The sequence below is a fragment of the Antechinus flavipes genome, chromosome 2 (assembly GCF_016432865.1).
Source record: "Antechinus flavipes isolate AdamAnt ecotype Samford, QLD, Australia chromosome 2, AdamAnt_v2, whole genome shotgun sequence".
NCBI lineage: Eukaryota > Metazoa > Chordata > Mammalia > Dasyuromorphia > Dasyuridae > Antechinus > Antechinus flavipes.
Window position 1 is genome coordinate 612465949 of NC_067399.1, and position 288358 is coordinate 612754306.

Genomic DNA, 288358 nt, shown 5'->3' on the forward strand with positions numbered 1-288358 from the left:
ACTAAATAAGGATATATTAAAGGATCATTGTTTTCAATCCTCAACCTTCTTGAGAAGGAGAAGGGAACAAACATTCCAGCACCTACTATGTGCCAGGGCACTGTAAGAATGAGAGATTTACAAATTTATCTTATTTGATCCTTGCCACAACCCTGTGAGGTAGGTATGATCACCCCTATTTGCAATGCAGAAAAACAGAAATTAAATGACTTACTTGGAATACCTGAAATTGGATTTGAATTCAGGTTTTCCTGACTGAAAGCCCAGCTCTCTATTCACTGATGGCACAAGCCATGCAGCCTTTAACACTGTTGGTTACTTTCTTCTCTCTAAGTTTTCTCTAGGCAGTCAGCTCCTGGAATCTCAATTATCAAAGTTATTTTTACATAACAATAAAACTCATTTTAAAACTGCCTCAGTCTTTGAAAGGTTAAGAAAATCTCCAAATTCTTCTATCGATCTGATTTTTTTGCCCTCTTTCTCCCTTGCTGGAGCTTAATTGTAAAAGTCTCCAACAACTTTGTTCTGGGTACTCTTCTCTTTTCATTCTCTATATCATTTGGGAATCTCAACCACAACCATTCTTTGAATTGTCATCTTTATGTAGTCACTTCTCCAAGTCCAGTCCTAATCTCTCTCTTGAGTCTCAGTCCTGCGTTACCAAATCTCTTCTAGACATCTCCGATTGGATGCACTCACTATAAGCATCTCAAATTCAAAATGTCCAAAACAGAACCCATTATCTTTCCCCAAAATTCTCCCCTCTTTATAATTTTCCTATTTCTATTGAGGGTACAACTATATATTCAGTCGCCCAGGCTCACAATCTCAGCAACATCTTTGATTCCTCAGTCTAACTTAATCCACATATCCAATCTATTGTCAAATGTAGCCATTTTAATTTTCACAGCATCTTTTTATGAAGCCTCATAACCCATACTCTTATTTGGCCCCACCTCTGTCTTGGACTATTGCAATAGTCTCCTTAAAATTTTTTTTCTACAATAAATTTTTATTCTCTATAAATACAAATTTATCTCTTGATTTCATATGCCTAAGTTTTCCCCTGCATCTTTCTCCCTTTCGGAGAGCTATTTTGTATACCAAATTATGTTTATGTAAAAGGAAAAGAGGATGACTACTGATTTTGTTACTTAATTTTCCTTCCCTCTGTTTTAAAAGCATTTTTTGTTATGAGATGACTTTTAATCTTTTTGTGAAGTAGGAGGCGAGATGATTTTCTGAGAGTGAAGGAAGTAGGAAGAAGAGTTTACAATTAAAGATAATTTTGTTAGCTTTGTAACATAAAAAAATATATATATAATTATATATGATATATACATATATTACTTGGATGGCTCATAAAATTGCTGTTTGGTTTATTTAATTTAGAAGTATATTTTATTTAACAATTATGAACTTATTTCTATATATTTTGAATATTTGTTGTAAATGCACTTTCAAGTTGCTGAACCTTAAGAAACTCCAAACATCTCGTAGTTTTGGACCAACTGGTAAAAAGCAAACAACAATTTAGAGCCAAAAAGACCAACAATGAAATGAAATAAAATTTTTGGATTTTGTGTTAATTTTCTCCACTGTTCAGAAGGGTCTTAAGTCAACAAACATTTATTGAGTGGCTACTATGTACAAAAGTATTAGCGTAATAAAGCAGTCATAAGTCATAAAACATCCTAAAAATTGAGAAGAGAACTTAATGATCAATCACCCAATCTGAGGATCATAAGATTTGCAGAGGAAAATACCTCAGAATGCATCTAAGTATTCCCTTATTTTCAAGATAAGCAAATTCAGAACAGAGGCATGCAATGGATTTGTCCATCAACCCAATCAAATAGAGTTAACAGGAAAATCCAGCCAGCATTCCAGACTCTTGGTACAGTGGACTCTCCCCTATCTCATGGCCAAATAGTAGCTGAGGGAAAGTCCCTGTGTCCAGAAAAATTCAACGTCTCCACCCAAGAGCTTTATTTTTCAGACTATCTCAATCTATGGTTTCTACTTCTTCTGTTTAATTTTGATCATATTCACAGATTTCTGGAATTCAACAGTCTGCTCTTAAGCAAACTTCTCTATGCTGTTTAATGTATTAGTTCATTTTATGATTGGCATGTTCCCAAATGTGGATTAATTTCTTTCAAACCAATGAAATAAATTATTTTAGGAGTTTGGAAGAAACAATGCAGAGCTCTTAAAAAACCAGTAGGAATAGACACAATGAATAAACAGATAGAAAATAAAGCATTTCAGATAGAATTATAAAAATTAAGAAAACAAACTTTTCTCCTAAGTTACAATTTCTAAGAGCATAGAAGGCAAAAAATATATAGTAAGCAACATTTTCAAAGTCTTTGAGAAATAACAGATTTTTTTTTAATTGAATAGATTGAAAATGATAGAAGATATGATTTGGAAGGCAAATAATAATGGGTTTACTGGAATGAATCAATGGGCATTTATTGTCTACTATTTCTCGGTTCTGTACAAGGTTCCGTTGATACAAAGACCAAGAAGTATTTATTAGATATTATTACTAATAAAAAGTACTGATACAAATATAAATAGGAAATTCTTAGCCTATTTATGTGTGTGAGTCATAGACCCCCTCTGGCAGTTTGGATGGATCCTTTCTCAAGAAAAATGTCTTTAAATGAATTAAAAAAAAACATATATATATATATATGTTTACAATGGACACCACATATCTTGAAAAATAGTTATTAAATTTTTCTTAATTCATAAACCTCAAAAGACCTCCTGGCCTTAAAGTAATTGGATATAGATTAAACAGTTAGGAAGCAATTCTATGTAACTCTCAGAATGGCTAGGAAGCTAGAAGCAGTCCAAAAGATTTATTTTTAAGTCTTTGGACCAATGAACAGTCCTTGGAGCAGCAGGGAGAATGTGGAGGCACTGGGAGGAGCTGAAGATGTAAACTTCTATTCTGGGACTGGATAGTTTGCTAACAGGAAAGAAATATTCTGATTGGTTGACCATGTCCCTAAAAGGTCACCTTTTTCTTACAAAAAACAGATAAGAAATAACAGGGATAAAGGGAAGGGAAGATTAAGAGAGCGGCAAAGAAAAGGATTCACATAGAGTGGGTGGATGGCTAAAAGATTTTAAAAAATAGTAATACTGTTTTGTGACTTGGGGAGAGAGTCTGGAGTAAAGAGATGCTCGAGGATTCCTCTTAGCCAACCAGCAGAAGTCAAGCCCCTTGGAATGAGTTCAGGGACAAGCAAGTGTAAACACAGCATGCCTAGCAATAACAAACCCAGTTAACAAAAGGGTTTCCTCAGAATAACTATACAGAGGGGGTAGTAAAAAAAATGATGATTATCTCTATTTTACTTGTAATAAAAACCAAAATTCCCCTTTGCTAACTCTTATAGTACTTGAAATTAGCAAGGAAGCAAACATTTATTATATGCCTGCTATCCCTATAGGCAGCTAGTTGGCTCAGTGGATAAAGTGCTAGGACTGGACTCGGGAAGTTGGACTTCAGATCCAGTCTTGAGCATTCACTATTAGATGATTCTGAGCAAGTCACTTAACGCTGGTTTGCCTTAGTAGGTCTTCATAACTACTTGATATATAATGTAACTACATTTAAAAGTTGTTGAAAGTACTATTTGTTGAAATAATAGCAATTAATTAAAGGAGAAAGATATTTCTAAGTTTATATTAAATGCCAGTGTACGTGGAAATTGTCTAAATGGGACTTCTTGGAACTTTGCAAGGTTATAGAGGTTAATGTCAATGTTTACATTGAGACCACAGTAGTGCCTTTTCTATATATAAACAGCCTTTTCTTAGAAAGATTCAGGACCAGATATATCCAACAAACAGAAGATAGACACTGGGCTTTGGCAGTCATTCATGGACATGCATGTGTAGGTTTGTGGGCATTAAACAAATTTGAGTATGTAATGATAATATCTAAATAACTCCTACCTTCATGCAAGTCTGAATAATTTTTACAGGCAACAATATGTTCATTTTCCTTATTGAATCAATTAAACACTTGACTAACAAATTATTTTTGAATTAGAATCATCTCTAATTCAAGTTAAGGTACATTTCATTTTTAAAAAGTTTTCATGTGTAAGATTCTTAATTTTTCAGACATTAAGTTAAAGAGTGTTTTTTTTTCCGTATCATAAAAGAATTCTTTCAAATACAAAGTTCACCTGCAACATTTAAATAAATTATTAGCTACTTCACAAGAAGTCATAGTAGAAAAGAAAGTTATTACAAATCATAACAAAATATTCTTGAAATCATAATGTAACTCTGGCAAAATGTGATTCAGTATTATGAATCCAGTTGTTGAAATGCTAAAGGTTGCATTTTAGCTAAAAGACCAAAGTTTCTATGAATATTTTCAGAAGTAGGAATTATGTGTTTAATACCTTGTTATAATATGGGAGCCACCTGCCAGTGGCTGCTGGAGATCTAACTCAGACCTGTAGAATGAATCTCTCTTCATGTGACAGGATGATGATGACACAAGCAGACTGGGAGGCAGTTGCAAGTTCTCTGACCTCTCTCGCCTTCCCTCTTGCCTCCAATTTATTTCCTTCCCAATCCACAAGGAACATCTGCTTACATCTTTACTTATGTAAAAGTGGCTTTGCAACGCCTTCAAGTGTTATGAATCACAGCTGTGGAGGCTCTGGGAGAACTGGCCTGTCCCTTCACCCAAGCATGGCCCTTAACAATACCTAAACAAAGTTGTTATTCTAATGGAATCTTCAATTCTTTTTTCTTACCCTAACAAACACAAAAAGGGGAGAAAATCTTTTATTTATTTATATACACACACACACACACACACACACACACACACACACACACACACACACACACACACATATATATATTAAAAATTATGAGCTATAGCCAAAGGAACTTCTTTATTTTCCATAAATATGTTGGCCATATATTGAATTTTTCAGAGAAAATGAATGCCAGCCAATAAATTTAAAACTTATATGCTTAATGGACAAGAGACCATCTAGTGAATTAAATATTTTCCCCACAAAAGTTTTCTTAGAGACCTGTAATTTGCAACCTCACTAAAATATTTTCTCATAATTGTAGCTTTTTGTGTTCATAATAGACAGAGAAGACCCACTGATCAGCCTCTTCCAGGCTGTATTGTATTGCTTTCAAACTGTCTTTAAAAGGAGTATGTACAGTTTTATCTATTCATCTGAAGAATCTATGATAATGGCATTTGTATTTAAATTTCTAATGCAATTTTTTTGAATTAAAGTTTTATATCTCTATTAGATTTTTCTAATACCTCTTCCTTTCTCTTCCAACACTAAATTTTAATAGTCTTAAGACTAAATATATAAAAATTTTTCAGCTATCCAAAATAGAATAGAAAAATAAAATGAATTCATTTTACATCACATATTTTATTTTGAACATTGCCTATTCTGTCAGATACAATTAATGCCATATCTATTGGTCTGATATAACTCTTTCTTTGATATTAGGAAATTCATCATATTGCTGCAAATTTACCAATTTAATAATGCTTTGAATGGGCTAAAGTTACATATTACTGGCCTATGGCAATCTTTTTAAAATTGGTAATTTTCAACAGAATTCAGGAAGCTATAAATAAGGAACCCTGTCAACAGAGGCAGTAATCAGTCAGTGCAGCTGCAGGCGGGTAATTGGCTTACTTAAATGAATCTGCACTTAAGATAAGTAGCACCATCAGGAATATTTATTTATGAAGAATTATGAGAAGAGAAAGCAAGATTCCTTTTGTCTTACTCATGTAAACATTTTGCTAGCATTCTTTAGCTAAGACCTTTTCTGCTTATTTCCTTTTAATTCCCTTCCCCACCCCACCCCCTTTAATTTTGATTTATCTAACATGTTTGTAGTCTCCTTTCTTTTAAAACCATAGTCTTTTCCTTTTTCATTCTAGGCCTTCAATCACAAACTTAATCCAATCCAGAAATTTACATCACAAGACAATGCAATAAAAGCACTAGATGCTGAGCTTGGATTAATTATTGACTTAACATATACCACAAGATATTATGAAGTTAGGGTAAAATTTCACCTGTATTTTGTTTCCATTGGTAAAGTTTTAACAATCTGCAATTTGATGACAAAGTTCCATTAAATCTAGTATTAGATATAATAGTAAATATAAAGTACTCTTCCTATGTACTGAGATTAGCTCTTTTTCCCATCCAGAAATGTGGTAATTCTTTTTCAGATGATGATGACAGAAAATTTATTGGACAAAAAGAGAAATCTTACAGATGCAGAGTGTGCTCTAACTCAGCTCCCACCTTCTTATTTTACTGTCAAAGTCCAAAGCAAGAAAAATAGATCACAATGGCTTTTTAAAGTATCTCCTTCTCATCCTAATTTTGGATTATGGCAAAATCCATTTTTCTATCTACCTGAAGCACTAATTCCTAGAGCCTCAAAGCTGTTAAATCATCTGTGTCAGAAGCAAAAGCAGATGCATTATACCCCCTTATTACCATAAAGAAAAAGAACATTAAAATTGAATGTCTTGTGATTGCAATGAAATATCTTGTCCTTTTCCCCTATGAAGAAATAAAGAAAAGTAATTTCATTGCTTTCTTGGAAAAGTAGAAGTTCTGCATCCTAAAAACTCCATTGCTATCATCTATTGCTTTACCTCATTAGACATGGTCTCATCTGTGTCCATTAACATGATACTTTTTCTTTGATATTAGGTAAGGCTCATTAGGATGGAGAAATAATCCGAAAATGACATATCAAAAAACTTTGAAAAAAGAAGAAAAATATAAGATTTGGAAGTAAATTGGCAACTAGTACAGATATAAATAAAAGTAGAGGAAACAATTCTGTAAGCTTTTGCTTTCTGTTACATGATTGATAATTTCTTTTATCACTAATATAAATATGTATTAGTGATATAAAATGTGAGATATATTTACATCTCATATGTGTATGTTGGGAAGGTATGATCATTGATATATATATATTAGTGATGTAGAATATGAGATAATATTTTTGTGTGTATGTGTGTATAATGGGAAGGAGGATATAATTAGTGATATAAATCACTGAGATCCGGACAGCCCAAAGAATAATTGATCACATGTATCCTCATATAACTGACATTAGCTTTTATCCTCCAATTCTCCAAATTCTAGCTTTTCATTCTCTGATCAAAAAATGTTTGTATCTTATTAAAGGGCAGTGGTGTGGCCCAGTAGATAGCTGACCTGGAGGCAGGAAGACTCATCTTCTGGCTTCAGATATTATTAGTTTTGTGGTTCTGGACAAGTCACTTAACCCTATTTGCCTTAGTTTCCTTATCTGTCAAATGAGCCGAGAAAGGAAATGGAAAACTACTTCCAGTATTTTTGCTAAGAAAACCCCAAATGGGATTACAAAGGGTTGGTCAGGACCAAACAACAGTGATTTTATTAAATTGTCCTCAGAGTTACTTTCAGTTAGTCATATGATACTTTTCTTTTAGAAGGATGCTTCCTAACATAATCTCTCTGCTTGTGTTCTCCCTGACTCTCAAATAAGTTTGTTTTTTCCCCCCATATCTGTCCTTTCTCCCTCTGCTCTGGATCCCCTTTATTCAAATATGCCTAGGCATCTTTATCTTGGGGGAAAAAATAAACCTTTAATTTATCCTATTTTCCTGCCTTTTATAACTGCCATCTCATTTTTCCCCTCCTCTTTCCCCATCTCCTTCCTAACCTGCTAATTTTAACACTTTGTTAGATTTAACCATATCCACCCAAAGAAAGAACACTGGGAAATGAATGTGAACTATCGGCATTTTTGTTTTTCTTCCCGGATTATTTATACCTTCTGAATCCAATTCTCCCTATGCAACAAGAGAACTGTTCGGTTCTGCAAACATATATTGTATCTAGGATATACTGCACCATATCCAACATATAAAGGACTGCTTGCCATCTAGGGGAGGGGGTGGAGGGAGGGAGGGGAAAAAAATCGGAACAGAAACGAGTGCAAGGGATAATGTTGTAAAAAAAAAAAATTACCCTGGCATGGAGTCTGTCAATATAAAGTAATTACTAAATAAAAATTAAAAAAAAAAAATTTAACCATATCATGGTTTAGTCCAGAAGACTTATGTTCACTTTGACCTCTTTATCATAAATTTTTTTTCTTTTCGAATGTTCTGAAATAATTTATTTTAAATCATTTTTAGGAGTCAAGAAAGACAAAACAAAATATATTATTTTATGACAAACAGTTAAATGCACAATACTGAGTAAACCATAAAATAAAACAACTTCAAAAGTCTTTTCATTGGATCACAATTTAAACCTATCGATTTGCACCAATTCACAGGTGAAAGGAATATATAAAAGATATTTTGCAACAAGGTGAAGGAAAGAAAAGGTCTAAGCTTGGATTCTGTTTTGTTTCACACTTGGTTTTATATATATAAAACGTATTGACAGATGTATAATTTTTAAAAGTTTGTTCACCTGTATACCTTAGAAAACAACTGGTATACAATAAATAACATTATTCTGAGCAAAAACCACCAGGATCACAAAAAGGTGGACATGGCTGTCACAGACAGATTTCTGGTCAAACCCTCCTTAAAACTACTTCTTCAATTCTGATTTGATTACACTGTTGTTCTCATGCTTTTCAATCATTATTTCTCTTTTCATTTAATATCTCTATCTATGAGTATTCTCTCAAGGTTTAGTCTTTGATTACCTGCTCATCCATTTCCTCCTCTTTAATTAGAGTCACCATTTGCCTAACCACTCAGGCAAAAGTTCTTAAGTCCTTTGATTCATCCTTTGCCTTCCTTCTCCATATCTCATTTTTTAATATTCTTTCTGATGTTAATCTATATTAGTTATTTGTTGTCACTCTTTGCTTGTTGGATCCTCTAATTCTCCTCCACTTCAAGCTATTCTACATAATTGTAAACTCATCTCCCTTAATTATCACTTTGATCATGTGATTTATCATTTAAAAAACCTTCAATGGGTTTCCATTTCCTAAAGTACCAAGTCTAACACAGAATCCCTAGATTTCAAAGTGCTCCATGATCTCTCCTTTTCTGCCTTATATTCAGCCTTATTCAGTACAAACTTAAATCATTCTCTACTCTGAGCATGGCAGTCTCCTCACAGTCCAATGTGTGTATTATACTTATTCATACTTGATACAGTACCTTACACACTTGATAGGTATCTGTTGAATTAGAATAATAATTCACATTGTTCTTATAGCTTAAATTCCCTTCCCTCTCTTTTCATTTTTCATTATAGGGTATACTCCATAAAACTTTAAATCTTAAGAATATAATTTAACATTGAACGAAATATTTCTCTTTAATATTTAATTTCTACCTACATATGTATTCTCTCCCAAACAAGAGAAACATTTTGAGGGTGTTTTCTCTTTTTTTGTCCTCACAGAAGTTAGAACAGAAAAGAAAACAAAAACATATCTCAATTAACACTCGATTTTGTATAAGCTGCAAAATAATTATTGGACAACCCACGGATCTCAAATCTGAATTCAGATTAGTGGGTCTTTCCTCTATTTTAAAATTTTAGAATGGAGATGGCAGTGTATAGGAACCTGTTTCATGACTAAGAATCATTTCATGGTGTTTTCCTTTATTCTAGGAATTACCTAAAAGTATTCATTATAAAGCACTTTACATTATTAGATTTGAAATTCGTGATAATATAGTTCAAAAAATGGGTCAAAAAGTTCCTTTGGTGTTGCGATATAGGAGCCACCTGCCAGTGGCTGCTAGAGGTCTAACTCAGACTTGTAGAATGGATATTCTTCATGTGAGAGGATGATGATAATGATGATACAAGGAGACTGAAAAGCAGTTGTCTTCTTTGACCACTCTCCCCTTTCCTCTGCCTCCAATTTATTTCATTCCCAGTCCACAAGGAACATCTGCATTAGCAAAGGCTGCTTAGCAACTCCTTCAAGTATTATGCACAGCTGTGGAGGCTCTTGGGAGAATTGACCTGCCCTCTTACTTAGGCATGGTTCTTAACACTTTGGGAAACTCCAGAAAATGGTAATTAACACATTTATATAAGAAAAAAATGACTTTTAACTGATAAAAATTAACTATTCTAGTAAAATGATTAGACATTTTAATATAGTATGAAATATTTAAGAAAGAATATTCTGATAGGTTTCTTCTATATTGTGAAATGCTTATGTGGCCCAAGAAAACTTAATAAGTATCAAAAATACCATAAAATACTGAGCCACAGTGAGTACATTTTAAATTTGATTCTATTTGTTCATTGCCTTTTTTTTTTTTTAATGGAGCTTTTCAAGAATATTCTTTCTGTATTGTATAAATGCCTTTTATTTTTCATGGTGAGTAATACAGTTTTCCTTTCTGATCTCTGTTAAAGCCATTGCAATAATTGATATTTGCCAAATCATGTCACATGAAAGTCATCACAGAATTCTCATAGCTGGTATATTTATTAGTGTCTTAAACCTCAGGAGCCTTATTATTTCAAAGATGATTTCTGGGAAGGTCCTGAAGCTATCTTTTTTACCAACTATTAATGGACGCTGTGGTTATAATTCCAAAGCTCAATTTCACATTCAAATCAAAAATGAAATACATTTCAGTTTTGGAATTTAATTGAGGCTGCAAAGATACTGCTTAAATAAAATCCTTTCCTTATTTTTCTTATATACCCAACATTATGAAGAAATTTGGCTTTTTGCAACACTTGCAAATTGTCATGGCCAGCCCCCTCTTTCACCACATAGTTCTCCTTGACAGCCAGAAAGGGAAGCCATGCCCTGTGCCCCTCAAAGGTTAGGCTCTTGAGAATGGGCAGTCAGATCTCCGCCAAAGCCTTAGCAAATGTAAGCGCTTTGAATTCTTTCACACAAAAGTTTATGGGAAGTGAAAATAACTTGAGAAATATAGGAATGTGAATCTTTGCTGGCTTAAATAAGTCACTTAAAGGCATTTTAAAGCTGCCTTCATTATTCCACACCTACTTTACTCATCTTTATATGTGATAGTTGTGAACATTGCTATCACTACTCCAGCACTTTATTCAATAATTGATATTCTAAAGCAAATAGAGAGGATATCAAAGTGATGTCTTGTATTCCAAAAGGCAATACTGTCATATCTATTATTATTGTTATACTTTCCCTATAATCAAATGGGAACATTATGTGGGATCCTATTATTTCCTCTAGTGTCTAAGACTTGAGAAAATGCCTTGTCAAGGGGTCCTTATTCCTAAAAGCCCTAATTTCCCAATTTACCTCTCCCTTCTGATTTGCCTTTTGGATATGATAGCCAGAATTCTCTATGAACATTTGGATAGAAATTTCTTAAGGCCTGTTATCTCTGGGAAATCTATGCCCTTTAGATTGACAATGAGAGGCCCTCTTTCCATTCCTATCCTGATTAATGTCGTTTCTGAACACCTCCATCTGGAGATCATCTACACTCTACAATTCTTTACAATCCCTGGGGTTTTTTTCGTTTTATATTCACAATTCTGCCATCCTCAAGTTTAACAGCTTGGTCCTCTTCCAGTTAGTCCAATGTAAGAGTCTGTTTCTCCTCCTATAGCAGAAGCTGCTCACCCAGAAAAACTTAAAAAGTTTTAACCTTCTCCTTATGTGTGGCAGATTTTCAAAATGCATTGGGCAAGTGTAGAGGGCAGCAAATCATTGGGCCACATAAGCTTTTCACAGAGATACCCATAAAATAAAGCATTTCTACCACGATGACTATACATACAGCTGCCTTAATTTTCATCCCAAGGCACAAGTCCCACTCCAGCACATATTTTCTTTACCAGGATTAGGTTTTCAGGCTATTTTAATGTACTAATCACTTTTGCTGAGGATTTTTCTCTTTTTTTAAATTTTAAAAAATATTCCTTATTATAGAGGATGTGGCTTTTTGCAAATGGAAAGGAAGAAATTTAGACAATATAAAAATCAAAAGATAGCAATAAAATTTTTTATTTAAAAAAATAATTCTATGCCCCAGTGTAAGTCATTACATGTTCAATTTATTTCTAAAATGGTTTATTGATTCTCTTCACTCTAGACTCAGAAACCTTTAAGGGACTCTGTCATTTACCAAACTACATAGTAAATATCTTACTATTTTTACACTCAATAACAACATTTCTTCTATTATATAAATCTTAGAACATGTTGCCCAAGTAGATGAATCATCCCAACCATTTGGAAGACAAATACTAGATATTTAGAAGATAAAGCTAGATAACATATACAAATGTTATATAGTGCTTACTATAAATTAGGCAACAACCTTGGGAAGTACTATTATTATCCCCATTTTACAGATGAGGAAACTGTGGTAAAGAGGTTAAATGACTTGCCCAGGGTCACACAGCCAGTGTGTGAGGCCACATTTGAATTCAGATCTTCCTGATTTTGAATTCCATTCTCTATCCAATGTACCACCTCTTGTACCTGCTAGGGATTTAAACTCATATTGTTGTATTCCTTATAATATAGCGTAGAGCACATAGTGAAGTGGCCATCTGTGGGAGACTTGAATTAAAAGCACACCATTTGAAATACCTGCATACAGAAAAATGTGTCTAAATTATATTTTGAAAGGTAAGAAAGAAAACATAAAATTCAGTTTTCTGTTATGCTTAATTACCTAATAATAATTAACGTAACTACTGAATAATCATACATAGGCAGTAAATCTTAAATTCACAATTTTATTTTATTTTAATGCACTCCATCTGTTTCTTCCTTAAACTAATACCAAAGGTTTTATTTAATTCTGCAAAATTTAATATTTTATTTTATTTAAAATATTACAAAAGTTCAAAAGGAATTCCACATGCACTGTTTCATTTAATATATAGAACAAGTGTTAAAATGTAGATTATTTAATATCAAAATCATTCCAATCATTTCACATGCTCATAAAAAAAAAAAATCACGTTTCAAAAAATGTTCCTGAAGAGCTGCAATCTTGAGAAGGTATGTATACTCAGAAAAGGTTTTCCACCAAAAAAAAAAAATCTTTCAGGCAAATAAACGTTTGGCATTCAAATAACATGGCATCTTACAGGAGTTGCACTCTGCAGTAGAGTCTCAATGTTTAGTCTTCTTACTGTTCCCCAGACAAGACATCATTAGACTCCAGGAAGTTTCAATATCCCCTATAACTAGAATACTCTCTCCTCTCCCACACACCCTCCTTCTCCATTTCTCAGCTTCCTTCAAGTTTTAAGCCTTAAAGTGTTCTTAAAACACTTAAGAAAAGGCTTCTTAAAGTGTTTCTGGATTCTTATGGGATCTCCTAACTGAATAAGTTAGGAGGGGGTGGCAAAATTATGACTATCAGTAAATGTTTGATATATACGTTTATTTTATATGTCTATATACTGGGTCATGTAAAAATTTCTCAGGCAAAAAAGGGTTAGGGGTGGAAAAAGTTTAAGAAACCCTCTTTTAAAGGAAGCCTTTTCTTGATTAGTTCCATTATATCCTGTATGTATCACCGGTCCATAATTCTCATGCTGTCTTCCTCTGTCTGAGAGAGGGACTGTCATCGTTTAGCTTTCTTTGTACTCCCAATGCTTAGCACAGTGCCTGGCACATGTATGCAATTAACAAATGGTCATTTAATGTTTAGTGTAATGAATGTGAAATATTTTCCTTCCTGGAAAGTTTTCTGAAGTCGTTTTCATGAAACCAATTTCCAAAGAAGTGATATTTTTATTTATTTTTCATTTAGATGATGAACCAGGAAAAAAAATTAAGCTATTTCTTTTACTACACCATTCTCAAGGGGGGTGGGTGGGTAATTTGGATAAACAAATTCATCTTATAAATATAAAATAAAAGAAAGCAATCCTTTCACTGGAAATCAAAGTGCATGTCCTAAAAGCCACATGATTGTTGGAGCTTGCTGATACAGACCCACATCACAACACAACACACCTACAACACATTTTGGAAAAACAAAAACTGTTTCCGTTGGACCCGATCATCCAGGATGTGTGTATGTATATAGAACAAATTAAAAATATCTTCAGCTTCCAAATGCTGAGACCATTTCCTGAATAAGAGACGGCCAAAAATATCGAAGAACTTTGGTAAACCCGGAACCCAAACTTGGCAACTTGCTACCTTGAACTTGACAGCGGAGGGGCGTCCAGAGAGCTGCGAGCCGGCGTACTCACCTGGCAACCCGCGACCTCAGCGAGGAGCAGGAGGAGGCGGGCACGCTCACCACCGATACTTACTAACCGAGGATACCGTTCTTCTGGACCTCTGAGGGAGGTGCCGGGCTCTCAATAGCACGAGAGCGAGACTTCCCAGAGTGACCTCCGGCTCACTGGCTCAGGGATACCCGCCTTTTCTCAGAAAACGGTTTATTGACTCGCGCGCTCGCAAATGTTCCACCACGAGACCCGAGTCCCGAAGGCACCGGCTCTGCGCATGCTCCAGAGCGGGCTCTGTGACGCGTTTTCGAACACCGACACAAGACCCGTGCCAGTCGCTCACTCTGTGGGCGGTGGGGGAGGCACCTGCGGACGTTAGGGAGCGCGGTGGTCAGGAGGCCGGGGATAAAGGGTTTTCTTTTAAAGCGTGTCTTTCTCTCAGGAAGAGAGCTGAGCCCTTCCCCAACAAGCGTTTCATCTCTCACCTCACAGGTTCTCGGTGCCCGCGAGAGAAGTCGGGCCCATCTGGGCGAATGACCTGTGGTAGGTAGGGGCCGCGAAGGCTGTTGGGAAACGTAGTCTTCGACGTTGGTGGAGCTCGCAGCTGCTGCGGATCCTTAAGGAGGATCGCGTTGGCCCGCCTTTTTAGAAGGAAGATTTTAAGTACCATTCGTATCCCGAAAATTATTATGTGCGGGGCTACTTCTGCCCAGCTTCGAGCTCGGGGGAAGGACTGGATTTGGAGTCTGAGGAATCCAAACTGCTTATTTTACAGCTAGGGAAACTGAGGCCCCGAGAGTAACTGCTCAATCCCGCGTCCCACAGCGTCCCCCATGTCCAGCTCCCAAGGACGGTGCTGTCCCCATAGGCCATGCCATCTGGGCTCCAACTCTTATCTCCATTTTTCCGTTGTAACTCGATAACTACATGAAGTCCTAAGAAATTTGATCTTCCCTGGGTCACTTCTTTCTCTGGGTCACCTTACCCACCTGTAAATTAATGAGATGGAACGGATGACCAGCCGAAGTCTTAGTTGCACCAAATCACAGGACCGTGGAGAGAGCTGAAAGGAACTTTAAAGTCTAATTCAGCCCCATCATTTCATAGATGAAGCAACTTGATGAGTAATCATCAGGGACTTAATGGGACAAATTGTCAGTATCGGAAGGGAAGGGATTCCAGCCGAGGTCTTTTGACTACAAACCCTGTGATCCTTGATCCTACCTGTGTGTCCATGGCTCGCCTCTTGACCTTTACAAAAAGAAGGGGTTGGTCTAGATAGTTGAGGTCGCTTTTTTTTTTTTAAGCTTTTTATTTGCAAAATATATGCATAGTTTTCAACATTCACCCCTGCACAACCCTGTGTAACAAATTTTTTTCTTCCTCCTTTCCCGCCACCTCCTCCCCTAGATAGTAATCCAATATATATGTTAAACATGTACAATTCTATATTTCCACAATTATCATGCTGTATAAAAGTCAGATCAAAAAGGGAAAAAATTGAGAAAGAAAACAAAAAGCAAGCAAACAACAAAAAGTGAAAATACTATGTTGTGATCCATACTCAGTCCCCACAGTCCTCTCTCTGGGTGCAGATGGCTCTCTCCATCACAGGATCATTGGAATTGCCCTGAATCATGAGGTCCAAGTTCTAGAGAGCCCATAAGATGTACAAATACACATACCTGTTGCAGAGAGTTCTCTATCAATGAACTAACTCAACTATCAATTGAGAAATAAGCTGAGAATATATAACTGAGAAGAAAATGCTTTTCCTGAGTGAATCATTTAAAAGATCTCTTCTGAATCATTATAAACGTCCACAGAAAGCATTTGTCATGTTCATGTTTCAATCCAATTAGCACAATGTGTGCGGAGATTCTCTCTATAGAGAATCCATTTTCTGTGTGAATTCTTCATAGGATCATCTTATTCCATGTTATGTCAACATAAAAATAATTTTAAAACAGCCCATGCCCCAAAAGGGTTTATTTGGAGATATCTGCGGATTCATAACAGTTTCATCATCTGTGAATTAAGGGATAATACCTGTAAATAATAGCATTTTTAAAGTACTTTGAAGTCTGAAAAATACTTTACAAATAGTACCTTTTTTTATCTTCAAAAAAGCCTGAGAAGGAAGTGTTATTGTTATCACCCTCATTTTACAGATGAGGAACCTGAAGCAGATGTGGTTGGTCAGGGTCACACAGTAAGAGTCTGGAGGATGAATTTGAATTCAGGTCTCCCTTATCAGAGTCTGCCAGCCATCTATTTGTCTATCCCCTAGTGTTGTCAGAAAAGGAGTTTGCTCTGGAAATTGAGTGGATGCCCATCAGTTGGAGAATGGCTGAATAAATTATGGTATATGAATGTTAAGAAATATTATTCTATAAGAAATGATCAGCAAGATGATTTTATTTAGAGCGCTCTGGAGAGACTTACATGAACTGATGCTAAGTGAGTAAAACAGCCAGATCGATCATTCAATGATCAATTCTGATGGACTTGACCCTTTTCAACAGCAAGGTGATTCAGGCCAGTTCCAATAGAATTGTGATGGAGAGAGCCATTTGCACCAGAGAGATGATTGTGGGGATTGTGGGGATCACAACATAGTATTTTCACTTTTTGCTGTTTGCTTGCATTTTGTTATTTTTTTCTTTTTGATCTGATTTTTCTTGTGCAGCATGATAATTGTGGAAATATGTATAGAAGAATTACACAGGTTTAGCATATTGAATTACTTGCTTTCTAGGGAAGGGGGTGGGAGAAAGGAAGGAAAAAAATTTGGAACACAAGGTTTTACAAAGGTGAATGCTAAATATTATCTATGTGTATATTTTGAAAATAAGCTTTAATAAAAAAAGTAGTTAGCAGATGAGCTATTATTCCTCTGCTTTTTGTTTCCTCATTTCTAAAATTATAGAATTGAATTACTTAATTGCTGAGTTTCCCTTTCATTACTAAATTCCATGATTCTACTCATGTGCTCTTTGTACAAATCATTTGACCTTTTTGGGTCGAATTTTCTTAGCTGTAAAGTGAGGAGGTTGCTCTACATGGCTAAGATCTCTTCCAACTCTAACCATTGAAACCCAGCATGAGCTAGGATAGTCAGAGAAGGATTCTTGAAGGATAGAAGGGACTCGGGGCTTTGCCTTTGGCATTATTCTGTTTTATATTTTTTTATCAATTATTTGGATAAAGATATATGATTGCCCTGGAGTGAATATTTCCTATAGGAAAGTATTGGGTAATAATAAGTTTAAACAAATGAAGTTCTTAGTTGACAAAGTCAGGCTAAGCAGTTTGACCCATGTAATCTTTCAGGAAAATTAACATTCAGAAAAAAGTTCTAAGTATGTGCTTAATATATTACTAATATCACTATCACACATTTATTAAGCACTTACTATATGCACAGTATGGGAGAGGAAAGACAAAAAAAGGAAATAATCACTGCCCTATCTGAAAAATACAACATATACATTGATAAATAATAAAGTTAACTGAAGAAAGAAAAGGGATTTTGAATTGAAGGAGCTTGGGGAAGGAGAGAGGGCAGAGAACAGGAGACTTCTTGAAAGGTAGGGCTTAAACTGCCCTTTGAAGGAGAATAAGTATGTAGAGATTGGTTTGGGGAAGAAGTATGTTACAGACATAAACTGGAGCTTCTGTGAAGGCATGAAGACAGGATATGTCATGTCCACTTGGGGCAAGAATCCAACTTGTTGGAACTGAGAGTGCATAAATGAATAATATGAAATAAGGCTGAAGCTAAACTATGGAGGGGCTGAAAAGTCAGAAGAGTTTGTTTTATTCTAGAGACAAGAGAAAGCCATTGGAATCTTCTAAGCATTGAGCAGACTGGCGATTTTAGCAAGATTATTTTAGCCACTGTGTGGAGTGTAGATTGAATTGTTCTCTAAATTAAGATGGTGGTCATTTGAGTGGAGAAGGGAAGAATAAAAGAGATGGTATATTTCTAGAATATGAAAGTAATACTTTTAAGGAAAATTTCCAACAAAACTGAAAACCAAACTTAAACCAAAGGTAATTTTTAGCTAACTAGGAAAATGGCAGAACATTAAATTCCCTGAGCAATTAATTTTAAGCAAAATTCTAATGTAATTTTAATCTGCCAAAACTGTTAAAACAAAATAACCTTGGAGTTCTCAGTCAACTTAAAAACATATACACAGATTGCTATTTAATTATAAGCATTTCGGGAGCAATTCAGTTGTGGGTAAATAGAATTTGAGCATTTTATTTCAGATGAGTTGAAATTAAAGCTCTAGAAATTGGAGCTTTGGAATATTTTTATAACTCATTATTATATAGTGCAATTGTTGGTTTAGAAGCTAATAAGTCAAACCATAATAACTTAGTAATTTCCACTTTTCCTATTGTAAGTCAATAATTAACAATATATTCAAATATTGGAAGAGGGATCCTTAATTGTCCCCTCTCCTGCCCTTTCTGCCATCATTGATCAAAATTATACAGGTACAGTTTCATGTTTTAGTACTTAGACATATTAAATGATTAATATTAATTTGAAATTAGATAGTTTATACCTTGATGATAAACTCACATGATAATCAGCTGAGTCAAATTGTTATTGTACATAATAATCTGTGATCTTATATGTGTGTGATGTTACAGAATTAATGGATCATTGTGTGATGTTACAGAATTAATGGATCATTATCAGAAAACAGAGGACATATCAGATGACACAATTAAGGAAAGTAATGTTTTAAAATTAAGTTCAAAATCATTGTCATGTTTTGAGCAGAAGTGAATCAAAATCTGGACTTAATGCTCATGTGATTCAAAGTATATTTATTTAATTGTGACTTTGACGCAAATAGAAAATCATGAGTTCTGAAAATTTACACACTTTTCAAATAAGCAATTGGTATTTGTTGAATGTTTGCTGAAAGTTAGCCATTTGGGCAGTTTTTAAAAATAATTATTGACGGTCATCTAACCACCATGCTAGAAGTTACCTTCTCATTTTATCATCCAAGGAATAAAGCATGCTAAACAATATTTCTCTTATAATTGAATTGAATTAGAAAGTTTGAGAACAGATTGAGGTATACTCAGGAAAAATCTTTCTCCAGACTCCTTACTGAAATTTCACCTTAGGGGACCCTAGCAGATATTAATATTGATAATAATTTTAACTAACATTTATGAAGAACTCCAAAGTTTGTAAAAGGAATTTTGCCATATTATTTCATTTGATAGTCATACTAATCTATGACATATCTGCCATTACCTTCGGTTTATGGATAAGGAAACTGAGGTGAAAACAGGTTAGGTAACTTATTCAGAATCATACCACTTATCAGAGGGAAGAATTTTAAGCAAGGTTTTTCTCTTCCAAAACCAGTACTCTACTAATTCACCATATTACTACCTTTTACAATTATATAATGGTGTTGGTTAAGATATGACACTAGACTGGGATTTTTGTTTTTAAGGCTAGGGTTCTTAACCTTTTTTGTACTATTTATCTTTTAGAAGTCTGATTAAGCCTGTGTACCCCATGTCAAAATGTTTTTAAATGCATTTAATAAAATATATCACATAATAAAGCAAAATGATTATGTTGAAATATTCTGGGAAGGTGGTAAAATAGGGCAGGAAACTTTCTGCTCTCCAAATTTATTTCACAGAAAAAGACAAAAGTTGTTTTAGAGAGAATGTAGAGCAGTGGAAAGAAAAAAGTCAGGGCAAAGCAGTTAATCTCCTAAAACAAATTTAGAAAACCCCCAATAAAGACCTGACTCCTATTAGGGCAGAGGTTAGGTCTGAATGAAGTGTAAATACCTCCAGGCGATCTCTGTGGAGTTGACAAACTTGAAACTGAGGGCATCACAGGTTGGGAGGCAGTTTCAGTCTTATCATTTTATGAACTAGTGGGGGTCTGATGGCCAATAGAAGGCTGAAGGGCTGTGTATGATTTCACTTTCAGGAAAGAAAATTCAGCTAAAGTTTATGGCCACCAGAGGGAACACAAGGAGTAAAAAAATGAGGACCTGAGGTTTAGGACCTATTATCTCAGAACTAGAAGAACTTGATTACATTAATAGCTGCTAAAAATAAAACAATAAATAAATAAGTAAAAATAAACAAGTAAAGGATAAAAAACCCAACTATAGATAGATACTATAAATATAAAGAAGTTCTGGGTTCATATTTAGAGGAAGATAATGGAGCTAAAAAAAAAACACCCCTTTTCCGGTGAGAAATGTCAAACGGTCCCAAACATAAAAAATATTTTAAAAAGTAAGAGTTTGGGGAAAAATTAGAGAAAAAAAATAAGAGCAATCAAAATATATAAAGAGAATTATGGGGGAAAAAGGCAGTAAGTTTGAAATGGGAAATCAAAAACTTTAGTAGGAAGTAATTCCTTGAAAAATAGAACTGGGCAAAGGAAAGCTAATGAAGTTCTAAACCACAGAGATATAATGAAACAGAATCAAAAGAATGAAAAAACGAAAGAGAATGTGAACCATCTCATCAGAAGAAAAACTGAAATGGAGAACAGATTGGGAAGAAATAATATAAGAATAGTCATGATTTCTAAAAAAAATCTTGAAAGAATATTGGTTGGTTGGTTGTTTGGTTGGTGTCTTTTGTACTCAAAGAGGACCTAAATGGCAGTAGAAAGTTATGTTAAAGTTACAGTGTGTCTGACTATGGCTAATTAGACCAATACGAACTCGGAATGCTCTGCCACAGGTCGGACACAAAAGGTGAGGCGTACCGAAATCTTTAATTGGGAAGTGGCTAAAAGGGACAACATAAACATCTAGAAAAATAAAAAATTCAGAAAAAAGAGCAAGGGGATAGAGGGAGGAGGGGGAAAATTAGGGAAAGATTCTTGGAGAGATGAGTAGGTTGAGGAAAAGGAGAGCAAAGTAGAGTAAAAAAAAGATAAGAATAGTGTGAGAAAGATAGAAAAAATAGGAAGGAGGAAAATATACAATAAATATGTAGCTTAGAATCTGAATGGGATGAATTTACCCATAAAATGGAAACTGGTAGATTAAAACTAAATTCAACAATATGTTGCTTTTGAGAAATGCTATAAAAATGGTAACACACAAACATAAGGAATAAAGTTTATTACTTAAAAAATAAAGGGGTAATCAGGATTTCAGACAGCCAAAGCAAAAATAGATTTAATCAAAAAAGCTTGTTATAGGGTATATTTGCAAAACTACAGAATTTCTTGTTTGCCAAAGCAAAGATCTAGCAAATTTACTAATTTGGGAAAGTGATTTTGGCCAATTGCTAGTAAAATATCTGATAGTCAAATTAAGCATAATATGATGATCAGGAGTTAAAGGAAAAAAAAAAAAACAGAATAAAACTGCACTGGATTTTCAAGAATGAAAAGGCATTATTTCAATGCTGACACTATAGATGAAATAATCAGACCAGAATATCACTATGCTGATTAACTTCTACATTTAAAATAGATGCCAAGTACTTCCCAGTATCTCATTTGATTCTTACAACTTACTCTTATTATCATCCCTTTTATGTTGTTGAGAAAATAAACTAAGATTAGATGACTTGCTCAAGTCGTGCTATTAGTAGATATCTGAGGCCAAATTTAAATTCAAGTCTTTTTGACTCCAGATTTGTCACTTTATCCATAGCACTTCCAATTTGTCTTTCAAATCATCATTGAAAAAAAGACTCAAGTACAAATATGTCTCTATCAATCAGTAAACAGTATACATTTTCCAAAATTGATCTTAAATATTTGCTTTTCACAATAACTATAAGGAACTTCTGATTTATTCTCATAAATCTTTTTCAACAGTTATTTGCTATAAAATTTAGAAGCTTGCTAAGCAAAATTACTTCGATTCTATTTGTTAGATTTTTTTGTAAATATGGAGAAGGAAATAGTCTCTTTCTACCAGAAGAAGTGTAACTTAAAAGATGAAAAGATGTGTTGAAAAAATTAATGTCTGCCAAATCAGAATATGTATTTCTCTGGGAGAGCATATCTCTCTTGTATATTATAAAAACATTGAGATAGATTTATTATATCTACTAGAATATGTTAACTTGTGCTTGAAGACATGACCCATACCTATCTCCAAATCTACCAAGTCATATCAGTCCTTTGCAGGCATCCTTCTTTAAAAAAAAATTATACAGGCTTTAATCATATTCTTTGTCAGATGATCTGAATTCTAGTTTAGATGCCAATGCTTACTGGTTGTGTGGATAAATTGCATAGCTTCTTGTGCTTTTCTTTCCTTAGCAATAATTATGTCACAGGGTAGTTGTGATGAAGGTACTTTACATGTTATGTTGCTTTGTGAATGTGAATTATTACTTCTAGTAATAAATATCTTAGCCATTTTGTGTCATAATTCTTTTTTTTCTTAATAGAGTCTTATAATAACATTGAGACAATAGACATCCAGAAGGTGATCCCTCCCTTTTTTTAGATAGGTCAAGAGAAATTGCTTCTCTCCTGCCAACCCCACCTGTCCAGCCTATTCTTTATCAGAACACCATTTTTAAAAAACTATAGTTAAAACTGGATACTTATCATGAACTAATGTTGATTCAAAATGTTAGGTGACGTTATAGTAAGATTCAAAAAAATCTTTGTTGACTGTCAACACTTCTTATTACTAATGCTTAAAATGCAAATATTAAATTGCTTAATAATAAAAGGATAAAAATGAATAGATCATCATTTTTTCAAGTTGGGCTCCAGATAACAAATTCACATGAAGGGAGAAAAATGATTGCTTTTAATCTTGTTGAGAATTTAAAAATCATTTATATCAAGTATAAAGAAGAAATTGTGATATAGTTTTTTTTGTCTATGAGATAGCTTAAGACTGTCTCAGTTTGTTTAATGGGAGTGGTTCAATTGCTATGAGTATGCCAACTCCTATTCTGTTATTAAAATCTCCATGAATGTCAGGAAATGAAATTTATGTGTTAGGCAGAAGCATTTTTCTACAAATATTATTAATGCTTGCTGAGAAAATGGCTTAAAAATAATTTTTAGAATTAGGATATTGACTTTTAAGTCTATTGATACAAAAATAGTTAATCACCACTTCCTTGAACTTTGGGAAACTAGTAATATCCTTGATGAAAAGAACACTTTAATTTATAGGATCAGACTTCTTAAAAATATAGGATGCTGGTTTTTTTTAATAAGGAGGTAAAATTTGCGGTATAAATTTTATTTTCCCATCCTGAAGATTCTAAAGAATGAATGTGGGTAACAGTCCAAATTTTATAGTCTTACTTAGCATCCTGTCTATGTGCTTTGTATATATAGATACTTTAAAATTTTAAAAGTTTGAATTGAACTGATTTGTACATTATGGACTTTAAAATGTCACATAAGCATTGGGTTATCAAATATGATCCAAAGTTCCAAGTCTATTTCATAAGCCTCTAAAAAATAGCTGAGCTGACTATTTCTTTTGAGTTACAACACTGTGACTATCATATCTGATCACCTCTGTTCATATGCTCTCTTAAATTTATAGGTTTTCAGGATTTTAACAATAGTATATCAGTGAATGAAAATCTTTAAATGGAAAATAATAATTGATAATTACAGAAATCAATCTAGTAAGTGAGTTTCCTATATTGCACAATCTATATCAATATATTTTCTTAAATATGCAGAAAATGAAACCTCAAGAAAGATTTATTATGAAAAATATCTCTAAGAGAAGAGAAGATATTTTTAAAAAAAAGGTATGTAAAAAAAGAAAAGGTTTTATCTATCAAGGGCTTGCCAATTAGAACAGTGGTTGAGTCAGGCTACAAACAAAGTGGAATCATTAATCTCATGTTATCAGAAGTAAGTAATGAATGAATTTTGAAGTAAGTAATGTCATGGCATAAAGAAAATCAATACTCAACAAGGATTTATTAAGCACCAGCTTTATGCCAGTTATTGTGAAAAATAAATAAATAAATTTAGTTTATATACACAAACAAGATATAGACAGGATAAATTGGAGCTGATCTTAGTGGGAAAGTACTAGAGGAATCAGGAAAGATTTCTTGCAGAAGATGAAATTTTAGCTGGGACCTGAAGGGAATTCAGGAGGCAAAGATGAGAAGATAGGAAGAACATGTTGTTTGAAATTTATTGCTCACATCCATGCAACTGGGCAATTAGATGAGTTTTCAAACAGCAATTTAAACTCTTTAACAATCCATAAATCTAGGGTGTCTGTATCATGAATGTGGAACAGTGGAGCTTTCATGAAATGAGAATTGAAGAGGAGGGATGGATCTCAAATACACATTTATTACTCATATCAAGGTACACAATTGTATGAAAATAAGAGAGTTTGGGTACAATTTTGTATTATAGGTTCCCAACCGAGATAGCTACAGTTGTTGAGATTGAAAAAACTATGTTATTCATATATGGGGGATAGGGTCCCATGTTTTGAAAGGCAAGGGAATCCAAAGAAGAGGGAGTCAGTGATAATGTTTTTCTCAAGAAAACCATAATTACTTTTTTCAAGATAAAATAGGATAAATAGGCCCTTTATTGTTTCTAATGCAGAAAATATCTTAGTACATTGAGTTCAACTATGATCAGTTTATAGAACATAAAGCAGTGAAATAAATTGGAAAGCACATAAGGCAGATTTTCCCCCCATTACAGCAATGTTTTGTTGTCTGCCTAGATGAAGGTGGAATAAAAAAGCTGAAAAGGCCATTTACTGTGAGCTACTCATAGAACCACATAGTACCATTCCATCTAAATAGATACAGGTAAATGAAGGAAATGAAAAGAATCCTGGTATTGGGAAATTGGTAATAAGACAAGGTTGTGAGCTTTTTTGGAGGGAATGTTGAAGTTGTACTTATGCTTGGTCTCTTTATTATCTGGGGTCATGCTGCTGAGTTTGTAGGGTACCCTACTGGGCTGTCCAAGGATCTTGGGCAGTTCAGGCCAGGTTGCTGCAAGTGTTCAGCTGCCCCTGGGTCTGATCTGGTGCTTTATATAACTCTGGACCCAGTCTGCATCTAGGCAATCAGGTTACAATCTTATCCTCCAATACATAATGCTGGCTCCACCACCTATCAGAACTATAGGAAAGTTCTGCAGGTTCTAAGGGACAGATCCATAGGCCAACCTCTTGTTTATAGCCCCTCATCTAGTGCTTTGTTCTTGGGCAAAATCAGAGATTAGTGCAACAGAGTTCTCAGCCCAACGATGGTTAGAGCCAGAGAGTTGAATATGTGATCATGTTTCTTAGAATGATAGAACTGTCCCATCTCCCCACTCTGGACTGAGCTTATCAGTTGAATCTGTGATCCACAGAACTTCTGCTTCTCTTTCCCTTCTTTCTCCCCCAAAATCTTCCTGTCCTGGCCAGTTGCTTGAGAGCTGAATTCACGATCTTATATTGGAAGAACAACTTCAGTGCAGTTTCTCTCTCCTTGGATTTCCTGATCACTACTTAGTTTGGTGCTTTTCTCAAAGTTTTGCTGGAATACTTGTAGGAGGGAGCTGGGCCTATATTGCTTTCTTCTACTCTAATATTTTTACCAAGTTACCCTTCCTTGTTAAAGTGTTCATGATATCTGGTGTGAAGCTTCTGAATTTTTGCTTTTGCTTTTGTTTTCTTACCAGCCTCTTCTTATTTTCATTTCTTGTTTCCAAAACTTATTTTTCACCATATCTTTGATTTTTGAGGATCTTAACAAATTCTTTGTGAAATTTCACTACCTCTTACATAACAAAGCACCTTCTGCTCCTGCATATTAAGTATTTAATACCTTACTGCCTTTTTAGCTGCAGGGCCAACATGATGTACAAGAGTTACTATGATCCTAAGATTTGCTTCTTTTTCTGGAACAATAGCTCTCTGAACTCTCAAACTTGGGCTCACTCTTGAAGCAACCACTCATATGTATTGCCCAAGAATCTCCCTTCTCTGTCTAAAAGACTAGATTCTAAGATCATGGTGCTGAGGCATTCCAAATCCTCTATCTTCTGTATAAGGATCTGAGGTTTAAGAATACTATTCATGGCTTATGTTCTGTCTCTGACGCAAACTGACTGAAACTCTGGACCAATCACTTCTTCATTGTTTGGACAAAACTGAGGCTATAATCCCAGAAAAGTTGCTGATGTGAATTAGGAGATACGTTAGTTTGTCATCGTTGTTTATTTGTTTTGGTTTTCTAATCAAATCCAATAAATTAATTAAGCATCAAAAAAAGTAATTTTATCCATGGATTTGGGTCTAATGAGTTAGTATATATAAAGCACTTTTCAATCCTGAAAGCACTACTATACTCCTGTATTAGATGCTAGATATTTTTATCATTGTTGTTATTTTCTCAGTTTGACATATACACACATAGCTGTGTCATATACCTTTTAGGATAATCCAAAAATGTCTTGAACCACTGCTTGAGCTAGGAAAGTGTGGTCTCTATTGTCTGAACTATGCCAGAAAGAGGTACATAAATAAGCTTCTGTCCCAAAGAGCCATCAGTAACTCTTGTGGGAGAGACTGAGTTAGAATGAGTTTAAGGCCCTGGTGGAAAAGTAGAATCCAACAGAAAAATAGAATTGTTCATGGTCTACTGTGAATATAGGCTTCCATTAAATATTGAGCACTTTCTACATTTTCTGTGGGTGAAATAAAAATCATCCCCTATACAATATGCATTTTCCTTTTTTATAGTATATATTTCTTATTCTTCCTTGAATATTTGTGCAGAGCAGGTGTGACTTACATTTTTGGTCACCAAGATCTAAAATATATTTGGAGGTTTCCTAGAGTAAATTCTGAGTTATAAAAAGATAAGGAAAATTGATCTTTTATCAGTCATTCTTTAAGATCATATCCACACTATGTGAGATTAAAGCTTGGGGGTTTTGGTAGTAAAAATGTCAGCATTAATGTATAGTTCAGTTCTTCTAGTAATATATCAACTCATTTCTTATATAAGTTTCATATTTAGAGGAATAGCTTTTAAATTACTATTTATTCTGCCATTCTTCCATCATTACTATGGAATTGTAAGGGATAAATGACATCACGTAGTACTGAAGGCTTTTATGATTTGTTGGTTTGTCTTATAAATTGTTATGACTAAGACAATTTATTAAATAGTGAACAGCCTTCTGGCGATGAAGCTTTCTGTAGACAGCTGATCTGTAGACAGAAGACAATAGTTTTCCCAAGTATCTAACTCAGGGCTTTTTTAGCTTAGCCAAATATACCAAAGCTCATAGTCCACTGCACTGACATACCCTGAAAGCCCACCATAATTCTTTTGTACCCTGATGAGTTGTCACAAGATGTCTCTGGAAAGAAACTTCATGGGGAAGATTTTCCTGAGACCTGTTTTTCAGAACATCAATTATTCTGCTGTAATAAGAGTGAGCTGCTGCTGAGGTTGGCCAATTGACATTAAATGGTCCTGTGTTACTCTGTTTTGTTTTGTTTTTTTCCTTAATGGCTTATGTCTATTTCTTGTCTTTTTTCCCTCTTGCTTAGGCTACCAGCCAAGCCTATTACTTTTGTCCCCAGGGTTGCTTCTAACAGATTCCTTCCATAATATTTTTGATACTACTTTTAGGTTGATAAGCTACAGTGATCAAGTTTTGTGGAATTATATGAGGAGAGTAACTAGACATGGAATGAGGACTTTATGTAGAGTGCTTTTGTAATCAGAATGCCCAAAATAACACATGGCAGCTCTTGACTACTCAGTGTCTTTTGTTCTTCCCCTTCATACGGTATTGACCCCTTTTCCCCTTGACTTTTAATTGTATAGCTAAAAAATGGAAGTCCCTGAACAACTGACTTCAGGTAAGTGAGGTAATCATATATTTTGAAAGTTATAGAAGCCTTTATTGATGATAAAATTATTACTTGTAGTGATAAAAGGTTGAAAATAACTAAGTATATAGCATGAAGATGGCTAAAAGGTTTTTTAAAAAGCTATTTTCAGATGTGTAACAATGGATAGCGATAAACTTTTTTCACTTTAGATAGGTATAAAGTAGGAATAGAAAATGTGAATTAAAAAAAAATTTAATTTTTTTATAAAACAGTTATTCCTCCAGAAATTTTCACAGTGATCTTTTATTCCAAAAGAATATTCAATTTTAAAAATCAAATATATCTTTCACAGGTGTCTGAAGAGTCAGAATATCTTTTAGTGTATGAAAATGCTGAACAGAATCTGCTGAAAGGTAATTATGATGATGAGTGCAATTCTGATTTGCTTAGTGTTGGTCTTAAAACACATGATCAGACATCATATTCTGGGGCTTCAGTTAGGACTCAGTTCCCCTAGGAATTAGGCCCAACTGAGACAAAAATTTATGGTTACTATCAGGTAGAATTTATGGACAGGTGCACTCTGCATTATATTTTTTTTAACATCTATGATTACATAATCATAGTATTAATATATAGAAACTACCTGTAAGGAGCTCTCTGTATCATTATCAGTGAGCAACTTCTCTACAACTTATGTTCTTAGGAAACAGATGTTAACTGACCTGTTCAAAGGTGTCAGAGGTAGGGCTCAATGAACTCCCAACTTTTTGGCCTTGAGACCAGCTCCCCTTTATTCCATATTTTCTCTCCTGTATAATATTTCCCTAAACAATGTCATTTTGCAATAATGTTTTAAGACATCTTCAAACTCTGATAAAACATCCCACATGCCATAGTGATGGTTTTAAGTCAATGGCTTAAGCTCTATTTTGTCTTCTATGATCCTTTTAAAAACTTGTTTCATCATGAATTCTCCCTATCTTCAAATCCCAAAGAAAATTTTTCTTGTTCCTTAATTTGTTTATAATTTGACCTTTTATATATACTTTACATATCCATGTAAAATGTATATGTACACACACATATATAGTGAGATATTATTCTAAACTTAATTTCTGCCACATTTCTTATTAGTTTTCCCAGATTTGTTTTGAGCAGTGTGGCAAGTAAAATGCTTTTATTTTTAGTTTTCAACATTCATTTTTGTAAGATTGAGTTCCAATTTTTTTTCTTCCTCCTCTTCCTGCTGCCCTCCCCAAGACAGCAAGCAATCTCATATGAGTTATACATGTATGCTCATTTAAAATATTTTCATATTAATCATTTTGTGAAAGAAAAATAAGAACAAAAGGAAAAAATACAAGAAAGAAAAAGCAAATATTAAAACAAAAGGTGAAAATAGTGTGCTTTGATCTTCATTCAGTTTCTATAGTTCTCTTTCTGGATGCAGATGGCATTTCTATCCCAGGGCTATTGGAATTGTCTTAGATCAATGCATTGCTGAGACATCACATAATCTTGCTGTTAATTGTGTCCAGTGTTTTTCTGGTTCTGCCTATTTCTTTCTGTATCAGTTCATGTAAGTCTTTCTAGGCTTTGTTGAAATCATTCTGCTCGTTATTTCTTATAGAGCAATAATATTCCATAACATTCATATACCATAACTTATTCAGCCATTTCCCAATTGATGGGCATCCACTCTGGCAAGTGAAACTTAATAAAAAGGTAAACTGAGGCACAATACTTCAAGCAAGCTATAATTGTGTTAATAGGGACATACTACCTAACTATAAAAGTGTCAGTGATTACCTAAGTTTTCAGCCAAAGACTTCAAGGGGAAACTTGCCTTTTATAGGTTTTGAGGAGTATAGGACAAAGATCAGTGGATGACATCATGGGGTTGAGGGAAACATGATTGGTTACACAGCTAAAGCATGGGGAGATAACATGATAGGCTCAAAATTTATAGTGAGGGGCTAGCAACAACTCCCTTTCTCCCTCCTGAGATTGAAAAATGTTCATTTTTTAATCCATCTGCAAGGCCAAAGATAAAAGACCCATACTTTGGATGGCAAACAAGACATACTTTGATGGATAGCTTGGTAGTGTAAAGATATCAGACCTGCCTCCCTCATGGGAAATCACATTCCCCAAGGTTAGCAATTCTTTGAGACAAGAAGAGAATAGTGATTATTAGTAAGAGAATTGGATGTCTAAACTTAACCCAGGCCATCTGAATTCTGAACTAAATTTTAAGATAGTTCACTATAACTTAGGCAATTATAAGACAAAATCAATGAATTGTAAATAGGAAGAATAAAAAATTATACAGAATCAATTTAATCTCAACAATAAGGTTTTATCCCAATAACTGGGATCTTTGGAGTTACTAAATAGACTACTATGTTCATTTTTTAAAAAAATGTTGTATGCCTAATCTGTTCTATGTTACCCTGATTGTCTGTATTCCCAGGTTGTTGTTTTTGATAATAAATATCGCACTTATTTCTTCAGTCTCTTGACTTTGTTGTAATATTTCTTTATTATAATATTTTGTTCTTATGGAAACAGTAAATTCAGCATGCTCCATTCTATTTTTTCAGAAGTCCGCTAGAGTTAAGATTTTCTCCCTTTTATTCTATCTAAACTTTTTTCTTACAAGCTCTTATTTCAATTCCTTTTATAGTTTAAGTCTTGTTCTTATCTCTAGCTGCTCTTCTAGTTCTTGTAGCCAAGATAAGTTTTTTTCTGTGAGGATCTTCTTGTGGTTGTTTTAGGGTCATTCTTCTTCTGGATTTCCCTCTGGTGGGTAATTCTATCTCCTTTTGTTAGAATAAACCAGGATTGGGATCTGGCTTCAACCATCTAATTACTGGAGTATAACAAGTTTGTTATGACCATGTTTGGATTATCAGGTTTCAGGGCCACATGGAAGTTTGAGCCAATTTCCTTTCTTTCCTGGGCCAGAAGCTACAGGAGGCAGTTTTTGGAGCTTGAGCTGGTTTCCTCAATGTGACCCTTTCCCTGCATTCCTTCCTTTAAATTTTACTGGAGCTGGCTATACCCTTACTTAGATCAGTCCTTCTATAAATTTCTACCAGCTTCTGGTTATCCTTTGGTGTGGATTTAAATCAGATGGAGGAATTCATGCTTCTTTTTGATATTATGTATATTTCTGGGGCCATTTTAGTATTTTCTAGAGTTTACGTAGGAGAGCTGAATTTTTCTACATCCTTTCATAATGCTATCTTAGCCAGAACTTAAATTCTATCTTAACTTGGATAACTTCCAGCAACTTGCCAAGCAGCCAAAAGTAATTGCCATGTGAATTTCAATACTATTCATAAAAGGATCAACAATACAAACTACCTATATATTTGCCCAGTAAAAATATAAATGTAAGCACTTAGCTTACTTAAAAGGTTTAATTTGAAATTTTAAAATTAAAGTATCAGTGTAGACTGAAGGCTTCATGGAGGTCATGAAATTTGAACTAAACAAACATATTTGAATATTGATTTTTAAATGTCCATAAGACAAGGATCAAGCCTATGTAACTATCCTTGTGCTCAGCATTATATGCAGTTAGATATTTAATAATATATTTCTACTGCTGATTGATTTTATTAATTTTATGGTAGAATTGGGAACAGGAGAAAGCCAAAATATAATTGAAGGCCTGCGAGGGAAAGTAAAAGAAAAGCTGAAAAATGCAAAGGTAATAAATTCTTATATTTTAACTTCTAAAATGAGACACAAAACTATCACATTAGGAGGGGGATGTGGGAAGGGAAAATCCCAGGTCCTTTATTACTGGTGAAGTCTGAATCCTGTCCCTGCCTTATTCCTTTCACTATTATATTACAAATTTCTTGAGAAGGCCTAAATAGATGATTAACTGGATACAAATACAATATGAGGATGTAGAGAGCAACAACAGGGGAAATAAAAGAAATAAATAAAATTGAGGAGATAGCACTAGACATAAGCCTTGAAGGAAAGTAGGAATTTTGTTAGGGATGAAGAAAGAATTAATTCTAGAAATAGGAGGTGGTTTTATGAGCATAAAAATGCATATTATATTCAGGGAATTTCTAGAAATAATAGGAGGCCCCTCAACATTTTTCAGCAAGAGAGAGGCATAGTCAGATAATACCCTAAGAAGGTCATTTTAGCAACTATATGGAGGACGGATTAGAGAAGGAGGAGACTAGAAACCAAAAAGTTAGCAGGCAATTTCATAGTGAAGGCTAGAAGTGATAAAGACAGGAACTGGGATGGTGTCCATAGAGATACAGAGATGGATATAAAAATTGTGGAGATGGTCAATAACATTTGGAAATTGATTGGATGAGCAGAGGGTATAGAGAGGGGAGAGTCAAAATGATTCCAAGCTTAGAAATCTGAGTTACTGGACAGATAATGGTACCCTCAACAGAAAAAAAAAAAAAAAAAAAAGGTCATTTTAGGGAAGGGACAAATTCAGGGAGGAAAATAATGAATTTTATTCTGAACATGCAGAGTTTCAGCTGCTAAGAAGAACCAATAGATTCAGCAAAGGATTGAGATAAAAAAATTTATAAATACATGACTAAGTTAAAACTAAAATATACTATATTGAATATATGAAGATTTCTCATTTTTTGATTCTTAGTAAAGAATATTTTTGCTTGAAATTAAATAATTGATATTTTCCTAAAATATTGCTAAACAGCAAAATGCCCATTTTGATGTTTTTATGTGAAAAAAGTGACATAATTTTTAGATAGTAGGTTCTCAAAGTTAGACTTGAGATTCATGATTGCATTGATATTGGCACTATACCAAGGTTACAAATTGCAATCTATCCATGCTTTCCCATCTTGTATGATTCTTGTTCTCCCTTAAATCTTTCATAAAGAGATCATCCAGTGAACTAAGGATCGGCAGGATAAACAGGATGCCTGATGAGTTCTCCTCACTTTTGTTACATAATTGATCTACTTTGTTTTCTTATTATAAATCTTTGCTTTCTGCCACTTGTTCTGTAGGTTCTTTTCTAGTTTATAATAACATTTTCATATTCTTTAGATAATTCTCATCTTTTCCAAGGACCTACTTCAAATGCTCTTTAAGAAATCTCTTTTTAATATAGTCTCTAAGATTGGGTGTCTGTGTGTGGTGATCACAGGCTTCTTTGATGTCTTGACAATAATCTGAAGATCATGGAACAAAATTAATTGCTTTGTTAAAACTTTGAAAAAATCTCATAGTTAAGATATATTCAAATAATCTTCCTTGATAAAGGGAAACTTTTAAGGTTGTGTTTTGCTGTACTGATCAAATGTGTTTTTATAGTCAGCAAACAATTTACTTTTCTTTATGCCTTTCAGTTTTGTATAACTGTAAAGATGAGGTATGTGAAAATTTTCCTGCTCAGCAATCTTTGTCAAAGATGCTCTTAGTATATGTGTCAATTACTCATAAAAATTTTGCAGAAATGGGAAAGTAAACATAGGGTCTTACAGATATTCTCTCAATCTCTTTTTTGGGTTAATTATAAGATTTGGTGTGTATTTTTTTTTTTGAGATTTTAGTCCCCTTACCTTTCCTGTTACCTTGAAAACCAGTCCTACCATGTCTTCAGAATTTTGTCTTTTCCATCATTGACCACTGTGAATTTGTTTGATCTAGTTTAGCATTCTTTCCATCTTTGTCTTGTTTAGTGCCATATTTACCTTCTTATATTATGCATGTCTGATACTATGATGTTAAGATTTTAAATGTGATGGCTTTTCTGTCATTAAAAAGTTTGTTTAAAAAAATCTTAATACAGTTTCTCTATTTTTCATACTGTCTTCCAGATTTATTTTAAATGCCCTCAGAATTACTTAGTTGAGGTATATCTCTCATTAAACTTTATTTAAACATGTTTTTTTCCTTGATTACATAGTTCTTGCTCTTTTATGTGTAAGGGTGGGAGTAACCCAAGACAATTATCCCACCTGATTTAAAGTAACTAATAAGATGTTGCAATGTGATGTGTCAGAGAAGAACACATCTCATTATTTGCTCTGTGTGAACAAGGGCTGGATATATCTCTAGGAATGATCAGAAGTCTACCTGAAATATCTGATCATATCCTATATATATTCTGTTAAACAGAAGATCAGTTCAGACCATGGAGATTAGAATATCTGTTTGGAAAGAGATGAAAAAGCAAAATCTCTGAGAAGGAATCCTTGGGGAGTGGGGGCAAGTGAAATGGAAGGAGGAGTAGAATGCCTTAGCTTCAGTCCTATAAACTTTGAAGGGTTGAGAGGATTTGGATTTTCTAGCTTTGTAATAATGCACTAACAGCTTTTCTGGAAGAGTTGATTATGGTGTCAACAATAGCAGCCAAGGGCGAATTAAATACAGATTCAAAGTTCTACAAAAAGTCCAATAGAAAAGCAATACCAGACCCAAGGAGAAGATCTTGAGAATTCTAGTAAAGTTCTTCCAATACTTTTGAAGATCTTGAGAATTCTAGTAAAGTTCTTCCAATACTTTTGATTTACTAACTCCTTTGGCACATATGCTTGCTAAGCTTGATGTTAAAAAATGTTTATAATCACAATTTTAAATTCATAGAATTTTTATCCTCAGAGAGCTTCAAAAAGAGTAATGGCTGACTTAAGTCAACAATATCATTGATCATAACAGTAGAAGAACCTCTCTTAGTTTTCATTAAACAATCTACTCAAAGACTTCAAATTGTGAATAAATTGATTACAGTCTCACTTGGAAATATATTTAATTTGTAGTCTGACCACAAATATGCCACTTCTTGGAAGAGCCAAAGGAAACCACAAAGGCATAGCTTAGGAGAACTAGGCCTAAGTTAATAATGGCTAAATAGGGCTGGCATCTTGTCAAAGGGTTGGTCTTGTGTAGTGTTCTTGATGGTTTTCTGGAGGTATTGGGGTAGCCTTCTTTTTAGTAGAGTAATCACATGAGAATAATCAGGTATTAAAATCCAAATACTTTATTATCTCCTTTGCCTGGTACTCAGCTAGCTTTCTTGTGGCCTTCAGAGGGGACTTGGTTTCAGTAGAGAAAATGCAGGAGGACAGGCCAGAAACCACAAGGCTGATGAAGATGGAAATGAAACTCTTTCTCCTTGGCTCCAAGAGCTTGAGCTCCCACCTCCAAGTCCACTTTTCTTCTCTGGCTCTCTCTCCAAGCTCTCTGAGTCTCAGTTTATATGCTCTACATTGAGTATAAACCAATTGTTATATCACTAGGAAACCATTATTTGTTGTAAGATTAAATCAATCATACTGAACTTAGAGAACTATTAATCACCATGCTAAACTAGATAATCATTGTCTCATCAATTCCACTCAATTAGCACCTTGTAAGAATACTTGTTTCAGAGTTCTGGTCCATAAAATCTCCTGCTTTTTTTTGTTTTGTTTTGTTTTAGAACATAAGGTGGTCACACCCCACCTGGACTTCTAAAGGAGGTGAGAATCCCAAAAAGGAAGTGATCATGCCTTCCCTGACTCCCCAGAAAAAGGATGAAAACACCAAAAAAGGAGGTGATCATGCCCTCCCTGACAACTCAGGAAGGGAGATGAAAACAACAAAGGAAATGGGTAATCGAATCAGATTAGTAGGTTTCTGAAGGGTCTCACTTGAAACAGGTATACATAAATCCAACCTGAGAGGTATTACAAACAAACAACATGAACCAATGTAAGGAATTATACATGTCCTTAAGTCCTAGAAATAGTCCAAAACCAATTTATTGTCCATTACTTCACTGTGTAGGGAATCTAATGAATCCTGCAAGTTTTGAAGTCCTGCAATAGTCTCATCAAGTGTTAGGGAATCCAGTGATTCCTGAAGATTTTGAAGTCCTGTATCAGTCTTATCATGTCTCAGAGAATCCAGTGATTCCTACTGGTTTTGAAGTTCTATAACAGTCTCATTATCAGCCATGCTCTTTCAGCGCAGATGTTTCTTGGGTCTTCTCTTTATTTTGAGGTTTTTCCTCTGTTTCTGTCTCTCTCTGATGGACAAGATGAATATGGCTCATCAGCACCCATCTGATTCCTTCAACTGTAGAGATACAAGCAAACCCTCTCCCCTAAGCAGTTAACCTATCGGGTCCCTTCCATTCACTACTTTCTGGATCTCTCCACATCACCTGGTGATTATCTAAAGATAGTGGAGCTGCTCGCACTGGACACTGCCCTTCTGGTGGGTTATAAAACCAGAGCCAGTGCATCTTTATCGAAAATAATGATATAGAGAGCTAAATTTAGAAGTTCTCTAGGGTTACCTGGGGCAAAACCCAATAGGAACACTACATAAAGATAACTTGGCTATTAAATAATTGGCAATGGATTTTTGAAGAAAAAGTTTATAAGTTGATCCTTTAAGAGGAATCTATCTTTACAGATGCATCCAAACTAACATTTGTGCTGTATACTCTCATTATTTAACTATAAAGAGAGTAGTCAGAACTCCCTTTCAGTCCACTCAGCAGAATGAATTGTATGCAATCATTCTAGCTCTTATTATCCAGGAGATATAAATATAATGTCTGATTTGGCCTATTCAGTAGGTGTGGTACAAAGAATTGCCACACTCAAATTGCAGCTTCTAATATATATCAGTTCTTTAAGGAATTTCAAGAGCAAGTGAGAAAGCATCCTGGTAAGATTTATATTTTGCATGTTCACTCTCATAGTGGACTTCCAAGTCCTATTTTTGATGGAAATCCAAAGGCAGATAGCCTTCTGAGAATGTTGGCCAATACTCCTTTATTTCAAGAAGTCCAAGAATCTCATTTTAAATATCATCAGGCGGCTTGAGCTTTACATTTACAATTTTGGATAACAAAAGAGGAAGCTAGGAGCATAGTAAAAACCTGTACGGCTTGCCTTCCTTTCCATGCTCCTACACTCCCTCCAGGGAAGACCCTCATGGTTTGAAACCCAATGAAATCTGGCAAATATATGTAATCCATTATAAATCTTTTGGCCGCCTGTCTTTTATCCATGTTGTAGTAGACATCTTTTCAGGATTTACTTTTACAATACCAGCAGCCAAAGAGACAGCCTGAGTGGTCACTGAATTTCTTATACAAGCTTTTGCAATCATGGGTGTGCCACTAGCAATAAAAACAGACAATGGACCTGCATATACTTCTAAACATTTTGCACACTTTTGTGCCAAGTATCAGATTTTACACACCACTGGCATACCTTTAATTCTCAAGGTCAGGCAATAGTAGAGATGAGAAACAGATTCATTAAAACACTCCTCCAAAAACAAAAGAAAGGGCGAGTTACAGGTAATCCTAGAGAACTTCTAAATTTAGCTCTCTGTATCACTAATTTTTACATTTTTGATAAAGATGCACTGGCTCTGGAAGACAGGTTTTATAACCCACCAAAAGGGCAGTGCCCAGTGAGAGCAGCTTCACTATCTTTAGAAAATCACCAGGTGATGTGAAGAGATCCAGAAAGTGGTGAATAGAAAGGACCAGATAGGGTAACTGCTTGGGGGAGAGGGTTTGCTTGTATCTCCACAGGTGGAGAAGGAATCAGATGGGTGCCAATGAGCCATATACATCTTGTCCATCAGAGAGAGACAGAAACAGAGAAAAACCTTGAAACAAAGAGACCTAAGAAACATCTGACACTAAAAGAGCAAGGCTGATAATGAGACTGTTACAGAACTTCAAAACCAGCAGGAATCACTGGATTCCCTAAAACATGATAAGACTATTGCAGGACTTCAAAACTTACAGGAATCATTAGATTCCCTACACATGTGAAGTAATGGACAATAGATTGGTTTTGGACTATTTCTAGGACTTATGGACATGTATAATTCCTCACATTGATTCATGTTGTTTGTTTGTAATACCCCTCAGATTGATGGATTTATATATATCTATTTCAAGTGAGACCCTTCAGAAACCTACTAATCTGATTTGATTACCCATTTCCTTTGTTTTCATCTCCCTGAGAAGTCAGGGAGGGCATGATCACCTCCTTTTTTGGTGTTTTCACCCTTTTTCTGAGGAGTCAGGGAAGGCATGATCACTTCCTTTTTGGGATTCCCTGACTTGAGAAGTCAGGGAGGGTGTGAGCCCTTTATGTTCTAAAACAAAAGAAAGCAGGAGATTTTATGAACCAGAACTCTGAAATAAGTATTCTTACAAGGTGCTAATTGAGTGGAATTGATGAACCAATGGTTATCTAGTTTAGCAGGGTGATTAATAGTTCTCTAAGTTCAGTATGATTGATTTAATCTTACAACAAATAATGGTTTCCTAGTGGTATAATGATTGGTTTATATACTCAATGTAGAGCATATAAACTGAGACTCAGAGAGCTTGGAGACAGAGCCAGAGAAGACAAGTGGACTCGAAGGTGGGAGCTCAAGCTCTTGGAGCCAAGGAGAGATTCATTTCCATCATCATTACCCTTGTGGTGGCTGGCCTGTCCTCCTGCATTTTCTCCAGTCATTTGTATGAGAGTTGTTGGCAGACGTCCCACAAAATCAGCAAAAAGTTCATCGGGACCTTGCTCTATTTTCGTGAAGGCTTTCCTTCAATCTTGCTTTTCTGGGAGGGAGCTCCATGCTTTGATAGCAGCCGCAGCAATTTGCTCATATGCTGCTATGGGGTAATTAATCTGTGCTGAAGTGTCTGCATACTGACCTTTACCAGCTAGTTAGTCAAAGGTGATTTGTATATTAACTAAAATAGTAATAAAATATTATTACATAATATTATATTACATTATATATTAATACTAATATAATATTACTAATGCAATAATATGTAATTAATATACTAATTTGTACATTAACTCCAGGTTGCCTATTTCATTGGGCTTGTATTCTACATAGTTCACTGTACTCTGAAAGCCACAACAAGTTTTGTCCAGGTTCTAAACATGTCCTTGCTATAGATTTCCAATACATTTATCAAATCAGATATATCCTGTTCTTTTTTAGCTTTTTTTAGCCTTTTGTAATCTTGTCATAGGCTGCTTCATAGATGATGCTGATTGTGTCACTGCCCCTATCCCTCCTCCTCCTCCTGCCCCTATCCCTCCTCCTCCTCCTTCCACCCATGAAGGATTAATTGAGGGGGGTAGGTCAGGGGTTGGGGAAATGCCTAAAGGCTCCTTCTGTGAAGCACCACATTCCTTAATTTAATCAGAATTGTACTTACCTCCATTCTTACCTGATTCTTCATCCTTTTCACCTAGTTTGTCAGTATCCTCCCCCTCCTGTTCTTTCTTCCTTTTTCTTATTCTAATACTTAATAATTCCTTAATGCCAGTTATGTTAAGTTATAGGTATAAAATGTTTCTTTAGGAATTGATTCAGGGCCATTATCATTGTAGTATTCACATAGTTGCTCTCCTACTAATTTCCACTCATCTAGATCTAATTCTTTTTCCTTTTGAGAACCAAGGAGATGTGTATTGTAATGTTTCTAAAAGTTCAATGATCTGCTCCCAAGTTACAATCAAACCTTGGCTTTTAATGAGTTTAACTATGCTTTTTGACACATTTTCCTTGAAGTGGAAAACATTCCTTTCCAAACATTTGTCCCATTTCAGCTGAAATACTAGTTTAGCCCTTTACAAAGTTTCCTCCTTGTCTATTTTTGTACTTACCCTAATTTCTGGGTCACAGATGTAGGTTCTTAGTCCCACATTCAGGCACCAAAATGTAGCCTTCTGGGTGGTTTTCTGGAGGTCTTTGGGCTCCTTTTTTTTCAATAGAATAATCACCACAAGAATAGCCAGGTGTTAAAGTCCAAATCCTTTATTATTCCCTTTGCCTGGGGCTCAGCTAGCTTTCTTGTGGTCTTCAGAAGAGGACTTGGTTTCAATGGAGAAAATGCAGGAGGACAGGCCAGACACCACAAGGCTGATGAAGATGGAAATGAATCTCCCTCTCCTTGGCTCCAAGAGCTTGAGCTCCTGTCTCCAGTCTGTTTGTCTTCTCTGGCTCTGTCTCCAAACTCCCAGCTTATATGTTCTACAATGAATATAAATCAATCATTATATCCCTAGGAAACCATTATTTGTTATAGGATTAAATCAGTCATACTGAACTTAGAGAACTATTAATCATCATGCTAAACTAGATAACCATTGTCTTATCAATTCCACTGAATTAGCACCTTATAAAAATCCTTGTTTCAGAGTTCTGGCCCACAACAATCTTTTATTACTTGGACAGTTGCCTGATAAACATCTCATTAGGTCATTACATAATAAGGAATGGAAGAAATTGAGGGAATTAGAAGAATTGGATGAAAATGGATGAAATGGAAAAGAGTGGAAGAATTCTCCCTTGTCAAGGGCTCTACATTCATCCTTTGTAAAATTGTCAGCCAACATAAAAATTACACTTACACTAACTTGTTCTTGCCTATCAACATTCTGTCATCCTGGAATGGGGTGTTCTCTGTCCTGGTCCAGGTAAATTCTGATACAAGAGGCATAGCTTAAGATTGAAAGGAATAGTTCAGCAATGAAGCATCAAGTAGAGACAAGGAATGCAGGAAAAAGCTTATTGATGACTTGCACCCATTAAACAAAAATATGGGCATCCACCCCTACCACATCCTTCTCCATTGTCTTTTTTTTTTTTTTTTTAGGCTTTTTGAGGTCTATGCCTGGAAAGTAATAATTCAGTTAGTAAATAACTACTACAAAGCAGACACGGTGCTAAGCACTAGATATGAAAAAGAAGGGAAGGAAGAGCACAAACTCTGCTAAGTTCCACCACTCTGGAAAGGCTTTGAATATAGCAGGCTACATTTTTTCTAAGTACAGTGAAAATCATAACCAACAGGCTGCTCACTTAGTGATGAATTCTTTGTCTATAACAACCTGTTAGCAATATTGCCTCACAAAATGGTAAGAATCAGTGGGAGAAAAAAGCACTTTTAAAGAAAACTTACTGTGGCAATTAAGTAGTCATTCTTATAGCATTTCAGAAAGCAAGTGGGAAAAGGACAACTACAGAAAAGTATTTGTAAAGATTTTTATAACAAACTTTTCACTATCATTGATGGTAGAACTACCACATTTGTATCTTAGTGTTATAGTCTACAGAGAAGAAGGTGCCAATAAAGAAAGCCAAGATTTTGAAAGTAGATATGTGCTAGAGGTAACACCATTTGGAGGACATTGAGGGATTGATTTCAAAGATGTCAGAAAGAAGGTTGGGTACCCAAAACTCAGAAATCAAAAAAAAAAAAAAAAAGACTAAGAATGATTGACCCCTTATGCCTATTGTGTCATCTTTACAAAATTTTTATGAAAATAATTTGCATATACATTAAGGACAAGAGAAGAAAAAAAGACAGGCTTCTACAAATATAACAATTCACATATTTGTAGTCACATGATTTATTGAATAAAAATAATACCATGCACTGTTCTAGGAATGTAGTATACAAGAATAAAAAAAAACACTTCCTGCTGTCTCAGAGTTTAAACTATTGGGGAGATAAAAAATCCACATATAAACACATATTGAATAAATATATTTTTAAAATGCCAAATAGTTCAAAGACAGAGGGCATTAGTATTGGAGCTATCAGAAAAAAAAAAAAAAAGCTTCCTGTAAAGATAATGCTTGTAGTCTTGAAGAAAGCTAGGTATTTTACAAGTTATAGGTGAGATGGAGTTGCATTCTAGGCATCAGAGAAAAGCAGTGGAGAAGCATGAGCAGTGTGTGTGAGGAACAGTAACCTTGGCTAGACCATAAAGTATGGGAAGGGGAATAATACAGAACTGCATGTGTAGATTGTGGCCAGGTTGTTAAAGGCTTTAAAAACCCAACAGAGAAGAGAGGCAATAGGAGTTTCTGAAGTTAATATTGAGTAGGGGAATGATATGTGCTTAAGAAAAATCACTTTAAAAACTATGTGGAGAATGGATTAGAATAGAAAAGAGACTTGAGGTAGCAAACCAATATGCTATTTCTTGTAGCAAAGATTAAAAAAGAAAATAGAGATAATTAAACTCAATCAACTCAATCGGTAATAGATTAGAGAAGAGGGCCCTGGACAGAGCCTTAGAGGATGACCATAGTTGATGAGTGTTAACTAAATGATGATTCAGCAAAGCAGAGAAATCTTTCGAGGTCAGACAGATGGAAGAACTAGGAGAGAGGAGTGTCTTGAAAACCTAAAGGGAGAGTATCTAGTTGGCAAGGCTTATAGCTTTGGTGTCATCCACAGCTCCACTCTGATTCATCTCACATATTCAAGTAATTGCCAAATCTTACCATTTTTATTTACAGTTCTTAGATATGTCCTCTTGTTTACATTTACACAGCTATCAAGTAGGTAACAAGGTGGATAGATCACCAAGCCCAGATTTAGGAAGAACTGAGTTCATACCTGGTCTTAGACACTTACTAGCTATATGACTCAATTGTAAAATGGAAATAATTACCCACTTTCCAAGGTTGTTGTAAAGAACAAATTAAATAATGATTGTAAAACACTTGGCACAATACTGGCACAGAGTAAATAATATGTTAGCTATTGTCACTATTATTACCATTCTAGTTCATATCCACATCATCTCTCATCTAAAACTATTACAAGTAGTAGGTCTGTCAGCTTTGTTTATTCCCACTTCAAACCATCTTCTCAGCTCCCAAAATGATTTTTCTAAAAAGAAATTCTGACCATGGTGCTAGTGATCCCTGTTACCTCTAATATTAAATAAGAATATAAATATAAATATAAACATAAAATCATTTGTAAGATCTTCAAAACTAGCCCCATTTTCCCTTTCCATTTTTCTTACACATTAATCCCCTCCATACACACTATATTCAAGCCTTACCAATATTTTTGTTGTTTTAAACACACATTTCTTCTTTTTCCAATCTCCATGCTATTGGTCTGGCTGTGTCTAGTTCCTGGAATGTTCTAAAACTTCTTCTCTACTTTGAGGAAATAGCTGGTTTTCTTCAGGACTCAGCTCAAGTTCCTTTTCATGCATGAGGCCTACCTTTTCTGGGTTGTAGTAGCTGCTAACACCTCCCCTTTCAAAATTTATTTCATAACCACGTTATATGGAATTTGTTTGAAATATGTATATATTGTTTATGCCTCAGTCTGCCATAATAGAAGTCTCCTCCTTGAGGACAGAGATTATTATACTTTTATCTTTGTGTCAGAAGTGCCAGTACTGTTCACAAATGAGTTATCTTTTTTGATTTCCATATACCTTTTGGACCATCATGCCTTTGTCTCCAGTGTTCAGAAAGCTCTCTTCACTGTTCTCAGACCTGTTGAAAATTCTATTCCATTCTTTAAAGTTCAGCTTAAATGGTACTTTCTCCACAAAATCTTCCCATTTCTTCTCCCTCGGCTGCCCTGGATTTTTGTTCTTTTCTTTTGCACTTAAATATTGTTTTCTACTAAACCTATTTGTGTATATATCTGATAAGCTTCATTATAGTAGAAACCACATCTTAGCTTATCTTTATATCTTTCCAGCCCAGTCACAGAACAAGAACTTGAAGATTTACTGAGTAAATGTTGAATGAATTTGTTTTAATATTGTATTCAGATTATTTTATTTCAATCCACAGCAAGAAGTCTTACCAGATGAAGGTCTTACATTTTTTATTATGAGTGGTGAAGAATGCTCCGATTTCCAAGCTTTGAACCAAACTGCAGAACAGGTTAAGTATTTTATTTTTTAAAGAAATTTTACTATTATTTTAAATATGATGGGGGAGAATCAATTTTTATTATTCAAATTTTGTTCTTTGTATCTGGGAAGCTGTTTTTTAGGGAACCTTTTAGGTAGTGGAGCAAAGAAAAATATTTTTATCCTTTGTCAGTTATCAATTTTTGCTAGTTGGTTTATGTGTTGATGAATGGCAAGATAAGTTTAACTGCTGTTATCTTTATTGCATACCAACAGCTCCCTTAAAGACAAGCCACATACTTTTTCTAGAAAAAAAGCACTCTATTATCTTTTATTCTTTTATGTTAAGGAATTTGAAACAGATTGTTGAGAAAAAATAGCTGCTATAAGGTACCAAAATGTTCTGTAATGCCATATTTATTTGAAGTATATTACTAGTAGAAGTAGCCTTAGCAAAGAATCCTTAAAATGTATTGCAGACAGGAAACAAAATTAAATTTCTGATAATAGAGTCTATTGATGAGTTTGTGTGGCAAATATATTTTCTAAGAATTTGTTTATAAAATAAGTTCTTAGAAAATATATTTGCCACATAAACTCATCAATAGTTAGTGGAAAACTGGCTAGATTCAGAGTTAGTTTCATATGGCTTGGGTTCAAATCTCTTAAATTTACTAGTGTAATTTTTCCTTTTCTTGCTCAGTTTCCTTATCTATAAAATGAAAAAGTATGACTTCTATATTCTTTTTCAAATTCTAAATCTATAATCCTTTTGGTGATTCAAATACCATAAAATTTAGATTTGAATGGAACACTCTGTTCCTTAAAACCCACCTTCACAGAATCTTGGAGTTGGAAAAACCACAGAAGTCATGTAGTGTATTCTAATCTAATTTAAACTGAACAAGAATCTTCTCTACAGCATATTTAATATAGCAGAGTAAAACAGCTTTCTTCAGGCAAGATTTGCTCAAAAAAAAGAGGCAAAACCAAAACCTCCCAACCTTTAGAGGATAAAATTCTATACATGCAGAGATATGTATGTATGTGTTTATATTTCTCTCTGTGTGTATATACAAAATCATATATGTATATAATATGCATAAATTAATGTAGACTATGTACATATACTACATCGGTATATATGTGTATATAACAAAAAAATTATGTGGGGAAGAGTCAGGATGACTGTTAGATCCAGGCTTTCCCACAGTGTCTGAATTAAAACATCCTATCATAAACTATAAGAAATGAAACAATAATATGAATTTAAGGGTTACTTAAGGGTCACTTAGATTGGACTGACTTTACCATCTAGATAATTTTTGTCTATTTATGGGAATGTCTTAATTTTTAGGAAAAAAAGAGAGAATGAAAGTATAGAGTTAAATGCTACTTATTTCAAGCAAAATAGAAGTAATTAGAAGCTGCCTTATATACCACCAAAAAGTGATCATTTGGCCTTTACTGAAAGATCTCAAGTGGGAGGAGCCATATTACCTCCTAACTTCTCCATTTCTACTTTTGGAAAGGTCAAGTAATTAGAAAGATTTTCCTCATTTTAACCCTAAAATTTTCCATTTCCAAATGCCATTCATTGATCCAGTTATTTGCATTGAGCTTTGATAGGTTGAAATTCAGCAGATAAAAGATGAAAAGACATTTTGTACTTAGAGGAGATAATCAAAAATACAGATAGAGAAAAGCTCTAGACACATTTGAAAAATAGAGAATAGATCAGTGTAGCTAGAATAGAGAGTTTGCGATATAGCATTATATGAAATAAGTAGAATGGCATCACATTGTGGAGGATCTCAAATGCCAGGCAAAAGAGTTTGAGTTTGGTAACAGAGCACCTACTTTTCATGAATGTACAATGAATTTGACAAATATAGAATTGATTTTCTTCTTGACATTGAACAGAGATTAAAAAACGATAGTTATGAAAAACATGCTGCATTAAGCAATTTACAAAACTTTATGGAAATGGATGATGAAAAAATCATGGAGGAAGTAATTTTTCCAGATTTACTTGAAATAACATCTTCTGAATATAAAGATGATCAAATACGGATTGAAAAAGAACAGGAATATATTTTTATACCAAGCAGCTCTCCAGGTACTTTGTTTTCAAGTAAAAAATTAATATAATTAACAAAATCAAGATTGCTTTGTATGGTATATCAAAATCTCATGGTTAAAAAAACATAGTGAAAGTGAAATATATGATCTTTTAAAAATAATTTTTGTGAAATCCTCTTAACATAATTTTTGGGAAGAAATTAAATGTCCATTTTATGAGTATGATTATATATTTGTATATGACATTTTTAGATGTTTATTTTCTGAAGAGTTCTATCTTTCCATTATTATATCAGAATCAGTTTTGTTCTTTGTATTTGATGAGGAAATAGCTTTGTTTTAAAGGTATACCAGAATGTCCACTGCATCATTACCCAGAAGAAAAGGATAATTCAGTTAAGAATTTTTTTTAAGTGCTTACCATGTTCCAGACTCTATGCTAAGCCTTTGAGATACAAGGAAAGGAAAAAAAAAAACAAACAAAAAACAACAACAACAAAAACAACAACAAAAAGCAAATAAATTAAAAAAACCTAAATCAATAATTGGTCTTAAAAAGCTCACTCTCTTGGAGGAGATAACATGCAAATGGCTATGTATAGATAGGATATATATATATATGTATATATATATACATATATATATATATAAAATGGGTAAAGATAAAAATGCTAAAATTTAGGAGGACTGGGAAAGGAATCTTGAAGGACTGGGAAGGAAAGTTCAAATAGAGGAGAAGAATATTCAAAGGCATGAAGGATAGCTAGTGAAAATATTTAGAGTTGGGAGTCTGATGCAAAAAAGAGCAAGAAGAGTGGTGTCACTGTATTGAAAAGTACATAGAGGGGAGTAAGGTATAAGAAGATGGTAAATGTAGGAAGGAGATAGGTTATGAAGTACTTTAAAGGCCAACTAGAAAAATTTATATTTCATCTTGCTGGTAATAATTTATTTAATGGGGGTAGGGATGGGGTATATATGATATGGTTAAATTTACAGTATAGGAAGATCAGTTGATGGCTGAAAGAGATCAGAGAGACTTGAGGCAAGGAGACCAATCAGTAGTCTATAGCAGTGGTCCAAAAAGTGAGGTGAAGGAGGCTTGCACTGGGCTGGGTTGCACATTCAGAGAAAGAGACATATGAAAGAGATTTTACAATGGTAAAACTGATAGGATTTAGTCAACAGGTTGGATGGAGAGATCAGGGAGAGAAGAGCGTGAAGAGAGAAGATATTGACATCTAATTTGTTAGCCTGAATAACTGGAAAGATGGTGATCTCTTGAAGGAACCACAGGAGAGTTTGCCAGGGAAAGACACTGAGTTCAATTTTAGACACGTGGAGTTTAGGAAGTCTGTAAGACATCTAGCTCAAGATGTCAAAAAAAAAAATTGAAATACAAGCCTAGAGATTGGGAGAGAGATTAGAGTTGGACAAGTAGATCTGAGAATCATATGTATATTGTACATTGAAAATGTGGAAGTGAAATAGTAGAGGGAAAAGAGAAGATGACCCAAGACTGACCTGTGAAGGACCCCCACTGAAAGCGTGATATGGAGGAAGATCCAGTAAGGAAGACAGAGGAGTTATTAGGTAGGAAGAGAGCCAAGAGGGAGCAGCAATCAGTACTATAAGGTAGAGAAGAGAATATTAGGTTGAAGAGAATGATCAATAATGTCTAAGGCTAATGAGAATTAAGAAAGGTCATTAGATTTGTCAATTAAGAGTCATTGGTAATTTTTGAGAGAGCGGTTTTAGTTGAATGTTGAAGCTAGAAGCCAGAGAATTAAGAGCAGAATAAGAGGGGAAAAAAAGGCCGGGGGGTACTTGCTGTAGATAGCCTCAAAGACTTTAGGTACAAAAGGAAGGAAGGACACAATAAAAGGAGTCATTCCAAATTCCTTCTATTACCAAATATGGTATTGATAACTAAATCAAGAAGAGCCCAAACAGAGAAAAAAAAAATTACAGACCAATCTCCTTAATGAATAGTGATGCAAATATTTTAAATATTAACAAAGAGATTATAGCAGAATAATTCACTATAATCAAGTGAAATTTATACCAGAAATGCAGGGCTGGTTCAATGTCAGGAAAACAAAAAAGAAATCATAAAATTTCAATAGATGCAGAAAAAGTACCCATTCCTATTAAAAACAATGGAGAGCATATAGATAAAGGGAGTTTTCCCTAAAACAATAAGCAGCATGTTATTTAAAATCATCAGCAAGCATTATTTGTAATGGAAAGAAGCTGGACTCCCAATAAAATCAGGGACAAAACAAGGATGGTCATTAATCACCACTATTATTCAATACTATACTAGAAATGTTGACTTTGGTAATAAGAAAAAGAAATTAGAAGAGGTAATTGAGATAAAACTATTACTGTTTGCAGATGATAATGATGATAAACTTAGAGAATCCTAGAAAATCCTCGAAATCCACTCAAAATAATTCACAGCTTTAGCCAAGTTGTAGGATATAAAATAAACCCACACAAATATCAGCATTTCTGACAAAACCCAGCAGCAACAGATAGAAAGAGAAATTCCATTTCAAATAACTGTAGGCAAAATACTTAGGATTCTACCACCAAGACAAACCTAAGAACTATATGAACACAATTACAAAACACTTCTCACACAAATCAGATCTAAACAATTGTTTATTGCTAGGCTAAGCTAATATAATAAAAATGAAAATTCTGCCTAAATTGACCTACTTTTTCAGTGTCATACCAAACTGCCAAAATATTATTTTATAGAACTAGAGAAAACAATTCATCTGGATGAGCAAAAAATCAAAAATATCAAGGGAATTGATGGGAAAAAAAAATATAAAGGACAGTGGCCTATATTGATAGGCCTAAAACTGACCTAAAACTCTTTTATCATAAAGCAGTATTCATTTGGTACTGGCTAAGAAATAGAGTGATGGATAAGTGGAATAGATTAGATACATATGACACACTAATCAATGACTATAGTAATCTAGTGTTTGATAAACCTCCAAACTTCGGCTCCTGGGACAAAACTACTTATTTCACAAAAATTGCTGGAAAAACTGGAAAATACTGTATCATAATCTCAGCAAAGACTTACATTTCACACAGTTGATAAAGAAAATAAAGAGAGGAAGGGATAGTTTACATATAAGATCTTTGAAGAAAGGAGGAATTTATGACCAAAGAAGAACTCGAGAACATTATGAAATGCAAAATGGACAACTTCGATTACATTAAAAAGGGTTTGCACAAGCAAAACCATCATAAGATTGAAAGGGAAGTATAAAGCTGGGGAAAAAAAATTATAGTCACTGTTTCTGGTAAAGATCTCATTTTTAAAATATTTGAAGAACTTTGTCAAATTTATCCCCAATTGATAAATGGTCAAAGGATATGAACAGACAATTTTCAGATGAAGAAATTAAAGACATTTAAGTCATATGAAAAAATGCTCTAAATCACAATTGATTAGAGAAATGCAGATTAAAACAACTCTGGGATACTACCTCATACCTCTCAGATTGACTAAGATGATAGGAAAAGATGATAAATGATACGTGTTGGAGGGGATGTGGGAAAACTGGGACACTAATGCATTATTGGTAGTGTGTGAACTGATCCAACCATTCAGGAGAGTAATTTGGAACTATTCCCAAAAGGCCATAAAACTGTGCATACCATCTAACAGTGCTACTATTGGATCTATATCCCAAGGAAATCATATAGGAGGGGAAAGGACCCCACATGAATAAAAATGTTGTAGCAGCTCTTTTTATAATAGAAAAGAATTGGGAAATAAGTAGATGGTCATTAATTGGGGAATGGCTAAATAAGTTGTAGTATATGAAGGTAATGGAATATTATTCCATAAAAATGATAAGCTGATTTTAGAAAGATCTGGAAAGATTTACATGAACTGATGCTGAGCAAAACAAGCAGAACCAGGAATCCATTGTACACAGTAACAGCAAGACTAACAGCAAGACTGTGCCATGATCAACTAGGAAAGATTTGATTCTTCTTAATGGTTCATTGATCCAAGTCAATTCCAATAAATGCCATTCACATCCAGAGAGAGAACTATGGAGATTGAATCTAAATCAACACATGCTATGTTCACTTCTTTTTTCTGGGATTTTTTTCCTCTCACGTGATTTTTTTCTTTTTGTATTGATTTTTTCTTCCAATGTGATTCATGAAGAAATGGGTATTTAAACTTCCTAGCTGTATGACCCTAGGCAAGTCACTTAACTCCAATTGCCTCAGGGGAAAAAATTAATATACATGTATAACCAAAAAAAAGAATATATTTTTCATTATTGTTAGGAATGCCTTATTCATTTTCTTTTTTCTCAGACTTTATTCCAGGATTGCTATCTTGTTGGTTTCTGACTGAAGTCGATTTGTTGTTTATCTGGTTTGGGTTTTGTACTAAACCTGTGGCTTCCTTGGTAAAAAATTATCAGTTTTTAGAATATGGGTCTGAGGACCTCTAGGGTTCCCAAAACCATTTTAGGGAGTCTATGAATAATAAACATAATAAAGATATTTTAACTTCTAATAATTGTGAAGCTCAGTAGATATAACCCTTGTAAATATAAACCTCCTTAAAGGGACCCTCAGTAATTTTAAAGAATTTAGAAGGGTCCTGAGACCAAAAATTATGAGATCTTATATAGGGAATTCTCCATAAGGAATTTTATCAATGAAGGTTGGCACCTATTCATTCCAGTTTGTTGTCTTAAGGGTTGGCAATTTTCTAGGATCTCACTAATGCATTTGAATATCTTTGTGACTCGTAGTTATGCTCTTATTTCTCTATGCCACACTACTACTAATGACTTGTAACAATATGAGAATGAAAATTCAAGGCAAATCTCCCAGCTCCCACTACAATTACAGAATAATGGCTATAAAAATATAGTAAGGACTAATGCTTACAAAGCACAAAACACATTACAGCCTAGAGAAGGTAAGAATGCCAAATAAAGTATTTTCAATTACATGTAAAGATGCTCCATTAAATTTTTTTTTTTGCTTTTGCAAGCATTTTCTTTTTTTTTTTTTCCCTTAAGGTTTTTGACCAAAATGTTTAAGCTGGCAACTTTATGCAAACAAAACCCTTAATTCAGGAAGAGCTGGAAGCTGTCAACTTCTCTAATGCTATTTAGAATAATTTATTTCTTACAGAGAACCTGAACAGGTGTAAATTTATTTTATTATTAATACTTCCCTAGTTGTTTTGGTTTAAAAGGCTTCTTACTAGATTTCAATAATAGGGTAACTGATGGTTCATTTCCACCATCCTTATATTTTATTAGTACTAATTTTCTATTTTAGGCTGCCAGAAATATTTTACATAACCATGCATAGTAATATTTAATATATTGTTTTAAGTGATCAATCGAGATAAGCTGCCAAAAAACATGACAGCACGTATCTTAGAAGATGAAGGATTTTATATTAAAAAAAAACCAGAAACATATAAAAGGACTAGTAACAAAATGGAAAATCGCCTTCTTATATTGGAAGAGGTATGTGCACCAATTAATTAAAATAAAACAATTGATATAAGTATAGTTCTTAAGCATCAAGCAAAAACTTTTAAGTACAATTATATAAATGTTTTTAATAGAACTTTTTTCATTATTGATGAAATATTTTTAATAGGGAAAATGCTGGTTTGAAGAAAGTGGAGAAATAATTTCATTACCTTCTCCAATTAAGCAGTCATGGAATTTCAGAAAGCTCATTACTGTTGAAACCTTAAATCCAGGACTAAAAACTATTTATAAGAAGGTAATCAATTGAATCATTTTTGTATCTAAAGTTTTTCTACCATCAAATAATTATTGACATTTCTCTGAGGTAAATTGTGAACTCTTAAAATCATCATTGAAAACAATAGACCAATTTGGGGCAAGGGTAACATGGGCAAAAGTAGGTGGTAATATGCTTGTATATTCCAAAGGTCTTTAATTTTGTCAGTGGCAATAATCCTTTTACTGATGCTGGAGCTTCTTTTAATTTTAGCTAGCTTGATGTTTGGTTAACACGTATAATCTGTCACTGAGTCCATATTTGAAACTTTACTTACTTTGTTCTGCCAGAGCTTTTGCTCATGAGATGGCTATCAAAAAAACAATTGCTTGCACATCATGCATTGATGTATAACTTTAATAGAGAAGTGAAAAATACAGGTTTGAAGAATTATAAAAATTAGCACAATATACAGGAAGTTATTTGCCAGATTTATTTTACTCATCCTACCCTCAAAGCAAGAAAGGAGAAAAAAATGGGAAGCTCTGGTTAGTTAGTTAGTGGAGACACTCCTATTTCCAGAGGTGTATTCTTCCTTGCTGCTTTAGGAAGCCTTCATCCAGTTGGTATGGAATGCAACAGTTGACAAGAATACCTTTTAAAAACATTTTAGAAGGAACTTCTTCTACTTCTCTAATACAAATAAGAGTAATAATTCCAACTCCTTCCACAAAAAATCTCACCGTATCAAAATAAAGATGAAGTAGATAGTATTGGCATCTCTCTGTCTTAGAGAATCAAGTTGATTTCTTACAATGTTTCTCTGGGGAAAATGTGTTTCACATTCCAAATCTCATTCCCACACTTTGGCAACAGGATGGTGGGAGATTTAGTAGTGATTAAGATTACACCAGTTGTTGAAAAAAAAAGCTGGAAAAGTTTATTAGAACCTTATTCTACCCAATTGAGCTAATGGAACTTGTTAAATAATTCTACCTTATAAAATTAATGAAAATCAATTTCAGAAAATTCATTATGAATGATTATGAATGCATGGTAAATATTTTTCTTTCAAAAGGCAATAAAATCAGATGTAGAAAGCTGTTCAAGAAACAAAATAGAAGGCCAGAGCGAAATGTTTCAACTAGATCTCAACATCTCGATGTTACAATTCAGCCATCATCCTCTTTTCAATCAAGAACAAGTGCTATGCTTTAGGCTGCTCCAACTTTATGAATGTTTTCAAAACAGAAAACAACAAAATATTCCTCAATTGCTATATGAAAAAGTAAGAAATACTTTTTTGTTCATATGACAAAATGATCAATGTTGAAATATTAAGATAAACTATTAAGAATCACCTACTTTTAGGACATATTCATTTAACTTCAGTCATTTAAATCAGAACATAATTAAATCACCTGCCTGTGATGGATAAATGAAATCAAGGTAATAGTGTATGTGTGGAAAATTAAAGTAGGATAAACTTGGGAACTATTTGGAGAAAACAAATTAAGATTAATTAAGATTGTCATTACCTGACTGTTTATTAGTTTAGTATGGTCTATACTAGTATTCAATCTTGTTAATGCAAATATTTCTCATAGCATTGTGGAAGCATGTTAGACACTGAGGAAGGTTTCTGGTCAGAAGCTAGCATAACTATGGCAGCAGTGGTGTGGAGCATTGCAGCATTCAGAAACTGAGAGAAGAGTTAAGATAGGGCACCAAAAAGACACCCCAAGGGACATCTGAACAAGAGCTAGGTATAGGAACAATTGCCATTGGCAGTTCTGTCATTCCCTACCCAGTACTGGGTTACTGATTCAGGGCAGAGAACAGTTATAAGTATTAACCTTGGATCTGCACTGAACGCAGAACATTCTTTCGAAAGCACATGTTAACTGTGTGGGCTGTGCCTGATACCAGGAGCAGAATGCAGAATCCCAGATCAAAGAGTAGCTGGTAGTGCACTTGTTCTGAACTTGGAAAGCCTTCCAGCGGGCAAATAGTGGCTAAGTCTAGACTGCCAACTAGAAACAAATCAATAGAGCCAAACCTAGGTCAGGAGCTTGCAGAATAGGAAGAGGAGAATAATAGTTACCCCTCCTCTCTACTTCCATATCATAATTTAGGAAAAATGCAAGCTTTGAATATCCTTAGCCAATGTTGTTAAAGTAGCAAAAGGATGTAAGACAACAGAAACTCAGAACACACATCTCCTCCTTCCCTGTAGAATACTCTTATTACAAAGTCCAAAGTTAAAAATAACAATAAAAAAGATCCCAATTATAAAGAGCTATTGTGATAATAGACAGGCTCAGGACACAAACGTAGAAGGAGAGCAATTCAAAAACATTAGCAAAGCCTTAAAGAGAAATGGAGCTTGGACTTAAGTCCAACAAGAAGCATAGAAGAGTTAATGCAAGAGTTAAAGAAGGAACTAAAAATTAACTTAAAAAAAAAAAACAGTAGAAGAAAAAATGGGGAAAGAGACAAGAACTAGAAAAGGAAAATATGAAAAGACATTTAACATCTTAGAAAAAAAGACAAAAATCTTTTTTAAATAAACTCCTTTAAAATTAGATTGGCCAAATGGAACCTATTGACTCCACGAGATATCAGGAAATAATAATGCAAAATCAAAAGACTGAAAAAAATTGAATATGAAATATCTCCAAAAAAGCAACAGATCTAGAAAAGAGATCAAGGATAGATAGTATAAGAATCACTGGGCTATTTTAAAGCCATGAGCCAAAAAGAGCCTAGACATCTTTCAAGAGATCATAAAACTATTCAGATATCTTAGAGGAAGAAGACAAAATAGAAATTGAAAAAATCCATTAGTTATATTCTAAAAAAATTTTGAAATGAAAATTTCTGGGAATATCACCAAAATACAGAGCCTCAAGGTGAAGTGTAGGCAGCCAGAAAGAAAAAAATTCAAGAAGCTGTCATAGTCAGGATCACATAATTCTTAGCAGCTACAATTTCAAAGAGCAGAGAGTTTGGAATATGATATTACAGGAAGTAAAGGATTTTAGGCTTATGACAAAGAGTAATTTACCTACCAAAACTGAGTATAATAATACTACAGTAAGAAAAATGTTATCTTAAATAAAGTATTTTAAAGCATTCATGATTAAAAAGACTACAGTTGAATAGAAAATTTGACATATAAATGTAACACTCAAGAGAAACATAAAAAGATAAATATGAATGAGAAATTAGAAAGCACTATACAAAGTTAAACTGTTTTCCATTTTTATATAGGAAGATGATACATATAACTTCTCATGCAGGGATCATAGCAGTAATGTAATTAAGAGGGCCCAGATGTGATTCTGTTGTCCATTAGATGATTTCAAAAGAACAGTGGAATGGCTGGGGAAAATGAATACTTTGGTAGATTGAGGAAAGGAGAAAAGTGGAGAAAATTCTGTCATACAAATAGGGAGTTGTCAAAAAAAAAGTTTGTACAATGAGGGGAAAAATAAAGGATAAGAAATCAGAATATAAGAAACATACTTGAAATAGAAAGATACAGAGTTAAAAAATAAAGACCCTTTAAAGAACTGATTAATTGAACACTAACTTAATCCCAAGGAATCAATGTGTCAAAGAACAAGTCATAGAAGCAATCAATAATTTTGTTTCTAACAATGAGTACAGATAGATGGTGCAGTGGATAGAACATTAGCCCTGAAGTCAGAAGAACCTGAGTTCAAATATGGCCTCAGACTCTTAATACTTATCTAGATGTGTGAGCCTGGGCAAGTCACTTAACCCCAATTGCTTCCGCAAAAATAAAAAAATAACAGTAATTATGAGACAACATACCAAAATGTGTGAGATTTAGCCAAAGTGGTACTTAAGGAAAAATTTGTGTATCTAAACTATTTTATTAATAAGAGGATGAAATGAGTTGATCAACAAACTGGGCATGTAGCAAAAAAAACCAAAAAACCCAGAAAATGAAATGAAATATTAAAATAGAAATCCTGAAAATCAAAAGACAGAATAATAACAAAATTGAAATTAATAAGTACTAATAAAAATAATGAAAATTGAATTAATAATAAAACTAGGAACTGTTTTTATATTTTTAAAAATTGACAAAGTTTTAGTTATAATTTGTTTAGAACAGCTGGATAGAGCAGTGGCCAGAATTCGAGGTCTGGAATTAGGAAGACTTCTCAGACAAAAATTTGATTAAGAAGAAAAAAAGAAAACTAAAACATCAATATGAAAAATGAAAAAGATAAATTCACAACCAACAAAAAATAAAAGCAATTGTTAGAAGCTATTTTGTCCAATTAGATGCTAGTAAAACGATGCCTGAACAAAATGGATGAATATTTTCAAAAATATAAATTGCCCAGATTATTAGAACAAGAAATAGAAAAATTAATAGAATAAGTTTAGAAAAAGAAATTGAACAAACCATAAATGAAATCCTTTGAAGAAAAGTTAGCATTATAGAAACTGGACATACAGCAACCTCATACCATTTACCAGGTAAAGATAAGGTCAAGATGGATACATGACTTAACTATAAGAAAGTTATTACAGAAAATTAAAAGAACATGGAACATAATATTTATCAGACTTATAAACAGGTAAACATTTATGAATAAACAGAAGATAGGGAACAAAGTTAGGTGTAAAATGGATAATTTCAATTCAATTAAAAAGATTTTGTATAAATCAAATGTTGCCAAAATTAGAAGAAAAGTAAAAAGTTTTTTGGGGGAGAAATGTATAAAGATCTCATATCTCAAAAAATTTTATCTATAAGATGGGCCATTTCCCCATTGATAAGTGAACTAAAGCTATGAACAAGCAGTTTGCCAGTGAAAAATCAAAACAATTTATATTCATATGAAAAAATGCTCTAAATTACCACAACATTGTGGTATAACAAAATAGTAACCCTGGGGCAATGATCAGCTATGGTTGACTATATAGTATTTTAAGATAATTCCTAAAGACTCGAAGGAAAATGCTATTCACATTTTAAGAAAGAAATGGAGTCTGAATGCAGATATTATTTTAACATTTTTCCCCATGTTTTTCCCCTTTTATTCTATTTTTTCTTTCACAACATGACTAACATAGTAATTTTTTAAAGTTCTAAATCATAATTGGACAAATTAAAACAATCACCTTCCAGATTCACTAAGATTATTGAAGGGGAAAATGACAAAGGTTGTAGGGGATGTGGAAAAATTGTGATACCAATTCATTTTCCATGGAATTGTGAACTGATCCAGCCATTTTGGTGAGCAATATGGAATTATGCCTAAAGAGTTAGTAAACACGTATATTCTTTGGCCCAGCGATATCACTACTAGATCTATTTTCAAAGATGATTAGGAAAAAAAGAAAAAGAACAAATATGTTCTAAAATGTTTATAGCAGCTCTCTTTGTGGTGGCAAAGAATTGGAAATTGCAAGGTTACCTATCAATTGGGGAATGGCTGAATAAGTTATGGTATATGATCATGATGGAATACTACTATACAAAAAGAAATAATGAGCTTAATGATCTTAGAAATATGAAAAGACTTGAATGAAATAATGGGGTGAAATGAGAACCAATTAATCAACTAATCAATTTGCTAATGGTACCAGGACAAATAACCTACATAGCTGTAATTTTGGATTTTTAAAATTTGGTCCAAATGAAAAGTTTTTATATTGGAAAGGACCAGGAAAAGATACATGGGAAGGATGATGGGAAAGAAATGATTCTAAAGAGATCTGACATCAAGATGTCAGAGGTTACATTCTGAAAGTTAAGAGTGGAGGACTACAGGTCAAGCACATAAACTATAAGCTAACTCTCAAAGCCTATACCCTTGTCTACTTTTTCCCTCTAAGGTTGAGCAGAGCTATCGTCATTACTACTGGTGCTGCTGCTGCTGCTGCTGGAGGCTTACAGCATTTCTTGTTTTATTTCAGTTGAAAGTTCTAAAGAATGAAGTAGATTTTGTTTAAGCCTTTTAGATGTCCACAGATTCTGTAACTTTAAATTTCTGTGTTCTAAGCTTCAAAAGACTTCAACTGCCAAAACCCTTTCTATAATACTCAAGAAACTAAGAAAGTTGCTAATATATAATAAAAAATAGCTAATATTTATGTAGCACTTTATGGTTTTCAAAACATATCTCATTTGCATCAAATGATAAAATAAAATAAAGGTATTAGCATTTTTCTGATTATGAAATGGTATTTAAGATAGAAATTAATTTTGTAAAAGAAAGGAAATTGGGAAGAGGAAGATGTGGAGGGCAGCGCCCTATGCATAAACTATGAGCCAATAACGAACGATAGTTAATAGAGAAATGTAGGCAAATTGAAGGAAACTTCCCTTTATGCTTTCTAACACTATCAAGTCAGTTGGACACCATCATTCCTCTGCTGAGTGAGGCCACACACACCTAATTTTTAGCAAGTAAAATTCAAAGACTTATTAACAAATTTCTTTGCCTAGCATTCAAAGTACTCCAGTTTTCCTTTTTGACCCTATTCTCTTATTACTCCTTTTCATGTGCTACATGGTCCAAAAACATTTTCTGTATCTTCATTTCCATTAACAATTCTCAAGCTGTTTCCTATTCCTAGAGTATCTTCCCATTTCTCTTTATCTACTGATGTCCTATCTATGTTTTAAAGCCGTATTCTGATACCTTGTTGGTAACAAACTCCTCCTACTACACAAAGTATTTTTACCCCTAATATTTATCCTAGAAATACAGAAGTATATTTTATTTCTCTAACATACTTGTTAACTACATGTATGTGTGTATGTATATATACATATATATTATATATATATACTTAATATACATGTTATAATATTTTGTTTATATGTATTCATGTGTGATATTTAAATTACTTCCCCCACATACACATTAATGGAATTTGAATTTGAATTGTTAAGTACTAAGGAGGTCCTGAAGATTCTTGGGCAAAGAAATTGTATGTATACTTAAAAAGCTGCTTCTGAATGAATTTTATATATCTGGGTTTTTATATTCACTAAAAACAAGTTTTGAAAAATTAAATCAAACTCATTGTCTTAGGATCTCTAAGGAATCTCTAAGACCATTCTTTTAAATACTACTTGAGGCAGCAAAAAGACCATTCTTTTAAATACTACTTGAGGCAGTTCTGGAAAGCCCTAAAATCCTCTTTTCCTGAGTGCCAAAAAGCACTCAGCTTTCAAGAAGCTAGATGATGACTTACTGGAATTTTATAAAGGAGAATTCAGCTTAGGTACAGGTTGGACTGGATAGCCTCTGAGCTGCCTTACAACTCCAAATATATATAATCTCCTGCTTATTTTATTTACTTCTCTTAGTTTATTATCTCGTGACATTTGCAACATTCTTCCCAACCCAATTACCTAAAAAACTATAGAAGCTGTTTTGATCCTAACTATTAGGAAGGACCTTGATGAGGCATTTCTGATGAGATGAGGTATTTCTAACATTTTTGTACTGTATTGGAGAATATTAGGGTAGCAGAACAAGTGCTAGTTTGGGTTTCAGAAAAGTCAGGTTCAGATCCCTGTGCCAGGATTTAGAACCTTAGTTACTTTAGGCTAGTCATGTAATCCTTTTGTCCTGCAGTTTCCTCATCTGTGAAAATAAAGAGAATTAGATTAGTTGATCTCTTAAGAGTTGTTCTAGCTCTGAATTGTAAATACAATGAGAACTGGGGGAGTGAAGAAGGTAACAAATGTACAGTGATTATTTTTACTTCTTATTGTCGTTGACCATCTGAATTTGTTTAAAAAGATATTTTAGGCCTACTCCATTCTGATTAATATTGATGATTTTTCTTTCTCATAGGGATAACTTCTTCCATTTCTCTGACTTCTGAGTTTTCTGGTTATTGAGTACTTATAGCACTCATGAATAGAGATCAGACTATCTTTCCATTTAGCCACTAATATAATTTTTCTAATGTTCTGGTCTGATCATATCACTTATCCTTATTCAATATATGCCAGTGGCTTCATATCACCTCAAGATCAAATACAAAATGCTCTGACATTCAAAGCCCTTTCAAAGCTCTGTTGAGTCCCTACATTTCCAAGTTTCTTACACTATATTCTCTGACACAGACTTTTTGATTCAGTGACACTTGACTTTCTGGCAATTGCATCAACAAGATTCTCCAGCTCTCAGCTAGCTCCCATTCCTGGAATGATTTTCTCTCTTGCTCAGTTTACTAATCTTCTTGGCTTCCTTTAAGAGTCAACTAAAATCCCTTTTTTTATTGGAAACTTTTTCTAACACTTCTTATCTTTAGCATCTTCTCCTGTTAACTATTTCCTATTTATTCTGTATATAGATTAGATGGTAAAAGCAAGTTCTGTTTTTTGCCTCTTTTTGTATTCTCAGTGCCTAGCTCGATGCTTGACATAAAAGATGGTCTTTAATACATATTTATTGATTGAGTCATTTTTATGCTCAAAGCCCTGTGCCAGGTATTGAGAGAAATAAAATTTAAATCCTTGATCTCAAAGCATCTGTAATCTGATTGGTAAATAACTAATTAGAGATCATAGTAAACTTGGAAAAGAACTTGAACTGCTGAGCTTGGAGTCACCAGACTTGAGTTTATATCCCAAATTTACTATTTAACTCTTTTGTATAATCTTGAGCAGACCAAATAAAATCTCTAAGCCTCAGTTGTATATCTCTAAAAGGGAAGTTTAAACTAGAGAGGGATTGGGAATATCTGGCCCTCTTTGAAATCATTTGCTAAGGTAACCACACAGGCCATGATGAGCTGAAAATTAGGTACAACAACCTCTCAATGCTTGAGTTCTATAAGTTGATTAATTTGATTGGCCTGTGAATGATGTTATAAATATACAAATGGTCCTCAGCACAGAAAAAGTTTCTCCCTTAAACTAGATGATCTGCAAGGACTCTTTCAGTTCTAGATATATGATTCTATTATTGTGACCCTCATAAATACATGTAAAAATTGCCTTTTTTGTGTCTCTTCCTTCTGCCCATGTTGTCATATGGTTTAGAGTGAAGTTCCTAGATACATCTATATTCAAAATGTACTCAAAACAGCTTTTCTCTTTATTGTAGCTTAAAGCACTAACAAAAGTCGCGAGCGATAATCAGAAAATAAACCAGTTGACCAAAAAATCTCTACAAGATTATACCTGGCAAATACGGTATGTTTTCAGTAACTGACCCTTAATAATAATAATTGCACATTTATACGGTACTTTTAGTAGGTAAAGATTTGTAGAGAGTGTTAAAGATGCATGGAATAGATGAACCTCCAAGTAGAAGAGGTAGAAGAAGGTTGATAGCACAGGGAAGGTCTAGAAGTGGGAGTGGTAAGCAAGGAAATCTGCTGACTTCTTACTTCCTGGCCCAATTTACTTGAGGACATGAGAACAAGAACCACTAACTCTAGAAAGGATATTGAGGGATGCATTATCTTCTAGATAATCTTCTAGATAAAAACCTAGAGTCAGGTTTTTGTCAAATTCAGGTGATAGAAGGAATATAAAAGGAAATGATTTAGTATGAAAAAGTTCTCCTTAGAGCTCAGATTCTTGAACTGTGGATGGTGACCCCATATAGGGTTGATGAGATAAAATAAGCACCAGGAGTGGGAAGTAGGAAAAGAGCAATAAGTTGTTAAAAGAATAAAATATGTATAAAAGTAATAGAAATTTATTTTGCCAATCATAAGACATCCATCACAGATTACAAAGTTTTGCTATTATGTGTATTATCAAGGGGAAAGATAAGTTCCCTAGTAGATCTCACAATTAAGCAGGAGAAAGAAGCTATTAGAGGGAAGACACTATGAGGTATGAGAGTACCTTGTAGTAGACTCCTTAAAAGGAGTCTGCAATGAAAGGGGTGCTACTTACTTACATGAATAGCTTCATGGGCTCAATCACAACAGGAGTCAGAAATGAATGAGCAGTTTGCATTTCAGGATGCACAACTTTTAAAGTCTCAGGGGAATTGAGGAAGAATCTATGAAGGAGAGGAATGGAGGAGAAATTTGGTGGCACAGGAGGAGAGATTGAGGAGGAGTCAGAAGGAATCCCTCTGGCTGACTAGATCCCAGACCTCTCTAAGGTATCAGAGAAGTATCTGATAGAACTGAGACAGAGGAGGCTGATTGTTACATTTATTGAGACAATAGAGGCCCAATTAAGGGATTTCATCTCACACCTTTGAGGCAAAGTGAAGGGAAGGAAACTGTTCCCTTTATTGAGACTGTTTTTCTTTTTAAATTATCACTGAAAGTGTGTCTCCTTTTTGATCTGAGAGATCAGGATCTCCCATGCTCCAAGGAGTCTAGTGAGAGGGCACATCCTCCCAGGATGAGAGAAGCAACACTATTCAAGGGCAAATCAACTCCCATTGATTTTTGTAAAATTCTAAATTCTCATTCAATTGAGAAATCCTGGTCTGATCAGCTCAAGCTGTCCCAGCCCTCCACCAAGAGCTACCCATTTAACAGGTTTTCTTAAACTCATTTCTTTGCAGAAGGTTCAAAGCAGCTTGCTCTGCTTTTAGGAGCATTCTCTTCTCAGTGTCAGCCTCCATTTCCCTAATAGGACTTTGCAGAATGTCCAAAGCAGCTTGCTCTGCTTCTAAGACCTTGCCTACTGAAAAGGCAGGCATTCTCTTCTCATTGACACTAATAGGACTTTGCTACTAAAGAAGTCAGTCTCGTAGCAAAATTGGCTTCCTATCCAACAGTTGAATTCTTTCATGAAGAAGCTGTGCGCCAACCAAAAGGGGATTTTAACAGCTCTTACTGCCACTTACCTCATCACCATTAACATCATCAAAAGGAGGTTGATTAAGGCTTCATCTTATTCTAGTCTGGGAGAGAGCTAGCTTCCTTATATTATAGCATTTAATAAGCTGGTTTCAAAGTCCACATAATTATCTTATAATTGAATGTGGGGCTTGTAAAATTATGATCTATAATCAATAAATATTTGTTTTGTATACTTATTTTATATACCTCTATCCCCAGGTCTTGTAAAAATTTCTCATGTAAAAAAGGGTAAGAAGGTTTGCTGTAGAGTACACTGAGAAAAGGGGACGGCTGCAAGAGAGAATGTGGCAATGTGAGGTTGAGCTGGTAAGGGATTAAAATGGGGAGAGGTAGATATATAGCTTACATAGATAAAGAGAGCATTTATTAAACACTGTTAGGCACTGTGTTAATCAAGCAAGAAAATAAAAGATAGTTTCTACTTTTAAGAGCTTATGATCTTATGGTCTAATGGGGGAAGATGGCACACAAAAAAGAACTGGAAAACATGGTGGGCAATCTGTGTGTATGTCTGAAGAATGAGCCAAGAAGGAAAGGAGGACTGTGACTGAGACCTTTCCAGGCAAGGGCTCATCCAGCCCTAGAATGATCTCAACTTGTAGTCTCCCACTTAGGGACAAGCAAGTGGAGTAATAAAGGTGAGGCAGAGGGAGCCTGGAAGGAGATAGAAAGAATGGTGAAAATGTGGTGCTCAAGGATGAGGGGACTTTTTTGGCTGTAAGACAAGGAAGAACCCATTGGTTTGAGGCCTTCATGGGAGTGGCGTTACTTTCAGTAGCTTCTCTTTCTAGAAGTAATAGGTGGCTAAGGAAAACAGGCTCTGGTGATTCTTAGTTCTTAAAATCTAATCGCCTCTAATTGTTTTGAGTCACAGTAGTATTGGATCCCAGAGTCCTGTATGATTCTAGAGCTCCATGGATCTAGGACATCTGCTAGCGAATTATACCTGAATTTATATTTTATGTTCTTTTTCCAAAGAAGCTTCTTCTCCATCATCTAGCAGTTCTTTTAGCCTATAAACTCCATGAGGGTATTGAAGTTGGAAAAGTTTGGGGTCACAGACCAGTGCTGCAAGGGGAATCAAAAGACTATGCAGGCTTGAACCCATCTTTAATCAAGGAGAGCAAAGTTTATTGTAACAGCATTACAAAGTGGGCTTGAATTTCTAAAAAGAAATTAGAGAAACAGAAGCAAGGAGAGACATTTATACAACTTTTATCATTGATATATGCTAATTCTATAGCTCATAGGAAGAAAGGAATCTGGTTCTCATTGACCAGATTATACTGACCAGATTATCAGTCAACAATGAATTGAGGAGTGGTTTTATTCACTATTTTCTCAGAACTTTGATCTGTGGAACTATCCTGAGGCCAGAAGCTATCTGACTAAGGAGTAGTCAGAATCAGACAGATTCTGGGTGTTGGAGTTTCCTGAGGCAGACTCCAAAGCCAGAAAATCTAGAATCACTGACTTATTGCCAGATCCCTCTAAAATCAGGGGACCACAAAATCATATTACATCATATTTCTCCTCTCAAGTAGTTTGTATCCCAAATTCATTTGGGACAAAGGATAAAGGCTTCATCTTCTGGAGCTGCTTCATGTTGATAAATTTAAGGCCCAGTCCAGTGGGGTCCAGACTGAGGAGGGGAGGCAAGATGGTGGCAGCAGCATTCAGAGGGGTGCTGGTTTTCAGAGTCAGTTAGCGAACGGTATTCATATTGAATGAGTAGTTGAAAGTTCATAGCTTGGAGTCTGGAAGAAACAAATCTCACAAGTAGGTTAAAATGCAGGGCTCAAATATGAGAAAAAAGAATAATTAAAAAGTGGAGTTAGTAGAGACAATAGCCAGGAAACCCCACCCAGAGCAAGTCTGGTGAGGGGGATGATGAGGCTATCATGAATGCCTCTCATCCAAACAATTTTTCCTAGGATAAATACCAAGAATGTTTCCCCCAAATCCCTGCTTTTGTCTCCTTGAACGGGTGGGGACCGTGTCTGAAGTAATGTCACTTATTATGAAGTCACTTATACATAATGAAAGAAGCACTCAGATGACCTAGAGTATAAGCAACATGTTTTAAAGGTGTTAAGCATTGGGTAGGGAGAATGATATGCAGGATGGAAATAATAATTAATCTTAAATAGGTTTGTTTACCTTTAGCAAAAACCTAAGTCTTTAGTCTTAAAGGTGACAACAAAAACCAAAAAGCATTTTGAAACACCTAAGGGGGAGAAGGGGACATATGTGTAAATCTATCTGCTAGTCCTTCTATAAATATGAATGTACCCTCTCCTCCAGACAGGTTTCAGGATGGGGAGTGAGCAGCCCTTTCACAAACTGGGCATCTTTGACAGATCTGTTTGTTTCTCCTACCTTGTGACCAGTGAAAATAGGTTTCACAAGGAATTGGAGAGCAGTTTTTTTTTTTTTTTTCCATGTGAGTAGCTTGGTGTAGGCCACACAAGTTTCCACTGGCTGGCTTTGGGCTTTAGAATGTTAGTTCTCAGGAGGTGATGAAGAAGCTTCAAGGAAGGTGGTTTATAAACGAAGCATTATGAATGAGTTTGCCAGAATCATTTTGGAGTAGATATCCTACAATTACTATCTTTCTGGCAAGAAAACAAATATAGTCAGGTTAAAGTTATTCCCCTGGGGAGGAGAGGTAGCTAATACAAATGGAGTGACATCCAAGGTGGGGACTGTGACATTTGGCAGTGGGGCCTTTGCAAACATGTCTCAGGTCAGATATGTGGGCTGGCTTGAGGATGCTGAGAGCACACCCAACAATCCTGAATGCTCCCCACTGCTCCTGGAGTTCCCTAGTCTAACTAAAAATGAGGGAGTTATCTCCCCCATACCAAGAACTTAAGTGCCTCAGCTCTCTTTTGAGTTATTTGATAAGTGAAGGCTGGGGCCTTTGTCACTCTACAAAGAGTTAGGCAGGCCTAAAGAAGTTCCCACTGGCTTGTATCTGGAATTGGAAGCTGGCTTGAGAGTGTTTGAAACCACCCAGATGCAGAAAGCGTGTGTCCCCTTATCATCTTAGCTGGAGAAATAAAGGTACCATGATCAGGGGTGTCAGCACAGGTAACTGAATCTGCAAGCCTGTTTCCCTCGTATATTTAGTAGGAGAACTTTTTGCTGTCAAAAAGTCCCCTTTTCATATAAGGCCGTTAGTGTGCAAAATAGGAAAAGCATATTTGGAGTCCATGTAGGGCAGTTTTGCTCTTTGTAAGGGCAAAAATATTCTGAATTTGGTGGGGGTTAGAACATCTAATGGTTGACCTAGGGTGAGTTTAGAGGCTTCCTCAAGTAGAAGGGCTGTGGCAATACTCTTAAGGCAGGAGGGTCACCCCAAAGATGCCAAATTTCTTTGAGTAGCCTTACATTAGGTAGGGCTAAGACCAGAGCAAGAGATTAGTTTAGCTTTTAGGATCTCAACAGATTGATAAGATTGTGGGACTTTAAATAAAGAAATTTCATAGACCTTCATGGGAGGGAAGGGGGGTGGAAGTTAAGGGTTTGTATGGCTGCCATCTGAGAAGCACCTTGGGTGGGACTGCAGACCAAAATATCATCTAACCAATACTGGCCATGTGCATTGGGAGGGAGGTAGGGTATGTTTCTCTGGATTTGCCCCTTCAAGAGCAAAAAAAAAAAAAAAAAAATTGTGAGTCTTTATGCAATGATATATGAAAGAAAGCATCTTTAAGATCTAAAAAACTATTATGTCCCCTGGGATACTTGTATTGGGCTCTTGGCTTCTACTGACCATTTGTTCTAATTATAGGAATTTGCTATATGAGGAAAAAACAGGAACATAATTATCCTTAGCATCAAAACAGGGCCTTCAGATCTCAGCCTGAGAGCACATACATGACAGGATAAGGCATCCTTATTAGTTAGATCTGTTTGACAACTGATCATACAGTAAAACTCTACCTCATAGCCAGATTCAGGAATAATCAGGTGATAAAGAAATAGAACTGGGAAATTGAGTCAGTAGGATCCCACTTTAAGCAGAAGGCCAAGGTCATGTTCTCCCAGTTTTTTGTCCAGATAAGTGGTCCACCTAGACATTTCATGAAGACATTCTCTGAGTGTTTTATGGCATTTCTCTTCGAAATGTTGGGATACTGATTTAATGATCAGGCCATCAAATTCAGAACTAAAAATATCAGTTACAATCCAAAGCCATTTTATCTCTAGTAGCAAATTCTACTAATCGCAGCTTAGGGCTAGATACATTATTTTAAACGATTACCAGGATTTAAACTCATAAAAGATTTTGTTTTAACATGTTTTATATATTGAAACTGATCCTGGTGCCAAAGGATCAATCATTATATAGGCTTATAAATTCTTAGTAGATAATGCATGCCTTGTTTAGAAAGTATAAATCCTAAACTAGGATTATTTCTTAGGACTGATGATGCTTATCCTAATAGTTTTGTTTGGGACAAAAAGACCTACCCAAATTGACTACTATAGAGATCACTCATAAAAAGCAGAATTATTTATTAGAATCTTTTATTAGAAACAGAGCCCATCCTGGTCTGCGAGCCAAAGCCCACAGCAGTAGAGAGCCACTCCCTTGAAAATGTTCACAGTATTTATACATTTCAGACAAAGAGCCCCCAAAATCCCATCCTCTATATGGTGTGATTGGTCACATAAGCTCTATTCCCCTATTTGGTCAGCGGAATATAGTAAATGTATAGCTTCCTTCTTTGGACAATGGAATGTAGTCCAGGCCTTATCTAAAATCACATGCTTCCTGAGAAGCCAAAACTGAGATCTTTAAGACTTCAATTAATTTAGCTAATAGTCTCTGATCAATAAGTGCTTGATCTGTAAGTTCTTCAATTTTTTCCCACAGTTTCAAGAAAACTGGCAAACTTACATATTAAGGGGAGTTGACAGAGACCCCCAAGAAAGGGGCTGAAGAATTTGCTAAGTTGCCCACCCCAACTATTTTCAGTGCTTTTGTGAACTGTGCTGTTTGATATCTCCCACCACTCTGTGAAGGGGGAAAAGAGTTCACACCTCATACTTGTAGGTAAACTGATAAGGCATAACATGATGACAGTACTCCAAGCAAGTTAGTTAAAAGATTTAGAATTTTCCTAAATAACCAAATAGTTTTAGCTGTAATTTCTATTCCCTTAAATAAATTTCCCTTTTGTTTTAGGGAGAAAACAAAACAATTCTTAAAACTGAGATAGAACAGTTTTTTTAATTGTCTTAACTTTAATGAGCCTAGACAAAATTGAATTGCAATTTGGTTATTTTCCAATTCACATAAATCATTTCTCTTTTTGTGAGGCAGGAAAAGGGATAAAGTGCCAATTTTTACTGACAGGGCCCTGAGAAGTCTGACCCTAGATAACTAGAGTTTTTAAAGTAGTGACAAACTGCTTTTCTCTTTTCTTAAAGTTGCAAAACCTTTCTGTTAACTCTATCAGTGAAAATAGATCTCTTTGGTGGGCTTTCCTTTAAAATTGCTTTTTATTATTATATCTCAAAAAAATTTCCAAATTACTTTACATACACATAGAAATCATTTATCTTTTGGTTACATTAAAAAAAAACTCATAAGATATCAAATATAAAGCAATTAATAAAGCAGTTAACATTCATATAGCATATTTTATGCTAAGTACTTTTGCAATTATGTGGTCTTCACCACAACTATTATTTTTCTTGACAAATTAGGAAACTGGGCACAGATAAAATAATTTTGCCATAAATTACTTAGCTAATACATATCTACAATTGAGACAGAGAATGGTGGTCTTATCAAATGCAGAGGCTGACTGGCTTTCTGGGTGCTGCCAAGTGTTAGGACAAGATGCTAAGTCACTGGAATTGATAGAGACAATGATTAACTAATTTAACATGGTATTTAACAGTTCTCTAGTTCACTAATGTATTTAGTACTTATTAGAGTTCCACAAGATTCACACCTTTAAGAGATACATATAAGCTAAGAGCCTCAAACAGGATTCTGTCTGGGACATTCAGAAGTCATTCCTTCTTTCACCTTGGTGCTGGCTGGAGACATGTGGAGGGAGCTAGAAGATGAAGATGGCAGAGGCAAAGTACTAGTGGCAAGAGCTCTCGAAACCAAGAAGAGGGATAGGCTTCTAAGAAAGCTAACTGGGCCCAAGGAAGGAAAAGACTTGAAATATTTGAAAGAGAAAATAAAGGATTTGGACTTTTAATTCCTGGCTGCATTTGAGGTAATTATTTCTTTGAGCTGAAACTAAGATTGCTCCCAGAAGCCCCCCAAGAAACCTGCTCTCAGAGAACATTATATTTTAGAGAAGAACATTACATTTTGGTGACCGAATGTGAGACAGATAAGATCCAGATCCAGTGGAAAAATCTCCTTGACCCAGAAATTAGGGTGAGTACAACAAGGAAACTTTGTTAAAGAGCTAAAATAGTATTTTAGCTAAATGTAAAGAGCTAAAATGGGACAGATGTTTAAAAAACAGCCTTCTTTTCCAATTCAAGGAAAATGTGTAGAGAGTATTGTCAAAGTTATGAAAAGCCAAGGTTTGATTATAATTTGGGAGCAGATCACTGAATTTTTAGAAACTGTATAGCACATATCTCTTTGGTTCTCTATGGAAAAAGAATTGGATCTAGAGGAATGGAAATTAGTAGGAGAGCAATCATATCAATTCTACAATGAAAATGGACCTGATTCAATTTCCAAAGACACACTTAATACATATAATTTAATATAACTGGTTTTAGGAAATCATATAAGTTATACAATAAGTAAAAAGAAGAAAGAGCAGGATGGGGAGGTGCCAACTAAACTAGGTGAAAAGAATGAAGAATCAGATAAGAATGGAGTTAAGTACAATTCTGAGTGTGGCACTTCACAGCAGGAGCATTCCCCATCCCCTGACCTACCTCCCTCAATTAACCCTTCATGTGTGGAGGGAGAAGGAGGAGGGGAAGAGGCAGTGACACAAACAGAACCACCTATTAAGCAGCCTATGATAAGATTACAAAAAGCACTGGTTAAGGCAAAAAATGAAGGACAGGATGTATCTGATTTAATATATGCATACCCTGTGATTGAAGAGCTTGACTCTTCATGTCAAAAAAGGAGAAAATAAAGTCCTAATTTGGAAAAAATTAAGGATTTGAAAAAGGGTTGCACTCTTTATGGGTCTACATCATCTTATGTTAAAATGTTACTAGATAATTTGACTTAGGAAATCCTAACCCCTAGTGATTGGAAATCCATAGCAAGGACATGGATAAAACTTGTTGTGGCTTTCTGAGTATCATGAATTATGTAGGATTCAAGCCAGATGCAATAGGCAAACTGGAGTTAACTTACAAATCACTTTTGACCAACTAGCTGGTGAAAGTCAGTATGAAGAGAATTCAGAACAGATTAATAACCCCACAATATCTTATGAACAGATTGCTACTGCTGCTATAAAAGCTTGGGGTTCCCTCCCAGGAAAAGATGAAGGTAAAGTCTTCACAAAAATAGAGCAAGGTCCCAATGAACCATTTTGCAGATTTTGTGGGATGTTTGCAAACAGCTGTCACAAGAACTATTGAAGAAAATGCAGCTACAGAAATAATGACCAGACATCTGACTTAAGGAAAATGCTAATGAGGTTTGCAGAAGAATTATATGGGGACTACACAAAGATGCTCCTTTAGAAGAGATCATAAGGTGCTATGCCACATTGAGCACAAATGCTTAATATAGCCAGACTATGATGAACATGGGAAGACAGGAATCCTCTTGGCAAGGGACTTCTAGAGAAACTCGTTGATATTTTCAGTGTGGAAAAGTTGGACATCTGAGAACTCAGTGCAGATATAGAGATGGAGTGAGAGGATAGAGTGAGAGAATAAAACCCCTAACCCCATGTCCAAAATGCTACAAGGGCTTCCACTGAGCCTCAGAATATAGATTGACCCAGGGAAATGAGAGGCAGGGCCCAACTCCAAGATGATATACAAAAGACAGGTGGGGTTAGGGTTAGGGTTAGTTTATACAGGCTTTTTAATACAGGTCAGTGTCCAATGCAAACAGCTCCAATGTAATTGCCAGATGATGAGAGATTTAGAAAGTGGAGAAGGAAACAGATGGATAGCAATGAGCGCCTGGAGAGAGACAGAAAAGGAGAAAAACCTCAAAACAAACGAGAAGATCTAAGAAACATCTGACACAGAAAGAGCATGGCTGATAATGAGACTGTTGAAGGACTTGAAAACCAGCAGGAATCATTGGATTCCCTAACACAAGATGAGACTATTGCAGGACTTCAAAGCTTGCAGGAATTATTGTATTCCTGGCACATGAACTAATGGACAATAGATTGGCTGTGGACTATTTCTAGGACTTATGACATGTATAATTCCTCATGTTATTTGTTACATCACTACTAGCCTGTATTACTATGTGCTTATGTAATTTATGTGATTATGTGTAATACTTCCCATATTGATAAATTTATGTATACTTGTTTTAAGAGTGAGTCCCTTCAGAAACCCGCTAATCTGATTTGATTACTCATTTCCTTTGGTGTTTTCATCTCCCTTCCTGAGATGTCAGGGAGGGCATGATCACCTTCTTTTTATGGTGTTTTCAATCCTTTTTTGAGCAGTCAGGGAAGACGTGATCACCTTCTTTTTGGGGGGGTTCTCACCTCCTTAAGTCAGGGAAGTCATGACCACCTATGTTCTAAATTAAAAGAAAGCAGGAGATGTTAGGATTCTTACAAGGTGCTAAGTCACTGGAATTGATAGAGACAATAATTATCTAATTTAGCATGGTACTTAACAGTTCTCTAATTCACTAATGCACTTAGTACATAGAGTTCCACAAGATTCACACTTTTAAGAGAGCATACATAAGCTAGGAGCCTCAACCAGGATTCAGTCCAGGATATTCAGAAGTCATTCCTTCTTCCACCTTTGTGCTGGCTGGAGACATTTGGAGGGAGCTAGAGGCTGAAGCTGGCAGAAGCAAAGGACTAATGGCAAGAGCTCTTGGAACTAAGGAGAGAGACAGGCCTCTAAAAAAGCTAACCAGGCCCAAGGAAAGAGACAATACTTGAAAGAGAAAATAAAGGATTTGGACTTTAACTCCTGGCTGGATTTGAGGTGATTAGTACTTCGAGCTGAAACTAAGGCTGCTCCCAGAAGCCCCCTAAGAAACCAGAGAACATCATATTTTAGAGAAGAACATTATAGCCAGGGGCACCTGAATTCTTCCCAGGCAGTTCCTGGACAGAACCTGCTGAAATCTGGGGTATCAGAATATCCCTTTGATGGTAGTTTCAGCTCAGGGAATGCTGACCATGGAGCTTGGCACCCCCCCCCCACTCCATTCCCATTCTCCCCAAGCTGGACTTGGGGCTATTTGGGCAAGGTTGTGTGGGGTTTCCATGTTTTTGCTTTCCCTATTTCTGTAAGTGAGACAGAATTTGAATTTCTCTACAGTTCTGAGATAAAAAGTGTTGGCAAACAGAGATTTGGGCTATATTGATCTTGCCTAGCAATCCCCACAACTGAGATGTTTCACAAATTTTTCTTGCAATTTTAAAATGACTAATTGCCAAACTTCTTAATCATTGCTTTCAAAACTTTGAGAATTTGTTAAGATGTTTTGCTCTCAGAACTTCTGAGAATCTGTAAAGATGTTATTTTAATTTTAATTAGTTAACTTTTTTGTGTGGCCTCCAGCTTGGCCAGAGGTGAAGTCCACAGAAAAAAGTTAGGCTTTTTAAGAAATTTTTCCAGCATTCTAACTACAGCATAGAGGTTTTTTCCTTGCTGGTTGCATTTTATATCTTTCCAGGTAACAAAATCTAACTCGCAGAACAAACATGACGCAGACATTCTGCATAGAGAGGCAGACATAGACAAAATGACATGAAAGAGGACTGTCCCATTTTTGCCAAAAGCTGTAAAATTTTGCCAAAAGCCCTAGGAAGTCTCTGCCTAGAGAGTTTTTAATATTTTATTAATGGGAGAGTAAGATTGACTGGACAGGATTCTCGTCTCAAATTATCCAGTCAGACAGAGATAAAGATATACTGGGACCAAGGAATCCATGTTGGTCCCAGGTCTGGAGGAGATTCATGTCAAAGAATCCAGTGTCCAGCATACAGCCAGCTGCCAGCCGCCAGCCTCCAGCCTCCAGCAATGAATAGAGGAACCCCAACTTCTTAAATACCTTTGGAGACAAAGAAGAGGGAAAGAGCGGGAAAGTCCCTGTCAAGTTGGAAAAGGCCATAAAACAAACAAACAAAAAAAAAAACCCAGAGACAGGATGTCTGAATACCCAGAGATAAAGACATCAGTGAAATATCTTGGAATATTTTAGAGGGATATAATAAATACTTGAGGACAGAAGATAATCAGGTCGTCTACTCTTGTTTATCTTGCTTGGGCTAACAATTTATAATCTTAGACTAATTGGTCCTCAGCCTTCATGGACCAGAGGGAGATTTACAGCTTAGGGGAGTAATTAGGGAGACTGAGACAAGGGAAACTTGTACAAGGAAACTGAGTCAGGACAGTTAAAGAGAACTGTGGCATAACAATTCTCAGTGTACACCATAGTGTTTTGCCTTTAAATGAAAGGTCCTGTAAACTTTTAATGGAATTTAAGAGACTTGAAGAGACTAAAATCAATATTAGTCAGCAATGTGATATGATAGCCAAAAAAAATCTAATATGAAGTTAGGCTGTATTCAGATGTATAATTTATAGAGTCCAATTCTATTTTCTATACACATTTGGAATATAGGTCTGATGGTGAAGGGTTTCCAGTTCACACAACATGAGGATCAGGTGTAGAAACTGGGAAAGTTTATCCTGAAGGGAGAAAAAAGAAATGTGAAAGAAGGATTCAACTATTTCTATTTGTTTTCATGGGATAAAACTAGGACCAATTGGGTAGATGTTATAGACAGGCAGATTTAGACTTGATATAAGTGTCAAGTTATATAATAGTTATAACAAGTGGAGAGATGGGCAGGGAGGAAGTAGAGAGTACTAAGGTATGCAAAGGACTAATTACTTCTGATGGCAATGCTATTCTTCCCTTAGGCTTCTCCTTGAATATGACCATTTCCCTAGTGACTCTGAGTTTTGCCCCTTGGTGAAGGGTTTTCCTTTCAAGTTCACTGTACTAGAACAATGAGGAGCCACCCCAGCCCCTACTAAATTGCTAAGTTTATTTTGTCAAGTATTAAGATAGATCTACCTTCTATTTCTCTGTTTTTGGAAATCTAAAACATCATGAATCAATAAAAACTCTCTTCTGCATAGTTCAGAACTTCTATTGCTCCTGGAAAGTACCTAGCAGTTATGAAATTTTTTTCTCGTAGATATTTTACTTTTACTTTCCCATATTGAACAAGGACACATGCACAAAATCAATAATATAAGTAATTGCTCACTTTGTCTTAGAGAAACCTCAAAAGAGAAAACAAATTCTTAAGAAACTGTGATCAGGAAAGTAATTAATTGCTATCCACAGAATAAAGAGAATAAAGAAAAGTATGGATTTACCAGTTCTGTTTCTAGTAATATGAATGATTCCAGCCATTTTGTAACTGTTCTGTGTAAGCAGAGGGGAGGTACTATAATCAAGAAGAGTTGGAAAGGTGTCCTGTAGAAGATGGGGAAGCCAGGAAAACCAGTAGGGAGAGATAAACAAGGTATTCCAGGCATAGAAGACAGCCAGAGAGAATGCCCAGAGCTGAGAAATAGAATGTTTTGTTCCTAGAATGGTCAATTGACTAATATTACTGATTAAAAGAGTACATATCAGGGAGTAAGGTTTAAGAAGACCATAAAGATAGGAAGAGGCTAGACTCTGAAGGGCTTTGAATGCCAAACAGAACACTTTGTATTTGATCCTGGAAGCAATAAGGAACCTTGGACTCCCTATTTGAGTGGCAGTGTTCAGACTTGTGTCATAAGAAAATAATTTTGGTGACTGATTGGAATGTTCTCCTTCCTATTCTTAGTGTATTGACTTCCCTGCTTCGTTTAAGTCTCAGCTGAAATCCCTTCTTTTACTAAAAAGCCTTTTCCTATCCCTCTTAATTTCAGTGTCTTCCCTCTGTTAATTTATCCTATATATAGCTTGCTCTGTATATACATGTTTGCATGTTTTCTCCCCCCATTAGATTGTAAGCTCCTTGAAGGCAGGGATTGTCTTTTGACTCTTTTTGTATTCCTAAGGCTAAGCACAGTTCCTGGAACTTAGTAAGCATTTGAGAAATGTTTAATTAAAATAATTGATAAAAATATTAAATAGTCTTGGGTCAAGCATAGGTGCTTGATGGATGCCTTTGGAAAGGATATCTTCTATGTAAAGAATGAAATCATTAAATCTTTGAATCCAGATATGACCCAATTTTAAATCTAGATGATTATATTATCCTCTAATCCACATTACTACATCTTTTCCACAAGTAAATACTGAGATGCTTTATCAAAGGTTTTGCTAAAATCTATCATGCCCCCAGTTACTAGTTTAGTTCTGTTAAAAAGGGAAATGAAGTTAGTCTAGCCTGACCCATTCTTTTTTTTTAAGCTTTTTATTTTCAAAATATATGTATAAAGAGTTTTCAACATTCACTCTTGCAAAATCTTGTGTTTCAAATTTTGTCCCCTTCCCTTCTCCTCACCCCCTCCCCTAGACATCAAGTAATCCAATATATGTTAAACATGTGTAATTCTTCTATACATATTTCCACAATTATCTTGCTGCACAAGAAAAATCGGATCAAAAAGGAAGAAAAAATGAGAAAGAAAACAAAATGCAAGCAAACGACAAAAAAAGTGAAAATACTATGTTGTGATCCACATTCAGTTCCCACAGCCCTCTCTCTGGGTGCAGATGGCTCTCTCCATCACAAGATCATTGGAATTGGCCTGAATCACCTCGCTGTTGAAAAAAGCCACGTCCATCACAGTTGATCATCACATAATCTTATAGTTGCTGTGTACAATGTTCTCTTGGTTCTACTCACTTTGCATCAGTTCATGTAAGTCTTTCCAGGCCTTTCTAAAATTATCCTGCTGATGATTTCTTATAGCACCATAATTTTCCATAACATTCATATACCATAACTTACTCAGCCATTCCCCAACTGATAAGCATCTACTTACCATCCAGTTTCTTGCCACTACAAAAAAGGGTTGCTACAAACATTTTTGCATGTGTGGGTCCTTTTCCCTTTTTTATGATCTCTTTGGGATACATAGCCTGACTCATTCTTGATAAAGTGTGCTGATCCTTTGTAATCACTGCTTCCTTTTCTAGACATTCACCAATCACCTCTTAATGATTGGTTCTGGAATTTTCTTAGCAATTGAAATCAAGATTTTTGGCCCAGAGTTGATAATGTTTTACTTCCCTCACCCCCCCCCTTTTTTTTTTTTTTAAAGAAACTGTACTTTGCCCTTTATTCAAATGTAACTAAGAGTACTTCTCCATTAGCCAGCTCTTTGAGAACCTGAGGATATAGCTTTTCTGGGCCAGGTTACTTGAATTCTGCAAGGGCAGCCTGCTGCTCTTTTTACCATCTCCATACTTAGCTTGGATATTAATTCCCTCTTAAGTCATTTTTGTTCTATCATTTTTGAGTGCAACAGTCATTTTCTTTTTATGAAGAACAGAAATTAAGAATAAAATATCACTGTCCTGTTATCATCTTATTTACCCCATTCAAAGATTCTCTAGTATCTTTGAGATTCCTTTTTTTCTTCCACTATTATAGCTTTAAAAAGCCTTTTTTATTACCCTTAGTTTCTATCAGTTTCATGGTTCCCCATGAGCTAACATAGATAAACAATGGAGAATTTATAACCATCAGAGGACAGTAGTTGTCACTATCCTAGTACATTTGGAAAAACTAGAGTTAGCCCAAATTGGGTAGTGGTTTCCTCCTTACCAGAGGTCTTTTAGTAAAGACTAGACGAATACATAGCAGGAACATTATGAAAAAGAATCTTGTTCAGGGAGAAGGAAAGATTTAAGGAAAAAGTTTGGATAAAAGGTGTGGTAAGGATGGGAGATCAGATGATCTATGAGAAATCAAGGCTTGGTATAAGGACACTAGAAAGGTTCTATGTATTTATTTGCATCAAATAATAATCCAACTAAGAATTAGAGAAATTTAGAGAAATTTCACAAAGGCTAACTCTTTTCCCTGGATTTGAGAAGGTGATTGGGTAGCAAAGTTCAACAAAGTATATAGCAAGAAAAAAATTAGGGAAGGATTTTGGCATTTCTTGGTTCATACTTGATTACTTTTCTCTTAGTAAATGGATAAAGCACTAATTGGTCATTAGATATATGGCAGGGAGAAGATCTTCTGAGAAAAATGATAAAGGCTAAAGTGTGAGCTCTCCTATTTCCTCTATCAGTATTCCTTCTTCCCTCCTAGAAGTCTCCTATAGGGTTGGTAAATATGACTAATTTTTATTCTTATCATTTCAGTAATACAAAGCAGCTCTATGACTTGGAACACAGAAAGGATATCTCTTTACTGCATAATATGCTGAAGACATGGAAACAAATTAAGATTCTCCGCCAACAGCAAGGATTTACAAGTACACCTGTAAAGCTTCATTTTCAGAGGTGATTATCATATCTGCTTTCATAGTTCCCATAACTACACTGAAGTGAATGGGGATTCATTTAGGATAGGTAGCACTCATGGTGTCAGTGAAGGCAAGGGAGAGGAAAAACTCCTGGCCAACTAATACCTTTTTTGTTGTGATGGTAGTGGGAACTCTCATCACTTGTCCATCTTTCTTAAGGGAAATATTTTGGAGTCAGCAGAAGTAGCCACCAGACTTCTCTTTCAGGGGAATGGCATTGAACTACTGCTAGGTAGTTCAGTCAAGGCAATAGAGAGTCAGCAAGCATTTATTAAGCATTTGTTATGTGCCAGTCATTGTGCATAATAAATGGCAAGATAAAGGCAAATAAAGGCAAAAATCAGTTCTGCCCTCAAGGAGCTCAAAGCCTTATGGGAAAGACAACATGCAAACAACTTTGTACTAACAGGATATATATAGGATAAATCAGAAATGATCTGAGAGCAAAGATGTAACTGGAGAAGTGTTAAAAGTTTTAAATCCTAACATTTAGGATTATGTTAAGCAAATTGATGATTGTTGGCTTAAATAAAGAACCCTCCTTTCTGCTACCTATTGATCTGTTAAATCCTAACGTGGGATAGAATTAAGTGCTCTTTAAGCTTTTAATCACTCCAAGCAATCATCTAAGTACTAGGCCAGCTCCAGAACAAAGGTAACATGGGAGGAAAATTCTAGACACACTTTTTCCATAAATTCCAATTAGCTTTAAAGGATTTTGAAACTAATGGACCACCTATTTGAGGAATCTTTGGCTCTTTGGGACCAACTTAGTCCTGAAGTGAAACTCATGGGGACAATGTAGGCCAGAATTTTGTTCTTAGAAACCATTTAAGAAGCTCAGTTTAATCCACCTAATGAATTAACAGGCTGCTAAAGAAGCTTTTTACCATGCTATTAAATATTATGTTTCTTAAATAATCTTTTTTATTCAGGTCTTTATTATCCCTAATTTTCATGCAATTTTATAATTATGTACATCATTAATTACATACCAACATTAAAGACTTAAATATGATTTTTTTGATTTTTTTTCTCACGTTACAGTTAGCTGCTTGATCAAAACTTAAAAATTTTAAGGGGAAACTTATAGACCTATAAACGTCTTTTCTGAACCTTCATTAGTTAGGACTATTGTTAACAATAACAACAACTTATGATTTATATAGCAATTTAAAATTAGAAAAGTGACATGCATATTAAATATACATTCATATTTGACCTCCACAATAAACCTACAAAGTCAATATTATAGATGTTGTTATCCTCATTTTAAGGATAAAGAAACTGAACTTCAGGGAGATTAAGTGATTTACCCATAGTCACACAGTCATAAATGTTATTCAGGACCTGGTTTTCATCTGATTCTTAATCCAGTTCTCTTCTCATTGCTCTACACTACCTTCATTTAATTCTGCTGTAAAAATATCTTAATAGAAAAACACACCCAATAATTGGTGGACTCTGGACTCTGTTCAATAATTGTATCATAATTATTATAGTACAATGCAAAGAGGGGCTAGCCTGAGAAAACTGAATATGAATCCTGACTCTTGACATTTACTAGCCAAAAGACTATAGGGCAGTCATGTAGTTTCATTGAATCTAAACTTTTTTATCTACTAAATATTTGAAGTATCTTCTCACAGTTTTTGTGAAACTCCAGTATGATTGTATATAAGACTGATTGTTACAAATCTTAAAGTACTAGATGCTAGTTAGCTGTGATTATTTACATAAGATGTACAATTATTTTTTATAAAAGATTTGTTTTGTAAGTGTCTAAATACTTAAATACAGTTATAATATTTTTAATAATTTTCATGCTCAACTAGGTTAAAAATAAATATAATTGATGAACAAGAACAAGAAGTGCTAACAAGAGTATCTGATACAGAGGCAAATTCCAAAGAAGACCCTAAGAATGGGGAAAATCAGGAGGTATTCATATTTTACAAGAAGTTGAATTAAACTTTCAGTTTTACGAGCCCAAAATATTTCATTGTTGGCTAGTAGAGGAAAATAATGCTATCTAAAATAAATATGGTAGATTATGAGAAATGCAATTGTAAATACTCACTCTTGAATCCAGGAAATTAAAATAGAAAAGTCATCATAATAGAAAAACTATGATCATATATTACAAATTATGAAAATTTGTTTACTGATTTTTCAGAGTTTTTCACATTTAACATCAGAGTTTGAAGAAACAGAATTTGCAAGAATAAAGCAACCTACTTTAATACCACAACTTTCTTTGACTGCAGAAGTAACAAACTTGTACAAGTGTTCTATGTAAGCTAATTTGTATAGTTTATTTTATAATATTTATTCTATTTTTAGAAATACTTAGGTTGTTTTTCCATATCCTATTCCACACTTGTGGAATAATATGTTGTGTGTGTGTGTTTTTTTTTTCTTTTGCCATGTTCAGATTATTGAAAAATAAAGGGACAGGAAAAAATAATACTAAAATATCTTTAGTGGTTAAAAAAAAAAAAAAAAACTACTCTAGAAAGGACCTCAGATCTTTACTGGAAAAAAGTTTTGTCTATTACTCCTCCCTTATACCTTATAATACCCTTATAATGTTCCCTTCCTAATTCTGTAACAGTATATTCATATAAGTTTTATCTACTTAAAATATAATCCTTTTAGATTTACAGAGGACAAAAGAAATTGAAGTAGTTAACCCAGGACCAGTAATCGGAGTATGATTATAAAGATGTAATCATGCTTTTTTAAATTGCCCTCCATTCTTTTCTGGTTTTCTTCCCTTCCTCTACTTGCTTCTCCCTCACAGTTAAATTAATGATAGACAGCAAAGAAAGGGTTACATACAAACATGATGGGACTCTAGAACTGAACCCTCTTTCTTAATTACACCATGATTCCAGAGTACAAGAAAAAGGCTGAGAAGAATGAAGTCAGTTACTTAAAGGTTGTTCAGAACTTGAGGCAAATCACATTCTATAGTTTAATTCTTCTACACGACTTGAACTTTCCATTCCCCCTAAACAAGGGACAGAATGTGATGGTCTAAAGAGCAAGCACAAATTTATCTAATTATAAAATTACATTAACCTTGAGGCCTCAGTTCCCAAGAGATAGTTCTGTTTATAGGTAAGTCAAGACTTTGAATTCCCACATAGTGCTATCCCAAGAAGTTGTTGTCTAGGTAACGGAAACTTCAGACTGGGAGAAGAAGGGCACTATTTGGAGAAGTGATCATGGTTGGTACCTAGTCTGGAAAAAATATAATAGCAGCTCAGGGAACTTGCTGGCTACTAAGAATAGATGAGAAGAACGGAGAGAAAAGTAAAATCTCTACCTGAGACTGATAGAGTGGAAAACAGCAGATTCTGAGAACAGAGATTCAGATGCTACATAAGTGAATCTTCTACTCTCTGATCTCACTTTTTTCCCAGTGCCATGGACACCACAGCTCCAGGTTACAGAAGTCTGTTTGGGTCATGACATCCAGTACCACAGTAAACAACCACACAGTACCAGGACATCAAAGCTCTGAATTGATGGTATAGGGCTGGTTCAGCACTGGTAGAGCAGCTCTTTGAACTGCCAGAAAACTAAGAAACAAAGGAAAAAGAACAGATTACTGGAAAAGGACATTGTGTGTGGGATGAGGGGGAAATGAGGGAATGTATCTCTGCAGCCTAAGGGACAGAACTCAGCATCCAGTTAGGGCCAGTTCTATCTACCAAAATATCATTTGGTGGAAATATCTTAAGCTGGTGAACTTTGAATTTCCCAGTATGAGAGAAGACTGAGATACTGAGATCTAACCCTCAAGGAAACGATCATTAGAGGGAAGAGAGTTAGAAAGTGAACAATAGGGGGAAAAGCAACATAGGGGAGGGATAGATTAAAATTACCAAGATTTCAGGAATAAGAAACTCAAAGACTTTGAACTTAAATAAATAAATCAACAGAGAAAACATTAATACAAGGAAATTTGACCTCTAGATCTAGTAAATGAGTTCAGGCCTCTGAATAAATACTACAATCTAAAGGAAAATGATCCAACATTGAGTGAGACAGAGGATCCTATGAAATGTAAGAGTACTGAACCATAACACTGTTCCAGAGTACTTCAAAAGAGAAACAAGAATTACAAGGACATAATTTATAATCCATAGCAAAAGTAGAATAAGAAAAACTAGAATCTGCCATGGTAAATTTCACCAAAGAAATGAAACTGAGAACAATAAATTGGAAATACAAATATGCAGATGTGAGAGTCTAAAAGAGAAATAGCATTAAAAAAAATGTGCTTACTATGCAAGAAAAACACACTGATCTTGAAGATAGGATGCACAGAGACAGCTTAAGGATCATCAATCTCTCAGAAGAACATTATAGGGCAAAAACACCTCCAGATATAAAGGAGGGGAAATTTGAAAACGGACCTCAATAGAAAATGTAAGAATAATGTATTCTGAAGAGCAATGGAACTTAAGATGCAGCTCAAGATGACCTACCTTGCAAATCTGAACTTAACTATACATGAAAATAAAATGTATATCCAATAATAAAGAGGTATTTGAAACATTTTTAGAAAGAAAACCAGAAATGAAGAATTGCTTGAACTTTAAACAAAAATGGAGGATTGAGTAAATATAGCAGTTAAGTATGACAGCAACAACAGAGCAACTGCAGAAAGATCAGTAAGAGATTTCTTTCTAAATGTACACAAGAAGGTGGGTGAAGTAGAAATTCGTTGGTATAACAGTGAAGATAGGGGTCTGGGACAATAAAGACAGAACCTGACAGCACCCTGCTTACAGGTGAATCAGTATTTTGTTTGCTGAGACTACCTTGCAACACAGAAGGGTGTATGAAAGAGGGGAAAGAAAAAAAGGGGAATAGAGATGTTCTCATGTAAAATCGAATGGTACCAATTACTGAAAGGTGAACTCTGTGGTCTCAGCAAAAGAAGAGCCTGAAGAAAAGGGTGAAAGAAGGACTGAAAAAGGGAGAAAGGAAGAAGGAAGTGGGAGAGGGTTCCATTGATGAATGCATCTGTGGATAAAGATGATCAGTAAAGGGAGAAAGAGAGACCTTGTGCTGGGTATGGCTTGGGGCATTTGGTCCTTGAAAAGTCCAGTCATCCTATCTCAGGAAGGACAGATTTGGAATTACAGGGACAAATGGCATCTGGGGAAATTGGAGAGCATGGATCTGCTGGGGGAGATATTGTGGCATTCTCAGAAAGGGAACAGAATAGTGGTCTGAATAATGAAAATCGTGGTAGAGGAGGAGCTTACAGTGTCTGACACCTGCAATAAATGGCATTGTTTTGATAGTGAGGCATAATAAAAAAGAGGATTCCCTGAGGCAAGCAAATTGGGTCACAAAGAGTTGGACATGACTGAACAGTAACAACAAAATCTAACCGTGAAATCTGACTGGCTTTTATGAGAGAGCATCCTTGGCTTTTAGGCACTCATCAAATAATTCCTTTTGCTATCCAAAGCCTTTCCTCTAACAAACTTCCAAGCCAGGTTCTTTTTATCCTTAGTCCTAATTTAGTCTTAAGGCCATTTTGTAGAGTCAAATAGGTTATGCCGATAAATGAGAAGAGCTCTGCTCATTTCCCTAGCTTCTCATTCTCAAGAAGACACTACTAATTTTTTGATCCCTGATATTTACTAGTTATGTGACCCTGAGCAGGTCATTTAATGCTATTTACCTCAGATCTTTATCTGTAAAAATTATCAGGAGAAGGAAATGAAAACCATTCCGTTATCTGTGCCAAGAAAACCTTAAAGGAGTTGCAAAGAGATAGGACTAAAAAATGACTAAACAACTAGTGTGTATGGTGAAAGATACTTCCCATCTTATTAGAGTATCATTGTTTATTCTTGCTAAAGAAATTCATAGAATGTGTGTGGTGTATGTGTGTTTAAATGGATAGTTTTTTTAAATTCCAGTTTGATGGCCCACTCTACTTCTTTCTCTATACATTGATCTTTTAGGCATTTATTAAGCAAATACTTTACTAATGTCTAGAAGTTATGACATTAATGAATGAATTTTGAATATATGTTCTTGGAAGCAGAAAAATCCAATTTACTTTTTTACATTAATTTAGATTGGCATCATCTCAATTTGATTGAAATAAAGTATTTTTATGTACCAGGGTAGAAAGGCTTTATGTATTCAGTGGTATATTATGTGTATTCTAGGGAATCAGCCTACCTAAATCTACAAAGGCTCCTGATTAGATTTTTGTCGAGGAAATGATGTCTTTTTTTTTTTTTTTTTTTAAACCTCCAGAAGTTCATGGTGGCAATGGTTGTCAGGCCTTGGGTATACCTTATCTGAAGGTATCAAAAGAAAGTTCTGAAGTAGACAGCAGAGATTCTAAACTATATTCAAGTAAATGTTTGGTTTATAAAATACATAATGTATGCTATGATAGGATGGATAGTCATATGTTGTTTTATCAGGGCAAATACTGAAAGGAACTTTTTTTGCATTCATTTTACTTTCATAGGATGATTTAAATGTTCGTTTACTTTTAAATTTTTAGGCATGAACAAAGGAGAAGAGCCAGAGTTCAAAAGCTTAAATATTTTATTAAAATATTTTACAATGATAAACAGGTTTCTTGCACTTCAGCATCTCCTCTGCAGCTGGATTTTAAAGTCATATTTCAGCAGATTTTCAATATTCAACTAATAAACTGGCCTGAAACTATTCGCTTAGAGGTATGTCATCAAAATTTCTATTGACACTTTACTTTTTACAAATATATTTAAAAAATCATTTCCTATTACTGTTCTTAATATCTTTATATATAATCTTTGTCTTTTATAATGCCATTTGATTTTGATCTGCGAGTATAATTATGGTATAAAAAATTTATTGTTTTATGACATGAAATAATATATGTAAAACAATATATAAATGTTAACTGATTTAACCATTGTATATGGAAAAAGTGATTTAATATGCAATTTGAGCTGTTCTTCATATTATTTAAACTATGATTCAATTATTATGTAACCATAGCAGAGAAGGAAGGCCATTGTTTAATGTGTGTAAATGCAAATATTATAACAATTAAAAGTGTAGTAAATGTCTGCCCCATCTATGACTGCAATCTTTAGTTTTTTTACCAAGGGAAGAAAATGAGAGGAATAGGAAAGAGTGGAGGCTGAGTGGGAAGGACTGATGATTGGAGAGGGATTAGACCTTAAATTAGAAGCAGAACAAGAAAGAATAAAAGATACCAGGAACTTATTATAAACAGAAAAAAAATTTTTTTGAATCCCTCTACTTTTGCTTTTAAAGTTTCTATTACTTTGCTGGAATCAGATGCTGGATTTATTTTTCTTATTCCAACCACCTTCCTCTTATCATCATAGAAAACTCATTGTTAATCCGAGACTGTTGATAAAGTATTTTAATACTGAAAAGTTCCATTTAGGTATAAGGCCAGTATATCCCTATAGCATCTGTCATCATTGAATAGACATACCTTTCATAATTCAGTTTTTTGTTCATATGGAGCCTTTTGTATTTGCTTATTTTATCCTCCCCACAACACTATGTGGTTCCTATTCCCAATATTATCACCAACTTAAAGGAACCTTCATAGAAAGGTGAAGTCATTGGCCCCAAAACAACTCCTACACAGCAAAGTCAAAAACCAAGCCTGAGCCTTTGGATTCTCAAGGCATCTGGTTGATTTGGATTTTTTTCCAGTGTGACAGGCATGTCACAGTAGACTTCTGCAATGAACATATATCTGCAGTATTCTGAAGAATACTTCTATTATACTTTTAGGAGCACTTGCCTGGGAATCAGGACACTAGAGGTCTGGTTTCAGCTCTGTCAGTAACTAGTTGGGAGACCTTGGCTACAATCTTTTGTTTGTATCTCAGTTTATTTACTTAAAAAGGGTTTGGTCTTGATCAATGAAGTTCTCTGAATGGGGCATGGAACCCTTGGGTGAAGATCCATGAGATCAAAATTATTTTATCACAATAGTACTAAGATGCTTGAATTTAAAATACAGTAAGTAGAAATAGCTATTATATACATCAGAAGCTCTTTGGGGTTCTCAATAATTTTAATTCTAAGAGTATAAAGATTCTGACAAAGCCTAGCAACAAGAGATAAATTTCATTTAAAATAACTGTAGACAAAATAAAATATTTGGTTGTCTTATCTGCTAAGCAAACCCAGGAACTATATGAATATAATTACAAAACTCTTCTTACACAAAGTCTGATCTAAATAATTGAAAAAATAATCAATTGCTCATGGGTAGTCCAAGCTAATATAATAAAAATGACAATTCTATCTAAGTTGATTTATTCAGTGCCATACCAATCAAACTGCCAAAAAATTTTATATAACTAGAAAAAAATAACAAAATTCACCTGGAAGAACAAAAGGTCAGGAATATCAAGGGAATTAATGGAAAAAATATAAAGGATGGTGGCTTAGGAGTACCATACCTAAAACTGTATTATAAAGCATCAATCATCAAAACCATTAGGTATACTGGCTAAGAGTGGTAGATCAGTGGAATAGGTTAGAAACACATGACACAATAATCAATGACTATAGTAATCTAGTATTTGATAACCTCCAAAACTCCAGCTTCTGGGCTAAAAACTCAGTATTTGACAAAAATTGCTGGGAAAACTGTCTTTATCCCAAGGAAATCATAAAAGAGGGAAAAGAACCTACACATGCAAAAAAATGTTTGTAGCAGTTCTTTTTGTGGTGGCAAAGAATTGGAAAATGAGTAGATGCCCATCAATTGGGGAATAGCTGAATAAGTAAGTTATGGTATAGGAAAATGATGAAATATTTATTCTATAAAAAATGATGAAGCTGATTTTAGAAAGGCCTAGAAATAGTTACACAAACTGATGCTGAGTGAAACAAGTAGAACCAGGAATACAATGTGCATAGAAACAGCAAGATTGTGTGATGATCAATGATGAAAGACTTGATTCTTCTCAGTGGTTCAGTCATCCAAGGCAATACCAATAAACTTTGGATAGAAAGTGCCATTTGCATCCAGAGAGAGAACTTCAACAGAAGTCATGTGTGTTTTTTCCCCCTCTAATGGTTTTTCCTTTTTGTTCTTATTTTTCTCCCCCAACATGATTTATAAATATTTATTAAAAGTTAATGTACATGTATAACCAGGGAAAAAAGAAAACAGTAAAAAGGTAGGGGTAGAATGTAAAGGTTCCTAAGATCAAAAAGTCAGAGAATCTCTGGTCTAGATGATCTAAAGTTTTGTCTAGCTCTCTTTTAAGATTCCAGCTATAAATACTTGTTTCCAGTGTGATTTCATTTGTCTTACATTTAGATTTATGAAATAAGTAAAAGGACAAGCATATTGGCCAAAATATATCTACCTATACCCAGCAACACTGCACTGAAAAACAAAGCTGTTTTGGAACAGACAGAGTTTAGCTGTGATAAACTAGTCGTACCTGCATATGGAGAAGTAGGAAGCAGTGAGTTAATTGCAAATTGCATTTTCTCTTTGTATTTTCAAACTGCTGTGGCCACAACTTTTCAAGACCCTCTGCTAAATTCTTGAGGCCCTAGGATATATGCTGGTTGAAGAGAGTACTGGTGCCAGTGAAATTGCAGAGCAACTCTTCTAGCCTGTTTAGTCAAGTATTTCCATGTCCTTCCGGCTCCCAGTTTGAGATTTCCTATCTCAGTATTTCACAATAGCAACTAAGGGAACTTGTAGCTCTTGACTCAAAAGAATCATATCCTTTGTAAAGATCCTTAATTTTAGATGTGTGAAGTTTTCATTCCCAAATGTAGCACTACGCTGCTTTTTATTTATTTTTTACTTTAAAATGTAGAAACTTTTTTTAAATTGAGAAATAACTTCTTTTCCTACTTTGCTCTCCTTTTTTTTTTTTTTTTTTTTTTGACATACAGATGTGCCTTTTCTTCTTGACGTGACTGAAAAAGAAGAACTTTGCCTACTGACATCAGGAAAACTAAGCTATTCTTTATCATGGGCATTAGATGAAAATGGCATCCCTTTAACACCTATGTCCCAGTCACTAAGTTCTGTCTGCCACAGGTTATAAAAATTTATGTTAGAGAAGTAACATCACTCTTCAACAGTGTATTACTTAAAGCTCATGTCTGTCTTAGGGCAGCATTCCATTTCAGGCAGGTACAGACTGGTTGGTTTCCTAATCTTCAATAAGGAATCTCTTCCAGTATCTCTAGAACAATTCAAAGCATGAATTCATTCTCTAATGATAGTCATGAAATTTACTGAGGCTTCATCTCTTTCCTAGCCTTGCCTTTTCTGACCATTGCCTCAGGCCTGGATCCTTCTTTCTGTCTTCCCCAGTGTGAACTTCAAACCCTACTTAATGAATTCTGTATTTAGGAGAAAGAAGAAATGGGGATTTCTAAGTGAAGATGATGGATCCTTTCATATGATTAGATGTAGATATTAGGGCAATGATTTCTACAAATTGTCACATAAAAGAAGTGTTCTGAGTGTGCACAAAGTTGCATTCCTTGTGTTAGCAGTTATCATTTGGGAAAGGCCAAATTGTCAAAGGAATTCCCATGGCAATTTGGGCAATGGATAAGACTGCAGGATTTGGGGTGAGAACTGGATTTGACTGCATCGGCAAGTCATAAATCGCACTGAAAACAGTTTTCTCATCAGGGATAGTAAACAATACCTATTTCTGTTATTGTCAAGGGCACTGCTTGCTATCCATCCTTTTTCCCAGGCTCACATAGTTTTATATAGTTCCTATCATCAGAGCTTATGAATATGATAGAAGAAATTGGACATATCCTTATCAAATGATGAACTATACATTATGCTTTTGTTGCAAGAACAGAACTAGATTTACTGTGCTTTGGCAATAGTATCCACAAGATGGGGATGCTCCCTCATTAAATCAGACTACTCTTACTGCCTTTTCATTTGATGCCAAGGAGTTATGGGGGAGAGAGACCTCTAGCTAGTATAGCTACTGAGCTCTGTCTTCAGTCGTACTCCTCTTAATATTTTTATTAATGAAAAACACAGATGGCATATTAAATCTTATTTTACTACACCTCAATAATGCTAAATATATTGGAAGCCTCAGTATTAATAAGTAGCATTCTATTGTGGAAGATATGTGAATTTGGCGGCTTTGGTTTCTAGCCTAACTCTAATAATCAGTAGCTCAGTGATCCTGTACAAATATCTGAACTTCTTTGAAACTGTAAAATGAGTATCATTCCTATAGTACCTCTATAATTAGTTTGTTGGGAGCAAAGTACTCAGTATGCTCTAGAAATGTGACCTAAGTAAGTTTTCCCCTGTGCCTAGCCCAAGATCTCACCTAGAGTATTCAATCAATGTTTTGAGTTTATGTGTTAGAGTGGAAAGAATATTCCATCTCTGATGATGATTAACTTTTTGATCATGGGTAAACACTTATTCTTTCTGAAACTCAGTTTCTTCATCTGTAAAACAAGTATAATCCCTGTAGAAACTACTTCAAAAAGTGGTTGTGAAAATCAAATGTGATTATATATGTCTATGTATAATTTTGTAAACTTTAAGGTACTACATAAATATAAGCTATTGTCATAAAAATATCATAATTATATTGTTAAGATATAAATGTAACAAAATCACAGGAAAGAAAAATGATGCATATTATATTTTTCCCATATGGTAGTGTGTTAAAGAATGTGGATGCAAGAGGTGTTCCTGGAATTTCATGGCTTATTAATACTCAGAAGCTCTTTGAATGGGCAAATGAAGTCAGAATTGATCCAAATGACCCAGACTACTCAGATTTGATGGAATTCATAATGGTAAGTCTTACTGGAACAGTACAAAATATATAATTATTGAAAAGGGTATTCACTTATTTATTTTTTTTTTAGACTGAGCTCATCTATTCACCAATATCAAATAACATATAATAGAAAGTGCACTGAACTGGAAACCAGAAACTTGGATTCTAGTTCCTATTCTATTATTTAATAACCATCTGACTTTAATCAAGGCATATCACCTGCATTAGTCTTAGTTTCCTTATTGAAAAAAATGAGATGATTTAATTAGAATGACCTCAACTCTAAAAGTGAAGGAACTTTATGAATCTCATGGTAGAATGAATGGATTATGCATTTATTAAGCTCCTACCCTGTATTAGGCTAGGAGTTATAAAGACAAAGCAGTTCCTTCAAATGAGAAGACATGCAGAGGAGTGGTAATTAGGGAAAGTTTTTGTCTGGGAAATCCCAAGAATGACAAATGGAGTCAAAGGAAGGATAGTCAATTATCATCCCCATACTCTTTCTAGAAACAATAGTAAATACTGATTTGATTGTTTCCTGATAAGGAGGGAAAGAGGGTGGAGTAGGGTAAATACTTGTTGATGAATAGGACAATGGATAAGATATTCAGAGATATCACTTATGAATGGATCTGAAGAACCAATTCTAAAAATGTGATCCTATGGCTATATGTACCTTGCTTATCTGAATGTCTTCATTCTTGGGGACTAGGACTGGGAGAGAGCTTTTAGCAAACTTGAAGAGGTATGATCAGCCAAGAGTATTTCAATAACAGGGAGGATAGTTACCAGCTGCCAGTATACCAGCTGACTGGATTATTTCTAGAATGTCAGACAAATAACCTGTATAATTGATTCTGGAAAGTGTATCTGATATAGTTGTATATTTATGAATATGTTGAGAAGTCAAGTTGTCAAAAAGCATTAAGTCCTTACCATATATCACATGCTAGTGATATAAAGAAGGACAAAAACAGTCAAGGCCCTCAAGCAGCTCACATTGAGGAAAAAACATTCAAACAATTATGTACAAAGATATATAAAAGATCAATTGAAGTTAATCTCAGAAGGCATGAACATTAAAGAGGACTGGGAAAGACCTCTCACTAAAGACAGTCTTTCAGCTGGGACCTTAAGGAAATGAGGAGATAGAGGTGACAAAGAGGATTCTAGGCCTGAAGGGCAGCTAGTAAAAATGCACAAAATTTTATGGGAGGACTAGCAAGTAGACTAGTCAATAGACCAGAGAGCACATGAAGAGGAGTAAAGTATAAGAGAATTGGAAGGATGGGAAGGGGCCAGGTTATAAAGAGCTTTAAAAGAAAAACAGGATTTTAAATTTTAAATTTAAATTAAATTGCCTGGAGGCAATAGGAAGCCACTAAAGTTTATTGAATAGAAGTGTGTACTCATTTTAGGAAGATCACTTTGGTACCTGAATGGAAGATGGACTGGATGAGGTATAGTGGACATACATGGTGAGATTTTAGAGAAAGGGCTTTCTTCACCCAAAATATCTTTCTCATCCAACTTCCTGATATTTGGGACCAAAATAACAAATGATGGCAGAAACCCATATAGCTTTCATTCACATAAGATAAGGAAAGTGACCTTTCACTGTCTTTGGATTATGAGGTTCTGATGCAGAGGAATGTATTGTTCTTTGGCTCGGTTTTCCTCTGGTCTCTGGGCAGCCTTCTTTTCAGTTTAGTAATCACCACAAGAGTAGCCAGGGATTAAAGTCCAAATTCTTTATTATCTCTTTCAAAGGCTTGTCTCCTTTCCTGGAGCCCAGTAAGCTTTCTTTTTTTTTTTTTTTTTTTTTTTTTTTTTTTTTTTTTTTTTTTGTTATTTTATTTTATTTTATTTTATTTTTTATTTTTTTTTTTTATTTAATAATTACATTATATTTACACTCATTTCTGTTCCGATTTTTTTTCCCCTCCCTCCCTCCACCCCCTCCCCTAGATGGCAAGCAGTCCTTTATATGTTGGATATGTTGCAGTATATCCTAGATACAATATATGTTTGCAGAACCGAACAGTTCTCTTGTTGCATAGGGAGAATTGGATTCAGAAGGTATAAATAATCCGGGAAGAGAAACAAAAATGCAGATAGTTCACATTCGTTTCCCAGTGTTCTTTCTTTGGGTGTAGCTGCTTTTGTCCGTCATTTATCAATTGAAACTCAGGTCTCTTTGTCAAAGAAATCCACTTCCATCAAAATATGTCCTCATACAATATCGTTGTCGAAGTGTATAATGATCTCCTGGTTCTACTCATTTCACTTAGCATCAGTTCATGTAGGTCTCTCCAAGCCTCTCTGTATTCATCCTGCTGGTCATTTCTTACAGAACAATAATATTCCATAACATTCATATACCACAATTTACCCAGCCATTCTCCAATTGATGGGCATCCATTCATTTTCCAGTTTCTAGCCACTACAAACAGGGCTGCTACAAACATTTTGGCACATACAGGTCCCTTTCCCTTCTTTAGTATTTCTTTGGGATATAAGCCCAATAGAAACACTGCTGGATCAAAGGATATGCACATTTTGATAATTTTTTGGGCATAATTCCAGATTGCTCTCCAGAATGGTTGGATTCGTTCACAACTCCACCAACAATGCATTAGTGTCCCAGTTTTCCCGCATCCCCTCCAACATTCATCATTATTTTTTCCTGTCATCTTAGCCAATCTGACAGGTGTGTAGTGGTATCTCAGAGTTGTCTTAATTTGCATTTCTCTGATCAATAATGATTTGGAACACTCTTTCATATGAGTGGTAATAGTTTCAATCTCATCCTCTGAAAATTGTCTGTTCATATCCTTTGACCATTTATCAATTGGAGAATGGCTTGATTTCTTATAAATTTGAGTCAGTTCTCTATATATTTTGGAAATGAGGCCTTTATCAGAACCTTTAACTGTGAAAATGTTTTCCCAGTTTGTCGCTTCCCTTCTAATCTTGTTTGCATTAGTTTTATTTGTACAAAGGCTTTTTAATTTGATGTAATCGAAATTTTCTATTCTGTGATCAGTAATGGTCTCTAGTTCATCTTTGGTCACAAATTTCTTTCTCCTCCACAAGTCTGAGAGATAAACTATTCTATGTTCCTCTAATTTATTTATAGTCTCGTTCTTTATGCCTAGGTCATAGACCCATTTTGATCTTATCTTGGTATATGGTGTTAAGTGTGGGTCCATGCCTAATTTCTGCCATACTAATTTCCAATTATCCCAGCAGTTTTTATCAAATAATGAATTCTTTTCCCAGAAGTTAGGGGCTTTGGGTTTGTCAAACACTAGATTGCTATAGTTGACTATTCTGTCTTGTGAGCCTAGCCTTTTCCACTGATCCACTAATCTATTTCTTAGCCAATACCAAATGGTTTTGGTGACTGCTGCTTTATAATATAATTTTAGATCAGGTACAGCTAGGCCACCTTCATTTGATTTTTTTTTCATTAATTCCCTTGAGATTCTCGACTTTTTATTGTTCCATATGAATTTTGTTGTTATTTTTTCTAGATCAATAAAATATTTTCTTGGAAGTCTGATTGGTATAGCACTAAATAAATAGATTAGTTTAGGGAGTATTGTCATCTTTATTATGTTCGCTCGGCCGATCCAAGAGCACTTAATATTTTTCCAATTATTTAAGTCTGACTTTATTTGTGTGGAGACTTTTTTATAATTTTGCTCATATAATTCCTGACTTTCCTTTGGTAGATAGATTCCCAAATATTTTATGGTATCAACAGTTATTCTGAATGGAATTTCTCTTTGTATCTCTTGCTGTTGGGTTTTGTTGGTGATGTATAAAAATGCTGAGGATTTATGGGGATTTATTTTGTAGCCAGCTACTTTGCTAAAATTATGAATTATTTCCAATAGCTTTTTGGTAGAATCTCTGGGGTTCTCTAGGTATACCATCATATCATCTGCAAAGAGTGATAGTTTGGTTTCCTCATTGCCTACTCTAATTCCTTTTATATCTTTCTCGACTCTTATTGCCGAGGCTAGTGTTTCTAATACGATATTAAATAATAATGGTGATAGTGGGCAACCTTGCTTCACTCCAGATCTTACTGGGAAAGGTTCCAGTTTTTCCCCATTGCATATGATGCTTACTGATGGTTTTAAATATATGCTCCTGACTATTTTAAGGAAAAGTCCATTTATTCCTATGCTCTCAAGTGTTTTTATTAGGAATGGATGTTGGATTTTATCAAATGCTTTTTCTGCATCTATTGAGATGATCATGTGGTTTTTGTTTGTTTGGTTATTGATATAGTCAATTATGTTAATAGTTTTCCTAATATTGAACCAGCCCTGCATTCCTGGTATAAATCCTACTTGGTCATAGTGTATTATCCTGGTGACAATTTTCTGTAATCTTTTTGCTAATATTTTATTTAAGATTTTAGCATCAATATTCATTAGGGAGATTGGTCTATAATTTTCTTTCTCTGTTTTCAGCCTACCTGGTTTAGGTATCAGTACCATATCTGTGTCATAAAAGGAGTTTGGTAGGACTCCTTCAATCCCTATTTTTTCAAATAGTTTATATAACATTGGAGTTAATTGTTCTTTAAATGTTTGGTAGAATTCACATGTAAATCCATCTGGTCCTGGGGATTTTTTCTTAGGGAGTTGATTGATAGTTTGTTCTATTTCTTTTTCTGAGATGGGACTGTTTAGGATATTTACTTCTTCCTCTGTTAGTTTGGGCAAGCTGTATTTTTGGAGGTATTTTTCTATTTCATTTAAGTTGTCGAATTTATTGGCATAAAGTTGGGCAAAGTAACTCCTAATTATTGCTCTAATTTCCTCTTCGTTAGTGGTGAGTTCTCCCTTTTCATTTTTAAGACTAACAATTTGATTTTCCTCTTTCCTTTTTTTAATCAGATTTACTAAGGGTTTGTCTATTTTGTTGGTTTTTTCATAGAACCAACTCTTAGTTTTATTAATCAATTCAATAGTTTTTTTACTTTCAATTTTATTGATCTCACCTTTTACTTTTAGAATTTCAAGTTTAGTGTTTGACTGGGGGTTTTTAATTTGTTCCTTTTCTAGCATTTTTAATTGCAAACCCAATTCATTGACCTTCTCTTTCTCTATTTTATACAAATAGGCCTCTAGAGATATGAAATTTCCCCTTATTACCGCTTTGGCTGCATCCCATACATTTTGGTATGATGTCTCATTATTATCGTTTTCTTGGGTGAAGTTATTAATTATGTCTATGATTTGCTGTTTTACCCAATCATTCTTTAGTATGAGATTATTTAGTTTCCAATTATTTTTTGGTCTACTTCCCCCTGCTTTTTTGTTGAATGTAATTTTCATTGCATCGTGGTCTGAAAAGGATGCATTTACTATTTCTGCCTTACTACATTTGAGTTTGAGGTTTTTATGTCCTAATATATGGTCAATTTTTGTATAGGTTCCATGAACTGCTGAAAAGAAAGTGTATTCCTTTCTGTCTCCATTACATTTTCTCCAGAGATCTATCATATCTAGCTTTTCTAGTATTCTGTTTACCTCTTTGACTTCTTTCTTATTTATTTTCTGGTTTGATTTATCTAATTCTGAGAGTGCAAGGTTAAGATCTCCCACTATTATAGTTTTACTGTCTATTTCTTCTTGCAGCTCTCTTAGTTTCTCTTTTAAGAATTTAGATGCTACCCCACTTGGTGCATATATGTTTAATATAGATAGTGCTTCATTATCCATGCTACCCTTTAGCAAGATATAGTGTCCTTCCTTATCTCTTTTAATTAGGTCAATTTTTGCTTTAGCTTGATCTGAGATCAGGATGGCTACCCCTGCTTTTTTGACTTCACCTGAAGCATAGTAGATTTTGCTCCAACCTTTTACCTTTAACCTGCATGTATCTCCCCGCTTCAGGTGTGTTTCCTGTAAACAACATATTGTAGGATTCTGGCTTTTAATCCATTCTGCTAACCGCTTTCTCTTTATGGGGGAGTTTACCCCGTTCACGTTTATGGTTAGAATGACCAATTCTGTATTACTTGCCATCTTGTTAACCCCGGTTTATGCTTTCCTCCCTTCTTTCCCCTTTCCCCCCTTCCAAGTATTAAGCTTGTGAGCACCCCTTGCTTCTCACAGCCCTCCCTTTTTAGTATCCCTCCCCCTCCTTAGAGTTCCTCCCCCTATCTTACCCCTTTCCCTCCCAGTTCCCGTATTCCCTTCCCTTAGCTTATTCCTTCCCTTTCCACTTTTCCCTTCTCACTTTTCAATGAGATGGGAGAAGTTTCACCATAGATTGAATATGTCTTAAGATTTTTCACTTAAAGCCAATTCTGAAGGCAGTAAGATACCCACTATATTCATCCCCCTCCATTCTTTCTCTCAGATATAATAGGTTTCCTATGCCTCTTCATGAGATGTACTACCCCCACTTTACCCTTTTTCTGGTACAATGTCCTTTCCACATCAATTTCTAGAACAAGGTATACATGTATTCTTTATACATCTATATAGTCAAAATATAGTTCCCAAGATTAATCTTTACCTTTTTAGATTTCTCTTGAGTTCTATATTTGTAGATCAAACTTTTTGTTAAGTTCTGGTTTTTTCATCAGAAATAGATGAAATTCGCTTACTTCGTTGAATGTCCATCTTCTTCCCTGGAAAAAGATGCTCATTCTCGCTGGGTAAGTTATTTTTGGTTGCATACCAAGTTCCTTAGCTTTTCGGAATATCATATTCCAGGCCCTTCGATCTTTTAATGTGGATGCTGCCAGATCCTGGGTGATCCTTATTGTGGCTCCTTGATACTTGAATTGGGTTTTTCTAGCCGCTTGCAATATTTTTTCTTTCACCTGAGGGTTCTGGCATTTGGCCACTATATTCCTTGGTGTTTTGATTTTAGGATCCCTTTCAGTGGGTGTTCGATGAATCCTTTCAATGTTTATTTTTTCCTCTGTTCCTATGACTTCTGGGCAATTCTCTTTGATAATTTCCTGGAAGACAGTGTCCAGGCTTTTTTTTTCATCATGTTTTTCTGGGAGTCCAATGATTCTCAGATTGTCTCTCCTGGATCTGTTTTCCAGGTCTGTTGTCTTCCCCAGAAGGTATTTCACATTTTTCTCCATTGTTTGATTTTTTTGGATTTGCTTGACTGATTCTTCTTGTCTCCTCGAGTCATTCAATTCCACTTGTTCAATTCTGATTTTCAGTGAAGTATTCTCTTCACTCACTTTTTTAAAATCTTTCTCTAATTGTCCAATTGAGTTCTTTTGTTCTGTGGAATTTTTTTCCATTTCGCCAATTTTGTTTTTTAGAGAGCTGTTTTCTGTTTCCAGTTCACTAATCCTATTTTTCAAGGATTTTACTTCTTTATCCACTCTCTCTTTAACTTTCTCCAGACTCTTTTCCCATTTTTCTTCTAGCTCCCTTGTGAGAGCCTTTTTAATCACTTCTATGAGGTTCATCTGTGCTGAGGAACAGCCGATCTCCTCCTTTGGGGAATCACCTGGGGACTGCCTGTTTTTAGTCTCCTCAGGATTTAGAGTCTGCTCTCTATCTGTATAGAAGCTGTCAAGGGTTAAAGTCCTCTTCAGCTTCTTGCTCATTCTGTCTATTAATCAGAGATAAACTACCAAAGAAAAACAGAAAAAAACTGGAGTCTTTCTTTGGGGGAGGGGCTGGGTGTGTTATCGAGCTTCCTCTACAGACTGCAGGTGGCAGCTGTGAGGCACTAGCAGGACTGTGCTGCGCCTGCGCTCTGAGATCCCAGAGCGTGCTGAGTCACTGAGGGGGGGGAAGGGGGGGGGGGCGCCAGGTCCTGAGAGACTTCAGCTGTTTGCGGTTGTATTCTTCAGCCCCGGTGTTTTTAGCTTTTCTGCTGGGCTGTTGACTTGCTGCCGGAGGAAATTATCCAAACCTGTAGCGAAGCTCTCCCGCAGAAACGGCTACGATCACTCTCCACCCCCTCTCCAGTCTGCTCCCGTGCTCTCACTGCCGCTGCCCTCAGCCTGTGCCCGATCTAAAACCGCCCCAGCCCTCCAGTAAAGACAGACCTTTCTTGGCGGATCTCAAGGATGGCTTCTCTTGGTAACTATTTGTGGGTTTTTTTCAGTCAAGCATTGATTCAGAGGCTTGTAATGAAGTGGATAGTGAGAGAAAGCGCGGAGCTTATGCAACTGTGAGCCTCCTCTCCGCCATCTTAACCGGAAGTCCCAGTAAGCTTTCTTAGAGGCTTATCTCTCTCCTTGGTTCCAAGAGCTTGAGCTCCCACCTATCTTCTCTAGCCCTTCTAAATGATTCTGGCTGAGTTTGTCTGAGTTTATATGCTCTTTTATCATAGGTGTGAATCCTGTGAAACTATACTAAGTACTAAGTACAAGTACTGAATGAGAGAGCTGTTAAGCACCATGCTAAATAACCATTGTGTCTATCAATTCCACTGACTTAGCACCTTGTTTCAAGTTCAGAGTTCTGGCCCATAATTGTAACATGCTCTCATAGCAGTTACTATTACTAGTCTCTCCTGATTTTCTAGGCCCTCAGAGTACCTCTGGCCACTGACCTTTGCAGTGTCAACTAATTCTACCAAATCGCCTTCTCTGAGGCCTTCAGAGGCCTCTGGCCACGATTTCTTGAATTATAGTTTAATAACCGATAGCGTGCTCAAGAACAGCCAGCCACGTGCAAACTTTATTATATTATATATTATATCAACCGTTATTATACCTACTCAAATAATGCCCTGACTTGTTAACTCCCTAGTGAACACCTGGTCCAAAGACCCACATATTGTCTCACTCTCAACCTCCTTACCTCTCTTGGCTATCCATTCACTCCGCTGGCTACCCCAGGATAAAGAGAGCAACTTGCTGCCTGCAGTCGGCTTACAGAGGGTCTGTGAGGTCACACACACAGCAATCAAAGAGAGAGCTTTCTCCTATTAAGAAGCTATCTCAATATGGATAGGATCCCATCCAAGGGGCAGTCCTATATCCACAGAGATTACTTCTGGGCCACTCAAATCTCCTGTTGCACTGTGGCCGCTCATTTAAAGGATCCTTACACATAACATCTCCCGCTTTCTTTTGTTTTAGAACATAAGGTGGTCATGCCCTCCCTGACTTCTCAAAGAGGTGATCATGCCTTTGCTGACGCCTCAGGAAAGGAGATGAAAACACCAAAGGGAAATGGGAAATCAAACCAGATTAGCGGGTTTCTGAAGGGTCTCACTTGATATACGTAATATCAACATGGGAGGGATTACACATAATTACATAAATTACATAAGCACATAGTAACAAAACTAGTAGTAATATGACAAATAATATGAATCAGGAATTATACATGTCCATAAGTCCTAGAAATAGTCCAAAACTGATCTATTGTTCATTACTTCATGTGTGTAGGGAATCCAATGATTCCTGCAAGTTTTGAAGTCCGATATCAGTCTTTTATCATGTCTCAGAGAATCCAACGATTCTTCTGGTTCTGAAGTTCTGCAATAGTCTTATGAACATATTTTCATCCCAGGGAATCCAATGATTCCTGCTAATGTTGAAGTTCCATAACAGTCTTATCATGTCTCAGAGAAGCTAATGATTCCTGCTGGTTTTCAAGTTCTGCAACAATCTTATCATGTCTCAGAGAATCCAATGATTCCTGTGGGTTTTGAAGTTCTGTAACAGTCTTATGTCAGCCATGCTCTTTCAGTATCAGATGTTTCTTAAGTCTTCTCCTTTGTTTTGAGGTTTTTCTCTTTTTTTCTGTCCCCAGGTGCTCATTGACACCCATCTGATTCTTTCTCCATCTGTAGAGATACAAGTAAACCCTTTCTCCCAAGGAGTTAACCTATCTAGTCCCTCCTATTCACCACTTTCTCTCCATATCACCTGGCAATTACCTTGGAGCTGCTTGCACTAGACACTGCCCTTCTATTGGGTGAAAAAACTTGTATTCTAGCCAATTGTAATCCCCTTCTCCCATCTGATTGCTTTTTGGCTGATTGATTTGGCTGACATCAGAGTCCTGAACGTCTAAAGACTCTCTGGGTGTAAACTTGGCTGCTATCTTGCCCCACCTGTTTTTTGTTTGATGTCTTGGAGCTGGGACCTGCCTCTCATTTCTCTGGGTCAATCTACGTTCTGAGGCCCAGTGAAGGCCTCGGTTACATTTTGAACACAGGATTTTGGGTCTTATTCTCTCATCCTGTCTTCTCTATCTGTTTGCCTACATTGAGCTCTCAGATGTCCTATTTTTCCACAGTGAAAGCATTGATGAGTTTTCCTGGAAGTCCTTTGCCAAGAGGGACCCTGTCTTTCCATGTTCATCATAGTCTAGGTGTAAAAAGCATTTGTGCCTACTGTGGCACAGCATCTTATGGTCTCCTCTAAAGGAGCCTTCTTGTGTAATCTCAGAATAATTCTACAAATCTTATTAGCATTTCCCTTAGCCAGTTGTCTTATCATAATTGTTGTAGCTGCATTTTCTCCAATGGTTCTTATGACAGCTGTCTGCAGACGTCTCACAGAGCCAGCAAAAGGTTCATTGGAACCTTGCTCTATTTTCATGAAGGCTTCACCTCATCTTTTCTTGGGAGGCAGCCTCATGTTTTTATAGCAGCAGCAGCAATTTGCTCATATGCTGCTATGGGGTAATTAATCTGTGCTAAATTGTCTGCATACTGACCTTTACCTGTTAGTTGGTCAAAGGTGATTTGTACATTAACTCCAATTTGCCTATTTTGTTGGGCTTATATCCAGCATAATTCACTATATTCAGAAAGCCACAACAAGTTTTGTCCAGGTTCTAAACATGTCTTGCTATAGATTTCCAATCACTAGGGGCTAAGATTTCCATAAGCCAGATTCTCTAGTAACATCTTAACATAAAACAATGTAGCCCCATAAAGAGTGCAACCCCTTTTCAAATCCTTAATTTTTTCCAGATCAAAAGAAGTATATCTTCTTCTTGGGTTACCTGAAGAGTCAAATTCTTCAATCACAAGGTTTGCATTTATCAAATCAGATATATCTGTCCTTCTTTTTTAGCTTTAACTAATGCCTTTTGTAATCTTGTCATAGGCTTCTTCATAGCTGGTGCTGATTGTGTCACTGACCATTCCCCTCCTCCTCCTTCCTCCACCCATGAAGGGGTAATTGAATGAAGTAGGCCAGGGGATGGCTCCTCCTGTGAAGCACCACACTTCTTAATTTCATCACAATTGTATTTAACTCCTTTCTTGTCTAATTCTTCATCCTTTTCATCTAGTTTATTAGTATCCTCCCTCTCCTGCTCTTTCTTCTTTTTTCTTATTCTAATACTTATATAATCTCTTATAGTCAATTTTTTTAAGTAAAATATTTCTTTAGAAATTGAGTCAGGTCCATTATCATTGTAGTATTGACATAGTTGCTCTCCTATTAGTTTCTACTCATCTGGATCTAAATTTTTTTCCTTAAAGAACCAAGGAGATGTGTACTGTTCTGTTTCTGAAATTTCATTCAATAATCTGCTCCCAAGTTACACTCAAACCTTGTTTTTTCATAAGTCTGACAATGCTCTCTACACATTTTTCTTGAATTGGAAAAGGCTCCTTTCTAAACATCTGTCCCATTTCAGCTGCAATACTAGTTTAGCCCTTTCCAAAGTTTTCTTGTCTATTTTTGTACTCACCCTAATTCTGGGTCATAGATGAAGGTTCTTGGTCCCACATTCGGACACCTAAATAGTAATGTTCTTTGTGTTGGTTTTCTTGGGGTCTCTGGGAACAGCCTTCTTTTCAGTCCAAGTAATCACCACATGAACAGCCAGGAGTTAAAGTCCAGTTCCTTTATTATCTCTTTGCCTGCAGCTGGGCAGTTTTCTTAGAGGCCTTCCAGAGTCTTGGTTTCAGTGAGAAGCTAAGGAGGAGAGCCTGCCACCAAGGTGGTGTGAGATGGGATGAATCTGTCTGAGTCCAAAGGCTTGTGTTTCAGCCTCCAGTTTATTTATCTTCTCTAGCTCTGAATGAATCTGAGTTTGTCTGAGCTTATATGCTCTCTTATCATAGGTGTGAATCTTGTGGAACTATATTAAGTACTAAGTACATGTACTGAACTAGAGAGCTGTTAAGCACCAAGCTTAACTAGATAACCATTGTATTTATCAATTCCACTGACTTAGCACCTTGTAAGAATACTTTGTTTCAAGTTCAGAGTTCTGGCCCATAACAGAGGAATGATTGTTGGAGCTCAGATGATGGGGCAGAACTTCAATTGAAAATACTGTGGAGAGAGAGAAAGAGAGATGAACTTCCCCATAGTACTTTGTCAAGGCATATTGTAACAGTTTATTTTGATGAGACAAATACAATTTTTCTAATAGATGATCCCTTAACATTTGATCTATTAGAGAAACTTGGCAAGAAATGAGCAAGGTGAAGAAAAATGCAAGAAATTGCACTACTATAAAAACAGTATATGTGGTGGCATTTTTTCATATCTTTTGATTATTAATATCAAGTGAGACATAAGATAAAGGGATGAATGCTTTCCAGAGGTGTTTGTCTCTGTTTTGGTGTTTGTTATTGTTATAACATTCTTTCATGTGACTATAAATAGTAATTTTCTTTTGAGAATCATTTGTTTATAACCTTTGCTTCAATCATTTATTTATTGGGAAATGACTTTGTCACATAACAATACACACATATTCAAAATATGATACATGTAAGCATATGTGTTAATTGTTTATATATTCTGAATACCAAACAATATTAGATTTTTTTTCCAATTTGTTTCCCTTCTTACCAAAGATGCATTAATTTTGTTTGCACAGAAGCTTTTTAGTTTCATGTAATAAAATATCACACTTTTCTCTCAACATCATTCAATCAATAAACATTGGTACTGTGCCAATAAGCAGTAGGAATACAAAAAAATGGAAAAAGAAAGTCAAGGGGGACAATTTAATTGGGGGAGAGGGGAAGAGAAGAACAACATGCAAACAAATTGTATTTGTTGTGTGTATGCACATAAACAGAGCTATAAACAGAATAAATAGGAAATAATTAATTGAGGAAAGGCACTGAAATTAAGAGGGATCGAGGAAAGCTTCCAGTAAAAGAAGGAATTTTAGTTGGGATTTTAAGAAAGCTAGGGAGTTCATTAGTTGTAGTGGAATAGAAAGAAGATTCTAGGGATGAGGAACAGCTAGAAAGAATGCAATGCCCAGAGCTGAGAGATGGTATATCTTGTTTGTGGAATATCAGAAAGCCAGAAAGTCACTATACCAAAGGATATGTGCAATGGAGTAAGAAATAAGAAGAGGGGACTTTGAATGTCAAAACAATGCATTTTCTATTGGATACTGAAGGTAATAGGAAGTTTATTGAGTAGAAGGTCAACATGATTAGATCTGTATCTCAGGAAAGTCACTTGAGCAATTGAATATAGGATGTACTGGAGTAGGGTGAACCTCAAGGCAGGCAATAAGCCAATGCTAAATCATCTTATGTAATGAGTTAAAATAATTGAAATGGGGATTTGAAATCTTTCTTATCTTTTACAGTATACAAGACATAAAGGGCAAGCTATTCCAAAATATTTTCGTCTTGAACAGCTGCAAGAGGAATTTAATTTTATTTCTGAAGAGGAAATTAAAAAAAGCAAACGTTTCCAACTACTACAACTTAGAAATGCAGGCCAATTAGATGTCTTTGTTCTTCAGCAAATGCCTCTCTATGACAGAGAGATACCAGATTTAGTCTTCCAGGTATTTAATTTTCTATGTATTTATGGTTCATTGATAGCAAATCAAATTATTTTTTTAATCTACAATAAAATACACCTTTTCATAACTTTTATAAACACTCTACCCTGAGCTACATTAATTGAGCAGATTCTCCAATGGAAGATCTATTCTTATGGCTTACATGTAATGGTAGGTTTTGTAAATCTTGGCCATTGAGATGAAAAACTAGAAAAGTTTTGAGTTTCAACTTTAGGATTATCATCAAGTTAGTTACATGCTAATAATTTTTGTCATAGTATCTCCTAAAGATAATGAATAAATCAATCATAAGGGATTGTGGCAAAATAAGTGGAAAGTAAATACATATCTGGGATATCCTAGATTCTTGAAGTACTGGGGTGGCACTTCACATTAGAGCTTCAAAAATTGTTTGTCCCTATTTGGGTTATTTCATTAATAAATATGAAAAATGAACAAATTGCTGCTATGCATATTGTATTAAGCCCAGCTTTGGGTTTTGATTTATTTAAAATCATTTATATTACTATCTGTTCCTCAATTAAAACACAAGTATGTTTGTTTTCCTAAAACTATGGAAAGAACTAAATTAAATTCTGTAAGGAGAGGGAACTCTAGTGTAGGTAGGTAGAACTAAATTAAATGACTTCTAAGGTCCCTTCCAAATGAGATTCTGAATTGAGTCTACTAATCTCAGTCCTGATTGGCTAAAAGCTAGTTCAGGAATAAAAAGGATACTTTCTCTAAGCCTATTTATCTTAAGAATTCCCTGACAATACACAATAGACATTAATTTTGTTTTTCTTATAAGCATTACTTGATAAAGGCAGGCTTATCTCTGCAAGACCATGAAACATTAAATTAATAATGAATAATAAGTTCTGATCAAGGATTTTAGGAATTTTTATAAATTTTCAGTCAGTAAAACTAAAGAAATTCTTTCAAGTTATTTTTATATTGGAATCGCAAAAATTCTAAGAATTTTTACTATTTTGCTGTTCCCAAAGTTCCTATCATGTCTTATTTTTCATGAAATAAATACCAAAGAAACTAGAAATAAGGTGTTAGAGAAGGAAAATTCCAGAAGGGAATGCTTCTTTTCATGCTAGTGCTTCTTCCCAAATATTAAGGGAGAAAATGAGTTGAATAATTAATATTTCATTAATGCATATCCTATTTAAAATTGATATCATGTTCAAGAAGTAAAACTAACAATTCTGTATTTAGGAATATGAAAGCCAGATAGAGGAGGACATAAAAATTTCAGATGAAAATTCTATTACTTCACAAAGGATCCATTCTATCAACTTTATGAAAAAGGTATTAGCAATCTATTCTTTATTTACATTTTCATATTTTATTTTTCCCAGTTTTTATTATTTATATTTTATTTTTTCCAGTTAACATTTCCAGTTTAACATTTATTTTAAAAAAATTTTAAGTTCTAAATTCTCTTTCTCTTCCTTAAAAAAGCAAGCAATTTGCTGTTATACGTGTCATATCTTTTGCAGTTATGCAAAACATATTTCCAAATTGGCCATGTTGTAAAAGAAAAAGACAGACCAGAAAAACCCATTAAACATAAAGTAAAAAAGTATGCTTCCATATGCATTTATATACTCCATCAGTTCTTTCTCTAGAGATAGAATTTTTATCACAAGTCTTTCAGAATTATTTTGAATAAAGATTGTATTGCTGAGAATATTTAAGTCATTCACAGTTGATCATAATACTATAAGCAATGTATTCTTAAAAACATATTTATACTTTTATATGTAACCAAAAGAAATTGAACTTTTTATAAAATTATATATATACATATAAACTCTTCTAACTACACACACAGAAAATTCCCAAGTGTAACCTAGGATTATTCTGGGTCCAATTTATGTAACTTCTCTACATGGGTGAAGATGAGGAAGAAATAAGATTGTTTTGGACCCTGCAGAAATCTTAAATTAGACATTACAAAAAGATAATCATGGGTTCCTTCTTGCCACATCCTATTAGAACACTCAGGAATTATTTGTGCAATCACATTTAGCTAAGGGAAATATAGAACTTCATCCTGTCTCCTTGCTCCTGAGGAGACAACCAGAAGAAGCTGAGTATAATCTGTCATATTAAATAAGTTTATTTCTGTTTTAGTTCTTAAATGTATAAGAACAGTTAATTGAAGAAATCATTCTCTAAAGAACCCAGCTACTTGTTTAAGCCTTTGCTCTCATCATCTCCTGCTTGAGCTTTTTAAAATAGACGTCTATTAGTCACCCTAGCTTTTTATTTCTCCTTTTTTATCCTTTATCTACACAATTGTCAGTGAATTTTCTTGAAGAATAGATCTAACAGCCACTTATCTCCCGCTTCCCTGTAAAAGCTCTTGGTTGTGCACCTCCTTTGTATAAGATAATTTTTCCCATTCTATTTCTCCCTTCCCCTTTCTCCAAGAGCATCCCTCTTTCTCATCCATTCAGTTTTTTTTTTTTGAGGTCATCCTAACAATCAATTTACATAAACAACACCTTTGACATTCTAGGATTTTCATAATCTAGGTCCAATCTAACTTAGTATTTATTATGTACTATTCTCCATCAGATACTATTATTTTGATGTTCCTTACACATTACATTCTGTTTCCCATATGGATACTTATACATAGGTTGCTTTCCACCTCCTTCCCACTTCTCACCTTGGCCTCTTAGAATCCACAATTCACATTAAGAATTTTCTCCTACTTTTCCTGGCTCTGCTAGTGCTTTTTCCCTCTGTCAATTCCATTGTATTTATTTTCTCTCTTTTTTTTTTTTTTTCCATATAAGAAACAGTTTGGCAGAGTGGACAGAGAACAAATCATTTAACTTTCCAATCCTCTTCCCACCTCTACAATCAACTCTCAAGATTGGCACAATCTGCATTAGTAGAATTAGGAATTCCCATATCAATGAAATTGTAGGTTAAATCCCTATTTCCATATTTTCCATATATTATCCATTTTATTATATATAATGTCTCCTCCCAACAGTTCCTTGAAGGCAAGGATTACTTAATTGTTGTCTTTGTATTATTTGAATCATTGCACTGATCGGAGTACTAAATTTTTCTTAGTTGGATCACCATTACTACAGTTGCTGTGTATAATAGTCTTTTGCTTTTGCTCACTTTACTCTGCATCAGTTCATATAGATCTTCCCATGTTTTTCTGAAACTATCCCATTCATTATTCTGAAACTATCCCATTATTTCATCACAATCTTCTGCCACAATTTGTTTAGCCATTCCACAATTTATGGACATCCCTTTAATTTCCAATTCTTTGCTACCACAAAAAGAGCTACTACAATATTCCTATCCATATAGGTTCTTATCCTTTTTCCTTAACCTAGTAATAATATTGCTGGGTCAAAGGTGGTGACTGAGTCACAGTTCTATAGCCCTATAGGCATACTTCCAAATTTTTCTCCAGAATGGTAGGACCAGTTCACAATTGTACCAATAGTTCATTAGTGTCCCTATTTTCCCACATTCCCTCCAACATTTGTCATTTCTTATGGGGATGAGATGATACTTCAAAGTTGTTTTCATTTTGTGATTTAGATAATTTTTTTTCATAAGACCATAAGTAACTTTGATTTCTTTTGAAAACTGCTTGTTCATATCCTTTGACCTTTTATCAACTAGGAAATTACTCTTATTTTTATAAATTTGATTAGTTTCCTATATATTTGAAAAATGAGATGTTTATTAGAGAAACCATTTATCAAAATGTATCTTTTAATTGGTCCCTTTTTTGCTTTTGCATCATCTGATATCATGATTGCTAGCCATGCCTTTTTAACTTTAGCTGCAACATAATAGAACCTATTTGATCACCTTATTATAAGTCTCTGTATGTCTTTCTGTTTCAAGTGTGTCTGTCTCATAAACAAAATACTTTTAGATCCTTATTTCTAATCCACTGCTACCTGCTTCTATTTTATGGGTAAGCTTATCCCATGAAAATTCAGTTATGGTTACTATTTTCTAATGTTTTTATCCTTCTCTGTTTCTTCCTCAAAAATATGTTTTGCTTCTGATCATTGTCTTTCTTACTCTCCCCTTCCTTTTACTTTCCCCTTCCCCTTCTCTTATACTCTTTTCCTCTTGTTTCCCTATGGGTAAGAAAGATTTCTAAACAAAAATGAGCATATATAAAATATATATATATATGTGTAATACATATATTATGTATATATATATGTGTGTAAATATATATGTAAATATATTCTTTGAACCAATTCCATGAGAGGGAGGTTTGTTCAAGCATTGCCTGCCTCATATCTCCCCCTTCCCTGTAAAAGATCTTTGTTGTGCACCTCTTTTATGTAAGATAATTTCCCCCATTCTACTTCTCCCTTACCCTTTCTCCAAGAGCATGCCTTTTTCTCATCCATTCATTTTTTTGAGATCATCCCAACAATCAACTTACATCCATACCTTTTCCTTTGTCTATGTAGATTGCTTCTAACTGCCCTAATAATAATAAAGTTCTTAGGAGCTACTTGATATTATCTTCTCATATAGGAATATAAATTTTTACTTTGAGTCATTTATGATTTTTCTTTCATGTTTACTTTTTTATGCTTCTCTCAAGTCTTGTATTTGAATGTCAACTTTTCTATTCAGCTTTTCATCAGAAATACCTGAAAATATCTTTTCATTTTCCCCCTGAAGGATTATATTCAGTTTTGTTGGGTAGATTATTCCTATCTCCTTTGCCCAGTGGAATATCATATTCTAAGTCCTCTAATCTTTTACATTCAAGCTGCTAAGCCTTATGTGATCTGATTGTGGCTCCACAATATTTGAATTGCTTCTTTCTGGCTGCTTGCAATAGTTTCTACTTGACCTGGGAGCTCTGGAATTTATTATACTCCTAGCAATCTTTGTTTGGGGTTCTCTTTCAGGAAGTGAACAATGGAGTCTTTCAGTTTCAATTTCTATTTTACCTTATGGATCTAAGATTTAGAGGCAATTTCCTTTATAATTTTTTGACATAGGATGTCTAGGTCTTTTTTTGATCATGACTTTCATGTAATACAATATTTCTTAAATTACCTCTCCTCAATCTATTCTCCAAATCAGTTGTTTTTCCAATGAACTATTTAAAATTCTCTTCTATTTTTATTGTTTTGATTTTGTGTTATTGTTTGTTAATTTCTTACTTGCTGAATTCTAATTTTTATTTTTCTCAGTGTTCTTTTATACCTTTTTTTTTTTTCCATTTGACCAATTAGGCTTTTTATGAACTTCCTTTTCCTCAGTGAATTTTTATACTTTTTCCTATATGGACTATTTTGCTTTTTAAAGACATTTCTAAAGCCTCTTCTTGGTGCAATTACTCTCCCATGTGTGCTCTCCCAGCCCCCAAACCCCAAAAGGGTATCAGACCTTTTCTGCTGACCTCCTAAGTTGTGTTAGACTGGAAACATGTATCAATATGACTTTTTGTTAGCTTTGACACTTTAAATTTTGCTTTAAAGTGTTATTTTGAAATTGTTTGCAGGAGAATGTTAGGAGAATTTACCTGGGTTGTTGCCTTTCCTCTGCCATCTAGGCTCCTCCCAAATCTTCTTTACACAGGTTATCTCCCATGCCAAGAATACTCTTCCCTATACCGTCTCTTTGCTTTCCATGCTTCCTTCAATATAGCTAAAATCCTATTTTCTGCAGGATACCTTACATGGTCTTATCCTCCCCAACTTTTGTTGCTTTTCCTTTAAGATACCTTCCATCTACACTGTTTTTCTGTCTGTATGTATGCATTTTTATAAATAATGTATTATTGAATATATATGAATATGAATATAGAATATACATGAGACAAAGATAGATCTTGATAGATGCAGATAATTCTACCTAGAGCTGTATCTATAAATAAACTAAGTACATATTATATACATGCATATATATTATACATGGGGGATAATACATTTATAAGAAAGTGTGTGTATATGTATTGCACATTAGTTCTCCCCTAAGAGTGTGACCTCCTTGAGGTCACAGATCACATCTTTCTCTTTCTTTGTATTCCCCAGAATTTAGCATGGTGCTTTCCATGTTAATAAATTCTTGTTAATTGGCCATTTTTTCGCATGACTTTAAAATTGATAATTCTAGGCCATATAAAGCTATAGACAAATCCAGATAGAGATACATAAATCTCTCTGGCTCTATATCTGTAAATAAACTAGATACATACAAGGTATACACAATTTTTATTTGCATACTTTCACCATTGACTTGCTCACATTGTTTCTTCTCATGTCTTTGGAAGTGTTCTATGTCATAAAGATTCTTTAGGGGATGTCCATCAATTGGGGAATAGCTAAACAAGCTGGTATATATAATTGTGATGAAGTACTATTGGGCTATAAGAAGTGATGAACAGGAGGTTTCAGAAAAAACTACAAAGACTTACATGAACTGATACAAAATGAAATGAGCAGAACCAGAATATTGTACACAGTAAAAACAATATTGAATTATGATCAATTGTGAATGACTTAGCTTTTCTCAGAAATAAAATGATCCTAGACAATTCAAAGTAGTCATGATGAAAAATCCACCTCCAGAGGAAAAAAAGTCTAAATGCATATCAAAGCAGATTATTTTTTATTTTTTGGATGTGTGTTTTGTGTGTGTGTGTGTGTGTGTGTGTGTATTTCCTAGGAGAAGTTTCAAACAAAATGAAGAGGTAAATAGGCACCAGGAATGGTAAATATGAAATATATTCAGGAAAGCAATAAAGTTATCAAGAAAAAAGATTTAGAAGAAGCCATTAAAGAAATATGCCATGATAGCTAGGTGGTCCAGTGCATAGAGAGCACCCTGAAGTCAGGAGGACCTGAGTTAAAAATCTGGTTTTAGACACTTAACACTTCCCAGCTGTGGGATCCTAAGCAAGTCATTTAATCCCAATTGCCTCAGCAAAAAAAAAGAAAAAAAAGAAAGAAAGAAAAAGAAAAATGCCTTGAGATGTGAGTATACCATTGACTGACAGGTTAAATCAGTGGTTTTCAAACTCTTTTTTCTCAGTATCTTTACGGTATTAACGACTATTGAGAATATGTCCAAAGAGTTTTTGTTTATATGGGTTACATAATAGATATTTATCATATTAGGAAAAAAACTAATTTTGAATTTGTAGATCCTCTGAAAGGATTTCAGAGACCCTCCAGGATTCACTGCACCACAATTTGAGAACCACTGGGTTAAATCCATAGTAGAGTTTAGCAGACTAACCAGTTATAGTGAGGAGGAAGATTCTTTTAAAGGGAAGAAACTATGAAGAGGAAGAATTCCTCTAATGGGCTTAGTCCTGAAAAGGACTTAGCCTAGTCTGTATTGTCTTTAGCAACACTTCTGATATGGAAATATCTTTTGCCTGGTTATACATAAATAACCTCTATCAAATTGTTTACACTCTCAGGGAGGGAGGAAGGAAGGGAGAGAATTTGGAACTCAAAAACTTTTTAAATGAAAGTTTAAAAAAAATTATATGAAATTGGGAAAGACAATAATTTTTAAAAAGATCCTTCAGAAGATTGGTATAAATAGGGATTTAAGAGTTTAACCTTATTGATACTTCCTGTGGCTTAGTGCCTAGAGACTAGTTCACTGCCTAAATAATATTCTTTCCCTAACGATATCTATACACTCATAAGAGATGGAGAGGACATCCAGCTTTCTCCCTCTCAAAGTTCAAGGAACTTTGATTAGCTCTAGAAGTAGAAAACAAGAGGTCACAAAATAGTGATGGTTAAGGTTCCTCATAATTCCCAGCTAGTGTCTTTCTACTCTTAACATAAATAAATTCCTCTAATTGTTTTGTTATTACTTTAGAGATTTGATAAGTTCATTAAAGTTATATGCCATGGTTAATTTGCACATCAGAATCTTTTTCCAGCTATGGCTAAAGATTTCTGTATTAAAAAACTATCTTTTCTCATAAAGAAATAAGCCTAATTTTACAAGTTAGGCAAGTGTAGGCTGAAATCTAATTTCCTTTTTTTTTTTTAAACATATCATAATCCAGAATCTTCTTTAATTTTTTTGTGTTTCTTGAAAACTCCAGTGTGATTTAAATTGCTACTTTTTATATTTAAAAAAATTAGAGAAGTCTAATCTGAGGAAAGATACTTTGAAATTTATTCCCAAATAAATTAGTGAATGAGTAGATGGTAGGGAGGGAAGAAGGGGCATATTATTCTCTCTATTTTGGGAGAATCTCATAAAAGAGATAGGTAGGATCAGGACTTGTGACTTCATTAGCTCATAAACTTCAGTTAAAAGAACTGTTACAAATGCAGATCAATAGTAAAGATAATTTTCAAGATTCATTTTTGTAAGATTTTGAGTTCTAAATTTTTTTCTTCCTTCCCTTACCTCCTTCCTTCCCAAGACAATAAGGAATCCAAAATAGATTGTACATTATTACAGTATGCTCTTTGAAAGTTGCCAATAATAGCAATAACAATAATAGCTAATTATTTGATTTTCAAGGACATCTTCTCCTTCCTCACCCATTAGCTATAAAAAAAAAAAGTTAGCAGTAGTGTCAGTGAAATCATATATGTATAGGTCTTAATTTAAAATGTCAAAAATCTGTTTTAATAAAGTCTAAAACAGAAACATCTTTTTTCAGATGAGGAAATTGGTGATGAAAAAAATTGTCAAAGTTAACAAATTTACCTTATCAGATGTTGTAACTGATTATGAAGAAATTGTATCTGCAAGGTATGTAATAAAATAATTCAAACTGTGAACCACTTTTTAGAAACCCTTTTTAGAAAACTTCAACTTTATAAATTTATTTTGAATCAAAATTTAAAATGTATAGTTAATATAGGTAAATGTCAGTATTGGTGATTAAAGAATATGTTTTACAAGTTACTATATTGCCACTTTTATTTTATGGACATGTCTACATAATACCTGCTTTCACCTAAACTGTACTTTTCAGGCTAAAACATGTCTTTTATTATTTCCAATTTATCTGAAAGATTTTTTAACATAGGGAAAATAATTTGGGGCTTAAAAATAATCTTGACTTTGTAGTGCTATTTTAATACCATTACATAAGCCTATATGTACGTTGTGAATTCTATGTCAAATTTATGTATCACTACGGTGAATAAGAGTGCTCAGACCCATAGTATGTCCCTTTGGCTATTATTAACCATGTTTTCCACTTGTCTTGACAATGGACTTAGAAGTATGACTAAAGGCTAAAAACAGGAATGTGGTTGTCAGGGGTCCTGGGAACCCCCTCTTTGGTCTGTCAAGTCATCAATACTATTTATCAAAGTTGTCTGCATACCTTTTGGGCTAGTATTTTTAATCTGTTTTGTATGTTACTATTTCTAATTTTCTGCAGCTGCATAAATGGTAACAATTTCTACATTAATAGCTTCATAAATAACTTCATAGCACACTGAATCATAATTTAGAGATGAAAGGGAATTTATTTTATGCCCTCCATTTTTCTGAATCCAGGAAGGTTTGTCACTTGCCCACAATCATACATATAAGTAACAAAGGAGGGATTTAGATTTAGATTAAAATCCAGCACTCTAACTAGGCTAATTTTATCACATTAAAAAAGTAATGTGGTGTTATACTTAGATCACATTGCCCTTTCTACTTTGTATCAAAGAAAACATATCCAAAGAAACATCGAATAGTTTCATGTAAACCTGTTCCTTCAACATATTGGGGAGAAAGAGTCACATTATAAAGACTTATTCACCAAGGGATATCATCATTGGGTTGAGAATAATCTATAATTTTTTTTTTATAGTAGGGAGAATTGGGCTCAAAATAGGATTTCCATTTATAACAAATAACAAAGTAAAACTGAGTTTAGTTTTTATTATATGGCTTATGTTGCACACATAGCTGATTGTTGTGAATTCCTCAGCCAGCTGAAACACGCCATTTGCAAGCTTGTAGAACGGCGACGAAATTTAAAGCCTCGAAGAAGAGAAAGGAAGAAAATTGCAGCACAAACAATTGGTGATGGGGACATTCACCTTCTGGTCAGAATCATGAGAGCTTATAACATCCCCTCCAGGAAGCCCACTGTGAGCAGGTGAGCCTGTGCAGGTCTGCTGGGAATGGTGAGAGTATGGAGGCTCCACATTGATTTGGCGCTGTGGGTAACCAGCATTCAATGACTCTAAACCTATTATGGGAAAAATGAGAAAAAATTATGGGAAAAAACCCTTTTGATTCAGTCACGAAATGTAGATGGTCCATAGTTCTTATTCTTGTGCTACCCACAGTCTCTTGTGGAGAACACAAAGCAGATTACTGGGACACCAAATGTATGGTCAACACCCTAGAGGGGCATAAAGCAGCATGCTCTGTCTAAGGTCAAAAAGGGGGGAAAAACTGTTATCAGCTTGGGGAATCCACGAGGCCTCACAAAAGAGCAGGAATTTAATTTCAGCACTTAAGGATCTTAGAATTAAACAGGCGAAGAGAGTAAGGGATCTCCCTGAAGACATAAAAGCAAAGTATTGGTGTGAGGGTGGGAGTGCAGAAGGAAGGGGAGTGGGCAAAGATTAATCTAGATTGACAGGAGTGTTGATTACATGACAATGAGTTGTATGAGAGAAACCTGGAAAAGTAGCATGAACTGAAAGAAGTTCAGATTTTACTTTGTAGGCAATAAAGAGCTGGTGACAATTGCTGAGTATAGAAGTGATGTGACCAAATCTATGTATAAGCACACTTAGGCTTATACCTAAGAAACCAGAGAGAGAGAGAGAGAGAGAGAGAGAGAGAGAGAGAATGTGTGTGTGTGTGTGTGTGTGTGTGTGTGTGTGTGTATCACATATAAAAGGTTCAAGTACAAATTAGGAATATATTAGATAATCTCATAAATACAGTAAAAAGAAACTCTCCTATTTAAATTAGCTATAGGCAGCCTCTGTGAGTGGAAATGCTGGCGATTAGAATATACAAATAACCCCATCTGTTTCCTTGCACTGAATGGTTTGGCAGTCTTCCTCCTTGAAGTGTTATTATTTAGGAGGTATACTAATGTAACAAGCAAACTATTTTTATTGTAAGTACAAGGTCATCTATACAAGCTTCTTTACTAATCTTTGCCCTGAATAATAAATTGTACATATAGGAGATATAGTCCTATATTTGATTTTCTAAGTATCTTTAATTATTAGAAGTAAAATTCAAATTGCTGGGGAAAATGTACAATAGAATCAATAACCTATTTTCCTAAATGTAACTTGGACTTCTCGTATCTCTTCCCATGTTCCACTTTGCTACAGCCCACTTCATCCTTAAGTGATTTTTGCTAATTCATAATTTTTGGCTATCTAGCTAAATATTATATGAGAAGGCATGGAATGCCAATGTAGTAGAGGGCCACATTGTAAGAATAGAGTACTAATGGCAAAATAGGCATGGAATCTGGAATATCTATAAAAATTGAGGGCAGGTAAGAAAATTGAACTTGGAATATAAGATCTTTGAACCAGGGTAAGCCAGATATGATTAAAAAGAGATGGAAAGATTAAACACCAACATCTTGGTTGTCAGGGAACTTAAGAGGGTGAAAATGGATGAATTTAATTCATACACTACTGTGGGCAAAAATCCCTTAGAAGAAATGGAATATCTTCACAGTAACACAAATCAATGCTCCAATAATTGATGCCAAAGAGGGCAAAATCAATCATTTCTATGAAGACCTATAATATCTTCTAGAAATAACCAAAAATATGTCACATTCATCATAAGGGATTGGAAATAAAAAATAATAATAACTGGAATAGTGGGCCATTTTGGCCTTGGGGTACAAAATGAAGCAGACAGAGATTAATAAGTTTTGTAAAGAAAACTTTGTGATTTTAACAATTTTTTTCCAATTCAAAAGGCTATTCTATACATGGACATCACCAAATAGTTGATATGAAAATCAGGCTGAATATATAGCTTTCAACCAAAGATGGAGAAACTTCATATGCAGTTAATACAAAATCTGTGGCTCCAGTCATCAGCTTCTTATTGCAAAAGTCAGGCTTAAAATGAAGAAAGTAGGGAAAAATCACCAGAACACAAAAATATTGCCTAAATAACATTCCTTATGAAAAAGAAGTAGAAGTGATCGATTTAAGGGATCAATTCTAGAAGATAACAGTGGCTGAAGAGCTGTGGATAGAGGTTTACAATAATGTACAGGAGGCAGCAACAAAAAACTTTCCAAAGAAAAAGAAAAACCAGAAATTAAACTGACTACCTGATGTGGTTTTATAAATAGCTGGGCAAAGAAAGCAAAGGAGAAAGGGAAAGATAGACCCAATGCATAATTCTAAAGGATAACAAGAAGATTTTCTTAAATGAGCAATGCAAAAAAAAAAAAGAAGAAGAAGGAAACAATAGAATGGGAAAGATGAGATCTCTGAGGAAATTAGAGATATTAAGGAAACATTTCACGTAAAAATGGGCATGATAAAAAGATAAAAATGGTAGAGATTTCACAGAAGTAGAAGAAATTGAGAAGAGGTGGCAAGAATACACCAAAGAACTATATAAGAAAGCTCTTAACATCACTGATAACTGTGATGATACTATAGATCTAAAGCCAGACATCTTCGAGAATGAAGTTAAGTGGACCTTAGAAAGCATTGCTAATAATACTAGTGTAGGTAATGTAATTTGGAAAATTACAAATTTGGAAAACTTGACAGTGGCCACTGGATGGCAAAAAGTCAGTTTATGTCTCAAACAAGCAATGTCAAAGAATGTTTACATATCAAATAATTATACTCATTTCACATACCAACAAGGCTGAGCTTAAGATTCTGCAAAATACTTGTGCAAATGTGAATTAAGAATTAATAGAAGAACATACTAGTTTTCAAAAAGGGATCTAGAGACTAAATTGTCAACATTTGTTGGATTATGGAGAACCAAACAAGGGAGTTCCAGAAAACACCTACTTCTGCTTCATTAACTACACTAATGCTTTTGACTGTGTATATCACAACAAAATATTGGCAAGTCCTCAAAGAGGTGAGATTACCAGAGTAATCTGTATGCAGGTCAAGATTCAACAGTTAGAATTGAACATGGAACAACTGATTAGTTTAATATTGGAAAAGGTGTATGACAATCCTGTGTATTGTTACCTTAGGTTGTAGGAGTGTTGAGGCAAGACTTAAGTGGGTGAAAATGGATGAATTTAATTCATATACTACTATAGGCAAAAATCCCTTAGAAGAAATGGAGTAACGCTGATAATTTAGAGTTGCTTTCTATCTTTGGTTTGCACCTCATTCACCCAGCTATGACTCCAAGAAGCTGTAGCATATGTAGCATCCACAACCTGGTATACATTGGCAGACAGGCTAAATCAGGTTGAAGGTAACTGAAGGGTCTCAAAACTGTCAGCAAATTAGAGGGTTGTCTACTCCATGCATATGAAGACTTAACCTGGCAGAATAAGAGGATGAGAACAGTTTGTTCCAATAGCCATTAAGAAGCCATGAAGCTAAAGCAGGTGCTATGGAACATTTAGAACTTGCTTAGACATTAAAGGCACCAAGACACCCACTGCATCCTGAGCCATTGCCAATCATTATGACTTTTTTCTTGCCACTGGATTTTGATGACTCTGGAAGAGAGAGGCTGAAAACTTCACTCAACTGCCTTACCAAAATCCATTTTATGCATATCAAAAAGACATCACTTATATACTATTTTATTATTTTTACCTAACTCAAAGTCCTTTAGCAACAAGCAAGTGATGAAGCAGCAGGTGTGCATTCACTGGGAATTGTAGTCACAATCTGTGCACCTGTAGCTCAGGCCACAGGATTGTTTTCTCCCTGAACTGAAGCAGCAGTGGAATTCAACACTCCTCTGGATGTCTGATTAGCATTTTTAAAGGAATGCAGTGCTCATTTCCTGACATGAAGAAAGACTAGAAAAGGTACTTTAAAAATTGTCTGCTTTACGCAGTCCTGGCATGCTTTCCTTGATAGACAGGGGAATCCTACTCTGTGGTCAAAACTCAAAAAACGTACAAAAACTTTTGCAAAGATGATTCTACTCAACATCAGCATAAGGACCTTGCATGTGCTTACAGATAACATGAAGCCACGTGGACTTGAAGAGGAAATAGCTTCTTTTGAGGTATTTCATCCAAACAGCAACCCTGAGTAAAGAGTGGCAAATGAAGCCAAACTTACCAGAATCAGAGCTGGATATACATTTTTATGAAGTGGCTAAAATGATAAGGGGTGCCATGAAACTGGCAGAAGATTTACAATCCCAACTAATCAACAGGCTTGTATGCCACCATCATCAGTGCGTGTGACCTCATCATGTCAGACCCTGATAAGGTCAAAGAAAATTTTGTGAAGATCCAGAGAACTCCATCATCAGTGTGCCAAAAAAGGACAAGCTTGTCATTCTGGGTGAGGCTAATGCAAGAGTAGTCACAAATTATCAGACAGAGTCCTTGGAAGGAATGTAGTCAGAAACAGTCCCACCAGTGGTCACTAACTACTAAAAACTTGTGCATCTCTTGACCACTTCATCACTGATTCACCAACACTGTCTTCTGTTTACCTAAATAAAATAAAACTTTTTGAGTGCCCCCTCACAGCAAACATTGGCATTTAGTAGATATGTCATTGTAAGGAGAAGAGACAGGATATGAAAGTGGAAAAGGTGATGTGTGGTGCAGAGTATTAGACTGAAAACCAAACTGAAGATCTCAGAATTGTAGTGATAACCTCATTGTTGTATACATGTGGAACCTGGACAGTATAACAGCACCATACTAGGAAATGAAATGTTTCCATTTAAATTGGCTTAGAAAGATTCCAAAGATCATCCGGCAAGATAAGGTACTGGACATTAGGATCCTTTTTTGAATTGAATTGTCAAGCATTCAAATTCTGCTGAAGGTAACACAACTCCAATGGCTGGCCACGTTGTTTGAATGTCAAATGTACATTATATTTTACAGAGAACTCTCTCACAAGGCAAGTGCTCACATGGAACACTTCTGAAGAACTTTGAAATCAATTGTGAGTCACAAGAAACACTGGCACAGGACCACCCAGTATGACATGCCCAAATCAAAAAAAGGCTTTGTGCTCTATAAGGGAAGCAGAATTTCAATAGCTCAAAAGAACCACGAGAGGCACAGATTTAGAGATCTAAATGTTCATATGGATCATATGTACCCAACCTGTGGCAAAGCCTTCTAAGCTCCTGTTGGTCTGATCAGCCACAGTTGGACGCATAGTATTTTGACCCCCAACATGTTGATGTTATTTGGCCCTCTTTGAGAATGAAGGAAAACAACTGACCAATCAATATTATCACCTATTTATTTAACTTACATAAACACACACACACACACACACACACACACACCCAATAAAGCCAGCAGAAAAATGTTGAAATTTGTGGGTTGAAAAAAGATAGCACAAGAACTGGCTTGAAGTTTAATACTAAAAACATCTTTAAAATCTTGGCAACAAGTTCCATTACTTCTTGGTAAATAGAGGGAGAAGAAATAGAAATAATGGCCGGTTTTATATTCTTGGGCTCAAAGATCACTACTGACAGTAACTATTATACTATTATGAAACTAAAAACAAAAACAAAAAAAGTTCCTTGGAAGGAAAACATACTAAGAAGCAGAAATATTACCTTGGTCCATGAAATGAAAGCTGTGCTTTTTCCACTAACAATGATTGCTCTGAGAGTTGGATCGTAATGAAAGCTGAGTACCAAATAATTAATATTTTGAAATTGTGGTGCTGGAGAAGACTTTGGAGAGTCCCTTGAATAGCTAGGAGATCAAATCAGTCAATACTTTAAAGAAATTAATTCAATTATTGTTCTGTAAGAAATGACCAGCAGGATGAATACAGAGAGGCTTGGAGAGACTTACATGAACTGATGCTAAGTGAAATGAGCAGAACCAGGAGATCACTTTACACTTCGACAACGATATTGTATGAGGATGTATTCTGATGGAAGTGGATTTCTTTGACAAAGACTCAGTTTCAATTGATAAATGATGGTCAGAAGCAGCTACACCCAAAGAAAGAACACTGGGAAACGAATGTGAACTATTTGCATTTTTGTTTTTCTTTCCAAGTTGTTTTTACCTTCTGAATCCAATTCTCCCTGTGCAACAAGAGAACTGCTCAGTTCTGCAAACATATATTGTATCTAGGATATACTGCAACTTGTCTAACATATATAGGACTGCTTGCCATCTAGGGGAGGGGGTGGAGGGAGGGAGGGGAAAAATCGGAACAGAAGCGAGTGCAAGGGATAATGTTGTAAAAAAATTACCCTGGCATGGATTCTGTCAATATAAAGTTATTATAAAATAAAATTAAATATTAAAAAAAAAAGAAATTAATTCAGACTATTCACTAAAAGGTCAAATACTGAATCTGAAGCTTGAATTTTTTGACCACCTAATGAGAAGACAGGACTCACTGGAAAAGACTGATGTTGGGAAAGTTGAAAGGGGAATAGCAGAAGATGAGATGGATAGTGTCATGGAAGCAAAAAACATAAGCTTGGACAGATTTGGGAGATAATGGGAGGATGGAAGGGCCTAGTATTCCCATAGTTCATGGGATTTTGAAGAGTCAAAACAAAGAAAACTGAAGTTTGAGTAATTTGAGGTAGTTAAAAGCAAAACAGGCTTTTGGAATTAAGGTACTAGAAAATAATCTATTTAAAGTCTAAACCAGCACCATAGATTCTAAAACCTCTTCCTTATTCCTAGAAGGCTAAAGATAAGAACCACTTTATTTGGCTTTGAAACAACAATGGTGTCTTAAGTTATTCAAGTACTGTTCTGAGTCAGTGAAAGTCTTAGATTTTTTTTTTATTGGGTTCCACAGAAACAAACTCGAATTATCTACTTCTGTTCATTTAAAATAAAAAAGAAGCATGAATTCAGAGAAATATATAAAATCATCATCATCATTACTAGCATTTATCCAGCACTTGCTAGTTTACAAAATATTTTACATATATTAGCTCATTTGATCCTCACAACACCTTGAGAAGTAGGTGCTGTAATTATACTTTTTTTTGAGGTAAGAAATCTGAGATTCAGAGGGGTTAAGTGACTTGGTGACCCAGCTAGTGAGTGTTTGAGCAGCATTTAAAAATAGGTTTTCTTGATTATATGTTCTGCCCTCTATCCACTATACCCACTGGCTGCTTGACCATGTAGTAACTACAACTAACTTTCTACTATTATCTTTGAAAGCACAGATAGGAACCCAACAATTGCTAAAAATTATTCGAAATATATGTATCTTTACTGTTTTTTTTTTTTTTTTCCCTAAAGGACCTTGGATATACCCACATATGTACTTTCTTCTATATCTCGGGTCAGACATAAAGAATCAAGCAAGTCAGTTGCCACAGTGGAGCTCATAAATGAGATAAGTACTGAATATTTCAGGAACAAGTAATATAGAAAACATTAATATAGAAAATACTGCTTAGAACAGGGAGAAGTGAGGGAGAAGTTTTGCAGAGGAAATTAATGAGTTGATCCTTGAAGGAAAAGCAAGATTTATGAGATGAGATGGAAATACATTCTATGTGGAAGATGTACAAATATTGAAGACTAAATATTGATTTTGGGAAATAGCTAGTGATACAATTTAGCCTAAACATATTATATAAAGAGCAATAATATTGAGGTAAAATTGCAAAGTTAGGGTGGTGACTTATTTATTTAAATGCCAGATGGAAGGTTTTATATTTCATCCTATAGGCAGTAAGGAACCACTCTAAGCTTTTCAGTAGGAAGATATTAGTACCCTAAAAAGATCTATTACGTTAGATCATTATCTTTCAAGATTAATCTTTCAGAGGATAGAAGATGAATTAAGGAGGTCAGAGATTGAAGGCAGGAAGAGTAATTAAGGCAGTAAGAGGCCATTAGAATAGTCCTGGAAAGAAGTGATGAGGATCTGAAATATTGTTGTGCTCGAATGAGTAGATAGTACAAGAGTGCAGGTGCAAGAGGTATTATGGAGAGCCAATTAAAAAATGGCCACAAGGAAAAAAAGAATCAAGTGTGACTCCAGAAAAGAAAGTGAGAAAGCCTACATAACTTAGTAGTTTGGAGAAGAGTTGGATTTAAGGGAGACCACCACAGCTTTCATTGCGGACACTGAATTTGATTTAATTACAGTACATCAACATAGTTAATTCAGCAGATATTTAGTGAGGCTGAACTGGAATTAAAAGACAGAGCAGGGCTGGATAAAATAACTTTGAGTCATCTGTGTATAACTGTTTTCAAGGGTATAGAAAAGATCAATGAATGAAAGTGTGTGTTGAAAGATGTAGACCTAGGAAAGCTTATCCTAAGAGATTTTATATTATAATTTATCAAAGAAGAGAGGATGATTTAGAGAGAGTAATTTTTTTAAAGGGACCTTTAAAGTCTGGGGAAGGAGATGTGATGGATAGTATCAAAAACTACAAGAAGATCAAATGAATAAGGACTGGGAAAATAATAGATTTATAAATTAAGAAATCTAGGGAAATCTTTGAGAGAGCAACTTGAATAAAGTCGGGTTAAAAGCCGACTTTCAAGGGGTTGGAAAATAAGTGGGTAGTGAAGTACTGACAATTAAGGACAGTCCTTGCAAAATGCCTTATCAAGTTGCCAGCAGTAACCAAGTAACTACTTTTCTTGCCTTGTTGCCTTTGCAATTATGTACCCAAAATAGTTTCCTTAAAAATCTTACAAAATCTAGTCAGTATTTATTATATATTTTAGGATGCCGTACGCCCTTTTGTAGAAGTTTCTTTTCAGCACACTGTTTATCAAACTGATACTGCCAATGGATCTCATCCATGTTGGAATGAAGAAATTACAATAGATTTTAAGTAAGTTAGAAATTATCTTTTCTAATATTTGGCCCACTGCCCTCACCTTCATTCCTCAATCAAAACAAAATCAAAACTATATACCATTTATTGAAAATGAAAAATATTTTGGTTATGTTTAATTTTTTTTTAATTGACATACTTCAGTTATTAGACTGTTTGAACTTTCTCAGGTAACTTTGGGTATGATTTTTACTCTTAATATAAAGCCAACATAGAAAAAAGTACTTTTAATAAAAAATGCAGTTAATATGTTGAGCTTGAACAAAGAAGCATATCCCCCTAACTGCTTATCCTTGTCCTAGATATTATTTGTGAAGTGCTTAACACAGTGACTGCTATATGGTAGTCCCTTACTCAAAGCATATTACTACCCCTTTACTTCCAACCTAAGGGACATATAATAGAATGCAATAAATGTAACCTAATGTGACAAACATTTATTAAATGCCTTAAATGCTGATCATGTGGATCACTGAAACAGACCCAGCCTTCAAGAAGCTTGCTTTCTACTCCAGACACTGGCAAGGGGAGAAGAGGTTTTTGTTTGTTTGTTTGTTTTAATTGGAATAGGGGCTGTAGAGGAAAAATTCCTTTTGCCTCTGCCTGTCAGCAGCTATTCACCCAGTTTGTCTTGAGTAAGCTTTGGAGATGGAATTCAAGTCTAAGACTTCCTGATTTCTAACACTCTACTCACTCTCAAGTATACACACACACACACACACACACACACACACACAGACATACATAAGATAATTTGTGGAGGAAATGAGCTTGAATATGTGGAGAAATGAGAGATGTACCATTTAAACCTGGAAGAAAACTCATAATTCTGAGAAATGACATTGAAGAGGGAGGTCACAGGAAGTGAGAGGTGTAGGAATGCATGGAAAGGAGAGATGTTATAATGTTAGGAAACATAATAGCATGAGTGCTTGAAAAGAAGTAAAATAAAATAGGGCAGGAAAGAAAGGTACAAGCCAGATTGGAAAACTCTAAATGTCTGACGCTATTTTATCCTAGAAGCAGTAAGAAATCACTAAAGGTGTGTGTAGGAAATGGATGAATAAGACTTCCCTAGGGTCATAGTTTTGTCAGATACACTGAAAATGGATTTGATAGGGGAGAGTCTAGAACTAGGGAGACCAGTTAAAATAATAAGGGCAAGTGACTGTGAGTAGAGAAGAAGAGATATTTGGAAGAGACATGAAGTCAAATTAGCAAGACAATGGACAAAAACAGTATTGGAATGGACATGGAGCTAAGGCATTTCATTTTTAAATGATCACTGGTCTAATAAGATCTTGGCAGTATATATGTAGGGCCAAAGCTCTTCTGCTTAGCATTTTTAAATCCAGGTGGACACCAAAGGTGGATAAGCAGCCCTGAAAGTAGAGATGCTAATCCTCCTGAATACCTATATACCTCCTTCCTAAGTTGATAGCAGTGTGAATGAAAATTAGGAAACAGATGTAAGAGACATAATAGAATGAATGAGACTGACATTTCCAGTTCTGATGGTCTCAGTTTTGGTGCCCAAATTCCCAAGTAAGATTCCTGGTTACTGACACACAATGATTGATTTGTCTTGGGGGGAGAATTAGAAGACTCTTTACCCGACATTATCACTTCTAAGCTTTTTCTCTATCACTATCACTTAGTAACCTCTTCTTAGGGTTCATTCAATCCATATTTATCACTGATCTGCAAAACCTTGTGATCCAAATTTTTTTACCTCCTTTCCCCCTTCTCTGTTTCACAACACAGCAAGCCATCTGATAAAGGTTAAATATGTGCAATTCTTCTAAACATATTTCTATATTCATCATGCTGCATATGAATAATCAGATCAAAAAGAAAAAAAAAACTACAAGAAAAAAAAAACAACAGCAAAAAGGCAAAAATACTATGCTCTAATTCACATTCAGTCTGTGAATGCAAATGACATTTAACATCAAGTCTATTGAAAGTGCCTTGAATTACTTCATTGTTGAAAAGAGCCAAGTCCATCACAGTAGATCCTCACACAATCTTGTTGTTACTTTGTACAATGTTCTCTTAGTTCTGCTCACTTAGCATCAGTTCATGTTTTTCCAAACTTTTCTGAATTCAGCCTGTTCATTTCTTACAGAATAATAAGTATTCTGTAATAAATAAATAAATATTCCATTACATTAATATGCCATAACTTTTTTTAGCCATTCCTTAACTTGTGGTGTTCTCTTCTTTAAAATATAATGGTTTTCTCTGGGAGCAGGTTTCTTAGGGAGATTTTCTGGAGGCAGCCTTAGTTTCAGTTAAAAGTAATAATTACTCCAAATACAGCCAGGTGTTAAAATACAGTCTTTTATTGTCTCTTCCAAAATCTTATCTCCTTCACTTGGGGCTCGGCTAGTTTTCTGGAGGCCTTCTCTCTCCTTGGTTCCAAGAGCTCTTGCCGCTCGTCCTTTGCCTCTGCTCCCTTCAGCCTCCAGTCAGCACAAAGGTGGAAAATGGAATGAATCTGAATCTGTCTTGCCTCCGAGAGAGAGCTTGTTTCGAACTGATCCCAACTGGCTCACTGAAGCTCTATTTATGCTGGGTGTAAAAGGTTGACTCCTCCTCTGAGGGAGGGATTAAGGGAGGTGTGAATTCACAAAGTTACAAAGTTAACTTTATGAATCTCCCATACTTGTGAACTCCAATGAGTACTTAAATACTTCTTGCTTATATGAGCTCTCTAAAGGTGTGAACACAAGCATTGTATCAATACCATTGAGTTAACACTAGGATTCTAACATCTCCCTTGAGTTATCATCTTGTTTCAAGTTGAGTTAACACTAGGATTCTAACATTAACAGATAGGCATCCACTCAGTTTCCAGTTTCTTGCCACTACAAAAATGGCTGCGACAAACATTCTTGCACATGTGGATACTTTTCCTCTTATGATCTCTTTGGGATATAAACCCAGTTACAGAGACTGACAGATCAAAGATGGTATGCACAGTTTTATAACCCTTTGGGCATAGTTCTAAATTGTTTTTCAAAATGATTGGATCTTTTCACAGTTCTACCAACAATGCATTAGTGTCCCACATCCATCATTAATCTTTTCCTGTCATCTTAGCCAATCTGAGAGGTTTGCCATAGTACCTCAGAGTTGTCTTAATTTGCCTTTCTCTAATCAATAGTGATTTAGAGCATTTTTTCATATGACTTTAATTTATCATCTGAAAATTGTTTGTTTATATACCAACTGGGAAATGGCTTATATTATAAATTTGAGTCAATTCTACACATATTTTAGAAATGAAGCCTTTATTAAATAATATACTTGACTCCACTCTCACCATCTCCCCAAATCTGTTGCCAGATCTCTTAAGAAACATCTCGTGGGACACAGTTGTGAGGGATGTAGAAGACCCTTACCCAAAATGATTACTCAGAGATCATTCAAAATAGAAAGCAGAAAAGGTTATTATTAAACCTCCAGAGGATAAGCTGTTCTAACACAAGATAAGGGAAAGAGAAAGCTTGTGGTAGGAGAGCTAAAGAAGTAGTAAAGATACACAGCTTTTATACAAGAGATTCATCACAAGTAAGAGAGCATTGAGAAGGGGAGAGGGAGGCATCTAATTGTTTGTTGCTATCCAGAGAGATTGGAATGGAAGGTTTCTGCTTCCCCAAAATCACCTGATTTCTAGGAAATAGAAAATCAGGCCTTCAGGCTTCATATGTAACTGGCCAAGGCTCAAGTAAATATGGGCCTGCACATATTACACAGGTCACAGGGGAAACACAGAAACAGAAATAATGAAAATAAAATACAGAAAAAGAATTCACATATTCCTGTAAGTTCTTCATCTTATCTCTCTATTCCACACACAGTCACTAAACTAACTCCCTTTGGCCATAAGATTTGCCTTATTCATGGGTCATTGAAAAAATGATCAAAGGAAGAAGCCTCATATCTGAGATTTCAAGAATAAGATTGTAAAAAAAAGATAAAACAAAAGGAAAAATATTGTGTCTAGACTCTATAGACAAGGACAATAAAAACTAGGAGTGGTATGAGGAACATGATCCCTTCCTCATTGATGGGTATTTCAAAAGAAGCCACATCTCAAACATTAATCCCATCTCATTTTTCTGCGTGTTGATTCTCAGTCATTTTGGCTCTCCATACACTGATCCCTTATCACTGCAGAAAATGGTCTTGGCTGTTTCTCTAAAACTAACAGCACAGTATCTGACTCCCAGAGTAACTCACTTATGTGACTGAGAGGGAGATAGAGTTCAGCTGTTTCATGTTCTTTTCTCCATTCCAAAATGAGAAACAAGAAGTTTTTTTCCTGAAGACAAATAAAAAGGAAACAAGAACTTAAGGCCAATACATCTAATTGAAGATCTTGTCCATCCCTGTTCTTTCCTGGGGCTTCTCTTTCACTATTAGTGTATCTCTCAAATTTTCCTTGAGTGAAAAAAAAAAAAGAGCAATCATAAGTCAAATTGCTGGAGGGAAAGGATAGAGAAGCTATCATCACAGACTTTAAATTTCTTTTTTTCCAAATCAATATCACATCCTTATCTCCCCAGGGAAAATATTAACAATTCAACTAATTATAAGGACAATGTATGAGGCAGCAGGATTTTTATCAGATGAGTAAAATATGCTGTTGATGTTGTTTGAGTGGTCTAGATTCCTGGTGGTCTAGAGGTTAGTGGCTATAAGAGTTGTTAAGAATACCCTTTAAATCGGCCACAGGTTTTAGGAGTAAAAGAATTCACTCATTCCCAAATTATGAGTTGCAAAATGAAAGTTCATTGTTAGGTAGAAATCAGTTTACCAAGAGACTGACTTCTATAGTGACAGATCTATTGCAAAATAGAGTTTTGCACTGAGAATGCAGTTCTTAGTAGATAGAAGGTCCTGGCAGCTGAGTGAGCTACCAAGGTCCATCTGCAAAAGACCTTTGTTGATGGAAGCTATTGGGTGTCCTGGTTGGGGCTGGGACAGCCCAAACAAGTCAGACCAGTGGGGGCTGGGATAGCCCAAGCAGGTCAGACCCAGTGGGGGCTGGGACAGCCCAGATCTCCTATTGGAATTAACACTTCAAAGGGTTGCTTTTTGACCAGGATTTCTAATTAAATCAAAGGCTCTGGCATCCTGGAAAGATAACTTATCTAGGAGGATATGCCTTCCCCAGGTGGGGCTGAGAATCAGAAAGGGATCACAGATCAATAGGAAATAAAGTTTTTTAAAGGGACCACTATAGATCATTTCTAGCAACAGGATCTGAAGCTAGTGGAAGAAATAACATTTGTACCTGAAGGATGGATAGAATGTCATCAAGTAAAGATTGAGTGGAGAGTATGGAAAAAAGGATGACATTTAGTACTAGGACACAAAGCATGGTGAGGGGTAACAGGTCAATTTGGCTGCAGCTCTTCTGCTTAGCATTTTTTAAATTGTTACTTTTTTCATAAAAAGAATGTTATATGGCATAAAGATGCCACAGACTACAAATGATACAGCTTCTGTTTCCTGTTGAGTTTAAAGCATTGAGTTCTTTACTCAACTAACATATTCCCTGCAATAAAGATAAATGGATACTTAATATCATCCATTATGAATGATTTTCTTTAAAAAAAAAAAAAAAGGCATTTTTAAGAGGAAAAAAGTTAAAATATGCTATTCTTTTTTTTTTTTTTTTTAGTTCACCAGGACATGATTACAGCTTCTCAAATTTATCTAAAATAAAAGACAATATATATGTCAACATCTTTGATGAAACTGTGATTGAAAAACATGAGGTAAGGTATAACACTAATAATACTAGTGAATTTTAAGATAATTTCTAAGGAAAGCAGTCTGAATAAAAACTATTGGCCCTATGTCTTCTCTAACACATCCTTTTCCCTTTTATTTCTTCTCTGTGTCTCCCTTCCTGGTGCCTCACACAATCTGATAATTTTTCTTCTTGTCATCTTTGGTATTTAACTTCTTCCTCTTTAATAAACTGCTAACTGGCAAAAAGCCTAGTGCTAGTGTGCCTGAAAGCAGGCTGCTAGGCAGGATAAAGCTCCATGTATCTGGAGATAACAAAGTAAACCCACCGCCAGCTTGGGGCTGAACATTCACATAGCAGACACACCATTAAGAAAGCAAGGAGCTGTAGGCTTGTATACCTTGATCATTTCTAGACTGAATACTAAAAAACAATACTTTTATACACTTCTCTTCCAACTGTATAAGGTCTTTGTGGGAGTTATCCCTATACAAATTGAATACATCTTCACTAAGGATAGCAGGAAAAACAAGCTTTCATGCATTCAGCAGTGGGCCACATATTAAATAATCCACAATCCAAGATAAATTTAATAACCAAGTGTAATGTATTTTTTAATGTAGAATGGTCAAATCATTGTCAAGTATTGGCAGAACTGGTGAATTACATAGCCAAAAATATTATATAAATGAATGTATAATCGTAATTATTTTTCTTATTAGGATCATTGTTTCAAGAGCTGCAGTGGTCATTCATATATAAGAAAAAATTGGCTTGGATCAGTTATTTTCCCTTTCTCAGCTCTTCTGCAACAACCAAAGGTATTAACAAAAAATTATTAGACTAAAAGTACTAAATTTTACTTGAGAAAAATACATCTTTCTTTTTAAAAAAAAATTTCACTTCAGCTTTCTGATCAATAGATTTGAAGGAGGCTAAGATGACAGGAACATGCTTAGGAAGGACATCTCTATATGGACACAGTTTGAAGTATTTAGTTCTTTTACAGATAAGAGGCAACAATAAAGAATTTTCTCCTTTATGGGTTTTTGAAGGATCTATTTCAGGGTTAGGTTAAGAAATTTAACACTAATGGAGAAACAGAAATAATTCTGATTATAAATAATTCCTCTCTACAAGTATTATTCACTAGGAAAGCAGTCAGTATCAGACCAATCATCAATTATTTTAATTGATTAGTATATTCTCTCTGGTCTGATTCTTATTAACAGCTTTTTTAGTATCGTGGAATACAGAGTCACTATCCCATTTAACTTCACACCTCTGCTAAGTGAAAAATCACAGGAGAAGGTGCAACATTGTAGCAGAGGACTCCAAAAAACATTGGCACAATATCTATTTCCCAATCCCCAGGCTACTATTTAATATTTCCCTTACTCTGTCTTAAGGAACTGTCCAGTCATCCCTGGAAGCCTCATTCCCTAAAAGTATCCATCTGATTTATCCCATTCCAGAATTCCATCCAGTTGCCAGCATCACAAGAATTTGCTTTCTTAACATTCTCCCTGAAACCAAACCCTCTTCAGTCCCATTGCTGCACTTCTAGCTTCCAAACCATCAAAGCACCTCTATATGCCTGCTTTTGTGGGTTCTCACAACAACCCTTTGAGACAGGTGGTTATAAATCTTATTTTACAGATAAGAAAATGAAGTTTGCAGCGTTTAGGTGACTTAATATATTCAAGTCTCAAAGTGACATAATCAGGGCATATACCCAGATATAGTCCTCTTTCTCTTTCTATTATACAGGCTTCCCATCTCTTCCTTTTTTTTTTTTTTTTTTAAAACTTTTGCTTTACTCTAGGTCATTAAGAGGCCAGCAGGCAAGAGAAGAGTAGCTCTAAGAAGTTCTTCTTCTGTGAGGAGGGAGAAAGCCATTTTCTAAGTATGGAGGGGGCACAGCCTTTTAGGGCTGCTATGCAAATATGTAAGCCTGCTCCTCCTCAAGCAGAGGACAGATTGAGCTTCTATAGTAGTTGATCACAACATCTGTTAGAGGATATGTTTGGTATTCTTTCAGATCAGTGGAACTTTTCAAGTAAATATTCCACCACTTTTGCTTGGATACACTTGGAGTAAGACATATGTCTCACCTAAAGAAGATTACAAAGGGCAGAATTTAAAAGAATGTACCTTTTTAAACATTTTTGCTACTATTGAGCCTCAAATATCATCTGTCATCAGTAATACAGAATCTGATAAGGTTGGTTATTCAAACAGTTATTTTATCTTCAAAAAGGGTGGAAGAGATATGCATATTAATTATTTGTAAATTTGTTCTAAAAATATAATTATACATCTAGCAATTAACCTTATATCATACAAATAAATAATAACCCTAGCTTAACCTTTTGCTTTTTGACATTTTCTTTTGAGAATGATTTTGGAAGTGATTAATATCTAAGATACGGTATGAAATTATACTTATAAAATAAATTATACTTATATTATAAATATGATTATAGTTTACAGATGAACCAGATATAACGCTTTTGCAGAGAGCACAGATTTTCAGAAAAAATTGTGAGGCGATGTTTCCAAACAGAAGAATTATTACAACCGTTTTCAATGACGAAGGGACAAATATCTTAGTTACAAGATATATCAGGGCACTAAATCCACCTAAGCAACTACTGGATTTGTTTCTCAGTGATTCTAATGCAACACTTGTAAGTGTTATATTTTTAAAATACAAAATTTCCATAGTTTTGCTGCTATAATAGCTATGTCCTCAAGCAGACAATCAAATAAGCAATAAAAATTATTAAATGCTTACTATGTACCAGGCCCTGGGCTTTGTACTGTGACAAATGACAAAAAAGGTACCTTTCTTCAAGGAATATACATTTGATCAGAGATGATATGGACATACGTAATTATATGCAAATTATATACAAAATAAACACAAGGCACTGGCAGCAAGGAGAATAAAGGAGGATTGATGTAAAAAGTAGTGCTTGAATTGAACTATGAAGGAAACTAGGAAGTCTTAAGGGACATTAGTGAGGAGGAAGTGCTTTTGAGGAATAAGGGACAATATTGAAAATCTAGGAATGGAAAATGGAATGTCTTGTGTTAGAGGCAACAAGAAAGCCAATTTTGGCTAAATTCTAGTTCTTGAAAAGGCAGATAGGAACCAGATTATGAAGGACTTTAAATGCAAGCAGAGGAATTTGCATCTGATCATAGAAGCACAAAGAATCACTCAAGTTTACTGTGTAGGAAAGTGGCATGGTCAGTATACATTTTCAGGAATATTGGCAACAGTGTGAGAGATGGATTAGAGAGAAGAGAGATCTGAACAGAGGCATCAATGGTTATTGCAATAGTTTAGTTGAGGGAGATGAGTGTGATGGCCAAATGAAAGAGATGGATGATTAAGATAAATGTCATAGAAGATAATAAGAATTGGCAACTAATTGGATACATAGGGTGAAGGAGAATGATGATTCCAAGGTTGTGAATCTGGCTGACCAGCTTAGCAGGGCTCTTGACAGGAAATAAAGAAGTTCAGAAGTAGAGTTCATTTTGGTGGAAAGATGAATTTTACTTGAGATGCCTATGCAACATCCACATGTCTAAATAGATGATAATTGGGACTACAGTTCGAGAGAGCGATAAACATATATGGAGATAGAGAATTCATGTGGTTTGATAGTTACCATGAAAGTGCTGAGAGGAAGAAAACAGTCCAGGAAAGCTTTGGGATATGCTTATAGCTAGAGGAAAGGCTATGATGGTGAATCAGCAAAAGAGGCTGAGGAGTTCCCATATGAAAGAGGAGAACAAGAGCAGTCAGTCTCACAGTAGCCTAGAGAAGAGAACATCAAGGAGAAGAGAGTGCTTAACAGTGTCAAAGGCTTCAGAAAAGTCACAAAGGTTTAATTTAATTTAATTTATTAGATCTGACATGTAAGAAATCCTTGGCAACTTTAGAGGGAACAGCTTCAGCTTAAGGAGCATGAAGGAAGCTATACTAAATAATGTTGGGATGGATCCATATCCAAAAAGAGGATGGGGAAGGAAAGAGTAGAGATGGTATCTTCTAGAAGTTTTCTAGAATTTCTCCTCTCAGAATCTACAATGAATATGATACATATGTGTCCTTGAGGAAAATGGGGAGGAGGAAATTTTTCATTAGATTTTTATTTATTCCTAATTAGAATTAAAAATGGCTTTTTTTTTTTTTACAGTAGCAGTCTGAAAGGCCACAGGCTCTTATATCTCCACGTCACTTTAGATGGCATAGAAAGTTTTCCTTTTATTACCAAACTAAACTGAGGTCTAGTCCCTGAAAGCCAATATATTGACAGATAAATCTTGAAATGGTATTTGTGCCGGCAGAAAATAATGGGTATGAAGCAGTTTCATATCTCATTACTCTTTATTTGCATAATGGAGGAATTATACACTACCCTCTGATATTCCTCATTAAATACTCATTTCTTTTGGGGTACAAACTAACAGAATGTCACATTTTCTAACACAGGATGTAGAAAAATGGATTTAATATCTTCATGATATATTAAATGAAAGCTTAAAATCTTTGCACTTGTTTTAATAGATAAATTTTATATTATATGAGATTTAATAACTGGTCTATTTAATATATATAATTTTCAATTACATATAATATTTGTAATATTATACTTATAGGACATCATTGCTCGATTTGTGTCTTTAATTCCTTGCTTATCGGATACACTGAATGAAAATGACGGTTTTGATATTTGGATGTCACCAGAGGTAATAAGCAGTACATTTCAACTTAATTAAAATTTGTATAAACATTTGCTAAATATTCACACATTTCATATGAATGTATGTGAAGAATTTGTGATTTTTGTGAACATAGTGGGCTCTCTCCACCAAAGCAGATCACAATTCCTTTATGACATAATAAATTCTAAGCTGTTACCTAAGTACAGTGAGAGGTTAAGTGATTTGTATAAGGTTACACAACCATTAAGTGTCAGAGGTGGATTTCAACCCAGAGTTTCCTAATTCCTGATTCTGTGCTCAATACTCTATCCAATATATTCTGTCTCTTTGTCTCTGTCTCTCCCTACCTTCTTTCTTCTTTCTCTCTCCCTCTCTCTTTTTCTCTCTCTCTTCTCTCTGCTCTCTTCCTCATTCTCTCTCTCTCTCTCTCTCTCTCTCACACACACACACACACACACACTCACACACACACACACACACACACACACACACACTCCTTTTTCTCTAAGGTATGTAGTATTTACTATTTGTCTTTTTTTTAAGAGCTATTTTATTGTGCTTATCTCATGTTCAGTGAAAATAAATATTCTATGGATAGAAATTTTTAGGTTTCTAATATCCTCTAGAAATCACTGGTTAAGAAGAATTAAAAGCTACTTGACAAATTGGCAATAGTAGCCAAAATCTTTTCAGTGCTCCAGATATTAGCATAACAACATAGAACCAAGCTCTGTGCTAATCTCTAAAGCCTGATACAAATGTTAATGATGATATGTGTTAATGATGATCTAAACCAGAATTTGGGATCCTAGAGTTCCTACATATTTTATTGGGAGAATAATTTTTTTATTAGAGCTTTTTATTTACAAAACATATGCATGGGCAATTTTTCAACACTGATCCTTTGCAAAATCTTCTGTTCCAAATTTGCTTCTCCTTCCCCCTGGATGGCAGGTACTCTAATACATGTTAAAATATATGTTAAATCCAATATATGTATAAATAGCCATACAGTTATCTTGCTGCACAAGAAAAATCGGATCTAGAAAAAAAAATGAAAAAGAAAACAAAAAATGCAAGCAAACAACAGAGTAAAAACGTTATGTTGTGGTCCACACTTAGTTCCCACAGTCCTCTCCCTGGGTGTAAATGGCTCTCTTCATTACTGAACAATTGGAACTGGTCTGAATCAATCTATTGTTGAAGAGAGCCATGTCCATCAGAATTGATCATCATATAATCTTCTTGTTACCATGTATAATGATCTCCTGGTTTTGCTCATTTCACTTAGCATCAGTTCATATAAGTCTCTCCAGGCCTCTCTGAAATCATTTTGTTGGTCATTTCTTACAGAACAATAACATTCCACAACATTGATATACCATAATTTATTCAGCCAGGGAGAATCATTTTTTATTAAGATAAATATAAGGTCACAGACTAAATACCTTTGAATCTGAGCCATTTTCTAATGGTGGTAAACTATAAACATGTGGTATGATTCCAAGCTCCAGGAGTCAAGATCCAATATGAACCAAATACCACATTCATTGTAATCTCTCCTAAGTCCTTACAAGTTAGCTAGATGAGGATCAACTAAGCTAGAAACAAAACACATTTTTTAAAAAAATTAAACACCAAAATAAATATTATGAAAATCAGATATCAACAAAATTGAAAGTAAAATAACCATTCAAGTAATGAATAAAACTAGAAATTGTTTTTCAAAAAAGCAACCAAATAGATAGACCATGACTTAATTTAAAAAAAAAAAAAACCCAGAGGAAAACCAAATAACCAGTATTAAAAAAATGAAAAAGGAGAATTTAAACAAATGAAGAAAAATGGAAATTACTAGAAACTATCAATATGATTCCATAGCTAGCATTTTAAATGAAATGAATGAATATCTACAAAATAAAATAAAATACTCAGATTAACTGAACAAAAAATGGAAAATTTAAACAACCCAAATTCAGAAAAAGAAATTGAACAAATGATTAATTAGCCCCTAGAGGAAAAAAATAGAATTTACAAGAGCATAAGATCAAGCATTCAAAGAAAAATTATAATACTTTATAAACTGAAAAATGGGAAAAGAAGAGATCATACCATATTTCCTCTATGACACAAATATGATGATGTTATCTGAATAAGGGAGAACCAAAACAGAGAAAGAAAACTATCTTCCATTTTTTTCCTATTGAACATTGATGCAAAAATTTTAAATAAAATATTAGCAAAGAAAATACAGCAACATATCAAAAATATTATACAATATGACTAGGTTAAATTTGTAAAAAGAACAAACAAAACAAAATAGGCTACACTATTAACAAGAACAATAAAAAGCATACCAGTAAATGCAGAAAAAGCTTTTTATAGGATACCCATTGTTATAAAAACAAAAACAAACTAGGAAACAGTAATAAATCGGGTTTTCCTTAATAAGGTATTTTTCCAAAATCAAAAGGCAGAATAATGTATAATAGAGATAAACTAAAGACCTTCAAAATTAGATCAAGGTTAAAGAAAGATGTCCATTATAACTATTAATATTTGATTTAACATTTGAAAAAAAAATTGAAAAATGAGAAAATAAACATAAACAAAGTAGAAACAAAATTACTGATTGAGTTCTCTAAATAAACCATAAAATCATCTGCAACAAAGTCAAAAGTTCATTGAAGAAATAACTGCAGCAAAATTGTGAGATATAAAATCCACAAATAATGTTAGCACTTTTGTTTTGCCCAAAAATCTTAGCCAGGAGATCCAGGATGAGAAATTCCATTTAAAATAACTATAGTGTTCTAAAGATTTAGAACTTGCTAGGACACACAGAAGAAATATATGAATTACTAAATTCTTTTGACAGAAATAAAAGACAGAAGTAAATAATGTTATATAATATAAATTATAAACCTACCTAAATAAATGTACTTGAATAAGTATCGTACTGATGCTGTTTGAATGGCCTAGATTAGTGGTTATAAGAGAATTGTTAAGAATCCCCTTTAAATCGGCCACTGGCTTTAGGAGTGAAAGAATTCACTCATTCCCAAATTATTAGTTGCAAAATGAAAGTTTTGTTAGATAGAAATCAGTTTACCAAGCGACTGACTTCTATAGTGGCAGATCTATTGGAAAATGGAGTTTTGCTCTGAGAATACAGTTCTCAGAGGACAGAAAGTCTTGGCAGCTGAGTGAGCTACCGAGGTCTATCTGCAAAAGACCTTCCTTGAAGGAAGCTATTATATTAGGTCTTAGTGGGGGCTGGGACAGCCCAAGCAAATCTGATCCAGTGGGGGCTAGGTCAACGCAAGCTGGCTCAATCTTACAAGCTGGGTTTCAGCTTGAGCTGGAATTTGAATAGAATTAAATGAGTTTCTTTAATTCAATAGGATTGGAATTCTTTTGCTCAGGATTGAACCAATCCCACCTAGATAACAGAATGAAACTGTCTTGTTTCCTCCCTGAGTGGGGTACCTCACTCATAATAAATAAATATATTAGCAAAGATTTAGAAATTGTCCAATTGGAGAATGGCTGAGAAAATTGTGGTATGGGAATGAAAGGAAATATTATCCTGTAACATATGATGAAACTGACAGTTTTAGAAAAAGCTGGGAAAATTTAATTGAACTGGATTCCGAGTGATGTAAATAGAACCAGGAGAACAATTTATACAGTAATAATATTGTAAAGACAAACCAACTTTGAAAGACTTAAGAATTAGGTCAATAATAACAAAATGAACAACCATAATTTCATAGTTTCGTTGATGAATCGTGCTACCCATCTCCTGGGGTAGAATGTTGACTTGGGGTATAAATGGAGATGTTTTGCGGATATAGCCAGTGCAAAAATTAATTTTGTTTTGAGTGTGCACATTTGTAACAATAGCTTTGGGTTTTTGTTGTTGTTGTTGTTTGTTTTTTAGTTTTCTCAGGGAAACAGTACTGAGAAGAAGAGAAAATAAAATTTTTAATTGAAAAATAAAAAAATTAAAATTAAAGACTAGTGTAGAACTATCTAATCAAATATCAGTACCAAATGATCACTACATATTACAGACATGAATACTTGGGCTTAAGGCATTGAAACTTGTTCAGTTGTTTTTCAATCATGTGACCCCATTTGGAATTTTCTTGGCAGATGAAGAAACTGAGGCAAACAGGATTTGTCCAAAGTCACACAACTAGTAAGTGTCTAATGCTGGATTTGAACTCAGGAAGATGAATCTTCCTGACTCCTGGCCCAACACTCCAATTCACTTATCTGCTCAGTCATTTACTGGAAGGTCAAATGGTGAAACTTTAAATAGTTTGAGCACATAATGAGAAGACAGGACTCACTGGAAAAGCCCTTGATGTTAGCAAAGATTGAAGGCAAAAGGAAGTTGAGAGGGAGAGATAATGTCATGGAATAAATGAATGGGAGGTTGGACAGACTGAGTGAGAGATAGTGGAGGATAGAAGGGCCTGGCATACTATGATCCGGGTGATCACAAAAAGTCATAAAAAAACTGAACAGTGAACAAGGTACTGTGCTAGAAGTTGTGGTTGCAAAGATAAAACAAAAATATTCCCTGCCCTCAGGGAGCTTGTGTTCTACTGAGGGAGTTACTTGTTATAACAAGTAAACATAAAAAGTCTATATATAATAATTTGAGGCAGAAGAAAGCATTAACAACTTGGAGGAGCAGAAAATTTCCAAATTGTAAGGGATATGAAACCCTCTGGAGGGACATATCCATAGCCAAAATTGTTTTATATTTTCAAGAATATTGCCTACATAAGTACACACCTTTTTAAATGAAAGTATGTAATTCATTCATACCAAATTTAACAAAAGTTAAGTTAAAATCATGAATTTGCTCTAAATGACAAGGATGAAGGATGAGGACAGTGAAAAAAATCATAGTTTGGCAATTTAACATTGATAACTTTGGAAAGAGTAGTTTTACTTTACTGATGAAAAAATGATTGAAAAGGGAATCAAGGATATATTGTTGCAAAACAGGGCTTTCTTGTCCCCAAATACTTGAGAGCTCAAGGGAAAAAATACTCTTTTTCTATGATAATGTTAAAATGTTTATCTATGATAAAGATGAAATATTCATTTTACAACAAAAATTGCTCTTGAAATCTGCTTATTTGGTGGCTATTTTGGAGAAAACTACATAAAATAATGTAAGGTCCTCAAATTCATATCTGACCCAGAAAGATAAAATGATTTTATTCATGAAAATACTGAACAATAAGCTATTTACTTGTTCAAATATTCTTATTAAAATACCTACATAACCCTGTGAAGCCAGATTTTTGTTATGTACTTCAACCTGTTAAACATGTTAAAACCAAATGAATGTAGAAGCATATCTGAAAATCCAGCTGTTTTTTATTGGGTCAGACATTAAAAGTGATTTGTAAAAAATATGTAAAACCAGTCTTCGATTTTTTATTTTAGCTATTTTTCATTAAAAAAAAAAATGTGGTTTTTCTTTTACATGTGATAAGACTATTATTGTCATTTTGGAATGAATTAATATTTTAAAATTTTATCAGTTTTAATTTCTAGCAATAAATATGAATAGATAAAACTAACATGAGTCCTCTAAGAATTTAAAGAGATCCTGAGACCAAATAGTTTGAGAACCACTGAAAGAAAAGAAAGTAAACATCTACTTAAAGCACCTACTAGAGATATCTAAAGAAGCAATTCACACTTTATTTTAAAGACCTATGTATTTCTAAATGTAAATTGATATCAGTTGATAAGGAAATAATTTGCCAAGGACAAGTCTGATACATTTGGTCTTGCTCCATTTGAACAAGAGGAGCTAATAGATTTATCTTGTAAATAATATGTTGAAAATGTAGAATTGAACCTAAAAATTTTGTGTTTAGCTATGAATAAGATTTATCAAACAAAGTGATAGAAATTTTGCTATTTTTGTTCAAAACATTTATGTAAAATAGGATTTTCTTTTGGAATTGTTATTTAAAAATCATTCTTGATTAATGATTAAAATAGAAATATAAGTAGCAATCTTATAATTGATACTACTTTGAGCCCCCAAAGTCTACCTATTATATTATAATTTTATTGTTTTGGTTATTTGTAGAAATTATAACAAATATTCAAAATTGTTAGCAATTTTATCAGTAAATATTTGTAGTGCTGAATGTTTTAGATTTCTATGCTTTAAAATTATGAATTCTTAATTGTATTTGAATACAATACAAACCCAGATAGTTGTTTGTATAGTAGGCTTAGTGAAAAGTATATGGGAGTGAATTATTTTTGGTTAAAAAGAAGTTTTGGGGGTAGAGTGTTATTCATTATTAAAGTTTAGAAACCACTGCCATAAGAACTGGCACATGAACTGAAAGTTTTTAATGAGGGAAGGAGTCTTAAGAGATAGCAATAAAGAGGGAGTATGGTAAAAATAATAAGTGGAAGTTGAAAATAATTTTCATATTTAACACTTGTAAAAATAATAATCTTAATAATGTGATGAGTGGGATTTGGGGAGAGTTTTGGCACATTCCTAATTACATGCTTGTACTCTTCTTCATTTTAATGTGCCTTAGCGTTGCATCAATTTAACTATTGGAAACAAAGAGGAACACGCAATACTTTTGTGTAACTACTTCCTGTATTTTGGAAAGAAAGCCTGGGTGTTATTGGGAACATCAACATTAGAAGTAAGTGTTAACTATTTTTAAATAGCATAGATGATTCAAAAACCTTATCAAATCCATTTCCAGCTCTTGGTGTAACAAATATCTCTTCTTTTCCCCCAGCTTTCTATTTCATTTTTCTTTAAGTAATTGTATGAGCTAAGAATTCTTGGTTATTTTTTGTTGTTGTTGTTCAAACCTGTTATTTCATTGTACAGTTAACTCCTGATAGAGAAAATCCCTCTCTCAATGAAAATTGGCAACTGTTTATGATTTGAAGGATTAGAGAATTCCCTTGGACTCTAGGGAGTTAGGACAGTGGGAATTTGCACAGGGTAACATGATTAATAGGTGTCAGAGGCAGCACTTAAATTAATTTCCAAGGCCAGCTCTGTATCAGTTATACTACACAGTCTCCATAGTTGATTGGCACTCTATTTTTGACTCAATATCTCTGCTTTAATTTAATCTGTTACTATTTATTTACATGTCTTATTTCTTTCAACCTTTGCCAAGAATAGCTTTATCCTGGTAATATAAAACTTGAGGATGATATCTCTGTCTAGCTGTGTAATCATAACTTCAATCATATCCAGCCTTCATCTTTCCAAGACAAAAGTTTAGCTATCCTGCTCTGAGGTAACATGGGATAGTGGGAAAAGTACCAAAGTCATAGTCTATGTTCAAATCCTGGCTTTAATACTTACTACACTTAATTTCCCAAAGCCTCATTTTCTTCCTCAGTGAAATTATTGTATTAGATTCCAAAGTTCCTTTCAATTCTAAATCTTATAAAACTTTTATAGCTTGATCATATCTGTGTTCAGGTATGGCAATCTTGTTATCAATCACTTTCTAATCCTTTTTTTTAAAAATTCTACTATAATTATAACTTTATTGCCTTCCTCTTCCATACTTCTATGTATCTGTGAAATTTTATGGACATGAGCAATTCCTCCACTGGGCTAGATCATAATACATGTACATGTTTTCATTTTGTATAATTGTCTGTGACTCCTTGTAAATCTTTGATCTCCTATATAACCTTGATAAGCTGGGAATCTCTTCTCATTGGATCAATAACAACTGTGCTCTCTATCCATTGTCCCTTACTTTTATCACACAATTGGCTCATTGCCTTTTCTGGCTATTTCTCTCTGAAGGTGTCGAAGCTTCTCTCAATGAAGCTTTTTGTGGATAATGTTACACAGCTTGTTCTTGTTCCTTATGCAGCCATGGGTAACTCACAGCTTCATGTGGGTCCATGTATGGTAGGATTCCATGACTAGTAGCCATGCAGCATCACCAAAAGAATACTGATCTTGAGGCTGATTGGGTTCATTAGAAGTACTACCCTACCAAGTGTAGTCCAGGCCGTTTCCCTTCTATTTAGTTCTGGGTCTAATTTGTTGTCCATCCATAGTGTCTGTTTTAGATGCATCTACTAATGGACAAGCTCTACAGCTTGGCCATATAATTGAACGTCATGCTTCAGATAATAGGGATTCTTCATCCACAGTTACATTGACAACTTTGATACTTAATAAAATCAACACAATGTCATTGGCATACAAGATCATTTGAAAAATATTGTCTTATTTCTCAACCACGAAGTATTTCAGGGTGTCACAGTTTGTCCACTGATAGACTCAATAATAACATTTAGTTAGCAGTTGTGAGCTGAAAAAGATAGGATTTTCTTTTCCTTTCTATATTTTTAGCTGCCACCAGATGGCAGCAGGCAGATGTTTTGAGAGAAATAGCATAGTGTTCCCAACCAACCTTTTTCTTAAGTTCTACGGAACTTGATTATTAAATAAGATATTAATTAAATAGTCGCTATAATAAAATGTCTACAAAGTTAAAAATAAAATAAAATTACATTCTACAGTAAATTTGTCCATGACTACTTTGTGTCCTTAGCATTTGCTAAGCATATAGTAAGTATATAGTAAGCTGTTGAGCATATAGTAAGAACTCAACATATTTGCTGATTGATTAATCATAGAATTATAGTATTTTAACATTAGAACACTCATTAAAGATCACATAATATAAACTATTCCTGGAAAAGAATCCTTGCTGTAGTCTTTCTGATAAATGAACATCCATCCTTTTCTTGAAGACCTCTATTTGAAAAGTAAACTCCCAAGGAAGCCCATCCTACTTTTTGATAGCTCTAATTACAAAGAAGTGTTTTTTTCATAAAGCTAAAATTGCCTCTTCACAATTTCTGGTCTTGGTTCTTCAATTTAATCCTTCCAATATTTGAAGAACACTACCATATTCACCCCCTTAGTCTGTTCTCAAAGCTAAATGTCCTAGTTATTTTTAACTTTTTAAAAAACTCTATTATCCTAATCACCCTCCTCTGAATACTTAGTTCTTAATCAAGACTAGAATACAATGCTCCAGATATAATTTGATCAAGGCAGAATACAGATTTTAGCCAAAGGTTCTCTAATTTGATTGCTCATCTATCAATATGTTGGCTTTTTTTTCCTCTCCCTCTATGAGAAGGAAATTCATTCTTTAGTCTTTAACATAAAAAGGTATCTGATACTGTCTATAAATCTGACATCCAGAATGAATTCAAGCAATCAATATTAATGTATGTTGTTGGGGGGGGGATTTCCCTTTTTTTAATCACACAGGGGCAAGTGGCTTACGTACTAACTCAAGAAGTTGATGAATATTTACTTTGGAATCCACTGACTGGGCAATCTCATAAGCAGTTTGATCCATTTTGTCCCCTGCAAAGTGCTGACTGTTTGTTTGATAATGAAAATGTAAGTCAGTTTAAAATGTTCAAATTTAAGTAGCATCCTCAGAACCCACCTGATGCTTTGACCTAACAATCTCCAAATCTTAGATGGTTTTGTAGAGCTTTAACATATTCCTGAGGATTTCTGTATATTGCCTTGTTTATTGTTCACTGCCAGCACCCGACTCTTCCCATGGGACTCATTCTGACTTATGTTAATATTTTAATAGGTCTGGTTTAACATTCAACATAACAGTACACCAATGTCTGTACATTTTGACAATTCAAGAGAAAGCTCCTGGAAACAACTGCTTCCCAAAAATATTCAAATTCAGTGGATGAAATCAGAAACTGAACAGGTAAAGCACATTTTTCAAAATGTACTTATGTGAGAATTTTCCCAACTGCTTCCCCAATATTTGTCATTGTTAATAACTTGAAATTATCAGCATATATGCATGATAAATTATATTGAGAAGCTCTACCCTTAACTATACTGTTGGGCTATCTTCTATCATTTCTTTCTTCCTTAAAAGGGGAAAGATGATAGGAAGGATCATTTCAACACAGCTAAATGGTATTCAGCCCAATATTAGCTTAAATAAAACATAATTGGCACAGCAAATATATTTACATTCTACCCACAGAATTATTGTGACAAAAATGCTTTGTAAAGCTTAAAACAATATATGATTATAAGTTATCCTTATTTTTATAAATTTTTATAAGAAATCACTTAATGAATTCTACCATAACATAAAATTTAATTATTCCCTCTAGTAACAAAGTTGAGAACTAATTAGAAACTTTTTCACTTGTCTCAAAAAATTGATTAGGAATTTAATTTGTATTTCTGTAGAAGAAAATTTCATATGGCTAGTTACAGATTATAATCAAAGTCTGTCACTTTGATTTGGACTTACATAAATAGTATATAAATAGAATAAAATATGTATAAATGCATAATATTTTAATAAGAAATAAATGAAAGATAAGATATTCTATGTCTAAACATGGAAAGCTTCCATGAAAGTTCCTATGTCAGAACAAAAGGTTTTGCAATTATCAATGCTGAAAAATGCATATATCTTGTAAATAAAAAGCTATAATAAAAAAAATTAAAAAGAAAGTTCCAATGTCAGATTAAGTGAGGAAAACAATTAGCTTTCAGAAAATTGATGTGAGAAGACTCCATGGGAGAAGAGAAACTTTTAGGAGTTTCCTGATTGAGAAAAATATTTTGTGAAGATAAAATATTTGGGGTTAAGGCTGCTTTTAGGCAGGGTTAGAAGTTGAAAATAAAATGAAATGAAAAATATTTTTGAATAGGCATGCTTATGATATGAATAGGAATGAAAGTGTTGGGGTGAAATGAAGTGGAGTGCTGAGCTTAGCTTAAACCTATAAATGAAATTATTTTAATAAATAAATTTAATTACAGATTCCATTTTGTAGTTGTAGATGTTCCCCTAAGGAAATTTGACTCCTCTAAAATTAATAACTTCATAAAATGAAAATGTAGATGCTTTATTGATCTAAAAGCCATTACAGATCTTTCAGAAGAAAATTTATAGTGACAGATAAAATCATTAAATTGAATTTGAATGAATTATTGTCTTCCCAATTACCCCCCAAAAAAAGGTCTATTCTTCTGATCTACCCAGTTTCCATCCCATCATTCTTCTTTAGCAATAAAGACTGCTAAACTTCTTTAAAAAGTTGTCTATTTCTAACTATTCCATTTCCTGCTAACCATTTTCTCATCATCCCTTTGTAATATAATTAGTTCCCATCAAAGTTTTGAAGTTACTAGTAGTAAGATTTAAAGCTTCCAAATTACAGAAAAGTCGTCTTCAATAATTCTTGACTTGTATACAGCATTTAACACTTTTGACCAATCCCTGCTAATAAGGTATACTCTCCTTTTTTAGATTCAAAGATTTTACACATAGCTGGTTTTTCCTACTTGTCTAATAGTTCCCTTTATTCCATATATTTTGGGGCATCATTCTTTTCCTAATCCTTTTATGTCAGTATTCCCATCTTTTTAAAGTACCATTTCTGTGCAAATGATTTCTAGATCTGTAATCCTGTAACTGAACTTAATATTCTAGATTTGGTTTTCCCAGACAAGGTGTAGGAAAAATATCTACCCTCTCATTGACTCGGTATTACAATTCAAAGTAATTTTAGATATTTTAAAGGGTCATGCCAATCTGAGGACTCATATTGTGCTTATAATGAACTAAAACTATCAGATATTTTCCTTAAGAATTGCTTTTTAGCAACATTTCCCCTATATTGCACTTGTAATGCTAATTTTTAGACCAAATTTATTATTTGACATTTATGCCTATTCAATTTCATCTTTTTAAAAATTCTGTGCAACAATCCAACATGTTAGGGTCTTTTTTCAATCCCAATTCTGTCATCCAGGATGATTTTATTGAGTCTATCTTTGTGTTCTCCAAAATTTTTGTAGTCATGTTATCTATACTTCTTTCCAAGTCATTGACAAAATGTTCACTTGCATAAGACTGACAGCTCCCCACAGCACTGCAATTGAAACTTTCATGTTGTCACCAAGATATTAATGAATACGGATTGGGTTCATCAATCCATTAAGTTCTGCCTCCATCTAATAAAAATAGCTTGGGGAAACTTGGGTGCTACACTGGATAGAGCACTGAACTTGAAATCAGGAAGACTTATCCATATGGGTTCAAATCTAGCCTTAGACATTTATTAGGGATGAACCTGGGCAAGTCACATTAAGTGCCTATTTGCCTTAGTTTCCTCATCTATAAAATTAGCTGGAGAGGAAAATGACAAACCGTGTTATTATCTTTGCCATGCAACCATTTCCTCCTTGTTCAGAAGAAGCAAGTCTCCAATCTTGCTTCCTCCTTCTTATGGAAGGATAAAATTACTTTTTTTTTTTATTTGAGAATATATCTTGTCTTCTCTCTTTTTTTTTTATTTAATTTTATTTAATAATAACTTTGTATTGACAGAATCCATGCCAGGGTAATTTTTTACAACATTATCCCTTGCATTCGCTTATGTTTCGTTTTTTCCCCTCCCTCCCTCCACCCCCCCCCAAGATGGCAAGCAGTCCTATATATGTTAAATATGTTGCAGTATATCCTAGATATAATACATATTTGCAGAACCAAACAGTTCTCCTGTTGCACAGGGAGAATTGGATTCAGAAGGTAAAAATAACTCGGGAAGAAAATCAAAAATGCAAATAGTTCACATTCGTTTCCCAGTGTTCCTTCTTTGGGTGTAGCTGTTTCTGTCCAACATTTATCCATTGGAACTCAGTTAGGTCTCTTTGTCATAGAAATCCACTTCCATCAGAATACATCCTCATACAATATCGTTGTCGAAGTGTATAATGATCTCCTGGTTCTGCTCATCTCACTTAGCATCAGTCCATGTAGGTCTCTCCAAGCCTCTCTGTATTCATCCTGTTGGTCATTTCTTACAGAACAATAATATTCCATAACATTCATATACCACAATTTACCCAGCCATTCTCCAATTGATGAGCATCCATTCATTTTCCAGTTTCTAGCCACTACAAACAGGGCTGCTACCAACATTTTGGCACATACAGGTCCCTTTCCTTTTTTTTAGTATCTCTTTGGGGTATAAGCCCAATAGAAACACTGCTGGATCAAAGGGTATGCACAGTTTGATAACTTTTTGGGCATAATTCCAGATTGCTCTCCAGAATGGTTGGATTTGTTCACAACTCCACCAACAATGCATCAGTGTCCCCGTTTTCCCGCATCCCCTCCAACATTCATCATTATTTTTTCCTGTCATCTTAGCCAATCTGACAGGTGTGTAGTGATATCTCAGAGTTGTCTTAATTTGCATTTCTCTGATCAATAGTGATTTGGAACACTCTTTCATGTGAGTGGTAATAGTTTCAATTTCATCATCTGAAAATTGTCTGTTCATATCCTTTGACCATTTATCAATTGGAGAATGGCTTGATTTTTTATAAATTTGAGTCAGTTCTCTATAAATTTTGGAAATGAGGCCTTTATCAGAACCTTTAATTGTAAAGATGTTTTCCCAGTTTGTTGCTTCCCTACTAATCTTGTTTGCATTCGTTCTGTTTGTACAAAGGCTTTTTAATTTGATATAATCAAAATTTTCTATTTTGTGATCAGTAATGGTCTCTAGTTCATCTTTGGTCACAAATTTCTTTTTCCTCCACAAGTCTGAGAGATAAACTATCCTATATTCCTCTAATTTATTTATAATCTTGTTCTTTATGCCTAGATCATGGACCCATTTTGATCTTATCTTGGTATATGGTGTTAAGTGTGGGTCCTTGCCTAATTTCTTTCATACTAATTTCCAGTTATCCCAGCAGTTTTTATCAAATAATGAAATCTTATCCCAAAAGTTAGATTCTTTGGGTTTGTCAAACACTAGATTGCTATAGTTGACTATTCTGTCTTGTGAACCTAACTTTTTCCACTGATCAACTAATCTATTTCTTAGCCAATACCAAATGGTTTTGGTGACTGCTGCTTTATAATATAATTTTAGATCAGGTACAGCTAGGCCACCTTCATTTGATTTTTTTTCATTAATTCCCTTGAGATTCTCGACTTTTTATTGTTCCATATGAATTTTGTTGTTATTTTTTCTAAATCATTAAAATATTTTCTTGGAAGTCTGACTGGTATAGCACTAAATAGATAGATTAGTTTAGGGAGTATTGTCATCTTTATTATATTTGCTTGGCCTATCCAAGAACACTTAATATTTTTCCAATTATTTAAGTCTGACTTTATTTGTGTGGAAACTTTTTTGTAATTTTGCTCAAATAATTCCTGACTTTCCTTTGGTAGATAGATTCCCAAATATTTTATGCTATCAACAGTTATTTTGAATGGAATTTCTCTTTGTATCTCTTGTTCTTGGATTTTGTTGGTGGTGTATAAAAATGCTGAGGATTTATGGGGATTTATTTTGTATCCTGCTACTTTGCTAAAATTATGAATTATTTCTAATAGCTTTTTAGTAGAATCTCTGGGGTTCTCTAGGTATACCATCATATCATCTGCAAAGAGTGATAGTTTGGTTTCCTCATTGCCTACTCTAATTCCTTTAATCTCTGTCTCAACTCTTATTGCAGAGGCTAGTGTTTCTAATACAATATTGAATAATAATGGTGATAGTGGGCAACCTTGCTTCACTCCAGATCTTACTGGGAAAGGTTCCAGTGTTTCCCCATTGCATATGATGCTTACTGAAAGTTTTAAATATATGCTCCTGACTATTTTAAGGAAAAGTCCTTTTATTCCTATGCTCTCAAGTGTTTTTATTAGGAATGGCTGTTGGATTTTATCAAATGCTTTTTCTGCATCTATTGAGATGATCATATGGTTTTTGTTTGGTTGGTAAAATTATTTTCAACAGAACAAGAACTCTTAATTGAAAACCAGATGATCAAAGCCTCCAATTAATATTATATCATGTTTCCCTGCCAGGCTTGTGATAGGTGTATTTAATTCCTGGTTCTTCTCCTATCTAGATGAACTTTAGTCCAGAACAGCATGATTTCATAAGTATAAAATACAAATGCACATATAACACAACCTAAAACTCTAAATCAGTTTTGAGTCCTAAGATTTTAATTATTTTTTCTCAAAGTCCAAGATAGAATCCATGAACTATGTCAAATGCAAACATCACTAAACCAAGTTCTCTTACTCTATTCCTTTTAGCCAAATAGACACAGAATTAATACAGACGCTTAAAGATAATTTCTTTATGTAAATTCTTTGTGTGATTGGCTATTTTGACCTTGTGCATATATTGCCATATGTAGAATCACCTTGTTTCACTTAAAATGCTTCTGATATAAAAGTTGTCCTGTAGTCTGTTTCCTAATCATTTCAGTTTTCTCTGTTGCAGCCTAAAGAGATACTGTATTTTGATACTAACAAAAGTATGGTGGAAGATTTAAAAAACAGGTATGACCTTTTTGGAATACTACAAATTACTATCCATAATTTTCAGAAAGTTGTATACTAGACTTCTTTATCACATAAATATAAATAAGAGCATTTTCACTAGCCTGTGGTGATTTATGTTCTGTACAACCTTGTATTTCTTAAAGTATACAGCAGTCAATTAAATTTAAATCATCAAACATTTATTATGTGCAAGACACTATAATTCCAGGCAAGAGGAATGACTTATATAGGCTATGAATATATGTGAATCAGAAAAGGACAGCAATCATCATTGTAGAGAGTAGTTTGACTGGAATATATATAGAGTATGAATGAAAGAAGTATGAAATAAAGCTCTTACAACCAGGCCTTGATTTATTTTGTATGTATATAAATATGTACTTATGTAAAAATAAGCATATATCAATACATATTAACACATAATATGCAAATAAAACCAATTTGAACAAAAATATCCCTTAGGAAACATCTGTCATTTCTCACAAAGATTATGGGAAGTCATTTAAAGTCTATTTTGAAGCTTTATATTCAGCCCATTTTTTAAAAAATAGGTATGCACTATATATCTTACAAGGTTGTAAAATAACTAGGTCTTTAAGATGCTAAAAACTAAGAATTTTAAAGATAATTTATTTTTAAATATTAATGTAGACAGTAGAATATGAGTAAGAACATAAAGTTTTATAGACCAACAAGTAGGCTAGTTTGATCAGAATAAAGAATTCATGACTTGGAGTGATGGGTAATTATTCTGGAAAGAATGGCTAGAATTTTACAGTGAAGAGCTTAATATGCCAAACAAAAGAGTAAACATTTTTAACCCAGAGGCAATAGAAATTTACTGAAATTTTGGGAGCTGGATTCATTTGTCAGCTATGCAGAAGACAGATCAGAGAGAAGAGAATCAAGACAAGGCTGCTTAGGAGACTATTGCAATAGTATAGTCAAGAAATAATGACTGAACTAAAGTGGCAGTCATGGTATGAGTGGAGAGAAGAGAAATGCAAGTTGTTTAGCAATAGAATTGACATGAACAAGATTTAAAGAAGATAATTCATAGACTGCAAAAGTGGGGGGCTAACAGAATTAAGGATTCTTTCAGGAGAAATAGAAAATTAGGACAATGGGGTGGATTTAGGGAGAAAGAAAGGGAGTTCAGTTTTTACATTTATAAAACATTCAGGTGCAGATGTACAACGGATGATAGGAACTTGGGGAAAAAGGTGAAGGATGATTGTTACATATGGAGTATGATGATCCTGCAAAAGAAGTTGTAAAGGGTCATTAATCAGAAAGATAGAAGAACATTACAGGAGCAGTGTCAAGAAAAAAGAAGGAATAATTGATCCTCAATGATCATTGCTTAAGAAGCATGAGAGCTGAGAAAATCTCATTGGATTTAGCAATGAAAAGACTATTGGTGTAATTATGGCCAACATAATTTCATTTTAGTGATAGGGGGACAGAAGCTTTGTTACAAACAGTTGAAAAGAGAGTAGCGAATGAGAAAGCAGATGCAATGAGTATGGATAGCTTCTTTTAGGAGTTTGTCTTTGAAAGGAAAAAAAAGATATAGAATGTCAGCTTGAGAGAATGAGAGGGTCAGTGAAGGATTGTTTTTACTTTTGTTTTTTAAAAGATTGGAAAGATTTAAATGCATTTCCAAGAAGTAGAGAAAGAATCAGGGGATAAGGACAAAATGAAAATTAGGGAGGGAAGGATATGGTTAAAGAAAGTGGAAATAAAGAAGATGGGATAAAATGGATAAATTGAGGAGATGGTTTTGGCAAGGAGGGCCATAGTATATTCTGATACTGGAGCAAGAGATGAGAAAATAGGTGATGATATTAAGGTGATTTGAAATGTGAATTTCACAATGGTTTTCATTTTTTTAGGAAAAAGAGAAGAGATCATAGTATAGGCAGCTTGAGAATAAAGAAGTTTTAAAACTGATTTTGTGGAGAGAGAAACAGAGAATCAGTCAAAACCAAAAAGTTTTGATATGAGAGTTGTAGTGACCAGTTGAGATTGGGTAATTAAAAATTTTAGTGAACCATTAAGCATTATTGTATGTTTTTTTAAAGACAAAAAAGAGGGCTAAAATAGTTTGAAAATATGTGCAATATTTGTAGACCTCTTTTCTCTGCAAAAGGATGGAGTGAGAATCTTTTTTTCATAGCTCTCCTTTCAAGCCATACTTACTTTTTTTAAGTTTTACAACATGATGCAAGATGTTTTATGTTAGTGGTTCTTTCTGCTTACATTGTTGTAGTTATAACTGGACAAACGCTTATCAAGTATGTTGTAAGAAGTTATTTGAGTATGAATTGAATTAGATGATCTTTGAAGACCCTTCTCCTCTTTCCAACTTATGCTTCACACAGGCACCATCTTATCTTGTATTGCAAAAGTTTGACTTAGTCATTCCCCTGCTCAGAAACCTTTAATATGGGTTTCCTTTTCCAGTAACAAACAACAACAACAACAAAACCCACAAACCTTCAACAATCATTTCAGCTTCTACTACAGTTTCAATTTCCTGTACCTTTCAGTCTTATTTCACTCTATTCCTCTTCATGTATGCAATATACCAGCCAAACTGCCCAATAAATTCCTGGTCCTGCCTTCTCTCATTGCTCTGAATTCACACAGATGAATTTCCTTTGCTTTTGATGCCCATCTTCCCTATCTCCACTCTTCCTTCAATTTCCAACTTGTGTCAACCTCTTTATAAAGCTTTCTTTGACAAGTTAAAAGTTAGGTCTTCCTCCCCACAATTTGTAACAGAATTTTGTCTGCTTGTCTGTTTTGCCCTTATTGTAATCTAACTTGCTTGTTTACCTGTTTTATTCCACATTACTATAAACATTGAAGGGAAAGATCAGTTGCCTTCTATTTTTAAATATGTAATACTGTGATACTATAATTGACATATTTCATGTTTTTAATTCACTACTAACATACACATAGTAGGTACTCAGTAATATGCATGGAAATAAATTCAGTAGAATAAAGGAAGAAAATCTGTTTTATCTTTATGTAAATGTGAGATCTAAGCAGTACTGTGGGTAAAGCACTAATCATACTACTATTAAAAAAAGCTGAAGCTGCTTTTTTAAACTTATATTTGATCTTCAAATTTTTAAAAATCTTATGGATTTAAATAAAAAGCTAAATAAAAAGTTTCCCTAACTCCATTCAGATCATCCTTAGATACACAGAACATAGAACAAACATAACAGCTGTTGTGCTGGACTCATGTGACCTTTAGTGATCCCAGTGAGATTAAGTGCATCTGGCAAAAGGAGAGAGAATGCTTCAGCAGCTGTTCCAGGATATATGGCTGTGGTAGATGGTCACAAAAGACAGGCCTGAATTCAGAATGTTTTAAAATAAGTTTTGTTGATACAGTTTGGGTTTTTTGCCTAATTCAGAACATCACATGCAGACATGAGCCTGATTCTCCGAACCATATATGGCAAATAGGAAAGGTAGGGGAACGTCTCAGGAAGATACTTATCTTATGAGGTCTAATGCTAGAACTCATGTTCATTATTTCATGATAACATAATTATAGTGTAGTAAGAATTTGTCATAAACTTTACAAGACAGATTATCTAGATCAATTGCCTGATTTGTCTGGTGAGAAAAATAAAAGCCCAGAAAATGGCTTGCCTAAGATAACATCATTATTAAGGTGACACAGAATTCAAATCCAAATATGGTATCCCTTCCCGGAGAAATTTCTCACATTAATTGTTTTGCTTTTACTCAGGATTGAAAGAACCTTAAAATATAAATTGATAGAATGGAGACCCAAGCAGTCTACTAGTTGGAATCGACAATGCACTGCTATTTTGAGGCAAATTCTTCCTAAACTAGAACTTGGAACCGGGAATCTTGTTTCAACTGAAGAAGAAAGTGAATTTGAAAGACTACTACAATTTTATTGGGTAAGTATAGGTTTTAAGTATATATGTATATATATAATTAATTTTACTTATTTTGTTAGTTACTAAAAGGAATTCTAAATAATCCTGAAATGACTGTTAAATATGACTTAAGAAGCCAGGTTCCTAGTGTATCAAAAATAATGCAAATGCTGAGATTCTCTTATTTTTCAGTAATTTTTCTGTGATATACAACTCTTCATGAACCCATTTGGAGTTTTCTTGGAAGAGATAATGGAGGGATTTACCATTTCTCCAGCTTATTTTACAGATGAGGAAACTGAAGCAAACAGGGTTAAGTGACTTGCCCAGGGTCACACAGTTAGGAAATGTCTGAGGTAGGATTTGAACTCAGGAAAACTCATCTTCCTGACTCCAGATCCAGCATACTATGCATAATTATAGCACCCTTTAGCTGCCCCAAATATTGAAAGAATGCATTCCAAATGTGACATGACACTTCAAAGACCACTTCAAAGACCACTCTCTTTGAAAATTAAATATTTATTAATACTTATTAATACTTACTAAATTAAATAAATATTAATACTTAAATATTTGAAATCTATACGAACTATAAATTCAGAAAGAAGCAAGGAGCTTCTCCCAATGACAGGGCCCAGAATTTAAATGTTCAGTAAGACCAGAGGCTAAGAAAGCTCAAGAATAGAGTGAGCTTCTTATCACTTTGATAAGGATCTAGCAAAACTGATCACTTTGAGTGTGTGGGACCTTGTTGGATTAGACAAGTTGTAACCCCGTGTCAGTCCATTTGGGGTGGGGTGGGGAGATGGAGGGTGGGAGAGGGAGAGGAAAAGCTTATAATATAGAATAATATTCACAGGAACTACTAAAATGTGTGCCTAGTGAATGGAGAGAATTTTCTATACAAAGAATGAAATATCAGAAAAAAAGGCATATTTAACTTCTGTAAAATGCAAAAAAACAGATATCTGACCCCCCCACCTTCCTCACTCCCCCCCCACCTCCCTGCCCCTACACAATTACAATTTAAAGATTCCTTGAGTAGCATTTACAGTGATGGGAAAAGCAAAAGGCAGCAACTGGAAAGTAGCATCTTCTGACTCTGTCCTATTTCTAATAGGTATTTTCCCCCTTCAAAACTTTTCCCACATTTCATGAGTAATTTAATCCTCTTTTTGAGAGGCATTTGGAATTAAGTAATTTGCCCAGGGTGGGTCATGAAACTAGGAGTGTTAAGTGTTTGAGGCTGGATTTGAACTCATATCCTCCTGACGCAGGCCAATGCCACACCTTTGAGCTGGCCCAATAATTTTCTGTGTTATATTTTTATTGTCATTATTTATTTGCTTGTTTCTTTTTAAGCAGACTTGCCATTTTATCAATGCAGGAAAACCCTTCTACCCCCAAGGAACTTTCCCATTGGATGCTTAGTTATTTCAGTCATGTCTGACTCTTATGACCCCATTTGAGGTTTTCTTGTATCTTTTATTTTGCTACTTCCTTCTCCAGCTCATTTCACAGATGAGGAACTGAGGAAAATAAGGTTAAGTGACTTGTCCAGGCTTGAATTCGAGAATATGAGACTTCCTGACTACAGATCCAGTCTATCCACTGTACCACCTATTTTCCCTATGGGGCACCTTATGAGTATCTCCCCTGCAATTTATAATCTGAGAGAATTACCTAGATACTAAGTGGTTAAGTGACTGGAATTGACTTTCTAAGCCAGTGTATGTCAACCATGGGATTTGACCTAAGTCCTCCTGACTCTCCAGCTAACTTGATATTGTAGTGGAAATAGTGCTGGATTTGTAGTCAGTAGAACTCTTATGTTCATATCCTGAGTTTTATATTTCCTTAGCTATATGAACATAATCAAGTCAGGTAACTTCTCTGGACCATAGTTTCCTCATCTGTAAAATGTAATAATACCTATATCACCTAATCCATAGTGAATTTACATTTATAAAATTCTTTGGACAGCATAAAGCACTATGTAAATCTTGTTTATTATACTGTTCCCCTGCTTACTTCCCAGATGTCTATTTAACATGACTTTCTTCTCTCATCAGTTTTATTCTACCAGAAATTTAGACTCAACTCCCTCTATATCTTGACTCTGATAGAACTTTCACCTTATCTTTCCTAGGCCTCCTCAATACTTTTTTGCATTCTCTTTACAATGTTCCACAAAGGTACCCTCTCTCCAGCCCTTATATTTCTGTCCATTTTCCAGCACCTATTAGAATATCTTCGTCTTCTATTAGAATTTAAGATCTTCGAGGATAAGAATTGTATTGTATTTGTAACTGAGAACTTAACAGAGTGCCTGGTACAGAGTAAGCATTTAATAAATGCTCTATATATCTGTCTGTCTGTTCATCTGTCTATGTATTATCTCATCTGATTACTTTAGTTTTACTTAGTACCTGGGAATCTAGACTTTATTTAGATGGATTGCTCAGACAAGATCTATGGCTCAAGTTCATTAGCAATATAACTATATTTACTGTCTATTAGAAGAAATTCCAATAGGTATTCCAATTGCAATTGTTATACCTGAAGTAAGCAGTATATAGTATTACATATAGTGTTAGCAAATCAATCACTTCTTCGTGTTGCCTTATCCTAAACTCTTCCCAAAGTACCAAGTATTTCAGATATGCATACTTTTATTTCTTGGAGCCAAGAATGAAAATGATTACTGGTTAGTGAAGATCTAGAAACTGAAATGGTGATCACAAAGAACAAGTTAAGCCAGGATAACTTAATTTCCTTTTTTTCACAGAATTACTGGATTGGTAGATCAAAGAATGCCGTAGAAAGAGTTTTAATTTTATTTTAACAAACATTTGGCAAAGTTTCTCATGCTTTTTTATAGGAAAGATGGAGAGATTTGGGCTAAACAATAATACAATGACATGCATTTGGAATTGGTTAAATGCCTGGACCTAATGAGTAGTTATTACTGATTCCATCTCACCTTGGTAGAAATTCTCCAGTGGAGTTCTCAAAGGACCTGGGCTTGGCCTTATGTTGTTTAACATTTTATTTATCAGTGACTTGACTAAAATCATAGGAAGCAATCTTAACAAATTTTCAGATGGCATAAAGCTGAAAAGGATATCTAATACACTGGGTAACAGCCAGGGTCTGAAATGAGATGGTTGAGTTAGATAGCCTATGAGGTCCCTTCCAGCTCTAGGTCTGTGATCCTATGATCTTGACAGATCAAATCTAGTATTCTTAATTTTTTTTATGTAATAGATCCCTTTGTAGACCTCCTTCTTAGAGTAATGTTTAAATGCACAAAATAAAATATATAAGATTATAAAGGAAACCAATTATGCTGAAATAGAGTTATCAAAAAATTATTTTTAAATTCCCAGACTTCAAGGCAAGAGCACTGAGCTGAATCTAATAAAATATCATTTAACAAAATTGATTGTAAAATTTTCCATTTGGATTCACCTTCATAAGGATAAATGGAGAAAAATATGACTAGACATAAATTTATCTGGAAAAGACTTGGCAGTTTTAGTGGCCTGGTCAAAACACATCTGGAATGTTATATACAATTCTGGGGACTGCATTTTAAAAAGGAGATGGATGGATGAGTTAGGAGTATACTGAGAAGGGCCACTAGAATGGTGAAGGGTCTTGGGTCAGGTAAGGATCAGTTGAAGATACTTAACCTAAAACAAGAGAGAGGATAGGATGTAAGGTAGAAATAGATGTATTCAAGTATTTCAAAATGTCATCATGCAGAAGAGAGATTTGTTCTGTTTGGTGCCTATGGAAAGAAATAGAAGCCATTGGTAGTAGTCATGAAGAGGAAACTCAAAAAGAACTTTCTAAGAAATAGAGCTATCTAAAAGTGGAATGGGCTGTTTGGGAACATAACAAGTCTTCCCTTACTCCAAGAAAAGGTTGGGAAAAAACTGATGAAGATGCATTGTTGAGATAAGGGTTGGACTGAATGATCATTAAGATACCTTTCAACTCAATTCTGAGATTCTATAATTCTGAGGTTCTATAATTCTGTGAAATGTAGCACCTGATCTTTTATATACTATTTCCAAATTGTCTTCATGGTTATTATTTTTTCCAGGTTTCAGGATTTCCTATCCAGCTGCCATATACTGATTTACAGTCAATAACCAATGCTGTGTATCAAACTGGTATTCATTCTTCTGAATTTCCCCAGACAGAATTTGCCCTAGCTGTTTACATTCATGCATATCCAAATAACATATTATCTATTTGGATTTATTTGGCTTCCCTGATTCGTCATCACTGAAAAGCAGCAAATGAAAACACTGTCTAAAATGTTAAATTCTTGCATATTCTCTAAAAGGGAACTTCCTAGGTTCCCCATAGGAAGAAAAAAAAAAGGTTCTCTGTTCTGAGCTTTGATGCTCTAGGAGTGGTGCTGCTCTTTAATTTGGGGTATGTATTTAGAGCCCAGTCAGTGATTCCCTCAAGTAATCTTTCACATTGTATTCTTTGAGGAAGAATATAGGGGACAGCTTGAAGTACCCTTTGGAGTTTCTGAAAAGTCCTTTGGGGGGCAGGGCAGTCCCTAGGGTAATAAAAACTATTTAAAGGTCAGGAGTTATAATTTTAGTAAAGAGATAACTTTGAACTACTCTGGTGTAAGAAAGCCTTCACATTATTGATGAGAGGTTGATATTGGGGCCATTGGCTTACTGTACTGCTCTGATGGTAGAAGGGGCCAATGGGACAAGGATAATCTTCCTAAAAATATAGAAACACAGCAGGATTAAATACAATTTATCTATCCAGTACAAATATTCAGTACCTGTTTAGTCTGTGGCAGGAGTCTTTCTTCGGGGTTTTTTAAAGAGCAGAAGTGCAATACCCAGGAAGAAATCACATGAATTCTGATTTGTTCTCAAGACATTGATTCAGTGGGGATGAAGGAAATGTAACATTTGATTTAAAAAAAATAATTTTAATAGTATTTTATTTTTTTCAAATACATGCAAAGATGGTTTTCAACATTCACCTTTGTATTCCAAAATTTTCTCATTCCCTTATTCCCTTCTCCCCTCAAAGGGGAGACAGCAAGCAATTGATATAGGTTAAATATGTGTAATTCTTCTAAACATATTTCTATATCCATCATGCTGTGCAAGAATAATCAGATCAAAAGGAAAAAAAACACAAGAAAGAAAAAAAAGCAACAACAAAAAAGTAAAAATACTATGTTTTGATCCACATTCAGTCTCCATCATTCTCTCTCTGGATGAGGGTGGCACTTTCCATCACAAGTCTATTAGATTGCCTTGAATCACCTCATTGTTGAAAAGAGCCAACTCCATCACAGTTGATCATTACATAATCTTGTTGTTACTCTATATAATGTTCTCTATCACTTCATTTAGCATTAGTTCATGTAAGTTTTTCCAAACTTGTCTGAATTCAGCCTGCTCATCATTTCTTAAAGAACAATAAAAATTCCATTACCTTCATATACCATAACTTATTCAGCTATTCCCCAATTGATGGGCATCCATTCAGTTTTTAGCTCCTTGCCTCTACTAAAAGGACTGCTAAACATTTTTGCACACGTGGGTCCTTTCCCTCCTTTTAGGATACAGACACTGCTGGATCAGAGGGTATGCTTTCTGAGCATAGTTCCAAATCCAGAATATTTGGATCATTTTACAACTTCACCAATAATGCATGAATGTGTCCCAGTTTTCCCAATCCCCTCCAACATTTAACATCTTTTCCTGTCATCTTAGCCAATCTAAGAAGTATGAAGTGATACCTCAAAGTTGTGTCTTAATTTGCAGGAAATATAATATTTAAATCTCAAAGTCTACTACTTCAGTGGGAAGATTCCTCTATTCTTATCCCATCAAAATTCCACTCTTTTCACCTCCGGTGACTGCACTGGGGTGACCTTTCTTGTATGAAAGGAGTGTCCAAAAGTTTATGAAGTAAACTGTCATAAGTATGTCTTTGAATTTCACATGTTACAGAAGAAAATGACATCCTGAAATGTTATTTAGGGACTTATTTAAGTAAGTGATGTTTTTAGTTATTATTGTTAAGAGCTCTTAGACATAAATCCAGAGCAGGAAACACTAATCAATTTTATATAACAGCGGCCTGGAGAAATGTTCTCTCTCAATAGGCCACAAACACAAGCAGAGAGAGGCACACTTCAGATGTCCCCTGGGATTTTCAGGAAGGATTTTACTAAATTGCAAATAGATGCCTCTTAAAAGTGCTAAAGACAGCCCAGTGCCCCATCTGAATTTTGAGCCAACCTTGAGCCTATTCTAGGTGTGCAGAGGTGGGGAATAGTGTTTTATTCCCACTTTGAAATTGGAAATTTTGTTTTCTGGAACACAGAACTGGTTTCATTTTTTTATTTGTCTAGAACAACTGTTACCATTACCAACCTATATCATTTCTTAATGAAGTAATTTTCCTACTTTGATAGTAATAACACAGAATGATGCTTATAACAAGATTAGATTGATGGAGAATTGGAGATCCCAGTAATGCAACTTATTGCTGCTGATGTATAAGCATATTTGCCACTAAACTGATTTATTATAAGCTCTAAAGAATTAAAAGACAATTTAAAGTGTATTGGTAACATTATACTAGAATTAAAAAAAAAAGATTCTTGATTTAGTGCTTATATTTTCTATTTAAAATTATAATTTTCAGTGGCAACATTTTTTTGAATGTTAAATTATTTGACTTCATAAAAACACAATATATACATAATTTAAGATGTGAACCATAAAACCTATTTGAGAAATATAAAAATGAATATATCAAAACCATCAGGTTTTCATTAAAACCTTTAAATGTGTGTCTAATTCATACTTTACTAGTAGCATGTGGTCTCTTTTCCTTCAAATGTTTTGGTAAGAACAAGGAATTGCAGAACATTAAAGCATGTAAGGTCATCTAATCTAATTCCTTTATCTTACATAGAAGAAACAATACCAAACAGAGTACCAAATAGCAAGGAATCTGTCCTGAAATTCTGGCCACGTGGACTTGGGAAGTGCTACTCTGTTGGTTTAAGAGTGTGGTAAAACTGCTGTTTTCATCTCAAAAATATGGGATGGCATACAATTGTCGTCTTAACTTACTGTAATCCAAGATGGTAATTCTAGAGGGCAGCAGGGAGCAGAAGTAACAAAATAGATTAAAACAAATTAACACCAATCCCACCCCTGCTAGAATTGTATGCAGTACAGACCACTATAGCAGGCAAACAAACAATCATCCTCCACTTTAGTTTGGTTGGTAGCCTTTTCAAGTTGAATTTACCATCAGAAGCTACACTGGCAATTGGGAAAGCTCAAGAGCATTGTCCAGAACCCAAGCAAAGAATGCCATTATGAAACTCTCATACTATACTGATGAACTACTCTGGGCAAATAATTTTTTATAAGCCCTCATGACTGACAGTATCAAAGGTCTTGGTCATTTTTACAAATGTTGTATACAGATCTCTGTTCTGCTTCTGGCATTTTTTCCTGGAGTTGGGCAGTAAACACCATCTCTACTGTTCCTCAACCCCTTCTGAAGCTCCACAGCTCTCAGGTAAATGACCAGCAATGATTGAGATATTTCCCTCCCGTGACTGTCACAGGACAATCTATTCCCTTTAGCTTTATAAACGTGGTTTTTTTTTTTTTTTTTCACTATAGATGATTGTGCACTCAATTGTGCAGCCTTAAAGCTGAGATGCAACAAAATATGGATCAATTCTCTGCTGATCAAATTTTGGCTTAACCAAACTAACAAAAAATAGGTCCTCCAACAGACGGCACACTGCCATATGTGAAACCATCAGTTACAGAAAGTTTTGAGTGCTGTAGATCTCACGTTGGCAGTATGCTTTCCAGGGACATCCATGTTGATAATGAGGTTGACATTGCTAGAACTTGTTCTAAAGGAGCATGTAGAGGTTCCAAAATAATGAGAGAAGAGGTAACTCAAGATGGAATTCTACAGAGCTGTTGTGCTGACCTCGCTGTAGTATGCCTATGAAACCTAGTCTACCAGCACTAAGCTAAGAAACTGAATCATTTCCATTTGAATTGTCTTAGGAAGAATCTGAAGATCACCTGGCAGGATAAGATATCAGACACTCAAACCAAATTGTTAAGCATTCCAACTCTCCTGTAGAGTAATTACATTGGGCTGGTCACATTGTTCAAATGCCAAATGTGTACACAAAATAGACACTCTCAAGATGTCTACAACTTTAGAACTGATTTATGACATGGGAGACACAGGCATAGGACTACCTGGCATGGTATGTCCTTATCAGAAAAGGTGCTGTGCTATGAGCAAAGCAAAATTAGAAGAGATGCTCAAAGTTGAAGTCACCCCAAATGTTCAGATTGTGTCCAATCTGTGGCATAATATTCTGAGCTCATATTGTCTGACTGGCCACAGTTGGACACACTAAATCTTTGAGAACAAAGGACAGCAACCAACTAAAGCAAAATGTTTATGACATAGTTTCATCATACTGCAGCATATCTTAACAAAATGGAAAACAAATCTCATAGGCAATATTTTTGAATGGATGCCCATTATCCAGTATTGTACTAGAAATCTTGGTTTTAGCAATAAGAAAGGAATTAGAATAGGCAATGAGATAAAATTATTGCTAATAATTTATAATTATAAAATTATTAAAGAGAATCATCCAAAAACTAGAAAGTTTTAGTAAAGTTGCAGGATATAAACCCCACACAAATCGGCATTTCTATCACTGACAAAACCCATCAAGAGGAATTCCATTTAAAATAGACATAAAATATTTGGATGTCAAGACAAACCCAGGAACTATATGAACACACAAAATGCATCACATAAAAGTCTGATCTAAACTTTTTATTAGCCAAGCTAATAAAAAATGCAATTCTAAATTGGTCTACTTAGCCAAAAAATTATAGATCTAGGGGAAAAAATCGAAGTCAAGAAAATGAAGGGAATTAATGGAAAAAAAATAGAATGGTGGCTTAGCAGTACCAGACCTATAAACTCAAAACTAAAATTCATAAAGCAGCAGTTAAAGCCATTTGGTACTGGCTAAGAAAATGGTGGATCAGTGGAATAGGTTACATGATACAATAATGATAAACGCCAAAACTCTAGCTTCTAGGATAACACAAAAATTGCTGGGAAAACTGGGAAATGTTAGAAACTTAGCCTAGATCTGTATCTCTAGCCTCATACCAAAATAAGTTCAAAATGAGTAAGGGATTACCTATCACAACTTTGGAGAACGGAGGAATTTTTGCCCAAGAGAACAAAATTCAAAAATGGACAATTTTTGATTAAAACATTTTTGTACAAAACCCAACATGATTAAAAAGGAAGCACAAAGCTGGGGAAAAAAATAGAAATTTACAAGCCATTCCCCAACTGATAAATGGTCAGAAGATATAAACAATTTTCAGATGAAATTAAATTAAATTTAAAGTCATATAAAAATGTTCTAAATTACTATTAGAGAAATGCAAATTAAAACTCATTGGCTAAGATGATAGGAAAAGAGATGTTGGAAGGGATTGGGAAAACTAGGATGTTGGAGTTGTGAAATGATCCAATTAGTCTGGAGAGCAATTTAGAACTATGGCCAAAGGGCTGTAAAAAACTGAATACCCTCTGATTCAGCAGTGTCTCCACTGGGTCTGTATCCTAAATGAGGGGAAAGGACCCACATGTGCAAAAATGTTTATAGCCATTTTTGTGTGGCAAGGAGCTGAAAATTGAATGGATGCCCATCAATTGGAGAATAGCTGAATAAGATAGTTGAAAGTAATGGAATATTCTATTAAAAAATGAAAAAGCTGATTTTAGAAAGACTTGGTTAGATCTACACAAACTGATGATAAATGAAACAAGTAAACTAGGAATACAGTGAGCTTAGAAACAGCAAGACTGTATGATGATCAACTATGTAAGATTTGGTTCTTCTCAGTAGTTTAGTGATCCAAAGCACTTTCAATAAACTTTGGATAGAAAATGACATTTGTATTCAGAACCATGGAGAATGAATGCAAATCAACACAAGCCATGTTTTTTCCTTTTTTTTTTCTCTCATGGTTTTTCTCTGATTTTTCTCTTCCAAAATGATAAATGTGTATTTTTAAAAATTATATGCATAACCACAAAAAAAGGAAAAGGAAACAAAAAGGGGTATTGTGAGCCTAAATGCAAAATCCCCCCCAAAAAAGAGGTAACATGGTTAAGGAGATAAGGAGTCAAGGATGATTCAGGGGTTATAAACCAGGGTGACTTGGAAAATACTGCTAACTTCTATGGATATAGGAAGCTTTCACAACTCTGAATGGGGGGAAATTCTTAACCAAAGATGGGATCAAATAGACCAAAACACAACTTCACACCCAGTAATTAAAAGCAACAAAGAATAGTCGAATTTATAGGGCTTGTGAGAAAACATACTTATTGGTGATCTGAATTGGTCTAGCCATTTTGGAAGGATATTTGGAATTGTGAGGGGAAAAAACTAAAATATTCATATCCGCTGACCAGAGAGGATATGACTAGGCACATTCACCAAGGCAATGATGAAAAAAGTCATAAATCAGAACTGCACTTAAAATTGTAAAAAACTGGAACCCAAATAAATTCCCATACACTGGGGAATGGCAAAAATGAATTATGTGGGGAGAGTTACATGAAATTAATGCAAAGTGAAGTAAGCTAAACTAGGGAAACAATGTACACAAAGATTATATGAATGGATGGAATAAAAAATAGAGGAATAAACATAAGTACTACTTGGCATGCAATGTGCTACTCCAGGGATATTAAAAAGACATTTACTCTGAAGGAGCTTATATGTTAAGGGCAAAATCTATAGAGGAAAGTAGTGGTGGGGGAGGGATTTTTTGTACAGTTATGTTGGGTGGAACAATAGAAGAGACTGATAAACTTATTTTTATTATAGTTCCAAACTAGAATTGGAAAGATGGGTGAAAGAAGGGCAAGACAATTAAGCAGCTCTCCAGAAAATATCTGCCTAGAGTCCATCTAAAATAGTAGGATCTGAGAGACACACATCAGACTACCAGTGTAAGAATTCTAACGATGAAAGGATTAAGTCCTCAGGACAGGGTTTCAGGTCCCGTTATAAGGCTGATGGTGAGAAGATGGTCAATGAATTTGCAAAATTATAATGGACAAGCTTGGCCTTAGAGATGTAGGTATGTTCCTCCCTTGTAGAAATAAAGGGTGACAGGCAATAGAAAGCTGCATTTAATGGTGTATTTGATGTGTTTAGTTTTTGTGTTTTTTTATTCATAGCGGATGGCTCTCTTGAGAGGAGGGTGGGGGGGATATAGAGGAAAATTTAGGTGTTTTAAAATTTTTTTTTAAAAAGTTGTAGAAGTTTGGAGGAGGGGTGGAAGGAGAAAGGGATAAATAGAAAGCAAGAGAATTGTTGTCCTTTGTTCTCAAAGACAAAATAACATGTTAGAGTGACTCTGGTAAGTTAACAGTGTATCTGACTGTGGTTGAGCAGACTAATATGAGCTTGGAATGTTTTGCTACAAGTTGGACACAAATACTCCCTATGAACATTTGAGGTAGAAAATTTTGTATATCTTATGTTTCTTCTGGGCTAATTCAATTCTGCTTTGCTCTTGGAGCAGGCACACCATGATGGGCAGTCCTGTGCCAGTGTTTCCCATGTTATACAATTAATCATAATTCTTGAGAGACCTTAAGAGTGTCATTGCATTGCTTTTTTTCTGACTACCTTACAAGTGCTTGCCCTGTGTGAGTTCTCCATAAAATAGTCTTTTTGGAAAGTGTTCTTTTAGCATTTCGAACAATGTGGCCAGTCCAATGGTATTGTGCCCTCTGCAGTAGAATTGGAATGCTTGGCAGTTTAGTTTGAGAAAGGATTTAAATTTCTGGTATCTTGCCAGATATCTTCAGACTCTTAAGACAATTCAAATGGAAGTGATTCATTTTCCTGGCATGGCACTAGTATAATGCCCAGGTTTCACAGTATAATGCCTCTTCTCTCCCATACTTTCCTTCAGAACCTAATGAGATAGTTCATTATCAACGTGGACATCCCTGGAAACTAGACTACCCCAAGACAAGTGAACTTATTCAACAAAGTTTCTCCATTTGTTTTAACCAGTGATTCCACATTTGGCTTTATGTGCCTGTGTTTATAAATTTATAACACTTTATAAATATTTCATTATCAACCATTATTTCTCACATCAACCATGAAATGTAGGTGCTGGATATTATGATTCCCACTTTGTAGTCAAGGAAACTGAGGCAAACAGAGATAAAACAAATTTGCTCAAGTTACACAGCTAGTAAGTGATGCTAGATTTGAACTCAGGTCTTGATTCCAGGCCCAGCACTTGATTCACTATTTTTAATAGGTTGAATTTGATATGGGGTAATAGATTATTATCTAACATTGTCCCCAACGATAGTTGATAATGTAGGGCTAGAGTTCAAAAGGACAATTCAAACTGGAAATGCAAATTTGGTATCCACACTTGTAGAGATAACACTTGGACCCAGTGGAATATATGAGATCACTAATGAAAAGAATATAGAGGAGAGGATCTAAGAAAAAGTATAAGGAGATGAGAAATGGAATCTGATAAAGGACACAAAAGGAACCAAGCAAACCAATTTAAAAAAAACTGGTGAAAAACTTAGAATGCAAAGCATGTCCAAGAGAAGGAGGTGGCCAACAGTGTCAAAAAATTATAAAGGTAACTGGAGGAGAAGTGGGGAGAGGGACTGAATTCGGCAGTTGAGACCATCTTGAAAAGTTTCAGAGAGGTGAGTCAGGAATTAAAGGTGCTGAAACCAGCTCACACTAGCTCCTTCAGGGAAACCAATTGTTAAATTTTCAGTATAAGCATTTATATCTTGAAAACTGACAAATGCAGGGGCAGCTAGTTGGTGTAGTAGAAGTCAGGAAGACCCAAGTTCAAATCTGACCTCAAAACACAACACAGTAGTATAAGCATTTATATCTTGAAAACTGACAAATGCAGGGGCAGCTAGTTGGTGTAGTAGATAGAGCATCAGCCCTGAAGTCAGGAAGACCCAAGTTCAAATTTGACCTCAAAACACAATTCTGGGCTGTGGAGATCTTGAGCAAGTCAGTCCCAATTGCCTCCCTCAGCAAAAAGAACAAAAGAAAAAACTGACAAATGCTAAAAATTATGGCTTGTCTTGATTTCTAGACTTAACAAATTGGTAAACCATGTCAATGATGCAGATTAAACTTAAGTGCATTTTTTTTTTCAGAGAGACATTTAGCAGCAAATGTTGGATGGGAAGTATAAAATTGGTAGCACTGAGTACAATGACTTTTTTTAAATAGGATTTTGACCTCCACAAAAGAAGATATAAAGGATGCTCCTTGGTGAGATGGCAAGGTCAAATCAAGGAGTTTTTTTTTTTTTTTAATTTTTGTAACAGGTGTAAAGAACAATTTGGATCCTGTTTCACTATGAAAGACATTCTTTTATGCATAAATGCATTCAATGAACATTGCATCTACTATGTAAAAGGTTCTATATTAGGTGCTAGGGGATATCAATTCACAGGCAAAACACCTCCTTCAAGGAATTTAGATTCTACCTGGAAAGAGTGTGTGTGGGGGGGAGAAGTATGGCAGATATAAATATTACAAACTAACTGGAGTGTGTGTGGGGGGAATTAGCAACCAAGGAATCAGAATTGCTAATTATAGCTTTGAACCACTCCCTCTCTCTTTTGATTTTACATCTTTGTCTTTTTAAAAAATAAATCATATTCTGCCTAAAGCATTAGAGGCCATCCTCTGATTCTTTTCTATTTTAAAGATTCCAGTATTAACAAAGCTGTCCATCTGCTATTTTAAAAAATACAATTTCAACATCTTTTTTTATCATGTCTGAAAGAATTACTGGGATGAAGATAGATAGGAAAATAGTGGGAAATGAAATATAAGGTAAGACTTCATGTGCTCTCCCTCTTATAATTACCTTATATATGTTTTGTGCATTATACAAAATTTTCACACTTCTAATATAGCCAGGAAAAAAACCTATGAGTACAGATACCTCATCATTTACCATTAATGTCAAAACTTTCTGGTTGTGTTTATATTTTGTCAGGAGTTAAAGGAAAATGCATAGATTTATTTCCCAGTGATCAAGCTATAATCTTTTCATTGAGGAGTTAGTAGGGAAGACAACTACACAGAATATATATATTACAAATAAATTTACCCACAAATGTGTGTAAAAGTATTTGTATCATATAAAGTTAATTAGTAATTAATGAGTAATTTTTCTCAGCCTTTTTCTCCCTTACATACAATTTATATGTTCAGACCAGTGTAATCCTTCAAAGTAGTTAACCTTGGCAGACTAACCACTTATTTCAATGATATTACCAGTAGTAAAAAATAAAATAAAAAAATTCCACAATTCATTTTTGGGAAATTTATAGAGTTTACAAGTTGCATGGTACAGCTTGCCAATTCAGAGTCACACTTATCTGTGCCCCAAATATTACTAAATCTATCACTCAGTTTACTTATCACAGTTGGCCCCAAATAACTCTTGGTTATTTTCAGAACTTGGAACTGTCATCAAAGGAAGATATTTTACCACCAAGGAGATCCAGAAGAGTATAGTGAGATGAAAAGTGCACTGGGTTTACAGTTACAGAATTGGATTCAATCCCCAGCTTTTCTGTTTACCACTTTCTATGTCGTTGAGAAAATTATTTCACCTGTCCAAGTCTATCCATCTGTAAAAGAAAGTTGTATCCATGACCTCTAAGGACTTGTCCTAACTCCTTGATTCTAAGAATGTCATAATCTCTGAAGGCAATCCCCAGAGGTATTCTAAAAAACACTTTGAGAATGGAAGAATCATTGGAGTAACAGAGTTTTTATCCTCCTCAATCTGCTTCATTAGTGTTGATGGCACTATCATCTTCCCAATCATGCACAAAACTGAGTTATCTTTCATTCTCTTCCCTATGCCATAACACCCACCACCCCCAATCACATCAGATATCAAGTCCTGTCAGTTTTATCTTCCCATCTCACTTGCATCCCCTCCCCATTTCTGTATCCTGAGCAGGCTCTTATCACCCGTGGCTTGGGCAATTACAACAGCAATTGATGTTCCTCCCTCCCCAATCTACCAAAATTATTTTCCTAAGGTTGATCATGTCTCTAGCCTACTCAAAATATATCCAAGACTAAGTACAAGCTCTCAGATTGGCATTTAAAGCCCGTGGTTGGTTTCAACCTACCTTTCCAGTTTTATTTCTCCTTACTCTCCATTGAACTTCTCTAATGTGTGTCTACTGCTTCCTTCATTGAGACTGCTCTTTTGGCTAGGATGCACCTCTTTATCTCTAAGGTCAGTGGCCTCAGATTTAGGAGACATCAGTTTGAATCCTATTTATGACCACGAGTAGTAGTGTGAGCAGTAACTTAATTCGGGTTCTTCATTTGTAAAGTGATAATAGCTGTGGTCCTTAACCTGGATGAGTTGCCTTGAGAATCAAATATATATTTTTAAAAAGTCATACTTAAATGACTTCACATGACTAATTTTATAGAATCGTTTGCCTCCTTAATGCTGGGGAAGGGACTATAGGAAGGCAGACAATTTGGAATTCAAAATGTAAAAACACAGAACCAAACTCTGAGCTTTAAAGCACAAAACATCGCATCCCTCTCCTCTGTATCGGGCTGCTGCTCCTGCCCCAAGCTCGGCACGGGGCCGCCAAGCTGTCCGGGCTCCTCCACAGGTTCCGCTGAACTCGCACCTGCTCCAGCTCCCGAGCACGCTTACTTGCCCATCTCAGGCGGCTCTCCCCGGCACCCGGTGCCTTGTCCACTACCGCGTGCTTTGTTTTTTACTTTATACAAAATCATTTTCCTTTATAACATTAGATACTGAAGAAGTTTGTTGAATTGAACCAAGTGTACATACAGTCTCTTAGGGTGACCACTTAGAAAGGAGGGGAACATTTATTTGGACTTTTCCAATGTGTTTAACATCACTCGCTTTATATTTTTATTCATATATATACCCATATATGTGTAGACTATATACACACATATATAATCGCATACACCCATCTCAAAGGCGTGGAAAGGTAAGGAAGCAGAAAATCCCTTCAGCCGGGGCAGTGGAACTCGCACAGGTTGCCAGCAGCCAACAGGCGTTAGCCTTACCCACCTTCGCCCCGCCGCGCCCTGCCCTGCCCTGCCCTACTGCACCCAGTCAAAAAGTCAGCTGCGGCGGCGGCGGCGGAGGAGGAGGAGGAGGAGGAGGACTACGAAGAGGAAGAACTCCTGCAGCCCGACTGAGCATGCCTAGTACTTAAAGCGCTCTCAGAGTTACCAAGTAGACTCTGAAAGCGGAGTACCTGGATCTCCAGGCTGTGGCTCTTGATTGGACGGACCAGGGCGACCCCGCTGTAAGGCGACACGGGATTGGCGGAGGCGGGTCCGGCATGTGCCCCAGCTCTGGCTTTGTACACACGGCGGCTTCCCCGGCCCTTTAACAATGAGCGGTGAGAGAGGCTTGACCCGTGGCTGAAGCCGAGCCTGGGGCCCGGGAGCGCCCGCGCAGGATGAGCCGGGCCCTGCCCCGAGCATTCAGCGCAGGGATTCTGGGTGAGTGATATGTGGAAGAGTGCGGGGAGGGTGCGGGAAGAGTCGGCGTGAGGGCGGAGGCCCCGGCGGTCGGGCGGGCCCTTTGTCCGGCTCCGGCTCCCGGCCCGGAGCCGCGCCCAGCGACTGCTCAGCCGCCGGCCCACCTGTCCGCCCGTCCGATTGTCCTAAAGAGTAGTCTGAGGGTCTGAGGGAGCGCACGCGAGGGCACGTCCTTTTCTGGGCCGGCTTGGGCTTTCCGGTAGAACGGAAGCCCAGTGAGGACAGGGGCGGCTTCATTTTGGGCTTTTGCTCCCCAGCGCCCAGCTCGTACCTGGCACGGAGCGGAGGACTTTGATCCGTGTGCGGGTAGAATGGAAGCCTCATGAAGGCAGGGAAAGCTTCCTTCTGAACTTTGACTTCCCGGTGCCTCGCAGGTGCGTGTCTGGGCTGTGAGGGGCTGTTTGGTGTTTACTTTGATGAGTTGGTACTTTCTTCCCTCAGAAGTAAGCCCAGGGAAGGGAGGGGCAGCGCTGACCCCACCCCACCCCCGCCCCTCAGCACCTGCTGTCTCCCTGTCACCTAGGGAGATCCGCGCTTCTTGATTGGGTGGGTGCGAGGCGAGCCCCCGGCGGGAGGGGCGGCGAGTGGCCGCTGCCCTTGGTGCCGACGGGTCCGACTTGGTCTCCAGCCTGGGCTCCTGGTTCTGGTTCTGTCCGCGCTTGCCAGTCCCAACTCGGCTTCCCTTAGGTGCCTGTGCACGGGGTCCCCTCTACGCACTTCCCCCAAAGGCATTTTCTTAAGTCCTTGGCTTCATAGAGCTTACTTGTACTTCGCTCCTTTAGGAAGCTTTTCTGGATCCCTTTTGGCAATCTCTCCTTCCTCTATTTATCCCCCACTCCTTCTCTTCCCTTCGCCTCACGGCGTGTAAGTTTCTCAAGTGCAGGAACTGCTTTGTCCATGAATTCTCAGAATCCAAACCCAGTGCCTTGCATGTACTTCCTAAGGGTGGGTTGGGCTGGATTGGTCAGGTTTCTGAGGTAAAGCTTTGGGGGAACAAGGCGGTCTTCATTTTTGAGCAAATTTGCTGGGTGGGAAATTAACTCTGTCCCAGTGTTCCTCTCAGTAAATTGCATGTATATATAAATATATATGCATATATAGACTGAAGCTGTTGGATCTGGCTAAGCTTCCCATCCCATCCCATGGAGCTGGAGGGGCAGTGGTGGAAAGGACAGCTGGCTGCTGATATTCATCAGGCACTAAGATACAAGGTAATCCTGAATTCTTCTCCATCTCTCAGGTGACTTAAATCAGATAATCTACCAATCAATCATAAGAAATCTTCTCCCGTCTGAGAACCAAGATTCCCAGATCTCAGCTCATTGTAGAACAGGAAAGGGGAAATGGCTGAGTTTGCCTAATTCTCTGGTCAGCTCCTTTATTCCATTTCCTGGGCTCTATCTCAAAAAACAAAAACATGTCCTTAAGAAAAAACTTTCACCAAAAAAAGGCAAGACTCTTCTTGTCTTTTTTGTTTCTAGAAGGTTTAAGCAATTAGGAAGAATAATTAATTTTTGGGAGTGAGAACAGGGAAGAGATCTTAATTTCTCTTTGAGTGTTAGCCAATTAGTTTCCTTTCACTTTTTTTTTTTTTAGATTTTGTAAAATTTAGGAGGCATTAGTATATAGAATTCCTTAACAATTTACATTGTTCTTGCTTTGCTCCTTGGAGACTGAATACTATTATAAAGGCAGCCTTAAAGGGTGGAAGGGGCAGACACTTCATTCAGACCCTGAGAATTCTGCTAACAATTGAATTCTGAATCCACAGATGTATTGCAGGATGTGTAAAAGTAGACCTGGTATGGTAATTGTTATATCATCCTTTCAACAGTGTGTATTTACTGATATACTCAGAGGTGGGGGGGAGGTTGGTGGATTTTAAAATATAAAGTCCTTGTACCTACTGCTCTTAACTCTATTTTCCTGTAACTATTAAAGTTTTTTAATCTTAATGACTTAAAAATCTCACTCACTTTTAAGTCTGGCTCATTATTTAAGTGAAGGAACAAGGGAAAACATTAGTTGAATCCTTTGTAGAAAGATTCTTGAATTTAGGAAGAAAGTAATTTTTCAAAAGAATGAGCTAAGTGAAACTTAATTTTGATTTAGAATATAAGATCTGCTTTTCTTAGTTTGAAAGTATCAAGCTGGTATCTTCATTTATTTAAACTAAGTAGTTAAGATTTCTGAAGGACTGCTTGTTAAATTAAACAATTTTTATTAGTCAGGGAATATAATTCTGCTCAATGAAAAGTTTAGCTCTATCCTATAAGAACTATTTTCAATAATATCTATTCTGTGCCTCAGGAAAGTTGTGACTAGAGCTGCTAACTTTCCACTTTTAAAACTGACAATATTTTTTATGGAATAGTTCTTTTTATGCAAACTTCATTTCCAGTCTGGATTTCTTCTTACCTTCAATATGATATTACTCCCACTGTGTACAAAATGAAAAGTGCCAATGAATGAAAGTTTCATATTTCCTATAAACTTTGATAGATTTTTCTTGGAGTACAAATCAATAAAGATGCCTTTGCAGTTTCCCAGTTTTATTTGTATAGTTAGCAAATTATTGATTTTTATTTTTATCTTTGTATCCTGAGCATCTTGCACATAGTATATCCTTAAATGCTTTTTACACTGAATTAACATTAAACTTGTCTGAAAGAATTTCAAGAAATTGGTTAATTTTATCCAATTTACTTTCCTTGTAAGTGGGGTGTGTGAATATAAATGTCTTAAATTCAAAACTGTGCAACAGTTGGGTGCATTTCTGCCCTTCCTTTTTCTTTTGTTAGCCCTAAAACTGTATGGGGAGCTTTTTAGGGACTAATAAGTAAAAATAAATTTTTAGAGAAACTGAAAAGGGACCATTTCAGCTTTTTGGTATTAAGTTTAAGAAAATTCTTAGTTTGCAAGATTCATCAGCTGTTCCCTTGCTTAAGGATGTCACCTGCTTGCATTTTAATCTTTTTCAAATAATTAAATCACTTGAGGCATATAGAGTTTGAATTAACCAATGTAGAATTAATAAATGTGATGGAGGGTCCTGACCTGTTTTGCCTGGAACTTGGATTTTGCAGGGAATTAAGAAAGAAATTTAGTACTGAGTGTAGAGGAGGAAAAAGCTTGCAAACTTGAAGAAATATACTTTGTTGCATTCTCTTATTTTGGATTGGTCTGAAGATTATCTGACAAAAGCTGGGAATTGCTTTTTTATTTTTTTAAGTAAGCTGCAAACTTAAATGTGTTTCTCATAAAGTGTAAAAATTTACACTTTGTATTATTATTTTTCCAGCCATAATACTTGAGTGTTGAGTGATTAATACAAGTCTTCCTTGTCTTAAATAAATGTAACCTTTGGATTTTAAAAAATTTGTCAGATGAGAAACACTCACTTTGCAGAGCCTGAAGATACATAATTAGCATATTTTCAAGCAAAAATAAGCCTAGTAGATGACAATAGATACTTGTATTTTGTTACAGTATAGTTGTACTATACCTTATACACTGTTTGAGAACAGTAGGAGCAAGGACTAGGAGCTACAAGTATGTAGTCAAGTATCCTGTGTTCATATTTCTCCCTTCAGTTTCCAAGGACCAAGATATTGTCAATATGAGTTAAGTAAATTTTTGTCTATGTATATTTATCTAATAACAAATAAGAAATAAAAAGAGGGGAAAGACTGCTAATGTTTTGCACAATGGCTTTAATATAACCTCAATGTAACATCTTTTCACTGGTTGCATGTTTTTAATAGAATTCCATAGGAACCATAGTTCCATAGGAACTAACTGCCCCTTAAATATTGTCTTACCCAAACTTGTGTTTTTACAGAATAATGTCTTCAGGTGGGTATGCCTGTAATTCCTTCCTATCTGAAAGTATTTAGGCTCTTCTGAGAAATGTTTTTTTATGGAAATGTCACTGATTTTATGATAGAAATCACGAAGAAAATAAGAATTATCTTCCTTTAAAAAAAAAAATTCCCTTACTGGAATGTAGCCTTTTCATAAAGCATGAGAGATTTTTGTTTGGATAAGATTCCATGAAAACAGATTTCTAGAACATCCTTCTCATCACTTTGAATTCAAATTGCCTTTGCTACCAAAGCACTTATTAAGTCACAGCAGAGGTAGCAAGGAGACATTAGAATTAGAATTAGGCAGAGTACTGTCTAATTAGAATTAGAAAGATTTAGAAAGGATAATTTAAAAAATTAAATCTTATTCTTAGGCTATTTACTAAATATATTCTCAATTTCCTTTGAATAGAAGGAAAGTTTAAGTCATTAGAAATAATACGTGATATATCATTTAATCTTTTAAAAGCAAATGTATATAAAATATTTGTATTTGTTGAAATGGTTCATTAGGTGGATTTTGTTTAATGCTAGATGTTCTTACTTTTATTTTAGGAGCTGAAATTACCCACCTATAAAGGCCAGTCTCCCCAACTAAATCTCAGACGGTATTTTGCAGACCTAATTGCTATTGTAAGCAATCGATTCACTCTTTGCCCTGCAGCACGACATCTTGCTGTCTATTTGCTCGACCTCTTTATGGATCGATATGACATTTCCATCCAGCAGCTGCATTTAGTTGCACTTTCCTGTTTGCTTCTAGCAAGTAAGTTTGTACTCTGACAAAATTGGAAACAGTTTACTATTACTGTAAAGACCAGCTTTGATGTATTGTTGTTTTAAAAAGACAGGATCTAGGAAACATCCCTCCAGATTCCTTTTATGACATTAATTTGGATGAGTATTCTGGAATCTTGTTATGGACCACTGCAATCAAGAACCTTGTTTGGTCCCCTTTTAGAGAAGGACCCATGTGCCTACAGTTTTATCTCTATGGAAAATTAAACTCAGATGCTCAAATCTACTATTGCCCTTCAGCATTGCATAGTTACATGGGGGGTGACAGATGACATCAGTTTATGTTATCGATAGATAATACATATACTATTGGATGTGTGACTGCATTGTCTTGATGCCTGTCCTTGAACTATTTCAGTACTTGTCAGCCGTCACACCAAAAGACATGTCAAGACAAGGAAAGTTTTAGTTAATTCTGCTACTTATCTGTCTTAGAAGGTTGGGTAGGAAGCATAAATTGAGGGTTTTATATAGTCTTGATTCCTGCTGTCCATAGTCTTGTTGTCATCATGGCAGAGTATATAGTTGGATTGCCTTTTATTAGCCACCAGCACCTGAGATAGGCTTCCATCCTTTTGGAGTCTTAAATTTTGGAGCCACCACGTTCTGCCTGTCTTGTTCTCTTAGTAAGTGTGATGACAACAACATAATCTCCAGCCCAGCATTTTTAGTGCTACCAAAACTACTTAAATATGGGTGGTAAGAGTAAGTAGGGGTGTGAGCTTCAGACTAACACTATAATTACTTTTCTGCCTAAAGTCCAGTGTTGTCAAGGTTAAGAGTTGGGCTTTACCTTCTAGTCACTGTGATTGAACTTTCTCATCTAATGGTGTCTCTGCTATTTTTTAGTTACCTCTTTAGTTATGAGACAAAATCTGCCCTGAATCCAGCCAAGGCACTTCTGTCTAGATACCAGGTCCTCTGCTTACCCCATCTTACCCTGGTTTTTTATTCCATGTATCGATTCCTGGTTCTTTTATTGAATTCCAGTACCTTAGCTACCTAAGAGCTCTGTGTTGGCCTCTTCTGGAACCCAATCTCCTTTGATATTTCAGGCTGGGAGACCCATGAAATCAATAGGTTTCTTCTGGGGTCTAGCTTCTTTTGAATTAAACTCTTTCCCCATTTTCCCATCCCATATAGAAAATTGCCTTCTATCTCTCACATAGACACCTTTAATCTGTTGTTCCCAAAGCCTTTATCTTTCCCTCTCCCTAAGAAAAAGCTCTTATTTATCTACTAACAACTCATCTTCAAATAAGTTATAATTTCTTAACTTAGACATCTATATATAAAAGAGATCATCTGAGGGTATATGCATTTGTGGAAGAGGAAAGCAATTTTTCATAAGCCCCAAGACTGGCCCTAGGTTTTCTGGCAACCAAGACAGAATTAAGTGTTTTACAAAGATAGGTCATCCTTTAAGGTAAACCCTTTTTTTGATGTCTAGAGCTACTGATTGCTTTTCTAGGGACTTCAGTTAGCCTCATAACTTTGAGGGTTGATAACCTTTTGTGCATTAATATTTTACAGATTATTGAAGTTGTACTTATCAAGTCACACACATTAAAAATTTGCAAAATAGGATGGTTTTTGTTGTTGTTACTCTGGTAGAACATCAGCATTTCACTTAGTCAAAAGATCCTTTTTTGTATTACCTTAAGGTAATACAGAAATATGAATTGTAATTACCAGATTGAAACAGGATTGGTGTTGTCCATGTGCCAAGGTCCCTCTTTCATATAATTTTGGCATACCTCTCTTGGCTGAGGACAGGAAAAAAGATGCATTGCAGACCTTAAAATGATGACGTTGGGATGCAGCTGTTTCTTCATACCTGGCATCTCAGTTCCTTGTGGCTATCTTAGGATAATAAATGTCAGAGACAGCAACTATTCTGCATTTAAAATCCTAAATTTTAATTTTTTAGTAGATAAAGAACTATACTCTTCTCCCCCCAACCCCATTCCTTTCTCTTGCTTGTAGCTTCCAGTCTTAGGGCAGAAATTCACTTTTTGTGTCATGGATTCCCATGGCAGGCTGAAGCCCATAGACCCATAATCATTTTTTTAAACAAATAAAATCCATAGAATTATGAAATAAATTCTGTTGAAAAAGCAATAGAATTATCAAAATATTTTTCCCATCCAAGTTTAAAGATCATTTGTAGTCTCTCCATGGATCTTGAGCATCCATAGGCCTTAGAAGATGATGTTGGTATTCTACCTTTGGCTCTTCCCTGATTCTGCAAAAAGCAATCCAAGACATAACACTATGCATTGCTGAAGTACAGAATCAACTGGAGGCATAGTCTAGTTAGGTATAGTTGGTAGAAAGACTCTGGAACCTTTAGACAGATTGTGCTAGCTGGAAAATGGGTACCTTTATTTTTGCTTCTCTCCCATAAATCTTTTTTGATTCTCTTATTGTTAATGTTTGCACCCTTCACAAATCAGTACATATTTACTTACCTATTTACATAATCTGTTAGGTCTTTGAGGAAATTTTTTTTTCATCTTTGTGTCTTCTGTACGTGGTATGTAGACAATAAATTCTATTATATTTGATTTCTGTCATTCTAGTTGGACAGGCATATAACATTTGCCTTGCATTTAATCCTCATGGATTCTGATCCATTCTAGGATAGTTCTAGGTAATTCTAGATTCAGTCACATCCTTCTTGACTTATAATAGCCAAATTCTTGTTTAGTCTTAGCATGGACCTGGTCTCCTGGGTTGACAAGTAGGTCTGTGTTCACAGTGTAGATAAAATGTTTTTAAAATATGTCAGCAATTGTTAAACTTTTTCCAATCACAACACTTTTTTGGCCGAGTAATTTTTATGTGACCCCAAGTATATAGTTATATAAGGTAGGGAGAGAAATCAAACATTTACTGATAATAAAGCATAATTTCATGGCTGTCCACATTCAGTTATAAGACTGCCATATGGGTTTATGAACCACGGTTTAAGAAGTTGGGTCATACATAACTTTATCATGGTTTGAATTGTGTAAAAAAGTGAAATTGTTGGGGTTTTTTTTTTTTGGCCAAAACATTTAAAGATTAACTCTTGCCTTTCTTTTCTCTCATTTGCCCCCAAAGTTATTTCAGTTCATATAATGCTTACATACACACACACACACACACACACACATATATTTATGTATATATTATACATATATATAAAATGTACACATACGCACACATAAACTCACATCATTTTAGTGTTTCTTCAGTCTAGATGAAACCAAAAGTCAAGAAGGGTTTTCTAAAGGGTATTTTTATGTAGGTGCTCCTTATTTGCATGACTCCATTCTTTTAGGGTTTATAATAAGGGAAATACATCCCTTTCAAAATCCATTAGCTTACAGAGTATTGCTTTCCTTTTTATACTTAACAATGTTATTCAGTGACATTGTATCTAATGTGGAACCTTCAGGAAACACAATGCTAATCAGCCCAGAGTTTTTGATTTTCTGGATTGTGAATTTTTTTTTTAACTAGCTGGTATCCTAAAGTCCTTAGGTAACTATGAAACATCACCAGCTCTAAATGGGGAAAAAAAATCCCAAAATTTTTATCTGAAGCAAAGCAAAAATCCCAGTTTTTTTTTTTTTCACTTTAAAAACATACTGTCTTTCTAAAGTCAAGAAGTGAAATATTCACTTATTTAATAACTACCTGGTAAATACAAAGTTCCTATAAATGCTTATTAATGCAGGTTTCATAACAAGCCCCTGCCTACTCAGGTAATAGTCTTGCATGCGAAGTCGGGTTGTTATGCTTTGATCTACAAGTCCAGATGTAGGGTTGGAAAGATCAGTTGTCCAGCTTCTGTTCTCAGAGACACCCAGCTTTTGTGACCTTAGGCAAAGCACACCTACCTTCTCTGCTTCATCTATAAAATTAGTAACCTTGTCATTTGTTTAGGTGGTCGAAATTTCAATGGTAATATAAAGCATTCTTGCTCTTTGAATTAAGCAGTGGAGTACCAAAATTTCAGTTACACTGTCTGGTACTAATGAATATCTTTCTTCTAAGCAACTTCAAACACAAACCTCTCATTAATTAATGTGTACTACTGTCCTTTGAAGTACATGGCAAGTATTATTGCCACTTTGTAATTGGTGAGGCAAAGTTTTGGTTTGCATTTCTAATTCATTACTCATTCTGAAGAATTTGATTTTGTTGGTGTCAGACCACTAAATTAATCTCCTATATTTTTATATTATAACTATGTCAGCAAATTCTGGCTTATAGATGTTTTGTCTTAAGTTTACTACCAACAATAATACATATGAATTTTATCTAAAACAAGTCCATGACTTGTTGATGCAGTCAGATTTCAGCAACTAGCTTATGAACATGGAAGTGAGCTGACAGAGGAAGAAATTTTAGTAAGTGTACATTGTAAATGCTACTGTGATAGCCACAGAATTGCTCTTATTAGACTTATTATTTACATGGACATAAAGTTATATTTTGAGGAAGTGACAGCACTTACTTGGAGGTGAAAGACCTGGTTCACTGAAACAGGAGGACTAGTTCCTTTTCTACTGTTACCACTTAATAAATGATTTTGAGCAAGTAAGGCTCATTTATCTCATCCCTAAAATGGGGGTGATGATCTTACTTAATATGTAGTTAGCAGATTGGGATGTAGTTAGCACATATTGGACCAGATTAGCTCTTGAGGTTATCCCCCAGATTTTATGGTTATATAAAGATAATGTCTTGAATGATTAAAAACTGAAGAAGGTATAACTATCTCCTAAAGAAGAGTAATTGCTGAATAATGGGAAATTAGCAGAAATAATCAGGTCAATATTAATCTTTGCATGTGGATCTAAACTCTTTTTTTCTCAAGAGGAATTAGGAACCCAGAGACTTTGTAATTTATGTGATAGTGTAGTTTTTGTCTTTTAAATCTTATTTTAATTTACCTTCTAAAGAAGCAAGAGATTGATAGTTAGTATAGTAGAGTATGGAATCTAGAGATCAGGAAATCTGGGTCTGAATCCTGGTTATGTTTTTTTTTTTTTTAATAGCTTTTTATTTACAAGTTATATGTATGGGTAATTTTACAGCATTGACAATTGCCAAACCTTTTGTTCCAATTTTTCCCTTCTTTCCCCCCAACCCTTCCCCAGATGTCGGGATGACCAGTAGATGTTAAGTATATTAAAGTATAAATTAGACACACAATAAGTATACATGCTGGTTATATTTTTAACAAGATATAGATAACTTTGGTCATAAAGCTTAGCCAGATGTTCTTAATTAGGGAGTTTCTAGATCAGTTTTCAGAGGATCTCTTAACTTTTTTTTTATTTGTTACCTGTGATGGGTTTCCTTCCTCATCTTATATGTTGTATGGATGCATTTAAACATAATTCTGATAAGAGATCCATAGGCTTCACTGAGTTGCCAGGAAGTTCCATGATTTCCCCAAAAGAATCTTTTTTTTTAGGCAAATCATTTACCATCTCTGAGTCTTTTTCTTAATCTCTGGAAGGAGTTGGATAGAATAGTACCTGAATTCCCTTCCACTTAAAGCACTCTTTATTTCTATATTTCAGAGGGGAGAAACAGAGCAGAATATGCTTTTTCAGATCTTTTCAAATAATTGTGATATACAAGATTTTCAATCTGTTTCCAGTGATGAAATGTTTATTTTTTTTTTAAGTGGAAGTACTTTTAAAGTTTAGATAAAAGCACAGAATTGAGGGAAATAAGTAGAAAAGAGCATTTTTTTTATTTAAAAAAAATTCTAAAAGGCTCATTAACATATTATCTAGGACCTTAAATCAAACCGAAATTTAATTAGTAACATTATTTGTATATCTTTCATATGGTTAGCTCTATTTTCTTATGCATTAGAATATACATTCAAATATTTACCACATTCCTTAGTTCTGAATTCTGAGAGAAAGGTGATCAACTATATAAATTAAGCTAAGAATAAATGAGGGAGAGGGGAAGAAGGATAATTACTGGTTTTGTAAGCTTTAAGAGAAAGAGACATTTTCTTTGGATCAAGTGTGTTACATTTTGATGGTAGATGAATAATATTTTACTTATTAGCTAAAACTTCCAACTGCATAATCATTTCCTTTTGTGTTTTTGTTCTCCAAGGTAAATTTGAAGAAAAGGAAGATAGTGTGCCTAAACTAGAGCAACTGAACAGCCTTGGCTGTATGACTAACATGAATCTAGTATTAACAAAACAAAATTTACTACATATGGAGCTATTGTTGTTAGAAACGTTTCAGTGGAACCTCTGCCTTCCAACAGCTGCCCACTTTATTGAGTATTATCTATCTGAAGCAGTCCATGAAGCGGATCTGCATGATGGCTGGCCAATGGTTTGTCTGGAAAAAACCAAGTTATATATGGCAAAGTATGCTGATTATTTTTTGGAAGTGTCATTGCAAGGTATGCTTTTGTTCTTAGTAAAGAAAGATTTGTTAGTTGGTGATTGTGTGTATCCTGTTACTTAAATATATTCTTGGTGTCTTCACAGATTATGCCTTTCTAAATTATGCACCTTCTCTAGTAGCTGCTGCTTGTGTAGCTTCATCAAGAATTATTCTTCGTCTTTCCCCAACGTGGCCTGCTAGATTATATCGCCTGACGGCCTACTCTTGGGATTTCCTGGTGCAGTGCATTGAACGATTATTGATGTAAGCCTCTCATTATTTATTTATAGTTTTAGTTATAATTCCTTGTACTAGATAGTGTTTTAAATTGCAGTATTTGGTAATATTTTTCTTAAAATACAAGTTGCTTTAGAAACAACTGGTTCAAGTTTATGTTATAAGTGGATTTTCAGGAAGGACTTCAGAAAAACTTTGCCCCTGCCAGCCATCTAGGTTTCATGAGCATAATTTTATGGCCATAAAATTGCAAGGTGGGAATCTAGGCCTAACATCAATCAGACTCAGATAAAAGTCTTGTAGCATATTTGAATAATAGGAAAGTGACAGAGACAAAGAGTGAACTTTGCATCCTTGTTTTCCTCCATATCGCTGACCTGCTTTGAGAGGATTTTCTCCTGTTCCTTTAGGTCCTTTTCTGGAGCTGCCATACCACAACCATGGTGGCAGTAACACCTTAGGATTTCTAGGTACTTTCTGGAATAGCTTCTAATACTTTTATTCCTGTATGTGATGACAGTCTGACTGTCCTGAAGGTTAAGAGTAGGAGAGGCATCTCATAAAAAGCAACAAGGAGAGGAATTCTCTTTTTTTGGATCAAAGCTGGGGGATGAGGTCACTTATGAAACTGCTCTAAACCTTATCACTTCTGTAATGGTACAATGACTTTGATCTGAGCAGTAATCAGAAGCATAATAAAATACTGAGGTTAGAAATGACATTAGCAATAATCTAGCCCAACATTTTGTTCAGTTGGATGAATCTCATTTATAACATCTTCTGTAAATGGACAACTGTTTCAACATGTATGGCAAAATGAAATGTAGTCTATTCCATTTTGAACTAATGTAACTGTAAGGAAATTTTTGCTTTAATATGCTATTTTCCTTCCTGTGATTTTTTTTTTTTAACTTGTGTTATAGTTCTATACTCAGAAGGCAAACAGACTATGTTCTAATCCTTATATCACTACAAATTTTATAAGGCTTCATTTTGGTTTTTTGCAACTTAAATGTACCAAATTTTTAAACTGGTCCTCATTTATCATGGCATTTGAGCCTTTATACTATTCTGTTGCCTTTATGGACACTTTCTGATTTGTCATATTTTATTTTAAAAGATGGAACCCAGGATTAAACATTGTATTCCAGATGTGAAGAATATAGTGGGAATACTAACTATCTTATTAGGGATGTTATACTTTTGTCTAGATTTTTTTCACTGTCAATTCACTGAGTGCAGTTAACTATATCCATTGTACTTATAAAGTTGATTTTCTTTTTAACATAAATAGATTGGCTTCCACATAGACAAATCACTGCCTTATTAAAACAAAAATAAAAAAAATAAGAAATTAGGTGAAAAAAATGAAAATGATAAGGATATGTTGTACAATTAAAACAATTCAGCTGTAAACTATTTTAAACAATTCTTGATGGGAAAATGGGATGTAGATGGAGAAAGACAAACACAGATTACAAGCACTCATACAGAGTCTTAACCAATATTTATCCAATATTTCACTAATTTGCCAAGTTGAAAGAAATTATATCTGAGCATAACACTAGCAAACTTGTAAATAAAGTCTTAAGAGAAGAATGCTGGAACTTAAATTTTTAATATCATAAGTTTATAGTATACTCTTAGAGGAAGTAGAAATGGTAACAAAAAAAAGAAAAACAGAGATCATATAGTCAATATTTGCTGGAGAAGATAAAATTGTGAAGCCATTTGAAAGATTGATTTTCGAGACATTCAAAGGAAAGAAAGATAAAGAAAGTTTACCTTAAAACCAAGAAAAGTTAGTCAAGAACATCAACTGCTACTGAACTACTTTTGCCATTCATATAAAATGTATCTATTTTGATTTATAATATGGGATCTTAATCTAAATTTAATTTTTAAGCTGCTTTCCAGTTTTCTCCACAGTTTTCATTGAGCAGTAAGTTCTTATTTTAATATTTGGGATTCTTTGGTTTATCAGACAATATTGTCTTCTGGTCTGGGATGTTCCTGATTTGTTCTGCTGATCACCTTTTCCATTTTTGAACCACTACAAATTAGTTTTGGTGATTATTACTTTATAGTACAGTTTTCAAAGAGGGTAATGCTAGATTCCCTTTCTTCTCATTCTCCTCCTCACCTCCTTATTATTAAACTTGTTCCTAGATGATGAATTTTGTTGTTTTTTTTCTAGATTATTAGAATAACCTTTTGGTAGTTTTGTTATTATAGAACTGAATCCTAGATTAAAAATATAAATTAATGTAGATAGAATTATCATTTTTATTACATTGCAAGCCACCAATGACTTAGTGAATATTTCTCCAATTATTCAGGTGTCTATTTCTAAAAAGAATATTTTTCTTTTATTATTATAGCTTTTTATGTACAAAACATATGCATGAGTAATTTTTCAACATTGACCCTTGCAAAACCTTTTGTTCCAAATTTTCCCCTCTCTCCGTCCACACCCTTCCCTAGATGGCAGATAATCCAGTACATGTTAAATATGTTAAAGTATATGTTAAATCCAATATATGTATACATATTTATACAGTTATCTTGCTGCACAAGAAAAATCAGATCTAGAAAGAAAGAAAAAAAACCTGAGAAGGATATCAAAAATGCAAGCAAACAATAACAGAAAGAGTGAAAATGCTATGTTGTGGTTCATACTCATAAAAAGAATATTTTCTAGTTGTATATAGTCTTGATATACTTTTAAATATTTTGTACATTCTAGAGTTATTTTGAATAGAATTTATTTCTTGTTGGGCTTTGTTGGCAACACGCAGAAAAGATGATGATTTTTGTGATTTGTATTATATCCTACTACTTTACTGAAGTTATTGGTTCAATTAATTTTTAGTTTAATTTCTGGGATTCTTTATATAATCCTTCATATCATCTGTAAAAAAAAATGGTATTGTGTTTCATCTTTGCTTATTCCTTTTACCTCAGTTTTTTTCATATCTTATTGCCATATCTAGCATTTTTAGGACTATGCCAAATAATTGCAGTGACAGTCATCCTTGATTGACACTTGATCTTAATTGAAAGACTTCTAGAATTTTTCCATGTTACATATGTTAGGTCTTGCTTTTAGAGAGATGTAATGACCGCGTATTTAAAATCAGCCGGAGTCAGGAACTCAGGTTAAGGGAAAAATCTTCAGTCTTTATTGAAGTGAAGAGGTGAAAAAAGATTGCGATAGCAATATGGGCAAGAAGGATTGCGATAGCAATATGGGCAGCTGCAACAGGAAGCCAGCTAACAGGGAGATCTGAGCTGAGAAAGCCGAAGCAATGGCAATGCAAGCAGTCTCTCCTTCCCCTTCCTTTTCTACTCCCCTGTCTCCACCCACCAGGACTTGCACAAAGAGTGGGCGGGGGGGCATTCTTTCTCCAAGCTTATATATTAATAGAGTATGGTCCAATTACTATTTAGCCTCATGTGCTTGGGACCTCAGTGCATCAACTCAAGCCTCAGTCCATTACAGAGAGATGCTGATTACAATACCAAGAAAATATTTATTTCTATGCTTTCAAGTTTTGTTTTGTATTGTTTTCTACATAAAAGAACATTTTCTCTCAAAGATTTTTTAAAAACATTTATTGATTATAAATTGATTTTTAAAAATTTCTTTTTTCATTAATATGGTCTATTATATTTATAGTTTCTTAAATATTGAAGAAATTCTGAATTCCTAGCATAAATCCAACCGAATTATATTATAGAAATTTTTTTAACATATTGTTGTAGACACTTGAGTAATATTTTATTTAATACTTTCGTGTCAATATTCATTAGGGATGCTGGTTTCTAGTTTTCTTTCTCCTCTTTGTTTAGGTATCAAGACCATATTTGTATCAGAAGGAATTTGGTAGGATCCCTTCTTTTCCTGTTTTTTCCCAATAACTCATATTAAATTGTAGTTAATTGTTCTTATAGCATTTGATAGAATTCACTTTTAAATTCATCTAGTCCTGTGTTTCTTGACCCCCACTCTTCTCTCCCAAAACTAAATTTATAGATTGTTCCATTTGTGCTATTTGGGGGAAATTGTTTTGTTCAAATTCTCTACTTTTCCTCTTAATCTGAGTATTTTAAATTTTCATCAACATTCATTCATTTAAGTTATCAAATTTGTTGGCATATTGGGCAAAATAGTTTCTAATTTCTTTTGTTCTCTCCTTTGTTAAGAATTATTTACATTTTTGAAACTAGTTTTTTTTTAAAGCTCCTGTTTGTATTTATGGAGCCAGTGTTTTACTTTTTCTTTTCATGTTCTATTTAATTGAAGTTTTTGGATTGTTGGTAAGGTTTTTTTTTTTTTTTAGTTATAACAATTCATCTAATCTTTTATCTCTTTTGTTGATGAAAGTGTTTAAATATGTTTCTCTCCATTTTGCATCTCAAAGTTTTGATGTGTTTCTTGTGATAATTTTCTTTGGTGAAATTGTTTCTATTCTTTTTTTTTTTTATTATAGCTTTTTATTTACAAGTTATATGCATGGATAATTTTTCAGCATTGACAACTGCAGGACCTTTTGTTCCAACTTTTCCCCTCCTTCCCCACACCTCTTCCCCCATATAGCAGGTTGACCAAAACATGTTAAATATGTTAAAGTATAGGTTAAATATAATATATGTATACATGTCCAAACACTTATTTTGCTGTACAAAAAGAATTGAATTTTGAAATAATGTACAATTAGCCTGTGAAGGAAATCAAAAGTGCAGGCGAATGAAAATAGAGGGATTGGAAATTCTGTGTAGTGGTTCATAGTCATCTCCCAGAGTTCTTTCACTGTGACCCACCAATTCTTAAAGATGAAACAGTTTACTCTCCCATTTAAGAGCAAATCCTTTCTTCAAAGGTTTTTTATTAAAATTTTTCCTATATTTTGGTCAATAAAGGGTATGTTTATTATTTTTGTTTTTTTTTTAATTTGTTAATTAAATTTTTATGCCCTAGAATAGTTACTTTTTCTAAAGGTCCCATGCACAACTGAAGGAGGGGTGCATGTGCCCATGTGCGTGTGTGTGCACGTTCATGTGCACATAGATATAGATGTGTGTATGTGTATTTCTTGATGATGTTTCCCATTCAGTAATCATCAGATATCTGTTACAGCAGACTTTTCTAAAATTTTATTCAAGTTCTTAACTTCTTTCTTGTTTATCTTTTTGTTAATTTAAAGGGATAATATTGAGTTTCCCAGCTATTATAACTTTACTGTTTCTTCTTGAAACTAAATTAATTTTTATTTTAATTATTTTGATGCTGTCCCATTTAATGACTATGTGTTAACTATTGATGTAATTTCATTGTCTATGATGCCATTAAGGATAACAAAGTTTTCCTTTTTGTCTCATTTAACCATGTCTGTTTTTACTGTTCACTCATCTAAGATCATTTTTGATTCTCTTGATTTGTTGAGTTTATCTCAAGCATAATTCTTTTCAACCCTTCATTCTATGTGAATCTGTCAGATTTCTTTCTTATAAATTACATATTGTTGGGGTTTTCTTTCTGGTCTAATTCTATCTTCTTATGAGTCAGTTCATCTCATTCATGTTCACAGAATTTTTAATTGTACATCTTCCTTTTTAAATCTTTTTATGCTTTTCTTCCTTTGTCCCATCTTAGTCTCTTTACAAAGAAGATGATAAAAAAAAGAAAATGATTAATACTAGTGTTATATAAAAGAATCAGTCTGCTTCCATTCTGTTCCCTCTCTTTGCCTAAATCAAACTTTGACTACTGATTTTTACTCCCTCTTACAATATTCCCTTATTAAGTTGAAATTTGGGTTGTTTGTGACTATTTCTTATGTGATTGTACTCTTCCTGATAGCTTGTTGAGTTTATTGTGTTACTCCTTTTCCCATACTGTGTGTGTGTGTGTGTGTGTGTGTGTATGTGTTCAGGGTTCCTCTATTTGATTCAGATAAGAATGTGATTCATATGTTTTCTATTAGTTCTGTTTCTTAGCTCATGATTATATTTTCTTCTTATATATTCCAAATTATGGACTATGTTATGAGAAACCCTAAATTCCATTCTATTTCTCCTCTTTTCTTTCTCATGTGTTCTTTTTCCTTCTCCTGCCCCTCCTTTTTTAAAGCTATTAAATCAGAACACACTTTTAGTTCCTTACCTCTGCAAAAAAGTGGGAGCAGATGTTTTCTCATATTTCTTTCTTGGGGCCAAGAATTGTCAGAAAGTGAATATAATATTCTGTTACATTTTCTTTGTTGTTGCTTTTTTCCATTTAACATTGCTATAGTCATTGTCATTTTCTTAGTTCTCCTTCACTTTATATCAGTTTGTAGATGTTTTATCTTTCCATGCTACTCTGAGTTCACCTTAGTCTTAGCATAGTAGTATTCCTTCCCCTTCCCCCATGCCCTACAATTTATTTGTCCATTTTCCAATTGATGGGTATATACTTGGTTCCTTGTTTTTTTTATTCTATAAAAAGTGGTCTTTTTTTTTTTTTTTTTTTTTTTTAAATCAGGGAGCCTTTCTTTTTTGTCACTAACTTATCTAGGTTATAAAATATGCCTCACAGTGGAATCTCTGGGTCATAGGATATGGATATTTAGTCACCTTTTTTTTTTGTATGCTGTGATTCCAAATTTTTATTTAAAACTGATGGACCAGTTACAGCTCTACCAATGTAACAGCATAGCTGTCTTTCCACTACTCCAGGTTGAAGATTTTAGTAGATTTGAAGCCCAACAAATCCAAGAGTTATGGTATGCCAAATTCAAAAACAAAAACAAAAAACTAGTTGTAGTCAGTGTTCTTTCCCTTGTACTTCTCTATTTAACTATACTGTGACCCAATCTCTATTTCTTAATCATACTCATTAGGATATTAGGAGAAACTTTGTTTAATATCTTGCTAAAATCCACATGTATACTTTGTATACAGCATCCTTCTGATCTACAAATCTAGTGACTTTAGGCCAGGTCTTACTGATCACTGTTTCCTTTTCCATATATTCAGAAGACATTTTGTTTTAGAAATTTATTAGAGAGGGTATCAAAGTTTGTATTCCTCAGAATCAGCCTTCATAGCTTTTTAAAAAATTGGGACACTTTGTTCTTCACTCCAGCACCTTCATAGTTATTTCATTATCTCAGCCTTTTAGCGGTCACATCTACAGGTTCTTTCAGGACTGGAGATTATTCTCTATAATCAGATCAGGTCATTTGAAGAGACTAGCTGGTACTGTCTTACTATCAGCTCATCTATCTTCACTATTGTTGTTCTATCTTTTTCAATCTGAAGATTGTTCCCTTTGATAAAATAGAAGAATTAAGTAGTTTTGTAATTCTGCTTCTTTTCTGTCGCTCATCAGTTCACCAGCTACAATAAGTGACAATTAACCCAATATGATTTTCTTTCTTTTTTTTAAGCCCTTTAGAAGAGAGACAAATGCTTGTGTTAAACATAGTCTTTGATTATTCTGGTGTTTGGCCTTTGGCCTTTCTGACCTAAAAATCATGCTAAACTTTTACCTGTAGGTACTGTTTCATAAGCAGCTTTCCTTACAACAGATCTGTGAGGTGGATAATTTTAGCATTATCTTCATTTTGCTGAAGAGAAAGTCAGCAGAGCAGAGCAGATAGACTGACCTCAGAATCAGGAAACCTTGAGTTGAAGTTCCACCTCTGAGACATACTGTTTCTGTGATGTTGGACAAGTCCTTCTAAATGTCCCAGCAACTCTAATGCGATGCTGTAAGTTAGGGGAAAATAGTCCTGGAGTCAGGAAGGATCTGAGTTTAAATCTAGCCTAGAACTAGCACTAGTAGTGTTGCTCTGGCAAGTCACTTCACCTTTGTCTGCCTTAATCGTAAAATGGAGTTAATAATAGCACCTGTCTCCCAGGGTTGTTGTGCAAATCAAATGAAGTATTTCACATAGCGTCTGCCATATATATATGTATGTGTGTGTGTGTGTGTGTGTGTGTGTGTGTGTGTGTGTGTGTTATTTTTATAAGTTGCAAAAAAAAAAGAGGCTAACTTGCATTCTTAAAAACAGTTTTCTTATTTAGGAGTCACTGTGTCAGTGAACTCACAGGGTCCAGTTGTTATTTACCCTCTCTCCCTTTATAGACAAGGAAACCAAATTATAGTATAAATTATTTGAATGTGACCATAAAGTATGTATGATTTGGATCCAAATTTCCTGTTTCATTGTACCACACTTGCTTCCTGTTATTCTTTCTTTAAAAAAAAAAAATCCTAGATTTTTATTTCTTTTCTGTTTTAATTTTTCAGCATTTAATTTTTTATCATTTTGTGGTTGGTTTTTTTTTTTCCATTTGCATTATTGTAGTCATTATGTGTATTGTTTTCCTGAATCTTACCTCCACTTCATATCAGTTCATAGAAATTTTTTCATGTTTCTATTTTCATGCACTGTTAGTGAAGCTACAAAGTAATATTCCTATTCTGGAAAGCATTTGGAATTTTGCCAATAAGGTGACTAAAATATCTGTGCCCTTTAGTAACAGAAAAGTTCCATGTATGCCAAAATGTTTACATCATCACTTTTTTTGTGGTTGCAAAGACCTTAAAATAGAATAGATGCTCATTGATTGGAGATTAGTTCAATAAAGGTTACACGAATGTAAAGGAATACTACAGTGTTTGCCTCTTTTGTTTATAGTCCTTTGGCATGTTTCTTGTATTCCTGATTGGTTCTGTGTCTGGGTTTTTGTTTTGTTTTTTGTTTTTTACATTTATGAGAATCTGAATTCATCCAATTAAAAATTCTTATAATATTGTCTGTGGTGTTCTCTGTAGGTTTCTCTTCCTTTTCTTTCTCATGAAATCTTAGAATCTTTAGTCCGTCTTGAGCTAACTTCATTTAGTATCAAGGTATAAGATCAGATCTTCTTCCTCTGAATTTTAAAGAATTTGCTTTCCTAATGTAGGAAAAATCCAAACCTAATGTTAAACCTAAATCTGTTATTAGACTACATGCTATGTTCATCTCTCTTGACTATAACAAACTCTTAAGACAAAATAGTCATATTCAGGAGAGAACATTGGCAGTATCACTTATTTCAGGTCAGCTATTATTGCTGTAATAAGTCTTTTGCCAAATTTTTCCTTTTTTTAAGTTTTTGAAGATTATACTAAAAAATGAATGTTTAATTATATAAAATAACTAATTTACTGTCTTTTTGTATTTTAGTGCCCATGATAATGATGTAAAAGAAGCAAACAAACAGAAAGGACAGTCTGGCCCTCAGCAAGGTCAGCTGAGTGTGTTTCATCCTACATCCCAAACTACAAGACCAGTCCACATTCAACAACCTCAGTATCTCCATCAAGCACATCAGAACACACTGCAATATCGTCATACAGTGTCAGAGCAACAGAACTGTCCACAGATAGTATCTACCAGCACTCACACCTCAACCTACACATTACAGACTTGTCCTACTGGCTTACAAACCAGTGTTCAGGGCCTTGGGCACATGCAGACTGGTGTTGGTATGTCCTTGGCAATACCAGTAGAGGTTAAGCCATGTCTTAGTGTTTCTTATAACAGAAGTTATCAAATAAATGAACATTATCCTTGCGTCACTCCATGCTTTGAGAGGTGATGATTTGTCAAAGTAAGCATTGATCCATACTTGTTCTCATATAACTTCCAAGAATTTAGAATAAAAAGAAAGAGCTCTATTCAGAAAGAAATCAGAGCTGAATGCTAATAAGACTTCAAACACTGAACCCACTAAAATTGAAACTATCCCTTTCATTGCATCATGTACACATGGGAAAAGTGAATTTATAATTATGTATGTGTCAAATCTGTTGCATATTATTTCCACAAGAATCTCTTACAGCAAAAAATTTCCAAACCCCAAGTGAAGGTCCAATTATTTCAAGCATTTTTCATTACCAAAAAAGAAAGAAAAATAATTTGGACATTTACTAGTTCATTATAATGGGGTGTTTTATGATAAATGTTATGCTGATATTTATCTCAAGGAAAACCTCTTTTTTCTGGATTTGCCAAACATTTTTTGTATGAAGGAAATTTGCAGTATTACTTTTTGAAGAGGTCATTTTTGTATATTCTGATGTTTTTGAATAATATACTTGATTTATAGATTAACTTTGACTACATTCAAATTCATTGAGTACTGTGCTGCAGAATCAGTTTGTGCTATACAATAATACTAAATTTATTAGTAGAAATTATCCTATATAACTTCCTCTTACAAATAGTATGTGTATTTGGATATATCGCTTGAGATTAAGGGCAAAATTTGTTTCAGCTTACAAGATCATTGTTTTTAATATAAATATATATTTGCCTAAGGTTGAGATGAAAACACATACAAGCTCAGGGAATTTGCACTACTTGGAAATGCTTAAATGGAATGCAGCATGCTTTTGAGACATTGAGTATTGACAACCAGAGGAATTTATAAATGCTTATAAACTGTAATTAGGCCAAAATACTTCCATGTGTTTTCACATGAGATTATAGGATCTTAGCACAGGATGGGTAAAGTGGTTGTACCTGTGGTTCATTTTTATATATCTATGTATAGGTTTTGTATTATTGCAATCCGTGGTTTATCCCCAGTTTGATAGTTCAATTTCCTTTTGTTTTTTTTTTTTTAAAGGGTAGGAGAACAGTTATAAAATGCAGAGCCTAAAAATGTATTTTTAAGGAAAGGTTCTCAGGTTGTGCCAGAATGGCATTTTCCGTTTCACAAGAGACGGAGATTTATAACTAACTTTTGGATCCAATTAATAAATGTTACTTAAGGGTGCTTATACAAAATTGCTTTAATTGCAGCTGGTTTGTAAAGTACCAAGACTAGCTTATTCTCTGAAATTCCACTGCCTTGTTAGTCAATGGATGAATCATTAATCATGACCATGAGCAATTTGGAGAATAAGGAGTATTGGGGAGGGGGGAGTAGTAAGTTAAAGGGGGGAAAATAAACATATTACAATAACTATGCGGTTAGCTATATATTATGTTCTTTGTGGGAGGAGAGGGAGGTATGGTGAAGGGAGTCTTCCTGGTTTAAAAATAAGTAAGTTCTTTAAAGATTTTTTTTTAAGTAGCACTTCATTAGAAAGGAATTCACATGGCTGATATTTGACTGCCATCTTATATGCTAAAGTCGAATGTCAATATTATTGCTAAGATATGGGTATGCAGCAGGAATCAAAGTAGTTGTGGTATTACTCTTAATAAAGAAGGGACTCGACATAGGAAGGGAAACTCTCCCAGGAAAACCTTCAATACTTGATGCTGGTGGTAGTTCTATATGTGTGAATTATAGTGTTTATGAGGCCATTTCCTTTTTTTCCTAAAAGAATAAATTGTGCTTACCATGCTTTAGTCATCTCATAGTACTTCAGTTTGATAGAAACCGACACTCGGGTGAGACTTTTAAAAACTCAGTGTGGAAGTCTTGCTTTCGTAAAGTGCCATTTTAAAAATTATTTTTCCCTCCAAGACATTGCGTATTTGTATTTGCTTATTTGTAAGTTTTTCTTGCCTTGAGAAAACTTTAATTACTTGGGGGAAATTGACAAAAGGGAAACTTTCTGTCATATTCACTTTTCACAGTACTGCAACCTTGAGTCAAGTTTTCAGTATTTTAACTACCTCGATATGTAATGAATGTAAAATATTGGGAATGAGATCCCAACTTGAAACAACAGCTGGTGCCTATGATAACTTAATGTCTCCTCAAATGCTTTTATTGGTTTAAATGTCATTCTTGTTGCAGAAGAGTACTTTTAAAAAAAAATTAATAATTTCTAGTCTTTGTTCAAACAGCCAATTAATAATGGTTTGATTTTAGGAAGGTATTAAAAAATTGGTTATTATTGCTGCATACCCCTTTTTATTTGGTTATTTTAAAACTTCAGGTTTCAGTTTAAAAGCAACTCATTATTGCTGTTTATGGTTTTGTTATTTTGTTTTGTTTAACTTATTGCTTAGTCTGAATTTCTACAAGTACAAGACCATCAAAAACACGTACTGTGAACAGATTAATTTTATATATGAGGGCTTTACCAAAGTCCAGTGAATACACTACTAAAGGTCAGACTACAAACCAAAATGTATGTGTTATAGCATTAATTCCAAATAGTGCTTATAATGCAAAAGTCCACAACAATGGAATCTAGATGAGTGCTATGCACTTGAAATTTTAAAATAAAACTAGTTTTGAGTACTATGGCTTTGGTATTTGTTTAAATATGAGCTCTTGTGTATTTGTGATTTCATTTAACCATATTCAACTATAAGTCGGACTTGTTTACTTAGTTATATTCACAAATAAAAAAAAAATCATCCCAGAACTGTTATTTTGTTGCAGTGTGTTTCAGTTCCATTCCTTGTCTACTTTTAAATTCATGCTTAGATACAAAGGACAGTGAATGCTTCTTTAATGACAGTGTGTTAGGAAGTCTTTGCTTTCCAAAAGTGAAGAGAAAGCAAGTAGAAAATTAAAAAACAAAAGACAAGAGAGAGAAGCAGAAGCAAGGGGGTAGGGAAGGCAAGAGTGAGACAGAAAGTCAGGAAGCCAAAGGAAAAACCAAAGCAGGCAAGTGAAAATGAAGCTGTCACTGACATTTCACATTTCTCAGTTTTCTTTGGTGTCCCAATTTCACTTCGTTCCCTCAAATTTATATACATCAAGGATTTGACCTACTCCATCTTGGTATTCCTTTCACCTGTGGCGATCCTAACCTCCTTATGTCTTAGATGGTTTTCAGGAGTTGCTGGGGCTGAGAACAAATCACTTTGTGATTAATCTGGTGTTAGAATTCTGAATTTAGTTAAGGTGGTCCTTAAACAATATTCCTAGTCTTATCATGGGCCCCATACTTGACCTTCCAACTTAGTGGAACCTGCCCCACCAATGTGTATTCCATGAATGTGGCTTTTAAGAATCCAAGATTGGGGCAGCTAGGTGGTGTGGTGGATAGAGCACCAGCCCTAAAGTCAGGAGGACCTGGGTTCAAATCTAGTCCCAAGCACTTAACACTTCCTAGTTGTGTGATCCTGGGCAAATCACTTAACCCCAATTGCCTCAGGGAAAAAAAAAGAATCCAGGGTCACCTCTACCATCATAATGTGAAACTTTGTTTTCCTACCCCCCCACCCTCCCAATGAAAAATAGCTTTGCATTGTGTAAGTTATATTCCCGCAAGAGCAATTTCATTTTTTTAATGATAGCTTTTTATTTTTCAAAATCCACACATAGTTTCCAACATTCATCCTTGCAAAACCTTGTATTCCAAATTTTTCTCCCTCCCTGCCCTCCTCCCTGCTTTCCTAGACAGCAAGTTATCCAATATATGTTAATGGTGTAAATCTTGTAAACATATTTCCACACTTATCTTGCTGCACAAGAAAAAACAGATCAAGAAGGAAAAAAAATGAGACAAGCATGTACACAACAACAAAAGTGAAAATACTATGTCATGATCCACATTCAGTCTCTTTTTGGATGAAGATGGCTCTTTCCATCACAAGTCTATTGGAATTGGCCTGAATCACCCCATTGTTGAAAAAAGCTGTCACTTATGTTCATAGCCTTGCTTGGCCATTTCAAGTGTAGTATGTTTACAGAGTCAGTAAATATGCATTTATTAAATGCTTTGTATGGTATAGGACAGTTATCAAAGGGGATATATACTTTGGCAGCCATGAGGTTCAGCTCAGTGTACTCCATATGCAAGTCTACATATACAATTTTCCTGTACTATGCTGAAATTCTTCATGGCCAAGCAAAAAGTATGAGGGGGGTGGTGGTGATAGTTTTATGCCCCTAAAATTTCAGCCTTTAAGAAATAGCTATAAGGAAGGGGAGAGAGTTAAGGGGAATTACAAAAAGCATCTTCACTCTCATATTGGATAATCCATTGTGGTCTAAGATACTGAATGTAACAATGCAAAAAATGAAACATTCAGCAGGTATTTTTCAAACACAAGCTAAAATTTTAGCCTGAGGGTGAATATGCAAAAAAAAAAATGACCTTGCTCATAGAAAGCTGCCATCTGGCTGAACCGTCTGTCACAGTGTGTTGGGTCACATGAATGAAGTGACTAGCACAGCACTGAAATACCCATCCAGTTAGGGAGGATTGACTCCTCGTGGATTGACCTGTTTTTATCTTTGGTGACTGAATTCACATTGGTAGCTTGATCCAACCAAGATTCAGGGATAAATTATTTTCTGTGGCTGTTGCAACAACATTCCTTCTCCAATTTTTTACCATCATCTCTGACCTCCCCACCAGTTACATAGATTTCAACTCGGAATCCCTTGGCTTTTATTAATGAAATATTGTCTCATCTTTTGAAGGGCCCAAGCCTCTATACCAAGACACTGCGCACACATACACGTGCACATACACACACACACACACACACACACACACACCCTCTACCGTTTCATGTTTGTCTTTTTTGTATCGTCTTCCCCGAATTAGAATGAAAGTTCCTGGGGTACTTTCTGCCTACTGGCTGTCTGAATGGGAGTACCTAGCTCCCACATACTTCAACAGAACCAAGAAATTCTCATCAGACTGAATAATGCTCAAGAAATCCAGTGAGAAACTACAGAGACTTCTTCCACACCAGCACTGCACAGGTCAGTCAAGTAGCTCATTGGCAATAGACAAGAGGACTTTTCTGGCAAAAGAAATATCAGTCCAATTAGAGAGGACACGAATAACCTACAGCATTCTATACCTGGATACTGGATTCTCAGAAAGGGAACTTGGAAATCCTGGTCTGTGGCAGTAGACAACAATCATAGTGTAACAAATAAATTATGGTGTAACAACATCATTCTAAGTCAAAGTAGGGATTTCAGATTCTCTTGAGATTCCACTGAGAACCATAAAAATCTATTGCTTTGTATCTCCAAAAATCAGGGGAATCTAATCTTAAAAGGTAGAGGTTAACTTAAGGATTCAGGAGACCTAGAGCTAATCAGGGCTGAATATCCCACCCAAAGTGCAGCAAGATCTAGCAGGAAGTTCTAATTTAGGGGTTATATACCTAGAGAAAGGAATAATCAAATCATTAATCAATCAGTATAAGAAATTATAAATTTAACTTCATAACAACTCTAAGCAGACTTGAAGAAAACTGGATTTTCCATAAGAACTTCTTGATATCTAAAAGAAATGATGAGGAAAAAAATGAAATAAAAACACTGGAGAGAAGAATAAGAGAATAAATATCTTGGAAGACAAATGGTGAACCTTCCTCAAGAAATGGTCTCCCTAAAAACTAGAATATATGAAACAAAAATCAGTGACTACAAGAAGACAGGAAAAGTGAGAATGAAATCAACAATTGGAGAACAAGGAAATTTAAAGAAATCTTATATCAGAAACAAACATGGCCTGGAAAATTAGGAGAAAACATTTTAAAATCATCTTGAAAACTATACTTAAAAAAAATTTTACACGCTATTTTCAAAAAATCAAAAAGAAAATTGTCCAGGCATTGATCCACACCATATGCCAAGATAAGAGCGAAATGGTCCATGATTTAGACATAGAGTGACATCATAAACAAATTAGAAGAACATAGGATAGTTTACCTCTCAGATGTGTGGAGAAGGAAGGAATTTGTGACCAGAGTAGAACTGGAACAGCAAAATAGATAATTTTTATTATATATAATTAAAAAGTTTTTATACAAACAAAACTAATGCAGACAAGATTAGAAGGGAAAGAATAAACTGGGAAACCATTTTTTGTATTTAAGGATTCTGACAAAAGCTGCATTTCTAAAATATGTAGAGAATTGACTTAAATTTATAAAAATTTAAGCCATTCTCCAATTAATAAATAATCAAAGGATATGAACAAACAATTTTTAGATGAAGAAATTGAAACCATTTCTAGTCATATGAAAAGGTGCTCTAAATCATTATTGATCAGAGAAATTCAAATTAAGACAACTCTGAGATACTGCTACACACCTTTCAGATGGCATAGATGATAGGAAAAGATAATGATATATGCTGGAAGGGGTGTGGGAAAACTGGGATACTAATACATTGTTGGTGGAATTGTGAACAAAGCTAGCCATTCTAGGGAGCAATTTGGAATTATGCTCAAAACTGATCAAACTGTGCATACCCTTTGATCCAGCAATGTTTCTACTGGGCTTATATCCCAGAGATATCTTAAAGAAGGGAAAAGTTCTCACATGTGCAAAAATGTTTGTAGCAAACCTTTTTGTAGTGGCTAGAAACTGGAAATGGAATAGAGTTGGAGAATGGCTGAATAAGTTATGGGATATGAATGTTATAGAATATTATTGTTCTGTAAGAAACGATCAGCAGGATGATTTTAGAGAGGTCTGGAGAGACTTACATGAACTGATACTAAATGAAATGAGCAGAACCAGGAGATCATTGTATATGGCAGCAAGATTATACATTGATCAATACTGATGGACGTGGTTCTTTCCAATAAGGAGATGATTCATATAAGTTCCAATAATCTTGTGATGAAGAGAGCCATTTACACCCAGAGAGAGGACTATGGGAACTGAGTATGGACCACAACATAGCATTTTCACTCTTTCTGTTGATGTTTGCTTTCATTTTGCTTTCTCAATTTTTTTCCCTTCTTGATCCAATTTTTCTTGTACAGCAAGATAACTGTATAAATATATATGTGTGTATATATATACATATATATATTATATATATCCATATATTGGATTTAACATATATTTTAATATATTTAAGATGTATTGGATTGCCTGCCATCTAGGGGAGGGAATGGGGGAAGAAGGGGAAAATTTGGAATACAAGGTTTTGCAAGGGTCAATGCTGAAAAATTACCCATACATATGTTTTGTTAATAAAAAAACTTTAATAATAAAAAAGAAAGAAAATTGCCCAGGGAAAGGGACCCACATGTAGAAAAATGTTTGTGGCTGACATTTTTGTAGTGGTAAGAAATTGGAAACTGAGTACATGCTCATCATTTGGAGAATGGCTGAATAAGTTATGGGATATGAACGTTATGGAATATTATTGTTCTATAAGAAACAATCAGCAGGATGATTTTAGAGAAACCTGTGGAGACTTACATGAACTGATGTGAAGTGAAATGAGCAGAACCAGGAGATCATTATACATGGCAATAACAAGATTATACAATGATCAATTCTGATGGACTTGACTCTTTCCAACAATGAGATGATTAAGGCCAGTTCCAATGATCTTGTGATGAAGAGAGCCATCTGCACCCAGAGAGAGGACTCTTTTTGTTGTTTTTTGCTTTATTTTGTTTTCTTTCTCTTTTTTTTTCCTTTTTGGTCTGATTTTTCTTGTGCAGCAAGATTATTGTATAAATATATATACATATATTGGATTTAACATATATTTCAACATGTTTAACTTATATTGGATTACTTGTCATCTAGGAGAGGGGATGGGAAGAGGGAGAGGAAAATTTGGAACTCAAGGTTTTGTAAGGGTCAATGTTAAAAAATTATCCATGCACATGTTTTGAATATAAAAAGCTTGAAAAGGAAAAAGGAAAAAGAGAAAATCACCCAGGTCTATATGAAACAACAGAAGATCTACTGACAATCTTCTAAAAATGAAAGTATTAATTAAATGTACAAGGAGCCTTTGTGCCAGTACTAGCTCAGGCTTACTTTCAGATTACAATTCCAGAGCACAGAGGAACACTTTTGGTCATAAGGGAGTAGAGGTCCTGAGGAGCAATAATGTTTGTGACTGCAAAGTATCAAGGGCCCTTTCTGAATAAGGACAAAAGCACAGATTATGACTACAGTGACTAAATCTCTTCTTACATCATACTACTTTGGAAGCACAAAAAACTTCAAAGTCCCCAGAAGTAATACAGAAAACAGCAATATAAAAAAAAAATTTTTTTTGAAGCTTGAAATAGTGCCTACCTCACACCTGAGATGAACAGAGGCCTTTAATATAAAGTTCCAAATCAAGAAACAGATTGAAAAATGAGCAAATGATTTTTAAAAATCTGACCATAAAAAGCTGCCATGGTGATAGGGAAAATCAAGGCACAAACTCAGAAGGCAACAATGTCAAAACTGCTATATGCAAAGCCTCAGAGAAAAGATGCAAATAGTGTACAAGCCCAACAAGATTTGCTGGAAGAGGTAAATAATTATTTTAATAATCATATAAGAGTGGTAGAGGAAAATTGGGAAAAGAAATGAAAGCAATGCAAAAAAAAAAAAAAAACTATGAAAAAACAACAGCTTGTTAAAAGAGGCACCAAAAAATGAAGAGAAGAAATCCTTAAAAACAGAATTAGGCAAATAGTACAAAACTTAATTGATAAAAAGAACTTCTTTAAAAGCAGAATGAGCCAAATGAAAAAGAGGTACAAAAGCCCAATGAAGAGAATAATTCCTTAAAGATTCAAATTGGGCAAATGGAAACTAACGACTCCAAGAGACATCAAGAAATATTTTTTTAAATCAAAAGAATGGAAAAAATGGGGGAAAATGTGGAATTCTTATTGGAAAAACAACTGACCTGGAAAATAAATTGAGAAGAGATAATTTAATAATTATTGGACTTCTTGAAAGTGATGATAAAAAAAAAAAGTCTACACATCATAGTTCAAGAAATTACAAAGGAAAACATCCAATATCTTGGAACCAGGTAATAAATAGAAAATAAAAAAAAAATGAAAACTCCCAGGAATATTATAGTCAAATTCCAGAACTCCCAGGTCAAAAAGAAAATATTTCAAGCAGCCAGAAAAAAAAAAAAAAAAAAAACTCCAAACATTTAAATATCATGGAACCAATGGTCAGAATCACACAACATTTAACACCATGTTACAGAAGCAGAGAGCTCAGAACAGGTGAGTAAAGTAGGATTACAACTAAGAATAAACCATCCAACAAAATTTAGTATAGTCCATAATAGGATGGTGGGCAATGCAGTAAAATGATGGTAGCCAAATCTTGAAACTTGAGCCAAAACTTGAAACAAGGTGTTTAACTCAATAGAATTGATAGAAACAATGTTTATGTTTACACCTTTGAGAGTTCACACATTAGCTCACACATTAGTTCACAAGTTTGGGAGATTCACAAGTCAGTATTCAGTATGAGATTCACAAAGTTTACACCTCCCACAATCCCAATCTCTCAGAGGAGGAATCAACTTTTGGTTTCACACCTTTAAGAGAGCATATATAAGAAACTTTCAGTCTCAGCAAAGGTCAGTTAGAGATATTGAGAGCCAAAAGTCAGTGAAGAGACTTTGGGAGATTCACAAATAAGAAGTCAGTTGAAGAAATTGAGAGCCAGAATTCAGTCAGGAGATTCAGAACCAAGTTTCAGAGAGAGCTGGAGGCTGAAGCTAGCAACACGAGCTCTCAGAATCAAGGAAAGCTAACTAGGCTATTTTGGAAGAGACAATAAAAGATTGGATTTTAACTCCTGGCTGCATTTGAGGTGATTATTGATTTGAACTAAAACTAAGGCTGCCTCCAGAGAAGCTCCCTCAAGAAATCTACTCGACAGAGAACGATTATATTTTAGAAAAGAAGAACACCACAGATAGCATTCTTAATGAAAAGACCAGAGATGAACAGAAAATTAAATACAAAACTCAAGAGAAGCATAAAAAAAAGGTAAAATTAAAAAGAAATCATAAGGGATTCATTAATGTTAAACTGTTTACTTCCTATAGAGAAAGATAATACATCTATCTTTGAAAAATTTTACTATTTAGGCTGTTAGAGATCTACATAGACAGAGGAAATAGGTATGAATAGATTATACTGGGATGATCTCCCCCCCCCCCCAAAAAAAAAAAAGAGTGGGAAAGAGGAATATACTGGAGATGAAATAAAGGAAAAGAAAAATGGGGGGAATTATATCACATAAAAGAGGAGCATAAGGAAGAGCTTTTATAGTAGAGAGGAAAATGGAGGGGGTAGGGTAGACAATACTTAATCTTTCTCATCTGAATTGGATTAAGGAGAAGAGAATGCATGCCCATATGCCCAAGAGAAGTAAAAGGGAAAGAGGATTAAGGGGAGGGACTGGGGAAGAACAAAATAAGAGAGAGAATTAAAGGAGACTCAAAAGAGACTTTTGAGGAGGGACATAGTAAAAAGAGAGAATAAACAGAAGAAAATAAATTGGAGGGAAATACACAATTAATCATCATAACTGAATGCAAATGGTGCGCACTCGCCCATAAAATGAAGATGGACAGCAGAATTGCCTAGAAACTAGATAGAGTTAAAATAAGGGCTGAAGCAAAATCTATTTTGCTTTAGCTGATGTAATCATAATCTCTGACAAAGCAAAAGCAAAATAGCCTAATTAAGAGATGATTAGGGAAACTACATTTTGCTAAAAGGTACCATAAGAGAGTGGAGCACAATCAATACTAGTCAAATATGAACCAAATGGCATAGAATCCAAATTCTTAAAGGAAAAGTTAAATGAATTATAGAAGGAAGTACCATAAAATTAAACAAGTGAGAGATCACAATTTATTCCTTTTGATAAGGTCTAGATTTAGGGAACCAAAATGAGATTAGTGTTTCTAGTGGACAGGGAGTTAACTGATATGATCTAGTGGCAGGTTCAGGGAACTAAATGGAGAGGTTTGGCTACCCTACACCCTCTTTGGATTCAGCACAAGGGTAGGGAGTTTTGGGGATTCCCTTCTGGTGGCTCAGAGATTCTCTGTAAAGTAATTTACAGACCCAAAAACCTAGATTGATAAAAGAAGTTTAATTATAGGGATTGGGGAGTAAGGTTAGAAATCCTGACATGACAGGCATAAAGTCTGGTTAGGGAAATAGGTGAGAGTAAAGAGAGAGTGATACTGGAAAAGAATATTCCAGTGGACAGAGGCTCCTTGGCATTGTAAGCATGGCATAGCTGGCATGTTTGAAACCTCTGCAAAGAGAAGATTTTAGTTTGCCTCTTTTATATTCAGTGTCTTAGTGGGGGCTGGGACAGTCTGAGTTGGCTCATCAGCTTGCCCTGGGATTTGAATAGAATTCAATGAGTTTCAGTACTGAATCTACCCCACCTAGATAATAAGAAAGAAACTGTCCTTTGGACGGGGTCCCTAATTGAGGTAGAGTTGAAGGAGATTTTCTCCTTCAAGGATTTTTAGAGTTTCGGGATTGCCTCTTCACTTTTAGAACCAATTTTAGAAAAACTAGATATTATTTTTCCTTTGGGCAATACTCAATAGAAAAGAGTACACTTATTTTTCAGTTTGCATTGTTGCTTATCTTCTCAATGAATATGGGAGTGATTAGAGGAAGAGAGAGTATTTAGAACTCAAAATGTTTTTTAAAAAGGAATGATAAAAATAAATGATTTTTTTTTAAAAAAAGACTTGATAGTTTCCACTAAAAACCAGAGGAGGTCTTAGATTGTTTTATACCACAAAGCAAAAGAGAAGGATTTGCATCCAAGAATAACTTCTGCAAAGATGAGTATAATTCTATAGATTAGGAAAATGGACCTTTTGTGGAATAGCATTGAGTATTTCTGATTTAAAAAAAAAAAAAGAGAAACCAAAGCTGTGTAGAAATTTTGAAATAAAAATAAAGAGTGCAGAGAAACCCAGAATGGCAAATTTATTTAATCAATTGGAAAGCGCCATGTAATTATGTAGTGCTGATATTTTAATTGAAAGAGAAGTGTGTCACTTCAGAACCTTTTTATCTTCAAAGGGCATTAAAGGAGTTAAATTTTAAAAATAGTTCTGAGGGGGGTTGGATTGATTCTGTTTTTTTCATTTAATTTTTTTCAATTTACAGATTTGCTCCCTTCTCCATTCATTTTTTAAAGGAAAAAACCTTGTAATAAATAGTGTAGCAGAACTAATTTCTGTCTATTCCTCTAATTTTCTTTTTAAAACTATCCAAATTCCTTGTAAAAACTTTTCTTCATACATATGTATTTTAGCAGTCTATATTAAAACAAAGTTCTTTTTCCTACAATGGCAATATTCCATGTCCTTTGACAACTAATACAACTTTATTTCTTTACTCTCCCACCCAAAAAACCCTCTCTATATCCCTTTTTATCATTAAATATTTTTTAAAAGAGCTTTAATAGACAGTCCAACCTTAAAAAAAAAAAGTACCATGTCATATTCTGCATTTGTCCTTAGTTATTAGTCCTCATTCTTACTTCTCATATATTCATGTACTTTTAAAATCTGAGATCTGTTAAGGACACCCCATACAACCACACACAAATAATTTTTAAGTCATTTTGCCTTATAAACATTTCTATTTTACCATTAACTCCTGTTAACATTCAGAACAATAGCTACCATCATTGTTTCCTCTTTTTCATGAAGGATAAAATTAACAGCAAAGCAAAAATTTGTTAGATGCTCTAGTTTTGCGTCACATCCTTGAAATCCTCCAATATTATTATCCTTACATGCCAGTTTCATGATCTATCAGGAACTATCTGTTTCCCCCTTCTGGAAATCTCTGTCTCTAATTCGATCTCAGTTTCTATCTCTCTTTCTCTTCCTGTCTCTGTCTCTCTTTTCTGTCTCTGTGTGTGTGTGTCTCTCTCTGTGTCTCCCATTGTCTCTCTGTCCTGTCTGTCTCTCTCTACCTCTCTATCTCTCCTCCCTCCTCCCATCATTATTATGCAAGTTGGTCATTGATCAGGAGAGCTTTCTATTTGATAGATAATAAACATTCATTAAATGATTAGTATGTGCCAGGCTCATATGAATACTATCTCATTTGATCCTCATAACAACCCTGAGAAGTAGGTGCTCTTTTTAGGTAGGTTCCCATTTTATAGATGAGGAAATTGAGGCAAAGTGACTTATCCAATGTCACATTACTAAATGCCTAACTCTAGATTCAAACACAAATCTTCTTGACTTCAAATCCAGGCCTCTATCCACTGTACCATCTGGCTTCCTCTAAGCAGCTTTTCTAGTCTGTAAAGAGGTCCTTTATGACTGAAAATTTGTAATATCCAAACACTTGCTGCTTTTTTTTTATTGTTGTAAAGACATCTACTACTGAATTAACAATTAGGGTGATACTGACATAATACTTATTAAAAAAAAAAAAAAAAGATGGTGAGAGTCATTGCCATATTCCTTCCATTAATATATGTGGAAAGACACTATATTATATAAGGTATAAGAAATGCTACTCTGGAAACTAGTTCATCACTTAAAGGATTAGAAGCACCCAGTTATAATAAATTTACTTTATTGAAAAGAAGCCCAGATCTCATTTGGACCTTGTTCTTGGTGACAATTTTTCTCCAGGTGGTCTGTCTCTGCATTGAGACACAATTTAATCAACGTGCTGTGTCAAAGTTGGAAATCTGAGGAAGAGTAATTTTAGACGTAGTCTTTATTTTCCCCATATTACCAAGATGTGGTCCAGAAAACCCTGCAGGTCCCTTAATAACCTTTCAGGGAGTCCTTGAAATCAAAAGTATTTCATGATAAAACCAAGATGTTTTAACTTGTAATAAGGTTGTCAGAGATATGGTCCTAATACCATCATTCTCTTTAATTCAGAGTCAATTTTGAGACAAAATGAGACACTTATAAGACACTGAACAATTAACAAAAGGGATTTGCTTTGCCTGAACACATCAAGGACATGCAACAAGGATAAAGTGACACAGAACTCCTTTGCCTTCTCACTGAAACATGTCTGATCAGTAAGTCATCAGAGCCTTGACTCTGTATGTCTGAGAGTTTTATGCTTCTAGATTACCAGGGAGCTGTCCCAGGCAAGTCACAGAGATAACATTGTTCTGGGTGTCAGGAAAATGCTGGTTTTATCACAAAAATAAGTATTGTTAGGTATAACCCGCATCAACAACTGGATCCTCTCCAGTCGTTAAGAATATAAAGTGATCTTGAGCCAAAAGTTTGAAGACCATTTCCCCAGAGCACAAATAACAATAATACATAAACATGGTAACCTCAACTGGCTCTTCCCAGGAGTGAGTTATAATGCTACAAAACTGTCAGAAAGACGTCCTAGATCAAGCTCTATCCAGATATCCAGACAAAGGAAGGACCAGGAATTTAAATCCTCAATATTATTGACAACTGAGCAAAGGCTTTCCATCATTATTAAGTGACAAATGCTAGCACATTAAGAAGCAGCAAGAGGATCCACAGGATACTGGTAACCTCAACAAAACCTATCATAGAGTGAAGTTTAATATTAGAATATATCTGCCACCTTTGCAAGGTGCCCATGCCTATGGCAGTGGGTCACTTCTAGAGAATGTGCCTTTTGATCTCACCTTCTCATCTGCTCTATGGATAGTGGCACTTAGCTGAAATTATCCATCTATATGGGTTTCGAATATATACATATATATATTCTTTGATGAGGTCCAGACTTTCTTGGCTAAGCTTTGGAAAGCATTTCAGAAAGGATTAGAAGTTCACTTATTGCTTACTATCATCTAATGCCCAATAGCCGTTGGGAAAATAAAAGAGGCATTAGGTTTTTTTGTTTTGTTTTGTTTTATCATTTCAGAACTGCAGACCTATAAAAAAGAGAGAGATTCTTCCAATGACAGACTTTGTTGTTTAAAAAAAAAAGTGCTAGGGGCAACTAATTGGCTCAGTGGACAGAGTATCTGCCTTGAAGTCAGGAGGTCCTGAGTTCAAATCTCACCTCAGACACTTAACACTTCCTAGCTGTGTAACCCTGGGCAAGTCACTTAACCCCAATTGCCTCAGCAAAAAAAAAAAATAATAATAAATAAATAAATAAAATGATAATAATAATAACATTCACTCTTTCTTTGGAAGCTCACCTTCTCAAGCCTTCTATTTTCTCTCAAATATTTTTGGGATAGTATAACAGACAGTCCATATTACTATGGATGAATAGGTATCAGAAAGGAACCTGGATCAAACAGCAAGCATTGAAGTAGTCATGGAAACAAGATTTCACCTATTAGAATGGGAAGGCAAGGTCAGATTAGATCATACATATCCCTAATCCACAGATTCTCCTGAATTTCATGTAACAGGTATGTGGACACATTTGCTTCTAGCTGACTACTGATCCCTATGATGTATGAGTTAGAATAAGCCCAGCAGATTCATCTAGTTTTCCACATCTCATCTCTCAAACCATTATATTCTCTTGAATCTCCATAGCAAAAACGAGAATGTGCTCCTGCTGTGGAAGGAATGGCTAGAAAAACATGAGAGTTTTTTGGTTGATGGTAGACACAAAGGCAATGGTATTATCTGCTTGGAAAGACTATGGCTCAAACCATAGCACCTAGAAATTAGTTGAAAATATCCCTCCATGATTAGAAAGTTTTTATCAAAGGAATATCTTCTCTGGGGTGGGAAGAGAAGAGAAGAGGAGAAACCATAGAGAAGATAGCAACAGAGATGGGAACAGGTGAATTATATAGCAATAGGTGATATTATTATCAGTGTGAAAGGGCAACTAAAGTTATTTCAGAAGGATAAGCAGTGATTGCTGTTTATAGGTTATTAGCTTAAACTAAAGTCTGTTATCTTTAAACAATTTGGCCATGTACAGAATGAGTGCCACATCCACATAAGCTTCTGGGCTTCAGGAAGAACATAGTTACATAGTCTACTATCCTGGAAGAGTTTCCTTTAAATATCTTTTCAGTGTGTTTCTCTGGTGTAAAAACTAACAGTAAAATAGCCTGGAGAGCAACTAGATTGTATCTACATTTTCCTCTCCTAAACAACTAGTGTGATTTTGTTTGATATTTTCTCTGGTGTTAGAAGAATCAATCTAATTTGTTCATGATAAGGTTATTTAAATACAACCCTAATTGTGTTTCTGATATAATCATTGTTCTGAGACACTGCCCCAACTGCTGAAGAGTATGTTTGAACATCCCAAACATGACACTGCTTAGCATTTTGCCTTAATGTCTCAGTTGCACTTTGGTTATTATTTATATTCTTTACATTGTCTTATAAATATCTGAAGTGAAGAATAATGTTTCTGCTCCTTTCACTGATTTTGCCTATGAATTATGTGTCAATACTTCTAATTTTCTCTGTAACACTAGCTATTCTTTAATGGAGTGCAGCTTACTAGTTGAATGGGAGGTGTTTCCCTCCACCCCCTCCTATCCCCTAATGTTCATTTTAAATTTAATAGCCTCTTGATAAGATCTTTAAGGTCTTAGTGATTCTTCATAGACTTCATTAGGAGCTCTTCAATGCTGGCCAAGAATCTATCATCACTCTTCTTAACTTAAGTTATGCTCCATAAATCAAAATTGCATTCTCTGATACTATCTTCTCACTCAGTAATTAATTTTTCATTAAATCTTGTGCCCTCCAGCCATTCAGCTTCCTACCCAGGACTTTGCAATTTCTAGAGATTTTTTCCTGATTCCTTATGGTAGCATTATTCATTTCACTTTCACCACAACTATGTAGTGATCATCAAACTTGATAAATCTCAGTAAGCCTTCTTCATGAATATAGCATACTTCCCACTTGGGAAGTATGTCAGGAAGATATATAACTACTTCTCTATCCTTCCTCAGGAAATTACTAATCACTACAAAGTGCCCACTATGAGAAGTAAAAGGAATTCTACTTAGCTGACACTGATTATATACTGCTAGATCACAGCCAGAATTACAGAGTAAGTTTACATAACCTGACTTCTTTCTATACTGTTTTGTTTCTGTATGTAGTTAGGTTTGATAATTATCAATTCATAGCTTATTTTGCCATACTATCAAAAAATGATTATCATTCTAGTCAGTCAAATGGAGATCTATCCCTTTCAAAAGAAAAGAGTCATTTTAGATTGTATGATAGAGAAGGGAATAAATATTTGTATATCACCTGCTGTGTGTCAGGTACTGTGATAAATGCTTTATAAGTATCTCATCAGATCCTCACAACAGCTCTGTGAGGTAGGTGCTGTTACACATTATACAGTTGAAGAAACTGAGGCAAATATGTTGTGGTTACATGTTGACAAAAATCTCCTCAAGACAGTACAAGTTAGTCCTGGAAAAGAGAATTTATGATTTAAAAGTAAAAAAATACAGCTATGGAAGAAAATTTGGTTTAAAAAAAGCATCAAAAGACAGAAGCATTGAAATACTGTTCTGTGTCAGTCAAAGCTTGAGGACTGGATGGGAAAAGGTAATTTGAGGATCATAAATCTCTCGAAAAAATAAGATCAGTTAAAAACCCTAATACAATATTACAAGAATAGTAGAGAAACATTTCTTAAAAGTATTGAAAAAAGGGAACATGGTATCAATTAGTAGAACTCATAGATTACCAATAGAGAAAAACTCCAAATTTAAGTTACCAATATAATGGTAACACTTGGAAATTTCAATGTCAAATAATAGGCATGCAAGATAACCAAGAGAAGGCCTTTACTTACTAAGAAAAATTAATTTTAAAAGCTCAGGATTGTGCTTTTTCTATAACAAATAAAAGAAGAAAATATATGATTTTTTTAAATGAAAAGGTATCAGAATGCATTTTCAGAATTACACATCTAGTCAAATTCTGTGTCAAATAATCAGTCAACATTTATTAAGCACCTACTATGTGTTAGGCACTGTGCTAAATGCTGGGGACACAAAAAAAGACAAAAGACAGTTCAAAGAGCTTACAATCTAATGAGGGAAACAATATGCAAGCAAATATATTTAATTCAAGCTATATATATATAGAATACATAGGAAATAATTAATAGAGGGAAGGCACTGGAATTAAAAGGAGATGGCGAAAGTTTCCTATAGATGGTAGAATTTTGGTTGAAGCTAAAAGGAAACAATAAAGGTTAGTAACTGGAATGAAAAAGGGAGACCATTCCAGCCACGGTCAGTCAGAGGGAATACCTGAGACCAAAAGATGAAGTGTTTTATTTGTAGAACAGTCCGAGAAGTCCATGTCACTGGATCAGAGTACATGTTAGGGAGTAAGGTATTAAAAGATCAGAAACATAAGAAGGAACTAGGTTATGAAGGGTTTGGATGCCAACAGAACACTTTGAATTTGTTTCTGGAGGTAATAAGGAGCCAATGAAGTTTATTGAGAGAATGGGTTGGGAGTGGATGTGACATGATTGGACCTGCATTTTAGAAAAATCCCTTTGATGGATGAACCAGAGGATGCACTGAAGAGGGGAAAGACTTGAGACTGGCTGATCCACCAGCAGACTGTTGCAGTAGTCTATGTGTGAGGGCCTGAGAGCCTGCACTAGTTTAGAGGCAGTGTTAGAGGAGAGAAGGGGTTTATATTTGAGAGATCTTGAAAAGGTGAAATTTATAGGCTTTGGGAACAGGTTAGATGGGAGAGGGGATAAGAGTGGAAGGAGTGAGAAGTCAAGGATGACTTCTAGATTGTTCACCTGAAGATTAAAGAAGATGGTATTGTCCTGGGGAACCTAAGAAGGGGGAGAACTCAAGGGGAAAGATAGTGCGTTCTGTTTTGGACATATTGGTTTAAAATGTCTACTGGACATGCAGTTTAATATATCTGAAAAGCAATTAGAGATGCAAGATTAGAAATCAATAGAGAGATTGGACAGGAAAATTAAATTTGAGAATCATCATCATATAGTAATTAAATCCATGGGAGCTAATGAGATCACCAAGTGAAGTCATATTGAGAGAGAAGAGAAGAAAGCCCGGCACAGAACCATACAGTTAGGGGGCATGATCTGGAGGAGGAATCAAACAAAAGAAGCAATCAGATGGGCAGAAGGAAAAGCAGGCAACAGTGTTGTCCTGAAAACCTAAAGAGAAGGGAGTATCAAGGACAAGAGGGTGACTAATAGATTTAAAGACTTACAGAGCAGAAAAGAGAATGAGAATTGAGATAGGGTTATTGGATTTGTCAATGAAGAGTGTGTGTGTGTATGTGTGTGTAAGATGAATATTAAATAAAATGAAGGCAAATTCAAAATTCAAGTCATTTCCCCAAAATAAATAAAAATTAGGCAAGCAAACACTTCAAATGGGAAGATTAAGATACATAGTTAACAAGAAAAGACTAAACAGAAAAATCAAAGTTTATTCTAGAGCAATACAAGATTTTTGTTTAAAAGACATTTTACATTAGTTGAGGGCCAAAAAAACCCCCAAAACAGATACTGAAGGGGCCAAAGATAATAAAAAGTACCAAAAGTTCTGGATGAAAGAAAGGAGAAAGAATGAAATTAACATTTTGTGAACTAAAACCTACTTACTCCGATAAACAAACACACAATCACATATGTGTATGTGTATATATATCCTATATATATAGGGAATGTTAAGGTAATACAGAACATTGTACATACTTACAGTAGGATTCTGTGATGATCAATTATGATAGACTTGGCTCTTCTCAACAATACATTGATCCAACATAATTCCAATACACTTGGGATGGAAAATACCATCTGCACCCAGAGAGAGAGAACTATGGAGACTGAAGGCAGACAAAGCATATTATTTTCACCTTTTTTGTTATTTGCTTTTTCTTTTTTATGGTCTTTCCTTTTTGTTATGATGTTCTTTTCACAACATGACTAGCATGGAAATATGTTTAGAATGATTGTGCATGTATAATCTACTGCTTGCTGTCCTGGAGAGGGGAGAAGTAAGGGAGGAAGGAAAAAAAAATTGGAACTCAAAATTTTACATAAATGAATGTTGAAAACTATCTTTACATGTAACCGTGAAAACAAAATGCCATTTAATCCCAAAAAGAGGAAAGAAGAAAAAAGAACAAGAACAAGAATAGGAACAAGAATAGGAAGAATAAGAACAGGAAGAATGAAGATAAGAAAATAACAAGGAGAAGAGGAAGAAGAAGAAGAAAAAGAAAGAGAGGAGGAAGAAGAAGAGGAAGATAAAAAGAGAAGGAAGAAGAAAAAGAAGAGAAGGAGGAAGAAGAAGAGGAAGAAAAAGAAAAAGAAAAGGAGGAGCAAGAAGAAGAAGAGAAAGAGGAAGAAGAGGAGGAGGAAGAAGAGGAAGAGGAAGAGGAAGAGGAAGAAGAAGAAGAGGAGGAAGATGAAATAGAGAAGAAAGAAGAAAAAGAAGAAGAAGAGGAAGAAGAGGAAAAAGAGGAGGAGGACGAGGAGGAACTCATCAGGAAAAAGCCAAAAATGCATTCCTGCTTACCCTCAATGTTAGAGGAGAGAGAAAAATGATGCCTCTAGACATCATTAGGAGGAAGGGAAAACTGAAGGAAAGCAGTGCAAAGAAAAGAAAAAAAAACTAGAAAAGCAGAAAAAAAAAATCTCATTGCAGGTAGAGATATGATAGGGGTATGTAAAAATCCATTCATCCAAAGTCGTGGCATAGTGATGTGGGTTTCATTTTGGGAGAATGCTTCCCAGGACATATATCTCCACAGGAAAAGAGGTATATTATCCTGCAAGGGGTAGCTGGTAGCATCCACACTGGACAGAGGGACATTAGCCTTGATGCAGGAAATTCTGGCTTCAAGATAAATTTTGGTAAATATGAAGCAATTTAATAAACGTCCTTCTTTCTTTTCAGAAATATTGGCAACCACCACAACACTTTGCTTCATATAGAAACTATGATCTCAAAGTAAAGTCCATAAGAAAAATTTCATTTAAAAACTATGTTTGTGTATCATCTCCAAAAATATTTCTATCTGAAAAAAGGAGAGGTGACCATTATCTGGTCACAGGATTATCACATTATCTGTGATCACAGGAATAATGGAGGCAGCTGGGCATAGTAGGTAAAGAATTGGATTTGGAGTCAGGAAAACTGTGTTCAAATCTTTACTGTGACATATAATATCTATATGACCTTGGGAAATCATTTAACCCTTCTCCATCTCATTTTCCTCTACAGTCCCTTCGGATTCTAGATCTACAGACCTATAAACAGATAAACAGGGTAGAGGAGAAAATAAAACTTATGTCTCCTAGATAACCCACCTTGTTTGAGATACACAGGGTGAAGAATATCCTATGCATAGGATAAAACAAAAAGAGTGAGAAAAAATGAGGGAGAAGAACCAGTAAGGAAAATTCATGATGGTGGGCAAGTAGTGACTTAAATGAGGAACTGGGGAAAGCAATACTAAATAATTAAATGGGGAAAATATAAAGCTGTTAGAATCATAGATGGATTATTTCTCCTAATGAAATAAATGAGAATGGCAGTATGGGTAAGGTAATAAGACTCAACTATTTGTATATGCAATAAATACTAGACAGACATATGAAATTAAAATAAGTGGCTGGGAAATTTTTTGTTGTGTGATTCAAAAAAACACCTAAGAGTTGTATTCAATACTTCAGAAAAATAAGCAATAAAAACATGCAATGTCAAGAGAGATAAACAGAAAGATTACAATGCTGTGTTTAAAGGCACCAGTGAAATGGATTCTTACATATATGTGTGTATATGCCAAATAGTAAATGTCCAAATTATTCAAAGCTAACCAAATTGTAAAAAGGCATAAAAATTAGGGGAAAAAATATTGATGTTAGTGTTCTCCTTTCAGAGCTTTTACTAAAAAAAAGTAACAAAAAAGATTACTGGAAAAATAAAATTTAAAAGACCTATGATACGTGCTAAATTATAATATTAAAGAACATACATGTTTTATAATATCAGTGGTCCATGTGAAAAAATGAATCATAATAGGACACAAAGAAATCTTAAGTTAAAAAAGGTAAAAGTATTAAATACAATCTTTATAAATCATCATCATCATCATCATATAATAATCAATATGGGGAGCAAAAGATACAGATCATAATGGAGACAAACATAACTGAATAATGCATGGGTTAAATATCAAATTATAGTAAAAACAATAATAATAATAGCTAGAATTTGTATAACACTTTAAAATTTACAAAGCACTTTATACATATTATCTAATCGGGTAATATGTCAAATGTAAGTATGTGGGGGAAAACTCATTTTTTACTTTTCCCATTTCAGATTTTGAATAACTCATGCTTCTAGTACCTTATTCAACAGTGTGCTGATAAATATTTAAAACTAGGTCTTCCAAAAAAATATGCATGACACATTTTAAAGTTTAATATGCATTATTCATTCTTTCTCCAACATTCTCAAATCTAAACTAAGGTTAGCAAACTATGGCTCACAGGTCAAATCTAGTTTGCTGCCCATTTTGGGGTAGCTTATGAACTAAGAATTCTGTTTACAGTAGAAAGTAAGTTTTGTTTGTTGGTTGTTTTTCAGATCAGAATGTAGTTTGCTGAATCCTGAACTAGACAATCAGCAAAACAATAACTCAAGGCCTAATCTAAAGCATTTGCTTATTTCTGAATGCTCACAATGAAAATTTAATAATCAGCTCTTAGTTGAAATTCGCTCTAGCCTGTCCTCCTTCATTTCTCCACTGAGACCAAGGCCCGTCTGAGCCACAGACAGAGTTGGGAGGGCTCAGAGACAGACTCGGAGAAGACAGAGGGCTGGAGGCTGGAGCACAAGCTCTCGGACTGAGACAGACTTCCAGACAGAGACTGTGGTGGCGGTCCTCCTGCCTCCCCACAGAAACCAAGACACATTCTGAAGGACCTCAAGAAAAATGGCCCAGGCCCCAGGCAAGGAAACTAGATTGTAAAGGAGACAATAAAGAATTGGACTTTTTCCCTGGCTATTCTCTTGGTGATTACTCTGCTGAAATGAAGGCTGGTCCAGAGACCTCTAAAAAAACCAACCAGAACACAATACTCTCCCTGTTTCAATTTTGGAAAAATCTAATAGAAAAATTTTAAGATGGAAATATAAAATTAATCAACCTCTTTCTCCAATGCTGCTCAATCTGTTCAGTTCAGTCTTTTACGTTCTGAGGGGAATTAAGCACAATCTCCTCATGATGCAGCTCCTTAGGTTATATAGTCCATGCTTCTTCCTCTATTAATTAGCTTTCTCATAGTTGACGTGTATCTTTTTAAAAACTTCTAAGTGTAGCTCAAGTCTGATTTCTGACTAAAAAATCACGATAGCCCCAAATCTCTCTTAGTATTAAGAGGAAATGCTTATTCCTCTGAACTACAAATCTCATGATTTCAATGAGTTTTCAAACTCATATTACATTCCCTCTATTGTTTAGAATTTTTCAGTTCTTTGCCAAATTAGCTGTTCCACACTTAAAATCTGGAATTATACATTACAGGATTGATTTATATCAGCACTTAATTGAATAGGGATGATTAGCTTAGCATATAAATACTTTAAGTTACTATTCATAGCAAATATGCAATTGTTCAATAAAAATTATTAATTATCAAGTTCCAATGATGAGCCAGCCATTTTGCTGTGCACTGGGATACAGAAGAATCATGATAGTCCCTGCCCTCAAAGCAAGGGGAGACAACATGCAAATAAATGTATGTATAATATAGATAAAGAATAAATAAAAGGCAGTCTCAGAGAGGAGGCACTAGCAGTAGAGAATGGAGTGGAAGGATCAGGGAAATCCTCTTGTAGAAGGACTTGCAGACTTGAGCAGACTTAAAATCAATAATAAAAGATGAAGATGAAGAGAATCCCAAGCTTTGGGAGACAGCCGGTAAAATAGCATGAATTCCAAAGATGGAGTATTGGATACAAGGAAGAGGAAGCTGAGCAGTGTTAGTGGATCATAGAGAATTTGATGTCAAATATGAGAATAGAAAAAATAGGAAGGGGCTGCACTTGAAATGCCGATGAAATTTTATATTTGATCCTACAGGTAAAGGGAAACAATTAGACTTTATGGAATAGAAAGGGAACATCGTCAGAGCAATACTTTAGGAAAATCATTTTGCCAACTGACGGATGATGGGTTGAAGTGAGGAAAGCCTTTAGGCAGACCAATACACTATTGTAGTAGTTCTGATAATGAAGGCTTGCCTGGGCATCAACTTTGTGAAAGGAAAGAGGGGGACATATATAAGAAATGCTGTGAAGATAAAAACATTGAATTTTCAATGACTATTATATTCTATTCATCTATGAAAAATATTCAAAGAAAACATATATATACATACAGTCTCTTGAAGATTTTGGCTTTGGAGGACTGAGTGATAATTATCTGTACTTTCTATATATTAAAATGACTTTGGAATTTCTTAAACATATTACTGATGTTGACAAGGAAATTTCCCTGTTTTAATCCTTCCCCTTGCCAGTACCTCATTTTTTGTAGTCTTTCTTTTTACTGAAAGACAACAGGAAATATTTCCCGTTTTTATTTTGGTTACATCATAGAATCCCATTTATACTTTACTTCCTTTTCCCCTTTTGTGTACCCTTCCCTTTTGCAATTTATTCCCACAAAATATGTTGATTCATCTATACAGAGTATTGCAGGGTTCAGTCCATAATATTTTAAACTTATGGCACTACCATCACTTCTCATTTCTTTATGTTATGCTTCTATTTTTATTCCCTTGTGATCTTTTTAAAAGAAATCTCTTAGAGTCATGTGAACAATATGAAAGACTAGACATTTTCTCTGATCACCATGAGTCTCAAATCTCTCTACTGCAGATAGTATGTATCAAAGGAACTTGAGAGAGAGAAGGCAGTGGAGTAAGTAAAAAAAATTCTAAACTCTTCAAATTTCTCCCATAAACAAGACAAGGTTGCACCTTTGGGCAAATGTAGAACAGTTAAAAAAAAAAAAAAAAAGCAAAAGTTGGGGCAGAACAGTGATTCTCCTGATAAAAACAGAGATCCAAAAAGAGATATCCTGGTTTGGCTACTATGAAGCGTAAAAGCTTCCAAGCTAGTTCTGCTGAAACAGCAAGAAGCAAGTTCTGAAGTTAGCTGGATTGAGAGGTTGCCTCAGCTCCAGCCACAGGAATTTTGCCTCCTAGACAAAGTAAGGAGTCAATATCTAAAAGGGAGAAGATTGGGGAACCTCTACTGACCAGGGACACCAGACCCAGCTGTGCTGTCAAGACTTAGCCCTGGGCAAGAAGAAACCAGCCTATTCCTGATGGATGAAGAAGTGGGACAGAATGCTGCTGGCTGTAGGCACTTAGAGGAGATCAGAATTCTTGATTTGGGTTTCCAGGTCAAAGGGGAAAACCAAAGGAGGACCTGAGGCAAGAGGCACCATCCCCATATCCCAGGACCAGAAATAATTACAATAAAAAGCTGCAATAATTTTTTTTGTATTAAAGCTTTTTTTATTTACAAAGCATATGCATGGGTAATTTTTCCAACATTGACCCTTACATAATTTTTTGTTGCAAATTTTCCCCTTATTCCCCCCATCTTCTCCCCTAGCTGGCAGGTAGTCCAATACTTGTTAAATATGTTGAAATACATGTTAGAGCCAATATATGTATGCATATTTATATAGTTATCTTGTTGCACAAGAAAAATCAGATCAAGAAGAAAGAAAAAGAAAAACTGAGAAAGAAAACAAAATGCAAGCAAATAACAACAGAGAGGGTGAAAATGCTAAGTTGTGTTCTACACTGTTCCCATGGTTCTCTCTCTGGGTGTAGATGGCTTTTTTCATCACTGCACAAGTTGAACTAGTTTGAATCATCTTATTGTTGAAGAGAATCACATCCATCAGAATTAATCATCATATAGTCTGGTTGTTGCTGTGTATAATGATTTCCTAGTTCTGCTTATTTCATTTAAAATCAGTTCATGTAAGTCTCTCCAGATCTCTCCGAAATCATCCTGCTGATCATTTCTTACAGAACAATAGTATTCCATAGCATTCATATACCATAATTTAATAATTAAAAAAAAATAAGCAGGCAAAGGAGAAAGGCCAATCACAGAAAGTTACTATGAGAATAGAAAAAACTACAGTTTAACTTCAGAGAAGGCTACTAAAGCAAAAAAAAAAAAAAAAGCCTCTCCTGCTCCAAAGGGTAACATCAAATGATCACCTTCCCCCAAAAAAATTCATAGAAGAACCTCAAAAAGACTTGAAAATCAAATGAGAGAAATTGAAGGGGAAAATGACAACTCAAGAAAAATAATATTATGAAAAGAAAGTCAACCAAGTAGAAAAGGAAATTTAAGGAATAAAATGACTCCTTGCAAGCTAGAATTGGGCAAGGAGAAGTCAGTCAAGTTATAAGAGACCAAGAAATAATGAAATAAAATATAAAGAATGAAAAAAATAGAAGACAATATGAGACATTTCATAAGAAACAAAACAGATCTGGAGAAAAAAATCAAGAAGAGAAAACTAGAATAATTGATCTAAGAGGGCAGTTAGGTGGTACAGTGGATAAAGCACCAGCCCTGAAGTCAGGAGGACTTGGGCTCAAATCTGGCCTTAGACATTTAACACCTCCTAGATGTGTGATCTTGGGCAAGTCATTTAACCCCAATTACCAGAGAGAGAGAATAATTGAACTACCCGAAAGCTACAATAAGAAAAAAGAATCTTGAAACAATAATACAAGAAATAATTAAAGAAAATTGCCCTGAAGCGTTAAAACAAGAGGAGAAAGTAGATAGATAGAAAAAAATTCACCAATTACCACATGAAAGAGATCATATGAGGAAAATCATAACAAAATTCCAAAAGCCCAGGTCAAAAAGAAAACAAACTTTTCAAATACAGTGGAACCATAGTTAGAGTCACACAAGGCCTACAAGCAGCTATGTAAAAAGACTGCAGGTCTTGGAATATTATATATCAAAGAACAATGTTAAACATAATCCTGAAAGGGGAAAAAAGGATATTCAATGAATTGCCAGACTTTCAGGATTTTATTGTAAAAAAAACTCTAACCTAATAGAAAATTTGACATACCAGATCCAAGAGAAATAAAATGTAAACATAAAAACTAATTACAATAAGGACAAACTATTTACTTTTTACATGTGGAAATGTGTGATGACCGCATATTTTAAAATCAGCCAGAGTCAGGAATTCAGATTAAGGGAAAATCTCGATCTTTATTCTTTGTGGAGGTGAAGTGGGATGGCAATAAGAATGTGAGCAGCCACAACATGAACCCAGCCCACAGTTTCTCTGCCTCTCTTCCTGCCTCTCTCTCCACCCACCAAAATCGTCCCTACATCATTTCCTATACAACACATCAGCACTTGCACAAAGAGTGGGCGGGGCCATTCTTTCTCCAAGCATATATATTAATAGAGTATGGCCCAATTACAATTTAGCCTCATGTGCTTGGGACCTCAGTGCATCAACTCGAGCTTCAGCCTATTACAGAAACGTAATCTGTATGTCTAAGATTGTCATTTGTTGTCTAAGATTGTCATTAGTAATTGCATAGTTTTAAAGAAAGAGTTGAGTAGAACTGAATATGATGTGATTCTAAAAAGCAAAACTTTGTAGGGAAAGGTAAAAAGAATAATTATACAAATGAGGTCTGAGAGGAAAAATTTGACACAAAGAACTTAGATGGGGGTGGAGGGCTTCTAGTTCTGCAACCCTACTCTCATTATGAATGAGTTAAAGAGGGGAACAATACATACATGCATACATATACATATCTATAACTATATCTATGTAGAAGGACCTAAATTCAGAAAGAAATAAGAGAGTAAGGAGATAAGAAGGGGGAGAAGATAAAGGAGGGATTTTTAGAGGGAACCCTACTCACATCAGATATGAATTACAGAGAACAAAATACACATTTAGAAAGGAATAAAACTCTTTTAAATTCATAAAAAAATAAGAGGGTGAAGATGTGCAGATTTATTGAATGGGATAAAGAGAGAATGACATATATATTTGGGAGACCATAAAAGTCTTCTAAATTCAGGTAGAAACAGGAAGGCAAGGGGAAATGATGAAATGAAAGGTTAAAATAGGGATCCTAGTAAATTAAGTAATACTTTGTGGGTAGAAATAAAGCAGAAGAGTTGAGTGGAATAAGAAATAAGAAATACACACAAACATAAACTAAGGATGAGTAGTAGAGTTCATTATGTATAAAAAGCAGGGGTTGTAATTGTAATTATAATTGTAATCTCTGACAAAGTTAAAGCTAAAATAGATTTAATCAAAAGAGAAAAATAAGGAAATTATACTCTATGTCTGATATTAATCAACATTGTTTTAGACTTTTAAAAATAGCTAGACAGTATAAGGTTATAATATTGCTGTGGTGTAGGAAATGATGAGTTGGTAAAATTAGAAAAATATGAAAACACTTGGACTTATGAAGGAAGATGTTATCCAACTTCAGAGAAACAGAAGACAAGCATATTTGAAGGTTTGTATATGAGTATGATTATAGATACCTGTATGCATGCATGTTTATATGTTTATGTATATATGTATATACTTGTATACATACAGATACATACATATATATAAATTTAATTGTAGCCTTCTTAAGTGAGACAGGGGAGTAGGAAAGGGAAAAATCAAGTAAAAAGTGCATGGCAGAAAACAAAAGAAAATCTATAGAGAACTAAAGAAAACTTAGGCAGTTCTGAACACAATGTGTATTTATTGTTTATAAAGGACTCCTTTAGATGGAAATTTATTGCTTTATATTTTGAATTATCTCATGTTCTGCAGTGCACATGGAAATGTTTTTTTTTTCTTTTCCTATTTTGCATCTAAGTTTCAAACAGATAAATTTTAAGAAAAATAAAGCAATTTCAGCTGCCTCCATGGTCTAGGACACCAGAATCCAAAAAAAAAAAAAAAAGTTTTTAAAAATCTGAATAAATCATGACACTTACTGATTCTGAGCTTATTCAACACCTTTATCCTCACTTCCCACACTATCAGCTACAAACGGGCACTAGAAGACACAAGGAACCTCTACACACAAAGGCTTACAAAATCCAATTGTCTGATAATTATTGCCAATCCCAGCACAAACATAGCACTGAGTGCTATGAGGCAATTCTAGGTGGTTAGGTCCAATGGATAGCTAGCTCACTGGCAGGTCTTCGGGAACAAAAGACTGCTGGGGGCTGCAATAGAGCCAGTGCTGCAGGAGACAAAGATATAAGCTAAGCTCCAAAGTATCTGCCTAGCCAGAGAACTGAGAGACTGAGGGAGTAGGGCAAGATCCCATGTGTTAAAGGATAAGGGAAGTTTTGCGGCACTCCATTAAGCCTGAGAGAAAGCTAACACCATCCAGGTAGGGCCAGTTCTTTCACCCTAAAAGTCACCAGGGGGAAGAAACCTAGGCTAGTGGACTGATTTACCCATTATGGGAAGAAGCTGAGATGCTTTCAGATCCAGCTGCCAAAGAAATAAATATGAGAGGTCAGAGTCAGAAAGTGAAAAATAGGGGAAAAACAAAAAGGACAAAAAGATCTCAAGAAAGAAAACTCAAAAAATCTTGAACACAAGCAGATAAATAAACAAAGAAAACAAACAACAGAAGAAACTAAGCCTCTAGATCTACTAAGTGAGTTTAGGCATCTATGAAGAGTGTAAAACAAAGTAAAACAATATAACACTTGTTGAGACAGACTATCTTGTGGGATGCCATGAGAAGATGAAATTACAAAAACCTGTTCTTAAGTGAGTCAAAAGAGAATTGAGAATTATGAGAGCAGAATTTATGGGCTAAATAGTGTTTTTAAAAAATGGCCAGAAAGGATACCTATCAGATCTGTGGAAAAGGGAGGAATTTATGGTCAAAGAAAAGCTAGAAAACATTATGAAATGCAAAATGGATAATTTTGATTATATTAAAATTAAAAAGGTTTTGCACAAACAAAACAACACAGCAGATTAGAAGATTAGATTAGATTAGAGCAGAAAACTGGGAAACAATTTTTACAGCCAGTGTTTCTGATAAGGACTTCATTTCTAAAATATAGAGAGAACTGAGTCAAATGTACAAGAATACAAATCATTCCCCAATTGATAAATAATCAAAGGATATTAATAGACAATTTTCAGGTGAAGAAATTAAAGCTTGAAAATTCTAAGACATATAGTGGTTAAATTTAACAATTCACAGTTAGAAACAAGTTCTAGCAAACAGCAGAAGGAAGACCTTCAACTGCAAATGAAAGAAAATTTGAAGCATATGAGACTTCTATATGCACCAGAAAATGTTGGAGAGTATAAAATAATGAATTCAGAAGAGCACTGCAGTTTTCAGGATGCAGCCCAGAATGGTTTATCCTGGAAATTTAAGTTTAAACACACATGAAAAAAAAAATGGATATCCAATGATAAAGAGGCATATGAAATGTTTAGAAAAAAAAAAAAAACCAAGAACTAAAGAGATTACTTACTTCTCTAATACCCCAAGAAACAGAAACATAAGAGTAACAAATATAGGTAGCAACAGAGCTTAAGCTTAAGAGCTTAAGAAAAAGAGATCTTTTTCTTTAAAAAAAATAATAATAACTTTTTAGTTTTCAAAATACATGCAAAAATTGTTTTCAGCATTCACCCTTGCAAAATTTTGTGTTCCAAATTTTTCTCCCTCCTTCCCCCTTGCCCCTCCCCTGGATGATGAGTCATCCAATGTGATTTGAACATGTGTATTTCCACATTTGTTTTGCTGCGCAAGAAAAACAGATTGAAAGGGGGAAAAATGAGAAAGAGAAAAAAGAGCAAATAAACAATAATAACAACAACAAAGTTGAAAATACTATGTTTACATAGTATTTTACATTTAGAAAAAGATCTCTTTATCTGGAGACTGGAGGTTTTTTGTTTTTATGTTTTTATCCAGTCTCCAGATAAAGAGTTCTTTTTCTAAATGTATACAAGGAGGCACACTTAGGACAACTTGGCAACACTCTGCCTACAAATGAATCAAAAATGTTTTGTTGGACTGTGTTACAAAATAAAAATGTATTTTAAAGGGGCAGGGGAACAAAGAGATGGAGAGGAATGTGTGATGTGCTGGGGTGGCAATGCAGAGAGGTAAACCCCTGTGATCTTAGAAAGAAAAGAGCTTATAGGCAAATAGGTGAGGAGGGGGGGAAGAATTGAAAAGAAGAGGAAAGGAAGGAAGTCTTGCTTCAAGGGTGAGAAGAAATTTCACTGATAAGTATTCTATGAATAAAGAGAAATGAGGATTTTGTCCTGGGTGTGATGTGGGGACTTTGGTATTTGAAAAATCCATTCATTCCACTTTAGGATGGAAAGAAAATTGAAACTCCTAGGGCAATTAACACTCAAGGGAGTAAGAGAAGATGAACTCAGAGATTTTGAGACTTTGGGGTGGGGGTGAGGGGGAGAAGTAACCAAGGAGAGGGTATAGATCAGTGATGGCTTGCATAAGATGTGGTATGGGAGGGTCCTGACTATGGGGTTGTATTCTTTCTGACACCTAAAATTAGCACGGTTTTGGGAGCCAAGCTCAAAGGAAAAAGAAAACCTGCAATACAAGCTCTACAAAACAGTGGCTGAAACTGCCTACAGGGGAGAACTGAGAAGGGATACCTTGGAAGTTGTGTTTGCATTAGGAATACAAAGAAGAAAGAGAAAGATTAGATAATTATCAGGATCATAAATCTAAAGAAGATAGAAAGAGGATGGATAATGAAGAATAAGAAAAATACTATTTGGAAAGGGATATAAAATGAAATCACAAAACCTCATGAATAGACCTAATTGAAGAGAAGAGGAGGAAAGAATCAACTTGATTAAAGGCAAAAAAAAAAGAGAGAGAGAGAGAGAAAGAAAAGTGAGGCAGGTGGATTATTTATTCAGATAAAAGGAGAGGAAAAACCCCAGAGGAAAAGGGGTTAGAGGAGAGATTAAAGGGCAAGGGAGAAAAAATCTCAAGGAAGAGGGCCACATGAAAACATTAAAATAAATAATTGAAGGAACATAGTACAATGTTTACAACAGACTTAAAAATAAACAGTATTAAACAGATAAGAAAATAGTGAGGAAAATCTAACAGCTTTAAATATGAATGGATTAAACAATCCAATAAAATGAAAAATGAGTAAGAGATTGGATAAGAAAACAAAACCTTATAAACTATTATTTGCAACAAATACATTTAAAAAACAAAGACAAAATAAAACTTAGAGGATGAGAAGAAAGTTATTATGCATTAAGCGAATCTAAAAAAATTACAATTATGATGTCTGACAAAGCAAAAACAAACATTGAAAAAATAAAAAGGGATAAAAAAGGAAACTGCATTATGATGAAAGGAATCATAGAAAATTAACCAATATTAACACTAAATTAATATGTTCCAAATACATTAGCATCCAAATTCATTAAGGAAGTATTAACTGAACTAAAAGAAAAAATAGACAATAACATGATGATGACAGAAGACTTCAATATCCCTTTCTCAGTTTTGAAAAAAATTATTTAAAAAGTAAATAAATATAGAAGTGAACACTACTATACAAGCAACAGATTGCTAGAGAAATTAGAGTTAAAAGATTCATAGTGTCTTCTAAATTGGACTGCAAATGAATATACATTTTTCCTAGTATCACATGGAACTTGCACAAAAAAGTGACCACACATGGCAGAAAGGTATTGTAAGGAAAGGTTAAAAATGCAGAAATAGTGAATGCATCCTTTGTAAACTATGAAACAATAAAAATAATAATGAGTTTAGGGATCATAAACAAAAAATGAAGACAACAATGACTCCTAAATAATCATTGAACCAAAGAAAAAGTCACAGAAACAAAAATATGTAAAATAAAATGATAATGATAAAACAACATACCAAAATTTCTGGGTTGCAAGTAAAGAAATTTACTGGGGAAAAATCACATCCCTGTGAAAATAAATTAATAAAATAAAAAATAAGAAGATTAATGGACTGAATATACATTTTTTAAAATTAGAAAGCCTAAAAATGACTCCTAAATAAAAACAAAAGAAAAAATAAGGAGAAATAAATAAAAAATAAATTTAATGATTTTGATAATGTGTAATAGAATGTAATTGGCATTATATTATAACAAATAAGTAATGATATAATATAAATAAAATAAAATGATAAATAAAACTAAAACCTAGTCTTTTGAAAAAAAAACTAATAAAGTTAGCAAAACCTTAGCTAATCTGATGAAAGAGATCAGAAGATCAACTCAATAGAAGCAATACTACAAATACTACAAACTAAGATAGAGGTTCCCCAAAACTACAAATCAAATATTACAATTTATTCTGCTATTTCTTTATTGATGGCTATCCCCTTGATTTCCAATTGTTTGCTACCACAAAAAGTGCTGTTGTAAATATTATTGTATAACTAGATCCTTTCTCTTTTTCTTTGATCTCTTTGGTACATAGACCGTGTAATGGTATTGCTAGGTGTATGGATTTGCACAGTTTTGTGCCTCTTGAGGCACAGTTCCAAATTATTCTTCAGTTTGAACTAACTCACAATTCCACCTACAATGCAGCAGTACCCACCCCCTTTTTTTCCCACATCTCCTACAGTATTTGCATATTCCTTTTCTGTAATGTTAGACAATCTGATGAGCACCTAGATGGTGCAGTGGATAGAGTGCTTGACCTTAGTCAGGAAGATTTAATCTTCTTGAGTTCAAATCTGATCTCAGACATTGACTAGCTGTGTGATCCTGGGCATGTCTCCTAATCAGTAAAATGAGCTGAAGAAGAAAATGGCACATCATTCCTAAATATTTGCCAGGAAAATCCCAAATATCTCACAAGGATTTGGACACAACTGAAATGACTAAAGAAACAAACAAAAAAAGAAAATTTATGAGTGAATTATTGACAAGGCATATGGTTGCCTAACAAATTGAACCCAAAATCACTCCAAAGGCATAAGGAGACTGAATGATAGATAAGAAAGCTTTCTTATACTCAATAATGAAGAATAAATCAAATTATATAATCTTGAGCAACAAGGGCATTTCTTCCTCTGATTGGTTAAAGCTTGACAAACCAGAGGGCACTAACCACAAGTTATCCCAGAACATTTTGTGATATAGATATAGAAAACTTTATCAATGGATGCCATTCAAATATGGAGTTGGTTTCTGTGTATATGTGTATATGTATGCTCAAACACATACACACACACATATACATAGACACATCAATAAGTAAAAAGATCTCACGTATACCTTTATCTTTATATTTATAGCATCACTTTTGGGAATTTTTAAGAATTAAAAACAAAGTAGATGCCCATCAATTGAGGAATGGCTAAAAAAAAATAGTGGCACATAAATGTAATAGAATATTAAAACCATGGAAGAATTGACATGTGTGACAAATATAAATGAATATGAAAATATTTATATAAACTGATACACAGTGAAATAAACAGAACCAAATGTGCATTGTCATTACAAGTAAATGAAAAGAACAACGATACACCAAATTAATGTAATGTGCCAAAAGTAATGTAACAAAATTATGAAAACTAGGCAGGGCTCAAATGAAGAAATATGAGAGGATATCTCCCAACTTACTTTTATAGAGGTAGGAGGTTCACTGGTGTTGCATTTTGTACATTTTCAGGCTTTTTCCAAAATGTCAATCAATTTGCTAATATTTTTCCTCTCTTAAAAAAATACTATTCACTACATGGGATAGCTCTATAGGAGACGAGGGAAGGGGGATACTGAGGATAAATATAAAGATATAAGAAAAAGAAGATATCAACAAAGTTATTTTAAAAGAAAAAAATTATATTATGGCTCCTCTCTTGTTTTTTAAACTCAAGAAGTATTTTTAAAAATATTTCTAGTTTGTTTTTTTAATAGAATCTAAATATAGAATAATTTCGTTTTGATGTGCTTTCCTTGGTACATATATTTACCTTTTTGTATTTCTGTTTTTGGAGTATTTACATCTTGTTTCTTGTTGTTTGTTATTGCAGAAATGTTTCAAATGTTTTTATTAAACATCAATTTTTTTTCATTAGTGATTATCATCAAATTTGCAGTGTGTTATTTTGTGATTTTATCTTAAGCTCTTCTGCTTTTTGTTATACATCATTTCATTCCTTTCTGTGATTCCTATTAGATATAGAAGAGTCTTGTGTTACCCAATTTTTTTTTCCCTTTATACTTGAAAGTCTTTTTTCTGGTTGCCAGGAAAACTTTTGTTTGTGACTGAAATTTTTAAATTTAATGATTCTATCTTGAAGTGTAAAGCTTTGTGTTTTTCCCTTTTCCCTTTCTCTCTTAAAAGGGATCCGTGATTGTTTTGTTTTGTTTTGGTTTTTTTTTTTTTTTTGGATTGGTGCTTTATTTTCTATATTAAAAAGTTCTGAGTACATTGATTTGTCATAATCTCCATAGGAGGCATATATTTCTTAATTTGTCTTTATACAATCTATATTTGATAGAATTCCTATGTACTTTAAATGTTGCTATTCTCATTTTTTCTTTCAGATTGTCATTCATTTCAGTATGTTTATATATCCATTCCTTTATTCCTTTTAACTTTTTTGGAAAAGAAAAAAATTGCCTACCATGGATTCAAGTTTCTCTATTCTGTTAATTATTTCCACTTTGCTGATCAAAAAAAAAATTCCATCTTTCAATTCCAATAGACTTGTGATGAAAAGCCATTCACATTTAGACCTAGAACTATGGAGACTGAATATGGGTCTAAACATAGTATTTTTACCTTCTTTTGCTATTATTATGGTTTGTTTTTCTTTCTCATATTTTTCCTTTTTGATTTGATTTTTCTTGCCCAAAAATAAATGGAATATGGAAATATGTTTTGAAGAATTGTACACATTTAACCTACAGTGGATAAGTTGCTGTCTAGGAGGAGGAGTGAGGAGGGAAGGCAGGAAAAAAATTTGGACACAAAGTTCTGCAAAAGTGAATGTTGAAAACTATGGTACCATTTATTTTATTTTGTAATATTTATTTAGATATATTTGTAGTCTTTTAGTTTTTTAAATACCCATCTTTCCTTCTAATTGCATGATTAGGAAAACATAGCTTATGGGTCTTCTGGACCATTGCCTACCTATCATATTTAAACTTGTGAAAAAAAATTCTTTGCTCATGGACCATATGAAAACAGGTGGTGGAGGATTGATGGTTGACATAATGAAGAGAATACTGGCTCTTAAATCAGGAGAACCTGAGTTCAAATCCAGCCCCAGTCACTTACTAGCTGTGTGACTCTCACTCACTAAACCCCAATTGCCTACAAAAACAAAAACATGTGGTGGCTTGGATTTAGCCCTTGAGCCAAAGTTTCCTACTGTCATCCTTCCCCCTCCTCATTCTGTTTTTAATAGATTCCCTATTGTTTTATTTGTTTATACTCTGGATTTTAACTGAATTTTTTCCCCCTGAAATTTTTAGTGACTTTAGTATATATTTTTTCAATTCCATCATTGAGAAGATAAGCAGTTTCATATAGATTACACATGTATAGTCATGTAAAACATTTCCATAATAATCATGTTATGGAAGAAAACATAGACCAAGGGAAAAAACAATCAGGAAAAAGACAGTTTTCTTAAAAAAAGGATATTTCAATCTGTACTGAATCTATTTAATCTGTATCTTAGATGATGGACAGCATTATTCAAAATAAGTCCTTTAGCATTGTCTTGGATCATAGTATTGCTGAGAATAGGTAAGTCATTCATAGTTATTTACCTTACATTATTGCTGTTACTTCTTGGTCTGGAAAAGTGTTTCACTCCATCCCTTTGTGGGTTTTGCCACTCTAAAATTTGTTTAGAATCATTATTTAAAGGTATTTGGAGGAATATGGGAAAGAGCTCAGGACAGTCTCTGCCTTTACTTCACTACCCTGGCTCTGCCTCCTCTAATTTTTATTATTTCTTTGTTGGAAAAGATATTTGTTTCACAGCTGTGAAGAAGTTATTATCAATGCCATAGAAAATAGTATGAAAGACAAAATAAATATTTTCATCATATAAACAAAAGCATTTAGCAGAAATACAATTGATGCAAGTAGATTACAAATAAAAATATGAACTGGGAAACAAAAATATTTGTACTGAACATCTGACAAAATTTTTAGGCCTAACATTTATAGCAAATTGAGAGAAATAGCTAAGTAATCAAATGATACAAAAAATTTCTGAAAAAGGAAATACAAACTATTGAGAACCGTTGAAAAACTGTCCAAAATCATTAAACAGAAAAATGTGAATTAAAAAAACTCTGTAGTATTTCTTCAGATGCATCAAATTAACAAATATGGTAAGTAGAGAGAAAAAATTGAAGATTGGCAGACTAGGAAAGATAGGAAAGTATATATTTATTCCTGGTAGAGGTGGAAAAGTAGTCTAGCCATGTTAAAAAAAGTTGGAATTATGCCCCCAAAAATTATAAAATTATTTATAACCTGTAACTCAGCAATCACTCTATTGACTTTATATATAAAAGGGGTTGTTGATAATACAGAAAAACAGCACTCCCCATAATTTCAGAAAATCACAAAGCATATGCCTAATATGTATAGTATTGAAAAACAAAATGTGGCATATAAACATAATGGGTTCTCTAGCAAATGAACTGTGAAATGTGAAGACTAAATAAATATAGGAAATCAAAGGCAAGATGAAAAAGCTAGATGCAAAAAAATAAAGCCTATAATAAGTAAAACTATGTAAATAAAGACAACTTTAAACAACAATGAATTTCAGATCAAATTCTTTTTCTTTTTTTCTTTTCTTTTCTTTTCTTTTTTTTTTTTTTCCTGAGGCAATTGGGATTAAGTGACTTGCTTAGGGTAACACAGCTAGGAAGTATTAAGTGTCTGAGGTCGAATTTGAACTCAGGTTCTCCTGACTTCAGGGCTAGTGTTCTATCCTCTGTAGCATCTAGCTGCCCCTCAGATCAAATTCAATGGATAATATTTATACTAACATTAAATATATTTTGTTAAAAAAAAAGAATACACTGTGATATTTTTTAAATGGGAAACTATCATTGTTCTGGGCATGTACTAGTAGTCACAACTATTCTTTTGAACTTTTTCTTTAACTAGTTTCAAGAATTGCAATGTTTGGGTTCATTTAATTTTCAGTTTGTTGGGGGTGGTAAGCTATACCCAAACAAAATTTATTAGCTGAAAATCTCCTTCCTTATTTTTATTTGGGGTTTGCTAATTAATAGATTATTTTCTTAATTCCCTAATCAACTCATCAATCTTATATTTTTCTTTTTTTAACAATTGCTATAAATTTATCTCTGAAAGCTTTATTGTTATTATCCTTAATGTAATTTTTCTTATAATTTATTATCAAGCTCAATCTTTCATTAGTTAGCATAAAAGAAATTAATTCTGTATTTATTTTCTTTGGTACAAATGTATAGCTATTTTACTTTTTTCATTGTTTATGTAGGAAATGTATGATTATTCCTTTTTTCCTTTATGCATTCTTTATACTCTAGTGTTTAATTAAGTTAAAAAAAAACATAAAAAGGGGGCGGCTAGGTGGCACAGTGGATAGAGTACCAACCCTGTAGTCAGGAGGACCTGAATTCAAATCTATTCTCAGATACTTAACATGTCCTAGTTGGTGACCCTGGGCAAGTCACTTAACTCCAATTGCCTCAGGGGGAAAATATATATTTTTAAAAGTAAGTAAATTTCCTCATTGCTCTAGTCAATTCTCTCTGGTTTTCTACAAAATTGGTTCCTCTTTTCCCTAGCCCCAATTTTCTGTTCAATTCTGTAACTCTTTATTAAGTTTTATTTGACTTGCCAAATGATTTTAAAATCTATTATTGACTGGCTTAAATATTTGTGCGTATTTGTTTATTTTACTTGAAGCATTTTTTTTGCATGTTCTATAGTCTGAATATATTTAGTAGTAATGTTGCTTCATTGTTGAGCTTTTTTGTACATTTAATTTAATTTTGTTTTTTCTCAATTACATGGAGACAAAAATTTTAACACAAAAATTTTTTTTGAATTCCATATTCTTTCCTTCCCTTCCTTTTCATCCTTCTCTTTGAAAGGGCAAGAAATTGATATAGATTGTGTCTATTTTAGCATTAACTTTGAGATCAATGATTACTACTCTACTTTTTTCTCCTAATAAATACTACTTTTGATCATTATTATTATGTTTGTGTGTATCTCTTCTTTCCTATCCATTCTATTTCTTCTGCTTTCCTTCTACCCACTACCTTGCCTTACTATTACTTAATGTAAGAATTCCTCTCTTATCCTCTCCCTTTATTCATCCCCTTCTCTTTTATCCCATATCTGGTAATCTACATACTTTATCCCATTCCCATTAACCTACAAACTTTGTATACCCAAACCTTATCATATTTTCTCCCTCTCTTTTTTCTTTATGAATTTAGATTTTTATACTCTAAAAGATAGATATAGATATAGATATATATTTTTTTTCTCTCTCTTTAATCAATTCCCAATGTTAGTAGAATTCCAGAACTACCTCCCCCATCTAATTTTTTAATATGCGTTCTTCCTTTTACACCTATTTGTATATCATAATTATTAATTTTACATTTTTCTGCAAGGCTTTGATTTTTAGAATCACATCATATTCAGCTATACCCTGATCTTTCTTTTGAACTTCCCAATGACTAATGACAATCTAAGCATATTTAATTGTATTTCCACCTATAAAATATAAACGGTTTGTCCTTATTGAATCCCTTGAAATTAGTCTTTGATGTTTGCCTTATATATCTCTTAGATCTTATACACCAACTTTTCTATTAATTTCAGATCTTTTGTAACAAAATCCTAAGAGTTTGGTAATTCATTGAATATCCTTTTTTTTTTTTCATTCAAGATTATACTTAACCTTGCTGGGTTCTTTTGCTCTTCTATGTACAATGTTCCAAGATTTATGGTATTCTAATTTAGCCACTGCTAAGTTTTTATGTGAGTCTAATTGTGACTCCACCACATTTGAATTATTTTCTTCTTATTGCTCGTAATATTTTCTCCTTGATCTGAAGGTTTCAGAATTTGGCTCTGATGGTCCTACAGTTTTCCTTGTGGGTTCTCTTTCAGGTGAGGATTAATCAACTTTCCCCTCTTGTTCTAACACTTCAGGATAATTTTCTTTAATTATTCTATTATTGTTTCAAGAGCCTTTTTTTTTTCAGAATTCCAAATTCTTTCTTTTTTATTGTAGTAAGTTTATTTGTTTTTTATGCACATTGCTTTATGAAAAAATTTGGGAGAGAGAAATTAGAGTAAAGGGGAAAAACCATGGGAGAGATTAAAAAAATAAAAAGACAAAAGTGAACATAGCACATGTTGATTTACATTTAGTTTTCTTAGATCTTTTTCTGGATGCAGATGGCATTTTCTGTCCAAAGCCTATTGGGATTGCTTTGGATAATTGAACCACTAAGAACCAAGCTTTTCATAGTTGATCATCACAAATTCTTGCTACTATTGTGTACGATATATTCCTGGTTCAGCTTGTTTCACTCAGCATCAGTTCATGAAATTATTTCCAGTCCTTTCTATAATCAGTCAGTCCATCATTTTTTACAAAACAATAATATTCCATTACCTTCATGTACTACAGCTTGTTCAGCCATTCTCCAATGGATATCCACTCATTTTCCAATTCTTTGCTACCACAAAAAGAACTGTTACAAACATTTTTACACATGTGGGTCCTTTCTCCTCCTTTAAGACATCCTTGGGATACAGACACAGGAATGGCACTGCTGAGTCAAAGGGTATGCACACTTTTGTAATCCTTAGGGTATAATTCCAGATTGTGCTCCAGAATGGTTGGATCATTTCACAACTCCACCATTAGTGTACCAGTTTAACCACATCCAACATTTATTATTATCTTTTCCTGTCATCTTAGCCAATCTGAAAGATGTTAGGTGGTATCTCAGAGTTGTTTTAATTTTCATGTCTTTAATCAATAGTGATTTAGAGTCTTTTTTTCATATAACTACAATGGCTTTAATTTCATCTGAAAATTTCTGTTAATATCCTTTGACCATTTATCACTTGTATTCTTATAAATTTTACAGTTCTTTATATATTTTAGAAATGATGCCTTTATCAGAAATACTCTCTATAAAGATTTTTTCCTAACTTTGTACTTCCCTTTTAATCTTGTTTCTGTTGGTTTTGTTTGTGCAAAAACTTTTGAATTTAATGTAATGTAAAGTTGTCCATTTCATTTTTCATAATGTTCTCTACTTCTTTTTTAGTCATAAATTCCTTCCTTCTTCAGTGATCTGACATGAATTATCCCTTGTTCTCTTGATTTGTTTATGGCAACCACCTTTATGCCCAAATCATGCATCCATTTTGACCTTATTTTGGTATGGGATGAGAAATGTAGTTCTATGCAGATTTTCTGACATAATTATTTTCCTGTTTTCTCAGGAATTTTTCAAATAATGAGTTCCAGGAACTGCAGTTTGGTTATTTATCAAATACTTGATTACTATAAATGTTGATTATTATGTCATGTATATTTAATCTATTCCATTGATCTACTACTCTTTCTTAGCCATTACAAAATGGTTTTGATGACTGATGCTTTATAATATAGTTTTAAATTTGATATTGCTTAGCCACTATCTTTTGTAATTTTTTCATTAATTTCTTTGATATTCTTGACCTTTTGTTCTTCCAGATGAAATTTTGTTATTATTATTTTTTCTAGTTCTAAAAATAATTTTTTGTCAGTTTGATTAGTATGGCACTGAACAAGTAGACCAATTTAGGCAGAATTGTCATTTTTATTATATTAGCTCAAGCTAGTCATGAACAATTGATATTTTTCCAATTGTTTAGATCCGATTTTATTTGTGTGAGAAGTATTTTGTAATTGTGTTCATATAGTTCTTGGGTTTGTCTTGGCAGCAAACCCCCAAGTATCTTATTTTGTCTACAGTAATCTTAAATGGAATTTCTCTTTTGATCTCTTGCTGGTGGGCTTTGTCAGTAATATATAGAAATTCTGATGATTTGTGTGGGTTCATTTTATATCCTGCATCTTTTGCTAAAGCTGTGAATTGTTTCTTGTAGTTTTTTGCATGATTTTCTAAGATTCAGTAAGTATATCATCATCGGCAAAGAGTGATAGTTTTCTTTCTTCATTGCCTATTCTAATTGCTTTAATTTCTTTTTCTTTTCTTATTGCTAAAGCCAACATTTCTAGTACAATGCTGAATGATAGTGGTGATAATGGACATCCTTGCTTCACTCCTGATCTTAATAGGATCATTCCTTCTCTCCATTAAAAATAATGCTTGCTGTAGATTTTAGATAGCTTATTATTTTAAGGAAAGTTCCCTTTATCCCTATGCTGTCTAATGTTTTTAATTAGAATGAGTGCTGTATTTTCTCAAAAACTTTTTCTGTATCTATTGAGATTATCATATAATTTTTGTTGGTTTTGTTATTGATATGGTCAATTATGGTAATAGTCTCCCTAATATTGAACCAACCCTGAATTCCTGGTATAAATCCTCTTTGATCATAGTGGGTTATCCTGCTGATAAATTGTTGTAATCTCTTTGCTAATATTTTATTTTTAAAATTTGCATCAATATTTATTAGGGAGATTGGTCTGTAATTTTCTTTCTCTGTTTTGGCCTTTCTTGGTTTAGGTATCAGTGCCATGTTTGTGCCATAAAAAGGAATTTGGCAGTATTCCTTCTTTACCTATTTTTGCAAATAGTTTACATAGTATTGGAATTAATTATTCTGTAAATGTTTGGTAGAATTCACTTGTGAATCCATCTGGTCCTGGAGATTTTTCCTTAGGGAGTTCATTAATGACTTGTTCAATTTCTTATTCTAAAATGGGACTAATTAAATATTTTATTTCCTATTCTGTTAACCTGGGCAATTTATATTTATGTAAATATTCCTCAATTTAAATTAGATGATCAGATTTGCATTCATAGAATTGTGCAAAATAACTGGTAATTACTGCTTTACTTTCTTTTTCATTGGTGGTGAGTTCACCTTTTTTATTTTTGATGCTGATGATTTAGTTTTTTTTGTTTTCTTTTTCTGATCAAATTAACCAAAGATTTATCTATTTTGTTATTTTTTTCATAAAACAAACTCAGTTTTATTTATTAGTTCAATAGTTTTCTTGGTTTCTATTTTATTAATCTCTCCTTTGAGTTTCAAATTCTAATTTGATATTTAATTGGTTTTTAAAATTTGTTCTTTTTCTAGCTTTTTAATTGCATGTCTAATTCATTGATCTTCTCTTTCTCTATTTTATTTAAATAACTACTTAGCGGTATAAAATTTCTCCTAAGGACTGTTTTGGCTGCATCCCATAGGTTTTGGTATGTTGTCTCATTGTTGTCATTTTCTTGGATGAAATTATTTATTGTTAAATAAATTTCTTGGCATGTATTGCCAAGAAAAAGGTGTATTCCTTTCTGTCCCTATTCAATTTTCTCCCCAGGTCTATCATATCTAGATTTTTATGATCCTATTAACCTCTCTAGTTTCTTTCTTGTTTATTTTGTGGTTAGATTTGTATGATTCTGAGAAGGGAAGGTTGACGTCCTTTACTAGAATACTTTTGCTGTCTATTTCTTCTTGTAACTTGCTTAAAATCTTCTCTAGGAATCTGCCTTCTCTACTGCTTGGTGCATATACATTTAGTATTATTACTACTTCATTATTTACTGTACACTTTATCAAGATGTACTTTCCTTCCTTATCTCTTTTAATAAGATCTATTTTCACTTTTGCTTTATCTGACATCAGAATTGCTATCTCTGCTTTTTTTATTTTAATGGAAGCATAATAAATTCTGTTCCAGCCTTTTAACTTTACTCTGTATGTGTTTCTTTGTGTCAAGTGTGTTTCTTGTAAACAACATATTGTAGGATTCTATTTTTTAATATACTCTGATATTTGCTGCCATTTTATGGAGAGGTCATCCCATTCACATTAATAGCTATGATTACCAGTTCTGTATTTTTCTTCAATCTATTTTCTCCACTGTATATACTCTACTGTATATTCTCTCTTTCCACTCTAACCTCAGTCCTGTGTTTTTTTTACCCACTCCACCCACTACCTTAACTCCTATTATCCCTTCTCCTTCTCTTAGTAGTTTTTTAATTCACTCCACTCCCAACTTTATCTTCTATCAGACCTTCCCCCTTTTTATTATCTTTTTTCCTAGTCTTTCTGCCCTCCCTTCTAGCCTGCTTTCTATACCCAACTGCCCAACTGAGTGATTAAGTTATTCCCTGTGTTAGAGCCAAAATTGAGATCAAGCTTCAGACAATGTTCATCTCCTTCCTCCCCCCTCCCCCCCCTCATTGTAATAGGTCTTTTGAGCCTCTTGGTGTGAACTAATCATTCCACTATACCTTCCCTTTTCGCTTTTTTCAGTACAGATCTTTTCCCACCCCTTAATGTCTTTTCCTTTGATGTCATCATATCAAAGTCCATTCACAACCACACCCTCATTCCATGTGATGTCCCCTTTTGTTTGCCCCAGTATCAGATACAGTTCTTGAGAGTTACAGATAATGTTTTCCCATCTAGGGATGCAAACAATTTAACCTTTTTACATACATGTATGTGTGTGTGTATATATATATATACACACACACACACACACATACACACACGCACACACAGAAAGAATATATACTGAAAGATGATACTAAATCTTTTTGGTAATTAATTCTTGGTTGTAATCCCAGGAATATGGTCAGGATAACACAAAATTTAGCAGCTTCCACATTAAAGGATCAGAGAGCTTGAAACACGATATTCTACAAGGCAAAGGAATTAGCATTACAAGAAAAACCTATTCAGCAAAATGTAGCATGATCCTTTAGGGAAAAAATGAATGTTCAATGAAATAGATGACTTTTAAGCATTCCTGATGAAAAGACTAAAGCTGAATAAAAAAAATTTAACTTTCAAATACAAGACTCAAAAGAGGCATAAAAAATAAAATATGAAAGATAAATCATAAGGGATTCAATAATGTTAAACTGATTACATTCCTATATGGGAAGATGATATTTATAGTTCTTAAGAAATTTATCAGGGTAGATAGAAGGAATATACATAGTCAAAGAGCATGAGTATGAGTTAACTATGATGGAATGATTTTTTAAAAATAAAATTAAGGGGTGAGAAAGAGATACATTGGAAGAAGAGGGAAGAAAGTAAAAACAAAAAAAAAATTATCTCATAAAAACTATTTGACAAAAATTGCTAAGAAAATTGGAAAGTAACTTGGCAGAAACAATGTATAAATTAATACCTCACAGCATGAACTGAGATAAAGTCAAAATAGGTTTTTAAACATACAGAATAACATGGAGAAGATTCTGGGAAGATGGCAGAGCAGGTCAGAAAATTCAAAGATTTCCAAATTTCCCCCCAAAGCAAGTCTCTTTTCTTCTTGATCTGTTTTCCAGGTCAGGTGTTTTCTAAGTGATATAGTTAATCTTTTCTTGTATTTTTTTCTTTTGATTTTGTTTTATTGTCTTTTGATGTTTTATGGAGTCATTATTTTCTGCTTGTCAAATTCTAATTTTTAAGGAATTATTTTCTTCAATAAGTTTTTGTATTCATTTTTCTACTTGGCTAATTATACTTCTTAAGGAATTTTCTTCAGTGAATTTTTGTGTCTCTTTTACCATGTGGTCAATTCTGATTTTTATTATATTACTTTCTTCAGTATTTTTTGTGACTCCTTTATCAAGTTATTGACTCCTTTTATATAATTTTCTTGTATCACTCTCATTTCTTTTTTCAGTTTTTCCTCTACTTCTCTTATTTAATTTTTAAAAACTCTCTTGAGCATTTCTAGTAGTTTTTTTCTGGTCTGTGACCTTCACATTTTTCTTTGAGGCTTTACCTGTAGCTTTGCTTTCACTGTCTTCTGAGTTTGTTTCCTGATCTTCTCTCATAATAACTTTCTATGGTCAGGTTTTATTTGTGTTTGTTTTTTTTTCTCATTTCCACAGTCCATTTCTTTATTTTTTTATTTTATGTTAAAGTTGAGTTCTGCTGCCAGGGTAAAAGAATCAGTATCCCAAATTTCAAGCTATACTTATTAGTGTTTTCAGATTAGCTCTTGAGGATTGTAACTTTTCCATGCTTCCCAGGTGGCATGAGCTAAGAAGAAGCATGATCACTATTTTCTTGTCCCATGCTCTAATCTTTATGAAGAAAGGAATCTAGAAGATCCTGAACCATGTTCATCAAAGGATCCCTTACACTCCTTCCAACCAGTTCTTTCTTCCTTTACCCCCATTTGTGGATCGAAATATCCCGATGCTATTGCTGCCACCAAGGTAGCTGCCTCTAAGGTCTTCTTCTGACACTATTATGCAACCAATGTTAGGCAATCTGAATGATCTGAGCTACATTCAGAGGTTGAGCACCATCCCAGTGAGACAGAACTTTTCTGCCAATTTACTAAGTTGTCTTGGGCTGAAAAAGTGTTTCACTCAAAATTGTTGGGGATTCTATCATACCAGAATTTGGTTTTTCAGGTATTATTTAAAAGTTGTTTGGAGAAAAATTTGGGAGAGTTCAGTCATCTTGGCTCTCACCCTCCTCCCCCTTTCCCTATTGAACTTTTAATCATGACATATGTTCCCTGTTTATCTATCTCCTACTTTATGTTTAACTTTGTCTGAAACCAATATTATAGCCACTCATTTTCTGGAATCAGGTGAAACTAAATACAATTTTTTCCCAAATTTTCAACTTAAATGTCTGTCTCTCCCTTAAATGTGTATGTAGGGTTCTTTTAAAAATTCTCTTCTAACTTCCAGGATTCTGATGTATTTGCCTGCTACAAGTCTCTTTTCACTCCAATCCAACTTCATTCAACTACCAAAGTGATTTTTCCTGAAGTGAAAGTCTGTTGGGGTTCAAGCAGATAATATGTTGTGTCAACTTTGAAAAAGTTCAGAATTCAGAATTCAGCATTTATTAAGATTTATTGAAAATCACACTTAGAGCAGACAGTGTTCTTTTTAGGAGTTTAGCAAGAGTTAACAGCCCAGCAAAGGAAGACAATGTTAGTGGAATCTGATTACAAAATAAGATATATAGATTTTGAGGTTACAGGAACAGTTTGCTAACATGGGGAGGTCCTAAAATCTTGATGGAACTGTGCATGTGATTACCCAGAATGCATACAAAAAAGCCCATGAGGTGGGATAGAGAGGTATTATGTATGATAGCCTGATTTTCCTTTAAGTTTACCCAAAGGACCATAATGAAGTACAGGCGCCATATTAAAGTTTGTGTTTTGATGTCCTGGTCTACATCTTGTTGATGCTACTTTCTTATTGGCTGATATCTATGGTACATCTTGGTTGTCTAAATTTGATGGAAAGATCAGTGAGTGATTGAGGATTTCAGGGGAGTTTGAGCTGAGCAAGGGGAAAACAATTAGAATCCCATCATGTTCATGTCACACAAACCACCACTTTTTCCTCCATGCCCATCTCAATAAACTCCATTGAGTCCCTATTGTCTTCAGGATCTAATACAAAATGCCCTGTTCTACATGCAAGTCCTTCATTGCCTTTTCATTCTTCTTTTACCTTTTTCCCCAAGTCTTCAATCTAGTGACACTAGTTTTTTGACTGTTATATGAACAAAACATCATGTCTCTTGGCTCCAGGAATTTTCTCTTCCCACTGCCTGGAATGATTTCCCTTCTCAACTTTGCCAACTGATTTACTTGGTTTTATTTAAGTCCCAACTAAAATCTCCTATTTTATAGGAAGCCTTTCTCATTTCTTTTTAATTCTTGTGCCTTCCTTCTGTTAATTTTTTTTCTTATTTATCCTGTATTTTGCTTTGTATAATTTGTTTTCATGTTGCCTCCTCCATTAGATTGTAGCTCTTTGACTGAATGCAGGAATTTCTTGACTCTTTTTGTATCTCCAGTTTTAGCACAGTGTCTGGCACATAGTAAGCAAGCTCAATTAAAATACATGAGGAACTCATACTCCATAAAATACAATAAAATACTTTTATTTAGTATTATTAAAAATAGGTAGGTCCTAAAACTAAAAAGTATATTAACCTAAATAAAATGCCACTCCCTTCCACTTCTTCATTTACCCTAGCAACCGGCAGTGTTAGATCAGAAAAGTGCTTCTTCAGACCAGTGAGAATTTTGCTAAAACTATATCTTTATAAGCTGGGTCTTTTATGCCTCTAGCAGCAAGATAGGAAAACTTTTGATGATCCTTAAAACAGTTTCTCAACCCCCAAAGGGAAACCAGCTCACCAAATAAAATAAATGTCATTCCTGCCATCTCCCACTTCTTGGTGCCTAGCCCCAAACATTTTCTAAGGAACTTTCCATTATTAAAATAATTTCAAATGGGAGAGGAATGGGTGGACTGGGAAGCAGAGGGTATGGGAAAAAGATAAGGCAGGGATTCATGGGTGGAAAGAGGTTAAATAATAGCAAAGCAAGTTAAGAAGCAGAATTAAAACAAAGAGTTAGTAGGGATAGAAAAAGATATGTGTGTGTATGTATGGGTATGTATATATCTACCTATGTATATATAAATATATCCTTTTTAAACTATAGGCTGCTTGGGGGTGATGGGGAGAATGAAAGGGGGAAAAAAGAATAAAGTAAAAAAATATGTGAGCAACAAAGAACAAAGAACAATTTACAAAGAAGTAAAGAAAAGATGAACATTCATGAATATAATTTCTTCTACTAAATATATATATACTTTCTTGAACTAGTAATTTGTTATATATTTTGAATCTTCCCTCATTTTCTGCTGGGCACATTTCAATATTCTTTTTTGTTTTGCTTCGTTTTGTTTTGTATTCTTTATCTGTTTTTCTTTTTTCCTTATCCTGTTTTTTTTTTAAATAAAATGTTTAAAAAGAGAAAAGGAAAAAAATAATTTCAAAATAAAGCAATAATACATTACAAATTATCTTCTAAATTCATGCTATTGGAAAGCTGTACTTGATTCTGAAGTTGATACTAGGATTTCTCCTATATCACCACCCATTCAACATTTTGTAGTCCACCAGCGAATAGATATCAGGGAGATAATACTTAATTGGGGGCCTTTAGAAATCTCTGGTGAGGGCTGTCTACTTTTTCTCTCAAGGCTGGATATTGATTCTCCCCCACCTACATCAAGACTCCTACCAAGTCACTTAAAGGGCCAGATTATTATAAAAAGACAGTTTCATTTTCCTGTAATGTTAAAAAGAAAAAAAAAATCACCTTTTCATCTCTCAAAATTTTTCTAGGAAAGAGTTCTTCAAGTCATCTAAAAGGAAAGAATATGACTACTGAGAAGGACCTGAACTACTTCTCCAAAGTGCTATGACTCTATGTAGAGGATAAAATAAGGAAAAAGATTAACTATTTGGAGTATGTCTAAACATAGTATATCCTTATCAGGTGAGTATTCCTGAAGACTATATCCAAGAAAGAGATGGACTTGAGTATTTACCCCTTCTTGGAGTAGTTCTGATTTTTCAGTATCATAGTCTCTGGGACAGGATACCAGAGATGTGTTGGTAATTATTTAATGATTGGTTCTTTTGGGGGAGATGGGAAACAGTATGCATGACACACTTAAGTTTTATCTATATTGTTAAAGTTTCCTCTATCAATTTCTTAAGTCTGGACAATCATCAAAAAGTAAATCAAACCTTGATCTATAGAACTGTCAGATTTGGAAGGTATCAATGCCTATACTGAAAATTTAACAATCAGCTTTCAGTTGAGTTTGAGCTGCCTACAATCCACACTTGGCAGAATATTTAAATCTTAATTGTCAGTGGTATGATTCTTAAGCTGTTGTTTTAAAAATGCATTCCAGTCCTCAGTGATCCCTGTCCTTTGCAAATGACATGGACAATAAGAAATACAACAAATGTGATGGTAATAAGACCATTTTTGTACTTTTGTTACAGAAAAATAGGGGCCTTCATCAGAAGTATTGGCACAGAGGACTCATAAGAAAGAAATATATTTACTGTAAGAGCTTTTATGGTGTCTATGGGGACTGACCTCTCTTTCCACATCCTGAATAAGTATCAATACACTGAGAGCAAATCCTCTTGACCTGAAATGGAAGGAACAGTCAATAGAAACAATTTGACAATCATGAGCAGGTTGAAAGTCTTACTGATACTAAACTGATATTTCCAAGTTGGACACTCCAATGTCATGAAAGTCATATTAAACAGAAGTAGCTTCAGCATCCTCAGATAAAGGGATTAAATGGTTCCCAACCTTCTGTGATAGGGCATCATAGCCCTCTATCTGGACTGAGGATAAATCCCGTCCCTCAATCTTTGCTATTATTCAGTTCAACAGAGGATTATGTTGTGATCAGTGGGCACTGTGACCTACCAAAAAAAATGTATATGGTGAGACACATGAGCACAATTAATTTCATTGGTCCTGTCTTTAATTATCTGAATTGACCATTCGACCAGACGTATATCTACCATCCAGGAATCAATGTAAATTAAAATCTTGTCTGTACCATCCAATAAGACTCTCTTGCTTGTTGCCATATGCCTCATAATTCAATTTACTGGGAAGATTTTTATGTGAATAGTTCTTAAAAATCAGAATACTTAATTTTGCAAATGTCTACTTTCCCTGTCAAAGGATTTGAACATTCATTGAATTTATTGCACAGGGGAGGGAGAGAATAACCATTTATATGGCACCTACTACGTACTAGCCATGGTGCTAAGCACTTTATGCAAGATAGGAGATATTATCATCCCCATTTTATGACTGAATAAACTGAGACAAACTGAGACAAAGTTTACAAAACTGACCTAGAGTCACACAGCTATTGTCTGTCAACAGGAACTGAATGTAGAACTTTCTGATTCTAGACCAGTATTCTATCCAATGGACTATCCAGTTGCCTCACAAAGTAAATTAGGGCTTTCTTTTTACCCACTCAGAGAGTTTCTCATTTACATAAGGATACTATGGCCACGGCATACCAGGGTCTTATATCTGGCCATCCAGTGTCCCACTGTTCTTCTGTATATCTCCTTCCCTTTTTCAGCAATGAATTTAACCACAAAGTCATTGCAAACAATTTCTGGCCCAACATCAACTATTTGAAACTTGACCTAGCTCAGGTCAGTCTAATGTAATAAAACAACCTTATTAAGAAAGATTAAAAAGAACCTAATTCCTAAAGTTAAAAAAAAGTTGTATAAAACACTGCCCTGTATTCACTGCGTCAGTCAGCAACATATAGGTCAGACAAATATCTCCAGTGGTAATGAGGTGTAACCATTGTCAGGAAAGATGTGAACTCTAATCTACTCCATCATATTCCCATTGAATATCTTATCATATATACAAAGGGAAGCCACCACATTCCTGAGACTGTTATCTTGTTAGCTTGACAAGGCTTTCTCAAATCAAAGGATTCTGCACATTAAGGTGTAATGACCGCGTATTTAAAATCAGCCGGAGTCAGGAATTCAGGTTAAGGGAAAAATCTTCAATATTTATTGAAGCGAAGAGGTGAATAAAGATTGCAATAGCAAATATAGGCAAGAAAGATTGCGATAGCAAATATAGGCAGTTGCGACAGGAAGCCAGCTAAGAGAGAGCGACGCGAGCCGAGCCAACCGTGGCAATGGCAGTCCCAAAAGTCTCTCCTCCCCTTCCTTTTCCACTCCCCTGCCTCCACCCACCAAAATCGTCATTTCCTATACAACACATCAGGACTTGCACAAAGAGTGGGTGGGGGCCATTCTTTCTCCAAGCTTATCTATTAATAGAGTATGGTCCAATTACTATTTAGCCTCATGTGCTTGGGACCTCAGTGCATCAACTCAAGCCTCAGCCCATTACATAAGGGATCCTTCCTCCCTGAGCAGGAACTTTGGAGATAATACCCTACAAATAACCTTTGTGATCAAAGCACCCTTATTATCCTGTATTAGCATCTCCACTTCCATGTATCCCAGCAATAATGTAGATATAATGGATGGGTGAGTGTGTTCTCAACTAGGACTCTTTTTAACTCTCCAGAGCCCACTCTTACTTCCCCTCTCCCTCTTCCTTCTGACTTTCATTCACAGCCCACCACTAAGTAATTTTGATTGGCTCAAAAATTGCCTTTTTGCTACAATAAAAGGCCCCTTGTAGCTACAATTATGCCTTTTGTGAGTTTTTTATATTCTGAACTGCTATCCTAGAATTTGATCCTTCATCAGTAATGGTGTTAAGATTTTCAACACCATCTCCCCATAGTTTGAAACTTTTATGCCTTAGGAGGCCACCAAAAAATTCTCTAATGACCTCTTCCCCTTAATGAGAAACTAGCCTAGCCTTCATAAAATAAATATTACTAGAACTAGAGTTCAATCTGTTTATATTCTGGATTATAATTAATTTTTCCTTATTCCTTGTTATATTAATTACTTTATCAGCATAAGGTATAATCTATTTTTTAAAGTCCTTTGTCTCTCTCTCTCTCTCTGTGTGTCTCTTTCACTATCCATCCCCAAAACTAATCCCAGTTCCCAAATTTCGGTTACTACCCATAAAACATGTTGAACAATTTTTATTTGTACTTCCCTTCACTCCCCTATCTCAAATCAGAACTTCATTTTGAGTCTCTGCCCCACCCTTTCCCTCTCACTTCCTTCTTTCTTCAACAACACTCACTCTCAACTGTTTTTGTTCCTTTTCCTTCCTAATTTGTCCTTCATTCTTGAAGATGACCATGACATTAGGGAGATTATACTATGACTTGCAAGTGAATTGGATTTAAGGGAAGGAGGGCTGTGCAAAGTCACTAGTCTTATTTTCTCTTCCAGAGCTAGCTGAATCCAGTGGCAAGATATAGATCGAGATGACTGGAGATGCTCCCTGATGCAGTGGGAGAACTTGGATTTTTTGAGCTAAGGCCTTTCTCAGGTGGCAATACCCATTCAGTGATTAAATTAAGACTAGGTAAGAAATGAGGCAAAAAAAATGCTCTTTTTTCCCTACTCAAAAAAATAAAATCAATCTGGGAGGGCAAAACCCTCACAGTTTCTGGCCAAAATAGAAACAATTGCTATTTACACTCACTCTAAGTCAATCAATGGGCCCAATGAATGATTAAATGAGGTTTGGCCTATGAATCTATTGTTGGCCAATCAAGGAGAGTCAGAGTGACTTGGATTGAAGGCATGGTCCTTAAAAAAGAAATGTAGATGGTAAAAACAAAGAATCCTGTGAGTTTTCAGTGACCAAATTTACGTTTCTTTGTGTAAAGCATCTGCAGATAAAGGATGATTCTATATACAGACAGAGGGAAAAAAGGGTAGTAGGGAAGATATAGAGCTAAGAGAAGTAAGGGAGGGAGGTAGGAACAAAGGAAGAAAAGGCAGGCAGGAAGATAGAAAGGGAGCTAGGAAGGAAAGCAAGAATATAGATAGATAAGAATCTAAAGAAGAAGGCATGAAGGAAGAGAAAAGGAAGGGAAAGAAGTAGGAAGAAAGGAAGGAAAAAAAGTGAGAAAGAGGGAAGAAAAATAGGTAGGAAGAAAAATAGGCAGGTAGAAATTTAAGAAGGTAGGAAGGAAGGAAAGAAAACAGGTAAGTAGGAAGGAAGGAAGGAAAGAAAGAAAGAAAAAAGGTGGGAAGGAAAAAAGATGGAAGGAAGATAGGAGGAAAGGTATGAGGGAAGAAAGGTAAAAGGGGAGGAACTTAGGAGGAAAAGAAGGAAAGGAGGGAGGGGAAAAGGGAGAGGAGAAGAGAGAAGAAAGGAGGAAAGAAAGAAAGAAAGAAAGAAAGAAAGAAAGAAAGAAGAAGGGAAGGAAGGAGAGAGAGAGGAGGAAGGAAGGGAGAGAGAGAGGAGGAAGGAAAAGAGGGAGAGAGGAGGAAAGGAAGGGAGGGAGAAAGAGAGGAAAGGAAAGGAAGGAAAAAGACAGAAAATAACATGCTTCATTACCCAACTGGAACTGGCCAGTTAGGTCCCTGGTGGGGCAGCTACAACAACTTACAGATGATTGTTTCTCCTTCATTCTCCAAAAGTACCACAATGACATCAGGAAAGAAATGTCAAGACTTGAAAGTAATTGGGATTTAAGTGAGGATAGGCTGTACGAAGTCACCAACCTCCCTTTTTCCTCCAGAGCCATATGGGTTTAGTGGCAATATATAGATCAGGACAACTGGGAATGGCCCCTGTCAAAGTAAGAGACCTGAACTGTTTAAACTAGTCTTTCCCAAGTCTCAGTTTGGGTGAGGAAATGCTCATTTAGTGATTAAGGCTAGGTTTTCAGAGAAACAGACAGTTTGCTTCTTCCTGTTTTTCAGTTTTTCAGACACAAGGGCATTTACCAATTAGATCATAGCTACTGTTTCCTTGATGTTCCTCTTGCAAAATGGTATAGCAAAGAAGTAATAGTCTATCTTTGAGTAACATATAGTTAAGTCAACAGTAAAACACTTATTCATTCATTTTAAAATTGCTTTACCTTAAAGTTGTGTTTTATCATTGATTATAGATCAAAGGCCCTTAAAAGATTTAGCTTCATCTGTAGAAATGTCTGTTCTTTTTTTCCTGTTGAATTTTTTTTTTAAAGGCAGAACAAAAAAACATATGAAACACCTTTTCTTTTCCTCTGGAAAGATACACTCAAATTTTCTAGATAGCTAAATCTGAAGTGAAATTTCAATACATTATATTTCTTTCCTTTTTACTTCTCTTTCCATTGGAGAAATCACACATAATTTTGATTGGTGTTTTAAAATATATGATATGTTTCATCTATCTGAAAGTTTTCTTTGATGAAAATATTTTTGAGTGAACTAAACTTGGGATTTATTTCATTTACATGCTATTGATAGGATTTCTTAACTTTGTTTGTGCCATGGACTCTTTTGGCAGTGTATAGTAAAGACTTTTCCCCCAATCAGAATAATGTTAAGAATTCCTGCTATATATTCTGTTGAGCTGCACTCTTTCCTCCCCAAATATCTGGGAAATATAGTCATTAGATTTCCTGAAATATAACATTCATATACTTTATTCATAATTTTCCCCCCAGAAAAACAATAATTTTCAGATTCCCTTTTGCTTATGTTGATTTAAAAATTTTTTTTGCTAATTGACACATTGTTAATAAAATTCAATTTGGAGACATAAAGGTGATCCTGGCTTCTTAAAGGTTATGTTGTTATTCAGTAGTGTCCAATTCTTTGTGACCCTATTTGGGATTTTCTTGGCAGAGAAAATGGAGCAATTTGTCCTTTCTTTCTTATCTTACAGATGAGAAAACTGAAGCAAGCAGGGTTAAGTGACTTGCTCAGGATCACACAGTGTAATGTCTGGACTAGCTCTCTGGAGGATCTCTGGACGAACCTTGGTCTTAGGTGGAGGAGTGATGAAGGCAGGAGAGCCACCAGGAGGATCTCTGTTTCTGTCTCCGTCTTCTGTGTCTCCTCTGTGTCTGTGTCTGAATTTGAGTCTGAGTCTCAGTCTCAGTCTGAGATCAAGCTTGAGCTCTTGTCCTCAGTCCTCTCAGCCCTTAAATACCTCTGTCTGATTACATCATTACATCACATTTAGTATATTCCAACTAGAGTGATTATATCATTATATCATACTGGAGTGATTACATCATTATATCATACTAGAATGATTCCATCATTATGTCATACTATCATGATTACATCATTATATCACACTAAATATATGTGAACTAGAGAACCATTAACTCATCAATCACACTGAGTAAACATCCTGCTGTAAGTATCCTTGCTTCAGATGTACCTTACCCAAAGTTCTGCCCTCTACAACACAGCTTTTAAGCATGGATGTCAGATTTGAACTAGGTTAGATGAGTTCCTGACTCCAAACCCAGTGCTCTATCCATCAAGCCCAAAAGTTAGATTAGCATAAAACAAACTCTGGTGTATTTTACAAAGGTTTTAAGAATGGATCAAGAGCCTACACCCCAAGATCACAGAAAGAACTATGTCTTTTGCCTATAAAAGCAGACTTTTATTGCTGTAACTGGAAACTGAGCACACATAAACTGTGTAATGGCTGAATAAATTATGGTATATGAATATAATGGAACACTATTGCAATATAAAAATAATTTAAAAGAATAGAGAATCATGTGAAGAAATGTAGGAATTAATATTAGCACAGTGAAGTGAGCAGAACCACAGCCAGGAGAACAATTTTTTTAATAAAATAAGATATGCACAGAAATAGGAGAACTATTCATAAAACAACAACTTTAAAAGATATAAGAATTCTGATCAATGCAATTACCAACCGTAATGTGTGTGTGTGTGTGTGTGTGTGTGTGTGTGTGTGTGTGTAACTTTCTGCATTGGATATATAAATCATAGATGCATGTCATTTCTGTGTATAATTGGAATATATGTATATGTGTTATATGCATTTTTGTTACACGGGTTTTCCTTCTTCAATACTGAAAGGAGAGAAAAGAGAGAGGAAGAAAATAGATTTCTGTTATTTGAAGTAAATTAAGCAAAATAAATATCAATGAATGGGAAAATTAGACAAGTCCCAGAGGAGAACTATAATTCAAAGCCATGTAGAACAAAAGTTTCTTGAAGCTAGAGATTGTTTCATTTTTGTCTTTGCTGCTCCAGTACCTAGTACAGTGGCTGGTAAGTTGTAGGAGTTTAAAAATGCTTGAGAACTGATTGATTGGCAAATATTCCTTACAAGAAAGAGGAGAGAAAAGAATATGGTTTTAGAAATACTAGCTTTTTCAAGGATCAAATCAATAAGTATAGAGAGGCTTATTAGCAAATAGACTATCCATTAATTTTTCTTTTTGACTAATAAGAACAATTTGACTACCTGGAAGTTGTAACCAAAAAGAGAACCTTGACACAATAATACAAGAAATAATCCAAGAAAATTGTCCTGGAGTAATAGAACATGAGGGAAAGGTAGAAATAGAAAAAAAAAAAAAATCCACTGATCACCACTTCAAAAAGATCCTATGTGGAAAACACATAAGAATATAATTGCAGATTCCAAAACTCCAAAATCAAAGAGAAAATTTTGCAAGAAACAAGAAAAAAACAATTCAAATCTGCTGGTACAATTAGAATTGTACAAGACTTATCAGTAACCACAATAAAAGACTACAGGTCTTGGAATCATATCTACCAATAATCCAAAGAATTAGGTGTGTGGCCAAAAATATCATTTCTGGCAAACTAACCATAATATTGAAAGAGAACAAAATGAACATTCAACGAATTTGAAGATTTTCAGGACTTCTTATCAACCAAATCCAAACTCAAAAGAAAATTTAACAAATAAGAGCCAATATCAAAGATCAATTTCAAGGAACTGAACAGGGACAAATGGGTTATTTTTTTTTTTTTAACATGGAAAATGTATATCATATGTCTAAGATTGAGATCAGCTATTGAATAGCTTAAAAGAAAGATTGGGGCAGAGTTAAACAAATCATGTTAACAAATCATGTTAAACAAATGAGGTACAGAAGAATAGACAGAGGCATTGGCAGGGGGAGCATGGCTTATTGTTCTGAAAACCTATTCACATCAGGAATGTGTTAAGTAGACAATACTACATATATACTATGAGGGGTACAGCACCCTCCAAAATCTAAAGAATTTTGGGGGAAAGATGGACAGACAAGGAAGCAAAGGGTGGGAGAAGAAGATAAGGGAAGGGATCCATGGGTGTGGGGAGGTTAAATAATAGCAAGGCAAGTTAAGGAGCAGAATTAAAGCAAAGAGTCAGCAGGGATAGGAAGGAGAGGAAAGGAGTGTATGTGTGTGTGTGTGTGTGTGTGTGTGTGTGTGTACATATATATCTATATATGGATATATAAATGTATCCTTTCTTAACTGCAGTCTGCTGGGGGGGAAGGATGTAAGGAGGGGAAAGCATAAAATAAAAAAAAGGTGCACATCAGAGAATAAAAGAACATTTTACAATGAAGTAAAGAAAAGATAGATACTCATAAATATAATTTCTTCTACTAATACATATATACTTTTTTAAACTGGTAATTCATTATTATATATTTTGAATCTTCCCTGATGTTCTGCTGAGCACATGACAATATTTTCGTATGCTTTGTTTTGTTTTAAAATTTTAAAAATTAAAAAAAATTAATTCTAGGTTTTCCAGATACCCTTCACAAACAAAACAAAAATGAGCCTCAGGACAAATATAGGCCAATAAAAAAATAAAGAAGACTGGGGCAGAACCGGGGGCCCCTGAGAAAACTAGAGATCTAAAGAAAAATAGCAGCACCCAGGTTTGATCAATGTGAACAGTGTAAACACCTCAAGGGTAGCTCTGCTGAAAAGCAAGAAGCAAGGCTTGGGGTTAGCTGGATTGGGAGTAATCTTAACTCCAGCCACAGGAATTTTCACCTTCCAGACAGTGGTGTCTGAGAGGGGGAAGACTGAGAGAACCTCAGCTGATTAGGAATGCCAGACCCATATGTGCTGTAGAGATGCAGTCCTGGGCAATAAGGAGCCAGTACACTGGTAGTGTAGAGGCAATGGGGCAAGGGCTCTGCTGGGTGTAGGCATTTGTGGGAGAGGGGAGCTCTTGAATTAGGATTTCTGGTCAGAGGGGAGAGCTGAAGTGAAGCTAGAGGCACCATTCCCCCTCCTCGGACTAGAGATGCTTACATTAATTCTCATTTTAAAAAATAAATAAATAAATAGTGAAAAGAGGAAAAAAAAACAATCATAGAAACTTACTATGGGAATAGGGAAGACCAGGGAATCATCTTCAGAGGAGGACACAGAAGTAAAAAAAAAAAAAAAAAAATTCTCTTTTATCCTAAAGAGTGACATTAAATGGCTCCCTGCCCAGAAAAAATTTATAGAACTCAAAAAAGAATTAAAAAATCAAATGAGAGACATTGAAAAAAAAAAAAAGAACCATCCAAGAAAAACAAGATTACAGGGAAAAAATTAATCAACTAGAAAAAGTGATAGTCTTAAGAAGAAAATAATTCTTTGGGCAAAGCTATAAAAGATCAAGAAATAAAATATGAAGAATGAAAAAAACAGAAGAAAATGTGTAACATAAGAAAAACAGCAGATTTGAAGAACAGATCAAAAAGAGAAAATATAAGAATAATTGGACAACCTGAAAACTGTGACTAAAAAAAAACAAACAAAAAAAGAACTTTGACACAATAATACAAGAAATAATCAAGAAAATTGTCCTACAGTGATGGAACACAAGTGGAAATTAGAAATAGAAAGAATCCACTGACCACAACCTTAAAGAGATTCTACAAGGAAAACATATATAAATTTTATTGCTAAATTTCAAACCCTTCAGATCACACAGAAAATTCTACAGCAAACAACAACAACAAAAATTCAATCTGCTAGAGCTACAATTAGAATTATATAGGATTTAGCAGCCACCACAATGAAAGACTTCAAATCGTAGAACAACGTATATCAATAATCAAAAGAATTAGGCCTGCAGCCCAAAATAGCATTTCCAGCAAAAGTAACCATAATATTGAATGGGGAAGAAAAAGGACATTCAACAAAATCATAGGTTTTCAAGACTTTGATTCAACCAAACCTGGAAACAATAGAAAATGTAACATGTAAGAGCTAACGTTAAAGATTAATTTTATAGGACTCAACAAAGACTAATTCTTTTTTTTTTACATCAAAATATAAATCATATGTTTAACATTGACAGCAGTAATTGGATATTTCAAAAGAAAGATCTCACTCTACAAAGCAAAACTGTCTAAGAAAAGGTAAAAATGGTAACTAAATGAATTGACACAGAAGCATGGGGGTGGGGGTGGGAGAGGAGGCAGGGAGAGATGGTAGTTCTGAAAACCTAATCACATTGGGAATGAGTTAAATAGGGAATAATATATATATATATGACACAGATGGTATTAAATCTATAAAGAAATGAAAGGTGGGGAAGCAGAGGGGTGGGGATAGGATAAGATGGGATACAAAAAGGTGGGTAGATTAATGTGAAGGGATAAAGAGGAAAGGAAAGAGTGTAGGGAAAAATAAGGAATGGATCTATGGGTAGGGGGAGGTTAAGTGATAGCAAGGCAAGTTAAGGAGTAGAATAGAAGTAGAGGAGTTAATGCAGATAGGAAATGAGAGATATATACAAACACTATAATAAGGATCAGACGTAGAATTTATTAGAAAAAAAAGTAGGGTTAGTAATCATTGCTCTCAGATAGTCAGATTTCAAGATTCAATCAAGAGAGAAATCTAAATTACATCAGCCATATTAATATTTTATATGCATGTCTATATATTTGTAAATGCATATGAATATTTGTATGTATTTATTTGTACTAGGTATATGTACTACGTAGATATATGTGAATATATACATACACACATACATATATAGAGACATATCTATACATACATATGTGTGTGCATAAATGTATATATGCATATATAACTTTTTAATTACAGTCTGAGGGAGATGGGGGTGATGAATGAGGAAAAAAAGAACAAAATAAAAAGTACACATCAGAACAAAAGAATAACTTACAAGGAAGCAAAAAAAAAAAAAAGATGGACAATTATGAATATGATGTCTTCTATTATTATATATACTTTCTTGAAATGGAAATTTATTGTTACATATTTTGAAATCTCCCTGATGTTTTGATGGACACATGACAATGTTTTGTTTTGTTTTTTACTTTCTTTTTCTGCCTTTCCTTTTCTATTTTTTTTGTTTTGTATTTAGTTTTAAATAAATAAATATTGTAGAGGGGGAGAAAAAAGTGAGATGCTTGTCCAAAGTGAGGGAATATACCACTGGGAAAACTATCAACCTTTATATTAATTAAATAAACATATAACCAGAAGACAATAGAAGAGGCAATTTTATGAATAGGTGATGCCTAAGTTCTCTATGGTGAGACAAAAGGAGGACCTAGCACAGTTGGTTTTATCAAGAGTTCAAATGCAACAAGAAATATAATTTTTACAATATTTGATTATCTCACAATAATAATCTCCTAATTAATTTATTATGTGACTTTTTATCTAAATCATATATCCATTTGGAGCTGATTTCATTATATGGTATGCTAGTGTAAATCTAATTGCTGCCAGGATATTTTCCCATTTTCCCAAAAGTTCTTGTCACATAGTAAGTCTTTACCACAGTAGCTACCATCTTTGGATTTATTGAAAACTAAGACATTAGGTTTGTTTACTTCTGCTTATTGGATACCTGATATATTACACTTAAAAATGTGTCTGGGGGGTGGAATCCAAGTTGGTAGTAGTAATATCTTTTTAATATATTACTCTAGCCTCATTGGTAATACTTTACTTAAAATTTTTACGTATTTTCATTAGAAATATTGATCTATAGTTTTCCTTCTCTGTTTTGATTCTCCCTCAAATATTAAATATTCTTCTTCCTCAAAACATTCCTCTCCCTCAAATATTAAAACCATATTTGTGTTATAGATACAATTTAGTAGTATCTTTTCCTCTTGTGAAACAATTTGAGCATTAGTAGAATTAATTAATCTTTGAATATTTGATAAATTTCCTTTATAAACTCAATTGGTTTCACAGTTTTTTACTTTAGGAATTTCATTTATGACTTGTTCAATTTCTTTATCTATGAATTAGTTATTGAAATTCTCTATCTCTTATTCTGTTAACGGGCATTTTATCCTTTTTGTAAATGTTAATCCATTTCATTTAAGTTGTCAGTTTTGTGGCATATAGTTGAGCTAAATAGTTTCTAGTACTTTCTTTTACTTCTTGATTTGTTGTGAATTCTTTTTTGCATTTTTGATTAGTTTTCATCTTTTTATGTAAAATTAGCTTTTTTTAAAAAGTCTCTAGTTTTGTTTATTAATTTATTGAATTTGTCATTCAAGTTAATTTCTTCATTCGTTTTCAGAATTTCTATTTTGATATTTAATTGAAATTTTAAAAGTTGATGGGTTTCTAGTTTCTTCACTTAATTGCACACTCATTTTATGATGTGTTTTTTCTTTTGTTTTTTGAAAGTTTTTGAGATATATATCTTTACTTAAAAACAACTGTGGCTGAATGCCAAAAATGTTGATATGTTGTCTTATTTCTTTTACTAACTTTACTGAAATTATCTTTTATTTATTTTGATTTTTAGTTTTTTGAACCATCAGTTGTTTAGGATTAAATTATACAGTCTCTAATTGTTTTTTGTTTTGTTTTCTGACTAGGGAAAAGGGATCATTTTCTGACTCATTTATTCCTAGATTTAATCACTGAATAGGTGTTTTCTCAGATCAACTGAGACCTGGGAAAAACCTTAACTTAAAGAGCTTAGTTTCCCACTGTCTCCTGACTATATCTTGTCAGAAGACCCAGATGACTCTGGAGAAGAAAGTGAGGTTGATGATTTTGCACAGCCCTTCCTCATTTAGATACAATGCACTTGCGCCTCATGGCTTCACTTCCTGGATGGCAAGGTCATCTTTGAGAATGAAGGACAAAGAACAACCTCCGTGAGTAGCAGTAGGCTCTGTCCTACTAGGAACCTAGTTGGAACTGGCTAGTTGAATAACATGGCTCCTTCTTTCATTTTTTTTTCTTTCGTCTTTCCCTTCCTTTCTCTCTGTACACATAGGATATCATATCCTGATCTGCGGTTACTCTGCCAAAGGAATACAAATTTTGGTTTCTGAGACCTCACAAAATATCTTGAGGTTTATGGACTAGGACTATATCTTAAACCCAAACTACTCTGAGTCTCATTGATTGACCAACAATAGATCCCAGGCCAAGTACCACTTGGTCATTGTTTGATCCCTGATTGGCTCAGAGCAAATGTAAATAACAATTGTTTCTGTTTGAGCTAGAAACCCTCAGGGCCTGAGAATTATTAGCACTAACTTTCCTAAAATTGTATTCGTCTTCTCAACTTCTTTCTTAATTCTTCGTTTTTAATTTTTATTGTTGGATTTGTCTCCTTCTGAGAAGGAAACCATTTAGATCCCCTACTATTCTAGTTTTACAATCTATCTATGTCTCTCTGTAATACATTTATATTTTCCTTTAACTATTTAGATATGATGTCATTTGGTGCAAACATGTTAAGCATTACAATTGATTCATTGTCCATTATATTTTCTGCAATATAGTTTGTCTGCTTATCTTCTTTAATCAAGTTTATTTTTGCTGTTACTTTGTTGGAGAACATGATTGCCACTTCTTTTTTATTTCAGCTGTAGCATAATAGATTTGGCTCAGTTTGCATTTTAAATCTGTGTGCATTTTTGTTTCAAATATATTTCTTAAAAACAATATATTGTTGGAATCATGGTTGCTAATCCATTCTGCTATCCTCTTCTATTTTATGAGTTCACTGAATTTATATTCACATTTATGATGACTAATTTGTGTATTTTTCTCTATCTTATTGTCTTATACTTTTTCATTTCCTTGCTCCCCACCCCTTCATTAAAAAGAAGATGGCAGTGAGTGAATAGTGTGCTTAGCACCAGTTCCCTATAGCTATTGAAGTTAGTTTCTGCTCCTTTGTTTTTCTTCTCTTTTTCTCAGCCAGTACCCAAACACGGTCTTATTTTTTTCATTCTTCTTGATCTCCATGCTTCAAAGTTGAAGTGGAATTTGATTATGATTAATTCTTCCCTGAATCAATCCTTTCTCCTTCTCCTATCCTCTCTTACGTTCTTGTCCCTGTCTGGTGGCTCTCCTGGGGGACTGAGAGACAGATTCATTCATCCCATCTCACACCCTGTGGTGGCAGAGCAGTCCCCCTGAATTTTCTCCTCTGAAACCAAGTTCCCTCTGAAGGCCAGGAGAAAGCTAGCTGAGTACCAGTGAAAGAGACAATAAAGACCTTCAGACTTTAACACCTGGCTATGCTTGTGGTGATTAATCTGCTGAAAAGAAGGCTGCCCCAGATATTTCCAGAAAACCGAACTAAGAACATTATACTCCTGATCATTTCTTATAGGACAATAATATTCCATAACATTCATATACCATAACTTATTCAGCCATTCTCCAGCTGGGGCATCCCATCATTTTCTAGTTTCTTGCCACTACAAAAAGGGCTGATCCAAACAGTTTTGCACATGTGGGTCCCTTTCCCTCCTTTAAGATCTCTTTGGGATATAGACCAGTAGAAACACTGCTGAGTCAAAGAGTATGCACAGTTTAACAGCCCTTTGGACATAGTTCCAAATTGCTCTCCAAAATGGTTGGATCAGTTCACAATTACAACAACAAGGTATTAGTGTCCCAGTTTTCCCACATCCCCTCTAACATTTGTCATTATCTTTTCCTGTCATCTTAACCAATCTTTGAGGTGTGTAGCATTATCTCACAATTGTCTTAATTTGCATTTCCCTGATCCACAGTGATTCAGAGCACCTTTTCATATAACTAGAAATGGTTTCTTCATCTTAGTTTCTTCATCTGAAAATTGTTTGTTCATAACCTTTGACCATTTATCAATTGGAGAATGGCTTGAATTTTTATAAATTTGAGTCAATTATCTATATATTTTAGAAATAAGGCTTTTATCAGAAGCTTTGAATGTAAAAATGTTTTCCCAGTTTATTTCTTCCCTTCTAATCTTGTCTGCATTAGTTTTGTTTGTACAAAAACTTTTAAACTTAAAATAATCCAAATTGTCTATTTTGTGTTCAATAATGAACTCCAGTTCTTTAACCACAAATTCTTTCCTTCTTCACAGATCTGAGAGGTTAACTATCCTTTGTTCTTCTAATTTGCTTATAATATCACTTTAAATCACTCAATATCATATCTAAATCATGAACCCATTTAGACCTTAAATTAGCTTCTTTCAACTTCCACTTTGCTTTTAGGTTTGTCTGGGCAGTTTTCTTTCACTATTTCTTGAAATGGGCTCTTTTTTTGATCATGACTTTCAGATAATCCATTGGTTCTAGAATTATCTCTCCTTGGACAATTTTCACTTATTTAATATTTTCTTCCTATTTTCCCCATTCTTTCAATCCTAAAATTACTTTAGAATCATTAATTTCTTATCATTTTCCTTCCAACTATTTCCTCCATTGGTTTCATTTCTTTTCTAGTCCTTTCCTTTAGTATTCTCATTTAATTTATGGTAACATTTTTAAATCCTTTTTTTTACACACTTGCTTCATTTCTTCAGGAATTCTATTTGATCTTCAAGTCACACTGAAGTTTTCTTTGAAGATTTTGCTTGCAGGTGCTTTAGATTTATGTCCTGGGCATCCCTGTGAGTTTAATAGCTCTTTATCTTTGGGGACAGAAGGAAGGCTATATCTTTTTATTATGTTTGTTTATTCTGCCTGGATTAAGATTTTATATTAGTTGAGCTCTGTGCACTTTTGAAGAAAATGTTGCTTGGTAATCATTTGTATTCTCTAGGATGCTGCTGCTGCTTTCTCTGAATCTTGAATGCTATCTTCTTCAAGGAGCATCCAAGCTCAGGAAACTGAAAATTGTATGAATTTCTAAGTGCTCTGATCTAGGGCACATCCTGGTTATTGTCCCATTGGACTTTCCATACTGCTAATTGCATTTTGGGTGTTGGTAAAACAATTGCAGATCTGTTTTGCTCTGGACTCTAAAAGTCAGTTGCTAGCCTGAACTCCAATCTGTTGGCTGGAAAGTTCTGTAGGTTCAAAGCAGTAACACATCTGAGCTATCTCTACTCTGGGTCCTGGGGTGGAATGCACAATTGTGCTTAAGGATTTGAGCTACAAAGGCAGCTGGCTTTCCCCTGATCTGAGCCTGTGTGTGAGTTGAATATGCCATCTCATTAAGACAACCCAGTACTACTTTTGGGAGGCTAGTCACATTTCAGCTCAGGGGCTAAATCTGAAATCTTGCTTCAGACTCTGAGTAAATAAACTATAGAATCACTTTGTTCCCAAAGTTGGTCGTTTCTTTTGAATAGTGAGATGATTCAGACTAGTTCCAATGGACTTGTGATGGAGAGAGCCAGTTGCATCCAGAAAGGGGACTATGGAGACTGAATGTGGATCACAGCATAGTGTTTTCACTTTTTTAGTTATTTACTACCTTTTTGTTTTCTTTCTCATTTTTTTCCCTTTTTGATCTGATTTTCTTGAGCAGCATGATAAATGTGGAAATATATATAGAAAAATTGTACATATTTAACTTGGATTACTTGTCATCTAGAGGAGGGGGTTGAGGGGAAAGGAGGGAGAAAAATTTAGAACACAAGGTTTTGCAAGAGTGAATGTTGTATACTTTAACATGTTTAACATGTATGGAATTGCCTGGTATCTAGGGGAAGAGGTGGAGGGAAGGAGGGGAAAAGTTGGAACAGAAGTTTTTGCAAGGGTCAATGTTGAAAAATTACCTATGCATATGTTTTGTCAATAAAAAGCTATAATAAAAAAAGAGTGAATGTTGAAAATTAGCTATGCATGTTTTGAAAATTAACAACTTTATATAAAAAAATTTTAAAAAGATAAATAACTGTTTAAAAAACCCCATCAAAGTTTAGCCCTTGTCTCTTGCCCATGTTTTTAGACTCCAATTTTAGACTAGGAAAAAAAGATCCATTGTGATTTTTTCCCCTGATTTCTCAATCATTTTGTTGAGATTGGGAAGGGGGGACCCCAAAAGTTCCAGACCAGTGTTGTGAGGTATCTCAAAAGAATTTGCAGGCTTGAACCCATCTCCTAGTCAAGGAGCAAAATTTCATTGAAAGTAATGGTACACCATTACAAAGCAGACTGAATTGTAAGTGAATTCTGTAAAGAAACAGAATCAAGGAGAGTCTTACTTAGCTTCTACCATAAATATGCTAATTCTATGCATCAAGTTGGTAAGAAATGGTTCTCCATTGATCAGATTATTATTGACAAGATTACCAGTCAGCAGTGAATTGGAGTGGTCTTATTCACTATTGTCTCAGAAGTTTGATCAATGGGAATTTCCTAAGGCCAGAAGCTATCTGGCTAAAGAATGGTCAGAATCTGATAGATTGGGTATGTGAGGTTCCTGAGGCAAATTCCAAAGTCAGAAGACCCAGGGCTTTTGACTCATTAGAACAGAAGCCCCTCAAGCTCAGGGGACCCCAAAAATCACATTACATTAATCACTTCATTTAATTTTCTCCTGAAACCTTTTTTGGGGATGGTTGAGGAATGAGCTAGGCTTTACTTCTTTCTTTGATTCCACATCTTTGTCAATCTTCCAACATGTACTTTAATACGCGTGACCTTCATGTAAAGGGGAGTAAAAATCAGAACAGTCAAAAAAATGATTTAAGAATAGGAAATGAAAGAAACCAGAGAAATGTAGATTACATTCAACATGAGTGTAGTTAAAACGCATGTAAATTATGATAGTTACATGCTTTTATGTCTAGAAAACAATATAAGAATGTTGTATGTAGAAATTACCAAGTTGCAACATAAAAAAAATTCATTATATTTTAAGAGATAGAAAGTGATTGATGTGGGAGTCATTTTTGAATCACCTATTTATTTATTCAGACTACTACTTGTTAGAACTAAGATCAAAATGAATATAAAACTAAGAAGAAAGAATAAAAAGGGGAAAATTATTTTGTATGCAATTAAAACAACTTAGATCTGACCACTCTAGACTAGTTATTAATGACTTAAAATAGGAAATGGACAGAGACAAGGACATCAATAGGAATGTTAACAATTGCATAAATTTTAGTTAATATAAATCAATTACCAAAGTGAGAAAATCAAAAAAACTTTGAAACCACCTCATTAAATGCTTGACCTATTTTTTCAAACTGAAATATGCGGCTGTTAAGGGCAACACCAATTTAGAATATATAGTTATTATAAAATCTTACATAGAAGGATGGTGGAAAATAATAAGCAGTAATGCTTCATAAAACACTGGAGGATAAAACCAGTTTAAAGAAAGCTTAGCAAAAGACCTGACTATATACATAGTCATCCAGAGGGTATTTAAGGATAGAACTGGAAAGAGGACAACAGATGAAAGATAGAAAATGTCTGCAATGATTTTTATAACAAATTCTTTTCACTACATGCCATGTATCTGAATGCTGTATCCCTTTTCTCACTTAGAACAGCACCCTCCTGATCAGACTTCTAAAGATCATGTCATTCCCTATGTTTTGGACTCTGCCCTGGGGTTAAGCTATCTTGATTAATGAGAGAATACAAATTCATCTAACCATTAAGTCTAGCCACCCCCAGACTACACTTTACATCCATTGCTGATGCCTTTCTAACTGTCTAGATGATACGTTCCTATCTGACCTTCTATCTCCCATTTTCCACCTCTTGCTCTGGGAATAGTAATCAAATCAACACTATCATCCAGAAGTATGACAATTGATTGCCCTGTAACTCCAGTTCCTATTCCTTTGATACTCCAGACCAAAATTCCCTTGCTTGGTCACCACTTCCCTTGATTTGACATTCTTCTCTTCTTCCCTTCCTTTCTTCCTTTCTTCATTTTATCCTTCCTTCTCTCCCTCCCTCTCTCTCATCCCTCCTTCCCTCTTTCCTTCTCTTTTCCCTCCTTTCTTTCTTCTCTCCTTCTTTTTCTTCTTCCTTCCATCTTCCCTCCTTCCCTCCCTCCCTTCTTCTTCTTCTCTCTCTCCCTTCCTTATTAGACTAACAGTGAAAATGGTAATAGCTCTTAGAAAAAAATCAATTAAACTAGATCAAGAATATAGAGTATGTTACTGTGCTAAAAGTAACCCAATTTTCAAAGTACTGAGAGATTGATTCATTAGGTGCAAAGGATAACAAAGACATGGAAAAAATAATGTTGGAATGTATTACTATATAAAAAAGATATCTGAAAGAACAATAAATACTAACTTATATATTTATTTTCTCACATATATGACATTTTAAAAGTCTATAAAAAATGAGGGCTTGAGAATATTAGAAGGGACCATGAAAATAGTATTACAAGAGATAGTTCATAATAGACCCCATTATTTAACATCACATAATTAACTGAAATATATTGAGAATGCATAGTACTGTGCTTATAGTGTTGTGCCATAGTTCTCTTTTAATGTCCTGACTCAGTTTCCCTAATTGTCCTATTCAGTTACTCTGCCTCAGGTTATAACCATTTCCTCTTAATGTTTGATAGGATAAAGGTCTTTATCCATTTTAGACATCATTAGCATATCCAGTACCTTCCCCCATTATGCCTGCCTCCATAATGTCAACCTCATCCTAGGTTCCTCCCCCCATTGGGTCATCCCCATCCAGGTACTTCCCCCATTATGTCATCAGTCTTGTAACCCTATAAAGGAATCTTGTATCTGACATTCAGGGCTGGATTCTTTGAAAGGATAGTCTCATTCAGCCCTGGGATCAAACATGGATCCATTTGGTCCCAATAAATCTCTCCCTGTAATAAATTATTAAATACTCTCTAATCTCTATCTTGCTCAGTTTCTCTTGTATTACATTTTGGAGCTCCCCAGCGAGATGTTAGAAAATGAGCAGGATTAGAGATAAGAGACTTTCCAGTCTCTACCTTGGGCAGGGTGGCTAAGGATCTGAATTCTTGGCCTAGAAAGGCTAGGCCCCCCTGGATTTTTTTTTTCTAGAGGTTTCGGGAAAGAGAGCAGTTTCCAGCCACAACATGGTAAACACCCCCATTTCGGCCACAGGAGAGTAAGTCTATCTGGGTACCTTTTGGGGTACCCTTTGGTTATGTCTTAAGACCTATTCTGTCTGTATAAGACCTGTTCTGTATGCTAGCACCTGTATTCCCTGAATTATGAAATGCTGACGGACATAAATTCCGGGAGTAGGGTCTTCTGGACACAGGGGACCCTACCTGGGTATCTAAGACACATCTGTGTGCCAGTTGGCACAACTCTGGGCATTCCAGAGTATAAATCTGGGTGTCTCTTTTAAGACACCATCTGGCTAAAAAAAAAAAAAAAAAAGGCTCAGTTTGGATTATGGGAGAAAGACTGGAGCCAACAACTTCCCTCAGAGCTATTATTTCCAGATAGCCCCTGGTCTGTGTTAAATGTTTTGACTGTGCAGTCTATGTGTGTTCTGTGTTGGTTTTGTTTGTCGGTTTTGTTTATTTAAGAGCTCTGGTAAGTTTAAGAACAATAATCAAATTTGGGAATTGGTTATTTCAATGTACTTAATATAATTCTGAACTCCAGCTGGAGAAAACATTTGATTAGGAATTTTAGGATGATTCTAAATTTAGGAAATTTACTAGTTTGCCTTTGCATGCCAGATTTGTTCTGAGTATTCTTTTGGGCAGTTTTAAAATTATGGGAAATAATTTTACTGTTGCTTATGCTAACTAGATTGAGTTATCTTTAAGTATAAGATTTTAAAAGAACAATAGCTTGTTAAAGAAGTTCTGTTAATTTGCCTGAAAGGGGTCATGTGCCCCTAATTAGGTAAAGTATGTAGCAAAAAGGATCTGACTTTTCTGAAAGCTTCAACTCTGGTCAAGTTGGAGCTTTAGGAGGAGTCCATTGGGAATAATGGCCACATGGGGCCAGAGGGAGAGAAAGAAACTATGCTATTTCATTATTTGAAATATGATAGGAAAAGCAGTTTTATATTGGAATTTAAAGCTGTACTTTGGTTCAGAGTTTGTTACCTATATTATAACATTGTAAGTTATGCTTTAAATCCAGCTCTGCTGGACATGTGGGTTTTATGGAATCTCCCCCCCCTCACTCCCTCTCCCCCCCCAATGATTTCTGCTACTTTAAAGGTTGGGTGGGGTAGGGATCTTTTGTCTTCAAAGGTGAAGATTTAAACTCACCTCCCTACTGCTCTCTGCTACTTCAGGTATGGAGCATATAGTTAGCCTGGGCTACAGTTAAGTTCGCCTTCCCTCCCCCTGACTCTTTGGAGATGGTGGTGTGTGGGGAAGGGCAGCCATGTGGAATGCTTTTCTCCCCCCTTTCTCTAAACTATGTTCCAGCCATTTTTTTTTATCAAGTTGTAGCCACCTGGTTTTGACTAAAAGGAGCAAGCTGATTTGTATAAATATAGGGTTATGGTAAATATCTGTTTAGGATTTATCTGAAACTTTGGTTAATGGGATTTGTTATTAGAGGTAAAATTTCTTGAGTTTGTAGTTAATATGTCACTGCTTTTTTTCCTCCTGTAAGTGATTTCTATAATCAGAGCAATGGTCAATAAGAAACTGTTAATGAATTCAATTATGTCATACCTTGCTGTTTTTAATCTGATTATCTGTAATTATTATATCCTAAATACTTGAGCAAGTAAGTATTTAGTCTGGTCATCTATCTGTTACTAGCTATCGTGTCTGGATATTCAAGTTTTTTTTTAAGGTTTATAACTAATGAGAGGCCACATCTTGTAGCAGTCCTTGTGGACCAGTCTTTCTATCTCAGACTCTTCTAACTTTTGTTAGATTTGTTTTTGTTTCTAGATTTGGTCAAATTACAGATAGATTGACTTGCTTCTGGGACTTAGATCTGAGCTTTGATTGTCAGCACGCCACACTACACTCATCCCACTCCCTGGACTGAGTATCTCCACCCATCTTCAGCAGGAAGCAGTTTTTGAGAAAACCATTGCCCCTGCTCCTGATGTAATTTGGACTTACATGGGGAAGTGGGAAAATGGCTGAATTGTTAGAATTTTAACTGTATTACTGTGTGTTTTAAGACGGGATGGAAATTGTTAAACTTGTGTAACTATTGCTGTTATGTTTGAGAGATTTTTAGTCTATATATATATATAATTTATATATTGGATGGTTATTTGATAATTCCTTTCCTTTCTATGAGAAAAAAGGGAGGAAGAAATAGGAAATTGAGGACGTATATTTTCTTAGGTACTTCTCCCCACCCCCTATCTTTAAACAGTCCTTTTCATTTTTTTACTCCTTGCTTAAATTTACTGGACTATGATTTGCTGGTTATGCTTTAACCTCGGAACCCCTTATTCTGTTGGAATTTCCCTGGCAGACTCAGTTTTTGGGATTATTTTTTAGAAACAACGAGAAATTGGATACCTGTCTTGGGACTGGAAGTCTCTCTGATCTGTTTCTCCACTTCTGTTACCCCAGGTCCTTAATTAGTATTTCAGCATACTTAAAAGGACCTTTTAGTTTTATATAGGGCCTCTAAAAGTTTGGGGTTTGCCTGCCTTGGTCTAACTGTTCATAATCTGCTCAGAAATCTGATCCTTTCTGCAGCCCTGTCTGTTCCTCTGGGCAGGGACAGGTGGAGCTATTCCAAGCTTCCCCCTTCTCCCCTGGAGTGGGTTACCCTTCTGAATGGGCAGCACAACTGTCTTGAGCCCTGCTGCTCTGTAAGCAGAGGCTGAGCCATAAATGACCACAGACCTAACTCACAGTGAACTGTCCATATGCTCCCCAACTGCAGAGGGCCTGACATCATTGCAATGAGGAGCTTTGTGTGTGCTGATTAACTCTGGGATTATCAGGGAGAGACTTGTCCTTGCCATAAGTCCTTGCATCATTCTAGCTTTATTTTGGTTTTTATTTGGTTTATTTACTTAAGATAGGATTGGTCAAAATTGTGGTGCTAAAACCTTCTAGAGGAAGGTAATTCAAAGATTTGAATAGTTAGAAGAGAGTGTGGAATGTTGTGCCACAGTTCTCTTTTTATTGTCCTGACTCAGTTTCCCTAATTGTCCTAATCAGTTATTCTGCCTCAGGTTATAACCATTCCCTCTTAATGTTTGATAGGATAAAGGTCTTATCTCTTAGGCTTAGGCTATACTCATTCCCTCTTAATGTTTGATGGGATAAAGGTCTTTATCCATTTTAGACATCATTAGCATATTCGGATCTTTTCCAGTACCTTCCCCCATTATGCCTGCCTCCATTATGTCATCCTCATCCTAGGTCCTCCCACCATTAGGTCATCCCCATCCAGGTACCTCCCCCATTATGTCATTGGTCTCGTAACCCTATAAAAGAATCTTGTATCTGACATTCAGGGCTGGATTCTTTGAGATGATAGTCTCATTCAGCCCTGGGACCAAACATGGATCCATTTGGTCCCAGTAAATTTCTGCATTTTATAAACTATTAAATTGTTCTCTAATCTCTATCTTGATCAGTTTCTCTGGCATTACAATAGTTTTCTGACAACAAAAAAAATCATTCAATGTAATTCAAGAGGCATTTATTAAGCACCTACTATATGCTATGCAGAAATGGATATGAAGAATTAAAATTAACATAGTTTCTGCTCTTGAGGAGTTTATATTCTACCATGGGGTAACATCTGCACAGGTACACAAATGCGATAACTATACAAAATGATTTTGAGAGGACAAGAGCAGTGGCTAGTGAGGCAGGTCTGAAAAAACCTTGTAGACAAGGGCGCTAATATTTTACCTCTGCCTTGAAGGGAGATAGGGATTTCAAAAGAGACAGTGATGAAGAGGAATGGGCAATAACAGCTCATGTTAAGGTACGGAGAGGGAGATAGAATATGATGTATACAGGAATGTAGTGTGTGTATAAAGAAAAGCATGTGAAATCTGTCAAAAAAGATTAGTCCAGAATTTAATCTTAGACACATAAAAGAAGTACTGAAGTTTCTGGAACAAACGAGGGAAATAACAAGATCTGTGCTCTAGGAACATCAAGTTAGCAATTGTGTAGATAATCAGTGAGAGCTCTCCTCTTCCATAAGATATGTCCCATAAATACATCAAAATTGTCAGTAAGTGACAAGATAAAAGTGCTGCACATGTTGGGAGTGAGAAGGTTGCTGCTTTTTTTTAAAGAAAAAAAGAAACTATGTAAATGATGGCAGTAGCAAAATGTATAAGTGACAAAGAAGGTGGAACTGCTTACTTGGTGAGAGTGAAAAAGATGGCTGAATCATCTATGTGTTTTCTGGATATCCTCATAATGTCCAAATTCAAGGGAGATTCTCCAAACTGTGGTTGGACCTATCTACAATTAATTGATGGATAAAAACACACATATAAATTTAACATGGGATGAAGTGGTATAGATGGTTTATCTGTATCATAGGAAAGAATATCCTCATAATTGAGGTCACAGAATTTTGGGGGCACTGGAATATTTATTCTGACATTTATCTCATTTTGTTCTATATTGGGGTAGTCCTATTGCTCAGTGAATCTACCATTTTATTACGATTATTCTAAATGCCAACTGATGCAAATTATTAAGTCATATACATATGTATAATACACATACATATATGTATATATATATGCATAATACATGCACTTTATACACAGAGAGACTTATACATATCTGTGTGTATAACTTTCTTTTGGTTTCTTCTTTACTTATATTGTATTATTATAAGCAGCCGGAATTTCCTTTATTTCTATTAGTGATTTGACTATTCATAATGAAACATCTTGGGACAGATACAAGCCAAACTGATGTTATTTCATCACTTTCTTCCTTCTTCTGGTGTCTTCTTTCTGATTTTTCCTTGTTGGAGACTTTTTCCTTTGTTGTTTTTCCTATATGGTTTTTCATATTTGGATTTTTATTTCAGGGGGGAGTTCTTTTCCTTTATTTGCTGTATTCATTGCTAATCTTTCAATGCTAAAGGGTATCTATACAAGGACATGATGGGGTCAGCTCATACTGATTAACAGGAATCAATTGTCAAAATTTCAGTATGAGCATTTAGATCTTGGAAAGAGTTAAATGCTACAGATGAGGGTTTGATGTAGTGTTTTGTTGTTGTCTAAAGTGAAAAAAAAATGATGGCGAAAATCTCAATAATGCAGAACTGGTTATTAAACATTTACCAGCATATCTATATCAATATCTTTCTTACACATGCTCATTCTTCAATTTTGCCCTTTAATTCCTACTTTTAAGGATGGGTGTAGTACCTTAAAAAACCTGATATAAATCTTGTAGTTGCTTTTTCAAGGTAGCCTGCACATTACTATGTCTCGCCATCTTTGTGCCATAATTTGAAGATTAATTGAATTAGGCTTCCTTTCCTGAAATGTCTCTTCTACAACCTATAATGGTGCCTGAAGTCATACCATTCACATTTTATTCCTTTTCATCTTTAAGGGGTTTAGATTTATGAAAATCACATATAAGAACAATATAATCTAGGATTCCATTTTTTACTTTTTTTCAGTGAACAATTTTTTTTTTCCTTTTAACCTTCTTCCCCAATTAGAAAAACAAAACTCTTGCAACTAATAAATACAGTTAAGCAAAATAAATTCTTAATTGGCAATGTCTAAAAATATGTCTTGATCAGCACCCTGTATCAGCTTTCTATCAGGATGTTTCTACATGGATAGTCTGGAATCATGGCTAGTCATTGTATGGAACCAAGTTCTTAAATTTTTCAAAGTAGTTTCTTTGCAAAATTATTTTGTATGGATTGTTTTCCTAGGTAGGTCTCCTTCATTCTGTATACAAGTTTTTGCACATTTCTCTGAAAATGAATGATAGTAATGGATTATGGTTAAGGTAATTTGAGACTTTGAGGGCGGATTCCCTCTTTTTGCTCCATGTCAATGCTTACTTATTAAATCTGTACCCCTTTGTCTTAGGGTCGAATTATTTAGAGCTGATATGGAAAATAGAAAAATATTTAATGTATACTCTAGATCATGTACAGTAAAAATGACAGTAAAGATTCTGGAAAAGTATACTTGAAACAAGGTGTTAACTCGGTGGAATTGATGAGATGATGGTTCTCTAGTTCATATATATACTTAGTATGGTGATGTAACGGTTCTCTGGTTCACACATATTCAGTATGCTGTAATGATGTAATTGTACTAAGGTATATAAGAGTTGAGAAGGACTGGAAAATTCCATTTTTGACCATCTTCCTGGTGGCTCTCCTGCCTTCATCACTTCTCCACCTAAAGACCAAGGCCTGTCCAAAGGACCTCCAGGAAACAAGCCCGAACATTACAAGAAACTAGTGAATCTGTAATCACACACCATTCTTTGTCTAATCCTCAATATTTCTGCTTCTTGTCCTGTTTCAAGGACATCCTTGCTTAATTGGTTTATAGCTTCATAAAACTTATTAATTTTATTTTGTGTAGCAAACCCTTTAGAGATGTTCAGAGTAAGTTCATGAAAATAATTAGCTTGAACTATTTGATTTTGGACAGTAGTTGAAGACATAGCAATCAAAGCACTGGAAACTAAAATAGAAATTAATGAAATTATATCAAAAACAATACATAAAATACATCTTTTCTTTCTACTTTTGCCGAGTTGTTCAGTGTTCTCCAAGGAATGGTTTGCTCAAGTGTGATACCAATTATATTCTGCATAGGAAACATATTAAATGAAGGCTTCATAATAACAAACACAATATTAACCTTACTTCTTATACATTCAGAAACCTTGCATTCCCTGCAAGTAACATTATAAACTCTTTCTACCTTTGCTATCGTCACCTGGTTAATTTCTCCCCACATGAAAGCATATTCTAACATTCCTCTATCATGCCTTCATGGTAGCATTATATGATACATTCTTATGTCTATTCTGATAATATCCCTCTTTGGGAGCAAATGGTAATGATTTTCCAAATCTGATCATTTCCCTTTTGATTATTTCCCTGCCAATTCAGTTTGGGGTATTCCCCCATGTACATGGTGATTACAAGTCATAATGTCAGGACACATAAGTCTGATTCCAAATTGTATGACAAAGTCTCTGTTGTGTTCTGCAGTCCAGAAAAGGAGGATCAGTTTTTTCAGAATCCCATAGGTCCTGATCTGGACAGGTGATATATGTATTGGGAGTTGTTTCACAGTTCTGTCCCAATATACCCATGACAATGGTTGTTAGATTGAGGAAATGTTGTATGTTCTGGGGTACTACAGAAAGCCTTTTTTATGCAATTGGAGGGTTACAACATTCCTACTAGCCAAAAGTCTGTTAAAAGAGTCATATTTATAACGAAAAAGAATAGGTTGTATCAGACTACAGCTGCCAAAGTTAGCATTTATAGTAATACATAGGGGAGACTCTTTAGTAAGTCCAGTAAAATTAAACTTAATTATTGAACTATTTGACTCCCCTCCATGCTTATTAATACCAAATTCCTTAATTAAATATTGAGATCCATTATCATACAATAGAATTTCAGGAATGTATCCTCCCCATCTTACGACTCTCACCCAAGGTGGACGTTGTATAATACTGCAGAAGGTTTTTTCTTCTCCCATTTTAAGTTGTGCAACCATGAGGGTCATTTGCAGAAGCCAAGTTGCTTGATTTCCCCTGGTGACATAGTCAGCTTCTGAAAGTCTTATTTTCTTTTATCTTCATGCTCTGGATCAATTTGGACAGGGAGGGCTACATCTTCCTAGGATCCATGTGTCTCCATCTGCAGAAATATAAAGGAAGCCTCAACCCAGGATTATTACCTTATCGGGGCCCCTCTATGTTGCCATCCTTCCACATCACATATTGTGACAGGAGGGCTGGGTGGCAGAGCTGGCCCTTTAACCTTTTCTGTTGCTCTTTGTTAGAAAAAAATGATGTAGTGAAGAAAAAAATAAGTCAGCTGGGGTATGGGACATGTTATTCAATGTGAGGTAGTTAATGGTATATAGTGCTTTTGCAAGTCTGTTCTTGGGGGTCTTCTCCCTCCTTTTTTGTTTATCAAGAATGATTTTCAATGTTCTAGTCTTACCTTCTACTTCTACTTCTAGTTTTGATAAGCAAATTTTTATAATGTTATACAAAGAGAGGTTATCAGAATAAACTTCTTGAGGACCTTTCTCTTTGCATACTTTGTATAAAGTTTCTCTATTGCTTCCAATTCACTAGGGAACCAAGGAGCATTGTTGTAAACACCCTATAGAAATGCTCTTAACTTATTTTTCTTGGCCCTTACTCTCCTTTTTAACATGATTACCTATAAAAGTTTAATATTTTTCCCTTCATTCTTCAATCCTTTAACTATTTGCCCTCCCATTGTGTTATATCTCTCTTTGCCCTGAAAAATGAAAAATGAGCTGTGCCGCTGAACTGCGCTTCTGGTGCCTTCACCTTACCTTGACTTAGGCCTTTTGTCCTCTGGCTATACAGGGGGTACCAACCACTAGCAGACCATCTTCGGTACCAATTCCCTATCAGATCTCTGCTTCCTTTGTGGATCAGGGCCTGACACAATCAGGGCCCCACTTTGGGTGCCATTTCTTGTGACCAGCACAACACAAATGGGTAGTGGTGGTTGAAAATAAGGAGACAGGATTGCTGATAATTCCACATAGATGTTTATTAAGAAAAATCATGCTGCCTCTATATCTGAAAACCATATGCTATTATGAAAGGCAATGTTCTGTGACCAACCCTGGTTTCTATTTTCTATGATCTCTTTGAAGCATGTTGTTAGTTTCTAGAGACTCAATCTTGTGTAAAGTTCACAATGCCCCAGTAATTGTGCCAGGACCTTATGTTTTCTCATGATTTTAAGCTTAATTGCACACTTGATTAATCTTAGGAGGAGGGGGAACATCTCAATTACCAAAGTCTCTAGTTTCCTGGGAGTTCTCTATATTAATGTGCCTATTTTAATTCTTATTTTTGTCTGAAAACTCTTCTCATAAATAAAAGTTCCTTTTGGCAAAAGGAATTGCCATTGTGAATTTGTCATATATGAGCTGTCTTAAATACATCAATTTTCTATTTTCCCTGAAGCTCCTAGTATTTTAATTTGGTCCCATATTCCACTATTGTTATCTGCTGCTCTGTGGTTTCCAGAATCTAGACATCAGTACTGGAATTGTCCCCTCTTGTGAGCAGATGATGGTGATACAAGGAGACTGAGAGGCACTCTCTCTGACCTCCCCACTGAGAGGTTGCATTGTCTGACCTCTCTCCTCTTCCCTCTGCCTCCAATTTATTTCATTCCCAGTTCACAACCAACACCTGTATCAGTAAAGGCTGCTCCACAACTCCCTCAAGAGTCACAATCCACAGCTGTGGAGGCTTTAGGAGAATTGACCTGCCCTTTCACCCAGGCATAGTCCTTAATGCACTGTACTCCATGCATACAAGTGGCATAAAAAAATAAATTTTTACCTTTAGCTATCAGAAGGTGCAGCTGTTGTTAACAAATTTTATATAAGAAATTCTTATTTGAAGGAGACAGGCAATAGGGGGCAAGGAAAAGACTGATTGATTTAAAATCAGCAAAACTCTGGTTCAAATCTTGTCTCTAATAATTACTGGTGGTGGATGTGTCATGTATTGGAACTTAAGTTTCTTTATTGGTAAAAATAATGATAATACCTGTAATACTTACCTGACAGTATTGTTAGCATCACATGAAATAATGTAAGTTATTTGCAGACTTTAAAGTATTATTTAAAATATCAATTATTACTATTACTTCTTAATGTTTTACAAATTTAGGGAAATTGTATTGATAAAGGTACAATCCTTAGCTTCAGCACAATAGCAGAGTAATTGCCTTCTAATGAGGTCTAGGTATTGGACCCAAGAGTCCTGTTAGAGGTCATGGATTTAGGAAGACAATAGGAGAGGAATTCCCTGTCATAGAGAAATGGGATTCAAGCACTTTCTTTAGTGAAGGCAGGAAGTTCTGCTTAGGAGAGTACAATTCTGAGTGTCCTAGTTCCACTTCCCCAGATTTTCCACTGACTGGGGAGCTGAGAGATTTCTATAGGGTCCTTCAAGGATGGCCACCTTTCAACAATCTGGATGGTAGTGGGGGCTTATCTTCAGATGCAAGGTCATTGAAGAACCTCAATATTGGAATGTCTTCATACTGATTATTTTTTCTAAGAAACAGGGTAGAAGAAGGTTGGTTATCAGGATGAACAGTCGAGTAAGCCAAGGTGTACTTTATCAAGTCAGTTAATAAGTTTCCACAGAAAATTAAAACTGTGTCACAAATTAGAGTTAAAAGAAGGACCCCAGATTACAAAATGGAATCTAAGAAAAACCAAAGCATCACATAGCAATGTATATTTACAGAATTTTAAAATAATTTTTAAAATTAAATTTTTACTAAAAAACAAACCCTGATTCTTACAAACACCAACAAAAAACAACAATTCTTCTAATTCTTCTATTTTTTATAATCTTACCCCTTAAATTATCATAGGACCTGATTGTATTTGTTTGTCATGACAATAATTTTTTTTTTTCCTCTACTGCAGTGCTAGTAGTTAGGGTATAGAGCAACTAAGAGAAAAATAAAAAGCAAGAAGCAAAGACTTAGGATTTTTACTTTTTTAGCTTTACTGTGTCATTAACTTACTGTTTAGCTTTAGGTAAATCACTGAATGTTTCTGGATCTCAGTCCCCTCTTCTGTAAAGTGGGGATAATGACATCTTGCAATCAGAATCAAATGGGATAATGCTTATTAAATACTGCAAATGTGATTTTCTGTGTCATCTTGTTGTTGATAAAGACAAGTACTTTGTATTTTGCAAAAATATTGTAAAATGCAAAATATTATTAAGATCTTAAACTTTTTTTTTTTCTTTCAGTACAAATTTATTTTTGAAATAAATCATCCTTCCTCTGATTTATAGAGCAATGGCAAAATTCTTTTTTTTTTCCTTTACTATTCAATAACTTAAAAGATCTGGGATTTATTGGGGTGTGTGTGTGTGTGTGTGTGTGTGTGTGTGTGTGTGTGTGTGTATCCTTCCTGATGTCTAGAAGAACCCTTAGCAGAGATTTCCACAAATTGCTGTGGGCAAAAACAATTCACTACTTGCTGGCCAATCTTTTGTGACAATGCTTTTTGATCTTAGGCCAGATTTCTAATAACAGATGTAAAATAAGTTGAAACACTTTTTTTCTTAGTAGAACTCACCAGAGTTTGTACTTAAGAACTCAGGATTCCATGACATTGTATGACATCAAAGAAAGATTTTAATAGGAATTCTTCCCAAAATATGACTAATTTAATTTCAGGGTAACAGCCCGTAGTTTATTTTCTCCCACATTCTTATCTATTTCACATATAGTATCAGTATCAAAGGCTAGAAGAGATCTTAGAGATTATGTTGGTTCTGTTTTGTAGATGAGAAAACTGAGGCCCTGAGAAGTAAGTGAATGGTATGCATAGTAGAAAGAAAACTTGATTAAGATAAATAAAAGTTTTGATTCATCTACTAGTTGGGTAACTTTGGATGATTCATTTTATGGCTAAAAAAAAAAGGTCTATAAATTCTAAGTTATTTACTCAAAGTTTTATATATAAATTTAGCCAAGACTCTTCATTGTTGTTATTGTTGCTACTGTGACTTATCTATCAGCTTTCTCTCTCTGCTCCTGGTCCTCTTCTATTGATGAACCTTTCCCAAAGCTTTCATTTTGAGAAAGGGCCTAGACAAACTATCCTCATTTTTTGGGACTTCACCTCCATGCTCTTAGTTAGTTCTTCCCTTCCATATTCCCCCACCACTCCTTTCAGTTCCCTTTTTATGTTGTTGTTCAGTTCTTTCAATCAAGTCTGAGTTTTCATGATCCCATTTGGGATTTTCTTGGCAAAGATACTAGACTCGTTTGTCATTTTCTTCCCCAGCTAATTTTACAAGGGAGGAAACTGAGGCAAATAGGGTTAATTGATTTGTTTAGGGTCACACAGCTACTAAGTATCAAAGGCTAGATTTCTATCCATTGCAGCCCCTTCTAATGTAAAGTCTTTCAAATAAGGTTTGTTTAGTACTGCTTATATCCTTTTTTTTTAAATTGGTAATTGACTTGCACGGAACTCATCAATTTGTCTTAGTTCTTGGTAGGAAAAATTACCATTAAAATATTCCCATTCTCTTTTACAGCCTACTGTCATGATAGAGCCTCTTTTTTACTGTATTATTTCCCTTTTAGGCCTCAAAGCAATCCAAATTAGATTCAGGCATGAATCCCTTTTGTATTCAGAATATTTTGCTATAGTTTTCCTAGTTTTTCATAGTTCTTTAATTTATATAAATATATTCATATTTATCTGTCTTATTACATTAAATGGAATAAAATGGTTTTATAAATTTAAAGCACTGTATAAATGCTATACAATGTAAAAAATCTGGACAACTTCTTTTTGCTCATATTTAACCAGCAATTCTTTATCCCTTTGTTATCATGAATATGTTATATTATGAATATGTTTTCATGAATATGTTATGTTATGAATAAGTTATTGATTCTAGTTGCACATAACAGAGTTAATCAGGTCTATTATATCATCTTCAAATAAAATAAGACTAATTAATTGGAAAACATTCATATGATAGGATTATAAATTTTAATACTGGAAGTGATTATGGAGGCCATTCAGTTCACTCAACCCCTTTTTACATATAAGAAAATGGAAGGCCCGGGTAAAGGGCCTTGGCTAAGATCACATCAGTCTGGACAAAATTCAGCATTTGGCTCCCCGGTATTCTTTTATATTATACATTATTTATTAACCCAGATTATGAGGCACCTAGTGTTGATATATTGCAACGGACCACATATTGATTTAACATTGTTTAAATTTTATGCAACTAATCTATTATAGTAATATGTTGTTCACCTCTAGCTAGTGTACAGGAACATTTTAGAGCTGCTTGGCTGAGAGCCAGCTGCAGTTTAACCGTACAAATAGTTATAGCCATAAAGTGAGATGGGTAAGTGAGATGAGGTGGGGGAGGGGAGAATATTCTTCAAAGACTTTTGTTGGGTTGATTAGTCCTACAGATGTTCTTCCACCTTTTTACTGGGGCGTGGTACTTTTTTGTTTTCAACTAGTCAGTCAATCAACAATCATTTGGGTAAAACAGATCTAGAAATCCCAGGTTTTCCATACACTTCAAAGGAAACTAATGCATTTACTGTCTCTGAACTAATGACAGTATCTGATAACACATCTTTATGTGACTCTTAGCAGAATACCTGAAGATAGTTCAGCAAGTTTGACTGCTTTAATATTCAAGAATCCTATAATCAGTGAGAAGAATGTGATAATGTAGCATATTTTAATATAGATCATTATATTTTAATATTCAGTAGTGTATGTATGTGTAACTAAGCACAAATTCTTTGTATATATGTTTAATATCTTGCATTCATTTTGGTGTGGAGCATTTAAATATGAAAATTACACTTTTGAAGATTAGTAGTCAAGATTCTTAATTATTTTTTAGGATAAGAATAGGATTCCTTCTTTCCCTCCTCTCTTTTTGGGTTTGTATATTTGAAATGATAATGAAAAGTAATGAGACAAGCAGTCTGAAGCATAAATTTTTTTGGGGGGTTGGTAATGTTTCTAATGGGTAAAATGAGGTCAATTAATACAGTTGTTTTTCACATCTGAAATTATGTAGAAGAAATAACTATATAAATCTAATTTATTTCTAAATTATAATTTCTATAATTTCTAAAATTATAATTTCTATTTAGTTCTATAATATCTATATATTGAAATCTACATATAGATTTATAGTTATCTCTATATTTCCTATATACAAGATATAGATAGGTATCTATCTATAGGTAGATACATTGCAGACAAGATAGATGTACCTATGTATATATAGATCTTTTTATATAGAGAAAACATAACTTTATAGGTATAGAGAGATAGATTGCAGACAAAATATAGATAGATCTTATCTTTTCTATGCAACATCATACATATATCTCTTAAACTCTATAAGGATAAATTGCAGACATTACATACATGCAACCATATACATATCTTAACCTCTATAGGGATACATTGAATAGTCATTATACACACAGATACACATACATACATAAATCTTGTCCTCTATTGGGATAGATATCTTGCATAAACATTACATATACACATGTACAATGGCACACAACTCTCTCCGGATAGGTATATTGCATAATCAGGATATACACCTATTTACTAGACCTATGTCATGTCTGTGTCTATCACCTGTGTAGTATATTTATCTATCATCTACGTAGTGTAAAGGGAAGGTAATCTCAAAGGGAAGGCACTAGCATCAGGGACATCGGGTAAGGCCTCCGGCAGAAGCTTTGGGCTGGGGTCTCCTTCTGCCCAGCAGCTGCCAGTTCCACGGACGAGCAAAGTGCCTGATGAGGACAAGGGCTGTTCGCTTCATTGCTTTGAGAAGCATCGAGAGGCCCCAGAGCTATCTAGAATGGAGGCACCGGGGTGGGCGTGGGTGCTTCCTTGGAGACCCCACTCGCCCCCAGGCTGTGCACACCTGAGCTGTCAGGTTCACCTCCGCACCTATATGCGAGCATGGACAGCCATTTCCTTCTCAGTTTCATAGTGGGACATAAGGGGAAGAGGAATGGCTGCGGCTCTGGGCCCGGCTCGCTCCCGGGAGCTCGAGGCCCCAGGGCACAGTCCGGCCCAGCCCAGCCCAGCCCAGCCCTTGGGCCCAGCCCAATCCACTGCGAAGAGGACTCTCTCAGTGGCTGGGGGAGGGGGGGCCCGACTCGGCGACCGCGGGGCCCGGGCTGAGTCCAGGGGCCTCTTCGGCCTCCGTCCCCCTCCGCTCTCTCCACCCTCCCCCTCAGGTGCAGCGCGTATCCCTCCGCCGCGGCGAGCTTTCCCTGTATGTAGCCCTAGGATCGGGCTTGTCGGCAATACCCGGATGGAAGGGTTATGGCCGCCATCGGGGACTCGCCCGCCATGGAGCTCACGCCAGGTATTTTCCCCAAGCCGAGGCACTAGGGTCGCCTCGAGACGCGGGGGCTTTTGAGGGGGGGGACTCCCGGGGGTCTTGAGGAAGAGTCGGTGGGGCTGCGCGGCCCCTCGAGCCGGCCTGGCGCCTGCTCAAGAGCAAGAGTCCATCAAATAGTTCCCGCTTCCGTGTAACTCGCCGCAAACTTAAAATTTTTTATTAAAAAATTTTTTTTTTTGAAGTTAATTCTCCCGTAGAGTTTGGAAGCCGCAGCAAGGCCGCCCGCGGGGCCTCGGGGCTCCTCCCAACCCAGACTTACTACACGGCCCTGCCGGAGTGCGGGCGGACTGGGCGCGGCGGCCTTAGCACCGTGTACCTCCGCGGGGACGAGCCATAGGGGGTCCGGGGGGTACTCCCCCCGAGGTCCCCAGGACGGCTCATGTCAGAGCTCGGAGAGCTTCCGCCGCCGCCCCGCGGGCGCCCTCCACTGGGCTGGGGGCTTCGGAAGCCCCGCTATCACCGCCGCCTTGAACTTGGGCGCGCTCCTTCTTTTACCCGAAGCCCCTGACGACATGCCTGCCGCCCCCTCCCCTTCTCGGGTGTGTCCGCACTCCCTGGCCGGGCTGTCAGGTGCAGCCCAGGGGACTCTTCCCACATTTAGGACGGGGGTAGGCGCACTTGCCCACCCCAGGTCATGCACCAGGTATGGGCTTTCTGTGGATCTTAATGCTTATCCACCAGCAAACTCAAAGGGAGGTTTCGGCTGCAGCTAGCAGCAGAAAAGCAGCCTCTGTGGGGGCTTCCCTAGAGCATCATGGGAAAGCTAGCTCGGGGTATCTGAAGCGTGTTTGCTTAGGAGGACGCTCTGAACGGAAGCGTCCTGAGGGTAGGTGCACTTGGTCTTTGCAGCCCCTCAGGACAGCCAGCATCGAATGCCTGCTAGGTGCTGGGCTCTGGGGGAATTAAATGGTGCATTTGCCATTCTAACTCGCTTAGACCAAACTGCAGGATTGTAGTTGCTTGGCTACCTTCACGGTTATGAAATATGACGGCACCCGAGTGGTTGGGGGGGGGGGGTTAGAATTTGAGACTCCAAATAAAAGTGGATCACTGAGATTTTTCCTGTGCGTGTGCTGGGAATACAAAGACCTAGAAAGAGTCCCTGCCCTCAGAGAGTTTGAATTCCATTTGAGGAAATTATTCCGACTCACTTAAAAAATAGGGAGTGAGAGGGGACAAGGAGGAGAGAAATTGGAAGGAATTGTGAAAAAGGCTTTTGAGGTAACCTTTGAAGGAAATTAAGGAGTTTAAGGGGAGAAGGGTAGTATATTTTCAAATACGAGGTGCAATCTTTGCAAAGTCACGGAGACAGCATGTCATATGTGAGGAACAGCAGAAAGGCCAGTTTGACCAAACAGTAAAGTTCAGTGAAGGGAAGTAATGTAAAAAAAGGCCTGGAAATCCAATCAGTTGTAAACATTTTAGAGGAGTTACTCTACTGGTCATGGAGTCCATGTTTATTAAGTAACTTTTAACCTTCCTTGATGTAATTGCCAAGTAAACTGGATTGTTAAAATTTTAATATTTTTCTGATATTTCAGTGCCTCATTATACATTAGGTTAAGTGGATTCAAAACCTTTCATTTGAATTATGGTACATTGGGAAGAGTATTTGGAATTTGGAATCAGAGGAACTAGATTTGAATCAGTTTCTGCCACATATTTTGATGGCCACTTTTATTTTCAGTGTCTCCTGTATAAAGTAAAAGGATTAGACTAAATGACATAAGGGTCTAATTAGCTTTAAATAAATTATCTTAGAATTTTGTTAAAATTGTAATTTGTTAAAATGTGTAAAACTTTTGTTTCTATTAATAGCAATACAAAATAAACCTGAAGTATGAACAGTACATTTGTGTTAATATATGAATACAAAAAGGGGTTAAGTCTTGAAGAGTATATTGATATATACACACTATATATTTTTTAACATTTTTTAAAATTCGATTTTCAAATTCTTCCCATCTCCCCTCCCAGACAAGACAAGCAGTTTAATATGGGTTATACATGTGCAGTCATACAAAATACATATCCATATTAGCCATGCTGGGGAGGAAAAACAGATTAAAAAAAACAAACCACAAAAAATAAAGTTTAAAAATATTTCCTGATCTGCATTCAGACTTCCCTCAGTTCTTTCTATAGAAGTGAATAGCATTTTTCATCATATAAATACTTCTAAATTGTCTTAGGTCATTATATTGCTAAAAAAAAAAAAAAAGCTAAATCATTCACATCTGATCATCATAGTTTTATTACTGTGTATAGTGTCTTCCTGGTTCTGCTTTGGCATCAGTTTATATAAGTCTTTCTAGATTTTTCCATTAGTTGGTTTTGACTTTACTAAATTCTTATAGGAGATTAGTTGGCCCTAAGAAAACTATGAAAGTAAATTCTTAGCTTCAAGGGTCTGAGGGCATAGGTTTAAAGCTAGAGCAGCTTTGAGTCACTTACTTGTCTAACACCTTATAGGTACTTTAGTAAATGGTATAATTGAAAATTGAATTCAGTTCCCCCAGACTGCAGATCCAGGACTCTCTCCATTATACTCTTATAAAATAATACACCCTCATTGTAAAGAATGGGGGAGTTGATTCATCATCTAGGACAAAATTATTTTTAAAAAAATAAATATTTTGAATACCTACTATTTGTAAAGTGCAATAAAAATGAATTTGAAAGTGCTTTGAAAAGGATGATCTCATGAAAGAGTATTCTTACATGTTTTAAGGTCAAGTCACAAGCTCATCTTAAATAGCACATTTGTTAGTATAAACACGACAACATCATAAACATGAAGTTTATGATAAAATTTTAAAACCTAAAAATAGAAATTTTTTCGTATGTCCTGAATGCTTTTTTGTTCATTTGGAAATTTTTTTATTATCCCTGGTTTCCATTGAAGTACTTAATAGATATTAATTGGTTGTGATTCTGTCCTGATGTATCACTCTCCATTAAATATTACCAAAGCACTCTGGACAAAATATTGAAATTCAGGTGTAAACTTTTAGTTAGTCAGCAAAACTAATGAGTCATTAAATAAAAATATGAACAGCTTATTCTCAATATTGTCCTCCGTACTGAGTAATGGGAGACACTTGATCATCAGTGAAAAATTAAGGTATATATAAGCTAGGTAAGAAATGATTCATGTTTTTCAGATAAATAAAATCTCTTAATTTTATATTATGCATATAAATATTTCTTAATTGGTATCTTGAATCCTTGTATTATGTATTATGTATTATGTTTAGTAATGTCAACAGTGTAAAAACATTTTGTTACCTTTTGGGATTCATAATTTTAAAACTCTCTTCTTCATTTCCAGATATCATCTCTTTTGATCAGTGTTCCTGATTGTGGCTTTTTTTTTTAACAAGCATTGTATTGTGTGCCTTTTGTTCCTTGAAGAAGAGGGGTGCTAAAGATTGAAGTACTGGAGTTTAGTCTTTCTTTAAATAGTAAGTTAATAGTTTTATTACTGATCTAAGTAAAATAAACAAGTTGTTTAACCTAAAATAAAAACATGAAGAATCAGAAAATAATGCCTATTTCTAAATGTTTAAGCAAAACTGATATGGAAGAAAACTTGCATAATGCTATCTCGAGATTTATAGATGACATTAAAACTTACGGTTAACGAAATTCCAAGAGAGCAATAGCAGTAGACTATATTGTAATGAGAATGTCTTCCCAGATTATATTATGAATAGAAAAATGGTGATGAATTTTATTTTAAGTTAATTATTGTGAACTTTTTTCTGGGGGTGGGGAGTTGGAAATGGGGTGGGGAGGAATGCCATACTTCAGGTGTTTGGGCTTTTGCCTACTAGTTATAAATCAACAGAAAAACTTAAAAGATATTATAGAATTGTATATTGCATTGTATTGTAGAATTGTCTTTTAATCTGGTCTGGGCTTTTTCAAGATTGTGGTTGCAAATTGACACCTCTGGTATAGAGCATTCCAGAAACAGTATATCTTATGATAAACTGCCGTGGCTAACAAAGTGTGGGATATTGAAAACGAAATGTAAGCCACCCTTCCCAAACAAAATCATGGTCCATCCACATCTAAAATACTATGTTTGATTCTCATTACTGTAATTCAAGAAGGAATTATTAGAACTGGAAAAGGTCTAAAGAAGGATAATTAAAATCACTCGGGAGATGGAACCATTTACTATGTGAAGAGAGATTGAAAAATTTATGGTTCTTTCAATCAACAAGATTCATTCAACAAGAGAAAATAGAATTGAAGTCTATAAAATCATGAATGATCCAGGTAAGGTGAATACATCTCAGATTTAGAGTAAAAGGGATTCCTTAAAATTTGGAACAAGATAATTTTACTTCCCAAGAAATTACTTGTTCCCATGTAAACTTTATAGAACTCATTACTTGCTTTAAAAAAAAATTTTTTTATTATCGCTTTTTATTTACAAGATATATGCATAGCTAATTTTTCAGCCTTGACAGTTCCAAATCCTTTTGTTCCAACTTTTTCCCTTCTTCCCTCCACTCCTTCCCCCAGATGGCAGGTTGACTAATACATGTTAAATATGTTAAAGTATAAGTTAAATATAATATATGTGTACATGTCCAAACAGTTATTTTGCTATACAAAAAAAGTCAGACTTTGAAATAGTGTATAAGTAGCCTGTTGAAAGAAATCAAAAATGCAGGCGGACAATAATAGAGGGATTGGGAATTCTATGTAGTGGTTCATAGTCATTTCCCAGAGTTCTTTCCCTGGGTGTAGCTGGTTTGAATTCATTACTTCCAAGGAGTGATAACAGGCTGAAAACAAAATTTAAAATATTTACATAAATTCAGGGACAGCAGACCTATAGTAGTTTAATAAGTAAAGCTAACATATTTTGGAATGTGTCCTAGCTTTTGAAGTTAATTAGAAAATAGCATAACATATACATTTTAGATATATGAAATACATATATGTACACCTCTCTCTCTTTCTCTCTCTTGATGTGTCATATTTATATATGGGATTTAGTCAATTATATACATGTATGTATATGTAAGGATGTGCGCATACATTTGTGAAAACATATATGTATATACTGCAAGCAATCCAGAAGATAATTATATCGAGATGCATACATATTATTCAGTTATTTATTAGGTGCTTACTCTGTCAAGATGCTAAGGACTAGGTATACTAAAAGAGGCAAAAGATAATCCTAGTTCTCAAAGAGTTCATATTCCAACAGAAGGGAGACTACAAATAAATATATACAGGCAAGATATAGGATAAGTAGGAGATAAATAGCAGAGGGAAAATGTTAGAAGTAAGAGGGGTTAGGAAAGGATCTTATAAAATTTTGATGGGATTTTAGTTGGAACTTAAAGGAACCCAGGAAAGCCAAGATATGTTTATGTGCTTATCTTCTAGACTATTGCTTCCTGTCATTTTCACCTGTATAATTTCAATCATTCTTCCCCTTACTCCCTTCTTCAACTCATTATGTATATCCTCCTTCCTTGTTGCCTTCAAACATGACCAAGTCTTTCCCAACCTTAAAATCTCATCCTTTGTTAACACTGTCTTATACATCTTCCTTTCTCAGTCACTGTCCTAGAAAAAGTTGTCTATGCCACTTTATCTACATGCTCTTCTATCCTCATACCCCTTGATTTTTTTTTTTTATTCTGGAAAAATGGAAATATTTTATGAAATCATGAAGCTCTGTTTATTATGCTTAATTTTATAAAAATTATATTAAAAAGTTCTCCCATTACTTTCCTGGTTGGTTGTGGTTCCTTTTAAACTTTTTTTTCTTTTTGTTGGGAAGAGTTTGGAAGAGGTCATTACTCTTGATAAACTTTATTTCTTTTCCTCCCCCAAAATGGTAAGTTCCACTCCTTCCTTTCTATTACAGTTTATTCTTTTTATCATCCTTTTTTCCCCATCTCGAAACTTTGAGAATAGAACCAATACAGCATTGTGTCTTCTGTTTTTCTTATTAAACTTATGTTCCAAAGCAACACTTGTTTCTTCTACTTCATCAGAGGAGTTAATTAGCACTACATTTACTATACAGTTCTAGTTCTCAAACAAATTTACCTTATTGGGTTTTTTTGGACTCTTGTGTTTTCTATTATAAAGTTCCTTATTGAATCTGATCTTTTAATCATAAATATTTGAAAGTTCTGTATTCCATTAAATGTCTGTTTTCCTCTAGTAAGCTCATACTGAGGTTTGAAGGATAAGTTATTTTTTTATAGTGTAATCCTATCTTTTTTTGACTTTTGGAATATTGCATTCCAAGACCTCTTATTTAGAGTAGAAGCTATGAGGTCTTATGTGATTGTCCCTGTGGTTCTTTGATACTTTTTAGATGCTTAGAGTATTTTTGCCTTGATGTGGTAGCTCTGATTTTAGTATATATCATTCCTTGTACTTTTCCTTTGGGGGTTTCTTTCAGGAAGTGATGAATGCATTCTCTCTTTACTTTTTCTTCTGTTTCTACGGTTTTTCGATTTTTTTTTAATATGATAGCAGAATTTGGAGCTTTAAATGTTTGTTTTTTAAATTATGTTTTTATTCTTCAATAAAATAGATATACCATTAGCTACCTTGATTTATAAAAAAGAAATAAAACCAAGTTATCAGTGTAAAAAATGAAACAAAGAAACAAGAAGAGAAAGAAACAAAAATGATTATTAATAACTCTTCTACCCAATAAGTCCAAAATGCTGACATTAATATTTCCCATCTCTAGCCCCCCAAAATGAACAAGCCATAAATGAGGTTCCAAGGAAAATCCCTAGGATCATGCAGATTTACAAGTGAAATCTACCAAACATTAAAAAAACACTTTTAATACTATACAAACTGGAGAAAAAAATAGGTAAAGAACGGATCCTACAAAATTCCTTCTGTGAGTCAAATATTATCTTGAAATCTAAATCAGGAAGAGTGAAGATGGAGAAAAAAAATTTAGAAGATTATTCCTAATGAATATTCATGTAAAATTCAGTGTAAAACACTAAAAGTTATAGGAATGGAACTTTCTTTAAAAGCAAGAGTAAGCGTTATCTATAATAGGGATGAGAGACATTTCCAGTAAGATCAGGAGTAAAGATGTCCATTATTACCATTACCAGTCAGTATTGTACTAGAAAATGCTTTGCGCTAGAGTAGTGAGATGAAAAAGAGAAACTGAAGAAATGAGCAAAGAAGGAACAAATTTTTCCACTGATGATATGATTGTTTACTTAAGAATCTTGGAAAGTCAAATAAAAAACTAAATGAAATAATTTTAAACATCAGCAAAGTTTCAGGATATAAAATAAACTCACACAAATTATATTTCTTTATCTTACTAACGAAGTCTAGCAAAAGCTATAGAAGAGAAATTATATTTAAAATAACTGCAGAATCCAAAGAGAATACTATGAAGACTAAATATAGATTAAAACATTTACCATCATTTTTTGTTTGTTTTTTTTATCATGTTTTTTTTTTCCCTTTTGGTTTGATTTTTCTTACTATAATGTGACAAATAAGGAGATATGTTTAAAAGAGTTATACATGTTTAATCTATATCAGATTGCTTGCTATCTTGGGGAAGGGGGAAGTAAGGAATAAAGGAAGAAAATTTTGGAACAAAAATCTTACAAAAATGAATGTTGGAAACTGTATTTGGAGAAATAAAGTAACTGCAGACACATAAGAAATACTTGGGGGTTTACTTACCAAGACATACACAAGAAATGTATGAACATAATTACAAATCACTTCACACGAATAAAAAACATCTAATTGCTCATAAGAAGGCTGAGACAATATAATAAAGATGAAAATAACACCTGATTAATTGAGTTACTTCCCATACCGATCAAGCCGCTACAGGATTGTGTTGTAGAGTTAGAAAAAATTATTACCAGATTAATTTGTAGGAACAAAAGTCAAGAATGTCAAGGGAATCAGTGCAAAAAAAGAAAGGAAAAAGGGGGGACTAGGAAAAAACATATCTCAAACTCTTCTACATAATCATAATCTCAACATTTTGGTTCTGGTTAAGAAATAGATTGTCTAATGGTACAGATTAAGTACACAACAATGAGTACAGAAGCCTAGTATTTGCCAGAATATTGGGATAAGAACTCACTACTTGCCAAAAAGTGTTGGGGAAAAAAAAAACCAATCTGATGAAAACTAGGTAGAGATCAATATTTCACACAATATGTAGCAAGAAAAGCTCAAAATGGGTACCTGACTTAGAGGTAAGTAGTGCCATCATATATTAGAGGAGCATGGAGAAATTAGCTGTCAAATCTATATATATAGATAGGTTGAGTTTATGATTTAGGTTCACAGAAAGCAAACTGGACAATTTTGATGACATAAAATTAAAAATTTATTGTACAAATAAAACCAATGTAGCTAGAAGAGAAGCAGGAAATTGGGGAAAATCTTTGCAGCAAGTTTTTCTGATAAATTTCTGAGATGAAGCCTCAGAATTATTTTCACTTAGATTTATGTATTCATAAGTGATTTAGAACATTTTTTCATGACTTTAATAGCTTGGATTTCTTCCGAAGGAAAATCTTTTGACCATTTATCCACTGAGGAATAGATATTTGATACAAATTCCTTAAACGTTTTTAAAAATTAGACTGTTATCAGAGAAGCTTGCTGCAAAGGGTTTTTTTCCCTTCTAGTTTCATGCTTTTATTTTTTAATTTTATTTGCATTGGTGTTAGTTCAAAAACTTGTATTTTATATATTTAAAATTACTCATTTTACTTCCTGTGAAACTGTTGGACTCTTTTCTCTAGATCTGATAGATAATTTCTTTCATGTTCCTCCAAATTACTTATGCTATAATCCTTTATGTCAAAATCATGTATTCATTTTGAACTTATCTTGGTTTATAATGTGAGGTGATGGTTTAAATGTAGTTCTTGCTCAAACTCAATTTTTTTTTTTTTGGATGATTATCACTTTGTAGTAGTGTTTGAGATATCTGATCTTGCTAATTGCCTTTTCCATTTTTTTTTTCATTGCCTTGATATTCTTGATTTTTTTTGTTCTTTCATATGCATTTTATTCTAATTTTGTAAAATAATTCTTTGGTAAGTTGATTAGCATATAATTGAATAAATTATTTTAGATAGAATTTTCATTTTTATTGTGTGACCCAATTGGGGTTTTCTTGGCAAAGATACTAAAGTGGTTTGCTATTTCCTCTTCCAGCTCATTTTACAGATAAGGAAACTGAGGCAGATGGCTAAGTGGCTTGCCTATGATCACAAGCTAGAAAGTGTCTTGAGATTGTAATTGACTTTAGATCTTCCTGATCTCAGGCCTGGATCTATCCACTGTACCACTAGTTGCCTCAGTCTCCACTTACTCATGAGCAAATTATTTCTCCAGCTATTGAGAGCTGTCTTAGTTTGAGTGATGAGCATTTTGTAATTAGGCTTAGTTCCTTGTGTATGTTCTGGCAGGTAGATTGCCAAGTCTTTCATACAGTCTGTAGTTAGATTGTAAATTAAATTTCTCTTTCTATTTCTTCCTGTTGAGTTTTGTTGATAACATACTGAAATACTGGCGATTTGTGTGGGTTTATTTTATGTCTTGCAGCTTTACCAAAGTTATTAGTTGTTTAGATTGGATTTTTAGTTGACTCGGAGGTTCTTTTAAGTAAATCAGCACCTCATATCCGTTGCTTCTAGAATCAGCTTGGTAGGTCAACAATCAATAAGATTTTAAAACTCTTTACTGTATGCTAGGCCTGGTACTAAGTGCTGGGGATATAAAGAAATGCAGAAGGCCCATCATTACCTTCAACCAGCTCATCTCTCCAGCCATATCATCCAATCCTCTTCCTCTGTGATTTAACCCAACTGGCTCATATATGATTTTCTATCTCCTTTCTTTCTGCCTTTGTACAGGCTATCTCTTGGATCTGGATTGAGCTCTCTCCTTAACCTATTAGGTTATTTATTATTAGGAATTATTATTCCTTAATTATTAGGAAAAAAACCCCTTCCTTTTTAGATGCAGTTCAAATACTACTTTCTACATATAGTCTTCCCTGATTCTCTTACTATCTACTAGTGTCATCCTTCTTAAACTACTATACTACTTATAACTGAAAATTATATTCTTAATTGCTTTGCATTTATTTGCAGATACATGTTTTTGTTGCCTGTCATATTAGAATATAAGTGCCTCACATTTAGAAATTCTTTTATTTATTGCATTTGTTTCCCTAACACCTGGCCCATGATGGGTGTTTAATAAATGCATGGATAGTGCAATGTCATCTATAAAGAGGAGCATTTGGAGAATATCACTATGAGTAGGTTTAAATGATTCAGACTGTAGGTGCTTCTAGAAGCTAGAGAAGGGGGAGATTACAGAAGACTGGAATAACAATGGAGGGACATAGGATTTACAAGTAGTATTGAAGGATAGTAAAATTTGTATAGAAAAAGGAAAAAAAAATCAGTGAAGACATTGGAATCTGGTATGATCATAATTTGCTTAGACAAGTAGGAGACTACTTGATTCAAAGATATGGTAGATTTTGGGCAGTAATGAGAAATGAAGTAAAATGGTTAAGGGCTAGCTAGGTTTTGTAATTTCTTGAAAGATATTTGGGAAAAGTTTGTTTTTATACATACATATATATATATATATATATATATATATACATACATACATATACACACACATGCATTTATATATATACATATATATATAATTTTAAGAAAAGAAAGTATTAAGTTTTTCTTGTAGTAATTGTTTCATGTGGTAATTAATGGTTTAAAGTAGATGGGATTAGTGGAATTAATTAGACTAAATACCTTAATAGTAACAGTAATATCATCTTATATTTATATGATGCTATATGAAGCTATGCTGTAAAAAGAATGTTTTCACATTTATTATGTTTTCATGGTGCATTTACTAGGAACTATACAGTTATTTTGACAGATTCTTCTTTTACTAATTTGAGAAGTAGGATATTTTGAAAATAATTCAAAAAAGGCATTACTGGGCTACAAAAATTTGTATTTACCACATACACATATCAGGCTCTCTCACACCTTTATGTCTTCTCTTGGAGTGCTGCAATCTAAATAGCATACCCTTACTGAGATTAATAGTCACTTAAGATAAAATGATAATGTCAAAAACAATGTTCTAGTATATAAGACAAAATTTGTAATCTGAATGATATTTGCCCATAGGATATTCATTTCTCTACTATTCCTTTTTACTCTGCAGGATAAATACTTTGTCTTACACATAAGGAAGATTGCAGTTCCCCAGGACTTCTCCCTCCACAGTGTGAGATAATTGGCTAATCTTTTCTATCACAGATACATTGGAGTCACCAAAGTATTCCAGGACCTTAGGACAGAATTCCTGGAGAGAGGTCAAGGAACTCCAATTCAGTGTTACATAATTGAATACTCAGCAAGAACATATACCTTTTAGGATTATGGGATGTTAGGGATGTTAAGAGGCAGTAAGAGGTATTAATCCTACAAATATGAAATATAAAATATAGAATTATTTCCTAGCTATTCTTGAACTGTGAATTGTTTCCTTATCTGTTCCAAACTTGTCATACTACTTAACTTAATAATATCTTATTATTAAGTCATTGAGGAAATTGTTGAATAGTATAGGGTCAAAGACAACTTAGTGGTATTCCACTAAGGTTTGTCTATTAACAATGACCCATTAATGATTATGCTTCCCTTGTGATAATTTGTTGAATTCTGAATCTTCTTATTTTGTAACTTTGCCTGCATTTTTCTCCTTTCCCCAAATATAACACAACAGACTTTGTTAAATGCTTTACTGAAATCTAGTTACATTGTTTTTACACATTTCTTTTCTAATTACTCTTTTTTTCCCCCTTAATTACCTTTTCAAAAAAGTTTGGTTTGATTTGGTATAACTTCTTGAAGTAAGCCTTACTGAATTTAATCATTGCTAAAATTGAAATCACCCTTTACTATCTTATATTTTGATACTCTACTCCTCCTGTTTGATACACACCTTTTCAGTTCTTAGTGTTTTAAAGACCACTGACAGTAATGCAGGAATGACATATTTTTAATAGCCAGGATATAGTTTTTTTAGGTCTGGGAATTTTCTTCCCATCACCTCATTTACCTTGAATTTAGTGAATGTTCTGTTCTTTGTAGTTTAGACATTATTTTCATTGGAAGAAAACAAAAGAAATAGAATATAATTGTCATTCAGCTTTCTTAATTTAATTCACTGTAACCATTCCATTCTTACTACACAGTGTGGTCTTACTCCTCTTTTGATTCTCCTCTTATCCCCAATATTTGGTGGGAAACCCTCCTTTTTTGTTATCCTTAGCATTCCTTACCAGTCTTGACACACATTGGGTTTAGTTTTCTGACATAAGTTTTACAGAACTAGGCTGTTGTTTTGTATTTATAATGAATTGCTCATTGTTGTTCCGATCATCTAGACATGTCTTAAAAATCTGAATTAATTTCTAATATCTTCTTTTTTCCTACTTTGAAAAGATTTATATTTTAGTATCTAGATGAGATTTATATTTTGGTATCTAGATGAGAAGGAACCAAGGTGATGTTGTCATCAACATTTATGGATTAGTTTTCCTGTGCTCTTCCAGCATCCAGTTGTTTTCATAAGTAGTAAAGTTCTTAAAGTAATCATTTTATTGTTGTGAGTACTTAATATACAGTATAACCTTCCCCCCCAAAAAAAAAAAATTTATTTATTTTTGAGGCAATTTGGGCTAAGTGACTTGCCCAGGGTCACACAGCTAGGAATTGTTAAGTGTCTTAGGTCAAATTTGAACTCAGAACCTCTTGACTAAAGGGCTGGTACTCTATTTACTGCACCACCTACCTGCCCTTACAGTATAACCTTTGTATGAAGTTGTAGGTAATCAAAAAACTAACCTATCTGGTATTTACCTCTCCAAACTTAGTCATTTTGGGCTTTGGAAAATAACTGTTTAGTTCATCACTAGGTTAACGTTCTTCTTTGTCTATCCAGCTAACAGGATTAGCTGTACCTTGAACTATGCTGAAATACTGTTCAAGAACCCATGGTCACCTTCATGCCATGGGGTATGGCATATTTTGATGCTTCACCATGGCATGAAGGTGACCATGGGTTCTTGAACAGTATTTGTTTAGTGGTAGTGTATATTTCAGATAATACATTTCTAGATAAAATCTATGTTACTTCCTAAGGAACCCATCACAATAAAAAAATTAAAGATACCTATGAATAGGAACAGGGAAGGAGGGAGAAGATCTGTGTACATGTATATAATTTTCTTCTGCTAGTGGATTCAAAACACTTGGTTTAACTTTCTCTGGGTAGAGTACCAATTTTATCTCCAAATTTTGTAAACTAATAGCATTTTTTAATAGTTCTTATACAGTAATTCTTTTTAATTTATGAAATTTATTATAGAAGGATTTTAATCTATAGTTTCATAATGTCTAGATATCTGAGCAAAAATAGAATTAATTATTCCTAAATATTTGAGCATTGGTGCTCAGCAAATATTAAAAACTAAACAAGTAACTTCTTGTTTAGTAAACAAATAATGTACTAAGCAAATTTTAAAGAGCCAAATAGAAAGTTGAAAAAAGCACCTTAGGTGACTTTTGAAGTGAGGTTTCAAGAAAATTTCTTATTATGGCATGTTTTCTTTATATGAAATTAGGGGAGAGTTTGTGACTTGGTCCATGTGATATATGAAATAAAATTATAGGAATTATTTAAAATTGTTAACTTAAGAGAAGCTGAAGTGATCTTCCCTGTAATTACTAATACTAACTACTAAGATAATTTTTAAGATTTTAATCATATTTTTAATGAACTGAGGGTTTAATTATTTCATAGAGTCATCTACTATTATATTGAGGAAGTCTCACAAGCTATGGTCTTCCTCAGAACGAAAATATTATAAATAG

General features: G+C 34.6%; 3 protein-coding genes across 3 annotated transcripts in view; all 3 read left to right on the forward strand.

Annotated features, from left to right (window-relative positions):
- Positions 1-28098: 28098 nt before the first annotated feature.
- CC2D2B (coiled-coil and C2 domain containing 2B) lies at positions 28099-156336 on the forward strand. Its single transcript, XM_051973820.1, is given in 33 exon segments — positions 28099-28126; positions 31744-31820; positions 40633-40708; positions 43719-43822; positions 45715-45910; positions 51277-51413; positions 51550-51678; positions 52718-52927; positions 60759-60847; positions 77009-77149; positions 79008-79113; positions 79349-79467; positions 83726-83903; positions 86531-86681; positions 87124-87271; positions 88893-89031; positions 102569-102772; positions 103997-104089; positions 111453-111544; positions 112728-112898; positions 120177-120277; positions 121606-121738; positions 127437-127533; positions 128231-128329; positions 129550-129732; positions 129995-130198; positions 132186-132275; positions 138851-138964; positions 141595-141729; positions 141935-142063; positions 147651-147709; positions 151488-151665; positions 155759-156336. Coding segments are annotated over 33 exon segments (4299 nt in total). The 3' UTR covers positions 155948-156336.
- A 12357-nt stretch (positions 156337-168693) lies between these two features.
- CCNJ (cyclin J) lies at positions 168694-192102 on the forward strand. The gene is made up of 6 exons (XM_051981756.1): positions 168694-168783; positions 169511-169620; positions 172831-173041; positions 179212-179511; positions 179600-179759; positions 188954-192102. Exons 2-6 carry the CDS (start codon positions 169552-169554, stop codon positions 189366-189368), a joined length of 1155 nt encoding a protein of 384 aa, XP_051837716.1. The 5' UTR covers positions 168694-168783; positions 169511-169551; the 3' UTR covers positions 189369-192102.
- An 81545-nt stretch (positions 192103-273647) lies between these two features.
- LOC127551731 (uncharacterized) overlaps positions 273648-288358 on the forward strand; it is a 17374-nt gene continuing 2663 nt past the window's right edge. Inside the window, exons 1-2 of the mRNA XM_051981757.1 lie at positions 273648-274337; positions 277705-277837. Of these exons, the coding sequence (XP_051837717.1) occupies positions 273978-274337; positions 277705-277752 (408 nt within the window). The 5' untranslated portion in view covers positions 273648-273977 and the 3' untranslated portion in view covers positions 277753-277837. The remainder of the gene's footprint in view (positions 274338-277704; positions 277838-288358) is intronic.

What these genes read in the sequence shown, in the direction of transcription:
- CCNJ (XM_051981756.1), top strand. Translation starts at nt 169,552, where the DNA reads ATGGAGCTGGAGGGGCAGTGGTGGAAAGGACAGCTGGCTGCTGATATT. An exon ending in TTCCTGTTTGCTTCTAGCAA is followed by an intron (nt 173,042 to 179,211) that starts GTAAGTTTGTAC and finishes TTGTTCTCCAAG; the next exon opens with GTAAATTTGAAGAAAAGGAA. An exon ending in TGCATTGAACGATTATTGAT is followed by an intron (nt 179,760 to 188,953) that starts GTAAGCCTCTCA and finishes TTTGTATTTTAG; the next exon opens with TGCCCATGATAATGATGTAA.